This window comes from Lygodium microphyllum, chromosome 21 (assembly GCF_053477565.2).
Source record: "Lygodium microphyllum isolate KBCC chromosome 21, Lygodium_microphyllum_v1.1.10, whole genome shotgun sequence".
NCBI classification, from domain to species: Eukaryota; Viridiplantae; Streptophyta; class Polypodiopsida; order Schizaeales; family Lygodiaceae; genus Lygodium; species Lygodium microphyllum.
This window is the reverse complement of record NC_141155.1, coordinates 90,933,943-91,222,300: the sequence shown is the minus strand read 5'-3', so window position 1 is coordinate 91,222,300 and position 288,358 is coordinate 90,933,943. Positions and strand designations below refer to the sequence as shown.

At 40.1% G+C, this 288,358-nt stretch overlaps 1 protein-coding gene across 1 annotated transcript; it reads right to left on the bottom strand.

Moving 5' to 3' along the window:
* Positions 1-71,607: 71,607 nt before the first annotated feature.
* LOC148018269 (uncharacterized) lies at positions 71,608-76,807 on the bottom strand. The gene is made up of 5 exons (XM_087661557.1): positions 76,053-76,807; positions 75,827-75,900; positions 73,027-75,747; positions 72,813-72,951; positions 71,608-72,680 (listed from the first exon to the last, which is right to left on the bottom strand). Exons 1-5 carry the CDS (start codon positions 76,201-76,203, stop codon positions 71,746-71,748), a joined length of 4,020 nt encoding a protein of 1,339 aa, XP_087517683.1. The 5' UTR covers positions 76,204-76,807; the 3' UTR covers positions 71,608-71,745.
* Positions 76,808-288,358: the final 211,551 nt, after the last annotated feature.

The window sequence follows — 288,358 nt, the reverse complement described above, 5'->3', positions numbered from 1 at the left end:
CTGATTTTTTGAGCATAAAATAATCATAGAAAACAACATCATAATGCATAATCATCCCATGGGAACAAGTATTCATGAAGCAAATTGCATAAAACATCAATTTCCTTTGTAAAAATGGAATTACCGTTCTTTGCGGGTTGCGGGTTTTTATTTGCCATGTCTCGGGACTGATTTCTAGTAACCATTAATGTCCATGACAGTCCACAATCAACAATCTTCATTCCTCTTGAACCATGGAGCAATCCGGTCTTCATTGGACAAGCATCCGTCATCCATTCTTCTTCTTCTTCTTCACCACATGAATCTGCCCTTAGAAGAGAGAGAGGGAGGAGAGAGAAAGACTGAAATCAAAGATCTTCATAGAGACCACCATTGGAGGAGCGAAGCATGGCGATATGACCAGCATCCAGGGGGGATTGAAGACCCATGATCAATTGGTATGGTTACTTTCAGGCTGAAGATTGCATCCTCAAGCATATGGCGCAAATTCCGGCGCCTCCTGTTGGCGCCTCCTCACGTTTTTTCATCCTCTCCTTTGATGCCACGATTTCATTTTCAAATCTTGCCCACTTTGTAGCCATTTCCCTGTCCGGACTCCGAATTGAGCTCTGAAAAATCCTAGGTGTCTAGCTTGACATCCCGCATTGGCCGGTAAGTCGTGTCAACCCGCACGATAGTCTGAAAAATTATGAAAAATCAACAAGTGTCGCTCAGACGCCTTTAAAGCACTTTGACGCTTAAAATCATCCTAGGTCGAGCCACCGCCTTCGACGTTGAATATTTTTCCCTTGATATTCGTAATTTTAAACTATTTTTAAGCACTTCTCGGCATCAAAACTCCGCTCTCATTGGCAACCACGGGATAGGGTGACTCAGCCCGTCGAATCCCACAATAGATCTACACAAAACAACCAAAGGAAGCATCAAGCTGATACAAAATAGATACATATGAAAGACATCATAGTGCTCACCCTACCCCCTAACAAAACCAAGGCATGACATCCACAAGGAGTAGGCCTAGCATAATCTAATAACAGGTCCCAAGCTAGTCATTAACCAACTGCTCCAACATGACCAAACTAAAAAAGAACTATCAAAGAGGTTGCCCTAAGTGGTAGTCTGAACTACCTACCTAACTAAAGACAACACAACCAGGAGCTCCTACTAGGCGAGGACTCCTATAGCCTGATCAAGAAGTATTTTCTTGTAGCACATTTCAGCTTTTAGGTTTTTATTTTTCCATAGTCGAGCATGTAAAAAGGAGGGAGCTGAGCGTAGTGACCCAAGGAGAACAGGGCATCGGCCGCAGGACCTATCTCGGTACCCAAGGACCTACCAAGCCCTTGTAAGGCGACACTTAATCCTTTTGTAACACTCACTTTTATTTTCGCTCCAACCTGCCTTATTTTTTTTTCTAGCAAGAAGCCACCCCTAGGAAGACAAGGCATCGGCCCCATGTCTGACTCGTCCCCAGGAACCTACCAGGCCTTCGCAAGGCAATGATCAACTACTCATAATTTTTTTTCTTTTCTTTTCTTTGATAGGGGTTAGAATCCCTTTTTACACACCTTCGTAGATATTTATTATCTTTAAGATATTCAGGGTTTTTTTCCTAGTATCAGCTTTATTTTCTTCTTCAAAACGGGCCCTCTTGGCCTAACGAGATAAAACAGAATAACACCTACACATCCTTCCCTGGAAGAATCCAGATATACAATAATAGGTTCCTTTCCAAGGAGAAAAAACAGGCTCGCAGCCCTAAACTAAATGCATAAGGTTATGACCCATCCCTCCTGCATAGATAGCAAGAGGCGTACGCATAACATGTTGTCTAATTAACCTATGGGTCCAAGACAATAATGGTAGATCGGCCTCAGCTACTCTTTGCATCACCCATATCAACCATCGTCTGCCATATATTGCATATTCTGATAACATACCCCACAAGCGATCGGGTCCTGTTTCATCATTGATCACAATATCCAAACTAGGACCACAATTGAAGAAAATGTCTTCCTCATAAGCAAGATTTGCCAATGAATCTGCAAACTGATTTCAGTAACGTGGAATCAGCTGAAAAGACACTCTCTCAAACTCTTCAAGTAGGGTCATCGTAGTCCGATGATACATACAAAGAATGGGATTCCGCACTGTGTACGTCCCATCTAGCTGATTCAGGATCAACTGGGAATCCCCTTTTACTAACAACCGACGAATACCACCTTGCTTGGAAATATGCAGTCCCATAATCAAGGCTTTATACTCCGCCATATTGTTAGTGAATCCTACCCCGAGATAAGCAGCTAACTTCATCGTAACTCTACGTCGGGGATCTCGGATTACTACTCCAACACTTCTTTTTTTATTAGGGCCCCTGGACGCTCTGTCAAAATATAATGTATACGTCCACAATGGGTTTACACAGCCTGCCATCGGGAACTCCTCTATTCGTAATTATGGTAATCAAAGTTTCGCATGTTGAGAGGATGAACTGACGGCTCCATCCCACCTTCTTCATTGAAATCAACAGGGATACTCGTTCAATAGTCGTAAGCAGTGATGGCAGAAGACTTTGATCTCCCGCACAAAGGTTCCGTCTTCTTGCTCAATCACATTGTATCCTTTGCTCCACCAAATAAGTTTCCCCTGATGGTATCTTTGCTCCAGATATGGGTGCTCCAAATAAGGGATTAACCGCCCCATCAACCGACTTTAAGCTCTTTTACAGGTCTCAAATCATCCCCAGCATGGACCTGCAATGTATTTTCTCTATATTAACATACTTAGAAATAATAAGGTTTAATCTTATTAAGATTAACCTTATTTTTAAACTCTACTCCCCTGTAGATCAGCTAATAGGGCTATAGACCTATTCTTCCCTAACCTAACAATCTTGTAGGGGCCATCCCATTTGGATTCCAGCTTCCCTTGAAACAGCTCCCTACACGCATCATAATAGAGGACTAATTGCCCTTTTTTAAATGTATATTTCTTCGCTCTAAGGTCATGTAGCTGCTTCATCCGACGCTTGGCTACCTTCTAAAACGGGCCAATAGCTCTAAGGTGTTTTAGGAGGTAGCCAACCTAAAACGTTTAGCTTCATCTGACGCTCTAAGGTGTAATAAGCTCTGCAACTTTAGCTCATCCAAGTGGGCTATAGTCATGAAACGTTCAAAAAGGGAATCCTTATCTCCCAAGGAATGGTTAATTGCAAACCGTATGGTTGGCAATTCAATCTCAAGGGGTAACACGCACTCTTCCCTATAAACCAATTTGAATGGAGTATAGCCGGTAGCTCGCTTGAACGTGGTATTATACGCCCATACTGCCACATACAGCTTATTGTCCTAGTCTCGTTTCTTCTCAGAGACTATCTTAGACAAGATCCCCACAAGCTGTTTATTAGTACTCTCAACTTGCCCATTTGCTTGCGGATTATAAGGAGTCGGTTTATTATGCTTGATTTGCCAAGCAAGCTTTTGATCACCTTATTCAGAAAATGGGTTCCACGGTCCGACACTAACTCCCTTGGTGGACCAAAGCGGCAGATAATCTGCTCTAAGAGGAAACTTGCAGTTTCTTTTGCATTGTCTTGCCTTGTCGCCCGCGCTTCTGACCATTTGGTAAAATAATCAATGGCCACTATAATATACCTCTTCTGGGTAGTAGATGACGAGGTAATAGGACCCACAAAATCAATGCCCCACTTCTCAAATGGAAGAATAGCCATGATAGGCGTAAGTGGACGTTTCCTATTTTCTCTACTGTCATGCCTTTGACAGGTATCACATCTCTTTACATACTCAAAAGAATCTTGGAAGATGGACGGCCACCAATATCTAGCTCTTAACGCTTTCTGCGCCCTCAACTGTCCTGCAAAGTGCTCTCCACATGCAGAGTCATAGCACTCCTCCAAGATAAAAGGAACCTCATCAGGGATCACACATTGGCGGTAGATATCATCAACACCCAGCCGATATAGTGTCCCTGCGATCAAAGAAAACTTCAATGCTTGTTGTTTAATTTTTCACTTTTCAGACTTTGACAAACCAGCTCCCATCTCTCCTGTCGATAGATAGTGCGTAATAGCAGCATACCAAGAAGAAATAGAAGCTGTATCAACTTTAAACATTTCCTCGATATCACTTCCTTCCACTAAGATCTCTTTCGGCTCCCCAAAATCCACAAGGCATTCCACAATGCCCTGCAACCTTGGTGGCTTACTCTTAATCTCATAATCGAACTCCTGCAAAGTGATTAACCACTTTGCCAAACGATCAGGCGGCTGTAGCTTCTTCATAAGCAATCTAAGTCCTTTCGCCTTCGTATAAAATACTACCTTTTCATAGAGGATGTAGTGCCTGAATTTCTTAGTCACAAATACCATCGCAAGACACAACTTCTCCATGTAGGTATAATTGATCTCTGAAATGCTCAATTTTCGACTAGCGAAAGCTATCGGGTGATACCACTTTTCCTCCCAAATTTGGGCTAAACAGAGCTGATACTATACATGGTGGCTATTGAAAATATATAAAACACTTCTCCTCTTTTAGGTGCTTTTAAAACGGGTGCTTTTACTAGCTCTTGTTTCACATCCTCAAATGATACTTTGCAAGCATCACTCCATTTATTATGGCAACGTTCTTTCTGCCAAGGCATTGATAAACCTCCAATAGTACCCTATCGATGACAGAAAGCTATGAACCTCTTTCGGAGTGCGCGGTGGACTCATAGCAACTATGACCTTGATCTTTTCAGGGTCAGTTGCTATCCCTACTGAACTAACCACATGGCCTAGCAATAGCCCATAAGGTACTCCAAAGACACACTTCCGTGGGTTAAGAGCGATATAAAATTGTCTACAACGCTCAAAGCACTTTCTCAAAATAACCAACATCCTTTCCCTTACAGTGGCTACCCCCAAGTCATCAATAAATACTTTCAACTCATCTGGGGAGATGTCACCAAAGGTCTTGTCTACTGTTCGTTGCCACGATCCAGATGCATTGCATAAACCAAAGGCCATCACATGGTATGCAAAAGTACCAAAGACAGTAATAAAAGTGGTTTTCCACTTGTCTTTTTTTGCAATTGCCATCTGGTTGTATCCTGCAAAGCAATCCATGAATGAATATATCTCCCTACCTGCTAATTGATCCAAAATCTGGTCAATAAGCAGCAATGGGTAGTAATCCTTAACTGTCTGCTTATTCAACTCTCTAAAATCTACACATAATCGGATCTGGTTGTTTTTCTTCTTCCTGATAACAACAAGTGAACACCATTCTGTGTGTTGTACAGGGAAGATTAACCCAGCTTTCCTTAACTTTTGCAACTCCTCAAACAGCCCGTCCCTCAATTCAAAAGGCACACACCCTACCTTCTGACGCACAGGACGACTGCCTTCTTTTACAAGAATAGTATCAACAACCACGCTGGGAGGAATACCTCTTAGCTCATCTTAACTCCAAGCAAAGATATCGCAGAATTCTTGAATCAAGGACACATAGTCCTCCCTTTCTGCTGAACTAAGCATAGACCCTAATTTAATTGGCCGCGAATCATGCGACGTACCAAGGCCCAACTCAATCACATCCGTGTCTCTTATCCTATCGTGCGGCTCTATCGCCTCATTTAAGGTTATCTGATAGATATCCTTTGTAGTGGACCCCTCTTTAGATTCATCGCTGGATGATGTCTCACTACCAGATGGATCGTTTGCTGTTTCTAATTCAGTAGACGATAAAGGAGCTCTCTCACTTTTAGGAAACTCAGGATAAGCATCGACTATTACTCGATTAGCACCTCTACCTAGAACCACTCGACCAGCGGGTATATCGACTTGACAGTCTGTTCGTAAGATCCAAAGCCTACCTAGCAACACTCGACAGCTAGGACGTCCTGCAAATCTTATCACCCTAAAGTCCAAGAAACATTCTACACTTGCAACTGTAACATGGACCTTAGTAATGCAACCTTCTGGTTGTCTTAGACTATCATCAGCCATTCTCAGAAGGGTGGACCTGTCTTTCTAGATGCCTAGACCCAACCTCTCCTTCAACTCTGAACTCATGATGTTGACAGAGGATCCAGTGTCTACAATGGCATGTTCCACTAATATTCCATCTACATAAGCTGGAACCCTAGGGCAGTTCTTTTCAGCATGGTCAAACCAACTTCCCCTACTTGTGCTATGCCCAAGGTTCTATAATATACCCGATATGCAGGATCTTCTTAAATTCCTTGCGTACTACTGGAGATAATTTGATCAATTGCAAGAGGTTCACATCTGGTTTAACTTCGCAAAGAGAACTCGCTAAATCAAAGTCATGATAAGTAGCCAAAGCTCTCTTTTCTCGCCAAACCATCCTCTCTTTTGGTCTTTGGACCGGTTTCGGTGCTTCTTTCTTGGCTCTTGCCTTATTTCTTGGCACTTCATCCTCCTTCTGAGGGTAGCCTTTTCTATCAACCAGCTTTAGCGGTCCCCCTTCTATGCTAGGACTCTGGACTTGCGTCCCCTTATCCCCTTGTTTAGGGTTTCCCTCAACTGGTTTTTCCTTATCTTTGTCAACCCCTTTAGCCTTTTGGCCTCTTGTCACGGCTCTTAAGCTAGAGGTTTCAGCATCATTAACTCGTACAGCCTCAATAAGGCTAACTCCGTTGCCTTGTGGCAACTCTTCTATAGTTGTTTTTCCCCTATTTTCCTAGATGCATCATTTTGCTGCAAGTTATTTTCGTGCGCTCTATGATTTACTGGGCCCGGTTGTTTACTCCCTTGTTGGAGAGAGCTAATCTTACTCCAACAGGTAGTAGCTAGATGGCCCGACTTCCCACAAATGTCACATTTCACATTTGGGCAGTTTCGGGGGAAGTGCTGTCCACCACACCATTTACAACTAAATCTAGAGGGTCCACCCTCTTCAGGGCGTCGACTCCCTATCAAATTTTGTTGCTTCTTTAAGAAATTAACGTCGACGGCTATTTGTCGATACTGTTTGGAAATCATATCGGTATAATGATTAATCATGTCCTTGACCTCACCAAGGACATTAGATGCACTCGACTCGTAGCCTCGATCATCAACCCGTCGTTCCATTGGCCTAACAATCTGATTTGGCATTGGCTGTTGACCTACAAGAACAACATTAGAACTTGAAACTTGGCCTCCAACATTTGATGGAGCCAACTGACTTGCCATGGGCATAGTCACACTGGGAGAAGCCGGTAATAAAGGTACATTTGAAACCACACTCCCTCTCCCAACAGGGTTAGTCATAGGCATCCCTTGACTTCCATTCGTCAATGTTGGATTGCCACTAGGTACTAATCCCCCATTAACATTCATTCAAGAGGAGTAGGCCGTTTGTAATCGTGCTTCTACTCCCTCTGCCCACGTAATAGCGATGTCTATATCTGCTAAGGCCACACTGCTCAATTGTACTTGGATATTAAAGTCCAACCCATGCAAAAAGTATTGCAATTGGGCAGCTGGTGGAATGGGAATGTAAGTTTGCAACTTACGGAATACTTCCTTCAACTTCTTAGCATATGCTTTTACATTCTCATGAGGATCTTGACGCGTTACATTCAAGACCCGCAACCAATATTGTCCACCTCTTTCAGGGGCATATTCCGCTCGGAAAGCTGAATAAAATTGATCAATGGTGGTTATGGTTCCAGACTCTATGCTGTGATACCATACCGCAGCCCTTCCTTTTAACGTCATATTGAATAACATCATAAGATGTCCCTCATCTTGGATGCAATAATTGAACATCAATCTCTGAAATTCACAAATAAGAATTTCTGCATCCTCTTCCGCTAACCCATTAAAAATGGGCAAGGAAACTCCTAAGGCTGGTAAATCCGGCATCCCTGCAGGAATCGCAATAGGCTATGCCATGGTGACTATCGGATTAGCAATAGGAGCTTGAAGTGATGGATTCACACCCCCACTTGAAGTGGGTAAACTTGGCGGAGAAGAGGAAGAACTTATGCTTCCTCCTGCCCCTAATGGAATAGGTGGAGCAGTTAAGTGACTAAGACCACTGCTTCGTATACGTACTGGACTACTCCTTTGAGGAGAATAACGGCTTACGATCTCTAACCGCCATCTAGCCCTCTCAGCACGTTCGGCTTTCTGGATTTCGGCTTGACAGTCCTTGTCAGAGGACATAAACCAACTTCCTTTTGGTCCCTAGAAACCCTAGATCCGCAAACCACCACTTATAAGTGACTCCCGGCAAACGCACCACTGATGGGACCTAAAACGGGCCGGCACTATCTCATGCACTATCCGGACCTCTATCATGCACTCAACAACCCCACGGCCTCGTGGCCAGGAGCGTGGATGACACATACATCATCTTCCTAAACATCTTGCATTTGTATCACGTTTCGTAGTCCAACTCTAACCCAATTAACACTCCTCAGAGGGAGTCCCAACACATTGCCAGATAGCACGAAGTACAAACACAGGAGGTCCTCCCACGGCTGACTGCCGCTACCTCACTGCGACTCTTCTACATCTTGGGGATTGGCCCCTTGATGCGTCGCTAAACATATATAACACTTCGCACATATTTCCACTCAAGGTACCAATTATCTGTATCCAGGAATGTACCATACCTCACTTTCTTTCCCCTTAGACCCAACACCTAGCCTACAGCTTAGGATATCCTTACTCACTCAACGTTGGTCATGTTCCTCTAGAAAGCAATTGCCATGCATCCAGGAGGTATTGTCTGATACCTTTTATCATTTTATGCTTCATGCAAATTATGAATGCCCATGTGCCAAAACAAAGAAAATCAGCATTGTGCTTAGTGCAAAAGCATTCTTTCAATGATTTTGACTATCGCTCATATGCGGCGTTGCATGAACCTAGCACCGAGAAACCCTCGTGCTACTAGATCCTTAATTTTTAATTATCGACCAACCTAAATGGTATGCGTAAAAACCAGCAAGCTTTTCATTATTTCATTCAGCATTTAAACACCTTTTATACACTCTACCCCCTCACCCGTTTAGGTTGTGCATTATTGATCGGTTTAGCGTTCATTTCCACATTTTATTGTATAAAAAGCAATAAAAACTCACTAAAACATAAAGGTAGGGCTGAACTGAGGCTAAACCTCATACTTCAGACCCTCCATACATCCATAAACATGAATCTTATTTTTCCTTAATTTTCGATACTCAAAATCCATTTTTTCCTTTTTTTTCTCATTTTTCCCTATTTTTCTTGTATTTTTTGCAATATTAAATAACTAAAATTTCAAAATGAGTTGTGGGCTATGGCCCTTAGGTTCATTTGCAGCAAAAACACAAATTTAGTTGGTGTGTCTTATTATATTTTCCATTTATATCTCAAAAACACCCAATTTTCCCATATTTCGCGTGTTTTACGGGTTTTACACCATTAATTTCAATCACAACACTCATGATTTTCTGATTTTCTGAGCATAAACTAATCATAGCAAACAACATCATAATGCATAATCATCCCATGGGAACAAGTATTCATGAAGCAAATTGCATAAAACATCAATTTCCTTTGTAAAAATGGAATTACCGTTCTTTGCGGGTTGCGGGTTTTTATTTGCCATATCTCGGGACGGATTTCCAGCAACCATTAATGTCCATGACAGTCCACAATCAACAATCTTCATTCCTCTTGAACCACGGAGCAATCCGGTCTTCATTGGACAAGCATCCGTCATCCATTCTTCTTCTTCTTCACCACATGAATCTGCCCTTAGAAGAGAGAGAGAGGGAGGAGAAAGAAAGACTGAAATCAGGGATCTTCATAGAGACGGCCATTGGAGGAGCGAAGCACGGCGATATGACCAGCATCCAGGGGGGATTGAAGGCCCATGATCAATTGGTATGGTTACTTTCAGGCTGGAGATTGCATCCTCAAGCATATGGCGCAAATTTCGGCACCTCCTGTTGGCGCCTCCTCGCGTTTTTTCATCCTCTCCTTTGATGCCACGATTTCATTTTGGCATAAAATGCCCAAGGCCCCCCCAAAGGTCACTTACCATTTGGCCCAACTCATGTCCACCTTTTCAAATCTTGCCCACTTTGTGGCCATTTTCCCGTCTGGACTCCGAATTGAGCTCTGAAAAATCCTAGGCGTCCAGCTTGACATCCCGCATTGGTCGGTAACTCATGTCAACCCGCACGATAGTCTGAAAAATTATGAAAAATCAAAAAGTGTCGCTCAGGCCCCTTTAAAGCACTTTGACGCTTAAAATCGTCCTAGGTCAAGTCGCCACCTTCGACGTTGAATATTTTTCCCTTGATATTCATAATTTTTAGCTATTTTTAAGCACTTCTCGGCATGAAAACTCCGCTCTCAACTATCTCACGGCAGGCTCTACTGCTTGCCCAACTACCTATCCAACACCTTGACCATGAGCATCTACTGCAGCTGTAGGCTGTCGAATTGGCTGTGCAGGAGCTCTCTGCTCCTCTTGAAATATGACCCTGCCGCGGATCTCAACAATTCTCTCAGGATGCCTATGCATTTTTTCTTCATGGAAGACTACATCATGACTGGGATGACTTTCCAAGCATGGGGATCCTAAAGACGGTAACCCATCTCGCCTGCATCCCCATAACCAAGGAAAATGCATTTGACACTCTTGGGATCCAGCTTACTTCTCTTGTCCCTGGGCGCATGACAAAATGCCTCACATCCAAAGACATGGAGATGCGCATAAGAGGGAGGTTTTCCAGTCCATACCTCCTCTGCAACCTGGAAATCCAAACCACGAAAGGGTGATCTATTTATGACATGCACAACTGTACTAACTACCTCAGCCCAAAAGCTTTGTGGTAGGCCTACATGGCTAAGCATACTGCGTACACGCTCCTGGATGGTTCTATTCATCCGCTCAGCCAAACCATTCTAGGGGGGGTGTAGGGGGTGGTCAATTGACACTTAATAACCCTCTCATCACATAACTGCTCAAAATCACGTGAGACATACTCACCCCCATTATCTGTCCTTAGGCATTTTAGCCTATACCTAGACTGGTTCTCAACCAATGCAAGCCATCTCTGAAACACAGCCAAGACATCGGATTTTAGCTTAATGGGATAAGCCCAAACTTTTCATGAAAAATCATCTATAAACTTAACAAAATATTTTGCACCACCCATAGATTGACAAGGCATGGGCCCACAGACATTCGAATGTACCAATGCTAAGGGCTCACTCATGCGTGGCCTACCAGACTTCTTATGTGTAGGCCTAGTCTGCCTACCATAAAGACAATGCTCACATGAATCAAAACATGCATAATCAAGGGGCGGTAAGTACTGCAAACCAGAAATCACTTTCATTCCCTTCAAAGATATATGGCCCAAATGGGCATACCAAAGAGATACATGTGGGATAGAACCCACAGACAAAACATGATCAAGGGAAGAAGCTGATACAATCAAGGGGTAGAGACTGCTAGCCTTGGCACCTCTCACAATCACAAGTATGCCACGAGTGATCTTCCATGCAGAGTCTCCAAAACATACATGATATCCTGCATCATCAAGCTATCCAGCTTGTCAAGAATCGCGTGGTGGGGGGACTTGCTCGAGATGATGCGCCGAACACACATAGAATGCACAAGGAGAAGCTCACTCAAGAGATAAGAAGAGAGATGGAGGCCAAAACGTTTTCTTGCTGATTTCTTCCTCTTCTTCCATACACTTTACAATGTACACAATGTACAGATAAGATACAACATAAAGGAAAGTGGCCTACTAAGTCAAACAATGCATAACCGACTGCACTAGTCGACTAGCGCTATAACTATGCCAGCTGTAAATAGGTGTAACAACCTGAATATAATAAGTAATGATTCAATGCCCATGTGTGAGCCATAATGACCACCGACATGCTAAGTGTAGACGTGTGGACCCATCTAATCGGGCGGTCCATCATCAACGTCCGCATGTGTTGAGCTTGTCATCTCAACACTCCCCCTCAAGCTCAACTACATCTCTGCGACTCCAAGTAAGCTTCGAAACTTTTGAAGCTTCTCTATACCCAATGCCTTCGTGAAGATGTCAGCTATCTGATTTTGTGTGCTGGCATACACCAAGTCAATCTCACCTGCTAGTACCTTCTCTCTCACAAAGTGGTAGTGTATCTCAATATGTTTTGTCCTGGCATGGAACACAGGGTTCCTAGCCAACTGTATACTGCTCATGTTGTCAGAATAAATGACAACTAGATCTTCCATCTACACATCTAAATCAGCCATTAACTTTTGTAGCCATACTACCTCACATGCTATAATAGTAACACCTCTATACTCAGCCTCTGTACTCGATAAAGCAACTGTAGATTGCTTTTTGCTGCTCCAAGCAACTGATGCACTACCAAGAGAGAACATGTATCCACTGGTAGATCTTCTATCACACATACTACCAGCCCAATCTGCATCTGTGTATCCAAACACCTGTACATCTGTACCTACCTCATAGAAAAGTCCATAATGTAACGTGGACTTCACATATCTCAATATGCGTATGACTGCATCCAAATGTGGCCTTCTTAGTAACTTGCATAAACTAACTCACAAGACCAATAGCATAGCTCAAGTCTGGCCTTGTAATGGTCATGTAGATCAAACTCCCCACTATCCTCCTGAACATAGTAGGGTCTTCTGTCTCATCCCCAACATCAGCACTCAACTTTACATTCTGCTCCAACAGGACTGAAAGTGATTTGCATGCTGTCATACCATACTTGGACAACATATCCAAGCCATACTGTCTTTGGGATAGCCATATATCATCATTTCATCTGATCACCTCAATGCCAAGGAAGTACCTTAGCTCACCTAAATCCTTCATCTCAAACTTCTTTTTCAAAAAATCCTTGACTTCAGCAATCCCACGATCACTATCACCTGTAATAATCAAGTCATCCACATAGATGACTATGATGACCAAACCTGCATCTCCCTTTCTCACATAAAGTGAGTGATCAACATCAGAAACATAAAAGCCAATATTGACAATATACTCTCTGATCTTGTCAGACCATGCTCTAAGTGCTTGCTTGAGCCCATAGAGCACCTTCTTCAACCTGCACACATACGTGGGATGCTCTAAATCTTCATAACCTGCTGGCTAATCCATATACACTTCTTCCTGCAAATCACCATGCAAGAAGGCATTCTTCACATCCATTTTCTGCAACCTCCAACCTTTGGCTGCTGCCAAAGCAATCACACATCTAACAGTTGCCATCCTAGCAACTTGACTGAAGGTTTCATCATAATCTATGCCATATGTCTGGGCATAGCCTTTTGCAACCAGCCTAGCTTTGTACCTACTAATACAACCATCTGCATTGTTCTTAATCTTGTAAACCCACTTACATCCAATAGCTTTCTTGCCCTTCGGTAATGATACTAGATCCCAAGTCTTATTGGCCTCTAATGCAGCCATCTCCTCATCCATTGCTTCATCGCAATGAGCATGACCAACAGCCTCCTCAAAACATGTGGGCTCAACATCCTCAACTAGTTTCACCATATAAGCATAATGGTGAGCTGCATAACCTTCAAAACCAAATCTTTTAACACGGTATCTGACCCTGCTAGATCTGCATACCATCGGATCACTCAATGGAACCTTTACATTACTATGAGCTCTCTGTACACCTAGTGTCCTAATAGAAGGAATACCAAGCTCATCATCCAAGCTCTCTGAGCCACTGGAGTCTCCATCAAGAACTGCATCAATGCCATATGACACTTTATTCTTTCCTTTGTCTTTACTTGTAGTGCTACTAGATGCACCTAAAGATGTAGAGGTACTCCTTAGTCTCCCAGACCAACGACTACCAGATGATGTCTCTGGTCCACTAAGAGTCCGTGATTCTTGCTTTTTAGCCTGCACATGAGTGTCATGATCATCATCATCATCCAATGCATCACCACTAGATGCATACCAACTGCTCATTTCATCAAAGATGACATCCCTGCTCACTCTGAACTTACATGTGACAGGGTTATAACAACAATACCCTTTCTGCTCTAAAGAGTATCCAATAAAGACACACTTTTCAGCCTTTGGATCTAGTTTCTTCCGCAAATCATCTGCCACATGAACATATGCAATGTAGCCAAACACTTTCAAGTGTGAGACATCAAGCTTCTTACCTGTAAAACATTCTTCGGGGGTCATACCATGAACTGCAGCTGTGGAAGTTCTGTTCATAATATAAACAGTAGTATGAATAGCCTCAGACCAAAAATGCTTAGGCATATTCTTTTCAGCCATCAAGGTGTGTGCAACTTCTGCAATATGCCTGTTTTTCCTTTTTGCAACCCCATTTTGTTGTGGGTTATACCTGCATGTGAACTGTCTCTTTATCCCATGAGACCTCAGAAAATCACTGAACTCATTTGAGAGGTACTCTCCCCCTCCATCTGACCTCAAGCACTTTACTTTCAAGCCTGTTTCTCTTTCAACTGCAACCTTCAAAGTTCTAAAGTGCTCAAAAGCTTCACTCTTTTCCTTCATAAAATATACCCACAGCTTTCTAGAACAATTATCAATGAATGTGACAAAGTATGAACTGCCTCCAAGAGATGCATTTTGTGTAGGCCCCCAAATGTCTCTATGCACAACATCAAGGATATTTCTGCTTACATCTTTGTCATGTGAAAAGGGTTGTCTTGCCTGCTTACCAAACTGACATGCTTCGCATACCTTATGAAATTCTGCAACTCTAAATGTAGGCAAACCTGTAACCAACCCTTTGGATTGCATTAATTTCAACCTTTGTACATTTGCATGTCCAATGCGTTTGTGCCAAATTTTAATATTTGCAACAACACCTTTTCCTTTAGCATACATAGCAGCATTCATAGTAAGAATTTCAGCATCCAGAGTAAACATACGTCCAACTCTACTTCCCTTTGCAACTAACCTACACTTGTCATTGAAGTCTTCTATAAAGCAGCCCTTTACATTAAATCTGACTTGCAGCCCTTGCTCCGACTGACACCAAGTTCTTTGTAATAGATGGCACATGTAATACATCTGAAAGACTCTTTGTCTTACCATCATGCAAGGACAAGGGAACTTTTTCAATGTGTGAAATTGGGTGGCATGAATCATCACCCATCTGCACATAAGATGCATTTTGCAAATTCTGCATCTCTCCAAACCATTCTGCATGGCTGGTCATATGATTGGATGCACCTGAATCAACATACCAGACATCTTCATGTGTTCCCTTTCCTGTAACAGCATTCAGCATATGCTTCTTAACAAACAGATGTTCATTTTTGTCTTCATTCTCTCGTGAAGACGATGCATAGTTTTCTTACTGCAACTTACCACTGTGGATATCATCTTTCTTAGCATAACATTGGGCTACAATATGACCTGTTTTGCCACAGTAGTGACACACAATATTAGAGTTGTTAGAGCCTCTGTTCTGCCATCCACCTCTTCCTCTAAAGCTCCCCGTGCCTCTAAAGTTACCATGACCTCCTGAAACCTGCATATCGCCAAATTGCTAATTCAATCTATTTTGCTAGTTGTCACTACCACGTCCTGTACCACGGCCTCTTGAAGAGAACCTGCCACGTCCCCTTCCTGAACTGGAGTAGAAAGCTTGGACCTATTCACCACTTCTTTCAGATGTCTCACTCTATATGTTGATCTCTTCAGTGATCATAAGGGAGACCAACTCATCGAAATCTGGAAATGGCTTTCTGACATATACGAAAGTTACAAAAGACTTCCAAGCCTTTTTATTGTTAAGTCCACCCAAGGTAGATGACACCAAATCATCATCATCGGGCATTGCATCAATCGCTGCCAAGGTATCTGCAATGCTCCTTACCTTCAGTGCATACTCATTGATAGGCATCTTCCCTTTCTTCAATGTATTCAACTCTTTCTTGAGTTGAATCTTTCGTGCCTTTGTATTTATGGAAAATATACTTTCAAGTATGTTCCAAGCTGCATATGAATTCTCTGCATTTCTAATATGTCCTAGCATATTATTGTCAATTACTGCAGATAGCCAATACATGACATTCTTGTCTTTTGCATTCCATTCCTTCCGTGCCTTTGTCTCTTCTGCAGTTGGAGGATCACTCACCTCCGGCTCCTTTTCTTCACCTGAAACAAACTCATGGAGGCCTTTTCCAATAAGGAAGTTCGTGACACGAAACTTCCATGAAGGGTAGTTGTTCTTGTCGAGCTTCTCAATGATGGGGCTTCCACTTTTCTCTGCCATTATCACAAAATTAATACCAAATAGTAAGCAAATCTTCTGCAACCCTCAACCTATAGTGCACAGCAATACACCAGACAGTCTTTTTCACTGTCTGCTCAATAATACATGCAATTTGCAACAAATTTGCAGATAAACCTTGTGTTTACTCACTGGTAAATACCTTTGAACTTACAGATCTGAAATCTGTAACCTGGGCACCCACTTTCGGTCAATACAATCGAAGTCACAGTGTACCCTGAAACTGTTGTCCGCAACCTTGCGGCTCTAAAACGGGGCCTGAAACGGCCTCAGATGCCCAAAATAACTGTGGTAAGCCTTAAAGGGCTTATCTTCAGAATACACAGCGCTCTTCATGCACACCAAATCTCACTGCAATCTGAGATTTTTGCTCTGCCCTGCTTCTAGTGCCTCCACAGGCACTATCCAAGAGAAAGAGTGAAAGGATGGGAGAGCGTCTTACCCGTGGCTTGCTTGCTCGAACCTTGCTTCTTCTCCTTCGCTTCAACCTTTGAAATCAGCCTCTCTCAGTGGCGCGGCTATGATACCATGTCAAGAATCACGTGGTGGGGGGACTTGCTCGAGATGATGCGCCGAACACACACAGGATGCACAAGGAGAAGCTCACACAAGAGACAAGAAGAGAGATGGAGGCCAAAACGTTTTCTTGCTGATTTCTTCCTCTTCTTCCACACACTTCACAATGTACACAAAGTATAGATAAGATACAACATAAAGAAAAGTGGCCTACTAAGTCAAACAATGCATAACCGACTACACTAGTCGACTGGCGCTATAACTATGCCAGATGTAAATAGGTATAACAACCTGAATATAATAAGTAATGAGTCAATGGCCGTGTGTGAGTCATAATGACCACCGACGTGCTAAGTGTAGACATGTGGACCCATCTAACTGGGCAGTCCATCATCAATGTCCACATGTGTTGAGCTTGTCATCTCAACATAGCTAACATGAGATTGCATGTCAAAGCAGGTACATGACATACATCCTACATAACAAAACTGCTGCCAGAAGGAAATTGCAGCCTAACATCACCAATGCCCACAATATCAAGAGAGCTATCATCACCCAAGCGCACAGAACCCGAAATAGTACGATATGAATGAAACCACTCTCGGCAAGGTGTCACATGAAAGGACACACCTAAGTCTAAGAGCCAACACTGTGCATACATAGAGTGTATCTATGTCATCTGCAAAGCACTAGAAGAAGCTGCTAGGATATAATCATCATCATCAACATTCTCAGGCTGCATAACATTGATCTCTTCAATTTTAACACTGGGCTTTGCAGGTACTATGCTACGATCAGAAGACTTATCCTGCACTTTGTCTTTCCCCTTATCTTTGCACCTTTCATTGCACAATTCATGGCATTGTGGCCTAATATGGCCCTTTTTTCCACAACAGTGACAAGTAACATATGCATTCCTGCCACGGGATTTGCTACGTGACTTCCCGCGAGACTTGGACCGAGATTTTTGAGAATCCCGTCCACGGCCACTACCACTGCCATGCTTTCCATATCCATCATTCTTGCCTCTAACTGTCATAGCATGAGACATACGAGAGGCATCCAAATTCTTACGGTTAACCTCTTCCTATAGAAGAGCACTCTCAACATCAGATAATTTCAAGGTAGCAATGAGGCACATAATGCAGTGCGGAATACATCCCATGACTCATTAAGAGTACCAAGCAAGAAAAGAGGAGTGACATCCTCTGCAAAAGTGATGTCTTATGAAGTCAAGTTCTTGAGTATAGCATGGAACTAGCTCGAGTGAGCAGACATAGTCACATTCTCCTTCATGCACAAATCCATAAGCTGCTTCAACCAATACATCTAACTCACTGGACTTTTCTTGTCATAGAGATTTTTTATCTTTTCCCACAACTGCCATGCACTCTGTTCTTCCTCAAAGACATTATAGTGAACCTCTTCTGTGAGAGACAATACAATAGTGGACTTGCATAACTCATCAAGCTCAAGCCATTTCTCATCTGGCATAGTTGCAGGTGGATGCCCGCTTAACCTCAAAGGTTTGATCTGTGATTTCTACATCAACATCTGCCAAATCTGGCTCTTCCAATAAGAGTAATTCATACCATCAAGCTTAGTGATGTTGAAAATAGCATGATCAGTGGACGAACTCGCCATAATGTAGGCTGGAAGACTGTAGACAGTTCAAAACTACTTGCTGTTTACTTTAGAAAATGATCAAAAAATCACCAAAATTGAGGAAAAATGGCAATGAAAGTGGAATCAAAGCTATTGCCCACCAAGTACTAGTGAAAGTACATCATTTTAGAGTGTTTCAGCATGAAAAATCCATATCAATCTCGATACATATATGCTTGTTGTAATAAATTTTAGCTTCCATTAAAAGAGAGCTAATAGTGCCACAATCGGATCCCAAGGCAATCAGATACTGCCAAGACCAGATCCGGCATCATGATGGCATAGCATAATCATATGACGATCAAGCATGAATCCAACACCCAAGTATGTCATACAAACATCTGTCAGTGAGTAGGCACATCCCCCAGGCAACGGGGCAAAGTGTTCCTGCCACTACCAAAACTTGACACAAGTAGGTGTCAGTTCACAAAGATACGGACCCAAAGTGAGACTTAGCTCATAAGCATATAGTGAACCAAGACATATAATGTATCATCCCAAAAGGTAATAAATCTGTCTGTAACTGCTCAATAGCATGCAACGGCTCAATGCATAAAAGTACCACCTACTCAATGTCTGATAAGCATTCAAGAATGCTCCCACTGGCACAAAAGCTATATGTACAAGCTCAAAAGGTCAAAACAAGGCAAGACACAGTGCCAACAACATAAGTCCAAGACAATACATCAATAGTACATCCCGAACATGTAGACGGTAAAGCATCCGTATGTAGCATCCATAAGCATGTAAGACATCAAGTACATCCCAAGATACAACTCTGGTAAGCCAATAAATAGCTCAAGTAAGCTTCGTGAATCCAAGGTCAAGCCAAGACCAAGCTCTAGTAGCAATAAGCTCCAAACAATGTAACTAGCATGTAGTAATGGCATAGACTAAGCATGTCAAGACCGGTCAGACATAAGCAACATACATGCCATAAGTACATCCAAGACAAAGCATCCAAATTCTTTGCAAAGTGAGCTCAAGCTCAACCAATGATCCCGAATCAAAACCAAGCTCTATGTCGAGCCCCAAGTGTCAATATATCACCATATATGCCCGAAACATAGCTCGAAAAGCATAGGCATAAGTATACATGAGTAAAATGACTTCAGCCCAACTATATACAGCAGTGATTTACTGTTCAAAACTGAGAATTTTAGCACCAAAATCAGCTCCAAATGGTTTCCAAACAATAGGCATACATTCCCTAACATCCGGGCGTCAAACAGGACCAACCGGGAATCAAATGACAATGCCAAACAAGCTATAGCATCAAATGTCAATGTAACACTATCATAAACTACCTGTGGACTATTATGATAGTCCCAAAATAGTGTTAAATCAGTCCAAATTCTATGCCAATACATCAACCATCAAAACAAGCATCAAAGCATGTTCATATGCCCGAAATGGAGCCTTTCCAAGTGCCAATGAACAGGGAGAGTTGTTGTTGTGACTGTCAATGCTAAAGACATATATGGGAGGGCTGGGTGATTCCGCCAACTGTAAATGCTAGTCCTGGGGCTGCAAAAAATGGTGGCCAAGCTTCGGAGGGGTCCGGTTAAAACCAAGGAAGGCCTCAAACAAGCTCCAACAAGTCTTGTTCAAAGGCAAGTTAGATATGAAGCAAGGGAGCTTCAATGGTGGTTGCCCCAATCTTGTTTACAGCCTGTGAGACCTGAGAACTGAAGTAAACCCTTGAAAATGATCAAATACCTCTGATCTAATGCCCTGAAGGTGCCCAACAATGCCCGCAAGGTGCTCGGGAAGCCGGGGAGTGATGGGAGCTCGAAGGAGTCGGATATGGCTGCTGGGAAGGAGACCCAATGCAAGTAGGGAGTCAATGGGATGCTGAGAATGCCACGAACCAAGCTCAAGAGTCGGAAAGCAAAGCTCTAATACCAATTGAAAGGGAGCGACTGATTGAAGGTTGGACTCGAGAGCTATGGCAGGAGAGCAAGAGCAAGAAAGGGAGAGACTAGAAATGGGAACTCCAACAGTCACAATGTGTGACCAGGCCTTCCTTTATTCAAACTGCCACTAAAAGAATAAAGAATAAAGTGACGGTGACGGGCGCTCGCCACCTGCAATGTGCAGTGGCAATGACTGTCAGTGTAGTAATACACAGGCGGCTAGGCAGAGGTGCCTTTACCCCCAATAAGGGGTTTTGAATCCTACCCTCTAAGCTTCTTCCTCACCAAACCTTTTGTGAAATAATCACTTCCTCGAGCCACACAGAGTGAAAGATCAATTGGGTTCAAAAACCCTAACTATGGGAGCTATACCTATTAGTCTTTAAGCTCATTTGTCACTCCATTTTCCTATTCCATTCAAATTGAGCAAGTCACTGCCACTACATCAGTATTCAACAAGGGAAACCCTCCAAATTAGTAAGAGAAGACCCACCTTAGAGGATTCAACATTAATCATCAAAGCATAGTGTCTTTCAACACTACTTTCACTTGTATGTCTCTTGAACAATTGGTTTCAACTCTTGTGTTGATTTGTTTTCAAAGATTTGCTGCTAGTCAAATCTTCAAAACAGGCAAAGATTCACCCTTATGCCACTTCAAAGGTGTCAAGTTCCACACATGGTAGACAAGGATAAAGCTAATATTCGTGAAGAAAGGTCTATGGTCAATAACTAGTGGATAGGTGAAGAGACCTAGAGATGTTGCTCTTGCAATAGTATGGCAAAAGAGTGATGACAAAGCCCAAGTAATCATCAAGCTTGAGCATGATTATAGTTATATCCACCATGTAGACATATGCAATACATCTCATGCCACTTGGGAACATTTGGACACATTTTTTGGTGGCCAATCTAAATCTTCAAAATGTGGATTGTTGATTGAGTTTTTCACGTTGGATATGAAGGCTAATATATCACTTGCAACTCATCTTAATCATACAGAAATTCTATTAACTCAACTTGCAGGGATTATCTTAAATTTTGAAGAAGACATGCGCAATTGGAGACTTGCTCAAGAGTCTTCCTCCAGAATTTGGTAATGTCTCCACCACACTAATTAATATGTAAAATCCAAAGTTGATAGACATCAAAGCATCACTACTTAAAGAATAGAAGAAGCTCAAAGGTAAAGAGAAAGCAAGCACTTCAAAAGAAGAACTTGTGCTCTATGTGAACAACAAGTACAAAGGAAAGAAATACATTATTTGTGACTTTTGTCAAAGAACTAGGCACATTGAAAAATTTTGTTATGCTAGGAAAAGATCATAGAAGGTCTACCTTGCAACTATCAAAGAAGAAGAAGAAGAAGAAGAAGAAGAAGAAGAAGAAGAAGAAGAAGATACTCAAGAGTAGAAGGACAAGCCTCATTCGTCCTTCTATTCCCACTATTCAAACCAAATTTTTTAAACCTTGTATATACTTGCATTAATGCTCCAATCATAAGCCTTGTAACCCTCATTTAACTTATGCACTATAGCCTTTGCACACTTAGTGAGGTCTTGTGACAACCTCTAGCTGTATATGGTTGGTTTTTCCATGTCTACACTTAGCAAGGTTCTACTCATGACAGCCTCTGTAAACTCAGTGTTTTTATGTGGTTGTGATTGAGGAGGGGTATTGAGAGATATGAAATCACACTCCTATGATGGCCTCTTTGTATGGAGCAGTAAGGCAAGAAACATGCAATAGCCTAGAAGAATGGCCTTGTATCCCATAGACATAGAGAGGAAAAGTGATACCATCTTGGAACTATAAAGCATTGTACTTGACAATCATTTGAATATGAATGCTATTGTACTTTGTACTTTTATTCTTGTCCATCTCTACTCAAGAATGTTTTTATGAGTCCAAGCTCATCTATCTTGGAATCTAATTCACTTGAGTCCATAGCTAAACCATTGCTCAAGATCCATGTTAACCAATGAGAGTCCAATGCTCATGGGTAAGGATGCTAAAGTCAACTCCCTCATCGATAAGCACATCAAAGTTGTGTATTTTTTGAGCAGTGAGTGTTATCTGTAAGTCAACAGGTTCTATTGCTTCCTCATTCATGTCCTCTATCTCTATGATAGTGGCCACTTTCACATTGACAAACGGTTGTAGCATTAGCAGCTCATGCAATGGATGGGTTGGAGGGTAGTACTTCTTGATGTGACTACCATTGAAGAAGCCTATGCCTTCACCCTCTAAGGTCTTGAGCTCACATTGCCGATTTGACTAATGTTGCACACTTTGAAAGGCCATAATTCTCTGAACTTCATGTTGTACTTATGGCCCTTCACAAAGCATACCAACACAAGGTCGCCTTGCTCAAAGTCATGATGTTTGACATGCTTGTCAAACCAACTCTTGCATTGTGCCTTTTCATAGATTAGTGCATGGGTAGCTAAGAGTCAGGTCTCAGAAAGACGTTCTAGCTCTACTAGGGATTCCATCAATGCCTCCTTTTCATCCCATCTCTCTTGTACTGCTACTCTCAAGCTTGGAATGAAAAACTCTACTGGTACGATTGCTTTGGTCCTGTAGGTCAGCTTGAAGGGTTTTTTCTCCATTGTCCTCTTGTAGGCTATTTTATAGGCCCATAATGCTGGCATGAGCTTGCTATCCCAATCGCTGCACAAGAAGGCAAAGATCACTTTAGTCATGACATTTACTAGGATTTTGTTTATGGACTTTACTTGACCGTTGGCTTGAGGTTAGTAAGGTGATGATTTCCTATGGATGATCAAGAATGTGGATAGCAAATGAGCAATCACTTCATTAATGAAGTGCATGCCTTGGTTGCTAAAAATAGCTTGATGGGATAGCCAAATTGTGAGATCACCTGCTCCCAAAGGAACTTAATCGTAATCCTAGCGTCGTTCTTCTTGGTGGCTCAAGCTTCAGCCCATTTTGTGAGATAGTCAGTGTGGCTACTATGATGTATTAGGCCTCGGAGTATTGTGTTGTGGGACTGATCAGCCCAATGAAGTCGACTTTCCATTTTTCAAAGGATTATTGTGCTATGATTGGGGTCAACTCCATCTTATCTTTATGAACATGGACCTTGGTCCTGGCACTTGTCACAATGCTATGCAAATTTGGAAATATCGTGAAATAGGGTGGGCCACCACAGTTGAGATTATAGCCCCTTGCGGGCCGTGGTATCTCCATTGAAGTGCCCTCCAATGATTCAAGCATGTGCTTCATCATCACATCATGCATTTCATACTCACACACACATCTTTGCAAAAATCCATCATGTCCCAATCCATAGAGTTGGCTAGAAATTAAATGATAGGGCTAAATCTTAAGGATAAGGTGCTTTAGCCTGGCCTTTTTGATATGTCTCTTAGGTGATCTATGCTCCAAGATGATCCAGACTATGTCATTTTTGCACTAGTATGGCGTTAAGTTTGCCCTGAACAAGTTTTTTTCACTAGATATGCTAAACAAGTGTGCATCGGGTATGTCGTCTACAATCCCCTATCTAATGGCTTCTCTTGTGGGTATGCAAGACATGTGATTGGCCATGTAATGTTGTTTTCCCTTGCATACAACCATAGAGAAGTCAAAATCTAAAAGCAGAAGCAACCATCTAGTTATGCATCCTGTAGTGCAGGGTTTATTTAATTACAAGATAAAACAAAGCTTAATGGTCCACAAAGAAGGTGAAAGGTATAGCCAAAAGATAATGCCAAAACTTCTTTACAGCAAATACCATGGTTAGGCCTTCCCTCTCCATCATGGATTAGTTTATCTATATCCTTGAGTTGTTTGCTAGCAAAGCTCACCAAATAGTCAAGATTTTGTTCACCAGGCTAACACAAAATAGCTCCCATGGAAAAATTTGACGCATCAATGTGTACGTGGAATGTTATGCTCCAATCTGAGGCTTGTATAATTGGTGTGGTAGTGAGAGCCTTTTTCAATTCCTCATAAGTGTGTTGGCACTCCTCGGTCCACTCGAATGCCATAAGCAACTTGTAAGTGGTGTAGCTATTAATGCATAGTTCAAGATGAAGTACTAATAGTATCTTGTATGTCCCAGGAAGCATTGAACTCCCTTATAGTTTGTTGGTGATGGCAAGTCAATAATAACCCTAATTTTGGAGAAGTCAATGGTGGCAATGTCATTCTTGGATAGCACATGCCCTAGGACACATCGGTGTTTTACCCAAAACTGGCACTTTAAGGGGTTTAAAGAGAGACTTTACAATCTACACCATTCAAAGATTGTGCGAAGCTTATCTAGGTATTCTGCCCAACTAGAGTGTACACATAGGTTGTCAACGAATACCTTTAGTTCTCACCTAATAATGCCCTTGAAGACGCCACACATTAGATGCTAAAAGGTGACAACTACATTAGTTGGTCCAAATGGCATGACTATGTAAGAAAATATGCCCCATTTTGTGGCAAATGCCATCTTGTGTCTATCATTAGGGTGCACTTGAACTTGGTTATAGCTTGATAAGTCATCCAAGAAACTATAGGGTTCTTTTCCTGTTACTCTCTCATGTGCTCTATGTACGGCAATGAATACTTGTCTCTCTTAGTTGTGGCATTGAATTTTTTGTAGTTTATGCAGACTCATATTTTTCCATTCTTTTTCAAGACAATCATGATGGGTGATACCTAGTCCATGTGCTCAAACTCATAGATGAATCTGGCCTTCAATAGTTTATCAATCTCTTTCTTGACAACATGAACATGCTTCAGATTCATCACATAAGATCGCTTCTTTACTAGTGTTTTATCAGTAGTCATTGGGACGTTATGTGTTATGACTCTCAGATCGACTCCTTTGAGTCTAAGGACCAAGCAAACACGTCTATGTAATCTCACAAGAGAGCAGTGAGATCTACCTCCTCTTGCTTGGTCAAATCGTCAGCTATAAACATGGATTGAGGCTTCTCCCCTTCTCCTGCTAAGTTGACTTCCTTGAATTTGGTAGGCTCTTCTCTCCGTTCACTTGCTTGTCTATGCCTATTCGCTCCCAACAAGATCACTACTCTATCTTCCTTCTTGAATTTAGTGAATCCCTTTGGTAGGTCTTGGGACTTCCTTTGTTGTTCGGCCTCCGACCCCTTGGGTTGTCCTCTATTTTCCTCCTTCAATTGTCTACACCTTAGATGGACCGACAAGTCCCCCACCCTTGGTGCGTTTAGTTTTAGGTTGTTGGGGTAACTTTGGATTGCTTTCAAGGCTTACTTCCAATTTTGAGTTAAATGTGCAACCCCTGCTAGAGGAGGGAGTCTCCCTTGGCAGTTGTAGCTCTAAGGCTAATTCTATTCTAAAGAGAGGCGCACAACTAGGCTACTGGACTAGCCCTGCTTTGATCATAGTCTATCATACCTAAGTGATCCCACCAAGTGTAATCACATTCAATTTTGAAGACTCATCTTTCAATTTTAAAAACATTGGGTCTCCATGACTTGGAGTCTACTCTTATTTGTTCGATCACTCGGTCTTCTATGTTGTACTCTATCATCTCGGCCTCTTCTTCACTTTCCTCATTTGAGAAGTAGTAGTCCTCATACTCGTCATTTGAATCACTACATTCTGACAGCTCGGGCCTCTATTCTCAACCCTCTTTTCATCCGTGATCAATGCCCAATTGTATATAAGGTTTAGGTCATGTACCTTGGTCCATTCCCATTTCGGCTCATCCATGAGGTCTTGGAGTTGCTTGAGATGGCAGCTAGGTTGCCGGCTAGCTCCCTTATCAAGTACTCAAGAATCCCTTGGAGCTCAAGTCTGTTAAAAGGATTATGGAAAGGGGTAGGAGTTTGCAATCTACTAGGGCTTCTAGCCATCATGCAAAGTGGCATTGAAGGTGGGATCTTACCCTTTGCTAACCGGGATGTGGTGGCTTTACGAGACTCACTTGTTGTCCTTGTAGCCTCCTTATAATCCTCTTCTTCATTTGAAAATGGTAGGTCAATGGTTGCTACCACATACTTTTCATATGGTGCAGCCAAGGCACCAACTGGGTCTAGCACCACCTCTACTCACACAGATTGGTACATATCCCTTGATTTATACTTTCCCATTCCAACATAGGATTGGGTCATGTCTTAAGAGTCAATATCCCTCACCATTTTTTCTACCAAGGTAGTGAATTTTAAAAGCAAAAGGGATGTCACCTCCATAACATATAAGGAGTTAGTAAAAAGAAAGGAATGCCTTATCCCAAATGTTCTTTCTGCTACCTCTCCATGGTCCATAGAAAGTATATGGAATTCAAGGACCCTACCAAGTAAAGGAAAACCCCTTGAGAACCCTAGGCCTCACTCAAATTATAGAAATAATTTCCTCTAAGGCTTTTGGATTTTCATTGGAATAATTTACTACTTGATCCAAATCCCATTTAAGATTAAACATGTTCTTAGTAACTAGAAAAAATGACAAATCAATGCAAGTGGAGTTAAATGGTTTTATTCACATACCCATTGGCAATTCACCCATAAAGAAAATATCATTCACAAAGAAGTGTGGAAATCACTCCTTGGAAAAACTTTATGGGTCAGATGTTGTGTGCTCTCTCCACCACCCAAGGAAATATAGGCTTATGTTGAAGTCTGTTGCATTCGTTGTGTATTCTCTTATGAGGTATCTAGTCAAATCTAATGAGCAACATTTAGATATAATAAATTCCTCTAGCTATTATTTACTCAAGGGGATGCAAGATAACAAGGATATGGAGGATTCGGTTGACCCTCAAATGGATGCATCTATTGCAAAGAATCTAGATGTTTCTCATTTCAAGGTCCAAACTATTATTGAAGAAAGCAATGTTGAGGCCCCTAAAGTATCTAAGTCCTCTTTGAGCTTTGTTGTACCCTCTTTGTCAACCTTTCCAATCAAAGACAATGAGTACTTGCTATTGTCTTATATCTAAAAGGTCTTGAATTTGAGAGAGGACTATTATTTGATAGTTATTACTGCAAATGTTGATGGCATTATCAATGTTGAAAATGAGTCTAAAGATGAATTTCTTTTACCACGTACACAAATGTCAAATGAAAAGTTCATCAATGCACTCGAGGCCTTAACTATATGTTTGACCAAAGAAAAATATGCTAAGAAGGAATTACATACTACTAATAAGGAGTTTGATGAGATCTAGGATAGGCTTGGAATTTCCAATTTTGGGAGAGAAGAGTTAGACTATGTGAAGAATCTCGAAGACATCAAGGAAACATAATCAATTAGCTTATAAAATCCAAGTAAGTACAGAATGATAAAAATAAAATGGTAATATCTTCTTTTCATCTTTTATTCTTTTTCTCCTATTGGAGATTATAGATGAGGATAATTTCTTGGAAAAAGGTAAAGGATCAAGTAGTAGTAGTGACTCTATCAAGGATGTTTCACTTGGACATTACCTTCCAGAATTGATCCTCGCATTCTTTTGATTTTACGTAGCACTTTCTCAATGGAGGTCTCATGGCCCCCCACTCGTCTTCAAGATAGGGAATATACTTTGTCAATGGCCCATGTGAATTCCTAGCCTGTGAATCTCCCTTCAAGATAGAGGAGATGGCATCCAAGTCAACCAACATGGTATTTCGAGTGTCCATCTTGACTCTTACTACCTTCGACCTATTACCTAGGAATATAAGGCCATTACCCCAGTCTTCGATTACTTGTGTGTTCCACATCTAGGGTCAACCTTGTAGAATGTCATAGTCTACTCCCTTCATAACTATGAAGTTCACTGAGAACTAGACACCTACTATTTTTAAGGGCCAATTCTTCATCACTCCAAATGGCCTAACTTTCATGCCATTATCTAGTGTGACGTTAAACCTTATGGTCTCCACTAGTAGGTTATCCCATGCTTGTAGAACTACATGGCTAAGCACACTAACTCTCACTCCTCCTGTGTCCGTGATCCCCTTTCTTGCGACATCTCCTAATGCTACCACTACTAGGACTGCATGCATCTCTGTGTCCTCTTAGAATGCATTTACATGTAAGGGTTTAGGCATTGAATTCAGTGTTAGGCTCGGTATCTATGTGGCTGTGTTCTGGTCATGTAAATTGGTTGCTCCTAGCTTGTTAGATCCCTCTACCCAATTGCTTTAACTCTTGCCATAATGAGGAACTTTGCTTAGGCAAATCCCCCATTTATAGAGTCACAAGGGCCGATATCAACACTGTAAGTAGGCTATTAGCTGCTTACCTTTCATTATGCTCTACACTCCTTTGCCACTACTCTTGGGCAGTCTATCCACCTATGGTGCCTAGGCTTCATCTTTGTGGTGCTACATGGGGTGCGGATGCTTCTCTAGATTCTATGCGGGTAGGCAAGATAAGTGAGCTCACACTAGAGAACTCACCAATATTGTCTTCTAGGATGGGCTTGGCATCCTTTAGGTGCTCTTGGGCCTCTCTCACCTACTCCTTGACCTTGTCAACCACTTCTAATTGGTGACTTGGATCAGTATATTCCCCAACCTTGGCACTTCCCTTCTCCACTATCTTAGGAGCAAATGTTTCTTCTTCTACATCTATGACTTGCTTACCCTTCGATAGTGTAGTGGCACTATTAATTTTGGGTGTGATTTTTGTCTCAGCTCTCTTCCTTCTCCTCCTACCACTCCTCTTCCCTATGGAGGTTGTGTCAAGGTTGCTAGGCCCAGGTAATGAGATATCAGCTTGCCTTGTCTGCACCCTATCATGATATTCAATGAGATGGGAGTGGCCTCACCATCAAGTGTCTCGACTCCAGACAGCCCCAAGGGTACAAATGGCATGATAGCTAAGCTAGTGGATGGTTTTCATTTAGGAAACTCGGCATAAAAATGAGTGATTCTACACTAAGGGGATCTCAAGTTAATATTTTCTCGATTAGCTTGCTCTCATTCAGGGCAATGAGATGAGATGTGTCTTGGGTGGTTGCAAGTCCAGCATATGTGGCTTTTGGTTTTGACCTCCTAGGCCTCTATCCCTTCCCTGAACTAATACTAGTATTGGTTTAAAATCCATTAGAATTGGGTTACCTTATTCATTATAGGAGAGGTAAGGGTTTACATATGCCTCTTCCTTGTTTGTCTCCTCGACATAATGCACTAGAGCATCACTCGATGGATGGGTCATGAAGGGTCCGTGTGGTCTAGGTATGCTTGTAGGATTGATGTCCATTCTGGGGACAACTGGCTTTGAATGATTAGGTGTTGGGAGAGCTAGTGGAGCTCCCATTTTGTAATGTAGTGGTCTATTCCCTAGGTAGTAAGGCTCATTGTATGGCTATGGGTATGGCAACCGCCTTGTCAAATTGGAAATGCATTGCATCATGACAAGACCTATCACAATTGGCACAAGGTCTAGATCTAGGATCCATACACTTAGCTGAGAGGTGATTCGCTCTACAATGCACACATTGCATATGAGGTTGGTTAGGTCTCCTTATCATCGCTTGGAGCTTGGTTAGCTCTAGCTTTACATTGGCCAATTCTTGGCTTGAGCCAACACTCTTTCCTTTCTCTTGGGCACTCTGGCTCGATCTCTCACTAGTGATCATGGCTCTCTTTGAGGCTCTAGAGGTTGTGCTATCTTGGCTTGTAGCCCTTGAACTTCTCTCTTTGAGCATGTTTTCCACTTATATGGATTTTTCTACGACCCTAGCTAGCACATCCCTTTGTATGTTTGAATTTCCCACCAAGTTCTTGTAAAGCTCTTCACTCCTAATTCCACTTATGAATACGATAGAGACCACTTGTTCGCTAGGTCACTATGCAGCTGGGATTCTCTTGAAGAGACTCTGCACGTGGGTGACAAAGTCTTGAATATCCTCTTTGTCCTTTTGACTGACATTTATCAGTCAAACAATAAGGTTATCTGAGTACCCTGCCTTAGAGAATCTCTTGATGAAGAGAGTCTTGAGATTGTTGAAATTATTTCATTTGACATTGTCTAAACTAGTGTACCATGCCTGTCCTTCATCCTCAAGGCAAAGACCAAAATCTTGTGAGTGTTGAATAGGATCCATCAGGCCATTCTCCACCTTGCATACCTACTCAAACTACTCTACAAAACTATATGGATTGTTATCGAGCTAACACATACTTGTAGTTGCTTGGCAACAACAAGTATCTTTGTTTGGCTTTTTGAATTCGGAGTAATACCTAGTCCTGTTCGCAACAAAGTTGCTAGGGCTGCTTCGTAGCCATGTTATCTATGAACCACTCTGTGAGAAGCTCGCTCAATGTGAGGTTAGCTTCAAGTGCTCTTGCCCTCTCAGCGTTGGGTCATGCCCTATTTTCTATCTCCTGCCTCAGTCTCTAAGCTCGCTACTCCTCCTGATTATAGGCAGCTATGCCTTGCAGCACTTTCTTTGCCAATCTCCACTCTTCCTCCAGGTCTGCTATGATGTCCTCGGCTGGTCTATAGTGGTGCTCCATTTTGGTATACAAATCATATCGAATTATCATTTTTTGGAGGTCGACTGGGAAGTCTCCCAATTCGAGCTCATTGTTTTCGAGGTTGGTGCTAGATCCTGCCAGGTCTCTTTTGCTACTAGAGTGTCGATCAAGCTAATCAACTTGGGTAAGATTGAGTCCCTAATTGTGTTAGCTCCTTGTGCTCTCCAAGAGGCTTGCTTTGGGGCTTAGTATCCTCAGTCTCATATTCCAGATCTGAGGGCCTTCTCCTATTAGTGGGTTCATTCAATTTTGCTTATATTGCATGCGAATTCCTTGCTATTTCAAACAGTTCTCAATTTTAAGTGCACTTAGGTGCTTGTGGGGTGCTTCCTTTCATGCGTGGTGCAAAATAAGATGTTTAACTTTCTAGGTGCACTTTAAGTGATTATTTATGTAGTGTGTGACTGTGATGAAAACAATATGGTGCAACACAAACTTTTCTAGTCTGCTCCTATAGCAGGTGGTGGTTACTCTAACAGGTTTGTTTGGTTCCTTTAAGACATTTCAGATGGGTGGTGTGAGAGAATGTATTCTGAGTCACTTCTTGGGCCACTAAGTCACGATTTTTGGAGTCTTGAAGCTCTATGAGCCTTTCAATGTTTTTGGAGGCCTATGGGGGTGTTGTTTAGCTCTAGGTTGGGGTATGGTCTAGGTATGTTGGTTTTGTTAGCTCTCAAGTTTTGTTTTTAGAATATGAGTATTAGTCTCATCAGATTCCCAGAATCGGACTTTGCGATTCTAGCATTATCTGAGTGGTTGACTCGGATGGTCTAGGTTCGAGTCCAAGGGGTCAAGTCAAAGAGCCATTTGAGTTGGATGGTCCAATTGGCAAGTCTAAGTAGGATGGTCCAAATAGGGTGTTTCGAGTCTAGAAACTCAGATGAACGAGGTGCATTCAAGTGTTTGAGTTTAGAGACTTGAACGAACGAGGTGTGTCGGACAAGTGGTGTGTGTATTCGAGTTTGGAGACTCGAAAGAAGAAGGTGTGTCCGAGTAGACAAGTGGTCCGAGTATCCAAGTCATGGTGAATCGGACGAACGAGGTGTGTCCAACTGGACAAGTGGTTTGAGTATCCAAGTTTGGTGACTTGGACGAGGGAAGCGTGTCCGAATGGACAAAAATTGGATGGTCTGATTAGGGCAATTGGACCCTACAGTGTGTGTCTGATTAGGACGACAAGTGACAAATGCTGAAAACTCCTAAAAATCCTATATGCGCCTTGCTAATGATTACAACTAGGGTACTGACATTGATTAATAACCGTCAAACAACATCTAAAACATACTTGGAGGGGCAAAACATGCTAGGATGAAGATCACCAAGAAAAATCTCCTCTCTTTGCTTGTATCTCTCTTTCTCTCAAGCTCTCTCTCTCATTCTCAAATGAGAAAATGAGCTCTCTTACCTATTCTTGGCCTATTAAAACCATTCTCTACTTAGTTCTAATCTTTCCCATTTCTTCCTTTTGATGAATTACACATTAAATTTCTTTTTCTCTCCTTTCTTCCATGTTTGGTTTGTTTACAATAGTAGAAACCCTACTGTGTATAACCTTCTTTTTCTTGTTTGTTCTTTATCCTAATGCATTCAAATCACAACCAAATGCCTACACTAATCCAACATACTCATCTAGATCCAAAAAATAAAAAAACTTACTTGCTAAGGAGATTGAATACCTCTTCAAACTCCCTCAGTTCCTACCTATCTACCTTAAGCACTAATTTGGGAAAAACCCTACTTCAAAGCTTGCGACTTGGAGAAAGCAAGCACTCAAAGCTTGAATCCATTGTGTTCCTAGCAACGGATCCAAAATGTGGGAGCTCATGCTCGACCGCCAAGATCCATGGACCGCTTATTGTGTAAAGCATTTCAAGCCGAATACTAATGGCTACCTCTCACCTAGTCGTGTACGCTCTAACGCCTACGAGTGTAGTGAGCTTACCTCCAAGATTGATTGAGTTTCTTCCTCCCTCAAGCAATTTGATAGCTCCACCATCCAAGGTGTAAGCTCAAGCAAGCTCAATCTCCAAGCTCCATGCTCCATGTTCCATTGCTACAAGAGAAGAGAAGAAGAAGAAAAGAGAAGAATATGGAGAGCTTCTCCACCAAGATCCTTCACACTCACTCCCTCACACTCCCTCTCTCAGGCATAAGCTCAAGCAAGCAAGCATAAGAAGAAGAAGAGAAAAGGAGAGCTAGTTTTGGCTACACACAAGAATGAGCTTCTTTATTCACTTTTTGACGTTTATGCATATTGTTGAATACCGAAATGACTTGTGTTTTTTGGTTGTTTTTTGTTGCTTTTGTAGGCTAAATGGTTGATTTTACATGATGATTGATTGGTTTGGAAGTGGTTTGAGAGTGTTTTGAAAAGGAAAGAATGGTTTTGATAATCTCATGACTTTTTTTTAGTAAAGATATGAGGCTGTGTGATGTTCTGTTGAAGTTCTATTTGGTTTTGATAGCTTCTGTTTTGTTCTATTTTTCTTCTTTATGGAAGCATGAAGTAATGATTGATGAATTTTGAGGTTTTTTGAAAGCTCATTGAATGGTTTTTGATGGTTTGGAATGGGTTTAGTATGAGCTATGTGGTTCTGATGCTTTTTGTTGACCTTTTGTAACTCTCTGTTGATCTTCTATAGAGTCTTTGTTCTTGTTCTTGTTCTATTCTATATGCCTCTGTATGTGTTATGTTGGATGTGGGTGCAGTATGGAAAAGTTTTTTTTCCTTAAAAATATGTGAATGCAAGTTCAAGTATTCACAACCAAGGAAGGGTTATTGTGAGTGATTATTGAGTATTGTAGTAAGGATATGATGTACTATAGAGAGAGAGAGAGATGACAGGCCAGCGAATGTAGTCCCATTGCTCATCTTTAAGAGAGAATACAATGAAGAACCTGATCTTCATGAAGCAGAGTTTATGGTAGCATGCATGGCTAACAATACTAGAACCCTTGAGCATTGGTTGGTAATATTCCTTGCCACTTTCAAAGGCACGGTGTTTCAGTGGTATGAGAGACAAGTAGTAGGAACTTTTGGCACATGGGATTGGCCTTTCTCATTGAATTCAGGTGTGAAGGTTTTGAAGAGGGGATGCAAGAGGAGTTCATGAACCTAAGTCAACCTGAGTCAATCCTCAGGTGAATGAGTAGAAGCCTATGTCTCATGAATGGAATCCATACTAAAGAAATGGACCAACCATCACTTGGATGAAGGCATCCAGAATGGAGTTTTCCTTAGAGGCCTACAACCAGAAGTTTGTAAGTTTGTGGAATTTAGAAGACCAGATAACTTGCAAGTTGTAGTGGAAAGTGTAAGACTATATGATGAAGTTGAAGCAAGGTTGTCAATGACCTCAAGAAGAGGAGTCTTACCTTCTCTTCTCCCATGCCAGGAATGGCATACCCACCAAATTTAGTACTAAGGACAGTTCCCTACTCCTACCCCTAGATGCAAATAGTGCCGCAGTACAGTGCACTGAATCCATAGTGATAGCCACAGATAATAGTGCCTCAAATGATGGTTCAACCACAATGACAATAGCCTCAAATAGTTCCCCCAATGGTGATTCAACAACAATGGAATCCTACCAATTGGAGCCAACCACCCCCAGGCTCAACAGGAGCTTTGAATCATAACTAGAACAGAGGACCCTCTACATCAACCCAACCAGTGTATGCAATGATCATAGAAGCTTCCCAAAACCCTACTACAAGCACTCTAGGAGGTGAAATTTTGAAGGATTATCTATCCAATTCAATTGCAATTATCAAGAAGGAGCTTATGGACGTGATTTCAGAACAGCTACAAACACTAAAGGTGAATACCACAAATATATCCACTCCTACGGGAGGTGGGAAAGATGTGATGCGTTCTAATACATGGTGTGAAAAGTGCCATCAAGTAGGACCTTTAGCCATTAAATGTACCTGAAAACCAACCATTCCTAGAGCTTTATATTCATACTATTTGAGGAAGAACCATACAAAGGATATCTGCTCTCTCAAGAAGGAGATGCACGATAGAAGAAAGAAAGATGAAGAAGCAAGATTCAACTTGCTAGAATCCAAGATTACTACCCAGGACATCGAACCAAAGCCTAGGGAGTTCAGTCCTAACTTCTATCTAAGGAGGTTTTTCTCTTAGAGTTATAGAGGATGATAGTCTAGAGATCAGAGGTGGAGTATTACAGATGTGGAGAAAAGGGTCATATTTCACCAAACTATTCAAACCCTAGAAGGTCTATGGACTAAAAACCTTTATGGAGTCGATGCAAAGGAGAAGACTATTGAGAAATGTGCAATCACATCCACCATAGCCTCTTTGTTTAGAACAAACAAGGCAAAGAAACATACTGCAAATAAAGCCTTAGACTAGGTCATGTATGCATGGTTTATTAAAACCACAATTGGTGATTACCATGGTCCCTTTCCACTTTTCTCCACCTACCAATACCACCTACTATAAGCCTATAAAAGGCACTCATCCCCACACTCATTCCATGAGTCATTATCAATCAGTAATACTTGCATTATGCTTGGATAATATTAGTTGTTCTTCTTTGTCAATGATTCTACCTCATTATGATTGTCTATTTTCTTATCACAGTGATCCTCCATAGCATGCATTCTCAATATTTTAACATGGTATCAGAGCAGGTTTTAAGTTAGTGAGTCATCAGGCCACTAATTGAGTCATTCTAGTTTGAATTTCCAACTCCCTCCACTTTTCCATGAATCTCTCACCTGCCTCCATAGCTACCCACCTTCAGGGGAGGACTTGAATCTCCCTCTCCAGGATGTTTGAGCTCATGTTTTCTTCTAGGCACATACTACCTGACTTAGGTTTTTCCTGCCCAACATTGTTGACTCCACACTCCAGCATTGCACCTTTACTCAGTCGTTGCCATTTTATGTGCCCTCTGTTGTTCTCACTGTTCAATTCACATGCACACGTCGCGATGCTGATGAGCATCATAGGGCTTTGATAGCCTATCTCTTAAGCTTCATTTCTATCAAGAAATTTTTCATAGGAGCTGAAAAACCAGGCTGCCCCCAGAAACCGTAATGTAGACTCCATAGCCGTCAACCTCAAAGCTCAATTTTTTCTTCATTTTTCTACTTCCTTTGGCTCAGTAAAGTCACTGACCCTCTGATCTACTACAACATTGATTTCCTAGCTAAGTTACCACTTCGAATCAGCAAGAAGAAGATTCAACATCAAGTGCCAACTACATTGTATCTCTTAATACTAGTGTTGATTAACACTAATCCTCCTATGTCCTTTGACACACTCAAATTCAACACTTTTGTTGGACTATTCTCAATTCTTTTTTGCAACTCCAGCATCAAATCAAGGAGGGGAAGACTCAGACTTGGATTTGCAAGATCTTAAAGATTCCAAGTTCAAGGGCATAACAATCACCTAGTATCTCTTGATACTAATCACCTAGTGCTTCTTAGCACTTGTGCTCAACTAAAATTTGAATTGTTTGGAGCTGATTTGCTATTGATCTTGCAATCTCAAAATGTTCAAGGACTCACCGACATCCCGATTCAATGGTGTTGGATTCCATACATGGAAAACTAGGAGCAAACTGATCCTAATGAAGAAAGGATTGTGGTCAATCACAAGTGGTCAAGAGAAGAAACCAAGGGAAGCTACACTTTCAATCACATGGGATAACCCGTAGATATGGATGGCGCGTCGGCTATGTGAGAGGTAGCCATTAGTGCTCGGCTTGGAACGCTTGAACAATAAGCGGTCCGTGGGTCTTGGCGGTTGAGCGAAAGCTCCCACATTTTGGTTCCGTTACCGGGACTACGGATTCAAGCCTTGAGCGCTTGCACGCTTCAAATCGAGCATTGGAGTAGGCTTTTTCCCCAAACCGGTGCTCGAGATAGGTAGGAAGCGAGGGGGTTGAAGATGGTATTCGATCTCCTTAGCAAGTAGGTTTTTGTTGAGATATCGAGCTCCATCCGTGATATGCCAGGGTGACCGTTGTGCATTTATGTCACCGACTTGTCAGTTGCAGATGCGGTTGGTACACCACCCATGAATAATAGCTACATGATAGCTATCCTTATCTACTCTAGTTCGTGGCTCAGTTAGTATGCCACCTTAGTTAGTTGAGTTTGGTTTGAGACCCATATATAGGGTTCTTCTATTTCTTTGTACTAGAGTTCTTTTGGCTTACACAACTAAGAAGAGGAAAACTATTCTCAACCTCCACCCTTGTGTGTATTCCCCCATTGTGCAAGCAAGAGAGCTACAAGTGAGACTCCTTCCTTCTCTCCCACAATCTTGACATGGTATCAGAGCCTTGTTCGTGGTAAGGAGCTCAAGAAAGCAAGCCAAGCTCACGGTGTTCTGATAAGAGGAGCAATGTTGCTTTCATTTTCTGTTTTGGGAGCAGATCTCTGCAGGTAGCACAGCTGGAAATTGCAAGAGTGCATTGTCTTAGGTTGAGACGCCCTTCGCGATGAAGCAAGAGGGCAGTATATGCTGCGGGAGTGGGCTTTAGCCCTTGGCGACCTTGTTTTTTTTATTTGAGGCCATTTCAGGGCCTGTTTTGGAGGCGGAAGTTTTCTGCACGCACTCAGGAAAAGGCCCAGTTTTATGCTGTGCAGCCACTGTTCTACAGGTCGGTGAAAAGTTACTGTAGAAATTACAACGTATGCTTGTGCGCAGAGACATTGGGAGTTACAGAATCATCCCTGTTGCCTGTTGATGCAAAATCATCACTAGGAAGTGACTGTGTAGTCAAATACCACTTTCGTCGAGGTAGAGGCAAAGGTAGAGGAGGCCGATTCGCAGGCCGTGGCAGAAATCAGAATATGCAGCAAACTCATGAAAACCAGTCCTATGGAGGAGGACGTGGTAACTCTAGAGGCAGGGGGAGCCAAAGAGGTCGTGGTGGATGGCAAAGAGGCCAAAATGCAAACAGTAATGTTGAATGCTACTACTGTGGTAAAATGGGTCATATGGCTAAAGACTGCTATAAAAAGCAGAATGACATCATGAATGGAAAACTGCAACAAGGGAATTATGCATCTTCTAGTAGACAGGGTGATGACAGAAATGAGCACTTGTTTATGGTGTAGCACATGAACAATTCTGTGACAAGTGCAAAAGAAAGCAATGATGTATGGTATGTTGACTCAGGTGCATCAAACCACATGACAGGTCATGCAGAATGGATGGAGGATGCAAGAAAAATGAAAAAACCAGGATTTGTGGAGACTGGTGATGATACTGCACATCCTATTGTGCAGATTGGAAAAATTCCTTTGTCTATGCAGGATGGCAAAAAGAAATACCTGTCCGATGTATTTCATGTCCCGAATATCACCAAGAATTTTGTTTCTGTTGGTCAAATGGTTGAGCAGGGCTTGCAGGTTAGATTTAATCCTCATGGATGCTTTATTGAGGATATGAAAAATAAAGGTCGCTTGATAGCAAAATGAAAGAAGAAGGGCAGAATGTTTACATTGGATGCAAACACGCCGTAATTGAGTGCAGCAATGTTTGCACATGGGACCGGTGTAGTTGCAGATATTGATATCTGGCATAAACGCATTGGTCATGTTAATGTACAGCGACTTAAATCAATGCAGGCCCAAAATATTATTGCAGGATTGCCAAAATTCAAGGTTGCAGAAATGCATAAGGTATGTGAAGCCTGTCAGTTTGGAAAACAAGCAAGGAAACCATTTCCTAGACATGTTCAAGAGAGTGAGAAGCCATTGGAATTAATCCACTCTGATGTGTGGACTCCTTAAGCTGCATCTCTTGGAGGCTGTCATTATTTTGTCACTTTTATTGATGACTATAGCAGAAAAGTTTGGGTGTATTTTATGAAAAAGAAAAGTGAAGTTTTTGGGCATTTCAAAACCCTTAAAGCTATGGCTGAAAAAGAAACAGGTCTGCAAATAAAATGCCTAAGGTCAGATGGAGGGGGAGAGTACCTCTCAAATGAGTTTGCAAAGTTCTTACAGGAGCATGGCATAAAGCAGCAATATTCATGCAGTTATACCCCACAACAAAATGGAATTGCAGAAAGGAAAAACAGGCATATTGGAGAGGTATCTCGAGCCATGCTCAATGAAAAAGACTTGCCAGATTTTTATTGGGCTGAAGTAGTTGCTACAGCAGTCTATATAATGAACAGGACTCCCACTGCAGCAATACATGGGATGACTCCAGAGGAGAGGTATACTGGTAGGAAACCAGATATTTCTCATTTGAAAATTTTTGGTTGCATTGCCTATGTACATGTGCCAGATGAGTTGAGATTCAAGTTGGATCCAAAAGCTGAGAAGTGCATCTTTATTGGTTACTCTCTGCAGCAAAAAGGGTATAGATGCTATAACCCTTCTACTCGTAAGTTTACAGTGAGCAGAGATGTTGTTTTTGATGAGATGAGTAGCTGGTATAAACCAGTAAATGTGATTGATGATGTAGATGCACAAAATGGTAATGCTGCACAGAATTCACAGCAGCAGTCACAAAATATTAGTGGACCTGGAGCGTCCTCTAGCAGTGGTTCACATTCTTCGCCATGGACAGGCAAATTGAGATCAAGAGAATCTTCTCAAAGCAATGGAGATAGTGGTATGCAGGTATCACGAAAAGGAAAAGAGAAGGTTGATCAGCCCATGTTTGATGTGAATGCAGGTCACTCTTATGTGGATGGTGAATCCAGTGGCTCAGAACAGAGCATTGATGATGAGTTGGGTATTCCTTCTATTGTTACACCTGGAGTAAGGAAGACCAGGGATGTTTTGAGAGCACCTGGGAGTGAACCTACTTTGCGCAGGTCTACGAGAGCTAGGTATCCTGTGGATAGGCTGAAATATGATGGATTTACAGCCATTCACTATGCATATATGGTCAAAGTGATACAGGAACCAGAACCCACATCTTTTGAGCAAGCCATGGGAAAAGAAAAATGGGAAAAAGCCATGGATGAAGAAATGGATGCCTTGGAAGCAAATGCTACATGGGAGTTAGTACCTTTGCCTAAAGGTAAAAATGCAATTGGCTGTAAGTGGGTTTATAAGGTGAAGCACAATGCAGATGGTTCTGTGAACAGATACAAGGCAAGATTAGTAGTCAAGGGGTATGCACAAACATATGGTATTGACTATGAAGAAACATTCAGTCCGACTGCAAGGATGGCAACCGTAAGAGCGGTCATTGCTATGGCTGCATCAAAGGGATGGTCTTTACATCAGATGGATGTAAAGAATGCCTTCTTGCATGGTGATTTGCAAGAAGACGTCTATATGGAGCAGCCACCAAGTTATGTGCATGCTGTTCATCCTGAGTTTGTTTGCAGGTTGAAGAAAGCCTTGTATGGCTTGAAGCAAGCACCTAGAGCATGGTCTGATAAGATAGGACAGTATCTTGTCACTATTGGCTTTCAGATTTCCAAGGCAGATTTCTCACTTTATGTGAGAAAAACAGAGAAAGGTATTATGCTACTTGTCATTTATGTTGATGATTTGATTATGACAGGTGACAGTGATGAAGATATCCTTCATGTGAAAATGCTATTGAAGTAGAAGTTTGAGATGATGGATTTGGGAGAGCTGCGTTATTTCTTGGGCATTGAGGTGATTAGATCACCAAGTGGGATACAGCTCTTGCAGAGGCAGTATGGATTGGACATGCTGTCCAAATATGGGATGACAGGCTGTAAGCCTATTTCAGTTCCTTTGGAGCAAAATGTGAAGCTGAGCACAGATGCAGGTGAGCTTCTAGAAGACCCTACTATGTACAGACGCATAGTAGGAAGTTTGATTTATATGATTATTACTAGGCCAGATTTGAGCCATGCTGTTGGATTGGTAAGCCAGTTTATGCTGACTCCAAGGAAACCACATTTGGATGCGGCTAGACGCATACTCAAGTATGTGAAGTCCACATTGCAGTATGGACTATTTTATGAGACTGGGGTTCAGATACAGTTGCATGGATACACTGATGCTAATTGGGCTGGTAGTATTTCTGATAGACGATCTACCAGTGGATATGTGTTCTCTTTTGGGAGTGCTGCAGTCACTTGGAGCAGCAAGAAATAGCCTACAGTTGCCTTGTCGAGCACAGAGGCTGAGTACAGGGGTGCAGCAATGGCTGCATGTGAGGTAGCTTGGTTGCATAAGCTACTTTATGATATGCATCAGTCTACAGATGGACCAGTTGTCATTTATTGTGACAACATGAGTAGTATACACTTGGCAAATAACCCAGTCTATCATGCTAGAACAAAGCACATTGAGGTGCATTATCACTATGTGCGAGAGAGGGTTTTACTAGGTCTTATTGATCTAGTTTATGTCAGCACAGAGGATCAGGTAGCTGACATATTCACGAAGGCATTGGGCGCAGAGAAGCTGCGCAAGTTCAGAGACCTGCTTGGTGTGCAGGAATTGGGATTGAGCTCGAGGGGGACTGTTGAGATATCGAGCTCCACTCGTGATACATGAGGGTGACCGTTGTGTATTTATGTCACCGACTTGTCAGTTGCAGACGCGGTTGGTACACCGCCCATGAATAATAGCTACATGATAGCTATCCTTATCTACTCTAGTTCATGGCTCAGTTAGTATGCCACCTTAGTTAGTTGAGTTTGGTTTGAGACCCATATATAGGGTTCTTCTATTTCTTTGTACTCGAGTTCTTTTGGCTTACATAACTAAGAAAAGGAAAGCTATTTTCAGCCTCCACCCTTGTGTGTCTTCCCCCATTGTGCAAGCAAGAAAGCTTCAAGTGAGACTCCTTCCTTCTCTCTCAAAATCTTGACCGGTCCAGGAGATAGAGGATGCTGAAGTATCTCCCCCAAGGAGAAGAAGTGCAAATGTTGCTGCTCCTAGAAGAAATAGGAAATATAAAAGTGGGTGTGGCCCCATTCCCTAGTCGATTGGAGAAGCCTATGGATCCTATCAAAGAATATGACTTGGTCAAACACCTAGATACTTTTAAACCAAACCTAAAATTCAAAATCATACTAACAAGAAGAAGATAACACAATATTAGTAAGTTTGGGAATCTCCCAATTTCCATTTTTTTAATACTAAAAAGGTGACACCCAGATAACATGCCCATAAGTTTTTGAAAACCATATGATGTGACCTATCATTGGAAAGTGCTTGAAAAATGGAATCTATTGAGCTACAGAGTGCTCAATTTGGAGCTATAGTGTTCAAGTTATGACAAATCCAAAGATTTGACCACGTGTCCCAAACTTATGGAAAATTCCCATATTCCCCAATATGGTGTTAGAGGCTTATAGATTGCTCCCTCCATAGCAACCAAGTCCCCGACAAAATCCCAAAGCCTGTGAAGAAATTAGATGTAGCTAACGCCTTCTTGGATCCTTGAACCCTAGAGATTGGCATATGGATTGAGGGATGCTTTATAATAGAGACACATTGATTGATGGAGGCTCATCACTGAACATAATAACAGAGGTGACAATAAAGGATCTAGGCTTTCAAGGAATGCAACCTATGCAATGGCTTATCAGATTGGTAGACCAAAGCATAATCAAGCCTTTGGGTATTCTCTTGTACATGAAGACAAACCTCACATGAAGGGATTATTGGGGCTAACATACTTGGTGGTCAAACCAAAGTCCTATGGGACCTCATATCTATTTCTTGCTTGGAAGACCTTAGCTTTTTGAAGAGCAAGGATAGATTGGTTCAAAGGAACCCTAGCCCTAGGTAGAGGACCCAATAAGGTGGTGTTGAAGTTGTATGGATTGCAAAAAGGCAATGGATCCACCTCCATCAAAGTCATAATAGACTGTCCCAATGACGTAATCGATGGTACATCAGGAGACAAGGAAGCCATCAAACAAATCTTTCCTAGGAAAACAAAGGCACAGTCCCCAACACAGTGGGCACTGTAAAGCCAACTGCCGAAGGAAGCAAAGTCTTTGTCAATGGGTGAATATATCCTTCCTGAACCCGAATTGACTTCTAAAATTACCTCTGATAGTAAGATAGAAGCATGGATGTATTGTTCCCTCTGTTACATGGCAGTAGCAGAGACAGAGCCGGAACCAGAGACAGAGACAAAGACAGACACAAAAGAAGAAATAGAGGAAATAATAGAGAGCATGTTCTTCTCTTACAGAGCCCCCATAGAGGTATAAATAGAATTTGAAGAGGATGAAGATGATGGTGTAGAAGAGGACCATGAAAGTGAGCTAGAAGAGTCTATCCTCCTTGCAGAAATCAGAGATGAGGAAGAAGTTCCAGAAGTTCTAGAAGCCTTAAAAGTAGAAGATCCCTTGTTATTTGATAGAATGACTATGGTACCCTTTGAACTGATTAATGAGTCACATCATATGCAAAACCTCTACGAGAAATGGATTAAGAATAATAAGCCTTCTAGCAGTGGTTCTTACCGCCCTAATATATCCTTCTTAAGAGAGGATGATGATGATGCACTGTGCTAACAACCACCAATTCGGAAACTCAAATGGAACGTAGAAGATTCCTATTATGTTACATTTTTGGATGCATCCTCAGAAGACGAGTCTTCAAGCCAAGTAGTAATTCATCCCCAAACTAAACTTGAAATAGAAATGATACCCTTTCAGCTTCCCAAGGAGCACGCTAAGTCCACTGAAAGAGGAAGTCAGTTCTAGTGAAGCATCAAAAGAGGAGACTACTCCCTTGAAGGAGTTGCGGATCTCTACCCAAAAGCAGTCCATGGAACATTCATCTGTGAAGTGGATGGTGAAAAGAAATTAACATTCGTGGATGTAGATGGTACTAAACATCACTTGAATGTGGGTATAAATCTTCCTGAAGAAGAACTATTGGTCCTACATGACCTACTGAAGGAGAACTTGGATGTGTTTGCATGGTTGCTGAAGGGGATTGATCCCACACTATGCCAACATCACATCGACCTAGAGCTTGATGCCAAGCTTGGGAGGCAAAGACAGAGGCGCATGAATCCAAATTACCCTATCCTAGTGAAAGTCGAATTAATGAAGCTCCTTGAAGCCAAGTTCATCTATCCAGTGGCTAACAACGAATGGGTTTCACCCATTGTGGTAGTGCCCAAGAAGAATGGAAAGTTGTGAATATATATGGACTTTCGAAAGTTGAATTCCAAGACAAAGAATGATCATTTCCCTACCCCTTTCATAGACCAACTATTGGATATAGTGGTAGGCCATAAGCTTTATTCTCTCTTAGATGGAAGAAGATCAATCCAAAACAACCTTCACAATAGAATGGGGAATATGTGCTTATAGAGTGATGCCGTTTGGGCTTTGTAGTAATGGCCTTGCTACCTTCCAATGAGTGATGATGACCACATTTCAAAACCATCTACATGACTTCATTGAGGTATACCTAGACGAATTTTGTGTCTATAGCCTAATCTGTGAGCATTAGATAAGTGTTTTGACAAATGTCGAGAGTATGGGATTTAATCTCAACCCCAAAAAATACATCTTTGGAGTCTTGTCAGGAGTCCTTCTAGGCTATATTTTCTATGCACAAGGGATAACAACAAATCTTGCCAAGATTAAGAACATTGCCACCTTAACAGCACCAACCAACTTCAAACAATTGAGGGGATTCCTTGGCCATGTGGGATGTTACAGAAGATTCTCTACACACTTTGTGACAAAGGCAATCCCTTTGCACAAACTCCTTAGAAAAGATGTAGGGTTTACATGGATCACTGATTGTGATGAGGCATTCAACACCTTGAAGCAGTCCTTGATTGAAGCACCCATCATGTAGCCTCCTGATTGGAAGAAAGAGTCCCATATACATTAGTAGAAGGCCTACGTGCAATCCTATGCTCCAAAAAGGCCCCTCAAAGTTAGACCAACCTATCTATTATGCAAGCTAGAAAGTAACTGACAGAGAATGAAACTACATAGTAACAGAGCTTGAGTGCCTAGCAATGGTGTTTGCCTTGGAGAAGTTGCGATACTATCTATTGTCAATGCATTTCAAAATCTACGTGGACCATGAAGCCCTGTCCTTTCTGATGAACAAGACCGATGTGAAGGGAAGAATGATGAGATGGCTCCTTATGTTTTAGGAGTTTGACTTTGAAGTGGTTACTAAACCCGGTCACTCTCATGTTTCGATTGATCATCTGTCAAATGAATCCCTCAGAGCGATGAAGAAGAGCAGGATAATCCAGACCTTCCTAATGCTTCCCTGTTTCTAGTCAAAATTGTTACCCCATGGTATGTAGACATAGCCAACCTCTTAGCAACCCAACAATATCCCCTTGGTATCTTGAGCCATGAGAAGAAGAAGCTTTTGTTGGAATCAACCCTCTACACCCTGTTAGGTGGTGCTCTGTACAAGAAAGAAAAAGATGAGGTCGTGCAAAGATGTGTTGCAAGAGAAGAGATTGGAATCATGGCTGAAAGCATGCCGTGATGAGCCCTCTAGTGGACACTTTGCAAGAGAAGCGACAACCAAAAAGGCCTTGCTCGCAGGATATTGGCGGCTGACCCTCCACAAGAATGTCTATGACTATTGCAAATGTTGTGATGCCTGCTAGAGAATGGGAAAGCCTACCAAATACAATGCGATGCCACTACAACCCATTCTTCCCTTAAAGCGGTTCAAGAAGTGGGGAATCAACTTCATTGGTCCCATTGATCCGCCAACCAAAAGGAAACATAATAGATACATTTTGTTCTACGTAACCAAGTGGTGTGAAGCCAAAGCTCTGAAGTAGGATGATGGCAACAATATAGCCCTATTCCTATACAAGAACATCATCACCCATTTTGGCAGAGCTTGTAAGTGACAGAGGTACTCACTTAACAAGATTATGGAAGAATTGACATAGTTGTACAAGATCCACCATCATAAGTCCACACCCTATTAGCCCAAAGCCAACTGCCAAGTTAAAGTTACCAACTGCATCCTTTGCTCGATCCTGACAAGAACGATTTTGCTGCACATTGTCATGATTGGGACGATCGACTTATAGAGGCCCTGTGGGTGTACAGAACCTCCCATAAGGCCACTACAGGACAAACCCCTTTCCAGTTGGTGTATGGTATAGAAGCCTTCTTTCCTGTTGAACTCGGGATACCCTCTTTGCATGTTTCTATCGAAGAACATTTGGGAGATAATGAGTCCTTGCAATGCCATATCTTGCATATGGAATGTTTAGATGAGACTCACAGGATGGCCCTACAGTGCATGGAAGCCACGCAAGCTTGTAGAAAGGCCTATCATGACAGCTTCATCAAGCAAAAGGAATTCAAAGAAGGTGACTTAGTCCTAGCCTATGATTTGTGATTTGGCAAGTTTCCATGCAAGCTTCAACAATGGTGGATGGGTCTTTATAAGGTACTTACCCCGTCAACCCTAATGGCTCTATCCAAGTCCAGACAGTCAATGTTTTGGATGATCCCTTCTTGATTAATGGCTATTGCCTCAAAATATATTACTCTCCCTGGGGATCCTAACAATCACTGTCGATAGCTTCCTCATTCCTTGCATGATGCTTGATACGGCTTTGCCTAATACTCATGATAACCAGTGGGTGGAAGAAGCCCAAGAGCACCTAAACATTAAGAGAAATATGGACTCTCTTTTTTGCCCCTTAAGGGGTTTCTCTCACTTCTCTCTCTCTAAAAAGAGATTCCAAAATAATATTATAATAAGAGATCTTCTACAGTCAAGAAAATCTTGTATTTGTATTTTCAATAGATTTCACCTATTATTTTATTCTCAAACTGTAGAATAAGGTCACTTTTTGTCAAAATCCTCATAACTAAAAAAATACAATTCTATTTTCTCTAAAAATGTAGCCAATCATTAATATACGACTCTTTAATACCCTCGTGACTTTTCAACATGAAAATATATTAGAATCATTCTCATTCTTGCCGACGAAATTTTAAAAACAATATAAAATGACGTACACATCACACTTTAAGATTATTTTTTACCCAAAGACACCTCTTTGACTCGAGAGTTTCCTTGTAAATTTTTATAGTTTTTAGACAAGTATATGCCTATTTTTGGGCATTTCTTCATTCCCTCTCAAATCTCTAGTTTTGTTCGAAATTTTGTGTACTCTTCTCCTTCCCTCCAGAATATGGTTTCTTGCATATGAATTCTTCTGAAGCGACACTCAGTACTATCTACAACACTCTCTACCCTGCTACAAGCAATCTCAGGAGTGGTTTCTCTATCTATAACACTCTCTACCTTGCTACAAGCAATCTCAGGAGTAGTTTTGATAGCATTGCTGAAATCAAATAATCTCTATCTACAACACTATCTACCCCGCTATAAGTAATCTCCCTCTTCAATACTATGCTATAAGATATCTTTCTCTTCAACACTCTATACTTCAAGCAATCAAGTGATAATGGAGGTATCTTTATTTTTAAAATCTCTATGATGTTATTATTATTCATAGTTGTTTAATCCTTAAGTGTCAATTAATAGAGAGAGAGAGAGAGAGAGAGAGAGAGGGGGGAAGGGAAAGAGGGAGAAGGGGGGAAAAGAGAGAGGACTGTGTGAGATGAACTAAGAAAATAAGTGATAGAGTGACAGAGAGTAAATTAGGATAAAAGATAAGATGATGTTATTGTTCTCCACTCGCCAAGCTTCTGTATAAATGTGTTTAGATATCTTTGATCAATTCTTCTTGAGAGAGAGAGAGAGAGAGAGAATTTTTTGGATAGAACAAAAGATAAGATTGGATGCTAATTAGAGGTAGATTAAAAGCTAAGATTATAGGCAAGTTAGGGGTTGCTTAGGGTCTATCATAACTGAAATCAAGAGAAAGACACAAGATCCAACTGGGTAAAAAAGAACATAGATTTAATGAATCAAAGGGGTATAATTGTTTAATTTGAATGTTAATCCAAGTTAAAATTTGCATATATTTTTCTTTACAAAATGCAAGTGTAGGACATACCAAGAGAAAGAGAGATATTCACTTTCAATTGGAGGACACCAATGTTTAAAAGAACTGTAGAAAGGGATGATGCAATAAAATACATGATGCAACAAGAAAAAAATGCAAGGAAAAAAAATGTGAACTTTGGGTTGATGGGTGCATTTATCCACATGATCCAATCACTCAAACGCCACCACAATTTGAAGGGCTTGCATCATTTGTAAAGTCTATTTGTGAAGGCAATGAAGGATTGTATGGATACACATGTAGACTTGTCACATAAGGATTAGCAGGGGTTCATCAAGCCTTGACAAATATGCAAACAAGATTACAAGGGAATATGCAGTCTTTGATGGAAAATGATAGATTATTGTGGCTGAGAAGGATAGGGAGAATCAGAGCCTACAACAAGCAATGTCTATCATTGAAGATGTTATGCATGCTACACACGTGCAAAATATGGAGTAACAGTCTAAAGTTATAGACTTGGAGAAGGAGAATCGAGACATAAAGAGAAAGCTCAAAAAAAATTTGGAGATTGGGCCCACTTTAAAAACCAAAGAAGCACGTCGGTGCATCCGATTAGTTAAACCAATTCACCAATTAACCAAAGGAAGTAGACAATATCATAGATGGATATATGCTCAAATCTGCTACAATGAGAAATATGTTTCCTCATGCAGAGAATGATACTATTGCCAAAGTCCTAAGCAAGGATATGGTAAAAAATGCATTGGAAAATTGTAAATTCAAGGACATTATAGATGGTGTCACAAGTGGACATCTTAGGGATGTGAGCAACTTGTTTACTAGTATAGATGCTCAGGGATTATGTGACAAGGTGGGAATGAGTTCTGAGTCATATAGTATGCTATATCAAAAATTGGATGCAAGATTTAAGCAAGTCTTCAAAAATAAGTGAGTAATACCTTCGTCAAAACCATTTCATGTGAAGAAGGCTTGAAAACAACTAAATGAGAAAGTTTTACAACTAATTGGTGAGTCAACGCATCTGGAAAATACACACATATTGAACTATGGTTCCAAAGAAGTTGCATTTATATTGAATGCATCCAACAACTTTGTATTGGATATATGTAAGATTTAGATTGCTATGGTCAAGTTCTACAATATGTCTATGGAAGAATGTAGAGGCAACAAGTTTGTCCTCAAACTCGATGAGAGTGAGATTATTAAGGGGAAAAAACCTTGAACGTGTGAATATAACACTTATGAATCAAGCATTGGATCCCAATATTGATGAAAACCATCCTTTATACTTCAATGTACAATCAGAGAATGAAATATGGTGGCTTGCAACATTTGAAGTACCAAAGGAGGACCATGAAGTATTTCAAGTTTTTTAAAACCTCACTAATATACCCAGTGTTATTCAACAACAAAATAATGGAGCAATTTTACACATTGAGGGGTTTGGGGACTATCAAGTTGAATGGCATCTTACAGGTGATTTAAAAACATTGAAGCGTATGTTTGATATATCAAATGCAATGAATGCAAAATTTTGTGCAACTAGGAAAAAAGGTGGAAAGAAATAATGGCTTTCCAAGGCAGGACAACAAGGTGCTCCAATACGTGATCAAAAAGTCATGAGAAATGAAATGCTAGTTCCAGTGGATCCAAATTGGCATTCTATTTTGGAAATACCACTAACAAGGGTTCACTTTTGCACATTGCCTTGTTTAGTTAGAATAATTGAGAAGCTAGTATATGAATATATATGCTTTGCATACAATATGCAGTCTGTGTCAGAAGTTGATGCTACATGCAAGAAGGTAGAACAAGTCCTCTCTGAAGTTGGATTGCATGGGGGCCAAGTAGAAATAAAAAAGGACGAGAAAATTTTGAAAAATAGTAGAAATATCCCTTGTAAATCATGCTTTGGCGGACCCAAGGCTAGGAAGTTTATATCTCCACCTTGAGATAAGGAAGTCAATATACTTGTAAAACAACCAAAGAAGTATGAAGCATGGAAAAAGTTGAACCTTGTTGTTCCGCATTGGAGCAATGGGGGACAAATCAGGATTGCAAAGGCAAAAGTGTGGATATACCTAGATAGATTAGTAACTCTCTTACAAAAGTTGAGGTTTATGGATGGTGATACCAATTCATTTAAAGAGATAGTTGCTAAATTTCATAAGTCCATGGTGAAGGCATGGATTGCAAGCAGTATAACACACTACATGGTCAGTATTGTCACCATTACAAAAAAAAAAATCATCATTTCGAATTAGTTTGTGTTTCTAATCTCTCTTCTTGTGCAGCATATACTTTGAAGCACATGGTCCATACTTTGCAGATCAAGGAAGTTTGGCAGTATAGTCAACTAAAGGCATAGAACAATCTCATTGGCAAGCTTATTGTGCTTTTCAAAAGGCAACTGATCATGGAGATGGCATCAATGATTCCAATTCTATGCAATTATTACAATGGTGGTATAGGAGATTAGAGATATGATACGAGGAAAAAGAAAAGAAGTCCAAAACCTCTCAAGTAGAATTTATTAGTAGGGCAACATATGAAGTGAAAAAAGTAAGATATGAAAACAGCAAAGCTAGAAAACCCCACGTATAATAATTGGCAATTCAAGAGAGAGATGGCAAGAAATAGAGACCTAGATAAAGATAATACTTTTGATGTATTTAGAGTTCATGAGAGAGCATAGGTACCTAGGATATGACACATCAATACTCCTATCTTTAACATGAGATGTCTTGCAAATTTTGTTTAAAATTTCAAAGATTTGTCACTATGTTTTTCAAAGTCAATTTCAAACTATGTTTTATAATTTTGAAAATTTGATTTTGAAATCCTAAGACAAAGATATGAAGTTTCCAAACCTTGGAACATTCACTGGCCTAGATAGAGAGGGGCATGAGGGGGTGGTAGGAGACAGAGAGAGGCAAGGATGGGGTGGAGAAATGAAATGAAATGATAATTTTAAAGTTCATTTACACCACAATGAGTTTAAAAGTTTTGTACTTAAGTCAAGTCTCTCCTTTCATTTTTTTCCCATTACTCTTCACTCTACCCTCCAACTTTCTATCCTTAATCATCATAACCATGGCACGTTCCAAGCTTCCTATCAAGAAGGTGCCTCTGCAAGAGCAAGAGCTCAACTCTCTTTCGAATCTAATGAGCATACTATGAGTGACAAAGGTCCCTTGGTGGTTGACAACAGTGGCCCTACTGGAGCTAATAATAGTGGCGCTACTATATCCAACAATGGTGGCCCTAGTGTGGTCAATAATGATGGTTTACCATTGTCCAGAAATGGTGGTCCACATGCTCCAATTGCTCCATCTCCCACTACTGCTCCAACTGGTAATACATGTCCTCCAACACATAAGAAGTGAAGATGGAGACCAGACATAGCTACGATACATGAGATAAGGAAATTCCAAAAGAGTGCCAACTTGATTATTCCTAAGGCACCATTCTCTAGGTTGGTGTGAGAAATACTACAAGATCTACAATTAGGGTATCATCACAAGTTCTTTTCAAGGAACCAGGCAAGGAATGTGGAGTGATGGTCAAGCCAAGCCTTGCTTGCTTTCCAAGAATTAGTTGAAAGTTACTTGTTTGATCTAATGGGTGATTGTCAAATTTTAGCCATTCATGCCCGACGTATCACTATTAAGCCCATAGATATGGTTCTTGTTAGTAGAATTTGCAACAATAAGGATGCATTTAATCTTAATGTCAACAATATGCTTTGAGAAGCTACCTTGTAATTGGATCTATATTTTTAGATCTAGGTTTGGTTGTAGATTGTAAGGATCTTAGTTTTGGGTTATCTTTTCAATAGACCTTCATGTATTTGATAGTAGTAATCTACAAAATGGAACTAAATTTTGCCTAGATCTAGTTGTACTTGGTGCGATGTGCTATCTATCTTGTATTTCATGGTTTCGTAATGCCAAATCTGATATTTGATATTCTATTTTTCCATGATTTGTATTGTGCATATTTCCAAGTTTCTAATTTTAAAAGTAGTTTTGTTAAGGATAAATTCAATGTGCAATCACGCACACATCAGTGATCAATTGTACATGGGCCGATACACTATATCTTTACTGTATTTAGTGGTTTGCTAACACTATATCTAATATGTGATGTTTCATTTGACCCATGACTTATTTTTTGTGAATTTTTAAGTTTCCAATATTTCACGTAGTTTGGTTGATAACACGTTTAATATGCAATTGAGCACACTCGGTGTGGCGGTGAGTTTTTTTGTTATCAGTGAAGTATAATCCAATTAATGCATTTTCAAAAAATGGTTGAACCGTCAATTTTATAAATCTAAATCTAGTGAAACTTTACCCACATGCTAGGTGTCATAAAAACTCATGGATATTAAAAAATTGGCCCCATGAGAAGTCTCTGGGACACTTGTCCAGAGGCTCACATCTGGGGCCCTAAATCTCGGGATTCTGTCAAGATTGTGGGAGAGAAGGAAGGAGTCTCACTTGAAGCTTTCTTGCTTGCACAATGGGGGAATACACACAAGGGTGGAGGCTGAAAAACAGTTTTCCTCTTCTTAGTTATGTAAGCCAAAAGAACTCTCTTACAAAGAAATAGAAGAACCCTATATATGGGTCTCAAACCAAACTCAACTAACTAAGGTGGCATACTAACTAAGCCACGAACTAGAGTAGATAAGGATAGCTATCATGTAGCTATTATTCATGGGCGGTGTACCAACCGCGTCTGCAACTAACAAGTCGGTGACATAAATACACAATGGTCACCCTGGCGTATCACGAGTGGAGCTCGATATCTCAACACTCCCCCTCGAGCTCAATCCCAATTCCTGCACACCAAGCAGGTCTCTGAACTTGCACAGCTTCTCTACGCCCAATGCCTTCGTGAATATGTCAGCTACCTGATCCTCTGTGCTGACATAAACTAGATCAATAAGACCCAGTAAAACCTTCTCCCGCACATAGTGATAATGCACCTCAATGTGCTTTGTTCTAGCATGATAGACTGGGTTATTTGCCAAGTGTATACTACTCATGTTGTCACAATAAATGACAACTCGCCCATCTGTAACCTGATGCATATCATAAAGTAGCTTATGCAACCAAGCTACCTCACATGCAGCCACTGTTGCACCCCTGTACTCAACCTCTGTACTCGACAAGGCAACTGTAGGCTGTTTCTTGCTGCTCCAAGTGACTGCAGCACTCCCAAAAGAGAACACATATCCACTGGTAGATCGTCTATCAGAAATGCTACCAGCCCAATCAGCATCAGTGTATCCATGCAACTGTATCTGAACTCCAGTCTCATAAAATGGTCCATACTGCAATGTGAACTTCACATACTTGAGTATGCGTCTAGCCGCATCCAAATCCAATTTCCTTGGAGCCTGCATAAACTGACTTACCAATCCAACAGCATAGCTCAAATCTGGCCTGGTAATAGTCATATAAATCAAGCTTCCTACTATGCGTCTGTACATAGTAGGGTCTTCCAGAAGCTCACCTGCATCTGCGCTCAGCTTCACATTCTGCTCCAAAGGAACTGAAATAGGCTTACAGCCTGTCATCCCATATTTGGACAGCATGTCCAATCCATATTGCCTCTGCAAGAGCTGTATCCCACTTGGTGATCTAATCACCTCAATGCCCAAGAAATAACGCAGCTCTCCCAAATCCTTCATCTCAAACTTCTGCTTCAATAGCATTTTCACATGAAGGATATCTTCATCACTGTCACCTGTCATAATGAAATCATCAACATAAATGACAAGTAGCATAATAGCTTTCTCTATTTTTCTCACATAAAGTGAGAAATCTACCTTGAAAATCTGAAAGCCAATAGTGACAAGATACTGTCCTATCTTGTCAGACCATGCTCTAGGTGCTTGCTTCAAGCCATACAAGGCTTTCTTCAACCTGCAAACAAACTCAGGATGAACAGCATGCACATAACCTGGTGGCTGCTCCATATAGACATCTTCTTGCAAATCACCATGCAAGAAGGCATTCTTTACATCCATCTGATGTAAAGACCATCCATTTGATGCAGCCATAGCAATGACTGCTCTTACGGTTGCCATCCTTGCAACCGGACTGAATGTTTTTTCATAGTCAATGCCATATGTTTGTCCATACCCCTTGACTACTAATCTTGCCTTGTATCTGTTCACAGAACCATCTGCATTGTGCTTCACCTTATAAACCCACTTACAACCAATTGCATTTTTACCTTTAGGCAAAGGTACTAATTCCCATGTAGCATTTACTTCCAAGGCATCCATTTCTTCATCCATGGCTTTCTCCCATTTTTCTTTTCCCATGGCTTCCTCAAAAGAAGTGGGTTCTGGTTCTTGTATCACTTTAACCATATATGCATAGTGAATGGCTGTAAATCCATCATATTTCAGCCTATCCACAGGATACCTAGCTCTCGTAGACCTGCGCAAAGTAGGTTCACTCCCAGGTGCTCTCAAAACATCCCTGGTCTTCTTTACTCCAGGTGTAACAATAGAAGGAATACCCAACTCATCATCAATGCTCTGTTCTAAGCCACTGGATTCACCATCCACATAAGAGTGACCTGCATTCACATCAAACATGGGCTGATCAACCTTCTCTTTTCCTTTTCGTGATACCTGCATACCACTATCTGCATTCCTTTGAGAAGATTCTCCTGATCTCAATCTGCCTGTCCATGGCGAAGAGTGTGAACCACTGCTAGAGGACGCTCCAAGTCCACTAATATTTTGTGACTGCTGCTGTGAATTCTGTGCAGCATTACCATTTTGTGCATCTACATCATCAATCACATTTACTGGTTTATACCAGCTACTCATCTCATCAAAAACAACATCTCTGCTCACTGTAAACTTACGAGTAGAAGGGTTATAGCATCTATACCCTTTTTGCTGCAGAGAGTAACCAATAAAGATGCACTTCTCAGCTTTTGGATCCAACTTGGATCTCAACACATCTGGCACATGTACATAGGCAATGCAGCCAAAAATTTTCAAATGAGAAATATCTGGTTTCCTACCAGTATACCTCTCCTCTGGAGTCATTCCATGTATTGCTGCAGTGGAAGTCCTGTTCATTATGTAGACCGCTGTAGCAACTGCTTCAGCCCAATAAAAATCTGGCAGGTCTTTTTCATTGAGCATGGCACGAGATACCTCTCCAATATGCCTATTTTTTCTTTCTGCAATTCCATTTTGCTGTGGGGTATGACTGCATGAATATTGCTGCTTTATGCCATGCTCCTGCAAGAACCTTGCAAACTCATTTGAGAGGTACTCTCCCCCTCCATCTGACCTTAGGCATTTTATTTGCAGGCCTTTTTTTTTTCAACCATAGCTTTAAGAGTTTTGAAATGCCCAAAAACTTCACTTTTCTTTTTCATAAAATACACCCAAACTTTTCTGCTATAGTCATCAATAAAACTGATAAAATAATGACAGCCTCCAAGAGATGCAGCTTTAGTAGTCCACACATCAGAGTGGATTAATTCCAATGGCTTCTTACTCTCTTGAACATGTCTAGGAAATGGTTTCCTTGCCTGTTTTCCAAACTGACAGGCTTCACATACCTTATGCATTTCTGCAACCTTGAATTTAGGCAAACCTGCAACAATATTTTGGGCCTGCATTGATTTAAGTCGCTGTACATTAACATGACCAATGCGTTTATGCCAGATATCAATATCTGCAACTACACCGGTCCCATGTGCAAACATTGCTGCACTCAATTCAGACATGTCTGCATCCAATGTAAACATTCTGCCCTTCTTCTTTCCTTTTGCTATCAAGCGACCTTTATTTTTCATATCCTCAACAAAGCATCCATGAGGATTAAATCTGACCTGCAAGCCCTTCTCAACCATTTGACCAACAGAAACCAGATTCTTGGTGATATTCAGGACATGAAATACATCGGAAATGTATTTCTTTTTCCCATCCTGCATAGACAAAGGAATTTTTCCAATATGCACAATAGGATGTGCAATATCATCACCAGTCTCCACAAATCCTGGCTTTTCCATTTTTCTTGCATCCTCCATCCATTCTGCATGACCTGTCATGTGGTTTGATGCACCTGAGTCAACATACCATACATCATTGCTTTCTTCTGCACTTGTCACAGAATTGTTCATGTGCTGCACCATAAACAAGTGCTCATTTCTGTCATCACCCTGTCTACTAGAAGATGCATAATTCCCTTGTTGCAGTTTTCCATTCATGATGTCATTCTGCTTTTTATAGTAGTCTTTAGCCATATGACCCATTTTACCACAGTAGTAGCATTCAACATTACTGTTTGCATTTTGGCCTCTTTGCCATCCACCACGACCTCTTTGGCTCCCCCTGCCTCTAGAGTTACCACGTCCTCCTCCATAGGACTGGTTTTCTTGAGTTTGCTGCATATTCTGATTTCTACCACGGCCTCCATATCGGCCTCCTCTACCTCTGCCTCTACCTCTTCCAGCATTTGAGTAGAAGACAACTTCTTTTGAAGTTCCTCCTGAAGAAGATGCACCACCATTTCTCTGTTCCTCAGAAATTAGAAGAGCAATCAACTCCTCAAATTCAGGAAATCTTTCACGAACTGAAATGGATGTCCGAAACTGTGCATAATCCTTTCCTAGACCATTCAAGGTCACGGAAACTAAATCATCATCTTCCACTGGTGACCCAATGGAAGCAAGTGCATCTGCAATCTTCTTTACCTTCATGTGGTAGTCGTTGATGCTTATATTTTCTCTTTGCACATTGTGCAACTCTTGCTTGAGCTGCATTTTCCTGGCTTGCGTATTTGTGCTATACATTTTTGACAAAGTATCCCATGCCTCCTTTGGCGTACTTGCATCCTGAATATGCACAATCATAGAGTCTGAAATGCTGATAGACAGCCAATACATAACTTTCCTGGCTCTCTCATGCCATGCTTTAAATGCCTACATTTGCTGTTGATTGGGAACATCAGGAAGAACTGGTATTCTTCATTTCATGCAACAAATTCCCAATATCCTTTTCCCATAAGGAAATTCATCATTCTAAACTTCCATGCTTGGAAGTTGTTCTTGTCAAGCTTTTTAGTGACAATCTGTGAAAGAGAATCACATGCCATTACAGAAGACTGCAAAAAATTCTGTCACTGCAAAAACCACAGCTTCACCCTCACAAGAGAAAATCTGCAAAACCTGCGAAAGTGGTATTTGACCACACAGTCACTTCCTAGTGACGATTTTGCATCAACAGGCAACAGGGATGATTCTGTAACTCCTAATGTCTCTGCGCACAAGCATACAATGCAATTTTTACAGTAACTATTCACCGACCTGTAGAACAGTGGCTGCACAGCATAAAACTGGGCCTTTTCCTGAGTGCGTGCAGAAAACTTCCGCCTCCAAAACAGGCCCCGAAATGGCCTCAAATCAAAAAAACAAGGTCGCCTTGGCCTAAAGCCTTATCCCCAGCATATACTGCCCTCTTGCTTTACCGCGAAGGGCGTCTCAACCTGAGACAATGCACTCCTGCACTTTCCGGCTGTGCTACCTGCAGAGATCTGCTCCCAAAACAAAAAATGAAAGCAACACTGCTCCTCTTACCAGAACACCGCGAGCTTGGCTTGCTTTCTTGAGCTCCTTACCACGAACAAGGCTCTGATACCATGTCAAGATTGTGGGAGAGAAGGAAGGAGTCTCACTTGAAGCTTTCTTGCTTGCACAATGGGGGAATACACACAAGGGTGGAGGTTGAAAAATAGTTTTCCTCTTCTTAGTTATGTAAGCCAAAAGAACTCTCTTACAAAGAAATAGAAGAACCCTATATATGGGTCTCAAACCAAACTCAACTAACTAAGGTGGCATACTAACTGAGCCACGAACTAGAGTAGATAAGGATAGCTATCATGTAGCTATTATTCATGGGCGGTGTACCAACCGCGTCTGCAACTAACAAGTCGATGACATAAATACACAACGGTCACCCTGGCGTATCACGAGTGGATCTCGATATCTCAACAGATTCATGGCCCCAAACGCCAGCCTTCGGACATGTGTCCTAGAGACTTCTGATGAGGCCAAAAAAAAAATGGTGGTTGATGTATCCTAAAAAAGTCCACATGTAAAATTTCACATCAATCGGATCACTGGTCATATTTTTCCAGAGCCTGAATACATTAATTCAAGTTTAAGGGTTTTTAAAATTTTTTCTATAAGTTTAAAGTTTCATCTCATTTTACACAGTTCACTTTTGAGTTTTAAGTTTTCTCTCCTAGAAAACATGGCATACACCAACTAAGTGGCCCAAAGACACCCCCTAGAAATCCTATGTACAAACCACCTCCCCCAGCTCCACCACCACACCAACATCGCAATCATCGATGGAAGCCAAGTACAGTGGCTCTTCCTGAGATCCGCCATTACCAAAAGACCACACACCTCCTGATACTAAAGGCTCCATTCCAAAAGCTAGTGTGTGAGATTATGGATGGCATACTGATTAAGAACAATAGGAGGCACTTCCCAGATGGATTACACTTGCAACAATCTAATCGCTAGAATGCCCAAGCCCTCCTTGTACTACAAGAAGCTACCAAAGCTTACCTCATCGACTTGTTCGGAGACTCGGTCTATATAGCAGTACATGTAAGAAGAGTCATCATCACTGATAGGGATTTGCGGATGGTGAGGTTCTTCCGGCGATGGAAGGATAGTCCTCGCGGAGATCAACAACGATAGGAATGTACTACTAAAACATATATAGAATATAGCTTCCAAAGAGATTTTGTAAAACCCTGGTTGTCATGGATCCCATGTAAAATGTTATGAATATGAATATAAAATTTTTGGCGCATCTTATTTTTGTTTATTCACTAGTTGTTATTTATTTTATTTATGTATTTGAGTTATCGTTACATCCGTTCGAATGGATACATGTTGGGTACGAACTCGATAAAGCACTACATATTAAATTTAGGATACGAATCGTGTTGCATATAAATCTAATAAATAAACGTAACATTTAAGTAAAAAACAATAATAAACGACACGTATGACAAACTACATTGCACGCAAATCCAACAAATATCAGTTTTCATTACTTCAAGAGAAGATTACAAATTACATACATTGGTGATGAGATATCATTTGGCACTAAGTACATCTACTCTATCCTAGGCTTCTTCGAGCTACACTCCCCATGGTCAGAGCTATTCTTGATCATAGGCAACAACACATTTTACCCTAGTAGTTTATGCCTAATGACATTCGGATCTTGAACACCAACAACCATATCACAGGCCACCACAGAAAAAAGTGGCCTAGGCCTAATACTAGAGATTTTGGGTCTTGAAGAGCCCAGCCTTCATTAGTACCCTCAACTTCAAGAAGTTCGAAGAGCATGTCCTATGAAATACAATAATGTCGCTCACAAGCTGGATGATATACTCCTTCAATGCCAAGTCATGTACTCTTCCTTGGCTACCAGATCGATCGCCTTGTCTAGATGAAAATTCATCTATACAAAGAATGTCCTGCAGCACACGAGTTCAGTGTTAGGCTCACTATGCATGGAGTGTGTTAAAGATATATATATCAGTTTCATGTGAAAATTTACCGATAGGACCTCTAGGGCATCAAGAGCATGGAGATAAAATTTTGCCAATATCGGGTCCCCAAAGCATCCCTAGCTGGAGGTTTGCATCTGGGGGCCTGAATCTACACCCCTAGATGCGAACCACTAGCTAGGGTCCCCAAACGCAAGCCTCCGACCAGGGCTACTCTAGGGGCCTAATCTCGACAAAATTTTATATCCATGCTCCTGATGCCCTAACGGCCCTACTAGTAAATGTTTGCATGAAACTGATAACTGTTGAGATATCGAGCTCCACTCATGATACGCCAGGGTGACCGTTGTGTATTTATGTCACTGACTTGTCAGTTGCAGACGCGGTTGGTACACCGCCCATGAATAATAGCTACATGATAGCTATCCGTATCTACTCTAGTTCGTGGCTCAGTTAGTATGCCACCTTAGTTAGTTGAGTTTGGTTTGAGACCCATATATAGGGTCCTTCTATTTCTTTGTACTTGAGTTCTTTTGGCTTACACAACTAAGAAGAGGAAAACTGTTTTCAGCCTCCACCCTTGTGTGTATTCCCCCATTGTGCAAGCAAGAAAGCTTCAAGTGAGACTCCTTCCTTCTCTCCTATAATCTTGACATGGTATCAGAGCCTTGTTCGTGGTAAGGAGCTCAAGAAAGCAAGCCAAGCTCGTGGTGTTCTGGTAAGAGGAGCAGTGTTGCTTTCATTTTCTGTTTTGGGAGCAGATCTCTACAGGTAGCACAGCCGGAAAGTGCAGGAGTGCATTGTCTCAGGTTGAGACGCCCTTCGCGGTGAAGCAAGAGGGTAGTATATGCTGCGGGATAGGGCTTTAGCCCTTAGCGACCTTGTTTTTTTTATTTGAGGCCATTTCGGGGCCTGTTTTGGAGGCAGAAGTTTTCTGCACGCACTCAGGAAAAGGCCCAATTTTATGCTGTGCAACCACTGTTCTGCAGGTCGGTAAAAAGTTACTGTAGAAATTGCATTGTATGCCTGTGCGCAGAGACATTGGGAGTTACAGAATCATCCATGTTGCCTGTTGATGCAAAATCGTCACTAGGAAGTGACTGTGTGGTCAAATACCACTTTCGCCAGTTTTGCAGATTTTCCCTTGTGAGGGTGAAGCTGTGGTTTTTGCAGTGACAGAATTTTTTGCAGTCTTCTATAATGGCATCTGATTCTCTTTCACAGATTGTCACTGAAAAGCTTGACAAGAACAACTTCCAAGCATGGAAGTTTAGAATGACGAATTTCCTTATGGGAAAAGGATATTGGGAATTTGTTGCAGGAAATGAAGAAGAACCAGTTCTTCCTGATATTCCCAATCAACAGCAAATGCAGGCATTTAAAGCATGGCATGAGAGAGCCACGAAAGTTATGTATTGGCTGTCTATCAGCATTTCAGACTCTATGATTGTGCATATTCAGGATGCAAGTACGCCAAAGGAGGCATGGGATACTTTGTCAAAAATGTATAGCACAAATACGCAAGCCAGGAAAATGCAGCTCAAGCAAGAGTTGCACAATGTGCAAAGAGAAAATATGAGCATCAACGACTACCACATGAAGGTGAAGAAGATTGCAGATGCACTTGCTTCCATTGGGTCACCAGTGGAAGATGATGATTTAGTTTCTGTGACCTTGAATGGTCTAGGAAAGGATTATGCACAGTTTTGGACATCCATTTTAGTTCGTGAAAGATTTCCTGACTTTGAGGAGTTGATTGCTCTTCTAATTTCTGAGGAGCAGAGAAATGGTGGTGCATCTTCTTCAGGAGGAACTTCAAAAGAAGCTGTCTTCTACTCAAATGCTGGAAGAGGTAGAGGCAGAGGTAGAGGAGGCCGATTTGGAGGCCGTGGTAGAAATCAGAATATGCAGCGAACACAAGAAAACCAGTCCTATGGAGGAGGACGTGGTAACTCTAGAGGCAGGGGGAGCCAAAGAGGTCGTGGTGGATGGCAAAGAGGCCAAAATGCAAACAGTAATGTTGAATGCTACTATTGTGGTAAAATGGGTCATATGGCTAAAGACTGCTATAAAAAGCAGAATGACATCATGAATGGAAAACTGCAACAAGGAAATTATGCATCCTCTAGTAGACAGGGTGATGACAGAAATGAGCATCTGTTTATGGTGCAGCACATGAACAATTCTGTGACAAGTGCAAAAGAAAGCAATGATGTATGGTATGTTGACTCAAGTCCATCAAACCACATGACAGGTCATGCAGAATGGATGGAGGATGCAAGAAAAATGGAAAAACCAGGATTTGTGGAGACTAGTGATGATACTGCACATCCTATTGTGCAGATTGGAAAATTTCCCTTGTCTATGCAGGATGGGAAAAAGAAATACATGTCCGATGTATTTCATATCCCGAATATCACCAAGAATTTGGTTTCTGTTGGTCAAATGGTTGAGCAGGGCTTGCAGGTCAGATTTAATCCTCATGGATGCTTTGTTGAGGATATGAAAAATAAAGGTCGCTTGATAGCAAAAGGAAAGAAGAAGGGCAGAATGTTTACATTGGATGCAGACATGTCTAAATTGAGTGCAGCAATGTTTGCACATGGGACCGGTGTAGTTGCAGATATTGATATCTGGCATAAACGCATTGGTCATGTTAATGTACAGCGGCTTAAATCAATGCAGCCCCAAAATATTGTTGCAGGTTTGCCAAAATTCAAGGTTGTAGAAATGCATAAGGTATGTGAAGCCTGTCAGTTTGGAAAATAGGCAAGGAAACCATTTCTTAGACATGTTCAAGAGAGTAAGAAGCCATTGGAATTAATCCACTCTGATGTGTGGACTACTAAAGCTGCATCTCTTGGAGGCTGTCATTATTTTATCAGTTTTATTGATGACTATAGCAGAAACGTTTGGGTGTATTTTATGAAAAAGAAAAGTGAAGTTTTTGGGCATTTCAAAACTCTTAAAGCGATGGTTGAAAAAGAAACAGGCCTGCAGATAAAATGCCTAAGGTCAGATGGAGGGGGAGAGTACCTCTCAAATGAGTTTGCAAGGTTCCTACAGGAGCATGGCATAAAGCAGCAATATTCATGCAGTCATACCCCACAACAAAATGGAATTGCAGAAAGGAAAAACAGGCATATTGGAGAGGTATCTCGTGCCATGCTCAATGAAAAAGACTTGCCATATTTTTATTGGGCTGAAGCAGTTGCTACAGCAGTCTACATAATGAACAGGACTCCCACTGCAGCAATACATGGAATGACTCCAGAGGAGAGGTATACTGGTAGGAAACCAGATATTTCTCATTTGAAAATTTTTGGTTGCATTGCCTATGTACATGTGCCAGATGAGTTGAGATCCAAGTTGGATCCAAAAGCTGAGAAGTGCATCTTTATTGGTTACTCTCTGCAACAAAAAGGGTATAGATGCTATAACCCTTCTACTCGTAAGTTTACAGTAAGAAGAGATGTTATTTTTTATGAGATGAGTAGCTGGTATAAACCAATAAATGTGATTGATGATGTAGATGCACAAAATGGTAATGCTGCACAGAATTCACAGCAACAGTCACAAAATATTAGTGGACTTGGAGCGTCCTCTAGCAGTAGTACACATTATTCACCATGGACAGGCAGATAGAGATCAGGAGAATCTTCTCAAAGTAATGCAGATAGTGGTATGCAGGTATCACGAAAAGGAAAAGAGAAGGTTGATCAGCCCATGTTTGATGTGAACGCAGGTCACTCTTATGTGGATGGTGAATCCAGTGGCTCAGAACAAAGCATTGATGATGAGTTGGGTATTCCTTCTATTGTTACACCTGGAGTAAGGAAGACCAGGGATGTTTTGAGAGCACCTGGGAGTGAACCTACTTTGCGCAAGTCTACGAGAGCTAGGTATCCTGTGGATAGGCTGAAATATGATGGATTTACAGCCATTCAGTATGCATATATGGTCAAAGTGATACATGAACCAGAACCCACTTCTTTTGAGGAAGCCATGGGAAAAGAAAAATGGGAGAAAGCCATGGATGAAGAAATGGATGCCTTGGAAGCAAATGCTACATGGGAATTGGTACCTTTGCCTAAAGGTAACAATGCAATTGGCTGTAAGTGGGTTTATAAGGTGAAGCACAATGCAGATGGTTCTGTGAACAGATACAAGGCAAGATTAGTAGTCAAGGGGTATGCACAAACATATGGCATTGACTATGAAGAAACATTCAGTCCGGTTGCAAGGATGGCAACAGTAAGAGCAGTCATTGCTATGGCTGCATCAAAGGGATGGTCTTTACATCAAATGGATGTAAAGAATGCCTTCTTGCATGGTGATTTGCAAGAAGAGGTCTATATGGAGCAGCCACCAGGTTATGTGCATGCTGTTCATCCTGAGTTTGTTTGCAGGTTGAAGAAAGCCTTGTATGGCTTGAAGCAAGCACCTAGAGCATGGTCTGACAAGATAGGACAGTATCTTGTCACTATTGGCTTTCAAATTTCCAAGGCAGATTTCTCACTTTATTTGAGAAAAACAGAGAAAGGTATTATGCTACTTGTCATTTATGTTGATGATTTGATTATGACAGGTGACAGTGATGAAGATATCCTTCATGTGAAAATGCTATTGAAGCAGAAGTTTGAGATGAAGGATTTGGGAGAGCTGCGTTATTTCTTGGGCATTGAGGTGATTAGATCACCAAGTGGGATACAGCTCTTGCAGAGGCAGTATGGATTGGACATGCTGTCGAAATATGGGATGACAGGCTGTAAGCCTATTTTAGTTCCTTTGGAGCAGAATGTGAAGCTGAGCACAGATGCAGGTGAGCTTCTAGAAGGCCCTACTATGTACAGACACATAGTAGGAAGTTTGATTTATATGACTATTACCAGGCCAGATTTGAGCTATGCTGTTGGATTGGTAAGTCAATTTATGCAGGCTCCAAGGAAACCACATTTGGATGCGGCTAGACGCATACTCAGGTATGTGAAGTCCACATTGCAGTATGGACTATTTTATGAGACTGGGGTTCAGATACAGTTGCATGGATACACTAATGCTGATTGGGCTGGTAGTATTTCTGATAGACGATCTACCAGTGGATATGTGTTCTCTTTTGGGAGTGCTGCAGTCACTTGGAGCAGCAAGAAACAGCCTACAGTTGCCTTGTCGAGCACAGAGACTGAGTACAAGGGTGCAGCAATGGCTGCATGTGAGGTAGCTTGGTTGCATAAGCTACTTTATGATATGCATCAGTCTACAGATGGGCCAGTTGTCATTTATTGTGACAACATGAGTAGTATACACTTGGCAAATAACCCAGTCTATCATGAAAGAACAAAGCACATTGAGGTGCATTATCACTATGTGCGAGAGAGGGTTTTACTAGGTCTTATTGATCTAGTTTATGTCAGCACAGAGGATCAGGTAGCTGACATATTCACGAAGGCATTGGGCGCAGAGAAGCTGCGCAAGTTTAGAGACCTGCTTGGTATGCAGGAATTGGGATTGAGCTCGAGGGGGAGTGTTGAGATATCAAGCTCCACTCGTGATACGTCAGGGTGACCGTTGTGTATTTATGTCACCGACTTGTCAGTTGCAGACGCGGTTGGTACACTGCCCATGAATAATAGCTACATGATAGCTATCCTTATCTACTCTAGTTCGTGGCTCGGTTAGTATGCCACCTTAGTTAGTTGAGTTTGGTTTGAGACCCATATATAGGGTCCTTCTATTTCTTTGTACTTGAGTTCTTTTGGCTTACACAACTAAGAAGAGGAAAACTGTTTTCAGCCTCCACCCTTGTGTGTATTCCCCCATTGTGCAAGCAAGAAAGCTTCAAGTGAGACTCCTTCCTTCTCTCCCATAATCTTGACAATAACATTACCTTCTATGCATCATTTATCTACTATTGTAATGGAGCATCTATGTCTGCTCCTGCAACTGGGCCACCCTCGTCTCTCTCTTGGGAAGATATTGTGTAGTCAAGTCGAGGTCCAAAAATTCTTTCTTGCAATCGCTCGAACTCCTCATTTGAGATCTTATACTATGGCGACGCATTCTCAATTTGCTCTTGGATGCTCACAATGGTAGAGATGTCATAGACACTCATGCCATCATATCAAGCCACCTCATCAGCATGTGATGGGGCATCTTGTGTATCAAAATCTATAAAATCATCTGGTGCATCACGCATCATGATACAATATAATTCTTCTTCTCTTAGCTCTAAAATTTCTAAGACATCTTGCATAAGTAGATATTCCACCCCCTTGATGATGATAACATGGAGAGAAGCGAGGGGTGGCTCGTTGCTTGTCGACATCTCACCAGGGCAAGGAGGTGGGTGCACAATGGCTAAGCTTTGTGTTGCCTCTACTCTCGGATCGAGTGTGATCTCCTCAGGCTCCCTCTTGAAATACTCTAACTGTGGCCGAGAGGGTGTGTTCATGCCTTTGTCAATATCCTCTTGCATCTCAATGTATAAAACATATATGGCAAATGTTGCATCGTGCTCAATGAGATCCATCGTGGCATGGTCCTAGGATGAGGTGGGCAAGTGCGGAGGTGTTGCCCCACATGCACAAGGGCTTGATTTATAACCTTTTTATGGCTTGATTGAGAATGTAAACTATATAAGAAATCTATGGGGACCCATCTGAGAGGAGAGTCCATAATAGACCAAGTGAGAGGGTTTGCCGCATAACAAAACGATGCCACTATACTAGAGCTAGGGTCTATGGTGAAAAGTGAGCTCTCTAGACTCAAGGTCACGCAAAACCTAGGGTATATCTAGTCTCCTATGTGTGCGTAGCGTGTGGAGCTAATCCATGCGGCGAAGGCGAGAGTGGTAGCCGTGGCACACAAAGAGAGAAGGAATGAGAGCACAAGTGTAGGGAAGTAGAGAATGAAAGTGAAAATGAGTTTGGAGTTATAGCTTTTATGTATCTAGGGTTTTAAATAAATGTTCTTTTTTAACCCTAAAATTTCAAATTAAAACTCTTACCTTAGTTTTTTTATTTCAATACTTTAAAGTCACTGTTAAAATTACTCATACAAATAAATGCTTCATTCTAGATTATTATCATAGAAATTTTTTAAGAAAAGAAGTCTAAAAGACCTTCAAAATCCCTTGGATCTAATTTAATATTTAATTTTAATAAATGAGTAGAATAGATGAGCTACAATATATCATTATGCAAAGACAATATTGCATAGATTATAGAACTCCAGAGCCTGCAATTTAATTATGATTTTAAGTAGCACGATTGACTAATTATAGTATGTATTATCACATGCTTGGATCACATTAAACTAAGATTATCTAAATTAAAAGTACTGAGAAGTTTTATAAAATTTTATATTCGTTTTTTATTTTAAAATTTTTTAAGGATTCCACTATCTCAAGGATATGTGGAGAAGCACATTGTTTACATGTTATGGATTGCTCACTATGAATCCTAACTTTTCTATTATCTAACTTGAAATAGAAGTTGCAGAGGGGCTCATTGGACATTAATTGGATTTCTTGTCTCATAAAAGAAATGGGCCAATGGCTCTCTGCACTAACCACAAAAGGATTATGACCATTCCACAAGATAACCACATCTATGAGAGATGTATTTGTCTCATCTCGGGTATCTTGATCCAAGATGATCCACTCCCCTCACAAAATTTGACATATTCTATATCAAAAGCAAATGCATAGAGTTTGTCTAGCAATGAAATACGTGTAATAAAAACAAAAATAATGGTAAATAAATGTAACTAACACAATAATTCATCTAAGTAAGACCTATGTCAATTTAATCAAGGCATTTCAAGTAGTAAAAAAGATTTACCTGAATGTGAGATTAGATTGGTTGACCATGCACTCAATCATCTCATCAAAATGTGTTATTTTGACTTGCTAAGACTCACCCAATAGCTGAGTCATCCATTCCTCGAATGGACACTTGCATTGATAAGTAATCTTTATTTTCTTCAGAACATCACATGAACAAAACAAATGTGCAAATAATGAGAATGGAATAAATCAACTAAGATGCACATCTTTGGAACCTGTGGTGGGTTTCATAGCACTATTGATGTCAGATTTTATCTTAGACTTACATGCCTCTGACAACTACAAACTACCAATCAACCATTCACCACTAGATAGTGGTGGCAATGGGACATGCTACAATCTCTAGCTTTCTACTACATATAATGATTTATTAAAATATATATTTTGAGTTGCAAGTTGACTTGCAGAGTTATTATCATAGATCAAAGAACCTATGTCTTCATGCCAAACATGTATATTGCCGCTCAAATATTCCACATTTTGCCATTCATGCAAAGTTGATGGATATAGAGCTATAAGTAAAAACAAGATTGAATTAGAACACTGCAAAGATTTTAAAAAACAACTCTGATGCAAAATAATAAACAATGATCAAATTTAAAAACTTATTCTTTTGTTTATAATTTACAATGTAGTTCTTGTCATGTACAAAGATTTGTTTGTGTGTATAAACATGTTGAATCAATACTTCTGTTACTGTACTTGTTCCATTTAACACTTTTCTGAACTCTAAAATTCTACCTTTTCAATGTTTGCTAGGGTTTGCAACATCCTTACACTTGACCTTGAAACTCCCTCGAGTACTTGGGTGCATCAAAATCCAATCCAAGTTATAGTACTTATCACAAATCCAATTACCGCCACTATCTTTCCTATTGAAGACCTCCACTGCAAGTATGTTACTAATGTTTTTCCTCCATGAAGATATCTATAATAATCAAAAAGAAAAGTTACCTATTAGCACATGTATAATTTGGAAATGTTCTCTCCAAATGAAATAAAATTTAAATGAAGCAATCTTATTTTAAAAAAAATGTACATGTAATTCTTTTCATAAAGAAGCCCAGAGATGTTAAACAAGAAGTTGACTTATAACAAGACCATTGTTCCTTCAGTGATAAATTCCTAGAGTACAAAAACAAAAGAAATATCGAGTCAAACCATACATGTAACTTACATAGGCTTTGTCCAAATGAGTTGAAACTTAACCATGGAGCAACATAAAAAAGTGACAATATATATGTGGCTCTCTTTGCAAAGAAGCCCAAAGATATTGAAGAAGTTGAGTTTTTAAAAAATCATTGTTCTCCAACCTCAAAGACTCTTGGAGTTAAAAAACAAAGGAAAGCGCAGTTTCACTTGCTAGAAGAAAAACTTCATGCTTGTTGAATCGAAATGTTTTGAGTACAGAAATAGACTTCCCTTCCAAGATTTATTTCAAAGTTTGTGACATTTTTCTCAATTGCTATCTAATGTTTTCCTTCCTTTTTTGTTCTTAGATGTGGATTGAGGCTTTTAAGATGTGTTTTTCCTTTTCTTATCTCCTTAGGTGTTTGATTTGATTTTGATTCACCTTACCCCCTCCCCCTTCTAAAATGAGAAGAATCCTTCCAAGGATTAAAGGGTTAGAGGATGAAGGGCCTTCAGAAGATAGTCTTAATGTTTTACTTTTGCATGAGCCAAGCATAGAAATTCGGGTTATATTCTAAATTAGCATAGCTGTCCATGTCCAAAGGGCGGATGCCTACATGCGTAATGTAAGTGAGGACATTAAGCAAGAAGTCACCGGAGTCCACTCGGTTGGCAATGTGCAACTTCTCCTTAGTGAGGATCTGATCTAAATAAGGATGTCCCTTAATTTGTTCTTCCAAGGGTCGATTACGGGATGGTAGTCAACACCCTATAGGAAGTTAGAGCTACATAGGTTGGGTCATATTTTGATGCCTTGATTACGCATCGCTGCTCAATGTTGGTCATCATTTGGTATCCCTTTAGCTCCCATTGCAATCGAAGAACGTGTCATTTTTGCAAAGAAAGAGTAGTCATTGTCAGCAAGCTGTTTCAACTTCTCGATTTCTTGTGGTATGTGGCCATGATCGTGTTCTTGTTATATGACATAATGAGATGTTGTTTGATTGCCTACTCCCTAGATATCTCAGTTGAAATTAACTCCTCAATTGTTTCCGAAGCCTTAACGAATACAAATTCTAACTCCTCCCAAGAGTAAGGGAGTGTTCGTATGTCCATTGCTATAGGTTCTTCCAAGAGACCTAAGTCTAGTCGATTGTAGCTTTTAGCTAGGGTTGTGAAAGTAGCATCTAAGCATCTTAGGCAAGCAACCAAGTCATCCCCCGTAGCGGCCAAAGGTCAGAATTGATCACCACTCATAAGAGGGTCTAAGGCTAGCAATAGGTGGTTGGGGTTTGACTAAACTAGAGAGTTTAGCGGGATTGATTGTTGCAACTTGAGGTGCTTTTGAGGTTGTGGCTTGGCCTCTTGTTCAATAGGCTGGGCTGCGGTGGCAGCTAAGGGTGCTTCCAAGGACTGAGGGGGACTAGTAGACACAAGTTGTTAGTAGCGGGCTATGGTTTCGATCAAAGCGAGTGAAGGCCAATTGATTGTCCGAATCAATAGGAAAATCAAATTAAAGACTTGTTGGTCATTTTAGACAACAAGAGGAGTTGGAATACCGAAAGGCATCGTGAGAATCCAATTGTACATCAACTTCTTCTTTAATTAAGTTAAATAAATACCAAAAGGGGTGCTAGTTTTGGGACCAATAGGGTATCCAATGTTCAAGATTATATGGTAAAGTGTGCATTTTAATTTTGTGAATTTGTTAATTGCTATAAATAGTGCTTAATCAGGTTATTTACCACCCTATCCAAGGAGGAAGGTTGGTTACATATAAAGTGAAGAAAATATTTAAAAAAATTTGTCTCGAACAAGCCAAGAAGTTAACAAACAAGCCTCTCTATTCAATAACGATTTAATTCATTCAAAATGATAAAGGCTAGAAGAGAGGCGTTCTCCACCCATATGTCAATAGCATATTATACCTTTAACTTTATTCTTATGAAAAGCCTCCTTACACATGATTTTTAGATTTCAAAAGTCTCCTTAAAAGCATTGTAATAATTAGAATGTTTGTACATAAAGATAAATGAACAAGCTAAATGTTTATGAACAAGTCTCAATATGCAACTTTGAAGCCCCTATTACATATATAAGGTTAGATTTACCTAATTAGTCTTTTTAGTAGATTAAGCAACAACACGCATGCTTGTACATACACACATACACATGTGTACATGTGCATACACATTGATGCGCATAGATTTTGAAGGAATATTGTTTGGCAAAGAGGTTTGGGTTCACTTTAATCCTACTTTTGAGTGTGACACAAGAGATGGTTTTGCATATCATTACATGGGTGTCATATGTATACTTTCTTCTTATTATTCCATTATAAGTCCTTGGAAGCTAAGGTTTTCTCATTTAGAAACAAGTCTTTTGGTCTCACCACTTACAAAATTTTGTAGCAAAGATATTGAGGTGCAACTAACTATACAATCATTCATTTTTGCACAATGCATAATTTGCTGTGAGAGTTGCCAATACTATGATACTAAAGAATGTACATTTCGAAAGTTTTACAATGAAAGTAAAATATTCATTCAATATCCAAGAATTGGTCTTATACCCTCATGGCTTAAAAGCAAATATAATCAAGAATGAAGCGTGTTTACAACACATTCTTTGATTAATTTTTTGTAAGCAAATGGTTGCTTCCCTTTGCTCACAAAAAAGCAAATCAAGCGACATGTAGTCTCACAAGCTTTGCAATGCTGCCAATTGCGTGAGACACTAAATAGAGCTAGTAATTACTTATTTGGATATACCCAATGAACATCTTTGTGTGCCACATTGGTCTACTCGAAATAATTAATCCAACTGTATTGAGATTGCTCCATGTCAACCTAGCTCTTCTACAAACCAAACCAAGCTTTTGCCCATTGATGTGTAGCAACATAGTTAGTTACCTTGTAGATGCTAGCACCTTAGCCTAGGAGCACATATTGCAAGGCTGCCCGAAATCTTACTCGTTGATAAAAAGTTATTAAAAGTGGATAGCCGATATAGCCAAGAGAACCAGGCATACTAGTCATATTTGTAACTAGTCTCGTCTCTCCTCGCTCATGTTTCTCTCTCCAGCTTTAGAAGATTTCAGTCCACTGCAGCTTCATATTTGCAACTTACTATTCACGAGTGCCTTGATCGTTTAGTTTTAACGTGTTGACCAAACGTGGATCTTGACAGGCAAACAGGTTACCTAGTACCTCTTTTCTGCTGTGTGAATCCCAAGGGGCTCAGAAGACGCAAGCAAAGGTTGTTAAAACTTAAGGGGGAAGGTGTATTGAGCCAAAGCAAATATAATAATGTTACAAAAAGAGAGGGAGAATTGCTATACAAAATTTGGAGTTTGTTTGAAAGGAAAGAGTGTGTGCAGGGGGGTGAGTGGGGAGATTCAATTGGCAGGAAAGAGCTGTCTGCGGGTGAAGGAGCCAGAGTGGTTGTTAATGGAGGAGCAAGCGGAGGAGGAGGAGGAGGGGCGGATGACTTTGAGGTCACGGATGGTGTAGTCGATGAGGTCTTTGAAGATGAGGCGCTCTACGTCGAGCGCGATTTCGCCCTTCTCGGCGAGGAGCTCGAACCACTCATCGGCCCCCAGAGGGCCACCCTGCGCGCCCTCCAGCAGGTCCTCCTCCAGCAACCGCGACACGCTGTCGCACACATCCTCCCTCCGCTCATCCTCCACCCCCATCGACGATGATAAATGCTCAGCTGCTGCTGCTGCAGCATCTCCATCGCTGCTTACAATGGCCCTCTGCACGTCCCCCATCACCTCCTTCGCCAACCTCTCCCTCGCCCCTGCCCCCTCTCCATACACCATCCGGGCTGCCCCGTCCACCCTCCCCCTCCTCCCCCTCACCCCCTGCAACACCCATGGCTGCTGCTGCAGCAGTACCGCCCCCCTCAGCCTCTTCCTCAGACTCGCGTTCACCGCGTCGAACAGCAGCCTCCTCCTCCATACCTGCTGCTCGCCGCCCATCCTTTGGCCCCGTCTCGATCCTGCCCCTGCTGCCATCGCCTCCAGAGACTCCTCTGCACCGGCATTGTTGTGATGCTTCTTCCTCTGCGCCTCCAACACGAAAAACAAATGAGGCTCCATCGGGCTTATCAGCCCTGACAGACCCGTCTTTGTTATCATGTCCGAGGGTGAGCCTACCTTCCTCAGAACCTCCCTCACATACTCTAGATCTCCGTTAGCATCATCTTGTCCTCGTCCGTCACAGAGCTCTGCAGCCAAGCTGGAGCTCCACTCGGTTTGCAAGGGTTCCACGCCACAATAATCCTCTTCGTCACCTTTGCTGACTTCATAAGTTTCAACATCTATTTGATCTGCCAAAATGGCAGCAGCCAAGCAATGATTGTCTATTGCATATGAAAAGCCAGGCAGTAATCTGATGCTTTGAATCCAAAAAAAGAACTCACTTCAAAGATCAATTGCAACTAAATTTTGGTTTGACCAACCTTCGAACTTGAGAGCACACTTTGAAGAAGATTTTGGAGAAGGGTCCTCCTCATAAAAGGAGACGTCCAGAACAGACACCGGGCTGGGCTGCTCACAACTGCCTGTTGATTTGTCTCCTTGGGACTCTGTATCCTCGTTCTGTAAACACGTATACGACTGATCACTTTGCTGTATCAATCCAATGGACTTCTAAAAACCACTGATGATTTATACCTGAACTTGTAACCGTTGAATGTCGCCCTTTGTCCCGATACTGGTGGCGATGGGACGAGCGGCAATTTTAATCGACTGCTCTGATGCTTCCCATGTTCGCCCGTCCGAATTGTGCTCGGCCCAAGAGCAGTCTACCTCTGGAGAATTCTGTACGAAATTATCATGCACAGACACAGGACTAGGAGCAGATGTTTCTTCAAGCCTAGCTAGGACTTCCACATCTTTCTCGCTGTGGAAATTGGAGAAGGACACAGCACAGCTCGTCACCACTTCTTTATCAGTAAAATGTTCATCCTCGCTCAAGTCCACCTTGCATGGAGGAGCCTCCTCGGGTGATGCCCTTGCTGCTCTTGTTCTTGGCGCCTGGTTTGGCACCTTCTTGTTCGAACGTGTGTTAATTGTGGGAGAAGGGGCAGTTCTTCTAGTCCCTGACTGAGACTTCAGAGAGGCAAGGTTTGCCCTGCTCTCCTCACGGTCTTTAATGACGTTTTGAGCACTACCTTTGTTTCTGCTAACAGTTTCAGATCTCTTACTTTGCTTCTGGATGTTGCTCTTGGCACCAGTGGGCTGACCTTTTGGCGAGGTTACTTTGCAATTTGAAGGGCTGCCGGTGTTGTTGGAAACATTAGTGAAGCTATTGGCATGAGCCCCATGTCTACGAGGAGATCCGTTAGAACTATCCACTCGAGCGGCATTGCGAGGACTGTTTGCTTTCCTGGGACTTGAGGCATTAGACCTTCCATCTCTTGAACGAGGAGATTGGTCAGGACTTGGACACCGAGATCTCCCAGGCCTCACAAGTTTCACATCAACAAACCTGTTTCTGTTGTGACTAGCCTCCATCGAGAGCCTAGTGTGCTCTTGTCCTTGTCGCTGCTCAGTAAGCACCCTCTTTGTTTTGCATTCAAGTGAGCTGTCTTGCTGTCGGCCATTCCATCGATCATTCTGCATCCTTGTTTTGATCTCAGAGTTCTCGGTACGTGAGATTTGAGGTTGGTTTCTAATGTGCAGAGTATCTAGGAGCTGTTTCAACGCCTGCAAATCTTGCATGGAGCTCTGTGAACCTGGCAAGCCGTGAAGCCTTCTGTCAACATCTTTAGCAAGTCTATCTGTGCGTTGCATTTCCTCAATTTGCATGCAAAGCTTTGTAACCGAAGCCAGATGATCCGACCTGCCTTCGGTAGAAGAATCATCTTTTGCTCGGTTGTAAGCATTCCGGCTACCCTGACTTCTGGGAGTGTGCACAAATCCTTGACCTACAAAAGCCTGGTGATCATCTTTCTCACTCATTGGAGCATCTGTGCAATCAAAGTACAAAGATCCGTCTACCTCTTCTTCCTCTTCGTCACTCGCGTTGAGCGAGATGCTAATGAAATCCCGGCGTTTTGACGGAAAGAAAGAAGCAGACACATACTTGCCACACTGACTGAACTTGGGATAGGTCTCAGTGACACCTTTGGGAGAGGGCGATCTTGGATGTGGAGCAGAGTTTGAGAGAGGCACGCTTTGAGGCTGGAGGTTGGCGTCAAGGGGAGGCTTGTTGGTAGGCTGTGGTCCGCTGCTGGTACGGGTGGGCAGGTCGTCTAGCCCCATCAAACGGGCGACGACATTGGTGGAGCTGCGTCTGGTGCCTTCATGCAGAGATTCTGAGTCGCAGTCGCTGTTATTGCAAGAGACGCTCCTCGAATTCAGGTTCCTGGAGACCAGCTTACCGCCGCCGCCATAAGCAGAATTGGCTCCAGGAGAGGCCAGCCTTCCATCCAGAGATAGCCTGGGTGGCATTTCCTTTGAAGGTGCTCTTTGTCCACCCCGGAAGAGCTCTTTGGAACAGTCCACAGACGAGAACCTTGCAGGCTCCGCATACGCGTTGCCATTGCTGTCATACGCGCTTCGAGGAGGCTGATCTCGCGAGAGAGCGAACCTTGAACCTTCCTTCTGCTTGTTGTGATCAACCGAGACTCTCGGTTGGAAATCCAGTGACCTATTGTCTGCCATGTTCCTCATATTGGCGAGTAATCTCAGAGACTCGTTCAGCTCAGGCACAGTTCTTGCGGAGCCTTGTTTTGTCAGTTTACAATGCGGTGATATGCCAGGCAGATCTTTCCCGTGCAGAGCTTGGAAGGATTGCATTTCCTTGGCGCTCTTACTGAGCTCAGAACCAGCGGCATTACCAGTCCGATGCGGCCTCGGAGCTTCTCTGATTCCTGGGGGCACTGGGGGCAACCCAATTCCAGGAGACTTATTAGCAGCGGCCATGCTTTCAGCTCTTGCCTTGTCCGCGCAAGCTACCTTCACGGGGTCCTTCTGAAAAGAAGCTCTAACAATGTCACGGATGTTGAGTGTTGCCACGGATGTGGCATCTTTGGCTGTTTCCCTGGAGAATTCTTTAAGCGTTCCTCTTGCACGTTCAGCTGTGTCCACTGATCTCCTTGGGAAAATCTTCCCTTCCTGAGGATTTAGCCTGCCTTCCTGGAGAGACCGTGACGAATCGAGTTTACTCGGAGCAGGCCCTCGGACTTCAAATGACGCTCTCGGATGCTGTTCTCGGCAGTCTAGTGACATCCTTGCCATGCCCATGGCTGTGAGGGAAGACGATAGAAGCAGATCCTTGTCGACAATTGGATTGGTGTGTGCAGTATAAGCTCTGGACTCCGATGGCATTCTAGGAGCCGCAAGCAATTCTGTCGCATGCTTGAGCGTTTCTTCAGCATAGAGCAGTTGCTGCAAGAATGAAAATCAATATTGTGAGAAATCTGTATAAGGTCATGGCAAAGATTAACCATCCCTATCAACAACGTACCGAGTTATGACTCATGGCTGCCTTCTCCTCGCTTCCTGGACTGCCACAAGTTGTTGAGGATGGATTAGATCTCGCTGCATCACGGCCAAAAACGCGATATCAGTAAAGCTCGATAAGACACCGTTGTATAGTGATAAGACTTCATTCAAATAGTGTCCACAAGTAAAGTTAACTCCCTAGATGTAACTGCATTTTTGGCTCGCAAATCACAATAGCAGTATATTACCTGCAGATGCAATGCGTTTGTGGCCGTATAAACGCCTCCCGGTGAGAACCTGATGCCTGTCGAAGATCTGAAGGATGCCTGCCATGCATCCTATCTGTTTCTCAAGCTGAGGGTCCTCCGAGAGGGACTGCAGCAGCTTGTTTGTAGACATCTTGTGAGAGCAAATATTTGTCAAAAGTACGGGAATTACTTCATGGAGATCTCCGGCGTGTCAACAATGTACAACAAGGATCCCCTGCGAACCACGGATGACTCTCGTTACTAACGTTTATTCGTCAACTACTGTGCGAGAGATCAAAACGCGGCAATGCTATTAAAGGAAGAAAATCAAACATAACTTTTGAGAGAAGGATACAGCGGTAAACAAGAAGCTGCACCAATGGCCGGTGAAACATTCATTTAAAGATGAAAATCAATTGAGAGAAGGTATGGTGGATAGGAAGGTGCATAAAAATGCAAGGTTAAGAGTCGGAGTCGCGGACCCGGTGAAACATTCATTTACAGCAGCAAACACAGAAGTACAGGGCTAAGGAGCAGTACTAAAATACACTCATTTACAGCGCTTGGGCAGGTTGCGCCACCACCTTAATCGCAAACCGAAGATAATGTAAGCATGGGTTCAGAAGCGTCTGGCCGAGGCCAGAAGCTGCCATGCAAGCCGCCTGGTGAGAAGCGGGAGAATGTCAAGGTCTAGGAGGAAATGGTTCTAGGTAGAATTTAGGCAGGAAGGTTAGACATGGATGGAGAAAGGTAGGCGAGAAAGATGAGACAGTACCAGTTTTACGCCATTAAAGGTTTCAGAAGCAGCAACAGCAGCAGCATGATGAAGAAACGCAAGCACGAGCTGCGAGCATCTCCTCCTGCTGGTGCGGCGCAGAAAGCTCGCTACGGAGGGGGAAGCACATGTGCGCGCCTGAGGAAGGTGATGATGGCGATGATGATGACGACGAGGAGCGGGGGACTGCACGAGCGAAGGTCATGTGCGTCCGCTGGTCTATCATGATGGCGATGACGGAGCCTCAAAGGGCATGTCCATTGTCCAGCCGAGACACGAGAGAGAGAGAGAGAGAAGCTTTAACGTGAGAGTCTAGACAGAGAGAGAGAGAGAGAGAGAGAGAGAGAGAGAGAGAGAGTTGTGTGTGTGCGTGTGTGTGAGATAGAGAGAGAGCGCCTGGATGGTCTGGCATAAGCAGAGCATTAAATCCGGGGTGTGAGACTACACTGAGAGCCAGCCGGACTCGGATAATTTTCCCCTTTCTTTCTCCCTTATTAAGTGACGTGGCAGAGCCCTACCACGTCAGCATTTGTTAGGACGGCAGTACATAGTACACCCTAACAGACCTGCTTTTCTTTTCTGTGGCTCGCACTTCATAATGGCTGCCCGTGGGTACACCCGCTTTTTCACCGTCTTGTGCTTAGTTAAGGCGCGTTCACTCGCCCCCTCCGCAAACACCGTGTAAATGAGTTCTACAAGGGCTTTATTGGCTACCAGAGATTCATAGAAACTCTTTTCAGAGTTTATAGGCCTTGCACATGAGGTTTTCCAGATCAACCATGGCACAATTGAAAAGATGAACCACAGTAAATCAACACTGAGAGTTTCACACATGACATTTGAGATAGTCAAGTAAAAAGGTAAACCATTATTATCCATAACAAATTAAAATCTTGCACATATATCGCAATGTTGGTCTAACTCCAATAGATAGGGAAACACAAGATTTCCCTATGGTTATCGAGGATCCAAGGGTTTAACTTATACTTCACTACCGCATAAGAAAAGCAATGACTATGGTAACCTTTTTGGCCCCCCAGCACATGGCATGTGGGGCCTTTGATGCAAAGCACTTATATCTGACATGTTGTAAGATTTCTTTTTGAGATCTGAATACCATTTCGCATGGATATAACAAAAACATGCTCTAAAAACTTAGAAGGGTTATTTTCAATTCTTGAAATTCACTTGACATGTAGGTCATGGCAGCAACAGTGGTATAATTGTGGCTTTGATACCAGTGTTGGGTATGGAGCTCACGTGTGTGATCAATTGGATTGTAAACATGTTAAGGATTCAAGCCGATTACACACCAAATGGGAGGCGGCCACTTTGTAAGTTGTTAACCAATCAAAGTTTCTTATTTAAGGGTTAGGTGTCTGCTCTCCTTCACACATTAGAGAGGACATAACCTATTGTTTACCTCTGCTATATTGGTGAACTTGCCGCCCACTTTTGGACAAGGAGTCTCCCTCTCCCACTCCACAAAGTGATGAACAAGAGTGCACTTTTTGCATATATAGGCAATTAAACACATGTCCATGCACCTAGTTTCAAATAATGCATGCCTACAATTCAGGCAAAAGGTTGGGCATTTGCCATACTCAATGTGTAGCCACCCTCACTCTATTGCCTCTTCAAAATATCCTCAACCCACAATATGCATGCCTCCAACCATAAGTTCTTAAAAGATGACACATTTGACTATTTATTCCCCTCTAGCATGTGGCAAAAGGGAGGTCTATTCTCTATTATTATACTTTCTATATTTAGCATTCTAGTCTAAGGTATGGTAGCCAGTTATTGAACACACAAGAAAATGGGGTGAGAAGGAGAAGGAGCAAACCAAAGAAGTGCAAGTTGCTCACAAGTTCTACTTTTACAAGCATGCTCATCACATAGGTTGCTAGCTTGTGCTTACTATCCATATACTAAAAAAGACCCTCACCATGGTGAGCTAGCCATTCACTCACGACACATTACCTTTTAACTCTTTTTCCTCTCTTCCACATGGCAAAAGCAAGGTCCCTCCCTTGATTCAAAACCTTACCTATTTATCCTTTTTCAAACTTATCGATTGAAGAGTGGGAGTGATTCGGTGAAATGCAAGATCCTCACTATTTACACATAGGTGTTAGGTCATGTCCACCATGCACTTCTTTATGACCATCACTTTTTCTCAACATAGCTCTATTTCAGTGAGAAAATAGATTGTCAACATCCCACCTAAGGTCAAACATGTGAGAGGCTATAGAGATTGTGTAAATTGTCTTTCCAAGACACTTCAAGGAGATCAAGTCCTTCAGGGACTTCAATCATGCTTTAATTGGTTTTTCAATTTACAAATGTGAAAACGAAATGATAACCTTGAGGTAGCCACAAAGTGCAGTGTTTTAGTTTTCAACAGGTTTGACTTAATAACACATGCTGTCGTTATTTGGATTTCTATGCTTCAATGTATTGTATGTTCATGCATGGGCTAGTTTAAATGTGGGTGCACTTTATTGTTGATGCAATGACACCTTTTCACATGCAAGACACAATATCATAGAGGTTGTATCCTCATGTTTTCCTATTTTTCAATGTTTCAACTCCTTTTACTTGTTTTACAACTCAAATTTCATTCTAAAATCCTAGTTGGTGATCTAAGTTCAATAAATGGTAAACTATACATTGCATATTAAGTCCCCAATAGGATTACTGGCATGATTGTATCATGATTGGAGTCCATTAACCTATATGTGATTTGACTTTGTAGTCTAGGTATTACTTCTTAGCTTCTTAGCCTTTACATTCAACAATGTGAATATAAGGCGAACATGATAATTTGTAAAGCTTTAACAAATCAAGTACAACAAAATACCTATTCCTTGACTCCTTGGCCTTCAAGTTTCGACAATGTTTGATAGCCACATAACCAAACACCAAAATTTGGAACAAGCACAATAATTTGTAAAGTTTTAACCATAAAGTAAATAGGACAGCAAGCAATCAATAAGTAGAAATCACTCTTTGTTGATTCATGAGCACGCCTAAAAGTGTTTCAAAGTGGCATAAGTTGTGGGAAAAAAGTGAATCTTTGCAATGTCAAACTTCTCATGAATCTAAATTACTATTTGACATTTAAATATTAGTTTCAATTGTGTTATCTCACAAAATTATTAAGAAATCTTTGCCTTTTCTTTGAGAAAATCAAACAACTTTTAGCATTATTTGGAAGGACTTCTTATTGGAAGAGAAAAACTCTATACAAGTGTATCATGCCTAACAATTAGAACAATATGAGTCAAATGGAAAGGCATTGACACAAGGCTAAAAAGGGTTATTTTCATGTAGGGCCACAAAGTTTTGCATACATAATCTTTGTCTAGTCATGCATGGCCACAATGGCTTGCTATTTTTATCCTCCTCTAATCATAAAGTGGCCCTTTTGCTCCACCCAAGCACACTCTTTAGTGCATAGATAATGGTTTAAACCTATTTTTTCAAGGATTTTTCAAAGACCTAACATAATGCAAAATCCCCTAGTTTGGTGCACAATTAAGAGCATTGATATATAGCAAGTCAAAGTGTTGTTTATCACACTTCGCATAAAAATGTTCTTGCGGTGAAATAATTGGACAAGATTACATAACAAAGAAACTTTCCAGTTTCTTAAGATTTTAGGGTTGATTATTTCAAGATGCAATACATTGATGTTGTACATAACATTAAAGGACTCTTGGATATTGCAAAATCTTTTACTTTCTTTCTTATGTAGAAACATAAGGACTCAGCAAAATTTTGTGGGATAAAGACATCCATGTGCATGGAATTTGCAATATGCAAACTTTTGATGTGTTTATCTACCAACCAAACTTTCATGTTTCTTGAGATTTGAGGTAGCCTATTTTATGATGCAATATACTATTGCCACATAATATTGTAGCAATTGGAGATATTGCATTATTTTTGTTATTGAGTATCTAAACTAGAAATGGAATGGCTTAATAAAAGGTTTGTGGGATTAGTTCTTGTAAGTTCTAAAGGTCTAGAAATTATATATGAACTTAAATTGGCCTCTACTAGATCTTTTGGATGTTATAAGGGCCAAGTGGAGTGCAATTTTCTAACACTATAGGTGTTTCATTAGCTCTAGCCAACAAGTGCAATTCCCATGAGATGTAAAAGCTCTCCCTATGGATCTCCTCCATGAAGCTATGCATGATTGTGTTGCATGTGTTAGTGTTTTTATAAGCAAGGGTAAATAGTTTGTCATTTCTTATTTTCACTAAGGAGTATGAGACACAAAGGAAAGGCATTGCCAAACATAATGGCTTTATAAGCCTCTCTAACCTCACAATTACTTGCAAAGGTTTATTGAGCATAAAGGTTAACATAGCTACAAGACAAGCTTAACTATAGACCAAAATATATTGGTTTACATGCATGTATCCACTTTTTTTGACACAAACGTTGGCTAGATAGTTATGTTAAGTATTATGAAGTTGTTTTCAACACACCAATCCAACTTGGATAAGCACATAAAACAGAAGCATTTCTATGTGAAAAGCATCTTGTTTAGTATCATTTTATTTGGAAGAATCAGTTACCTTCTTATGCTAATACATTTTGCTACCACTTTTATGATAAGAAACAATCAAATGCTAATGTACTCATATGACTAAGAAGGTACAATTTTGAAATATGTCTGGAAACTTGAATTCTAATCTTAAGAATGATTTCTTTACGAAATAATAAGGTACCTATGTGCATTTGTGATTATTGTGCTCAATTTGCATTGCTGCAAATGTCGATACATACATGTCATAGTTCTTGTAATTCATATTGTGAAAGTCTAAACATCCATCACAAATTAACATGACATGAGCATGACGTTAATCAATCTTCAATGCCCATGTATTGCATCAGATATAATTGTTCTCACATGCCCTTGAGTGCAATCATGACAACTTATGCATTAGCTTGTCCCTGTACCCCTTATAAGTGCATAAGGCTTTTTGAAAGAACAATTTTTCTATAATAATTACGTATATTATTCAATAAAGTTATTCCTATGAGATGTAGTTTAAAATTGAGCTCAAGATTAGGAAAAGGCTAACTCTAAGCAAATAGGGTCTTTTGAAATTCAAGAATCACATATTAGTAATTTGATGTGTGTATGTTTTGTTTGTTGAATTTGGCTTCTTCGATTTTGGTAGCTTATAGCTCACAAGTCACAAAGATATGTAATATGTGTACGCAAGTGTCTAACATTTTCACTTGACTTTAGAAATTTCCTTACAACCCTCTTATAATGATCTAATTTCTATGGTTGAATTGCACATCAATACATTATCCCTATTTAGTTTAAAAGCACTCTCTTTTGGCCAATTCATTACTTCCTTGTTGGAAATCTATTATTATATTCCAAACATTCATTACGACTCCATTTGGGCATCTCCCATAGCTTGGACGCTCAAACCTTCAAATCACATCAAGAGACCACCATGAAGATTATAAAAAACAAGCAAAATTTAAGGCTTAAGGCTTAAGCACTTACAAGATGTCTACAACCTATTAAACATGGAGGATTCTAAAATTTATCTAATAAAAAATATCAGGGTTAGTAAATCCTACAATCTAGAAGGAACAAAAGGCATTAGAGCAAGGTTTTTCCTTTAAAAGCTATGTTCATTGATGAACCAAATGACAGTAGAATATCCTCATGTCGGTAGTTTGAAAATTGAAATGGTGTTAAGGCTACATAAACTTTGAGATGTTGTAAGATGACTTTCAAGATAAGATTTGGTCTCAAGAGAAGAAATGCAATGCCTATCATCTTATTGTCAAGCAATGTTAACATCAAACAAGAACCTTGCCAAGAGATTGAAAAGTTGTCAATTATCACTTTCATTCATCAATGGCACATTGTTCTCCTTGAAGCATCAAACCTATTGTTATGTATGAGGGCATTAAAGTGAACCTTTGACATCAAATGTCAAAATATGGTTTTATTTGCATAATATGAAAGATTCTCATTGGTGTTTTCTAATATTATTAGGGTCAAACTTGTTTAATGAGAAACTTGTAAGGTATGGCTTTAATATTAAGTAAATTTATGCAAGGTGAGATAGAATGATTGCTAAGCCTTGCTAATAGTTGATGGATGCCTCATGTCAATACAATTTACTAAGCATCAATCCAACATTTTATCTTTGTGTGAGCCATCCTCATCTAATGTTTACCATTTGAAATATGTAGATCGAATGGATGCACTACCACCAAATTTGAATGTGCTGATTGCTAGTCGTAATGATAGTGTTCATGATCACTAGGCAATTTAATGGTAGTCAAAGTTGTTAAATTTAAAGGAATAAGTTTGAACACCTTGGAGTTGTTTTAGCTATGTGGTGGCATGTTTTGAGGGCATATTCCCAACACTCATGTGGGTGGGCCACTAGGTGTAGTTGCTTGAGGCAATGAGCTTTCTGGTAGTGTGCCAATGGTAGTAGAAGTCCTAAACTTGATGACCCTCACACATGATGTACTATAGCAAAAAGTTATAGTCCAAGTTTTTATCAATTTCAGTATCTCGATTAGCAAATTGGGTGCACATGAACATCATAGTTTCTAGCTAAAGGTAAGTCACCTTCGTAGAAAAGACAAACGAGGTTCAACAATGTGTTCTCAATGACTAGCCTTACAATGATAAGACCCTTTAACATACTTTCCCATATAGATGTAGAGGACCTCCATAGTTGAACCAAGGTAAGAGAATCTTTGTAGAGATGACCTTGACACCACATAGGGAAAGATCACTTGCCCTTCATCATGGTACCTCATGCGAAAGGGCATTGAGCAAATTTACTCACAATTTTGCATGTCGGGTAGGGGATGTCGAGATCTTGAATAATGAGTATCTATTCCCACCACCATAAAGATTTCCAACCAATGTTCGAGTGCACTAGTGGGGAATCCATGGAGAGTTGGTTGGCACATGCAAGGTCATTGTCTTATAGAAAAGAAAACTTTCAATACATTGAAATCTGTGCAGACCAATAGGAAAAATGACAAATAAATTTCCAGAGGTTTGCACATGCCAATTGGTTGCGATCCTCTTTGGACAATGCCTTCTCCTGTGGCCCAAAATAGTTTCAGGTGATTCTAAATCAATAGGCCTTGGAAATCTACAAATATGAGAACTAGTTCACCTCGTGGTTGGGAACCAGCCCCAGTGGGAAGGGGTTCCACATTGCGAGCTAAAGAGGGCTTGCAAGGGTGAGAAGAGTCTTACATGAACACACTCTAGGGAAGGGGGGGTGACGTGGGGTGAACGTACGTGGATATAGTGGGGGGGGGGGGGGGGTACAACACTGAAAAGGAACATGGCTTTGGGGGCGTTAGGGGCAAAGGGAGGGGCGGGACCAGAGGCGAAGGGAGGGGGGAGGCCTCTCTCTCTCTCTCTCTCTCACATACCCCGATGGTGAAAAAGGAAGAGTAAAGTGAAAGAAAAAGTATAAGAGAGAGAGAGAGGAATGAGATTATATGATGCGTTCGTTGGGCAACTGTTTGTTGTTAGGCCTGTGGCGAGATACAAAATCAATCAATCAATCAATGAACCCATTGTTCTAACCAGAGAAGTTCTCAGAATGCGAGAGGGAGAGAGAGAGAGGGAGTCAGACTCCGAGTCTTGACTCTTGAGAGAGAGAGTGAGTGAGTGAGAGAGCGCGCACATGCTATTGCCCTTCGTGTCCCCATCGTGGCCTGCTTTACTGAGATCCAGTCCACTTCCCCACCCCCCCTTTCCCTGCACTCTGCACACCCCCCCCTCTCTCTCTCTCTCTGTGCCCTTTTTTGCGCTTCTGCCAGCAGCAGCCAGAGCACACTGAAAAATTTATGAGAGCGCGAACGCAAGTACGAGAGAGTGAAAGAAAAAAGAAGACGACTCCACAGTCCAGAGTCCACACTCCCAAGAGTCTGTGACATGTGTGCCATTGCTCTCATCGATCCACGCTATGGCCATCATATCCTAGGATGTGTCCACACGCGCGCGCGCACACACACACACACACACACACAAGCAATTCATCACGATCCCCCAGCCTCTACCCCCTTCCATGCACACAATCGCTTCATGCGGCTCATTCTGCAGCGTCACCATCAGCACCCAAACATCTGCTCGCTCTTTCTACAGGCAGCCAGCCACCTTCTCCGCCACTCTTCACACTCCTAGCAATGTATAACTTATGTTGCTTAGGTGGGTTGGTGTATGTCCATTGGTCTCTCCGCATTGACTGCTCCCAAACACCTATAGTGTGTCTCGTGGAATCTAGCCTAGGCATGCCGCAATGAAGCTCTCTTATCCAAAAGAATAGAAAAGCCTAGTAAGCAACACAATAAATGCAACATTTGAAGCTTCGCTCAACTTGAGCCCTATGTGTAAAAAACCACACACAATAGATTTTTCATTGGTCCTTTAATAAATTACCATGAAGCACTCCAGCTTGTGTGCATCCATCCTAAGACCCACCCCCATGTGGTAAAGGGCAATGCTCCAATCCTAGACTTGTAGCAAGGGTTTGAGTTCAACTTGAGTGTTTTTTAAATCTACAAGCATAAGTCATAAGGGAGCACAAAAAGGGTGACAACTTGGTAGGTTTGAGTTCGTTTTCTATCTTAATTTTGGTTTGAGTAGATCCATTGGACTTGTCCCAATTGATAAAAACTCATAAGATGCATGTGATGGGCTCACGAACAACTTAAGCATGATTTCAATTGTGAACACCTCTACCAATCTTTAGGCACCATTCTTTTACACCAAAAAAGAATTAGGAATTACAAGAAGCTTACCTTCCTTGAATCCCTATGAAGCAAAATTGCCTCTTCAACCTCAATGTGATGCGACGCTCCATACCAAGCTCACTGCTCATACCTTCTTGCTCCTTAATCATGTCATGATGGAGGTGCATTAGACATGGAGAGAAGAAGAGAAGGAAATAAGGAGATGGAGGAGAAGCTCTTGCACTTGCACTTGCTACCTCGCTCTCTCATGCTCATTCTCAACCTCTCTCTCTCACTCCACATATACATAAGAGATGGAGAGGATGAGATAACTATAAGCTAGTGTGTGGATTAGTAAATGGCAAGGAAATGTGTGTACGCTGTAGGGTTCATTGTATGGTTAGTTACCCTGAATTGTCTATGAGCCTCATGTGGATAGTCCATTAGATAGTTAGCAAGGTTCCCTTGATCTTGCCTTGCTCATCATTGGATCCTTCCATTGTTGTTAGCTATCTTTTCCACAATTGTATCATAATATCACATCCCCCGATGGGGCTTCCATGCTATAGGTTAATAGAAAATTTATTTGATAAAGATTGTTACTATTTGCTTGTCATTTAAGATATACTTTAGTCTCTAGATACCAAATATGGCAGGTTAGCTTGACATGCATCACTTCATAATGTCGGATCACTATTTTTGGAAAATTAAGGGAAAGCAAGTGGCTAGATGGAGGACCACATATGATTCACTTGTTAACTAAGTGGCTATTAGATGTTCAGGGACTAATGCTAACAAAAAAGATGTAAAACTAGAAAATGAAGGTTGAAAACCTAAACTTTACATATTTTTGGTAATAAAGATTGCAACGACATAAAATTTGATCAAAATTTGCTCACGAATATTAAGTTAGAGGTTGTTATATATATTATCAAAATAGGGTTTTAAAAAGCACAAGGGCTTGCCTTAAAAGTTACACAGAGGTAGAATAAGTAATTTGAATTAGTTAATGAGTAGTCAATAATGCATAAATTATGACTAGTCACGAATATTAAGCCAAAGGTTGTTGTATATATTATCAAAATAGGGTTATAAAAAGCACAAGGGCTTGCCTTAAAAGTTATATAGAGGTGGAATAAGTAATTTGAATCAATCAATGAGTAGTCAATAATGCATAAATTATGGCATAGCATTTAGTAACCTATGAGTAAAATGGGGTGTTCTTTTAAAAAAAGCTCAAAGATAGTACATTTTTGAAGAGGCCTTAAGAATTGCTTCTTAAAGCTTGTAAAGGATTGCAACACCTCTTAATAAAGTGATGCTTGTAAAGAAAAATATAGGAAATTTATGAAATCAAAGCACTCAAAGATTTCATAGATTTGAACTTTCTATTTTGTGTTCTAAAGGGGCATTATTGTCTACCCCCTTACTATAAAGGCCTTGGAGGGGCAAGCTAAGATGTTCATTGTCATGAACCCTTGCAAGTAATGATCTCTCAAGTGAATGAATAGGACTTAGGCAATTAATCTCTCATATTGTTATAAGCATTAAGGCTAGTCACACACCAAAAAGTTACATGCCATCAAGAGGTAATGATGTCGTGTGTAAAAATGTGGTTAGATCTATAGAAGTAGGCCTTTTGACAATTTTTGGGATTATGGCTTCCTATTTCCAAAAGCTCATGTCTTATAGGACATTGATATGGTTTGAACCTCGTTCTCTTTAAAAGAGGGACCTATCATTAATAATCATTATTTGCGAGGGTTATGGATTCTCTAGAATTTGTGTAAAGCCTTGTGCAATGTCCTACCGTGGAGGAACCACCTCCCCCCCCCCCCCCCCCCCCCTTTCTAATTAAACGAAATTGATTTTTTTTTTAAAATCTCTTCCCCCTTGCAATCGTTGACACATGGCGAGGGGGAAAGAAGGGGAAAGAGAAAAAGAATGACGGCACTGCTAGCAGATGATGTTGAGAGGAAGTAAGAAGGAGGATGGCAGCAACTATAGCTTCAAGGGAAGGAAGGAGGTGATGACGTAGAGGAGAAGGAGATGCCAAAGAAGGAGAATGAGATGATGATGAAAAAGTGGAAGAAGAGGACGATAACGGTGAGGCCACGTGGCCAAGCACCTCTCCCTTGGACTCAACAACTAGTCCACATGTTTTCACCTCCATGGACAAAGACAAGTGGAGGGTGGTGGCACCACCAGCATTATCCCACCCCCCCCCCCCCCCCCCCCCCCAAACAGCCCCATCATCAAGAAAAGAGGAAAAAAGCCTTGGAGAAGGCCTCGACTTGTTGCTACACACAAAGAGAGAGAGAGAGAGAGAGAGAGAGAGAGAGAAGAAGAAGAAGAAGAAGAAGAAGAGAAGAAGAGAAGAAGAAGAAGAAGAAGAAGAAGAGAAGAAGAGAAGAAGAAGAAGAGGGAGAGGGAGAGAGAGAGAGGAGAAGAAGGAGAAGGAGAAGGAGAAGAGGGAGAGAGAGAGAGGATAAGAAGAAGAAGAAGAATAAGAAGGAGAGAGAGAGAGAGAGAGAGAGAGAGAGAGAGAGAGAGAGAGAGAGAGAGAGAGAGAGAGAGAGAGAGAGAGAGAGAGAGAGAGAGAGAGGAAGAACAGAAGAAGAAGAAGAAGAGGGAGAGAGAGAGGAGAGAAGAAGAAGAAGAAGAAGAGGAAGAAGGAAAGAGAGAGAGGAGAAGAAGAAGAAGGAGAAGAGGGAGAGAGAGAGGGAGAGAGAGAGAAAGAAGAAGAAGAAGAAGAGAGAGAGAGAGAGAGAGAGAGAGAGAGAGAGAGAGAGAGAGAGAGAGAGAGAGAGAGAGAGATTCTTTCCCTTCCCCAGGGTGGCCACACGCATCTCTTTCCCTCGTGGCTGTGAACCTATACCTGTCCCGCGAGATTATCCACCACTCGCAAATGGCCCCACTACTTGAGCACAAGGTGCAGAAGTCTTGCGCGACTCGCAAAGATCAGGGATGGCCCCCAAGCACCCCACAACGAGCAATGAAGCCTTGGGCGAGGACGTCACTGCTCATCCAACTACGGTACGGGTCATAAGTAATGTATTTCCAAATTAATGAATACTCACTTTGATTCACACATGAGATGCATTAGGCCCATACTAAGCTGCACGGGAAGGGATTATTGAAAATGGTAAATTCATCGGAACATTTGAAAGATGGAGTTTACGAAGCACATGTATCTAGGGAAGTTAGTCACACCTAGATGCTATGCGACAAATCCATATGTAGCATGAATATCATGCAAGGTTCCAAGGTATTGTCGACTCTCCTTTCTTGGAAATTAATAGATAAAGTATCTTACCACATTGGAGGTACATTGAGATTGCACGCTTTACAGATTAGATGATAAGTAATCTAACCTAGAGAAAAATCAATCTCAAAACTCTAGTGCATAATTAACACAAACAACAACCATAAGGGCTAGGACTTAGGTGCCTTGAGATCCGTCCGATAGTGACTATGTTTACTAATCATGTTCGGAGTAGGGCTAGATGCAACAACAACTCTAGGGCAAGCAAAGAGGTCAAGGATTAGGAACCCTAAGTCAAAGAAAAGACCGATGCTTTTGTACTTGTTGAAGAAGGTTGGGTTATTGATCAATGTAAGAGATTAATAGAACTTAGGCCTTGTACAGTGTTGAAACTTTAACATATGCCTTAGCCAAAAGAAGGGTGTGTAAGTAAATCCTACGTAGAACTGCTCTTGATGCGAAGGGGGAGAGTGAATATGCGATGGAAGGTTATTGCGACCATTGGAAAAGGATATCATTGTTTTGTTGATTGATCTAACATCGTCTTAAATGTTTTTGGCATTCAACTGATTGTGGGATGTGATTTGGATGATTATTCCAAGTGTTTGTATTTGATGGTAAATGCATGGCAGGGGTCAGTAATGACAAGTTTCCATGGGGAATAAAGGAATGTTTTCATGGAAGATGATATTAGGTTGATTGCCTTGATTGTGCTTGATTCTTAATTGGATTAATTAAGAAAGGATATTTTGCGTGGGTGGATCATCTCCAAGGTCACACCGCGTTTCAACCCGAGAGGGCACTACTCGATTCACGGGCCGAAGGTCGAGTGGTGAAAATGCCAACCACAGATGTTATGTTTCACTCTTAGGTTGCTTGGGGTTAGTGGAGCTTTGGACATCCCTTGTCGAGTCTAGAATGGAGTTGTAGACTGCCGTGAGCCCAACGTTTGGGGTGTTGGGGAAGATACCATTCTAGATAATGGATGGAAATCATGGTGCCATGTGATTTGGGCCAAGTACTTCTGTTGGACATAAGGGAATATGTAATTTCTCCTGTATGGGAAGGAGACAAATATTAACTTGAAGATAAGTTAAGAAACTTGTTGGCCAAAAGGACTGCTTGCTCTGTATTCGTGTCTGTGCCATAAATTACATGAACAAACCCCATTCCCTAAAAGGCCTAATTAAGGAAGCTAATTTTAAATGTCACACATAATGTGATAGGACCTAATTAGATAACTAAAGAACACCTATTGAGGGAAGCGAGTGGGCGGAACCCTCGACGGGTCTGTCGTCCTATGGCAGGGTGATCCCAGAAGATTGGGAGGCTTCTCACAAGGTTCTACAGTTATATAAGATTAGGTAACATTAGGTTAAAACCTGATTCATGCAATTTTAGGGGATCGGAATGGGACTATGCCCTACGGGCAGAGAGTTTGAGCGGGGTAACCCTCTCATTTCCCATTCTCTTTGAACCAAGTGTGACATGGGTCTGCTTTGGCTTGACATCTTTGTGTAGGATGTCTAGGACCCAACGCTAGAATGCTATCAAGAGACCCTGATTACTAGGAATCCGAGTTTTAGATCGATCCTAGTGGGTTCGATCGCGAACATTCCGTTACGAGGCAGACTCGAGAAACCCTAGGCGACAAACCTCATGTCATTCCATGGGAGTGTCGGGCGGCATCGCTTAGACTCGTCTCTCAATGGACCGCTAAAAACATACTTGGACGACCAATAGGTGGGCATGTTACACCTTGGTTTTCCATGCAAATTTTTTGATGTATGAGTGGTAGAGCATTGCCCAATGTGTAAGCGGCCTAAGACTTGCATATCACCTAGGTTTGGAGAGGTAGTCAGATTTTTCTCATATCCCCATAGTTAAGTGGTTGTACCACAAATCCTATCCTAAAAAGGAATACGGTTATTGTTGAAAGGTTATCAAAAGCTTCTTTCCCATTTGTTTGTTTGAAAGAATAAGTTACAATCAACCAATTGGATTCCTAAGCATTGGTGATTTTCAAAGAGCTTATAGGGGCTTCAAAGTTTTTATGGAACCCTAGTACCCAACCCTTTAAAAAAAACACACCAAACATTGCAGTCATTCAATGTTTTGATAGAGCATTATCAACCAAGTATGACTTGCCCTAAGATGCAAGGGTTGAAGTACCCAAAAGGGGGGGCGGGGGTGCTCCATTCTTGTCTATTATAAGGGCCATCCTATGCCTTAAGTTCCTTGACGTAAGAGAGTAGAACCAATAGTGACAACAACAAGATAACATATATATTACTAGGTGTGGACCCCACTTGTGCTAGGTAGGAAAAAGACATTATTTTAGGTGAGAGAAGATCCATTTAGAGAGAGAGAGAGAGAGAGAGAGAGAGAGAGAGAGAGAGAGGTGTAAAGGCTAAAGTGTGCATTAAACCTCTATATAGAGAGAAAATAGTCTTGAGGAGAGAGAACATGATCTTTACCAATTAACAACACCTAGGCCATGCCGAGGTCAAGATGACTTATGATAGTCCACATAGAGGTGTGGCCATCACACTTTAACTTGTGTGGCTTGACTCTCATCTATTAGAGAGTTGGGATAGTCCAAATAGTTGAGTATATATATATGTGGTTAGCACACTTTAACTTGTGTGACTTGGCTCTTGTTAGTCAAAGAGTTGGCATAATGCCACATGGTTGAGTTCATAGGGGTGTGGCTTATACACTTTAACTTGTGTAACTTGGCTCTTATAAGTTAGAGAGTTGATGGAGTACCTTGTAAAAATGAGGGTACTGTATGAACGTGTTTGAGTTGATGGAGTTATGGATTGGAGATTGGTTTACAAGATTTCCTCTCTCCTCCTTTTTTGTGATCCTCTTCCTTTTTGTGTCCTCTCTTGTCCCTTTTGCATTCTCTCTCTACAACTTGGACTTGCATGTGGTCATGCATACTTGAAGTCCTCAGAGCACACTTGCAAGTTGATATACTTGGGCATGGCATGGTTTTGATTGCCACATCCTCCTAACTTTAACACGTTCATGGAGTACCTTGATTTTTAGGGGTACTCCATGAACTTCCAAAAGTTTTAAATAGTAGTCAAATAAATAATCCACATGTTATTCAACTTGAATATGTGGAGCTATGAAAGTAAAATTTACTTGGGTGTAGCTTGGCTCTAAAGAACAAAACTTATATCAATGATATTATAAGTATTAGCCAAGACATGCACATGTTAATTGACTTGTGCGAGTTGACCCAATTGAGTTAAGCCTCTTGACTTGATTTTACTTTGCTTCCATCAACTATGGGACTTTTGGAAATGAATGGAGTACCCTTTAAAATTGTGGATACTTTAAAACCATGCACAAATAGTGATAATGTGGCACATATATGGTGGTCGTGAGTCAAGTTATCTCTCCTATTGTGCTTTCTCTCTCCTTAGCTCAACCTCAATTTAGGCTTTCTCTCTCTCTTCAACGCCTGTTCAAGGAGCATGTCTGTGTGGTTATCCAATTTGCTACATGGCACGTCGACAAGTTGGGCACTTGTGTGCATGTTTGGGCCCTTAACCATAATTTGACTATACAAAGATGGTATGGATTAATTAAACTAGCAACAAGAAAGAATATACGAGCCAAGTACCACAAGCTCATGTGGTAGCAAAATGGTTAAATGAGCCTGAGGTCATGGTTTCCATTCTCACGGGCAACAGTGTGGCACCTTGTGTGATGTGTGTTGTGAGAAGTAGATTATGGCTCCACGCCGATACTCAATTAATGCAAAGCCATTGGGCTTTAAGAAAAAGGGAAGCATATAGTGAGATGGAATTGATTTAGTCAATAAACTAGCAACAACAAAGGCCGATCTGTCACCTGAGGTGCTCGCGCAAGTTGCAGTTAGGGCCCGAGAGAGAGAGAACGCAGGGATGAGGTTTTGGATAGCGCGCTTGCATATTCCCTTTTTTATAATGTTCTGCAGCCTGAATCTCCAGGCAGTATACAAATAAATGAACGGAACACAAATGCATCGAACTTTGGCTCTCTGCAAGTCCTAAAACGACTCTCGAGGAATTGCGCGGGTTGAAGGAGTGAATATAATGTACAAGTTTTGCCTAGGGCACATACATACAAACAGAGATCTCGGTGATCCCATTGGCTCGTCAAGTGGCACACCATTACCGAAAGTCGTTTGACGACAGGGACAGTCTGGCTCCAAAGACCAAAAACAACGTGGTGGACGAGAGAGAGAGAGAAAAAGAGCGACAAGGCTGGGCGCAAGGGACTCGGGACTCGGGACGGCGGTCATCGAGCGAGAGAGAGAGCGAGAGCGAGAGTGCGTGTGTGTGGGGTTCTTGTGGGGGGCCGGGGTGTGTGTGAATATAGTAAACTTGAAAGAGAGGTCACATTGGGCAGCCACCACATCGGCCATATTTCACGATTGCCCTTTGTTTAAGCAAAAGGATACCCTCTCTCTCTCTCTCTCTCTCTCTCATCTTGCCAATGGTACTACTAAACCAAAAGATCTGGCCATGGCACCAACGGATCCCAACAGTTCACATCTGGGAAGAATGAAGGGCCCTACATAGCCTTTGCTCACAAGCTAGTAAAGGCTTTGTCGTGCTAGCTCCAGTGGTTTTAATGAGGGTTTTAACTTCCCCCTACTACCATTATGGTCACCCTAGGATGCCCATCACTGAATCAACAAGAATTAATACATCCATCAATGTTGGGTGCCAAAAGTTTTTCTTTCTTATTAGTGCATTTGAAAAAAGTCCAACTCGTTGATAAGAAATTGGCCAAGGAAAGGGTCAACACAACAAGTTTAGCAGGGGCTCGCTAGGTTTAATGAAACCTTGCTACTTCTATGCATATGGTCATCTAGAGAGAGAGAGAGAGAGAGAGAGAGAGAGAGAGAGAGAGAGAGAGTGTGTGTGTGTGTGTGGTAAAATGGAAATAGAGGTCACATTGGGTAGTCACTAGGTTGGCCATATTTCATGATTGCCATTTGTTGAAGGGAGAGGATACCCTCTCTAGCTTATCTCGCAAATCATACTGTTGAATCAAAAGATTCAGCCATGGCACCAATGGATCCCAACAATTCACACCTGGGAAGAATTAAGGCTCCCCTCACATGGGCTTTGCTCACAAGCTAGTAAGGGTTGTGTCATGCCACCTCCAATAGGGAAAGTAAGGGTTTTAACTTCCCCCTACAGTGTTGCAGTCACCCCAAGATACCCGTCATTGAATCTCTGCCTTGGATTATCACACTTGAAATACAAGGGGGCCTTTAGTAGATTTATGAGTGCATGATTTTTGCCCCTTGTCATTTCTTTGAACTTTGAGGGCTTCTTCTTGATGTCCTCCTTACAGTCCTACTCTTCAATCTTCCTTTGGGTTTGCATTTGAATCAGAATCACTACCATGGGATTTATGACTTTTGCCAAGCCAATTTGAAAGACTTTTTTAAATTGTTGCCAAAAACACACATCAAGAAGTGTTTTGTTTGAAATGTTGCCTTAAGTAGATTGTCTATAGTGATTGCTACTAGATCCTTAGTAGGCAAAGTTGCTCAGAGTGTGCCATTTGAGTCCCTAAACATAAATCAAGTTTTATCATCTCTCCAATATGTTGATTTGCAAATAATCATTGGAGCAAAAAACAGAACCTAGCTATGTTTAGACATCTTGGTCCTCTTGTTCTAGACTCCAAAAGATTTCCACTTTTGAGGATCAATGCGATCTTGTTGAAACTCAAGTTAAGAAGGCATCCTAACAATTGCAAAGGTTGTCCATCCTTATTTCTTTGCCAGTTAGGTTACAACTTTCTTTTGCATAATACTATAAAAAAACCAACTTGTTGTGCATCATTGACCTAGCCTAGATAATTTAAAGCACCTCAAATTGTCAAATATATGGGCATCCCAATCCTAATTAGTCTCACAATGCCATAGAATTTGGGAAAGGGAACCTTGGTAGCCATTGGAGGTAGAGGTGAGGGCCTTGAAAGGTAGAATAGATGGAAGCATCACATGACCTAGGGTTGGAAACAAACAACTAGGGAGTATTAATGATGTGGATGGTGTGATTAGCCACTCTAGATTAGCATTGCAGTCAAGTGGCTATGATCACGACTTGGGTGGTTGAGACGGCCTAGAAGAGCCATTAGAATCTAGAGTATATGATTTTCTACACAAGATGAAGAAAAAGGTGTCAAAGCTCTGATGATGTTGAATGTTGCTACTTATGCACTTTATGGCTTGTAGTTTGGAACAAGTGGTGTTGAAGGTGCATTGAGTTCATGTAGCCATTGGTGAGGAAAGGATCATCATGGCCACCAAGTGTAATGGGTACAGACATAATACTGAAATACCATAGATTTTGTTGTCTACAACCAACAAGTCATGAAGATGAATGAACAAAAATGAACACATAATAGAATAGAGAATAAAAGACACAAAAGAGTCAGAATCATTTTTACTACTATCATAATTGACACGTATATCACATGGTTATATATGACTACCAAATGACAGACATGAATATGCGCACAACCTTAGTTACAATATGTATCCAATTACATGACATATTAAACCATCTAGTGTCTAGTGCCCAATGCTTACAAAAGCCTTTTTGGAGAGAGACAAATTGAAAAGGTCCAAAGGGGCAATTATTGATTAGTACCCCAACTGTACCAATTTATAGCAAGACAACTCTACATGCTTGGGAAAGATGGGCTTTTAAGAAGATTTATTTTTGAATATGAGATGCATGATATTCTTCAAGGAGCTTATGGTGGAGTTACAAGAGGACACTTCAATTCCAAGACAAAAACAAGGAAGAATCTTAGATTTGGTGGCCTATTTTGTGATAGGATGTAGCTAGGTTTCTCAAACATTGCAACAAATGTTGGAGGACCAAGGTACCGATGACTAAAAAACAAATGGTGGCTAAACCCAATTATAGCCAGACAACCATTTGAGAAATGGGGAATAGACTTCATAGGACCCATAAGCCTTACTACATAATATAAGCATGCATAGGACATTATAGTTACAACATATTACCTGACTGAGTGGGCTAAAGGCTAGAGTCACAAGGAAGATGATAGTCAAACTCCTTTGGGAGAAAGTCATCTCAAGATTTGGTTGTAGAATTGAGTAGATTAGTGATCAAGGCACCCGTTGCTTAAATAAAGGGATAGAGCACCTTTCATGGTCATACATGAGAATCATCTTCATATTATTCTCAAGCTAATGGCTAGGTAGAGTCAACTAATAAGATCCTTATCACATTGTTGACCTAAACTGTCTCTCCTTTGAGGGAAGACTAGGAGACTAAGCTAATGAAAACCTTTTAAACACATGGGATGGTGTGTAAGACAACTATAGGTCAACCTCTACTTAGGCTAACTTACTGGGAGTTGATGCTATATTTCTAGTGGATTTCTTAGTTCTCAGCTTAAGAAGTATTATATAGGAAAGATGGAAAGGAAACACTTGGACTTAGTACTTAACTAAGTTGGAAATATTAAAAAAAATGAGATTACTAGTAGTTCATGTTCTCATTGTAGAGAATGCCCATGAAAAGGCTTGGTATGATGAGCACATTCAATGGAGAAGCTTTGATATAGGTGATCTTAGTCTTACATTCAAGGAAAAGGGTCATAAGGAGATGATGAATTCAAGGGACTTAGTGTGTATTTAGACAAATTAGTTATGCAATGATGAGATAGAAGAAGGGATGGGCTACCCATTACAAATCAAAACAATATGATGAAAGCTCAAAGATCCAAGACATGAAGATCCGTTACAAGAAGATGGGGAAGAAAGCAAAGTGCCAATGGGGTAGATTGAAGACCCCTAGATAAGAAAAACCATGGCAAATGTACCTTTTATATTCATTAAACTAATCGTAGTTGCTAAAAGGGAATAGTTGAATCATAACATATTTCCTTATGAAATATGCATGCAACTTGGGCAACCAAAACGTGTGTCAACTAACACTCAACTTAGTTTTCATGACAATAGATACTCAAATTGGTTTGCATGATAATAGACACCCAATTAGTTTTCACAAGAATCATTATTACTTATTGTTAGAGAAGTGCCAAATTTTAAGGATAAAGTTGAAACTAAAAGTGTACTAGTAATCTCTCATGTGCTACTTCCTATGCAAGAGGGTACTTGAGAAGAAGTCATGATTGGTAGGCAATTCAAGTCTAACATGGATTGTAGGGTATACAGAAGTGGCATAGTTTGGCCTAGCAAATGCTATTGTGGTGACATTCTTCACCTTAAAGGTGCACTGCAACAAAACAAAAGTAGAAGATAATCAACACACAACTCCAAATAAACAAATGATGTGGATTGGATTAGAACCTTGAAGAAAGTTACAAGGGACAATCACAAACCTATGAGCCAAGTCTTCTCCTTTGCAACTCATACATAGAAGACAATCCAACTAAAAGAATCTAAAACCATCACAATTTCAACAAGGAATCAAACTCAATATCAAATGATGTCGCCATAAAAAATAGATAAGAGGGGAATATGAGATTTAAGAAAGAGAGCCACTAAGAAGAGAAGGGTTTCTCAAAACCTACTCATTGCTTAGAGATATTATGAAGGCAATTTATGGATTTGGCTCCAAAGTGTAGTAACAATATGTCCATCACAACCAAAAGAACAAAGGCACCACAAGCACTATAGAGTCAACCTACCCCAACTAAGGTGGTGACCTTGATGTCCAAACTTGAGGAAAGGACCAAGGAAAAACTATGCAGTCAAAATAACTAGCTTGAGGCAAGCATTACTAAGAAGGAAAATAAAAATGGATCCTAGAAGAATGTAGTCATGCATAAGATCAAGGAGACAATTGAAGAATGAGTTTTTGATTGTCAAATACCAAAGGTAATCAAAGAACTAAAATCCACCCTAAATTCTAGCATAAAGAGCACCCTAGGAGAACTAGTAATGGTAGAAGGTAAGAGGACGCCACAACTATGCACATTGAAACCCAGTCCACTAACTAGGTTAAAACCTAATTATGCAAGGAGACCTTAAAGCCAGTGGCAAATAATGGGTTACCATGTTTGATGTACTTTAAAGAGCTAGATGACTTGTATGACCTTTCACCATGGGCCTATGAGCCATATGGCATATGAATAGCATATTCAAGTTATAGATTCTCTCATGGGAAGGTATTAGCATATTTAGTCCCATTAGTTTAAGATAATTGACAAAATGTTGGAGAAAATTAAATTAGATTAGGCCAAGAGACTCTAACTAATCCCATCTTATGTTGAAGGGATACACAATATTAAGTGAATGAGTTGGAATTTATGTTGAGAAAAGAGGAACACAATAACAACCTTCTTAAAACACTAATACGAAATGTGTTTGGAGGTAACAAGTATAGGGTACAAAAATATAACAAATGAACAAAAGCATAGAATACAAAAGACGACTACATTGCACCCATCATTGCACTATTGATAGCTCAAATGCAAAAGAAACAATACTTCAAGAGTTATTCAAACACCCACTAATGAAGAAAGTAATCATTGAAGAGGAGCTATACATGATTAGTCATTTTCTTTCTATGATAGTTATGCAATAAGTTCTTGAGCATGCAAATATGATGATGTAAAACTTGAGTGATGTAGATATTTTGATTGTTGATAGGCTACTCACATTTTTTAGGTCTACAATCTTTTTTTTGGGGGGGGGGGGGGGGGGGGGGGTTTGCTCTAGACTCCATCCAAGGCTAGCTACCCCCATGCATTAAAAACCATTCCATGCTTCACTGAGGAAGTTACATTGATCATGTCGACCAAGATCTAATGACTCAACTCACCATTTGCAAGGAAAATGCCAACCATTGCATCCAATATGCTTAGAAGAGACCCATCCAACCTTAGAAGAATTCAAAGTATTAGCAAAAAATACCATGAAATTATTACACTAAGCAATATTGCAATGTTACAATATTAACAAGAAACCAATGAGTTAATACTATGATGTTGCCACAAAATCCTCTATGATTAGAATTGATTAATATATTAATTTCTAGATGGCAAAAGTTCACAACAAGGGAAATACAATAATTATCTTCTCAAAGGAGGCACAACAACAATTTTTCTTATTCCACTTAGCCTTGAACAAATGGAATAAATATTGAGTTGCGAGGCATCCTACCAATGTCTCCTCCAATACTTTTCTTTCCCTCGACCTTGTCTACCAAGGAAAGATTTGCTAGTGCGTAGAGCTTTGCTTCTCAAATCAAATCATGTTGTGAGTTCTTGGAGGCCTACCAACTCTATAGGCCCATTGGCATGGTCATAAAGAACATGAGGAAGATCCACAACAACTTAAAATGGCCCTCAACCTCACCATTGTGGAAGAGGTGATACATTTCTTGGCTTGCCAAAACAAGCCTACCACTAACATCTTAAGAGCCCCATCACCATTGCAAGGTTCCCCATGGCCAATCAAGATGGAGTGTTTTTTGACAATATGTGTGATGCAACACTAAAAGTCCCACGCCAGTTCTTCCACACCTCCATTTTCTCCCTTCAACCCAACATGCTCATGATTAGTTGCCAAAATCACTTCATGGAAGACATGTCCACAGATACTCTTAAAAGTTAAAATCTTAACAAATTTTAGCTTGAGGAAGCTTATAAAATTGTGAAGAGGAGAGAGGTGCCAATGCATCAATTTTCTTAGACATTCAAATAATTTGTGAGCCAAGTTGAAGTAGTGTATGGATATGCCTAAACTTTTTGGCAATTTTTTAATTGACTTGATGCAATGCATCAAGTTTATCGTCAAAGTACCATAAATTTTGTTGAGACAATTAGAAATGGCACTCCTTTTCCAATCAGACACCATAAAAATTTTATAGCGTGCAAACATAGTGGCGTGCGAAACTTTTTGAGCAAAGCAAAACCCCATGGGTTGCTTATTGCAATATATCTACCAACCATAGGTTTGACCCTTCCTATTGTGCATATCTTGGAATTTTGGCTCCCTTGTGATTCCTCTAAAGGAAATATAACATCTTTATGTTCCCTAACATCAATACTAATGCCACTCCTATCTCTTCAATCTTGTTGATCTCATTCCCTCCTTCACAACTTGTCTCAATCCATTCTATAATTGTCTTGACCCTACCTTCATCACCACTATAAATTATCTCTTGCTTTTATTTCTCCTACTTAATCAAATTATGACCCTCTATGAGTGGCTCTCTGAGCTCTTCTTTGATTCAATTTCAACATAGATGCTTGGGATATAGCTTTCATGTACCTTCAGGCCCTACTTCTCTCTACCTTTTGCATAGCCCTCTTAAATAAGATGAGTGAGAGAAGGTGCATTTCTTGCAATCATGAAAGGAATATTTGCTCATCTTCCATTATTATTAAAGTGCATGAGGTCTACTCCTCAATAGCCTTATATGCTAATCAAACCTATTCTCTTTATATTCAATAGGCCAATAGGCTAATCAAACCCATTCTCTTTATATGAGAGAGAATGAATGAGGAACATTGTAGATGAGAGGAAAGAGATATTCAGATTGTGGAGAGCTTGAAGGAAGAAGAGCTTCATCCATGTCCCATTTGTGTTAAGTCATAGTTTGCCTGAATAGCCCCCAAAGGTAAGCCTTATGGAACTATATTTAGGAGTGCTTGTTTGAGGTAGAGCTTGGAGATGATATAACTCTAAGCATTGCTGTCTTTGGGGACCAATGATTTTTCAATGAGGAAAATTTGAAGGCCACTAAAATCATGAGAGTAGTGACCCTAAAATTCATTTGGAGGTTACTATTGTTTTCTCTACATTATCATTATATTGTTGGTTGCTATTATGCCTCATTTTCTCTTCCTTCCCTAATTTTTCTCATGGTATTAGAGTAGACATATTAGGATATTGCCTACTATGAGCCTTGTGTGTGTGAAAATTCCATTGCATTATTTGCTTGAAGCTAAAAATTGCACCTCATCTACATTGTCTACATTTGGAGGGGGTTGAAAAGCTAAATGAAACTAACTATGCTACTTTAAAAGTGAAGATGGAATCACTACTCTTCTTTCAAGATTTCTAGAGTTGGTCTCTATGATATTCAAAAAACAAACAAGGTTATTAGAGAAGAATTGGCCAAATGGGACAAGAAGACCATGCTTATTGTCCAAGTCATGAAGCTTAGTGCCAAGGATGATATTCTCATCCATCTAATAAATGCCAAAGAATGCTTTGGAGACCTTGAAGAACATTTATGAGTCAAAGAGTACATTAAGGCAAATAGCCTTAAGATCTCATCTTACCAATACAAAGAGAAATGGAGGGAAGGTAGTAGACTTAATTAAAAGAGTGAAGAGATCTTTATCAGCAACAACTAATCGTAATGTAACTAGTTGTTGTGGGAGATAAAAGAGTGAAGGATCTCCCATAACAATTAATTTCTATGGGAGATAAAATGATAGCTAATAATCTCTCTATAATCATCATTCATGATTTGAAGGATGTAAAGGACTTATATAAGGCATCGTCATCTTAAGGCATTAGCCTTCACTTGATGAGATTGAGTAGATGCTTAGATATGAAGATCGAAGACAAGATGCTATTAAGAACATTCATAGTGGTAGCTTCATAATAACTTCTATAAGCACAATTGGCAAAGCTCTCATTTCAACAAGAGGAAGAGGAATATTCAACACCCAAAGAGGAGGCCATTCATCTCATGAAGGTAATCACTCATGGAAGAGGAGGCCATTTATCTAAAAGTGGAGGAAGAGGTGGAGGTAGAGGCTCTCATAGCTCAATTTGATGTTATTATTTCTCAAAATATAGGCATTTTAAGAGAGTTTTTGGAAGAAGCAAGTTGATTGGAAGGGAAAATCGGCTAGTTATGTTGATGGTGAAGGAAGCTTTCAATGCTTCTCTCAAGTCAAATCTCTACTATTTTATAAAGGAGACTACACAAGCCAATTGTGTAGACCTTGGAACCAAAAAAGAACCATGGTGATTTCATAGTGGGACAAGGTCCCACATGAAATCTCATGTTGAATATTTCTCTCAATTGGATTGTACTTACAAAAGCAATATCTATATAGTAGAGAGTACTTCCAATGCTAATATAAGAAAAGGAGACATACCTTCCAATTGAATACAAGGTTGAAAAAGACACTCGTAGATGTTCTCTTGCTACCCTTACTGATTAAGGACCTACTCTCACTTGAAACCATGTCAAAAAAAGACTTGAAAGTGCAGTAGGAAGGCCAATAATTCCTCATTAAAGATGTAAAAGATTGCTACAATAGTTGCTAAATGAAAAATGTATGGAAACTCTTCAAACTTGATTGATCACCTTTAGCATTTATAGCCATACAAGATGAAAGAATAATCCCTCTTTCTCTTATTGAACATGTCATAAAGGGTTTGGTGGACACTTGAATTTCAAAATCTTGTGATGTCGTAGTCTCAAGGTATGAAGGGATTGGTAAAGTTTGTAAATCATGTTGCATGGGAAAGAAATCAAGAACAATGTTCTCAAGGAGTAAAAATAGATCAAAAGGAGTCATTGATCTCATACAAGCATATGTATTCGAATCATCACATACACCTTCAATAGGCAGACATACATATGATGCTAGTGTTACTCATGACTCTTCTAGATATATATGGGTATACTTTGGTATTCTTCATGAAATCCAAGGTTGTTAGCTTTATTGATGACTCTTCTAGGTATACTTGGGTATTCTTCATGAAATCCAAGGCTAAAGTATTTGACATTTTCAAGCACTTTCACGTTACAATAGAGACTATGATAGATAGAAGATTCAAGCTCTTTAGGTGAGATAATGGAGGAGACATTTCATTCAAATAATTCAGCCAATACCTTTTAAAATATGGGATAAGAAGAAAAGTATAAGTAACTTGCCAAATACTATTGGACTAAAGTAGTCATACTATTCGCTGCTTGATGAATCGATCAACTATTAAAGTACTAAGATGTATTACACCATACAAAGCCTTCTATGGCTCTCCAAGCCTCATGTATCTCATCTCAAAGTATTTAGATGCTTAGCATTTGTACACATTCTTGATGAGGAAAGGAAGAAACTTGATGATGAGATGTCTAGAAAATGTGGGTTCATTAGATAGAGTAGTGTGAGTAAAACTTACAAGCTTTATGATCCAATAAAAAAAGAAACTTTTGTAACAAGGGATGTCATGTTTGATGAAAATGTAGGATGGAAATTAGCTCATTCCTCAAACTTAGACACATGCTCTTCCACCCCTCTCAAAGTACAAGTACCAATAGCTATGAAAGAAGACACTATTGAAATGTTGGAAGAAGAAGATGAAGAGTATTACCCTTCAGGAGTTTTATAAGGAATAGAAGGATACCCCATATCAAAGAGGTAGTAACTTTTGAGCAATGCAATCTTGACCTTCTCACGTTAGTCTTATAGCATGACGAACCTACAACATAAATGGATGCATGTGATAAAAAGAAGGAAGGATGTTATGGATAAAGAAATGCATGCATTGCATAGGAATTGTACTTGGGATTTATGTCAACTCCCACCCAACAAGAAATCCATAAGATGTAAATGGACCTACAAGTTGAATTTTAACAATGAAGGATAAACTAATAGAAAAAAGCTAAGTTAGTTGTTAAAGGATTTACTCAATAATATGGTAGTAATTATGAAGAGACTTATGCCCCTGTAGCTAAGATAACCTTCATTGGGTTATTTCTCTCTTTGGCTTTCCTTCATATGAAAGTTATGACAAATGGATGTAAACAATACCTTTCGCAATGGACAACTTGAGGAAGAGGTCTACATGCAACAACCAAAAGGTGATGTTGCAACAAGTAAAGAGCATTTGGTATGCAAGATGAAAAAGAGCTTATATGGATCTACACAACTCCAAGAGCTTGGTATGCTAAAGTACATGATTAACTCAAATATCAAGGATATCAAAAGAGTAATCTTGACTATACTCTCTATTACAAGATTAAAGTCAATGATATTGTACTTGTTTTGCTTTATGTGGATGACTTGATTTTAACAAGAACCAATCATTCTTTGGTGGAGGATGTAAAGTTCAAACTCTCCTAATGAGTTTGAAATGAAAGACCTTGGATACTTGCAGTATATCCTAGGTATTGAAAGTTGTAGGATAAAGTTATGCAACATTTTCATTTCTCAACAAAAGTACATTCAATTCATCCTTGAAAGATTTGGTATGGCTAGCTCCAAACCCATTTCTACACCCATGGAGTCAACCTTTAAGCTAAGTAAGGGAAAATACAATGTTTTTGGTGATGCTATAACATTATAGGATCCCCCATTTATTTGATTATCACAAGGCTTAATAGTTACTATGTAGTCAATTTAGTTGATCAATTTATGTAGAGTCTAAGAATGTCTTATCAGGAGGGAGCCAAAAGAGTGTTGAGGTACTTGAAAGATACTTAGTACTAGGGTACTTATATGTCTTATCAGGAGGGAGCCAAAAGAGTGTTGAGGTACTTGAAAGATACTTAGCACTAGGGTACTTATATGCAAGCGATAAGTTGAATCTATGGATATAGTGATTTTGGTTATGTAGTTGATTTGGTTTATAGAAAAATAATTAGTGATAATAATTTTTTCCTTGGAAGTAGAGCAATCTCTTGGTTCTTTAAGAAGAAAAATACAATGAGCCTCTCACCTACATAGGCTGAATACAAAGCCTTAACTATAGCATCTTATAAAGCTATATGGTTGAAGAGTTGCTTGCAATAACTTGGGTTCTATGAGGGTTCTATAGATCTTTTGATCCCACTTCTATCAATCTCTAGTAAAGATTTTAGTCATGTGTCAAAGAACCAAGCATATTGAAGAGCAATTTAGTAGAGAAAAAGTGCAATTGCCATACTAAGAAGAATGTTACTAACATTTTTACTGAAGCTCCAAGAAAAGAGTTTTTCTTAAAACATCGAGAAGGACTTGGCATGATAGGGTTTCCCTTAAGGGATGGTATTTGAAGAGTAAGGGAAGGCTCATCATGTAATGCATATTAATTATCATTGTTAACTAGCATACATGAAACTATTAACATAAAAGAAAAGAGGAGAAAAGGAATTGTATTCATAGACTTTGTTAAACTTGTGAAAAGGTGTTAAAGTGTGCAAGTTCACACCATCTCAAAGGTGTGATTACTATATTTTGGCTTAGAACATAGACAAGTGTTGACTAGCATATGTGTTATTGCTAATTAGCATACAAGCCATTGCTAATCATACAAGACACTACTAATTAGCATATAAAGTTTTATCAAAGGGATGATGTCACGATGATGACATGATGTAGAATATATGATCAAAGTCATATATTTGAATTATGGTTATAATTTTTAAAAGCAATAAACATGTGTGTTTGGTTGGTGGAAAAGTCTCCTTAAATCAAGAAGTAAATTTCTTGTTACCACTTTGAGTGTAAGAAAATTTGTAGAGATGATATCTCTCAATCTAATAGTTAATTTTTGGAGTAGTAAAATGATAAAATGCTCTCCTTTTTAATACTACGACTTCACCATTAGGATCTTCTAGATTTGGTCTCTAGATTACTTTATATAGCTACAAAGTTAATTACTATAGAAATCTAGAGTGCACCTACCTTACTAGCTAGGGAGCTAAGTAATTGGAGCTACAACTATTATTTCAAATGAGTTTTGAAGAAGATTTGTTATAATATGATGGAGCATCCAAATAACAAAGGGTTCCTTGAGATTCTCTCATCCTACCTTACTAGTTAGGGAACTAAGTAACTAGAGCTAGAACTATTATCTTCAAATGAGTTTTGAAGAAGATTTATTCATAATATCATGGAGCATCCAGATAATAATGGGTTCCTTAAGATTCTCTCATCCTAGAGAGATATATTAAATGTTCTATGTAACCAAATAGCAATCCTGAATTGTGAGAGTGACAATGGACAATGAGACACCATATAGCTGGGCTATTTATAGTATAGAGTAGTGTTGAGTGTAGCCTCACTCTCAACATTGTACATAGTGCTATATAAGAGTTCGTTGAGCTTTTTAGTGTTATTTTGGATTTGGGGATTATCCCATCAAGTACACTTGGCAGCCATGGTTGCCCTTTCTCTGTTGAATAAAGTCTACTATTGTTTGCTCTACATTGTCATTGTATTGTTAGTCACTATTGAATAAGGTCTACTATTGTTTGCTCTATATTGTCATTGTATTGTTTCCCTTTCTCTATTGAATAAAGTCTACTATTGTTTGCTCTACATTGTCATTGTATTGTTGGTCACTATTGTGTCTCATTTTCCCTTCCTTAGCTATTTTTCTCAAATTTTACATAGAAATTATAATAACATGGATGTTTAATAAAATTTTAGTTTAAAGTATTTTATATTATTAATTCCACATGGAAATTTTTTACAATCAGTAAGAAAAAGTTAGATGGGTAAACACAACACACGAGGTGCATGAAAATGTTGTGCTTTTGAGACAAGGCTAGTTTTACTCCATGATATTGTTCTTTAAGCTCAAGAGTGGTGTTCAACATTGATGCTAATTTTAATTTGATTAGTTAAAGCACCTCATCCATTTCTTAAATTTGCATACATGAAATGTGTGCCTTTGGTGTCAATAATCAACAAAGCTTGGAAAATGATGCAACTTTAACTTGTTACTAAATCAAGTAGCACTTTAATGAGTAATCATCCAATTAATCTTTGTAAAGGGATTAGTAAACTATAGAATGGGAATTTCAATGAAGACATTGAATAAATAGACCTTGATGTTGAAATTTTAAAAGTCTTGAGTAAAAATACAAAGTTTGACTCAAGAGTGGGTTACTAATGCTTCTTAAGAATAAAAAAGACTAGACTTTATTTAAAACAATATGAGCCTTCTAAGTATAATGTAAAAGTTCTATATGCCTTACTATTTACTCTAGCATAATGAAAGAGTAAAGATTCTACAAGTTGTCATCAACTTTTAGGACTCTGTTATTGTGCATATCTAGAATGCAAGAATATTTAGTCTAACATAATGAAACATCAGAGTTTTGTATAAGTTTTTTGTTGTTAGCTTATTGGGCTTTGTTATTGTGCATATCTAGAATACAAGAATACCCAAGTTTTATGTTTTCATGATGCTAATTGCCTTTATTACCAAATTTGACACTTAAGGTCATAATGAAAAAGTGATACTAAGTTAATTCTTTGGATAGTTCTTTTGAACAAACATATAAGTGTGCTTGTGATGAAACATGTCCTTATTTCAGCCACTTGACTTGTCATCATGATCAGTGGATTGGAGAAGGTGATAATGGGTACTTTACATTGGAAGCATGTGGAGGAGAGCTAGCTCTTGATCATCAACATTGCAACATACTTTCATAGGATATATAGAATTTTCATCTCACCAAAGCTTGTGATGAAGAAACCAATAGAATAGATGACGAGCTTGCAATCTAGAACACTTGATCACGTTCGAGAAAGCCAACATTGTTCTCAATTCAAAGACACTTAATGAAAGAGGAGAAATCATAGAGCATATAGTCAAACATGACAACTCAAGCCTCTCTTTGAGTGGATAACTCTACATAGATATAGAAATCCATGCTGAAATCTACCATGATGAGCCTGAGCATGACTTTTTGAAAATTTTCCATTCTAATATTGTAGCTTGATTGCAACATTGAATGAATCAATATTAGTAAACCATTGAATTGTAACAATCACTTTGTCATCTATTTGAGAGCCCCCTTTTCTAATAATTTGAGAATTTCCTATAGAGCTATGACACAGAGAGAGAGAGAGAGAGAGAGAGAGAGAGAGAGAGAGAGAGAGAGAGAGAGAGAGAGAGAGAGAGAGAGAGAGAGAGAGAGAGAGAGAGAGAGAGAGAGAGAGAGAGAGAGAGAGAGAGAGAGAGAGAGGGAGCAATTTTGAAAGTTGTCCTTTAGCTCTTAATAATCAAAATTGCAACATACTTTCATAGGATATATAGAATTTTCATCTCACCAAAGCTCGCGATGATGAAACCAATAGAATGGATGATGAGCTTGCAATCTAGAACACTTGATCACGTTGAAGAAAGTCAATGTTGTTCTCAATTCAAAGACACTTAATGAAAGAGAAGCCATCATAGAGCCTATAGTCAAGCATGACAACTCAAGCCTCTCTTTGAGTGGACAACTCTACATAGATAAAGAAATCTATGTTGAAATCTATCATGATGAGCTTGAGCATGACTTTTTGACATTTTTCCACTGTAATATTGTAGCTTGCAACATTGAATGAATCAATATTAGCAAACCATTGAATTGTAACAATCACTTTGTCATCTATTTGAGATCCCCTTTTTCTAATGATTTGAGAATTTCCTACAGAGCTATGAGAGAGAGAGAGAGAGAGAGAGAGAGAGAGAGAGAGAGAGAGAGAGAGAGAGAGAGAGAGAGAGAGAGAGAGAGAGAGAGAGAGAGAGAGAGAGAGAGAGAGAGAGAGAGAGAGAGAGAGAGAGAGAGAGAGAGAGAGAGAGAGAGAGAGAGAGAGAGAGAGAGAGAGAGAGAGAGATTTTGAAAGTTGTCCTTTTTGTTGTCAGTAGCATCTCAACTTATTAGGAGAGACTTGTGGTGCTAGCACTTCAATCAATTTTGTGATCTTTCTCTCATGCTTACTTTGAGCGCTCAATATGGACAATAGGTAGTTGGCCTACATGTTGAGAGGAGGGTGGAGGTATGGTAGTTGTTGTTTTGGGAATGATGCCATCCTCCCCAACCACACCCACCACCCTAAATGGTTGATATAATGGATTTGTAGGAGGTAGCGCTTGAAGAGAGTAACCATTGTGATGAGTCTAGACAATTAACCAAAAGGCCTTTACAAATGATTAGAGATAATAGATGGACTTTGCCTAGCAGGACATGTGTTGCTACTTATTTTCATGCTCTTATTGCCTACATTGTGTTGGAGAGGAATTGATCTTATTTTGACAAAGAAAAAGTAAGTGTCTATTGGAAGCACATGTATTTGGCCTTTATTTCTAAATAAATTAGCACTTCCTTTCAAATAGATCTTTTTGGGGATATTCTGTTGGACTAAAGTCGAGGCCATAATTCATACTAATTTGAGATAGTCAAGGCCTTTGATGTTACTATCTCAGCATGTGCAAACTCTACCCATTTTATCATTTGTTTGAGGGCAACTGAACCGTGTGTCCATGAAAAGGTAGCTTAGGTTGGATACATGGGGAGCAAAGGATGCAAACTCTCCATAGACTCTTGCCTATGTCATGTAGTGTGATGAAACATTGTTCATATTGTGATGTCCATGTACCAAAGTGAACATGAGGTTATTACTTATTATTGCTTATGTCATGCTCTTTACTATGCATGCTATGGATGACTATCTTATTATTATTATATTAAAAGAATAATATAGCACTGTGCGTACTCCTTTTACATGTGAGACGATTGTAAAGCTTTTAGTTCTACTTCCAAACAAGTAGGAAGGAAATAGGTTCAATAAAATCCTACACATCCCTCCACCATTAAACTTGAGTTCTTTAACTCAAAATTGGAGTAAGTCCCACAACATTTTTGCACTTGATTTTTGGTCTAAAACATTTTTCTTGGACATGGCATGGATGAGGATAGACTAGAAAGAAAGGGCTAATTCCAAGTTAAATCCTATGGTGGCGTGAGGATAAAACAGTGTATGCTTGGTATGATGCCTTCAACCATGTTACATAAGTGGTTGCTTGTTATAGGCAAAATGACAATGAACATGAAAGAGAGTGTTTTCTAAAGCTTGTCATGCATGGGGCAATGCTGGCATTGCTTTGTAAAACAAATTGATTCAAGAATAGATAATAAATTGTGTCCCTATGTAGATAAAGCCTATAAGAATATCATCTCCTTTGCGTTTTAGGACATTGCCACTTCCATAAAAGACATGAAAGGAGAATTTTATGAAGTTTGTCATGCATGGAGCAAAGCTCGAATTGTTTTGGAACACTAAAATTGGCCCAACATAAAAGACCTAGGCCATCAAACTCTCGAAGTCTTCAATTTGCAAGTTATCTAGGAGGCAAGGTTAAAACTAGTGTTTGAAAATATTAGAATAGAAGTCAAGTGGGAGGAGGCTATACATACACTAAAATGTTTTTGAGGTGTTGCTTGTAAATTGGGAAAGCTTTAGGGGGAAACATTTGGCTAAGGTTCTGAGAAAGATAACCTAGCCTTATCAAACTTTTGTATACACATCTATTTATCAATATAGTATGATCTTTATCACGTTCAATAATAGATGATAAGTTGTGTCCCCTATATAAGTAAAGCCTATAAGAACTATTTCTTTGTGTTTAAGGACATTATCACATTCACAGAAGACATGGTGCACAATACAAAGTGATTGTAAACAAAGACTCACCAAAGTTTTGAATAGTTGGGTGTTAGGTGGGACTAGCTTCCATTAGCAATTTAAAGACAATAGTAGAAATGGAGTGTTCACTAGAAACTAAGGTTTAATGCTAAGCAATGGTGAATTTTGCACTTCCCTATTTATGTAGATGAGTCTAGATCATGGGTGGGTTCAAATCCCTAAGATGCAACATCAATGGCATAATTAATTAGCAACCAAATGAGTGGCCACTTTTAGAAAGAAGCTTCTAAGAGGATTTTCCCGTGGGTAGTTTCAAACTCACCCTTGAATAACAAAAGTAAGGCTTCACACCTTCATGTGCAGCTAAATCTACATGCTTTAACATGCAATCGTAGGTTATGCTATTGCAAGTTATCGTATATGCAAGCATGAAGTATGGAAGGTTGTAAATAGTATTTGACATGGAGCAAGGAGGCACATTCTTTGAAATGCATGAGTTTGGCCCAAACTTCTGCTTGGAAGCAAATGCTTATGAAAAGGAACATCTTTTGGTCAACTGCTCCAAACTAACCACATGAATGCTTTAAAGTAGAAAAAGACCTCTTTTTTTTCCCCTTTCCAAAGCACACCTAATTAAAGTCCTCTAAATTTGAGATAAGTTTGAAAGCTTGCGAAATTTCATGGAAAAAGGCATTGAATTTTTTGGTAAGTGAAGATGTATCGATGTCAAACGTTGTTACTAGTTACTCATAAAAGTGGAAGATTTTACAAAAGTATGGATTGATGGATATTAGCTACGGATGGATTATATGTGTGGAGCATTACAAAAGTATGGGTTAGGAGTTTGCATGATGGATAATGACTATATGGATGTATTATGTGTGGCGCTACTGCCGATCAATGGATGACCTGAGAGAGAGAGAGAGAGGGACCAATGGGAGATAAAAAAATCTTGGTCCAAGGCAGACAATGAACACACAGAAGGGGGCCCCCGAGACGAGAGGGTTTTTAATAGGATGGTTTTGTTGAGGAACACGCCACAGGCGGTTGCGTTGGCTCTGAGAAGGAGAAGAGAGAGATGGTCTCTTGAGAGAGAGTGAGAAGAGAGCCGCCTTTAAGGCTGGCAAATACCCCTTCACGTGCTAGAGCAGGAACGCACATGGCCCTCTCTCTCTCTCTCTCTCTCTCTCTCTCTCTCTCTCTCTCCTCCCCCCTCCCCTCCGCCTTGTCGCTCTCTCCATAGGCACATGCTACTTCAAGCTTCCATGCCTATCATCTTGTCCCTTGGGCCTTAATCACATCACCATTGTCCATACCACATCTTTCCCACCTTGTCCAATCTTGTCCCTATATGGTTTGTTTCTCGACATGGTCAATCAATCCCTTTATCCTCTATCGCTCTTGTTAAATGAATGCCACATTAAAGGAAACCCTTCCATATCGGTATACAAGGTCTCCCATCCTTAAAAGGGTACAAAGCCTATAGGTTCTCTTTTAACATGGGTAGCTTGACAAGATACTTCTCCGTGGACCCCACGTAATCACCCACTTGGGTAAGATAGTCTCAATTCCCATAGACGCTAGTGTTCTAGAGTTGTGCAATGAAGAGGATTGGAACCTAAGAACTCGCTAAACACCCTCCTAAGAGCTCGCTAAACACACTCCTCCTTCTCTAGTTGCAATGCTACTCATGAAAATATGGTAAAGAAATCCCTTGAAATTTATTGAGGCCTAAACACATTGAGCATTCTTGTAAGAAATGGATAATTCTAGCAGATTTTTGCAGTAACGATGTATTTTACATGTATCACTTCTTCCCAAAGTTTTAAGTGTTTTAAAGGTGTAGCATTACCTTTTCCTCAATTTATAGTAAAAGAAATGCTTAAGTTATTGCTCTATGTAAATTGAATTCAAAATCCCATAATCTAAATGTGACTTGTAACATTTCATTAGTATAGAACCTAAAGTTCTCAGTACTTAGACATGCACTTATAGATTCTATCATGAACATGTCTCAAGAGTGTCTCATTCATGTACCTATATTTTCTTGTGAGGTCTACCATAAACATTTCTCAAGAGTGTGACTCCTTTAACTACACACAAATGTTGAGGAGGCTTCTCTAGTTTTTACACTCATTCATGCATTGTAGATTATATGAATGCATATGTACAATTCATTAGCTAGTACATACTTTGTGTAAAGGCCTTTCTTGACATCCAAGTGACTTTAAGATATTAGAATTTGCCATGTATCCGATATGTTGCAAGAAATATGATAAGAATGCTTGTGAAAACCACACTTTAAAAGGTCATGCTAAAGGAAAGGTTTGGACTTAGACTACCTAGAAATAGCTAGTAACCCTTTGACATGTCACTGGTGGGCGTGAAGGTCTTCAAGCAGTAGGAAACTATTGTGTTGCAAATTGACATGCCGATAGTAGATGGTGATTCAACAAACCAATTGGCATGTATCAAAGTACACGCACTACCAACCTTAAAAGGTCACTATAGAATAGGTATGAACTCACATTATTGAGGAAAAAGATAGTAACCACCCGCCATTTATGGGTGTAAAGGTCCTCAGATGTTGGGAAATTGTTGTGTTGCGAATTGACATGCTATAATTAGATGACATGTTAAATAAAAAATGTTCACATCAATTAGATCTCTTTATTTGTGCACATGTGATTAACTTCTCTATGTAAGCCACATTTCCTTTTTCCTTTTAAGCATTTGCTTTGATATTTGGTAGTTTCCTTAACATGTGGAGGTTATGGTGTCATTGTACCAATGTTGGTGCAATCATGATGTCATTGCAACATGTCGTCGTAAAACGTAGTGATGTCATTATAAAGTTAGTGCTACAATAATTCTTTGTAAAAATGAAATGTAGTTGTATAAATGCTTCATCTTGTTAGGAATGGGTTAATGTCATAGGTGTTGGCAATGTACACATTGTATTTTAGGAAGTCACCATATATCTTGATGTTTGCTTGTTGTGCAAAAAAACCATTATTGCAAATTTTTGTGGAGTTCAATGCAAATTGTCAAATTTTCCCATATTGAACCATTAAAACTTGACTAGAATGTGAGGTGCAAATCAACGAATCTTGCATATGCATCACTTTTCACATTACTATAGAGTGTTAAATAAAGTACCTTGAATTTGCAAAAACATATTGTCCTTTATGGTTATATAGCACATATCATAGTTGTGGCCTTTACTCTAACTTTGGTCCCCTTTCCAAGTAATTAGAACCACATCTTTTTGACATAAATGTGAGATGGGACTCACATGTGTGTTAGTTACACACTAACGGTAACTAAACCATTGTAAATGTATTTTTCATAGCCCAAAACATTATAGCCACCTCATCCTAACCCTTATAAAACCTACTTGTTCACAAGTTTATTGTCAATTGATGCACAGTATCAACTACTATGGTTAAAACATTAGGGTCTCAAAGGAAAAAGGATAAGTAGCACAATGTAGTCTAAAAAGATGCATCTTCATTAAAAATGATTAAGATGAAATCATCCCTTATGAATAAAAGATATGAGTACTATTATCCTTTAATTCAATCTAGGACTAAGGATTGGAGATTTGGGTCTTAAAAGTTAAATTTATAAAGGGCATTGGCACTGAACAAGAGAATAGAATGCGCCAATATGAGCATGCATATTTAGGCATGCTACTATCCACTAGTTGCTTAAGTATCCACACTTGTATGCAATCCATTGAATATACAAACTCTAAGAAGAAAAACCATTCTTCTTTAGCTTGGGAAAAATTGAGAGAGCTTTTAGAAAGTTTTTTGGGTTCAATGATAACCCCATCAAATAATGTGTGAATGATGTGAAAATAGAAAATCATGGTAGCAAGGAGTCAAGGTGATTTAGGTTTGAAGAACCTATATGAGACAACCAATAAATATAACCTTAATTGGCTTTAGAAGTTTAACTCTAATCAACATTGGGTGGCAGTGCTTCATTTTTGGATCATCTTTGCCATGCTTGAGGGTAAAGTCTAGCCTCATTTGACTTGGTTTGATGGATTACTGGTGTAAGAAGGGAAAGTGAAAATTGGGGTCATTCAGATGGCACACTCGATTGTGTCTACTTAGAAAACTTTCTTGGATCGTGTTGAATGGTCCACTATGAATAAAGGAAAACCTTGTTTTAGGGCTAGTTATCTAGTTTTCCCCCTTTTCTTTTGATGAGGGTATACCTTTGCTTAGACTTATCCTAAAATGGCTTTCAAGTTGCATGCCCAAGATCTCATGATATAAGATTTATGGTATATTGGAAAGCTGGATTGGTCCAAGAAACTTAAACTTAGGGATATATCCTCTCTTTCTAAGGAGGAAGAAATTGTCCAAACTCAAGGAGAATTGGCCTTCATCACCATTGGGTAAGTTGGAGTTCATCTCATAATATTTGACTATTAATTGTATCAAGGTTACAGGACTTAAAATTGGTTTATCCATGTCTAACAAGGACTAGATGACTAAAGCTCACATCTTTTGGCTACAATAGAATAAAATGCTAGCTTTGAGGAAGTCTCAAGGAAATTTAGGAGCCTTGTGCTTGCTACATGGCAACTATCCCCTTTATAATATATAGTATGCTATGCTAGAGGCTCATTATGCTGTAGATGCCAACTAGAGATATTCTTTCTAAGTTGAAATAGGTTGCTACACAATATCCTTTGTAGCAAGGTTTGAGAACTAAGTATTTCATCTCTCCCAACCTTTCAAATGTGTGAGAAGAATATGGAGGAAGATCCAAGATTTGGCTCAATAGAGCTTAGTTGCATGATGTAATATCTTGGGACCATGCATTTTAAGGGTAGAAGTGGAGAATGGTTCCTTATCTTTTTGAGATCTACATATAATAAGGGGTGCTATTATTTAGGGAATCTAGTTATGTAGGAATCAAGTAGCAAAGAGAGGTGAAGAAACAAGAGCACACACACAAAACAATGAAGACTTGACCACACAAAGAGATAAGGTTGAAATCTTCTTCTTCCCCTTTCTCCTTCTTCTTACACATAAAAGAACTAAGTCTACAACATGATAAAATACTAAAATGAATGTACCACAATGTATGTACTCATGAATGTGGTAAGGAAAGAGGAGGTGGCACAATGAATATTCCATAACCAAGGGTGGACTGCATGAGTGTAGTTTACTATCTGTAGAATCACTAGTGTATCCTCATATTGATCAATTAAAATACTAGTGAGTAATATCATGCCACATCACCAAGGTGCATAGTGGATGCTAGCTCATCTAAAGCTTGACATCTCAACGCTCTCCCTCGAGCTCAACATGAGTTTGTAAACTCCAAGCATAGTCCTAAAAGGTTGAAGCTTCTCAACTCCCAAGGCCTTAGTGAAAATGTCAACAGTTTGATCCTCTGTCTTGACATAAATCAAGTGAATATCACTTGTCAAAACCCGCTCTCAAATGAAATGGTAATGGACCTCTATGTGTTTGGTCTATGTATGCTACATTGGGTTCCTACTAATTGAATGCTACTAAGGTTATTACTATAGATGATGACCTTCTTGTCCACTTGTATCCTCAAATCACCAAGTAGCTTATGTAGCCAAGCTATCTCACATGTTGCAATTGTAGCACCTCTGTACTTTGTCTCTATACTAGACAAGCCAATTGTCGATTAGTTTTTGCTACTCCAAGTAATAGCAACACTACAAAAAAAAAAACATAAAACATTTGATAAAACTTTTATCTCAAATACTACTAGTCCAATTTTCATTTGTATAACCATGCAAGTCCAATGATATGCCTACACCATAGAATAAAGCATAATCCAATGTGGACTTAACATAGCACAATGTGCGCTATATTGCATCCAAATGTGGCTTCCATGGAAGTTGCATAAATTGACTTTCCAAACCTAAGTATGTAGTTTAGATTTGGCCCAGTGATTGCCAAATAGATATGGCTATTCACAATCTTGGAATACATAGTGATGTCCTCAATCAAGTCACCGTCATGTGCACTAAGCTTAGCATTGATACTGAAAGGCATAAAAATAGGCTTGCAATTAGCCATACCATATTTCTTCAATATATACAATGCATACTATCTATATGACAACCATATATCCTCTAGAGTCCCAACTATCTCTATGCCAAGAAAATAACATAGCTCTTCCAAATATTTTATCTCAAATTTAGTCTTTAAGAGACCCTTCACATAGTCAATCTTTGTCTCACTATCACCCACAATGATCAAATCATCCATATACATAATAATGACCATAATACTTGCATCGCTCTTACATACAAAGAGTGAGTAATCAACATGTGCTTTGTGGAATCTAAGGCTGATAAGGTATTCTACAATCTTGTCATGCCATGCCATGGGTGCTTGGTTCAGCCTATATAAGGTCTACATACATAATGTGGATGATTCTTATCACATAACTAGGTGGTTGCTCCACATAAACTTCCTCTTGCAACTCCCTTGGCAAGAGAATGTATTCTTCACTTCCATTTGATGCATAATCCAATCCTTTGATCCATTGCATTCTCAAAATAAGCGAGTTTCACATATTGCATAACCTAGCCATGTATGCATAATGATGAGCTACATAGCTATCATATATTAATAACTGCATTGGCTTTCTTATTCTACTTGACTTGCATGGACATGGATCACTACTAGGTGCTTTAGCATCCTCTTGTGCCTTCCATACACAAAGTGTTTTAATAGACAAAATCCCAAACTCTATTTTTTGTGTTTGCAATCCAATAAATACCTGAAACCTTACAAACTTGAAATCTATAACTTGTACATACATTAAATGGTTGACACAGCCATGGTAAATTGTTGGTGGAACACTTGTAGGTCTAGAATGGAGGCCGAAATGACTACTTGTAGTTCTTCTTGCTCACCAAGTTTTACTGAATCAGGGATTACAACCCTATTGGTCTCAAGAGCCTCCTATGGCTATAATCCAAGGTAAATCGAGCAAGATGAAAGAGTTTCTTATCCATTGCTTGCTTACTTGCTTTCATGCTCCAACGTCTTCACCTCAGCTTTCAATCGGGATCCCCATAGCCATGGGATGGCTTTGATACCATCGAAACACAAGACAAGAGAGGAGAGAGGTAAAGAAACCAAGAGCACACATACAAAATAATAGAGACTTGAGCACACAAAGAGATAGGGCTGAAATCTTCTTTTTCTTCTTCTACATAAAAAAACTAAGTCTACAATATGATAAAAGACTAATATGAAAGTAACATAATGCATACATATACACACTGCCGTTAAGTGTGAGCCCATTAAGGAAAGAAACGGTTGCATAATGAATGCATCATAATCAAGGATGGGCTATGTGGATGCAGTTAAATTGTAGAATCACTCGAGTATCCTTGTGTCAATCACCTAAAATTCAAGTGAGTAATATCATGCCACATAAGCAAGGCACATATTGGATGCCGGCTTAGAGCTCAACATCTCAACACAATTGGGGTTTTTATGCCTTCCTTGAATACCGCAATAGTTCAAAAAGAATGAGGTGATTTCTTCCAAGCAATTGGTCCTCAAACAAACATTGTACATATTGTCAAGAATCACGTGGTGGGGGGACTTACTCGAGATGATGTGCCGAACACACACAGAATGCACAAGGAGAAGCTCACTCAAGAGACAAGAAGAGAGATGGAGGCCAAAACGTTTTCTTGCTGGTTTCTTATTCTTCTTCCACACACTTTACAATGTACACAAAGTATAGATAATATACAACATAAAGGAAAGTGGCCTACTAAGTCAAACAATGCATAAACGACTATACTAGTCGACTGGCTCTATAACTATGCTAGCTATAAATAGGTGTAACAACTTGAATATAATAAGTAACGAGTCAGTGACCATGTGTGAGTCATAATGACCACCGACGTGCTAAGTGTAGACGTGTGGACCCATCTAACCAGGCGGTCCATCATCAATGTCTGCATGTGTTGAGCTTGTCATCTCAACACTCCCCCTCAAGCTCAATTGCATCTCTGCAACTCCAAGTAAGCTTCGAAACTTTTGAAGCTTCTCTGTACCGAATGCCTTCGTGAAGATGTCAGCTATCTGATCCTGTGTGCTGACATACACCAAGTCAATCTCACCTGCTAGTACCTTCTCTCTCACAAAGTGGTAGTGTACCTCAATATGTTTTGTCCTGGCATGGAACACAAGGTTCCTAGCCAACTGTATACTGCTCATGTTGTCACAATAAATGACAACTGGACCTTCCACCTGCACATCCAAATCAGCCAATAACTTTCGCAGCCATACTACCTCACATGCTGCAACAGCAGCACCTCTATACTCAGCCTCTGTACTCGACAAAGCAACTGTAGATTGCTTTTTGCTACTCCAAGCAACTGCTGCACTACCAAGAGAGAACATGTATTCGCTGGTAGATCTTCTATCAGACATACTACCAGCCCAATCTGCATCTATGTATCCAAACACCTGTACATTTGTACCTGCCTCATAGAAAAGTCCATAATGTAATGTGGACTTCACATATCTCAATATGCGTCTGACTGCATCCAAGTGTGGCTTTCTAGGTACTTGCATAAACTGACTCACAAGACCAACAACGTAGCTCAAGTCTGGCCTTGTAATGGTCATGTAGATCAAACTCCCCACTATCCTCCTGAACATAGTAGGGTCTTCTATCTCATCCCCAACATCTGCACTCAACTTTACATTCTGCTCCAACGGAACTGAAAGTGGTTTGCATGCTGTCATACCATACTTGGACAACATATCCAAGCCATACTGTCTTTGGGATAGCCATATACCATCATCACATCTGATCACCTCAATGCCAAGGAAGTATCTTAGCTCACCTAAATCCTTCATCTCAAACTTCTTCTTCAAAAAATCCTTGACTTCAGCAATCCCACTATCACTATCACCTGTAATAATCAAGTCATCCACATAGATGACTATGATGACCAAACCTGCATCTCCCTTTCTCACATAAAGTGAGTGATCAGCATCAGAAACATAAAAGCCAATATTGACAAGATACTCTCTGATCTTGTCAAACCATGCTCTAGGTGCTTGCTTGAGCCCATAGAGTGTCTTCTTCAACCTGCACACGTACGTGGGATGCTTTAAATCCTTATAACCTGCTGGCTGATCCATATACACTTCTTCCTGCAAATCACCATGCAAGAAGGCATTCTTCACATCCATTTGCTGCAATCTCCAACCTTTGGCTGCTGTCAAAGCAATCACACATCTGACAGTTGCCATCCTAGCAACTGGACTGAAGGTTTCATCATAATCTATGCCATATGTCTGGGCATAGCCTTTTGCAACCAGCCTAGCTTTGTACCTACTAATAGAACCATTTGCATTGTGCTTAATCTTGTAGACCCACTTACATCCAATAGCTTTCTTGCCCTTCGGCAATGATACTAGATCCCAAGTCTTATTGGCCTCTAATGCAGCCATCTCCTCATCCATTGCTGCATCCCAATGAGCATGACCAACAGCCTTCTCAAAACATGTGGGCTCAACATCCTCAACTAGTTTCACCATATAAGCATAATGGTGAGCTGCATAACCTTCAAAACCAAATCTTTTAATAGGGTATCTCACCCTGCTAGACCTGCGTACCACTGGATCACTCAATGGAGTCTTTGCATTAACGCGTGCTCTCTGCACACCTGGAGTCCTCACTGAAGGAATGCCAAGCTCATCATCCAAGCTCTCTGAGCCACTAGAGTCTCCATCAAGAATTGCATCAATGCCTTTTGAAACTTTACTCTTTCCTTTGTCTTTACCTGTAGTGCTTCTAGATGCACCTGAAGATGTATAGCTACTCCTTAGTCTCCCAGACCAAGGACTACCAGATGATGTCTCTGGTCCACTAAGAGTTTGTGATTCTTGCTTTTCAGCCTGCACATGAGTGTCATGATCATCATCATCATCCAATGCATCACCACTAGATGCATACCAACTGCTCATTTAATCAAAGATGACATCCCTGCTCACTCTGAACTTACATGTGACAGGGTTGTAACAGCAATACCCTTTCTGCTCTAAAGAGTATCCAATAAAGACACACTTTTCAGCCTTTGGATCTAGTTTCTTCCACAACTCATCTGGCACATGAACATACGCAATGCAGCCAAACACTTTCAAGTGTGAAACATCAGGCTTCTTACGTGTAAAACATTCTTTGGGGGTCATATCATGAACTACAACTGTGGGAGTTCTGTTCATAATTTAAACAGCGGTATGAATAGCCTCAGACCAAAAATGCTTAGGCATATTCTTTTCAGCCCATCAAGGCGCGTGCAACTTTTGCAATATGCCTGTTTTTCCTTTCTGCAACCCCATTCTGCTATGGGGTATACCTGCATGTGAAGTGTCTCTTTATCCCATGAGACCTCAGAAAATCACTGAACTCATTCGAGAGGTATTCTCCCCCTCCATCTGACCTCAAGCACTTTACTTTCAAGCCTGTTTCTCTTTCAACTGCAGCCTTGAAAGTTTTAAAGTGCTCAAACGCTTCACTCTTTTCCTTCATAAAATATACCCACAGCTTTCTAGAACAATCATCAATGAATGTGACAAAGTATGAACTGCCTCCAAGAGATACATTTTGTGTAGGCCCCCAAATGTCTGTATGCACAACATCAAGGATATTTCTGCTTACATCTCTGTCATGTGAAAAGGGTTTTCTTGCCTGCTTACCAAACTGACATGCTTCGCATATCTTATGAAATTCTGCAACTCTAAATGTAGGCAAACCTATAACCAACCCTTTGGACTGCATTAATTTCAGCCTTTGTACATTTGCATGTCCAATGCATTTGTGCCAAATTTCAATGTCTGCAACAACACCTTTTCCTTTAGCATACATAACAGCATTCATAGTAGGAATTCTAGCATCCAGAGTAAACATACGTCCAACTCTACTTCCCTTTGCAACTAACTTGCACTTGTCATTGAAGTCTTCTACAAAGCAGCCCTTTGCATTAAATCTAACTTGCAGCCCTTGCTCTACCATTTGACCCGACTGAAACCAAGTTCTTTGTAATAGATGGCACATGTAATACATCTGAAAGAATCTTTGTCTTACCATCATGCAAGGACAAGGGAACTTTTCCAATGTGTGAAATTGGGTGGCATGAATCATCACCCGTCTGCACATAACCTGCATTTTGCAAATCCTGCATCTCTCTAAACCATTCTACATGGCTGGTCATATGATTGGATGCACCTGAATCAACATACCAAACATCTTCATGGGTTCCCTTTCTTGTAATAGCATTCAGCATATGCTGCATAACAAACAGACGTTCATTTTTGTCTTCATTCTGTCATGAAGACGATGCATAGTTTCCTTGCTGCAACTTACCACTGTGAATATCATCTTTCTTAGCATAACATTGGGTTGCAATATGACCCGTTTTGCCACAGTAGTGACACACAATACCAGAGTTGTTAGAACCTCTGTTCTACCGTCCACCTCTTCCTCTAAAGCTCCCCCTGCCTCTAAAGTTACCACGACCTCCTGAAACCTGCATATCGCCAAATTACTGATTCAATCTGTTTTGCTGGTTGTCACTACCACGTCCTGTACCACGGCCTCTTGAAGAGAACCTGCCACGTCCCCTTCTTGAACTAGAGTAGAAAGCTTGGACTTGTTCACCACTTCTTTCAAATGTCTCACTCTGCATGTTGATCTCTTCAGTGATCATAAGGGAGACCAACTCATCGAAATCTGGAAATGGCTTTCTGACATATATGGAAGTTACAAAAGACTTCCAAGCCTTTTCATTGTTAAGTCCACCCAAAGTAGACGACACCAAATCATCATCATCGGGCATTGCATCAATCGCTGCCAATGCATCTGCAATGGTTCTTACCTTCAGTACATACTCATTGATAGACATCTTTGCTTTCTTTAATGTATTCAACTCTTGCTTGAGTTGAATCTTTCGTGCCTTTGTATTTACAGAAAACATACTTTCAAGTATGGTCCAAGCTGCATATGAATTCTCTGCATTTCTGATATGTCCCAGCATATTATTGTCAATTACTGCTGACAGCCAATACATGACCTTCTTGTCTTTTGCATTCCATTCCTTCCGTGCCTTTGTCTCTTCTGTCGTTGGAGGATCACTCATCTCCGGCTCCTTTTCTTCACCTGAAACAAACTCGTAGAGGCCTTTTCCAATAAGGAAGTTCTTGACACGGAACTTCCATGAAGGGTAGTTGTTCTTATCGAGCTTCTCAATGATGGGGCTTCCACTGTTCTCTGCCATTATCACAAAATTAATACCAAACAACAAGCAAATCTTCTGCAACCCTCGACCTATAGTGCATAGCAATACACCATACAGCCTTTTTCACTGTTTGCTCAACAATACATGCAATCTGCAACCTGTTTGCAGATAAACCTTGTGTTTACTCAATGGTAAATACCTTTGAACTTACAGAACTGAAATCTGTAACCTGCGCACCCACTTTCGGTCAATACAATCGAAGTCACAGTGTACCTTGAAACTGCTGTCCGTAACCTTGCGGCTCTAAAACGGGGCCTGAAATGGCCTCAGATGCCCAAAATAACTGCGGGTTCACTTCAACCTTTGAAACTAACCTCTCTCAGTGGTGCGGCTCTGATACCATGTTAAGAATCACGTGGTGGGGGGACTTCTATGTCTCTATTAGACTCTGATAGAAGCTCACAACCAAGAGATGGCAGACTAACATTCATAACATAGGCAGGCTAATAACCCCTCTTAGATCTTGGGAGTGTTTGAAGATCTGATAACCTCATGTGATGAAGATAGAAGGCTTAGGAAAAGGCTTCATTGGCCGCATTATTCCTTCCTAACTCAAATTCCATGATCTGCTCTTGAACATAGTGATATTGAACCTCGATGTGCTTCATGTGACCATGAAACATAGGGTTCTTCACTAGAGCTATAGCACTTTGGTTATCAATACATAGCTCAGTAGGTCTAGGCTAAGAAAAGCCAATCTCCGCTAACATATGGTGAAGCCAAACCACCTCCATAGTAGTAGAACATAATGCATGATACTTTGTCTCGCTAGAAGAAATGGCCCCAATAGGTCGCTTCTTACTACTCCATGAGATAGCTCTCGATGGGAGAAGGCATAACTTATAGTGGACCCACATGAATCCACATCACCTACCCTATCAGAATCATTCCAACTAGAGAGAGTAATCCCCTCTCCATACATGATCTCGTAGGATTGAGTCCCCTGTAAATAATGAAGAATGTGTAAGGCCACTCTCCAATGCTCTTGAGTGGGAGTCTTCATGAAAGAAGGCAACAATGGCATAGTAAAAGAAATATCTGACTAAGTGCCAATAAGCCAAATAAGGGAGCCAACAAGATATCTATAAGAGGTGGCATTTATAAGGGGAGCTTTGGTTGCCAAAAGCTTGGACTCTAGGTCCATGGGGCAAGATGTAGGCTGGCAATCGACCATCTCAAACTTTGAGAGAAGTTCAATAATGCACATGTATTGCAAAATAAAAATGCAATGTACCATCTAATAGATCTCCAATCCAAGGAAGATATGTAGGATTGCAAGATTCGTCAAGTCAAACTCTTGTCACAAAATCTCTAGAGTATGATTAACCTCTTGAGTAGAGTTTCTTATAATGATCAGATCATCCACATACAAGATGAGAAAACCACACATGTCACCCTCAAGCTTGAAGTATAGGTTGGGGTCATGAGTTGATCGATGAAAGCCACTCTAAAGAAAGAAAGAATCAATCCTCTAGTACCAAGCATAAGGAGCCTAATTTAGGTCATAGAGGGCCTTCCATAATTTTTAATCTCGATGCAAAGAAAGTGTAAAGAAAGCGAAGAAAATTAAAAAGACATAGAGGATAGAGTGGAAAAAGGTGGCCCACTGGAAAAAATAGGAGGAAAAGAACCAAGAGTGCAAGAAGCAAACTCAAAAGTCCAAGGCAAGTGCAAAAAGAGAAAGGTGCATTTCAAATATAAAACCGCACTCTAAATCCTTGTAAAAGAGTGCCAGACTCCCTCTTGTGCAACTTGTAAATGTAGACATGCATGGGTGAAGGAACCATGTAAATAGGAAGATAATAGAGAAAGAGGACCTAGGCTAAAATGGCCGGTCATATAAAAAAGGGATGGGCACCCTAAGAGGATTAGGGCATGTATAAAAAGGAAAAAAGTGAATGAAGAAGCTCATTCTTGTGTGTGGCCAAAACTAGCTCTCTTCTCCTTCTTCTTCTTCTTCTTGCTTGTGCTTGTGCTTGTGCTTTGAGAGGAGAAGTGTGAGGGAGTGAGTGTGTGAGGGTGAGGGACCATGGTGGAGAAGTTCTTTATCATCTCCTCTCTTCTTCTTCTTCTCTTCTATTCTCTTTTCCTGTAAATCCCACAAACATAATCAACCACAAAACTAGGGACAAAGCACACAAAATCTATGTGTATGGCTCTACCATTAATCTCAAAACTGAAAAGAAACCATAAATCTCTCTTTTAATAATGAGCCAATTTGTCATTTTTATCATCTTCATCCATAGCTTCAACCATTATGCAAGAACAAAAGGGAAAAGATGAATTTTTGCACAAAAGACAAAGAAGAGAGGAGAGAGAAAGATTGGCACCATAAAGGGAGAGTGTGTGTATCTTGGAAGAAAGGAGAGAGAGAGAGAGACACATAATTAGCCGTGCACTCCACCCACCTTTTTCCCAAAAGACACACAACCCTTCATATTTTTATAATTTCTTTGATTTTTAAAAATACATTTGTATTTGTAAGGCTTTAGTCTTCACATTTCAATTCTTTCTAACCTTTTAGAAATGCATGCACGTACACTTTTGTGTATACCATTTATTTTTCATGGATGTGTATGTGGCCCCCCCTCCCATGTAGGGTGTATTTTAGTGATTTTGCAACAATGTAAATATTATTCCCTTTAAAAAAGATAAAATTATGATATATGCATGGATATTTTTGTGCATTGTTTTTATGCTTCTTTTAGGTGTCATCATATTCCTCCCACACTGAAATGTAAAGCGTCCTTGCGAACCTTGTCAAAGAAGAACCACTGTCTAACACAAAACATTTCCAAAATTGTTAGTAAAACAACCTCAATCACAAGGCTTAGCCATGGTAGGGTATAAGGACTCCAAATCCATGACCATTAGAGTAAGGGAACTCCTGTCTCAGTTATACTCCCACACTAAAAAACTTATATTCTTGTTGAAGGATAGGGTTCAATCTTCCACATGGATCATGAGCACAACCTCTCCATCCCAATAGGGAAAAGAAGGATGATTGTTTCCATCATGTAGCTCCAAAGAAATGGTGGAGTTTTATTGGTATTCTTAGTTGTGAGGATAAAACTTCAATAGAGATTTACCTTTGTAAAAGGGTTTTCATTTTTAATGTGAATAATACGATATGAAGGATTATGAAGCTTTTAGGAAATCTATTTAGGTTTTATTTTGTTTTGTTTGATTTTTGTTAAGACTTTTTTACATAAAAAAGTTTTTTTAAGGAGATATTTTTTTAATTTTTTAAAGTAGTGGTGCTCTAATGAAACTCTCTCTCTCCTATGAGCATGTATGTTAGAGGAAAGAAACAAAATCTAGGTTGCCATCACATGGAGGATGGAAAAGGAAGGTATAGAATGAGCAAGGATGGGGATTGAAGGGTTAGATAATGGTAATGCCAGAGGTGTTCTCATTTGAGGTGACCTAATTGGTGTGTTTGTGATGATGAAACAAAGGTTGCATAGAAAGGCATTTAGGAGGAGAGTAAGAGAAGAGACAAGGTACCTAATTAGGTTGTTTTCTCAAGGTTGAAGCCTAAAGGTAATCTAATTACTATCTCTTATTTGTCTTGGAATCCATGTGGAGCTAGGATATTAGAGAAGGATAAGGAAAGTAAGGTTTTTTATTTTTAAATATGTAATTAATTCTTATTTAAAATAAAGGATTTGCAAAACCATATATTGTTCTTTCGCCATTTTAGAGAGAGACTGTTCGTCTTCTCCTTTCCTGCCATTGCTCCTGGTGGCCCCTTCTTCTACTTCCTCTATGTTCCTCTTTTTCAGAGAGCACACTGTTCCAACATCATGACGCAAATTAGATGGGATGCAATCTCATTGATTCCTCCTTCTTCTAGTTGTCCTCTTTCGGGTCCATTCAACCATTAGGGGAGTTTTGAGGTCTCAAAAATGCCCTATAAGAGATCCTAGAGAGAGAAAACAATTTATGAAATAAAATCAATTTATAGAATTTTTAAAAGGTTTATATTTTGGTAAGTTAAAATATCAAAATTAGTTAATAAGTCATTGTCGTGATATTCTCATGGTCACATCAAACCTAGAAATCTAGGTCGCCATAAAGTTGGCAAGGTTGTCATAATGAAGATATTACCTCTCCTCATTAAAGTGAAAAGTAATATTCAATTTGAATTTTGGTGGATACTCTATTGCCTCCCTCCATCGTTTCTCCATCATTTCTCTCTTCTTTTTTTCTCCTCCTTAGTAGTCTCTTCTTTGTTTTCGTTCTTGCTTCTAATCATATCCTTAGCTATGGATCAATCACCCAATGATCTCTGTAACTCAGCTATGGATCAATCATCTAATGATCTCTGTAGCTCTCATAAAAGACCTCTCTATCATCTTCATATTGAGTTGGACAGTGAGTATGAACCAATAAGAAAGAGAACAAAATCTATCACGGTTACAGAGTCTATGAAACATATACTGAGGTTTGAAGGAAAGAAGAATATTGATCTTTGGTTAGATGGAAAGCTATATCCCAAAGATCCTAGCAGAAATAACACTCCTCCTTTCTATAATAGCTCATCATTAATGAGGTTTATTGGTGATGGCTACAATGGATTTTTAGGTTATACACTTAATCTTGTTGCAGAAAAGGATATCCTTGGACTAGAGAATCATCTTTTGATGAAACACAATATAGAGTTGTTGCAAAAGCTAGAGGATTGTCAACAAAAAATTCATTCATTGGAAAAGCGTATCAAAGCTTATCAACGAAAGCAAACTTTATTAGGCCTTCGAAATCGACAAAGAGCTCTTAAAAATATTGAGAATCTCAAACGAGGAGGAGGAGATTGTGGTAAAAGAATCCAAGCAACAAGGTATATTTTTTTTCACTTGAAAAATCTTAAATATGGCTTTATTTAAACTACTTGCATTGATTTGTGATGTTAATTTTGCTTAGATCTCTTCTACAACCAAATGCAAGTGAAAGAGATTCTTTAAAAGTAGCTCAGTTTTATTATCATCTTCTTCCTTCAGTAGTTTCAAATGATATTTTGGAGAAGAAGAAATTTAAAAAGGCAAAGAAACAATGCTTGGAGTCATTTGTAAAGGATCATTCTTTGGATTCTGAGTTAGTACAGAAGACACTGGATAGTATTGGTATTAGTCGAGATGCTTATATGCAACTTTTCCAACTTTTACAATCAAATATGAAGCAAGGACAGGTACGCAATTGCATACTTTCGAAGCCATTTGTGGTTAGGACTATCAGATAGAGAGTTAATAACAAAGTAATGGAGATTCTAGGTGAGCCTTTTCATATCAAAGCTAGCTTCAAGGGCAAGAAAAAGGAGGTTACATTCAATGAATTTAACAATATTTTCCTTGACTTGCCCACCCTACAATGCTTATTGATCAAATTTTATGACTTGTCAAGCAGAGGCACAGGGAGTGGCTAGATTTGTGATTAAACTTGATGAAAGTGGGATTCTGAAATGTAAAAAATTGGAGAGAATCTCTATCACCTTGATGAATAGAGCACTTTCGTCAGGTCATTGCAATCACTCAACATCATTTAGTGTTCAATCCGATATAACATTTGGTGGCTAGGAGCATTTGAGGTAGATACTGAGAATTTTGATATACTATATTGGGTTTTTCATCAAACATCAATACCTAATGTTATTCAAAGGCAACAAGCAGGAGAAGAGCTATTTGTTGAAAGATTTGGGAACTACAGGATTGAGTGGCACATAGCTGGTGACCTAAAGACACTCAAATATATGTATAATGTATCAAAGGGAGCTAACTCAAGATCTCCTTGCTTATACTGCATGTCACCAGCTGCAGAGTTAAATTCAAGCAATTGGAATAGAGCTCCCTCTAGGCACAATAAGGATCCACAGTTTAAACCAGTCTTGGACATTCCTTTAGCGAATGCCCATATTTGTACACTTCATGTACTTTGCAGGATAATTGAAAAGCTTGTTCATCTCTATATAGGATTTGCATGGAAGTTGAAGCCATTATCAACTAGAACAGATGCTAAAACAAAGGTTGAAAAAGTTCTCTTTGCAATTGGTTTGCATGGTGGCAATGTTGTTATTGAACCAGATCTTCAAAAGTCTAAGGATGGTAATTGTGTTCCAAAAAAACCATCTATTGGTGGAGTGAAGGCTAGAAGGTTTCTAGGCTTTCATGGGAGACTTGGCAAGATAAACTCGAGAAATGGTGGCTCAACTATTAAATTTAATCAATGGAAATCCCTACATAATGCAGTTAAGGATCACACTGATAATGGACAAGCTCGAAATAGAAAAGCTAAAGTTTGGGAAACACTAGACAAAGTGTTTTTTTATTGTGATAAGACTGAATGGAATGATGATGATCTCAAAGACTTTAAAAACCAATTGAACCTTTTCAAAAAGGCGATGACAGAAGCTTGGGGTGATCAACACTTTACTCACTATATGGTAAGAAGTTTGTATATATTTGTTTCTTCATTGTCGAACTCATATAATGTTTTTTAATAACTTTTTTTATTTGTTGACTATGCAACATATTCTATACAACCATGCTCCATACTTTATTAAACAATATGGATCTCTATCTATCTGGTCAACCCAAGGTATGGAAAAATCACATTATCAAGCAAGAACAAAATATTTCAGACACACAAGACATGGAGGTGAAAGACACAAAGCCAACTGTTTATTAGAGGTCTTTCAATGGTTCTATTGAAAAATTTGGCATAAATTCAAGCTTAAAGATACAACTACATCAAGCAATACATCATCTTTAGCAAGGACTATACAAATTGTTACCCAAAGAAGAAAATATAGATATTTAAATTCTTGCACAAAGCAAAGATTTACAAAATGGTTACAAACCAAACAAAGAGTTGGGAAAAGATGGGTTTCAAGAAACCCTTAATCTTTGGCATCTTCTAGTCTGATTGTGTTGCAGAAGAGTCCTTACTTTCAGGCACCTCAACAGGGTCTTCAGAGGAGTCCTTGGTTTCAGGTAGCTTGACAGGGCCTCTAGAGGAATCTTTTGTTTCATCCCACTCAATAATACCTTTGTATTTCAAAAACTCTTGTTTCTGATAGCCTGGAAGAAGCTTCAAATTCTTACTATCTCCTACATAAGAGAGAAAATAGGAGCCAAGAACTCCAAAATATCCAGCTCTAGATCCACTGTATCCAGGCATGAAGCCAAAAACTCTTATGGCTTCTTCCTTCTCCACCAAAATGATCTTGTCCAAACCCCTGTTGAAAACTTGAGATCCAATTACCTTTGAGATAGCTCTCAAAGCCATCATTGGTAGACTTGGAGAGCTTGACAATCTACTATGATATATTACAATTGTTTGATTGTTTAAGTTTTCAATATAATGGCCAAGGCTTTGATTTTTTCCAAGCTTCATTGGCCTAGAGCCCTTGGCCCTTCCAAGAAAGTTGTCCAGATCTTCAATCTCAATCTACAGAACAAACCACAACAATACAAGATATAAGATATTTATCTATAATGCATAATAAAGTCTATCATAAACTCAATGGGCAACTTCGAATTATATTTCATACCTTAGGGTGTTCGTCTTCTTCAAGAAGACTATCATCATAAAGATTTATTCAACTCTTGGGCTTCTCATCTGATGGAGACTTCAATCTCTCTTCATACCCTACATCATCAATATGAAGTTTCTTCTGGACCTGCAAGAACTCTTCTTCTGTAGGTAGCCCCCCCTTTTCGTATTCTATGATCTGATTAATATATGTATGTAAGGCTATAGAGCTATCTTGGAAATTCTCTCCCTTAACATCAAGACTTGCTAGTGGTTCTTGTTCATAACCTATAAAATTCATGTCATTTTTGCCCCAACCTGCAAGGATTGCTAAGCAATAATCTTCTCTAAGATCAAAAAGATGTTGAATATCATTTAGCAACACATATATCTTCTTGTTGATAAGATAAGTGGGAAATGTTGGAACACATGCAAGAGGACCTTCTTCATCAACCTGTGCACTTGGCTCGATCTCCTTTTCTTCCACCATTGTGATATTGTCACTTTGGAATAAACCTACATCAAAACCTTGGACAAGTTGATTCTCAACATCTTCTTGGAACATCTCCTCCTTCTCTTCAACCTCCTTATCCATACTTGCAATATCCTCTAGCTTTCTCTGTTGGTCTATATCTGGAGAAGAATTTTCCATGTACTAAAGATGCACAATAAATCCAACGTCCTTGTGGATCAGAAGGCATTGGTGTTGGTACCTGTGGAAAGGGCAACATGTTTCTTTCTTTCTGAATTCCTTATCAATGAGGTTGAACCTGCCTAGCAAAGTTGACCTGGATGTACTGGTGGCTCCCATGACATCACTATAATGAACAAATCCATTGACTTCCAAACCTTGCACATGTCTATCATAAAAACATATGTACTCCTTAAGTTTATCTTCAAGATCCTCCAATAACTTCTTCAAATCAAAAGGAACATTGAAAATTTCCCTGATATAGCGAAACTTGGAAGAATTTCCAGTGGTGTGTAAGAAATCAAAGAGCCTATCATCAGATGTCTCAATTATCTCCTCCTCATCCATTCCTTCCAGAGATAGCTTCCTCTTTGTCATCTTGACCAGGAAAATATTTATCCCTGAAAAAAAAGTAGAATAGAACCAATATCCAATAAAACAAGATGGAACCATGGAAAGAGGCCCCAAAATTGCATTTTCCAAGATAAAAAAATCAAAAAAGGAGAAAATTTTTTAGTTGACCGGTGAAACGCGAAAATTAAAGTGTCCAAGACAAATGCCTGTGAAGAAATCGCGTTTCACCGGACACTACCTTAAAGACAAAAATTATTTCAATATCTCGCCGGCAAAACGCGATACTTAGCAAAATATCACTAAAGGGACATTGTTTCGCGTTTCACTGGTCAAAAGATGCAAATCAAGAAGAGAAACATGAACTATAAATTAATTCTATGGAAACACAAAAATTTATGATAAAATCATTTCTGGAAAAGCTATGCTACTTTTAAAAGATACAAAGCACATAACATCTATAATTATTCAAGTGTTATTAAAAATTCTTTCTATATTAATCAAATTTATTTTATTAAAATACTTGTAATAAAAAAATTTTCTTACCTATCAAAGATTGTTGAATTGCTCTCCACACAGGAAGCAAGGACCTTGAAGGAAAGTCGAGACGAAATTTCGGTAGAAAAGAAGACAATGTCGGAGAAATGGCTTTGAAATGCTTTTATATTGACCGTTAAGCATGTGGTGATAGTTCCAACGAAAAAGTTTGTGTAATAATGGAAAAATACGTGCACACGTGTCTCACTTAACATACCGTATCAAACTCTTTAGAAGACGTGCGCACTCTCTTTTTTCAAAAATATGTCACACGTGTGTTACATAACACTTTTTCAAGTTAAAAAAAAATTCCGGTAAGTGAGAATACGCCACACGTGTGTTATTAACACTTTGCCAAGAATGTTGAGTCCTTGTAAATTCACCGCCTTTGCCTTTCATCGCATTTTCAGCAAGCAGAAAACATTGCTACTCCGCCTTTACCTTTGGTGTTCCTTCCAATCTCCAAGCATTTCACTGCTTCCCCAACAAAGGAAATCTTCGAGCATATTGTCGTCATTAGGTTGAGATTGTGAAGAACAAACTAAAAAGAAGGTATGGTTTTTGCATCTTGCTTTTCAATAACAGGCTCCATTCAATGCATTCTTTTGATACTTTTCCTTAATCCTTTATGTTATTATGAGCTTATCACCACTACAAAAGAATTTTTTCCACAGTGGGAGCATTCCTTAATGTTGTGGAGATTTAAGGAAATATTCAAACTTCTTCCCTAATTCTGTGGATATTTTATGTAATTTTAAAAGCTTTCCTTAGATCAAAGCTCTTTTTTCTTGGTTTTGTCGATTTTTATGCTATTCATGAGTTGTCCGGTGAAACGCGAAAATAAGGTGCTTCAAGGAGGTCTCCTGGCTTAAATTCGCGTTTCACTAGACACAATGGACAACAAGTCCGGTGAAACGCGAAAAGAAGCAGCTGCAAGGAGGTGCCTTGCTTGACACTCGCGTTTCACTAGACACGCTCGAGAAAAATTCAGCTGAAACGCGAAAACGACATGTAGCATGGATACCTCTTGTCTGGGACTCGCTTTTCGCTGGACATGCTAGAGAAGAAGTAACATGTCTTTTTTTGGCAGATGGCTAGGACTAAGGCAACAGCAAGAAAGGAGAAGATCGATCCTAGGGATTTAGCATCAAAGATTCATCAGTCTTCAAAGCCTCAGAAGCTATCTAGAAAGTCAAAGCCAAAGAGAAAGTTTTCTCAAAATGTCAGGTGCCTAAGGGAGATTAGGAAGGCAGTAAAGGCTCTTGACAATGCAATTCCAAAGTTGTCTTTTCAGAGGCTTGTCAGGAAAATTTGTGACAGATATAGTTTGGATAGTTTCAGATGGACAAGAACAGCTCTTAATTGTATACAAGAAGCCACAGTGGATTTTTTAGTTGAGTTTTTTTAAGATGCCTATATTTGTGCTGCTCATGCTTATAGGCTCACACTCATGGACAAGGACATGGTAATTCTTAGGAGGCTAAGATATAGATTTTCAAAGGTCCTTGAGCCAATTCCCCTCACTGATGTGAAGACATTTAATATCCTTAATGTGCCCCTAGCTAGGAGAAAGAAAGATGATTCTGGTCTCAGGGTTGAGGATGTCACCCATGAGAAGGATACAAGGCAACATGAAAAAGAGGAGAAAGTTAAATAGGAATATGCAGATAAATGGAGAGAGTATAGGAGGCAAAGGGTTGAAGAAAGGGAAACAGAGAAACTAGAGTCCTTTGAAAATGAGCTAGCCACCCTTCTTGAAGCAGCTAATCCAAAAGGATTCAGTGTGTTTTGTTTCTTACCTGGTGACTTAGGCAAAAGAACTGAGGTTATCTCCTTTGATGTTGCATGTGTTCAGATTCTTAAGGATAAAAGAAGAGAAGTAAATGACAGTATTATTCTTATTGGCCTAAGGTATGTCCATCCATAATTACGTATACTTTTTGATATTTTTTTAACAATAAGATTTTTATTGTTTATACTCACTATTTCTATGCCTTTTCTAGGTGTATAATGCATGAGTTTCCTTTGGATATACAACAAAAAATTGAGGTTCTTGATCCATCTATCTCATTCTTTATGAGGAACGAGCTTGATACAAGTTTTATTGAGCACTAGCTCAATTTGATTGACTTCGATACTTTGGAGCTCCTTATAATTCCATATAATGAAAAGTAAGTGATTCAATATTCTATTAGAGTTTTTGAGATTTTATCCTACTAATTTGTTGAGATATGATTGCTTTTAGTTCTCATTGGAGCTTGATTCCAATAGACCTTGTGGATAAGCAATGCTTTTTAATCAACTCTATGAAAGGAAGCCATGGAAATGCTAAATTGTAAGTTATATTATCCAAGGGCTCCTTGATATTTCAATTCTTTTTTTGTAAGTACTCTAAATTTCAACATATTTTATATACAGAGGTGCCAAAAGATTAATTGAAGAGCTAGAGAAAAGACCCCCTATGCCGTCTGATTTGCTTGCAACAATGCAATATAGACAAGTTGCGGTAAGTTATTCATTAAAATAATTGAAACATGAGTTTATTCTATGAACTACCATTTGTCCTCTTTATAGTTTTACTTTGTGTTGGTGGTTGCAGTGTCCCCATCAGGATGATAGCCATTCTTGTGGCTGGAGGGTGATTGCAAATGCTAGAAGAATGGTTAACTTTGTTTATCTTAATGATGATAAACATGTAAAGGTAATATGAAAGATGCTAAACTTTAAGATAGATATTAATTGCAAATAGTCCATTGATGATAAAAATATAGTCTATTGTAAGAACAATAATGAACTAAAACTCTTTTTTCTATAAATGTGTGACAGTTTTCGAAAGATTGCTATACATTTGAGCATGTTTGGTACGTCAGAGCAAAGCTCTTGAAGTATATAATGGTCAATTGTATACAACCAACAACAGAGATTGGTGGGGATTTGCACCATGAAGGAGATGCGGTGCCTATAACCACAGAAGGCAAAGCCACAGCTTCAACACCTTCTATACCCAAGACATCAAAGAAAGGCAAAAGGACTTCTAGAAAGGATAGTTCTCCAAAAAAGAAATAGCTTTGCCATATCGCCTTGTAAGCCTTCATATATAGAAATTTGCCATTCAGCCCTTGTATATCTCATAGAGATGGCAGATAGACATCTGCTACAAAATTTGTACATATATTTTATATTGATAGTAAAAATATCTTTTCTTGAATGTCCTTGTAGTGTATATTATTTTCTCTCCTTTTCGATATCTGCAAAAAATAAATTACAAATATTTGTTAGTTAGAAAGTGAGATCTTGATATACGTCTAAGTAGATATAATATGATGTGAAAACTTACTCGTTTCTTGTCAAGTTGGAATACAAAGGAGCATGGTAGTTCAATGCCTTCATTTTGTAAATCCATCCTCACTTGATGTAGCGTACATGATTTTCTGATCTTTAAGATTGCAATAATATCCTCGTTGAACGAAATATCAAGATCCACTATAGAATCCTTGCTGAAATCATTAAGAGTCTGGTCTAAAGCAACTAGACTACTACCAACAAAATGCCATCGACTATAGTAAAAGCTAAGGATAAAATTTTGAGTAGCAATCATATATTTACAAGCTATAGAGTCTTGATCTATCGTACATATAATTTTTCCTTCTGTCCTTGTATTCCATCCTTCATCAACAAATTGTATGATATGATCATATGTTAGTCTCTTCACTGAAAGCATGGTTTTTGTTATTCTTATCTCCATATTAGAGAAGAAATCAATAAATATATTAATAGGCATAAATAAAGTAACTTTGCTTAGCCTACTTGAGATATTAGATTTTAGTGCTTTCTGGATCTCAGAAAATATCTTACATCTATAACCCTCACTAGTAGCTGGACTTGGCAAAGGCCACTCAAAGCTTGAAAAATCTGGCAAAGGAAGGAGTTTTATTGATCCCCATTGGCAACGCCGCATAGGAATAACATAAGAATAGTCATAAAAGAATATTCCATTCTCTGCAAGCTCTGTCTTCTTTCTGCCTCTATACATTTCTTCTCCAATTGAACCATGTATAACATCAATAACATCAATAATAGATTCCACTTGTTGCCATTCCTCAAGATTAGAGGGATAGACATCTACAAGACAAACAAATATTATAATGGAAAAACCTAAACCATGTTTAAGAAAGAAAAAACTTTAAGAATCAAATTCTTACAATTTGGTCTATGCATTGGAAAATTTGAAGATCCAGGTTTCAAACACAGCTCTCTATGCATGAACACATGTTGCACTAGTACCTCTTTGATGCTATTCTTATTTGCTCCAAGCTTAAAATCTCGAATTCTGCCCTTCCAAGCAGAGATAAACAAGCTCTCATGTCTTTGCCTTTTTCCACGTTTTGCTTGTTGCATGGTGATCCAACTACCTTTGCTAATGATAGTAGGAATCCATCTTCCATCAGTTTGGAATGAGTTAAACACTAATATGGATGTGATTTGGGAGCTTGGACGCCTTGTTGAAGGTCGAATTTCTGTATCCATGGTAGAAGAGAGAGATACATGCACAGAGAGAGAGAGAGAGAGAGAGAGAGAGAGAGAGAGAGAGAGAGAGAGAGAGAGAGAGAGAGAGAGAGAGAGAGAGAGAGAGAGAGAGAGAGAGAGAGAGAGAGAGAGAGAGAGAGAAAGGACTAGGCTACCATAACGGAGGGAAAAACAATAGAGGAATAAAAGAAAGGAGGGAAAAAACTGAGCGCCATGCTTTTCACCAATTTGAATTTCGATTACATCAGTTATTATCATTAATCTAGAAACATCATTAAATAAAAGTAGCCAAGACTCTATGCCATTAATGCAAAAGATGTCATAATCACGAATATAAGAGACTAAAAATACATAATAAAAATACAAATTCGTAATATTATTATATTTATATATTTTTGTAAAATATTTTTTTTAAAAAAATAGAAGTTCCGTTACGGAGGCTTTGCTCTTATTGGTCTAGAGCACTCTCTCTCCACATCCTAAAAGGCATTTTCGAGACCTCAAAACTCCCCTAATGCATGTTTGGCTCTATTGTGGTTCAGGAGGATTCTCTTGTGTGGAGGGAGTAAAAGTCTCCCATGGATATGGAGGAGGCCATGTGGCTGTTGATCAAGAAGAGGAGAGTGTTGTGGTGAATAACCAACCTACTACTATTGGTCTTTGTCTTCTTCTTATGGTTGTCTTTCTCTCTCTCTTCTTGGATCTTTGTATTGACAGAGATATGGATGATGCTTGTCTGACCATTGTTTTTGCTAAGAGGGATGGAGAATATATGTGGCAGCCTTCCTAGTCCTTCTTCTTCTTCTTCTTCTTCTTCTTCTTCTTCTTCTTCTTCTTCTTCTTCTTCTTCTTCTTCTTCTTCTTATGATTTGATGAATTCCTTTAATTTCTTTATCTCTCTGCCTCAAAGCCATGACAACCACAATCTCAGCCAGGCTCATTGCTGTAGGGCTTCTATGCAGGCGGATACACACGATGCCAAAAATGATGTTCGCAGCGTAGCTCTCGAGAAGTCATAAGCCTACGTCCTCCTCCTACTTTTTCTTCTTTTTCTTTACAAAAAGACCTAAGTCGTCTTCCCCTTCTTCTCGTTCTTCACAAAAAATATGTCTTCTTCTTCTTCGTCTTAACAACAAAACTCAGCGTCCTCGTCCTGCTTTTTCTTCTAGAGGCATGGGGTAGAGGCAATAGTCATGTGTGCATACAAGAGTAAGGTGCCAAAATGCTTCTGTGGTTGTCTTTGCTCCATTATTCTATGACGTCTTTTCCCAAAAGGATGAGATCCTACTATAGAAGAAGACAATAATCTGGTGATGCTTTTGTGTGTTGATGGTGGGATGGAGATCATTGAACAAGATGGCCACATGTGCAAGTGTGGGAGATGTAAAAAGTGGTGCATTGGTGGAGGAGAAAAGGTCACTAAGAAGAGGGATAAGACGACATGTTGAGAAGGGAAAAGACGGGTGTGCCATGGAATTGAATATCAGAGTAGAGGATGCGATGAGGAGAGGGATAGAAGAAGGGAAAGTTCTATTGGAGTGGATGTAGGCCTTCGTATTTGTTGCACGGCCTTGCTCCTTCATCATCCTCCACCTCTTCATACTCGTACTCCTCTTCCTCTTCTTCCTGCTCTTTAGGCGGACACAGGGCAATGGTGATGGCACGTGCTTGTGGCATGTGAGGCTAAAATGGCTTATCATGTACATCCCTGTCTCTCTCTATTTTGCACCCTCTTATGCTTTAACTTTTCTTTGGAGAATCTGTCGCTCCTGCTACTGTCAGGTTCCTTCCACATAATTGAACAATCTCCCCTTGCCATCGTCTGAGACTCTTTTCTTTTGATGTCACGTCTTCTTCTTCCTCAATCTTCTTCTTCTTCTTTGTCCATTGCAATTTGTAGCTTCCTTTGCAAAGGGACTTCTTGAAAGATTCAATGATGGTGCTAGCACCTGCGCTTGGCTAACAGAAATTTTAAATACACTCGAATGATGCATCAATGGGTGCAGCCTCACAGGCACACCTTCACAATCTCTGCTCACCCTCCTCATGACGCGATTATGCCCATGTCTTGTGCACCATCGTCCATTTCAAACTTTGCTTCACGAATTCTATGCTCAATTTTCTTTCTTGTGCACTAGGTTCATCCACTTCTTCTTCTTCTTCTCAAGATATGGAAGCGGGTGCCAACAAGGATCCATGGCCTGCTCATCATTTTCTATGTTATACTCTTCTTTCTTCCTATTCTCAGCAGCAGCTGAATTCCTAAGAACCCTCATTGCCCTCCCCCTTTGCTTGTTGTCTTTGCCTTTTTGATGTCTTCTCTAGAGGAGACGGCCGCCTGTGCAAGGGTGGGAAGTGCAAAAGTAGAGGTACCAATGGAGGAAGATGTTGTCATGGCATTTGGCTCAGGGTGTAAATCTTCTTTTCCAATTCTAGCTTCTTCTTCTTCTTCCTAGGCATCATAGAAATTAGCAAGGCATTGGTTGAGGAATAGTGATTGGGCATGGGTATGCAGGTTGTGTAACACAAGGGTAGGCTGCCATTGGTATGGATTACTTGACAAAGGGCGAATTCAATGGAGTTTCCTTCTTGGTATGGATTACTTGACAAAGGGCGAATTCAATGGTATGGATTACTTGACAAAGGGCGAATTCAATGGAGTTTCCTCCTTGGTCATGAGGGTAGTTGTAGCAAAAGGGGAGATGCAAAGAGGAACAATGGAGAAGGGAAGAGGGTACATGGAATAGTGAAGAAAGGTTGTTCATCCTTCTTCTACTGCTTCTTGATAGTGGACTATTGTAATTTCCTAGATGAATTTTCCTCTTCCTTCTTGTTTTTTCTAGATCTTGTACTTGATCTCTAGAAAGAAATTTCCCATGATGCAGGTGCTTCTTCTACTATCTTTTTAATCAGTCAAAAAACCTAAGAGCATAGACACACAAGAGCAGAAAGGACCCTTCTTTTTTGGCATAGTCCTACTGCTTGCGATCTTCTTCTTATTTCTTTGAACAACAGCCTTGAATCTAGAAATAAAGAATGGAATAGTAGAGACTACCTCCTCCTCTTTTGTCGTTATATCATTCTAAATACTCATAGCCAACTCTGTCATCTACATTGATGTTTGTGATGTAATTAACCCTCTCTATCCCTTCTTCTCCTTTTTTTTTCACTATACAATCACCCTCGCATTCTTGAGATTAACTTCTTTCCTCGGATGTGTGCCAAAATGATAGCAACCCTCCTACGAACATAATCAACCACAAAACTAGGGACAAAGCACACAAAATCTATGTGTATGGCTTTGCCATTAATCTCAAAACTGAAAAGAAACCATAAATCTCTCTTTTAATAATGAACCAATTTGTCAATTTCATCATCTTCATCCATAGCTTCAACCATTCTGCAAGAACAAAAGGGAAAATAGGAATTTTTGCACAAAAGACAAAGGAGAGAGGAGAGCGAACGATTGGCACCATAAAGGGAGCGTGTGTGTATCTTGGAAGAAAGGAGAGAGAGAGAGGCACATAATCAGCCATGCACTCAACCCACCTTTTCCCCAAAAGACACACAACCCTTCATATTTTTATAATTTCTTTGATTTTTTAAAATACATTTGTATTCATAAGGCTTTAGCCTTCACATTTCAATTCTTTCTAACATTTTAGAAATGCATGTACGTACACTTTTATGTATACCATTTATTTATCATGGATGTGTATGTGGCCCCTCTCCCATGTAGGGTGTATTTTAGTGATTTTGCAACAATGTAAATATTATTCCCTTTAAAAAAGATGAAATTATGATATATGCATGGATATTTTTGTGCCTTGTTTTTATACTTCTTTTGGGTGTCATCAACAATGGAGCTTAGAGCTTAAGGATCAAGCTTGCTTGAGCTTGCACCTTGGATCATGAAGCTACCAAAGAGCTTGAGGGAGGAGGCAACTCGATCGGGCATGATGGTAGGCTCACTACACTCATAGGTTTGAGAGCGTGCACGGCTATGTGAGAGGTAGCCATTGTACCTGGCTTGAAATGCTTGAAACAATAAGTGGTCCATGGGACTTGGCGATCGAGCGAGAAGCTCCCACATTTTGGTTCCATTGCTAGGACCAATGGATTCAAGTTTTGAGTGCTTGCGTGCTCTAAATCGAGTGATGAAGTAGGAGTCCAACTCCGAAATAGAACTTGGTTTTAGGTAGGAAGCAAGGGAGTTGGAGGCTATTCGATATTAGGGGAGTTTTGAGGTCTCAAAAATACCCTGTAAATGATCTTAGAGAGAGAAAATATTTTAAAAAATAAAATTATGTTTTATATTTTTAAAAACTTCTATATTTTGATAAGTAAATATATAAAATATTGTTAAGAAGTCATTGTTGCGATATTCTCCTGGTCACATGAAATCTAGATATCTAGACCGCCATAAAGATAACAAAGATTGTCATAGTGAAGATCTTACTCATCCTCATTAAAGTGAAATCTAATATTCAATTTGAATTTTGTTTGACATTTGATTACTTCCCTCCATTCTCACTCTCTTATTTCTTTCCCATCCTTACTAGTTTCTTCTTTGTTTTCCTTCTTGTTTCTAATTCACATAGTTTCTCAAATCAATCTTCTAATCACATCCTTAGCTATGGATATATCATCCAATCTTTGTAGCTCCAGTAAAAGACCTCTCTATCATCTTCATATCAAGTTGGATAGTGAGTATGAACCAATAAGGAAGAGAACAAAACCCATTACTATTACATAGTCTATAAAACATATACTCATGTTTCAAGAAAAGAAGAATCTTGATCTTCGGTTAGATGGCAGGCTATATCCCAAAGTGAAAATAGCACTCTGTCTTTTTATAATAACTTTTCATTGTTGAGGTTCATTGGTGATGGTTATAATGGGTTTCTAGGTTATACACTTAACTTGGTTGCAGAAAAGGATGTCCTCAAATTGGAGAACCATCTTTTATCAAAACATAACAATGAGTTACTACAGAAGCTAGAGGGCTATCAACAGAGGATTCATTCGTTGGAGAAATGCATAAGATCTTATCAACAAAAGCAAACTATTTTAGACCTTCGAAATCGATAAAAGGCTCTTAGAAATATTGAGAGTCTCAAACGAGGAGGAGGTGGTTGTAGTAAACGAATCCAAGCAGTAAGGTACATTTTTTTCCACTTTAAAAATATTAAATATGACTTGGTTTATAAATAATTGTATTGATTTGTGATGTTAATTTTGTTTAGGCCTCTTCTTCAACCGAATGCAAGTGAAAGAGATTCTTTGAAAGCATCTTATTTTCATTATCATCTTCTTCCTTCTATAGTTTCAGAAGATATTTTGGAGAAGGAGAAATTTTAAAATGCAAAGAAAAAATACTTGGAGTCATTTATAAAGGATCATTCTTTGGATACCGAGTTAGTGCAGAAGACACTAGATAATATTGGTATTAATCGAGATGCTTATATATAACTTTTCTAGGTTTTACACAATCAATTATGAAGCAAGGACAAGTACGTAATTGCATACTTCCAAGGCCATCTATGGTTAGAACTATCAGATAGAGAGTGTAACAAAGTGATGGAGATTTTGGGTGAGCCTTTCCATATCAAGGCTAGCTTGAAGGACAAGAAAAAGGAAGTTGTATTCAATGAATTTAACAATATTTTCCTTGACTTGTCTATCCTACAATGCTTAATGATTAGATTCTATGACTTGTCACTAAAAGAGGCACAAGGAGTGGCTAGATTTGTGGTTAAGCTTGATGAAAGTGAGATTCTAAAATGTGCAAAACTAGAGAGGGTCTCTATTACCTTGATGAATAGAGCACTTTCATTAGATCATTGCAATCATTCAATGTCATTTAGTATTCAATCAGAACACAACATCTGATGGTTAGGAGCATTCGAAGTAGATACATAGGATTTTGATATACTGTATTGGGTTTTACATCGAACACTAATATTTGATGTTATTAAGAACAAGAAGTAGGAGAAGAGCTATTTGTTGAAAGATTTGGAAACTATAAGATTGAGTGGCACATAGTTGGTGACTTAAAGAAACTTCAATGTATGTACAATGTATTAAAGGGAGCCAACTCTAGATCTCCTTACCTATATTGCATGTCCCTAGCCATAGAGTTGAACTCAAGCAATTGGAATAGAGCTCCCTCTAGGCATAACAAGGATCCATAGTTTAAGCTAGTCCTAGATATTCCTTTAGTGAATATGCATATCTGTACACTTCATGCAATTTGTAGGATAATTGAAAAGCTTGTTTATCTTGATATAGGATTTGCATGGAAGCTGAAGCCATTATTAGCTAGAACAGATGCTATAACAAAGATTGAAAAAGTCTTATCTGCAATTGGTTTGCATGGTAGTAATGTTGTTATTGAACCAGATCTTCAAAAGTCTAATATTGACAATTGTGTCCCCAAAAAGGCATCTATTGGTGGAGTGAAGGCTAGAAGGTTCCTAGACTTTCATGGGAGATTTGGTAAGATAAACTCTTGGAATGGTGGCTCAACTATTAGATACAATCAGTGGAAGTGACTACATAATGCAGTTAAGGATCATGTTGATAATGGACAAGCTCGAAATAGAAAAGCCAATGTTTGGGAAAATACTAGACAAAGTATTCTTTTATTGTGATAAAACTGAGTGGAGTGATGATGATCTCAAAGACTTCAAAAACCAATTGAACCTTTTAAAAAAGACAATGCAGAAGCTTGGGGTTATCAACACTTCACTCACTATATGGTAAGAAGTTTGCATATGTATATCTCTTTATTGTGTGACTCATATAGGGTTTTTTAATTGAATTTCTTTATTTTTTAACTATGTAGCATATTTTATGCAACCATGCTCTATATTTTATCAAGAAATATGGATCTCTATCTATCTGATCAACCCAAGGTATGGAAAAATCACATTATGAAGTAAGAACAAAATACTTTAGACACACAAGACATGGAGGTGGAAGATACAAAAAAAAAAGTTTATTAGAGGTCTTTCAATGGTTCTATAGAAAAAGTTGGCAAAAATTCAAGCTCAAAGACACAACCGCATCATGTAATACATAATCTTTGGCAAGGACTATATCCATTGTTACCCAAAGAAGAAAAGAGGGATATTTAAACTCTTATGCAAAGCAAAGATATTCAGAATGGTTACAAACTAGACAAAGAGATGGAAAAAGATGGGTTTCAAGAATATCTTTTTGTCTGACTCTGTTTTACAGAAGAGTCTTTAGTTTCAAGGAATTCACTAAGTCCTCTAAAGGAATCTTTTGTTTCATCCCACTCGAAACCTCTACATTTCAAGAACTCTTATTTCCTATAGCCTGGAAGGAGCTTCAAATTCTTGGCCTCTCCTACATGGGAGAGCGAATAAGAGCCAAGAACTCCAAAGTATCCTGCCCTAATCCACTAGGCATGGAGCTAAAAACTCTTATAGATTCTTCATTCTCCACCAAAATTAACTTGTTTGAACCTCTATTGAAAGCTTGGGATCCAATCACCTTGGAGAGAGCTTTCAAATCCATTATTGGTAAGCTTGGGGAGCTTGATAACGTGCTATGATAAATTGCAACTCTTTGATTATTTAAGCTTCCAATATAATGAATAAGGCCTTGAATTTTGCCAAGCTTCAAAGGTCTTGAGCCCTTGGCTCTTCCAAGAAAGTTGTCTGCATCTTCAATTTTTATATGCACAATAAACCACAATAGTATAAGATGTTAGTAGATAAATATCCAATAATATTTGTCTATAATGCATAACATACTCTAATATAAATCACAATGGATATCTTAAAATTATATTTCATACCTTAGGATTTTCATCTTCTTCAAGAAGTCTATCATCATATAGCATATAGATTTATTGAACATTTTGGTTTCTTCTCTAATGGAGACTTCAGTTTCTCTTTATACCCCATGTTATCAATACCAAGTCTCTACTGTTCAAGAAGTACAATGCACTAATTTGGAGGAGCTGCGCTTAAAATGAAAAAAAAATGCTAAGAATTATCTTTTACCTTTAAAAAGTGGAGCCATAAAAGCACTATCATGCCAAAAAAGTAAGTGATACGCGGCACAACTTCTCGGGCAAAAATGGACTGCTTGTCACACGTGTGAAATTAACTACACATTATAGCAGCCACATGTATAAAGAAACATCCTTTTAAATCCAATTTTTGAACTAATTTTTTTTTTTGAAGACAACTATTTCTATGCTCGATCACACCAACACAATACACAATTATAGCAGCGCAAGGCGACAAAAGAATGTTTCATTACCCAGCATACACGCCGAGTCCTCGAAAATGTACATTTTTTAACAAATATGAGCTATCTCTGAATCACTTTAATGAATGTTGCCAAATAATCCCAAAAAAAGCCCAATGTATGAAACATGATTAGTCATGGCTCTTCCCATGGACAATAGTTATGTCACGTTTCATATGTTGCAAGGAATGCAAGTTTCTTCAAATAGAATCGGATCAACATAGCTTGATGACATAGAAGGATAATTTTTGTTCCACTAATGTTGTTAAGAATTAAGTGGATAAGATTTAATATTATTGATGTGAATCTTCTTTCAAGGGTTGAACTCATTGAGAATAAGATGTGAAATTTACAAAATGACCACTGTTTTAGTGTGAGACTTGTAAAACTTCATGACATTAATTGTCTTTGATCAAATATGTATCCAAAAAATAAGTGACATGTGAAACACAAGAGGGTGTTTTTTTCTTTTGTCCAAAAGGCCTCTTCACGTTTCATATGTCTTGTGCCTAGATGGTTTTAATGAAATTGGAGGTAGACTATGTGATTAGTATTTGTTTGTTACTAAGTGATTAGTAGATAAAATTATATTAGAGATCTGGAGATCTGTCCTAATTTTGATGTATGATTTGTTTTCTTAATGTTTCAAATGGCTAGAACTAAAGCCATTGCAAGGAAGCAAAAAGTTGATCCTAGAGGTCTTGCTTCAAAGATCCATCAATCCTCCAAGCCTTTAAAACTTACAAGGAAAGAAAAGCCAAGAAGAAGGTTCTCATAGCATGTTAGATGCCTAAATGAGATAAGAAGTGCAATGAAGGCTTTGAATAATGCAATTCCAAAACTGTCTTTTTAGAGGCTTGTTAGAGAAATTTATGACAAGCATACGCTTGATAGTTTTAGATGGACTAGGGCAGCTCTCAACTGTATTCAGGAGGCTATAGAAGATTTTTTGATTGAGCTTTTTAAAGATTCTTATATCTATGCTTCTCATGCACATAAGCTTACACTTATGGATAAATACATGAAAATTCTCAAGAGATTGAGATACATGTTTTCAAAGGTCCTTGAGCCACGGTCTCCCTTTCTGATGTGAAGGCTTTCAATATTTTAAATGTGCCTCCATATAGAAAGAAGAAAAATGATCCAGGTCTTAAGGTTGAAGATGTCACCCATGAAAAGGACACAAGACAACATGAGAAGGAGGAAAAGGCCACAGAAGAGCAGGCAGATAAATGGAGGGAGTATAAAATAAAGAAGGAAGAAGAAAAGGAAGCAGAACAACTCCCATCTTTTGAAGAGGAGCTATCTACCCTTCTTGAAAGGGCTAACCCTAAGGGCTTCAATGTTTGTTGCTTTTTACTTGGTGATATTAACAAAAGATATGATATGGTATTTTTTGACTCTGTCTGTGTTCAAATTCTCAAGAATAAAGTGAGAGAAGTAAATGACTCTATTCTTCTTGCTTGGATGAGATATAGCATACCAAAATTTGTTTTTACTCACTATATTTTTCTAGAAAGAAACTTTCATGCTAATGCTTACTATCTCCATTCCTTTGGTAGGTGTGTAATGCATGAGCTCCCCTTTGATATACAATAAAAGATTGAGGTTCTTGATCCATCTATCTCATACTATATGAAGAGCAAGCTTGATGCAAGTGCATTTGACCATTGGTTCAATTCAATTGACTTTGAAACTTTGAAAGTTCTTCTAATTCCATACAATGAAACGTAAGTAATTTGATATTTTGTTAGATTTTATGAGATCTTGTTTTGCTAGATTATTGAAATATTTTTGTTTTCAGTTCTCATTAGAGACTAATTGGAATAGACTATGTGGAGAGACAATGTTTCTTCATCAATTCTATAAAAGGAAGCCATGAAAATGCCAAGTTGTAAGTTATATAATCTAGGGTCTCCTTCATATTTTGACATTTTTTTGAAGGTATTCTAAATATTTTGATCTTTCTTTTGTAATTATTGAAGGTATTCTAAATTTTATTGCCTTTTTGGTACAAAGCTGTAAAAAGATTGATTGAAGTTGTAACGGGCCATAGGAACCCTCCCGTGAAATTTTAAAAGAAAAAGATTTTTTTTTCATTAGTTCAAAATTTTTTACTCCCCCCTCTCTCCCTGCTGACCTAGACAAACCCCCCCTCCCCCCCATTTACTGACCCTGCGGGACCCTCCCCAGGGCCCTCAAAACAAGTTGCCTCCCTCTCTGGTTGCCATCCAGTTCGGGCCGTGAGGAGAGAAGGAGAAGGAAAGGATAAGAATGAGAGGGAGAGAGAAGGGAAGTAGTGGGAGAGAAGGAGCGAGGAGAGAGAAGAAGAAGGAGTGGGGGAAGAGAAGGGAAGAAAAGGGAGAGAAGGAGGAGAGAAGAGAAAGAAGGAGTGGGGGAAGAGAAGGGAAGAAGAGGGAGAGAAGGAGAAGGAGAGAAGAGAAAAGAGGGAGAGAGAGAAGAGGAGGAAGAGGGAGAGAGAAGGAGAAGGAGAGAAGAGAAAGAAGGAGGGAGAGAGAGAAGAGGAGGAAGAGGGAGAGAGAAGGAGAAGGAGTGGGAGAGAAAAGGGAAGTAGTGGGAGAGAAGGAGTGAGAAGAGAGAAGAAGGAGTGGGAGAGAGAAGAGGGAGAGAAGGAGAAGGTGAGAAGAGAAAGAAGGAGGGAGAGAGAGAAGAGGAGGAAGAGGGAGAGAGAAGGAGAGAGGAAGAGGAAGAGGTAGAAGGAAAGAGGAGGGAAGTAGTGGAAGAAGAAGAAGAAGAAGAGTAGAAGGAGAAAAGAAGAGGAGAGGAAGAGAAAGAGAGGGAAGGAGTAGAAGGAGAAAATAAGTGGGAGAATGAGAAGAAGAGAGGGAGAGAGAGAGTGAGAGTAGGATAATAAGTGGAGAAGAAGAGAGGGAGAGAGAGAGAGAGAGTAGGAGAATAAGTGAAAAGAAGAAGAAGAGAGAGAGGGAGAAAGAAAGAAGGAGAGGGAGTGAGAAATGGTAACCGCAACAAGCCACACCCAAACCACTCCCTCGGGCAAAGGACCCCATCCAGTGGTCTTTCCCACTCAAATGTGTCAACCCGAAACCCGTTAAGGTTCAGACTACCCAATCTCTGTGAGGCGAATGATTCCCAAGAAGAAAGTCGTGGGAAGCGTAGGCGCCCAAGCTACTGGAAATGTTGGAGAGGTGAGCGGAGTGGCCAACGCTGCACATACGAATCAAGCCCAAGTTCTAAGCTTTAAAATTAATTAGGAATTATTTCTCGTGGAAGGGATGAAAGGATTGATGACCTGCATGGAACAAGAACGAGTCTTTGGGTTTTGTTTACTCTAAGAACTAAGTTGCATGCGCGAAATGGTAGAGTTTGGAATTCACATAAAATGATAAGGTTATCGCCTTACCTCACATGAAATGATAGCTTTTACTCACATAAAATGATAAGGTTATCACCTTACCTCACATGAAATGATAGCTTTTACTCACATAAAATGATAATGTTATCACCTTACTTCACATAAAATGATAGCTTTTTAACTAGTTCAGTGCATGAATAGTCATTTAGAATTCACGTTTCGCAACCATGGTTAAAAGAAACACATGAAATGTTAATTTCTATTCATGAGATACACTTGCATAGTTAGACAAAACCCTAGACTTTAATATACACAAGTCACATGTGATCCAGTGCATTAGAAATAAGTACTCGTTGCCAGGATTAAAGAGAGATAAAAGTTGTTAGGAGGTACAACAATACTAAACGCACAAGGTGCACGATGGTTAAGGCTGATTGGGAAATCTTACATAGAACTGCACTAAGTGAATTGGAAGGATCGCATGCATCTAGACTACATCTTGAAAGTCTAAACGAAGAATCATGTGTTTCCATGTGTGTTAACTGAGCTTGGTTGGAATTAGAGATTAAAGACCCTTGGTTGGGCTGCGAATAAGGTCAGTTGCCTTGACTAACCAGCTAATGCTTGAGTTAGGGACTAAGATACCCTAAGGTAAAACCCAAGGGAAAAGGGCAAGTATAAGTCAACTTACCAGGACCATTTGCTTGCGTATCTTGTTTGAAATTATTGGGATCTTGCTAAGTCGTGAAAAGACCCAAGATCGGATGCTGGGAGCATCTGGGAAAAAAGGAGTCACACCTTAGCAGTCGTCGTACAAACCTCCGAAATGTTCGTGCTTGTACTTAGGTACATTATTTGATCTCTCTGCTCAAGGAACTAATTCAAGGAAAACACTTAATGCTTCAGACTGAAAGCCACGAGGGAGAGGCATGAACAATTACCTCCAACTGTCTGCCTGGCCCTATCCAAGGGGGTTGTTAGCCGCACCGGGTATATGGACCTAACCCCTGTGAGAGGTCTCTCCGTGGGTGCTACTTGGAGTGGGAGGACGCTTGGGGTGCCAGGGGAGGCTGTGGCTGTAAATCCCTTCCCTTCGGATCCCGTGCAAGAGGCCGATGTTACTCCAGATGGGATCTCAAGGCCTGTGTATTAGTCAACAGGCAGAACTTAGAGCAGTAATCCTATAGATTGCTGGGATAGCCTTCGGGCATGATATTGGATGTACTCTAAGATTTTTATAAATAAAGAGCAGTTATTGGAGAAAAAGGAACTTGCTTGGCATTGTTTTTGTGATAGTGCCTCAGTTACGTGAAGGAATTCGTGATTAATTTGTTAAATTAAGGAAGCTGATTTTGCATGTCAAACGTAATGTGTTAGGTAATTAGATAACTAAAGCAAATTGAGGAAAGTGCGGTGGACGTGACTTAGGTCCGTCCTATGGAAGGGTGGTCCCGATTAGGTGGGAAATTTTCTCAAATGATGAGATAATAAGACAGTAGATGTAGAATTTCCGGTTTATTCTGTTGTAGGGGAAAGGAGTGGGACTATGCCGTATGGCAGAGACGTTGATCTTCGCATCCCTCTTGTTTCCCATTCTCCATGAACCAAGTGCAGCATGAATTCACTTCGACTCTGTTGTTCCTATGCAAAGTGGTACATTTGGAGCTCGATGCTAGCTCCTTCCTAGAGACTTTGCTAATAGGAAAGGAACCCTGACCTCAGGTTGATCCCAGGTGGGAACGGTTGGACACTTCCGCTCGAGGCAAACTCGGGAAGATCTAGATCGCAAGCCCTGTGTCATTCCCTGCGAGTGCCATGCGGAGCTTTCTAGACCCTCCTCTCGATGGGCTGCTAAGACGTGTCCCGCAAGTGGACAAGAGGGCATGCTACAGAAGTGCTAGAGAAAAAGCCTCCAATGCCTTCTGACTTACTTACAACAATGTAATATAGACAAGTTGCTGTAAAGTCTTGATTAATATGGTTGGAACATAATAATAAAATTTATTCTAAAAACTACCATAAATAAGTTTCATAGTTTTACTTTATATTGTTGATTGCAGTGTCATTAAGATTATAGTTACTCTTGTGGGTGGCTGGAGAGTAATTGTAAATGCTAGAAGATTGGTTCAGTTTATTTATCTCAATGATGATAGAGTTATAAAGGTAATGTGAAAGATACTAAACTTTAAGATAGAGTTTTATTGCAAAATAGTCCATTGATGATAATAATATAGTCCATTGTAAAAAATAACAATGAACTAAAAATATTTTCTTACAAATGTAATGGATTGCTATACAAGTGAGCTTGTTTGGTATATGATAGCAAATCTTATGAAGTACATAATGATCAATTGTATACAACCAATAAGAATGGACAATAGTGGGGGACTTGGACATTGAAGGAGGAGAGGAGGTGCATGTAACTACAACAGGTGAAGCTATGCCTTCAATACCCAAGGCAACCAAAGCATCAAAGATAGGAAAAATGACTCCTAGAAAGGATGTCCCTTCTCCTAAGAAAAGTCCTTAAAAAAAGTAGCTTTGCCTCATTGATTATAAGCCCTTGTGTATAAGTCATGGAGATGGCTGACAAAAATTTGCCATAAAATTTGTACACGTATTTCATATTTATAGTAAAGAGTTATTTTCTTCAGTATTCTTGCATTGTATACTCTTCTCTCTCCTCGTTGATATCTGTAAAAAAAAAAAACAAATGTTTATTAATTAGGAATTGAAATCAGATATACACCTAAGTGGATATAATATGATATAAAAACTTACTCGTTTGTTATTAATTTGGAACACAAATGAGTATCATAGTTCAATATCTTCATTCTGTAAATCCATCCTTACTTGATGTAGCATACATGATGATCTAACCTTTGGGATTGCAATAATGTCCTCATTGTACCAAACATTAGGATCCACTATAGGATCTTTGCTAAAATTATCAAGACTTTGGTCTAAAGCAACCTGACTACCACCAACATAATGCCATCTTCTATAATAAAAGCTAAGGATGAAATTTTGAGTAGCTATCATATATTTACAAGCTATAGAGTCTTGATATATCTTACATATAATATTTCATTCTGTCCTAGTGTCCCATCCCTCAAATCAACAAATTGTATAGTCTCTTCACACTGAAAGCATGGCCTTTGATATTCTTATCTCAACATTAGAAAATAAGTCAACAAATATATTAATAGGCATGAACAAAGCAACTTTGCTTAGCCTACTTGAGATACTAGGTCTTAATGCTCTCTATATCTCAGAAAATATTTTACATCGTGCTGGACTTGGCAAAGGCCACTCAAAGCTTGAAAAATCGGGCAAAGGAAGGGGGGATATTGATCCCCATTGGCTAGGCTGCATGGGGACAATATAGTAATGGTCATAGAAGAATATTCCATTCTCTACAATCTTTGTTTTCTTTCTACCTTTGTAAATCTCTTCTCCAATCAAGCCATGCATCACATCAATCACATCAACAACATACTTGATCGGTTGCCATTCCTCAAGATTAGAGGGATAGGAAAAATGAATAAATGTTATAATGGAAAACCTTAAATCAAGTTCAAGAAAAGAAATACTTTAAGAATCAAATCCTTACAATTTGGTTTATGCATTGGAAGATTTCAACTTCTAGGCTCCAAATATAGCTCTCTATGCATAAAAACATGTTGCACGAGAATCTCTTTTATGCTATTCTTATTTACTCCAAGCTTGAAATCTCGGATTCTACCCTTCTAAGCAAAAATGAAAGAACTCTTATATCTTTGCCTTTTTCCACGTTTTTCCTATTGCATGGTGATCCAATTGCCTTTGCTAATGATTGTAGGAATCCATCTTCCATCTTTTTGGAATGAGTTAAACACTAATATGGATGTGATTTGGGGGCTTGGACACCTTGTTGAATGTTGAAGGTCAAATTTTTGTATCCATGGCACACACACACACACACACACACACACACACACACACACACACACACACACACACACACACACACATATATATATATATATATATATATATATATATATATATATATATAGAGAGAGAGAGAGAGAGAGAGAGAGAGAGAGAGAGAGAGAGAGAGAGAGAGAGAGAGAGAGAGAGAGAGGAAGCTACCACAAAGGAGAGAAAAACATGAGAGGGATAAGAGAAAGGAGGGAAAAAAATAAGTGCCAAGAGTCTTTATTAAATTGAATTTAGATTAAACATGTCATTAAACATATTAGTAAGTAAAAGTGATCGGGATTGTATATCATTAATGTAAAGAATATCATAATCACGAATATAAGAGGCTAAAAATAGATATTGATGATACAAAGTTGTAATATGATTATATATATCTTTTTGTAAAATGATTTTTTGTATTTTTTAAAATAGAACTTCTGTTAACAAAGGCTCTGCTCCTATTAGTCTAGAGCACTCTGTCTCTATCTCCTAAAAGGTATTTTTGAGACCTCAAAACTCTCCTAATGTTTCTTTTGTGGATTAGTTTATGTTTAGGAAGCTTTTTGGTACCTCATCAGGTACTACACAATAACGATAAATCTTGTCCATACCTTTCCAATACAAGACACCTGCTACAATCGAAAAGCATAGTACTTACTGCTTAATCTTTCCCTTCTCAGACTTTGATAGAGCAGTCCCAATCTCTTGTGTAGATAGATAATGTGTTATAGCTGCATACTAGGAAGGGATGGAAGTTGTATCAATCCTGAGTAACCTTCAATATCATTGCATTTAGCCAAAATTTCATTTGGCTCCTTGAAATCCACAAGACATTCCACAATACCCTGTAGCTTTAGTGGCTTACTCCTAATCTCCTAATTGAACTCTTGCAAAGTAATTAACCACTTTGCTAAATGGTCAAGCGGCTCCAACTTGCTCATCAACAATCTAAGTCCTTTCGCCTTCGTAAAAAATACCACCTTCGCATGGAGAATATAGTGCTTAAATTTCTTTGTCACAAAAACCATTCCAAGGCACAATTTCTCCATATAAGTATAATTAATATTAGATATATCTAATTTACAGTTAGCAAAGGCTATTGGATGATATTATTTATCTTTCCAAATTTGGTCCAAACAACAACTAATACTATGCATTGTTTAGCTAAAATTATATAAAAGACCTCACATCTTCTGGGTGCTTTATGATTGGCGCTTTCACTAGTTCCTACTTCACATACTCAAAAGATACTTGACAAGCTTCACTTCAATAATTAAATAGATAGTTAAAAGATAACAGGTTTGTCAATGGCAATGTTCTTTCTGCCAATGCATTGATAAATCTCTGATAATATCCCATTGGTTGACAGAAAGCTATGCACCTCTTTTGGAGTGCATGGGGAACTCATAGTGACTATAATCTTTATCTTTTCAGGGTTAATCGCTATACTAGCCAAGCTAACCACATGGCCCAGTAGCAACCCATAGGGCACCCTAAAGATGCACTTTCGTGGATTAAGAGCAATGCAGAACTCCCTGCAATGCTCAAAACATTTCCTTAAAATGATCATTTGTCTTTTCCTTGTGGTGGCTTCCTCTAGATCATCAATAAACACTTTTAACTCCTATGGGAAATGTCACCAAAAGTCTTATCAGCTGTAAATTGCCAAGACCCATGCACATTGCATAACCCAAAGGCCATCACATGATACGCAAAGGTACCAAAGACAGTGATAAACATCATTTTCAACTTATCTTCCCTCGCAATAGCCATTTGGTTGTATCCAACAAAGAAATCCATAATAAATAGATTTCCCTACCTAGTAATTGATCTAAAATCTAATCAATAAGTGGTAATGGATAGTAATACTTAACTATCTACTCATTAAGTGTCAAAAGACACGGGATCTAGAGTATGGCAGGAGCTATGGTGGATGGAAGATGAAGATTAAGCTCATGATGACATAGATAAAGATTTGACCTATTACACAAGTGAATTAGGTTCTAAGATTGAGACTTGGACTCATAAACACAATCTTGTGTATAAGACTGACAATGACCAAGAAACTAACTAAAATGGAAAAGCATCATGATATTGCATTCATCATATATGACAAAGTGATAGTCAAGTACAATGCTTTTTGCTGGATGGGTAGCAATTTCCTTCTCTGTGCCTATGGGATAAAGTAGCTTGCATATCCTTAGCCTAAATTGCCTCATACAAAGAGACTACAATAGGTGTGATTTCAAATATCTAAACACCCCTTCTCAATCACAACTAGAAGTACAAAGTGTGTAGAGGCTTTAGTGAAAGCAAGACCTGCAAAGTGTGGGCACACCATAGACATGGCAAAACACTAGAGGCTATTGCAGACAAGGCTAAGTGTGGGTACCAAAAGTGTGGGTACTAAAGACATGGTGGAGATCCAGAGGTTGTAACAGGGGCCTCAGAAAGTGTATAGAGGTTGTAGTACGAGGCTACATGAGGAGTTTACAAGCTTATGATAAAGACATTTGGGCTTTAGACATTACAAGGCTAAAAAAAGTCTAGTAAAAAAATTGGGTTAAAGACTGTTAGGCCCTTGCAGTTTTTAGTATTTATTTTTGCATAGATCTTTAATTTATTGTAGGTCTTGTTATCGGTGTAGTCAAGCTTGCTCTTTTTGATATTGTACTTGTTCCTCACTTTGCTTGTAGTTTCAATGTCCACTGCTTTGATCTTTTGGTCCTCTTATTCTAGGTTCTCATGGTCTTCTTCTTCATTGACTTTGCTTGCATTAGTTGCGTTAGTCTTCATGTCCATGTCCCCCTCAAGCAAAGGTATCATCTTTGAGGCAGCGAAAATGACTTCAAACTCTTGCACTTTCTCCAAGGTAGGAGGCATTTCTTCAAATAGTAATAGTACTTGAATGCTGGCAACTCCATCATTCCCTGCAAGTAAGACAAGCACATCTTCTATGTGCTTGAAATGAGCAATAAGAGTAATGTTACTCTTTGTTGGAAGTAGCCATATAAAATTTTAATTATTTGACATTCCCATGATAGGATATTAGCTCCAAATGACTAGCAAAGAGTTGATCTTGAATGTGCTAAAGAGCAAAAGTGCCAAGAAGCATCAAGAGATACTATCTTGATGAGCTTGATGTTGATGCTGATCCTTCTTACTTCATGATTTGATGTAACCCTTCAACTTGAGTCCCCTCCTTGCTGATGTGATGGAAAAATCTTGCTAGTAAATTAGTTGAATATTTGTTGGATACTTAGTTGAAAGAGAGAGAGGCAAAATCTCCAATGGAGTGGAAAGAGTGGGAAGAGTCAGATTGATGATGCTTGAGGTCTCCAAATCCACTAAGGTATCCACAAATTTCCCCTGCTTTGCTCAGATAAAAGTGGTATGGATATGATTTGAGTGGCAGGAGAGAGAAAATGAAGAAAATTTAAGCTTGAGTTCCACTGGCTATGGAGTCTACAGTTAAGGTTTCTAGGCAGCCTTGGTTTTCGGCTTTGTGTGAGCTAGATAGTTGATCATTTTCAAAACTTTTTTATGGAAAGAAAGCTTGTGAAATGGGCTTCCAAAACCTTATGATCCTTGACAAGATCGCAGCATGTACGGATTGTGCAGGGCGTACAAACAAAGACATGTACAGATTCATTAGCAAGTTCGAATGTCCACAATGCTGCCTTCTGATGCATGTAATGTTGGGACCTGCCATGATGGACTAAAGCACCCTAATCTATAGAACAACTTCCCAGAAGACATTGACTTAAGATGTGGCTTGTAGAAGGATATCAAGAAGCTCTAAGTACAGCAAGTTCTGTTTGGCTATGGCAAACAAGGTCAAGATGAAGATGAAAATGAAGCCGTGTGCTGGATGTGAGCTAGGGCAAAGATGATCAGAGGTAAGAAGAGACTAGAGAGATAGTGCCATGCTCATCTGAGCTTTGATACCATGTCAAAAGATGTAGGATCTAGAGCATGGCAGGAGCTATGGTGGATGGAAGATGAAGATTAAGCTCATGATGAGATAGACAAATACTTGACCTATTACACAAGTGAATTAGGTTCCAAGATTGAGACTTGGACTCATAAACACAATCTTGTGTATAAGACTGACAATGACCAAGACACTAACTAAAATGGAAAAGCATCATGATATTGCATTCATCATATATGACAAAGTGGTAGTCAAGTACAATGCTTTATAGTTGCTGGATAGGTAGCAGTTTCCCTCTCTATGCCTATGGGATAAAATAGCTTGCATATCCTTAGCCTAAACTGCCTCATACAAAGAGGCTATAGTAGTATGATTGAAAATATCTCAATATTAAGCTCTCTAAAGTCTATGCAAAGCCAGATTTGATTATTATTATTCTTCCTAATAATGACTAGTGAACACCACTTTGTGTGTTGAACCAAAAATATTAGGCTAGATTTTTGTAAAAATTTCAACTCCTCGAATAACGCGTCCCTTAGTTCAAAAGACATATGCCTTACTTTTTGTCACACAGGGCAGTTACCTTCCTTTAGGGGAGTGGTATGAATAGCCAGGCTAGGAGGAATACCTCTTAGCTCATCTCATAACTCTAAGCAAAGATGTCATAGAATTCCTGGATCAAGGACACATAATCCTTCCTTTCTTCCAAACTGAGCATGGGCCCTAATTTAATTGGCTGTGAATCATTCAATGTACCCAAGTCCAACTCCGGGGAGGTCAATCATAAATATATATATATGTATCATGTTGGTTCAACATAAGGGATTTTTAAAAAGCCACACACTTTCCGCTGGCAATAGTATCCTCAGCTCGGCTTCGAATTTTTCTGTCATCTAGTTTAAAATAGAAGCTAACATATGGATTCTGCATTAACATTGTAATTTCATAGCGCATTATACTCAAGGGCCAATCATCCTCCATTTGCAACACTTGGGGCTTGTGGCCCTCACAAATAATAGTAACATCCACAACTGCACTTTTATGCATGCCTTGATCATCCTAACACCATAAGTTGTAATATCCAACACCTATAAATTTTTGGATTTTTTTGGATGTCCACATCTCTTATCCTCTCTTGAGCCTCTATCAACTCATTCAAGGTTACTTGATAGATATCTATGTTGTGGACACCTCGTTGGATTCATCACTTGATGATGCCATACTACTAGTTGCATCCTCCGATGCATCTATCTCTGTAGAGGATAAAGGAACTCTCTCACTTTGAGGAGATTCAGGGTAGGTATCTACTACTACACGTCTAATACCTCTACCAAAGATCAACCGACTAGCGGGTATATTAACTTGGAAGTCTATTTGTAAGATCCATGGCCTACCTAGCAATACTTGATAGCTAGGCTGCCCTGCAAACCTGATCACCCTAAAGTCCAAAATGCATTCCACATTGGCAATAGTCATGTGGACTTTAGTAATGCATCCTTCAGGTTGTCTTAAATTGTCATCAGCCATTCAGAGAATTGTGGAGGCATCTTTTTTAATTTCTAGACATAGCCTCTCCATCAATTCTGAACTCATAATATTGACAGAGGATCTCGTATCCATAGTAGCATGGTGCACTAATACTCGATTAACATATGTTGACACCCTTGGTGTTAACCTCAGCACAAGAAGAAAGAAAAAAAAGTGGAAAAGCATAAGTTGGGACCTAAAAGAGGTCCCAGGCCTAGGAGGAAATCAAACACAACAGAAGAATCAATAAGGGAAATGACCGATAGTGCAAGGGTGGCCTCAAAAGCTAAGCCAAAGGTAGAAGTGCATTCTTAAATGCAAGGCGACCCTAAAACTTTTTGTAAACTTAGCATCAAGCTCCTTGTACTTGCAGGAGAGATTGACTTGGTATATGTCAGCACACATGATTAGATAGCTGACATTTTCACAAAGGCATTGGGTGCATAAAATCTTTGAGTTTCAAAGCTTACTTGGAGTTGCATAGATAGAGTTGAGTTTGAGGGGGAGTGTTGACATGGCAAGCTCAACACATGCAGTCATTGATGATGGACCGCTTGGCTAGATGAGTCTGCATGTCTACACTTAGCACGTTGATGGTCATTATGATACTCATATGGCCACTGACTTATCACTTATTATATTTAGTTTGTTACACCTACCTACAACTGCCAAAGATATAGCACCGGTCGATTAGTGTCATCTGTTATGCACTATTTGACTTAGTATACCACTTTCCTTTATGTTGTATCTTGTCTAGACTTTGTTTGTGTACATTGTATAGTGTGTGGAAGAAGAAGAAGAAATTGTTTATTGAGTGAGCTTATTCTTGCGTATACAGTGTGTGTTTGGTGCAACAGCTCAAGCAAGTCCCCTCACCATATGATTCTTGACATTCACTAGAAGAAGGAGTTTTTCCCTATGGTCATAGCTCTGAGATAGATTCTACTCTAACCAGTGATGCAGCATTTGATCGCACTAACCTTGCTCACTCATATTCCACTATGACCAAGTACTCTAACTAGGAATGATCACAATTGACCTTAATGACTTCTTTTTCCACTCTAAAAGCAATGGCCTCGTGGGGTTTAGAGTCAATTCTTATTTTCTCAATCACTCATCCCTCTATGTCATATTTTATGGTTTGAGCTTCTTCCTTCAAAACTGTCCTACCTACCACTGGAGCCACAATCTTCATACTCATCACCCGAATCCTCATACTCAGGCTATTCATTATTCCCGTGGCTCCCATTTGTAGGACTTTTCTCCTCCACAATGAGGGCCCAGTTGTACAACAAATTTAGGTCATGCACCTTAGTCCATTGCCACTCTATATTCTTCATGAGATCCTTAAGAGTTTCATAGTTTTGCAACTAGGTTACCGGCTAGCTCTAACGTCAGGTACCCAAGAATTCCATGGAGCTCAAGTTTATTAGTTGGCACATGGTAGGTAATAGGCATTGGTTGGTTGATGGAACTCCTCGCCATCATGTAGAGAGGTACTGATGATGTAGCATCATTCTTGGGTAACTCAAAAGTTGTGACTTATACAACTTGCTATAGTCATCCTTTTCATCTAAGTATGGCAAGTCGATGGTTTCCAATACATACTTCCCAATCATGCTCATCCTCAAAGCAAGGGATATACTTAGTTAGAGGTAAATGTTTGTACTTTTCTTATTAGTCACCCTTTAGTATTGCAGAGATAGCCTCAAGGTCAACTAGTGAGGTTTTCTAAGTGTCCATCTCTATTCTAAATGCTTTTGTTTTATTGCCCATGATTATTAGGCCATTATCCCAATCCTCTATCACTCCAACCTTTCTCATCCATGGCCTTCCTAACAAAATATCATAGTCCACTCCCTTCATAACTATGAAGTTAACTGAGAATTGGACTCCTACTTGTCAAGAATCGCATGATGGGGGGATGTGCTTGAGCTGTTGCGGCAAACACACACTGTATACACAAGGGGAAGCTCACTCAAGAACACAAGAAGAGAGATGGAGGCCAAAACGTTTTCTTGCTGATTTTTCCTCTTCTTCCACACACTATACAATGTACACAAAGTATAGACAAGATACAACATAAAGGAAAGTGTCCTTCTAAGTCAAACAGTGCATAACCGACTACACTAATCGATTGGCATTATATCTTTGCCAGCTGTAGGTAGGTGTAACAAACTAAATATATAAGTGATAAGTCAGTGGCCATGTGAGTATCATAATGACCACCAATGTGCTAAGTGTAGACGTGCGGACTCATCTAGCCAAGTGGTCCATCATCAATGTCCGCACGTGTTGAGCTTTCCATCTCACGACTACTATCTTCACAAGCCAACCTTTTGCACTCTGAATGGTTTGACTTTCATTTCATTTGTTAGTGTAACATTAAATCATAAAATCTCCACTGGTGGGTTTCCCCAAACTTGTAGAACTACATGGCTAAGCACACTAACTCCTGCTCTTGTATCCACAATTCTTTTCCATGTGGCATCACCTAATGCAACAACAAGTAAGACTGCGTACATTTTCATGCCTTCCCAAAATGCATTTACTTGTAGAGATATAGACAATGAGTTTAAGGTAAAGCTTAGTATATGCATCTCTGTATCATGGTCTGGCTGTCAAGATTGTGGGAGAGAAGGAAGGAGTCTCACTTGTAGCTTTCTTGCTTGCACAATGGGGGAATACACATAGAGGTGGAGGTTGAAAACAGTTTTCCTTTTCTTAGTTGTGTAGGCCAAAAAGAACTCTAGTACAAATAAATAGAAGAACCCTATATATGGGTCTCAAACCAAACTCAACTAACTAAGGTGGCATACTAACTGAGCCACGGACTAGAGTAGATAAGGATAGCTATCATGTAGCTATTATTCATGGGCGGTGTACCAACCGCGTCAGCAACTGACAAGTCGGTGACATAAATACACAACGGTCACCTTGGCATATCACGAGTGGAGCTCGATATCTCAACACTCCCCCTCGAGCTCAATCCCAATTCCTACACACCAAGCAGGTCTCTGAACTTGCGCAGCTTCTCTGCGCCCAATGCCTTCGTGAATATGTCAGCTACTTGATCCTCTGTGCTGACATAAACTAGATCAATAAGACCTAGTAAAACCCTCTCCCGCACATAGTGATAATGCACCTCAATGTGCTTTGTTCTAGCATGATAGACTGGGTTATTTGCCAGTGTATACTACTCATGTTGTCACAATAAATGACAACTGGCCCATCTGTAGGCTGATGCATATCATAAAGTAGCTTATGCAACCAAGCTATCTCACATGCAGCCATTGCTGCACCCCTGTACTCAGCCTCTGTACTGGACAAGGCAACTGTAGGTTGTTTCTTGCTGCTCCAAGTGACTGCAGCACTCCCAAAAGAGAACACATATCCACTGGTAGATCATCTATCAGAAATGCTACCAGCCCAATCAGCATCAGTATATCCATGCAACTGTATCTGAACCCGAGTCTCATAAAATAGTCCATGCTGCAATGTGGACTTCACATACCTGAGTATGCGTCTAGCCGCATCCAAATGCGGTTTCCTTGGAGCCTGCATAAACTGACTTACCAATCCAACAACATAGCTCAAATCTGGCCTAGTAATAGTCATATAAATCAAGCTTCCTACTATGCGTTTGTACATAGTAGGGTCTTCTAGAAGCTCACCTGCATCTGTGCTCAGCTTCACATTCTGCTCCAAAGGAACTGAAATAGGCTTACCGCCTGTCATCCCATATTTGGACAGCAAGTCCAATCCATACTGCCTCTGCAAGAGCTATATCCCACTTGGTGATCTAATCACCTCAATGCCCAAGAAATAACGCAACTCTCCCAAATCCTTCATCTCAAACTTCTGCTTTAATAGCATTTTCACATGAAGGATATCTTCATCACTGTCACCTGTCATAATCAAATCATCAACATAAATGACAAGTAGCATAATACATTTCTCTGTTTTTCTCACATAAAGTGAGAAATCTGCCTTGGAAATCTGAAAGCCAATAGTGACAAGATACTGTCCTATCTTGTCAGACCATGCTCTAGGTGCTTGCTTCAAGCCATACAAGGCTTTCTTCCACCTGCAAACAAACTCAGGATAAACAGCATGCACATAACCTGGTGGCTGCTCCATATAGACCTCTTCTTGCAAATCACAATGCAAGAAGGCATTCTTTACATCCATCTGATGTAAAGACCATCCCTTTGATGCAGCCATAGCAATGACTGCTCTTACGGTTGCCATCCTTGCAACCGGACTGAATGTTTCTTCATAGTCAATGCCATATGTTTGTGTATACCCCTTGACTACTAATCTTGCCTTGTATCTATTCACAGAACCATCTGCATTGTGCTTCACCTTATAAACCCACTTACAGCCAATTGCATTTTTACCTTTAGGCAAAGGTACCAATTCCCATGTAGCATTTGCTTCCAAGGCATCCATTTCTTCATCCATGGCTTTCTCCCATTTTTCTTTTCCCATGGCTTCCTCAAAAGAAGTGGGTTCTGGTTCCTGTATCACTTTAACCATATATGCATAATGAATGGCTGTAAATCCATCATATTTCAGCCTATCCACAGGATACCTAGCTTTGGTAGACCTGCGCAAAGTAGGTTCACTCCCAGGTGCTCTCAAAACATCCCTGGTCTTCCTTACTCCAGGTGTAACAATAGAAGGAATACCCAACTCATCATCAATGCTCTGTTCTGAGCCACTGGATTCACCATCCACATAAGAGTGACCTGCATTCACATCAAACATGGGCTGATCAACCTTCTCTTTTCCTTTTCGTGATACTTGCATAGCACTATTTGCATTGCTTTGAGAAGATTCTCCTGATCTCATTCTGCCTGTCCATGGCGAAGAATGTGAACCACTGCTAGAGGACGCTCCAGGTCCACTAATATTTTGTGACTGCTGCTGTGAATTCTGTGCAGCATTACCATTTTGTGCATCTACATCATAAATCACATTTACTGGTTTATACCAGCTGCTTATCTCATCAAAAACAACATCTCTGCTCACTGTAAACTTACGAGTAGAAGGGTTATAGCATCTATACCCTTTTTGCTGCAGAGAGTAACCAATAAAGATGCACTTCTCAGCTTTTGGATCCAACTTGGATCTCAGCTCATCTGGCACATGTACATAGGCAATGCAACCAAAAATTTTCAAATGAGAAATATCTAGTTTCCTACCAGTATACCTCTCCTGTGGAGTCATCCCATGTATTGCTGCAGTGGGAGTCCTGTTCATTATGTAGACTGCTGTAGCAACTGCTTCAACCCAATAGAAATTTGGCAGGTCTTTTTCATTGAGCATGGCACGAGATACCTCTCCAATATGCTTGTTTTTCCTTTCTGCAATTCCATTTTGTTGTGGGGTATGACTGCATGAATATTGCTGCTTTATGCCATGCTCCTGCAGGAACCTTGCAAACTCATTTGAGAGGTACTCTCCCCCTCCATCTGACCTTAGGCATTTTATTTGCAGACCTGTTTCTTTTTTAGCCATAGCTTTAAGAGTTTTTAAATGCCCAAAACTTCACTTTTCTTTTTCATAAAATACACCCAAACTTTTTTGCTATAGTCATCAATAAAAGTGACAAAATAATGACAGCCTCCAAAAGATGTAGCTTTAGTAGTCCACACATAAGAGTGGATTAATTCCAATGGCTTCTTACTCTCTTGAACATGTCTAGGAAATGGTTTCCTTGCTTGTTTTCCAAATTGACAGGCTTCACATACCTTATGCATTTTTGCAACCTTGAATTTAGGCAATCCTGCAACAATATTTTGGGCCTGCATTGATTTAAGTCACTGTACATTAACATGACCAATGCGTTTATGCCAGATATCAATATCTGCAACTACACCAGTCCCATGTGCAAACATTGTTGCACCCAATTTAGGCATGTCTGCATCCAATGTAAACATTCTGCCCTTCTTCTTTCCTTTTGCTATTAAGCGACCTTTATTTTTCATATCCTCAACAAAGCATCCATGAGGATTAAATCTGACTTGCAAGCCCTGCTCAACCATTTGACCAACAGAAACCATATTCTTGGTGATATTCGGGACATGAAATACATCGGACAGGTATTTTGTTTTCCCATCCTGCATAGACAAAGGAAATTTTCCAATCTGCACAATAGGATGTGCTCCACAAATCCTGGTTTTTCCATTTTCCTTGCATCCTCCATCCATTTTGCATGACGTGTCATGTAGTTTGATGCACCTGAGTCAACATACCATACATCATTGCTTTCTTTTGCACTTGTCACAGAATTGTTCATGTGTTGCACCATAAACAAGTGCTCATTTATGTCATCACCCTGTCTACTAGAAGATGCATAATTCCCTTGTTGCAATTTTCCATTCATGATGATGTCATTCTGCTTTTTATAGCAGTCTTTAGCCATATGACCCATTTTACCACAGTAGTAGCATTCAACATTGCTGTTTGCATTTTGGCCTCTTTGCCATCCACCACGACCTCTTTGGCTCCCCCTGCCTCTAGAGTTACCATGTCCTCCTCCATAGGATTGGTTTTCTTGAGTTTGCTGCATATTCTGATTTCTACCACAGCCTCCAAATCGGCCTCCTCTACCTCTGCCTCTACCTCTTCCAGCATTTGAGTAGAAGACAGCTTCTTTTGAAGTTCCTCCTGAAGAAGATGCACCACCATTTCTTTGCTCCTTAGAAATTAGAAGAGCAATCAGCTCCTCAAAATCAAAAAATCTTTCACGAACGGAAATGGATGTCCGAAACTGTGCATAATCCTTTCCTAGACCATTCAAGGTTACAGAAACTAAATCATCATCTTTCACTGGCGACCCGATGGAAGCAAGTGCATCTGCAATCTTCTTCACCTTCATGTGGTAGTCATTGATGCTCATATTTTCTCTTTGCACATTATGCAACTCTTGCTTGAGCTGCATTTTTCTGGCTTGCGTATTTGTGCTATACATTTTTGACAAAGTATCCCATGCCTCCTTTGGCATACTTGCATCCTGAATATGCACAATCATAGAGTCTGAAATGCTGATAGACAGCCAATACATAACTTTCATGGCTCTCTCATGCCATGCTTTAAATGCCTGCATTTGCTATTGATTGGGAACATCAGGAAGAATTGATTCTTCTTCATTTCCTGCAACAAATTCCCAATATCCTTTTCCCATAAGGAAATTCGTCATTCTAAACTTCCATGCTTGGAAGTTGTTCTTGTCAAGCTTTTTAGTGACAATCTGTGAAAGAGAATGAGACGCCATTACAGAACACTGCAAAAAATTCTGTCACTGCAAAAAACACAGCTTCACCCTCACAAGGGAAAATTTGCAAAACTAGCGAAAGTGGTATTTGACCACATGTCTCTGCACACAAGCATACGATGCAATTTTTGTGGTAACTGTTCATCGACCTGTAGAACAGTGGTTGCACAGCATAAAACATGGCTTTTTCCTGAGTGCGTGCAGAAAACTTTCGCCTCCAAAACAGGCCCCGAAATGGCCTCAAATAAAAAAAACAAGGTCGCCAAGGGCTAAAGCCTTCTCCTGCAGCATATATTGCCCTCTTGCTTCACCGCGAAGGGCGTCTCAACCTGAGACAATGCACTCCTACACTTTTCGGCTGTGTTGCCTGCAGAGACTTGCTCCCAAAACAGAAAATGAAAGCAACACTGCTCCTCTTACCAGATCACCGCGAGCTTGGCTTGCTTCCTTGAGCTCCTTACCACGAACAAGGCTCTGATACCATGTCAAGATTGTGGGAGAGAAGAAAGGAGTCTCACTTGTAGCTTTCTTGCTTGCACAATGGGGGAATACACACAGAGGTGGAGGCTGAAAACAGTTTTCCTTTTCTTAGTTGTGTAGGCCAAAAAGAACTCTAGTACAAAGAAATAGAACAACCCTATATATGGGTCTCAAACCAAACTCAACTAACTAAGGTGGCATACTAACTGAGCCACGAACTAGAGTAGATACCTCTCCTCTGGAGTCATTCCATGTATTGCTGTAGTGGGAGTCCTGTTCATTATGTAGACTGCTGTAGCAACTGCTTCAGCCCAATAAAAATATGGCAAGTCTTTTTCATTGAGCATGGCACGAGATACCTCTCCAATATGCCTGTTTTTCCTTTCTGCAATTCCATTTTGTTGTGGGGTATGACTACATGAATATTGCTGCTTTATGCCATGCTCCTGTAGGAACCTTGCAAACTCATTTGAGAGGTACTCTCCCCCTCCATCTGACCTTAGGCATTTTATCTGCAGGCCTGTTTCTTTTCCAACCATTGCTTTAAGAGTTTTGAAATGCCCAAAAACTTCACTTTTCTTTTTCATAAAATACACCCAAACTTTTCTGCTATAGTCATCAATAAAACTGATAAAATAATGACAGCCTCCAAGAGATGCAGCTTTAGTAGTCCACACATCAGAGTGGATTAATTCCAATGGCTTCTTACTCTCTTGAACATGTCTAAGAAATGGTTTCCTTGCCTATTTTCCAAACTGACAGGCTTCACATACCTTATGCATTTCTGCAACCTTGAATTTTGGCAAACATGCAACAATATTTTGGGCCTGCATTGATTTAAGTCGCTGTACATTAACATGACCAATGCGTTTATGCCAGATATCAATATCTGCAACTACACCGGTCCCATGTGCAAACATTGCTGCACTCAATTCAGACATGTCTGCATCCAATGTAAACATTCTGCCCTTCTTATTTCCTTTTGCTATCAAGCGACCTTTATTTTTCATATCCTCAACAAAGCATCCATGAGGATTAAATCTGACCTGCAAGCCCTGCTCAACCATTTGACCAACAGAAACCAGATTCTTGGTGATATTCGGGACATGAAATACATCGGACAGGTATTTCTTTTTCCCATCCTGCATAGACAAGGGAAATTTTCCAATCTGCACAATAGGATGTGCAGTATCATCACTAGTCTCCACAAATCCTGGTTTTTCCATTTTTCTTGCATCCTCCATCCATTCTGCATGACCTGTCATGTGGTTTGATGCACCTGAGTCAACATACCATACATCATTGCTTTCTTCTGCACTTGTCACAGAATTGTTCATGTGCTGCACCATAAACAAGTGCTCATTTCTGTCATCACCCTGTCTACTAGAAGATGCATAATTCCCTTGTTGCAGTTTTCCATTCATGATGTCATTCTGCTTTCTGCTTTTTATAGCAGTCTTTAGCCATATGACCCATTTTACCACAGAAGTAGCATTCAACATTACTGTTTGCATTTTGGCCTCTTTGCCATCCACCACGACCTCTTTGGCTCCCCCTGCCTCTAGAGTTACCACGTCCTCCTCCATAGGACTGGTTTTCATGAGTTTGCTGCATATTCTGATTTCTGCCACGGCCTGCGAATCGGCCTTCTCTACCTCTGCCTCTACCTCTTCCAGCATTTGAGTAGAAGACAGCTTCTTTTGAAGTTCCTCCTGAAGAAGATGCACCACCATTTCTCTGCTCCTCAGAAATTAGAAGAGCAATCAACTCCTCAAAGTTAGGAAATCTTTCACGAACTGAAATGGATGTCCAAAACTGTGCATAATCCTTTCCTAGACCATTCAAGGTCACGGAAACTAAATCATCATCTTCCACTGGCGACCCAATGGAAGCAAGTGCATCTGCAATCTTCTTTACCTTCATGTGGTAGTCGTTGATGCTCATACTTTCTCTTTGCACATTATGAAACTCTTGCTTGAGTTGCATTTTCCTGGCTTGCGTATTTGTGCTATACATTTTTGACAAAGTATCCCATGCCTCCTTTGGCGTACTTGCATCCTGAATATGCACAATCATAGAGTCTGAAATACTGATAGACAGCCAATACATAACTTTCCTGGCTCTCTCATGCCATGTTTTGAATGCCTGCATTTGTTGTTGATTGGGAATATCAGGAAGAACTGGTTCTTCTTCATTTCCTGCAACAAATTCCCAATATCCTTTTCCCATAAGAAAATTTGTCATTCTAAACTTCCATGCTTGGAAGTTGTTCTTGTCAAGCTTTTCAGTGACAATCTGTGAAAGAGAATCAGACGCCATTACAGAACACTGCAAAAAATTCTGTCACTGCAAAGAACACAACTTCAGCCTCACAAGGGCAAATCTGCAAAACTGACGAAAGTGGTATTTGACCACACAGTCACTTCCTAGTGACGATTTTGCATCAACAGGCAACAGGGATGATTCTGTAACTCCCAATGTCTCTGCGCACAGGCATACAATGCGATTTCTACAGTAACTATTCACCGACCTGCAGAACAGTGGTCACACAGCATAAAACTGGGCCTTTTCCTGAGTGCGTGCAGAAAACTTCCGCCTCCAAAACAGGCCCCGAAATGGCCTCAAATAAAAAAAACAAGGTCGCCAAGGGCTAAAGCCCTATCCCGCAGCATATACTGCCCTCTTGCTTCACCGTGAAGGGCGTCTCAACCTGAGACAAAGCACTCCTGCACTTTCCGGCTGTGCTACCTGTAGAGATCTGCTCCCAAAACAGAAAATGAAAGCAACACTGCTCCTCTTACCAGAACACCACGAGCTTGGCTTGCTTTCTTGAGCTCCTTACCACGAACAAGGCTCTGATACCATGTCAAGATTATAGGAGAGAAGGAAGGAGTCTCACTTGAAGCTTTCTTGCTTGCACAATGGGGGAATGCACACAAGGGTGGAGGCTGAAAACAGTTTTCCTCTTCTTAGTTGTGTAAGCCAAAAGAACTCAAGTACAAAGAAATAGAAGGACCCTATATATGGGTCTCAAACCAAACTCAACTAACTAAGGTGGCATACTAACTGAGCCACAAACTAGAGTAGATAAGGATAGCTATCATGTAGCTATTATTCATGGGCGGTGTACCAACCGCGTCTGCAACAACTGACAAGTCGGTGACATAAATACACAACGGTCACCCTGGTGTATCACGAGTGGAGCTCGATATCTCAACACTAGCAAGTTGGTCACTCCATGTCCATGCGATCGTTCTACCCACTACTTCAACACTTGCCATAGCATTGGGTTTTGCCTAAGCAATTCTCCTAATGGCAAGGTTATACGAGTAGATATCAATGCCATGAACTTATTGCCAACCCTTTCCTTTTCCTCTAACTCAAGGGTTTACTACCACTTCTATTGTGTAGGTTACATGAGTTGATATCAGCGTCGTGAGCAGATTGCCAACTTTTTTCTTTTCCTCTAACTCAAGGCTTTCCAATGTTGTTGTGCAACTTGTTTCTTTGTGGCATCTAGATTCTACTTGTGTGGTGCTACACATGGGATATTGCTATGCCTCGTGATCTCAAGTGCATGGGGGAGAATGATGGACTCATGCTAGAGAGCTCATTAATCACTTCATGATGGGTTTTGCATCCTACAGGTGCGTTTGAGCTTCTTTCACCCACTCCTTGACTTTGTCCACAACTTCTAATTGGTGTTTCAGGTCGGGGTATCCTCAAACCTTGGCACTTTCCTTTTCCACTATCTTAGGATCAGATGTTTTAGCCTTCACATCCGTAACCTATTTTTCTTTGGTCAAGGTGGTGGCACTATCCATTTGAGTGTTATCTTGGCATTCGGTCTCTTTCTTCTCCTTTTCCAAATCTTCTTTGCATCTAAGTTGCTAGCTCAAAACAATGAGATACTGGACTATGAGCTCAGGTCATGATGTTGAGTGGGATTGGTGTGGCTTCATCATGAGGTGTTTTGACACTAAAGAGTCCAAGTGGTATTGATGGCATAGTTTTTGTGATAGTGGAGGGTTTTTGTCTAGGGAAATCAGTGCAAAAATTGGCATCTCAAGTTAGCCTTATCCTGTTTTCTTGCTCCTTTTTAGGGCAACGAGATAAAATGTGCCCGAGATGTCCGTAAGTACCACTACCTAAAGCCATAAGTACCACTAGTCTAAAGTCCATCAATATAGGATTACCCTCATCATCATAGGAGACATAGGGATTCACATACGCTTCATCCTCTAGTGGCTCCTCTAAAAGTGTATCGGAACATCACTCGGGGTGGATGGGTCACTATGGGTCTAGGCGGCCTTGGGATTCTCATGGGATAGATGTCCATCCTAGAGGGATTTGGCTTCAAGTCATTGTGCACTCGTAGAGATAATGGATCTCCTCTTCCAAAGTTGGGCTACCTATTCCTTGGATAGTAGGGTTGAATATAGGATTGTGGGTGTGGGCTTCTTGGCAATTGGCAATGTAACACACATGTCCAAACTTGCCATAGTTAGCACAAGCCTATCATCCAAGATCGGGACATTCAAGTGGGAGATGATTCCAACCATAATGCAAACACTTTACATGGGGTTGCACTTGCCTTCTTAGCATCTCTTGTAGCTTGGCCAACTCTAGATTGCTCACTAAGGGTTATGGTTCTGTCAGTGTTTCTTGAAGTGGTGTTCTCTTTGTGATGTGACTCTTGAGCTTCTCTCTCAGCAAGTCATCCATACATATCGCCTCTTCAAGTTCCCTAGCTAATGTATCCCTTTGCAAGTTTGAGTGACTAGCTAAGGCCTTATAGAGCTCTTAGTTTTGGATTCTATTGATAAACATGTTGGAGACTGCTCTCTGATTGGCTTGCTTCGTCACTATGCTCCTCTTGTAGAAACTTCTCATGTGAGTGACATAGTATCAAATTTCCTCATCTTTTTGGCTGACATTCTTAAATTTGACAATTAGGTTGTCTGAGTATCCTCCTTTGAAAAATCTTTCAATGAAAAGATCCTTCATGATGTTGAAATACGCTCCACATTGTCTAGGATAGTGAACCAAGTTTGCCCCTTACGTGCCTAGCCCAATTCCTGAGTTGGGTTGATGAAGGTAGTAGTTGCCAGACAGTTCCCAAGGCATCTTAGTTTTAGCCCTTATGATTGTTATTTGTGCTAACTATGCATAAAATCAAGGTTCCAATCTACCAAACATGAGCTATTAGTTCGTATTGTTAGCAAGAGTTTGGGCAAAGCCTAGAGCTTCAAAAATGAATTTCCTTAGGCTAAATCGCTCATCAATCCCTCCATCAAGTGTGCAAGCTATATCATACTAACGGTGTGGTGGAGACACACCTTTTATTGCGAGGGGACGGGAAGACGGCAATGCTTGAAGCCTTATATGTTGTTTATGAGTTTTATCGTATGGCATCTAAATGCAATTAACTTCTCTTAATACACACATTTGGGGAATTTGATCCTTCAAATACTTACTATGCAACTTATCATTTTCAATGTCCTATTCTTGTGCAGCATAATTCGGCCCTAGCGTGTCTCATGTGAAAATCAAACAAGCATCCATTAATTTGGAAATACATTACTTACGACTGGAACCGCTGTTGGTGGCTTGGCAGTGATGCCCTCGCTCGAGGCCTTCATTGCAGGATTGCCATTCTCACACGTGACATTTTCCGCTTGGGGGGGCTACACCCGATCTTTGTTTCTCCTAGACGCGAGCTACAGAAGAATTCATGGTTTTTCCTTGGTTAGTGGGCCCAATTTGGGGACAGAATTGAGCTGTGTGGGAGGATAAATTGCAGGAAAGGGTATAGTGACTCACAATCAATGGAAATAACACGATGCGTGTGGCCACCCTCTTAGGAGGGGAAGAGAAGGAGAACCTTCCCAAGGGTTCTCTCTCTCTCTCTCTCTCTCTCTCTCTCTCTCTCTCTTTCCCACTCTCTCCCTCTCTGTCACACCATCTCTCTCTTCCTCTCTCTCTTTCCCTCTCTCTCTTTCCCTCTCTATCACCCTCTTGCTCTCTTTCCCTAGCATGTTGTGGCCTCCTCTAAGGCTTCATGTATATTCTTCATTACGATTGGGGGGGGGGGGTTTCTAGTGGGAAGGGTGAGGGGTACCCTCCTTTCCCCCACCACACACATGTTGCTCTTGATTGCAAGATGGTTGCTCATTGGCCATGGCAGAATTAGTAAAGTGGGAGTTTAACTCGTCTCTCTCTCCTCGTGTTGATCGGCTTCTCTCCTCCTCCCATTTGATCTGGTCGAGCTTGCTTTGGCCTTTGTTTGGCCACCATCCACTGCCATTGGTTAGTGAGGAGGGAGAGTGGACGACAGGAATCCACCTTCCTCCCTCACAACCCGTCGACTTATTGTAATCTCTCTCTTCTCTCCCTCTGCCGTTGCGACGATGGCAGGAAGGGTGGAGAGAAAAAAAATCAATTATCTTTTTTAAGATGAAAATCAATTACATCCTCTCCCCCTTGGAGAACTCGAGATGTCCTAATCTCAGAAGAACTGGGAAGAAAGCATGAATGAGGCTCAAGGCCTATGGGTTAGGGCCCACAACGCTTCTGTTGTGCTTCTCCAATCACTCAAAGGCATGTGGTCTTTTGAAAAAACATTATGTTGTATTAGATCTATCTGAATCTGGATTACAAGAGATAGGTTTATTGTAGTTACATCTCATGGATATCTTCTAGGTTTTTCCTAAGTGTCTAGTATATTCTGGGTCGCTGGAGCTTGTACACTTTTATTCCTTGTAAGTTCAAGTTCTCTTTGAGTTCTATTGGGACAATTAACATAGTTATGTCAAATGATATGGCACTTGGAGCATCGGTGTTTAGGGTGATTTGGACATTTCCTTTTGAAATGACCTAACTCCCTACAAGAGAAACAACATAGAGCTTTATCACTTGGGGTCACAAGGTTATTGGTTGTCCTTGGCAGGAGTTTCTTCTTTAAACCAAGTTGTCCTAAGTTCCTTTTTACCAGATCGAAGTGGTCCTTTATCTTGAAAACTATGTTCCCAGATTGTCCTCTTCTTAGTTCGGGACTTAGCTCCCTGGACAATGGGCTTTGCTTGTAATACTAAAGAATACTTCCAAGCTTCGACATTCTGGTAAGACCCAATCCATATTAGTTGAGAAAAGATGACTTAAGAGAAATTCATTGCAAGTTATAACTGTCATTCCTTGCTAAGTATCTCTAATCATTTACAATTACTAGGCTCAAAATGGATGCAACTCATATTGCTCAAGTTAATTGTAGTTACAAGAGAAAAGTTTATTCCAATACAAGTTGTATTTCATGTTGACAAGATTTCTAGGATTTCTAATCATCTTGAAGAGGTGTTGTAGGTTCTAGGTCTTCATCCTCATCTCATCCCTCTTTATATTCGAAGACTACACTTGTGTAGCTTCGTTTCCTTGGAGGTTCCATATCTTCTAGACTTAAGTGAGGGCAGTCTACTTGTATGTGCCCTAGCTCATTGCAATGGAAACATCGGTGGTTGAGAAATCTCCTATGGATGTGCCCTAACTGTGTGCACAAGTGGCATCTCTTTTCCTGATCTTGGGAAATATATTTACTTGATCCAAGTTCTTGGATGATTGGCTTTGTTTGAAGTAACGCATCTTGCGAGTTCATTCGACACATTGCTTCAAGACAGTGGTTTAGAGGAGTGTTCAGGCCATGGCAGAACTTGGATACTTGCTCCGTAATATCCATAGGTAGTGTGTGTTTTAGTAAGGTTACAAACTTCGAGTAGTAAGCTTCCACGGTTAATTCTAGCTGCTTGAGCTTGAAGAATTCATTCATTCTCAAAGTTTGGTAGGTTGGCCAAAGGTATCGTCTGTGTAGATCATCTTTTAGCTGAGCCCAAGTATTAGCGGCTTCAAAAATACCTCAGTCTTTACACCATTGCTTCCACCACATCCAAGCCTGGTCAACTAACTTAAGTTTGGCTATCATTGCTTGATTGGTACAATAGTTCTCAAAGTAGAGAAATAGTCATCCATCGACTCAATCCATATCTCCGCCTCTATTGTGATGTCTATTCCTTCTCCGTCAAACTCGGGTGCCTTAATTTGCTTGAGCAGGAATTTCTTCTCTTGCAAGTTAGCATTTGTGGGTATAGAAGTTGCCCAACAATCAAGCCATACCACTCAAGTTATTTCTATTTAGGATATGTCTATGAACCGTACATTAGTCAATCATGTAGCATTGAGAAGTATTGCTCTGATACCAACTGTAATGTGCTTGCCTATTAGCTCTCCAAGCACGTTTTAGCGGTCTAAGCGTCGCCGCCCGGCACTCCCATGGAATGTTTTGAGGTTTGTCGCCTAAGGTCTCCCAAGTCCACCCCACATTGGGCACCCAAAAGGATCGACCTGAAATTTGGGTTCTTAGAGGTCAAGGTCTCCTGAGAGCATTTTAGCATCGAGTTTTGGACATCCTACTTTATGTAGAGATACCTTCAGAGTCTTCCCTCCTCCTTCTCTAAGCACCCCCCTTAATGGGGGTGTTTTTATAGCCTTGGGGGGTGGGGAAGGGGGTCTCCACCCACGTGGGGAACTCCCCCATGCAAACCCCCACTTTGCCATCCTCCCCCCACACACTCCCTTTCCTCCAGCCATGCATCGGCTGGGGGAAGGGATAAACATAAAAAAATTTGCATTTATTTAATTAAATTGCCCCTCCCAAGAGGGTGTTTCCGTGTGGCTTGCGGTTTTGAACACCCGGTTCGATTTACCATTCGCAGAGGACCCTATTTCCCGCGTGCGGCTCACACATTACGCGGCCAATAATTTAAATGCGAGAGATACCCTTTGCACAGGGTTTGCATGGCGTGCGGGAAGTAATATTTACGGTACGGTACATGGAAATATTACATTCTCTCCCCCTTAGAAGAATCGAGATGTCCTCATCTCAAGATAAACTGGGGATATTGAAGATTGAGAGAGCTTTCATCCATCCAGGTAGCATCCTCTTCGGGGTAATCTTTCCACTGGACGAGGCATTCTCTCAAGGTTCTAGATCTCAACTGTCTCTCCCTGACATCTAAAATCTTTTCCGGCCTTAGTTCAAGGATTCCTTGACTAGGCATTACAACTTGTTGGTCATTGAGTACATGATTTGGGTTGGGTACATACTTTTTCAAGAGACTAATATGGAATACATTGTGAACTTTTAGGTTATCCGGAAGTTGCAATTTATAAGCATTGGGTCCTAGGCATTTGAGGATTTTATATGGTCCACAGTACCTTGGACTTAGCTTCTTGCATTTACCTAGAGATAAAGAACTCTTCTTTGGGCGTACATGAATGAAGACCATGTCTCCTTCTTCGAAGATCCTCTCTTGGCGCTTCAAATCCGCATATGCCTACCAACCGGGCTTCATTCTTCTTCACACGCAGGAACTGCCCCTTGCAGGAGAGAGAGGGAGGAGAGAGAAAGACTAAAAATGAGTTTTTTAAATCCCCCATTAAAATAGGCAAGCTTGCAGCTATCTTGTTCCTCTCCTTGCCGTGATTGGTGGATTCAATACTTACCATTGGTAGAATTTGCCTACAATGCTTCTTATCAGCAGAGCATTCAAATGACTCCTTTTCAGGCATTGTATGGTCATGATTGTCGAAGTCCTCTAAATTTTTCTGATCCTACCCTGAGAGTGGAAGCCTCAAGACAAATGTTGGAGGACATGGATGACCAAATAAGGTCAATAAGACAAGACATACAAGCAGCCAAAGATAGAGAGGAAAAGGCAAAGAGTATAAAATTGAGCTCACCTTCGTGTGTGTGGAGAAGAATACTGAGTTAGGAATAAAATGCCATTTCTCCATGAAAGCTCTCAACCATGACATCTCTCACATGCAAGCTTACGATCTCATCTTGTGTCTCATCCATCACATAGTCTTCTTTTAACCCTTGTCTCATCTTGTTTATCTCAAAAGAAGGTTTTAAATTAAAAGGAAATGATACTATGTTTTAAAAAAAAGTTTTATGGTCATGCTTAAGTGCATCTTTGTGAAAGAGTTAAAGCTGTAGGAAAATATAATGTTAAAACACACATGCATATAAGCAGTGTCCTGCAAAATTGCCCCATTTCAAACGAAAGTGTAAAGGATGCATGCCAAAGCAATTGAGACGAGGGGCAGAGGAAGCCATCGTAGGAGGAGAGTGCTCTGACGGCAACATTTCTTTCCTGCGCATATAAGTACGCATGGAATCTTGTGGCGCAGAAGGCACAGAATTCTCCATACCAGCAGTCACCCTGTTACCTTTTTTTGCGCGTACTTCAACCCAGTCGGTGCCATGGGAGGCTAAAACCGAAACCTGTTGTTTACCTTTATCCAAAGCTTTGGGTGGATGACTAGCATCCTGCGATGGGACATCACAGACCATATCTTCCATGGGGAGCGCTACATGCCCCGCATCTGAAGGGTGTTGCTGTTCTGGGCATTCGGCCATGAAGTGCCCTAATTTGCCACAGGAAAAGTAGTGCCCTGCAAAAGTGCCCCATTTCAAACGAAAGTGTAAGGAATGCATGCCAGAGCAATTGAGACGTAACCACGCGGGCCTTTTCCTGGTAGTGTCCCATAACATACATAAGCGATTACGATTCACTGCCCTTAAACTTGGAGGGACCAGAACTGTGCCCACAGCAGCCATGGCTTCCTTTAACAATGGCCAATAAACAGCCGGGCAATTTTCCACTTCAACCCATACAGGGCACTCCCGTTGTAGCAGGCGCTGAAAATCTGCCATTGGGTGCCATGGTACAACATGGACCAAACGGCGATCAAGAAACAGAGGCAGTTTAGACAGAAGAGCAACACGGTGCGTCTCAAATTTTAACAACACCTCAACTCTTTGCCTGTAGGGCATAGTCCCATTCCAGTCCCCTAAAACGACATGAATCGGGTTCTAGCCTAACCATACCTAGAGGTCAAACAACGGTAAAACCTTGTGAGAAGCCTCCCAGTTCTGTGGGACCACCCTACTATAGGACAGACCTGTCCGATTCTGCCCACTTGCTTCCCTTGATAGCTTTAGTTTTCTAATTAGGTCCTATCACATTTATGTGTGAAATTCAACAAAATATGCTTCCTTAATTAGGCTTTTTTGGGAACAGGGTTCATTCATGTAATTTACAGTATCCACATGAAAACAAAACAAGCAATCCTTTTTACAAATAAGTTACTTATCTTATCTTCAAGTTAATCCTTGTCTCATTCCCATACATGAGAAATTATGTATCCCTTTTGTCCAACAGAAGTACCCGATCCAAATCACATGGCACCATAATTTGCATCTAGTATTAAGAATAGGATCTTCCAATGCCCTAGATGTTGGGCTCACGACAGTCTTCACCTCCGCTCCAGACTAGGCAAGGGGTGTCCAGAGCTCCAACTAACCCCAAGCGGCCTAGGAGTGAAACACAATTTCTGTGATTGGCCTTTTCACCACTCGACCTTCGGCCTGTGAATCGAGTAGTGCCCACTCGGGGTAATCCGTGGTGGGATCTTGGAGATGATCCACACGTGCAAAAATATCCTTCATTAATAAATCCATTTAAGAATCAAGCACCATCAAGGTAATCAACCTAATATCATATTCCGGGAAATAATTCATTTATTTCCCCATGGCTACTTGTCATTACTGACCCTTGCCATGCATTTACCATCAAACTCAAGCGCTTGGAATAATTATCCAAATCACATCCAACAATCAGTTTAATGCAAAAGAATTTAGGACATTATTTGATCAATCATAAAAAACAAAGGTATCATTTTCCAAACATTGCAAGAATAGTCGTGATAACCTTTCCATCATGTGCTTGCTCTCCCCCTTGGGATCCAAGAGCGATTGTGCATAAGAATGTAAATTTTCCACTCGAAATATTAAATCGACCTTAAAACCCCGCACGATAAGGCACCCCAAAGTGATCTCCCACATTGAAAAATGTTGGTAGTTAAATGCCTACACCTCACGCGCGATTATTATCCCCATCCACGTTGTGCAAATAAGGCCGAGATTAAAACCCACAAGCCGCACGAGAAACACCCCTTACGGAAAGGTAAATGGATGAATGATTAAAGTAGTGCAAATTTTTTTATTAATTACCCCCTCCCCTCAGCCGATGCATGGCAGGGGAGAGGGAGTGGAGCTAAGAGGACAGTCGTGAGACACCGTGCTGCAGTCGCTATTGCCGCCTTACAATCCCACACAGCCCTCCATCGCCGCTGCTATGAAGACCACCAGGCTGCTGCCGCCCATCCCACCGCCATCATCATCATACTTCTCTCCTCCAATCATTACCCCCCCTCCAGGTCATTCTGCCGAGAAGCAGAAGCTTCTTGGAAGCTTCTTTAGAAACTTCTAACAAGGCTTTCATAAGCCTTGTACATGCGTGCTTCCCCGAGATTTAAAATCCAAGCCTCCAAGGCCCCTGATCCTGCGCCGGAGAGGATGATCGCGGACTGTTAGTCTTTAGGACGCACGAGTAACCCAAGGGAAGCCGCTGCAACAAAAATGCGCTGCATAAATGGCCCCAAAACAAAAGATGCAAGGCGCACACGCGAAAGTCTCCAACCCAAGTCTATGTGTGGATATTCCTATGATTTCTCATGCCCAGGTTCTACGAGCTTAATTCTGCATAAAAGAAATGAATTAGGCACGCTTAATTTCATGGGAAGAATGCATTTACGCTTGTCTCTAATTCATGTAGTCTAGTTAAAATACAATTGGAAAATTTTATCTCCTTGGTTGATTTACAAGAGTTAGTGTGTGTCGTGCATTTGGGTTGCTTGCATTTCCAAAGTGACAATCCTAAATGCATATTACATAGGTTAAAAGAATAAAAATTTGTTTAAATTCACCCTTGTCTTCCTTGCAAGAAGAAACAAGAGTATATTGCATTTAGGCAATAACTTCCTTGTTGTGATTCGCATGAGAAAATCGTTAACATTCGTTAGATGTTGTCCAAAGAATTGCATGGCATGAAAAGGAAACCATGAACTTGCTTGTTGCATGCGAAGATGCTTGTATTTTAAGACAGATTAATTGTCATAGAACAAATTAAGTCAGCATAGTCTTATGACATTCGTCGTGCATAAACTTCATTTATCAAAGTTGTATCTAGGAAAGGTTGCATGTCATATTAAGGCCTGAAATTCAATTGCATTTAAACGAAAGGTTGGAGGCATAGCTTTTGATGTAAATCCATGTAGGTTTTAAGCAAGTTATCCCCCAAATTGTCAATCATCATGATTTTTGCAAGGAAAAGGAATGGTCTTTGCAAACCTTATAGTTGCATAGAAGTAATGAATCACATATTTTGCACGCAATGTGATGTCTTGCAACTATTTACACCTTTAGAACAAAATTAGCATCTATAAGAAAAGATCGTTTCTTGTCGCAAGACAAGTAGACCAATTTAGCTAGATCACTTGTAATGACATAACCCACATGGGATTCTTAAAAGCATAAGTAGTTAGTACAATGAATTCTTCAAAGTGCTAGGTAGGGTTTAGTACATTAAAAAATATGCCTAGTATCGCACTTGGGACGCCAAGTCAAGACTTTTGATCCCAAAGGTCCTACCCACATTTACGGAATGTTAGGGTTAATTGGACACCCATACAATAATGATCTAGGGGTTTACCCAAAGGATCGAATGACCTAATACTAAACTTCCAATTGAGTCTAGAAACCCTAGGGCCAAACGTTATTGGCCTAGCAAGGTTAGGGTTGGGTTGGGTAAGAAGACACCCCAAACCCTACATCTTGGCTAAACATATTTCTTGACGAAGAATGCCGTTGATGGGAGAAATGATCCCACAAGTTAAGTGCGACATTTGTGCACAAGTTGCAACCTCGCATGGCTTCGTGTTGATATCTCAAGATAGATTTGCCACTCTTTGGAACAAGGTTGGCAGGTTCTAGCGCAAGTCTAACTTGCAAGAGGATGAGTAGACATCTTGCTACATCACTCTTCCTTGGGCTGATTTGCCAAGATAAGGAAGTTATGTATTGCCTAGCAAGAAATTGACCAATCAAGTTGGGCGATGAGCTTGCCCAGGATTTACCATCTTAATTTAAGGAACCTAAGGTGTTTGTTAATTGGGTTGACAGGGTATAAACCCTAACCCAAGGGTAAAAGGGTAAACAAACAAACCCTTGGGGATCTTGCCAAGTCGCAATTGATCCCGGATTGAATGTTGGATGCATTCGGAGAAAAGGATTCACACCTTAGCAGTTGGCCAAATAAAACGACCACTGGATTGATTGTGTTTTTACAGTTTAGGGGCACTGTTTGTATTGCTTTTCTGAAAGAACTAAAGATGGAAAAATAATTAATGCTTCAGGTTGAAGGCATGGAGGGAGAGGTAGCATTAGTTACCCTGGACTTGTCTGCCTGACCCTAACCAAGGGGGTTGTTAGCCGCACCGAGAACGTGGACCGAACCCGCCGTGAGAGGTCTCTCCGTTGGGTGCTACTTGGAGGAGGAGGACGCTTGGGTGCCAGAGGGGGCTCTGGCCGTAAATCCCTTGCCTTTCGAGTCCTGCACAAGAGGCCGACGTGATGGGATTGCATCTCGAGGCCCACATACTAATCTACAGGCAAAAACTGGGATTAGTAATCCTTGTGGATTGCTGGATTGCCTTTGGGTGGATTATGGATAGCCTTCAGGCAGATTATGGATTAGCCTTCGGGCTGGATTATTATGATGTATTCCAAAGACGGATTAATAAGATAACTTGTTGAAAAGGAACTTGTTTGACACTGTTTTTCCATGTCAGTACTAAATTACGTGAAGGAACCTAATTAAGGAAGTTGTTTTATGCATGCCAAACTAAATGTGGTAGGTAATTAGATAACTAAAGCAACCCTGAGGAAAGTGTGATGGATGTGGCCATGGGTCCGTCCTACGGATGGGTGGTCCCGGTTGGCCAGGAACTTTTCTCAAAGGAAATTGACAGTAAGGAACGTTGACCTAGAATCTAGGATACTAGGGTCCGATTTATGCTGTTTTAGGGGAACGGAATGGGACTAAGCCTTATGGGCAGAGAGGTCGAGCTTTGCATCCCTCTCGTTTCCCATTCTCCTTGAACCAAGTGCAGCATGAATCTACTTCGACCCTGACGTTTCTATGTAAAGTAGTTCGCCCGGGGTTCAATGTTGGCTGCCGTTCTAGGAATTTGGCCACTAGGAAAACCCTGATTCAGGTTGGTCCTACGTGGGAACGGTCAGAATGCTTCCGCTTCGTGGAGACTCGAGAAGACCTAGATCGCAAACCCCATGACATTCCATGGGAGTGCCGGGCGGCGCTTTCTGGACTCTCTTCCCGATGGACTGCTAAGACTGTCGTATGAGTGAACAGGTGGACACGTTATAGTTGGTATCGGAGCGGAACCAATGAAGGATCTGTCTTTACAATGAAACTTAATAAGAAGAAGTAAAGCAGATGTTGCTGTAAAGAATATTTCCTTACTTATGAATGTTGTCTTGCAGAGTCATGAAGCATGGAATAGATTCTTGGTGTTCCAGGTTATGTTTATGATTGTGATGCATGTCTTGAATTATCGGACGGAGGATCGATATGATGAATATCCTAGACTGCATCTACAATCCTTCACCCCTGTACGTGGAATGGAGATGGACGTGTGATTCAAGAATTTATTACATAGCTGCCAACCGATTTACGTACCTTTGAACTAACTTAAAGAGAATCAAGTGGTTGGAGGACTTGAAGATCATGAAGCTGTTCATCTTTGTTGAGGCTCACGCAAACACAACCCTACATGCTAGAGGTCAGAAGGTTAAGCAAAACATGTATGTGTATGAGTAAGTGACCCAAATAATCCCTGTCGACAGTATCAAGGTATTGGGACGTTACAAGAATAACGGGTACCAAAGGAAAGGATACCCTAATCTTCCAATGACCTATCGATTCCTGAAAATCCATGACTCCAATCCATACTATTACTCGGTTCCCGTAGCTCAATGTAACACAATCTTATTTTCCCCGAATTAATGTATCATCTTGTTCCATCTCCCCAAGGATAATTATACTCTGAAAGGACTATGCCCATATGAATGAAATAAGACTCTTTTTATCAATGATTGTCTTGACTGTGAGTATTGATAAAAAAGTTAAGTGATTAGGTCTCTTGGCTGAAAGCTAAATTGGACATGAAATGTAATGTGAGAAATGTTTAACGAGTTGTTAACATTAAGAATCTCAATGTCCAGGCACAACCTCAGGTGCAGATTCCTAGTCCGACCCCTACCCCAAGTATGGCCGTGATTCAAGAGAATAAGTTTCTTCTCAAGTAGATCAAGCCACCAGAATTTGACGGCAAAGGAAGGACCGTCCAAACAGATGCCGAGATTTGGATCGAATCCATGGAGGATTACTTCGAAGCGACAGATACTACACCCGCCAACCAAGCAATGCTTGCCAAGCTGAAGCTTACCGGTGAAGCAAGACTTTGGTGGAAGCAATGGTGCAGAGACCAAGGGATCTCAGAAGGGTCGGTTACTTGGGAGAAGCTTAAAAGAGCTGTGCATGGAAGATATTTACCACTTGCATACCGCACAGAGAAGATGAATGAGGTCTATGAGCTAAAACAGCTTGGTCTATCTCTTGATGCATACTACTCAAAGTTCATCTCTCTTTTGAAGTACGCGCCACAAATGGATATGACACAATAGGTGTCAAAGTTTTGTGCTAGATTAAACCCACCCGTAAACACTTGCCTTGAGTCGATGTGCCCAATAGATCTTCAGGATGCACTCATTCCAGCTACACCCATAATACAGGAAGTGCAGACCAGGCCAAGAAGTAACAAGACTTGGTCTTATAAGGATTAGAACAAAGGAGTGTATAGGTCCTAGGCGAAGAGAGTTCAAGGTCAAAACCAGGGACAAAGGAAGAAAGCTAGAACCAACACTGTAAACAATTTTGTGTCGACCCAAGGTAATGGCCGCAATCTCCGTTGCTTCCATTGCAATGAGACCAGTCATTTCAAAAGGCAATGTCCCAAGCTTGGCGGAGGACAACGTCAAGGACCATTCCAAGGAACCACCCATGGCCAAGGAGCCGCCACCCATGAGGCAGAGGAAGAACCGCATGTGTTGCCAATAGGGAGATGTGTGAAGAAGAAGACTTGACCATGGAAGCAAACTTTGAGAGGGCAACAGTCCATGCCGCCCTTCACAAGAAAGGCCCGAATTGCCAATTTTTGGTGATTCAAACACCATCGGACGATTAAGGTAAAGGCTTCAAAACCTTGATTGATTGTGGTAGTACACATTCCTTTATTTCATTAGTTTGTGCAAAAATATTAGAAATAGCCACAAAAGATGGACCTACCTTACTTGTGGAATAAGAAAATGGTTGTGAGGTCACTTGTGCCAGGAAAACTGCTAAGGTGGAATTCCTGCTGGGAGGAAAGTTGACTTCGGTCAGATTCATGGTTATGAACCTAGGTATCCATGAGTGTTTGCTTGGAATGGATTGGCTTAAACCTAATGATGCCCACATTCATTGTGGAAAGGTCCAAGTTTCCTTTCGAAACTTTGAAGGGGAATTGGTCACAACTCAAGGAGAGGTTGGGAAGCCTAAAATTCAATTGGCCAAAGCATCTTGGATAATAAAGGGAGTTAGAAAGGGACTACATATCCTATCTATTTGATTAAGTTTAATAAGCTAGATTAGAATCAGGAGTCTAGTGAAGAACCTTCATGGCTAAAGGAGTACATAGACGTATTTCTCAAAAAGCTGATAGAACTTCCTCCTCAAAGGGAAGTTGACCATGAAATCAAGCTAGTGCGAGGAGCTGCGCCAATTGCAAAGAGGCCATATAGAATGTCCATCCCGGAAGCAATTGAGCTGAAGGAGAAAATCAAGCAACTGCTAGATCAAGGGCTATATCCGTCCTAGCAGTTCGCCATGGGGAGCTCCAGTGTTATTCCAAAAGAAGAAAGATGGAACGCTTCGGCTATGTATTGATTACAGAGGATTGAATCAATCAACCATTAAGAACAAATATCCTATTCTAAGAATAGATGAACTTCTTGACCATCTTCAAGGTGCGAAGATCTTCTCCAAGATTGATCTCAAGTCTGGGTATTATTAGATAAGGATCAAGGAAGAAGATATCCCAAAGACGGCATTTAGCACAAGATATGGACATTTTGAGTTCTTGGTCATGTCATTCGGGCTGACGAATGCACCTGCCAACTTCAATAGGTTAATGCAGGATATCTTTAGACCATATCTTGATGACTTCATACTCGTCTTCTTCGACGATACCTTAGTCTACTCCAAACAGGAAGAAGATCATGAACCCCAGCTTCACATTGTCCTTGAGACAATGAGGGTACACAAGCTTTATGCCAAAAAGAAGAAGTGTGCGTTCTTCAAATGATAGATTGAATAACTGGGATTCATTGTTTTAGCTGAAGAAATTTTAGTAGATTTGGACAGAGATGCTCTGGAGTGGTCAACACCAAAGAAATACGTAGTTTCCTTGGATGGACAGGATGGTACAGGGTCTTTATCAAAAACTATGCTTTGATTGTAGCGCCACTGACCGATCTACTGAAGAAGCAAACATCGATTGTATGGTCACCTGTTGAACAATCTAGCTTTGATAAACTAAAGCAAAGTTTGGTATTAGCACCTATCCTGTCCAGACCTTAGTGAGAAGTTTGAAGTGATAATTGATGCTCGCACACTTGCCTTAGGATGTGTGCTTATGCAGGAAGGTCATCCTGTATCATACTCTTCACGGAAACTAAAGAGCCATGAGAGGAATTATGCTACCCATGATCTGGAGTTCTTAGCTGTCATTCATGCTCTCAAGCTTTGGAGACACTACTTGCTGGGTAACAAGTTTGCCCTAGTGACGAATCATAAAAGTCTTAAGTGGATCTTTACCCAGAATGAACTCAACATGAGGCAACGTCGATGGATTGAAGTGCTGGAGGAGTATGATTTTCAAATCAAATACCGGCCTGGAAAGGAGAATGTAGTTGCCGATGCACTTAGTCACAAGGCATTTCTAAATTCTCTAATCTTGCAAGATCCATCAACAGCTAGATCTCTAGCCACAAAGGTATCTATGCCAAACAACCCAATACTTGAGCTAGCTAAAGAAGAGGCATGCCATGATCCAGCCTATCAGAAGTTGCTAAGGGAGATCCCTATCAAGGATCAAGACCCAAAGCTATAGGCAAAGTATCAAGAATTCTCTATCAATAGTGGACTTGTCTACTATAGAACGAGATTATGTATACCGGCAAGCCAGTCACTCAAGCAAAGATACTTTGGGAAGCTCATGACTCCCCATTCTTAGGACATCCTTGCTATGCCAAGACCCTCAATGCAGTTAGAAAGAGCTATTATTGGGAAAGGCTTAAAGGTGACGTTCTCAAATATGTCACTGAATGTTTGTCTTGTCAATGCATTAAGACTGAACATGTTAAAATGCTAAGGAAGTTGCAACCACTTGACATTCCCCAAATGAAATGGGAATTCATTAGTATGGATTTTGTTGTTGGTCTACCCCAAGTTCAGGGAGGATACAACTCCATTATGGTTGTGGTGGATATGCTAACCAAGGTTGCACATCTTATTCCTGTTAAGACAAATCGCAAGGTTATTTATCAAGGATATATTCAAACTGCATGGGTTACCCAGAAGAATCATTAGTGATTGTGACTCACTCTTCACATCACACTTCTGGAGAGCTATCTTCAAAGCCATTGGGACAACTCTGTTTTAGTACAGCTTACCATCCCCAAACCAATTGACAAACGGAGCGAGTCAACCAAGTGATTGAGGATATGCTAAGGGCACACTGCTATCACGAACCCAAAAAGTGGATTCAATACTTGCCACTGGTTGAGTTTGCCTACGATGCTTCCTACCAACAAAGCATTCAGATGATCCCTTTTCAAGCATTGTATAGGCATGACTGTTGTAGTCCTTTAAACTTTTCAGATCCAACCTTGAGAGTTGAAGCTTCAAAGCAGATGCTGCAAGATATGGATGATCAAATGAAGTCAATAAGACAAGACATCCAAGCTGCCAAGGATAGACAGAAGGCTTACGCAAATTTGAAACATCAAGATAGATCCTTTCACTGAAGGAGATATGGTCTTCATTCGCGTACGCCCAAAGAAGAGTTCCCTATCCTTGGGAGAATGCAAGAAGTTAAGTCCAAGGTATTGTGGACCCTACAAGATCCTGAAGTGCTTAGGACCTAATGCTTATAGACTTCAACTCCCTGAGAACCTAAAGGTTCATAATGTATTCCATATCAGCCTACTGAAGAAGTATGTACCTAACCCTAGTCATGTGCTTGATGACCAACAAGTTGTAATGCCTAGCCAAGGAGTCCTTGAGCTACGGCCGGACATGATCTTAGATGTTAGGGAGAGAAAATTGAGATCCAGAACCTTGAGAGAATATCTCATCCAGTGGAAAGATTATCCTGAGGAGGATGCCACTCGGAAATTTCAAATATGAAGCAATGTAAAATGTGTAGTCCAAAAGAGACACACTATAAAATATTGCTAGGAAAAGGAAAGGTCAAAACCTTTTGTCTCATGCTAAAAATTGAAGGGTCTTTTAGACCTTAGCCAAGATGTATGCAATTCAATTTTATATATCAAGAAAAGAAAAGGAGGAGGCTTGTCGGGTGATTTGAGGAGGTGGGAGGTTGAGGTGGTTACAACCTCTCTCTTCCTTTATCTTCTCCTTTCATGCTTCATTTCTCTCTCTCTCATTTTGGCACAACTCTCATATTTCTTGTTCTTGCTTTTCTCTCTTGTGCTCCTTTGCCAAATCTAATGGAGAGTGAGGAAGAGGAAGAGGGTGAGGATGGAAGAAATTCCTAGTTTCTTGTGTGCCTTCCTCTTGTGTGTCTTGAGGATATGGATTCTTGGTGAGAATGAGAGTTTTCTTGTAGGTTTTCATGGCCATCAAATGTATTTGTAGCCTCTCTTGGCTGGTTCGTGGTTCTCATGGTGCCGTGGCAGGGTGCTCTTCATCAAGCAAGCATCCATTAATTTAGAAATACATTATTTATGATCGAAACTGTGGTTGGGTTGGTAGTGATGCCCTCTCTCGAGGCCTTCGTTGTAGGAATTCCATTCGCGCGTGACATTTTCCGCTTGGGGGTATTCCCGATCTTGGTTTCTTTTGGATGCAAGTTGCACAAGACTTCATACTTTTTCCTTGGTCAGCAGGCCCATTTTGAGGAGAGAATTGAACTGCGAGGGAGGATAACTTTCGCGGGAAAGGGTATAGTGACTCACGATCAATGGAGAAAAAGAGATGCGTGTGGCCACCCTCTTAGGAGGGGAAAAGAAGAAGAACCTTCCCAAGGGTTGTCTCTCTCTCTCTCTCTTTCCCACTCTCTCCCTCTCTATCACACCCTCTCTCTCTTCCTCTCTCCCTCTTTATCACCCTCGCCCTCTCTTTTCCTAGCATGCTGTGGCCTCCTCTAAGGCTTCCCATATATCTTTCATTACGATTGGGGGGGGGGGTTATAGTGGGAAGGGTAAGGGGTACCCTCCTTTCCCCCACCATACACATGTTGTGGCTTGGTAGCCAACATGGCCGTCACTCCATCTCTCTCTCTCTCCTGACTGCAAGATGGCTATTGGTTGGCCATGGCAGAGTTAGTAAAGTGGGATTTTAACTCCTCTTTCTCTCCTCATATTGATTGACTGCTCTCCTCCTCCCATTTGATATGGTCGCACTTGCTTTGTCCGTTTTCTGGCAACCATCGTTGCCATTGGTTAGTGGGGAGGGGGAATGGAAGACACATGTCCTCCTTCCTCCCTCACAACCCGTCGAAGTAATTATTGTCCTCCTTCCTCTCTCACAACCCATTGAATTATTGTCGTCTCTCTCTTCTCTCCCTCTGATGTGCGATGACGGCAAGGAGGGTGGAGAGAAATTTTATTTCAATTTTCTTTTTCAAGATAAAAAGTAGGGGGGAATTTTAGGTGGCGGTGTATTACAAGAGTTTAAATATCCCTCTTTTCTTCTTTGGGTAATAGTGGATATAGTCCTTGCCAAAGATGATGTATTACATGATGCGATTGTGTCTTTGAGCTTGAATTTGTGCCAAATTTTTCTATAGAACCATTGACAGACCTCTAATAAACTGTTTTCTTTGTATCTTCCACCTCCATATATTGTGTGTCTAAAGTATTTTTTTTCTTGCTTGATAATGTGATTTTCCTCCATATATTGGGTTGACAAAATAGATGGAGATTTATATTTCTTGATAAAATATGGAGCATGGTTGTATAAAATATGATGCATAGTTAACAAATAAAGAAGTTCAATTAGAAAACCCTATATGAGTCAGATAGTAAAGAGACATACATATGCAAAATTCTTACCATATAGTGAGTGAAGTGTTGATTACTGCAAGCTTCTATCATTGCCTTTTTAAAAGGGTTTAATTGGTTTCTAAAGTCTTTGAGATCATCATCATTCCACTCTATTTTATCAAAATAAAAGAATACTTTGTCTAGTGTTTCCCAAACATTGGCTTTTCTATTCCGAGCTTGTCCATTATCAGCATGATCCTTAACTGCATTGTGTAGGCACTTCCATTGATTGTATCTAGTACTTGAGCCACCTTTTCTACAATTTATCTTATCAAGTCTCCCATGAAAGTCTAGGAACCTTCTAGCCTTCACTCCACCAATAGATGGCCTTTTGGGGACACAATTGTCATCCTTAGATTTTTGAAGACTTGGTTCAATAACAACATTACCACCATGCAAACCAATTGCAGATAAGACTTTTTCAATCTTTGTTATAGCATCTGTTCTAGCTGATAATGGCTTCATCTTTTATGAAAATCCTATATAAAGATGAATAAGCTTTTCAATTATCTTACAAAGCACATGAAATGTATAGAAATGGGCATTCACTAAAGGAATATCTAGGACTGCCTTAAACCGTGGATCCTTTTTATGCCTAGAGGGAGCTCTATTCCAATTGCTTGAGCTCAACTCTATGGTTTGGGACATGCAATATAGGCAAGAGATCTAGAGTTGGCTCCATTTGATACATTGTACATACATTTAAGTGTCTTTAAGTCACCAACTATGTGCCACTCAATCTTATAGTTTCCAAATCCTTCAACAGATAGCTCTTCTCCCGCTTGTTGTCTCTTAATAACATCCGGTATTGGTGTTTGATGAAAAATCCAATACAATATATCAAAATCCTCTGTATCTACTTTGAATGCTCCTAGCCACCAGATGTTGTGTTTTGATTGAACACTAAATGATATTGAGTGATTATAATGATCTGATGAAAGTGCCCTATTTATCAAGGTAATAGAGACCCTCTCTAGTTTTGTACATTTTAAAATCTCACTTTCATCAAGTTTAACCACAAATCTAGCCACTCCTTGTGCCTCTTCTAGTGACAAGTCATAGAATCTAATCATTAAGCATTGAAGGGTGTGCAAGTCAATGAAAATATTGTTAAATTCATTGAATACAACTTCCTTTTTCTTACCCTTGAAGCTAGCCTTGATATGAAAACTCAGCCAGAATCTCCATTACCTTATTATTCACTCTCTGTCTGATAGTTCTAATCATAGATGGCCTTGGAAGTATGCAATTAGGTACTTGTCCTTGCTTCATATTTGATTGTAAAAGCTGGAAAAGTTGTATATAAGCATATCGTCTGATACCAATATTATCTAGTGTCTTCTGCACTAACTCAGTATCTAAAGAGAGATCCTTTATAAATGACTCCAAGCATTGTTTCTTTGCCTTTTTAAAATTCTTCTTCTCCAAAATATCTTTTGAAACTATTGAAGGAAGAAGATGATAATAAAACTGAGATGTTTTCAAAGAATCTCTTTCACTTGTATTCAGTTGAAGAAGAGACCTAAACAAAATCAACATCACAAATCAATACAATTAATTATAGACAAAGTCATATTTCATATTTAAAGTGAAAAAAAATGTACCTTGCTACTTAGATTGTTTTATTACAACCACCTCCTCCTTGTTTGAGACTCTCAATATTTCTAAGAGCTTTTTGTCGATTTTGAAGTCCTAAAATAGTTTGCTTTCGTTGATAAGATTTGATGCATTTCTCCAACAAATGAATCCTCTGTTGATAGCCTTCTAGCTTCTGCAGTAACTTGTTGCTATGATTTGATAAAAGATGGTTCTTCAATTTGAGGACATCATTTTCTACAACTAAGTTAAGTGTATAGCCTAGAAACCCATTATAACCATCACCAACAATGAACCTCAACAATGAAGAGCTATTATAGAAAGGTGGAGTGCTATTTTGGCTAGGATCTTTGGGATATAGCATGCCATCTAACCAAAGATCAAAATTCTTCTTTCCTTCAAACCTGAGTATATGTTTTGTAGACTCTGTAATAGTAATGGGTTTTGTTCTCTTCCTTATTGGTTCATACTCACTATCAACTCAATATGAAGATGATAGAGATGCCTTTTACTAGAGCTACAGAGATCATTGGATGACTAATCCATAGCTAATGATGTGATTAGAAGATTGGATTGAAAAAGTATGCGAATTAGAAACAAGAAGGAAAACGAAGAAGAAACTAGTAAGGATAGGAAAGAAAGAAGAGAGTGAGAATGGAGAAAAGTAATCAAACGTCGAAAAAAATTCAAATTGAATATTAGTTTTCACTTTAATGAGGATGAGTAGCTATTTTCAACATCACTAAGCTTGATGGTACGAATTACTCTTATTGGAAGAGCCAGATTTGGCAGGTGTTGGTGCAGAAATCACAGATCAAACCATTGAGGTTCAGCGGGCAACTGCTTGGAACTATGCCAGATGAGGAATGGTTTGAGCTTGATGAGTTATGCAAGTCCACTATTGTGTTATCTCTCACAGAATAGGTTCATTACAATGTATTTGAGGAAGAATAGAGTGCATGGCAGTTGTGGGATAAAATCAAGAATCTCTATGACAAAATGATGGATATGGAAAGCATGGCAGTGGCAGTGGCCATGGACGGGATTCTCAAAAATCTTGGTCCAAGACTCGTGGGAAGTCACGTAGCAAATCCCATGGCAAGAATGCAGATGTTACTTGTCACCATTGTGGGAAAAAGGGCTATATTAGGCCACAATGCCATGAACTGCGCAATGAAAGGTGCAAAGATAAGGGGAAAGACAAAGTGCAAGATAAGTCTTCTGATTGCAGCATAGTGCCTGCAAAGTCTAGTGTTAAAATTGAAGAGATCAATGTTATGCAGCCTAAGGATGTTGATGATGATTGTATCCTTGTAGCTTTTTCTAGTGCTTTGCAGATGACAGAGATACACTCTATGTATGCACAGTGTTGGCTCTTGGACTCAGGTGCGTCCTTTCATGTGACACCTTGCCGAGAGTGGTTTCATTCATACTGTACTATTTTGGATTCTGTGCGCTTGGGTGATGTTAGCTCTCTTGATATTGTGGACATTGGTGATGTTAGACTGCAGTTTCCTTCTGGTAGGAGTTTTGTTATGCAGGATGATGTACGTCATGTACCTGCTTTGACACACAGTCTCATGTTAGCTGGACAACTTGATGACGCAGGTTATCATATATCTTTTGGAGACTTTGCATGGAAGATCACTCGTGGCAGACTTGTGATTGCGAGAGGTGCAAAGGCTGGCAGCCTCTATCCCTTGATTGTATCCACTTCTTCCCTTGATCTTGTTTTGTCTGTAGGTTCTATCCCACATGTATCTCTTTGGCATGCCCATTTGGGCCATATGTCTTTGAAGGGAATGAAAATGCTTTTTGGTTTGCAGTACTTACCGCCCCTTGATTATGCATGTTTTGATTCATGTGAGCATTGTCTTTATGGCAAGCAGACTAGGTCACATCAGTATGTATTGTCCTTTCATGTGTCCCATCAAGCATGATCAGAGAATAAGCTGAAAGATTTCCATTAACAAGTACCTCTCTCAAGAGCATACCAGTTGTCATGTACTTTATTACTGCCTCTAATACTGTATTCGGATATCTAGGCCAAATACTTGTCCTGACATCTCTAGAGCCTTCTTGTAAAGATCATTACGAGGTTCCTAGATACACAAGAACCTAAATTATTGTGACAGCCTATCTCAATAAAGCTAATAAATCTCAACAATGACAATTAGGCTGGCAATACCTCATCTAAAGCTTGCTAAAAGCATTTGGAGACCTTTTTGAACAATTCATTGGCCTTCTTAGACTTTGTTAAGAGAAATCCATGTACTTTATTACTATCTCAAGAACATGCCAGCTATCTCAAGTACCTCTCTCAAGAGCATACCAGCTGTCATGTACTTTATTACCTCTCAAGTCTAGATAAACCATAATATTGTATTCAAATATCCATGCCAAATACCTTTCCTCACATCTCTAGAGCCTTCTTGCAAAGATCATTACGAGGTTCTTGGATACACAAGAACCCAAGTTACTTTGATAGCCTATCTCAATAAAGCTAATAAATCTCAGTAATGACAATTGCCCAAGCACCACAGTGTGTTAAGAGAAACCCATGGGAAGTATGGGCATTGCCCAAGCACCTAAGATCAAGCACACTTTCGCTATAAAACTAAAATATAAGAATCTCCATTGTACTACCTTCCACCATGTTGATAGATTCGTGGCCCTGCTGAAATTGTACCAACTCTAGAAGGGCCCCTCCCCATCTCGAAAATGTGTATCCAAAAACCTATTTGGTTCAAGGTGCTGCAAAAGCAACAAAACAAAGGACTCCATCATTTCTATTTCTATGAGTCAGTGACATTGACAACAATATCCCATCTGTTTCTCTGAGTCATTGACATTGACAACATACACATGTACAAGACGACTATTGTACTTACCTAGTGATGTTCCTGATAACACAAGAATGAGTCCAAAAATCTGCCAAAACAAGACAAGAATATACAACATGGCCAAATATTCTTGTAAAACCTTACTGCAATACATGACAAAGAATAGAGTTAGAACCCATTTTCTCGCTTGCATTCAAAACCTTACGATAAAGCACACTAAAATGTACGTGAAACCCACTTTCTCCACCTTGGTGCAAAACCTTGTTGTAATAACTCTAGAGGTATAATACTCGATGCTTTATTTGCAGCATGCTAAGATATAGTAATCGTGTGAGAGCATGCACTATCACATTAAGTCTAAATCCCATCTGAAAATAAGTACAATGCAATTTAGAATTTTGCTACATTGCATCTATTTCTATGAGCCACTAACATTGACAACATACATATGTACAAGCGCCTAGAAAAATTACTTGACGATGTTCTTGATATTAAAATTATGGGAGGTAACCTCCATTAATAGCAAAAGAAAGCCAACATGGAAAATGGGTCTTCTATCAAGTAACACAAGAAGGAGTCCAAAATATGCCAAAACAACACAAGAACATACAACATGGCCAGATATTCCTGGAAAACCTTGTTGCAACACATGACAAAGAATAGAGTTAGAACCCATTTTCTCGCTTGTGTTCAAAAGCTTACGATAATGCACACCAAAACATACCTGAAGTACTAATTTAAATCCCCTTTCTCCACCTTGGTGGAAATCTTTGCTATAATAAACCCAGAGGTATAGTACTCGATGATTTATTTGCCGCATGCGAAGATATAGTAATCGTGTGAGATTTGCACTATCACATCAAGTCTAAATCCCATCTCAAAAATGTGTATCCAAAAACTTGTTTGATTAAAGGTCCTACAAAAGTGATAAAAAAAAAGAACTCCATCATGCCAACTCTATTCCAAGCAAAACCACAAAGTGTGCTTCTTGTATGAGAAAAAAGAAGAAATAAAGCATAATAAAGGATTAATAAAAGTACAAAGAAGAAAAACCTACCAAATGTTTTTTATGCCCCTTCACAAAGTCATTGAAAACATTCCAATAATTCTCATCTAGTTTGTACTTGTTTGTATTGCAATCGTAGGATAGATTTGCCAAGGCAATGATACTACCAATGTCTATCATAGCAAGATCCGTAAGGGCATATGTAAAGTATCATGAGCCTTTTGTCTTTCGGTACCATCCAAGTTGGACTTCCACTCCTGAAGGCCTATCTGAAAGGTTGAACCCTCTCCTATACTCCACATAACCCCCTCCGACCTTTCTCCTCATCTTTTACACTCTTCCAAGATACCATACAACTTGTGTCCTTTTCTTACTTTGCAAAGAGCTTAGTTTACATTTTCTTGTGCTCTTCCTTGTTGTGTCCTCTTGAAAGTATATAGCACAATCTGATCTTATCAAAAATAGATTCTCATTTGAATAGCAAAAGGCTTCTCTTCATTGTTATAGTATACTCCTTGTCGGCGAACCCTAGTAAGTCTATCTTTTGAGAGTGTGGGATTTCCATTGAGCTAACTCACTTATGTAGACTTGAAGAAAGATTTACCCTCAGTAGAAACAACTGGGTTCACAGCTTCTTGTTCATCTAGCACAGAATCCACTACATGTCTAATCTCACTTAGGCATGCATCATTGTCACTATCCTCACTATTCATTGACTCCTGACTAGCTGGTTGATCTTCTTCTTCTAAGTTAGATTCTTGTGCGTATGCATCTGTAAAGCTAATTGTGTTAGATATGATCAATGCCCCACCCTCATTAGATGCTACCAATGATCCATGGTGCTCAAAGTTGTAAGGCCCCCATTATGAGGAGAAGCCAAATGTGAGCCCGGACATTGGTTGAGTCCTGACTTGTATAACAGATGAGGTCTATGTGACCGGATGGCAAAAAGGTGACTGTTGTGGGTCTAATATTTGGGTTAGACGGAGTGGCTAAGCTAGTAGCAACTCGAGGCATATTGCATTGAGTTGCGTGGTAAGGGAGTTAAAAGGGGCCCTGACCGACTAGTGGAGGCTCATATGGTAGGTCGGTCAGCAGGCCGACCTAACGACCTTCGTGGGCTATAAAAGCTAAACCCCTTCGCAGCCATCACACACTCATCTTTCACCCAGTCAGAGTTGTTGTTCCAGCTAGCCTTAAACTCTTCACCTATCTTCTGTCTAGATCGCCATCTAAGCTTCACACAGTGGAAGCGCATGGGTGGACAGAGCCATCTTTGTATCAGTTGTTTGGAGTTAAAGAATTTATAGATTCTCCTCTTATCTGTTGTGTACTCTCTATCTCTTTCTCAGATTCTGTTCGCTGCGCCGTGTAATATTTTACAAATTGATCAAGGCTCAAGCCACCATTTCATTTCATTCTTGCCCTTTAGTTTTACATGTAATCGTTCACACATTTCATGAGCACTTTTTAGCCCCTTCTTCAAAGCATCAATAATTTTATCATCACTTGATACGCAATCATAGTCTCCTAGATTAGCTTCTGGCATGTTGTCTTTGAGATTCAACTCCCTCCAAACATGCTCTTGCTTCTTGTGCACTCTTGCAAAAAAAGGACCATTCTCTTTACACTCCAATTAGGCAATCCTATTCAAACTCCCAGCAGTATGCATCATATCCATCATGTCATATGAGCATTCTTGACCCACCATGCTCCCGATCTTGCTAAAGAAGATTTCAATTGCATCTGAGCCTGTAAGATGTAAAGGGCATTTGAGACTCGGAAAGAAGTCTCTGAAATACTTGATTAACAAGACAACAAAATGGCATGAGAGCTACACATCCAAAAATGCCTCCTTGCTTATGAAGTTTACACTCAATGTATAAGTGGTATGATGCATAATCCACAACCTCCAAATCTGAAAAAAGAAAGAGACTTTTCCTGCAAGATAGACTTGAGCCACCAAGCTCAAGTGTGGAGACAAAAAGATGTCAATGCAGTCTCCATCAATTTCAAGATATGCTTGCATTCCAAACATACCCCTCTTTGTTCTGCGTACTCCATTATTTTCTAGTTCTCCCAAACACCATTGCACTTGCCTACTACATATTCTTTGAGCTCCTGCCCAATTTTGACGATCATTTTGCCTAATGTCTCCCTCTCTTAGCATATGCTTGTCAATAGAGAAAGCATCATACACAATGAGAACATGATTTAGGATGATCCAAACATCACCAATAGCCAACTGACACTTGGGCTTGTCAAGAACATTGACAAAAATTTTCCCATTGTGTACAAAGTCTTGGTCATGAAGCCCATAAACTTCATTTTTTGCAAGTTTTGCTGAGAGTGGCCATCCATCCCACTTGAGTCTAAATCTAATGCCAAACTTGTCTACATAATCTGTAAGCATCAACTTTCATCGCCAACTATTACCATTGGATGCATGTCCAATGATTGGGCCAATTGTGGGCCTTAGCTTCTCAACCCACAAACTTAAAATGACTGCCCATTGCTTGCGAACAAAGCTTGCATCAAACCGATTGCAAGTACAATGAAAAACTAGGACCAAGTGAGGGAGAGCATCATGCAAAGGGTTTGCAAGGAAAACTCTTGCATGCCCACCAATAACACAATTTTGAAATGCACCAACAATTTTCTCATACCCTTCTTGTTCTTCTCCCACTTTGATCAAGCATGTTGTCAAGCACTCGTGATCATCTGATTTATATCCATCAAACCCCACAAGTGTATCATCCTTTGGGTTCCACTTGCAAGCATAGGTGAAAAAAGAACAAACTCTTTTACAATACTTTCTTAATTCAAACAAGGTATGAATCCATTTTTATTGGAAAGACCATGATATTGTTCCCTGACCCGCTTCCTTATGGCAATTTTGTCTTCCATTAAAATGAAAGGAACAATCGACATGATGTCATGCTTCTCTTTCTCCTCTTGATAGATTTTAGCAATCACATACAAAATGTACCGATGTATGCCTGGTACAAATTGAGTGGTATGTCTTTGCCCTCTCTTTGTTGTTGATAAAGAGGGTCCATTAAGGTTGGAACTTAGGAAATCATGTAGCCTTGGGCCCCCCCACATCCTCACAACTTCAAATATCACCTTTGTGCTTTCACTATATCTTCATCCTGCACTTGACCTAATCATGTTTGTGGAAACGTCTTCTAGAAAGTCCCACAAGGCAGCTTTACCACCAAACTTGCCCAACTTATGGGCTTCAATTATGTTGTTGCAGAACCTTTTTACATCCTTACAATTAAGAGACTCTATGTTGGCTTCTCTTAAAGTTCGGACTCTCACAGAAAGAATGGCAACTTGAGATTTTTTCCAACCATAGCTGCATGCTGAGTTAACTTGATTTTTAGCAGAAATAGATGCCATTCTAAGCTCATTCTTTGTGAGATAATGTAGTCTTCTTCTGCACCCAGTCCCCCTATATCCTCTTTTGGTCTTAACCTTCTCATCTCTATACAATCTCATTCTAAAGTTAGACGACTTAACTATCCCTTTGCAGTGGTGGCATGTGAATCCTTCACATGGACACCCATCCTGTGAAATGCGTGGGCAGTTAATGTGACGAAAGCATCCATTCACATGAAAGTTTGTGCCTCCATCTTGTAAGGCTACCTTGGTGTGTGGCTCAACAAACCAAGTATTTCCATCACATTGATCATCTAAGAAGGGCTTTATCTTAATATACTTGTTGTTTATGTTAACTTCATGGATCCAAAGACCCCAAAAAAGCAAGTTCAAATTTACTAGCCAATTGCTAGTCTTTGTATCATGACTAGAAGAGGGGGTGAAAGCACTCATACTTGTATCTCCTGTTTTCGTTGAGACTAAGAAGTTTGTGAGAGATCTTTGCTTTGGATCATGCTCCGTATCTTTTTTAGGACACCCTCGCAAGCCTATGAGTATTGCCTTTGAACCTTCCTTGCTCTTCATGAGTGACTTTATGTATGAATTTGACTTTGTGTGCTCATTGAGGATTGTGTAGAGATCTGACCTTGAGGGACATAATCGCAACCATGCATCATCAATCTTGCTTCTCACCTTCATGAGATTTTTGTCTTTAAAATTGTGTAACGTAGCTTCAATCAACTCAAAATCCCAATCTACAAAAAATTTAACATGAAAGGGTTGAGTAAGAATCAATTCAAAAAGATAATAAAACTTTTGAACATAAAAAGAGATAGGAGACAAAAGAAAGGTATAGTACCTTCATTTGATGCCACATAAGAATGCAACTTCTCTATTGCTTCTTCTATTTGTGTCTTGTCATCCTTTGCCAGTTGAGGTACTCCTTTGGGCATATTTTCTTTTTTCAATCCTCGAGCAACCATATACTTGAGCTCATGCTTCTTACTCTCCAAGACATGGAACCTCATGAAGTTAGAGAAGCAATTGTAAGCTGTTATCTTTCCTTCTATCGAGCCTTTACCATAAAGCTCATTATGTTTGTGACACCAAATTCGCACACGAGGAGCCCCATCAAAGTCTTCAGAATGGAGCTCAAACCTATCATCCCTTGGTATTGCCATTTCTTTGAGCTTTGATATAACTCTCTCACATTCTCGTGCCAAACTTCAAGAATATCTGGACTCAATAGTTTACTACTCAGCTTTGTAGTCATATTTAGTTCAGCCTCACAATTTGCATTAGCAACCGATTGAGAGCAATGTATTTTATTTGGAGGGGGAGGGAGAGATTCCTCTACATTGCACAAGCTTCGTTTGATGCGAACTAGGAGCTGATCATTGATTGTCCATCATCCCTCTTGTCGCTTGGTCAATGCATACCCTTCTTCATCAAGAAACCCAAAAGGATCCAAAGAGAAGCTCATCCCCTTCAATCTATTCTTGAACATGAGAGAATGTGGGTTGGCCTATGTCTCTTCTAACTCTAACAAGGCATATTTCCTCCTTGCTCTCACCATAGACCACTTGAATCCTAAAAAAGGATGCAATGGTGCCAAGACTCCTATGCAAAAAAAAACCACAAAATAAACTTGTACAATCTACTTGCATAGAAACAAAATATCCATAAATATGTCACACACACACACACACACACACACACACACACACACACACACACACACACACACACACACACACACACGCACGCACGCACGCACGCACGCACGCACGCACGCACGCACGCACGCACGCACGCACGCACGCACGCATGCACGCACACGAATGCACACACACACGCACACACACACACGCACATGCACGCACACGCACATGCACACATGCATGCACACGTGCATGCGCGTGCGCGCGCGCGCGCACACACACACACACCAGATTCTTTTGTTAGTCGATTCTTGGACAAGCTACTATACCTGTCAAGGCAAGGGTAGTGTAGGGCAACTCTTCTCGTGATGCTATTCAATGTTGACTACATATAACACAATAGTGTACATCACACAAATGTGTATACATAGATTCACACCTACTTACCTGCAAATACATATGCGCATTACAACAATAACTTAGAGAATGAATGAAAAATTATAGTAACATTCCATGATTGTATGAGATTGCCAACAAACTAATTGTTTAGTTTGAGAAGCGGTTTGTAGACATATTTAAGCCCAATGATAAATGAAGGCGGGTTACAATGTGATGTTATTTAAGCCCAATACATTAGGAGAAAATGACCAACAAAATAGGCAGTACTTTTGTTATTTGAATCAATCAGTAACTTGTACATTTTATATCATATTGGATACCTTACAGAGCATGGGATGTTCAGGCCACTCCAAGGTTGAACCTGTATGTACATAAAAGTAATATGATGCCAGATGGCATTTGAACTAAAAGTCAATTACATAAGCAAAATGCTTATGAGCAGAGTAACTCTTTCCTTTTCGAGGTCTGGATGAAAAAAATGCTTACAAGCCAAACATATGGCATCTAAACTAAAAGTCAATTACATAAGTAAAATGCTTATGAATAGAGTAACTCTTTCCTTTTCGAGGGCTGGATGAAAAAATTGCTTACAAGCCAAATCAATGCAAGGAAAGCTTGCATGTCCCAAGTCATCAAGGGAAAAAACACTACATCCCCTAGAATGGCCAGATTATAGCTACAACCAAAGGGATGTCTTGTGCACCACTTCTTATATGGCAAATCCCAAAGGCCCAAAAGTTACAACTTGAATAGCAGGTCACAAGACATAGGTGAGCTCCTAACAAGGATGATGTAAAACCATTCAAAACTTTAGCCTTCTATCATTGTTCCTGCACGATGCCAAAGAAATAGGAAGGGATATAAAAAAGAGATATTGTACAGACATGTGCTTACATACAGTCTCCTTGTCAAACCTTCTCTTTAAAACATTCAAAATGATAGATCTCATGTTCTCAAGCAAGTAAACATCATGTCTTGCCTTTTACCCCAGTTTGTGAATGATTCATGAAAGCTCATGGTAAACTCATTGTGAAAGCCGCATGCTTTCTATGAAATTCAGCTTGAGGTAAGAAACACCTTCACTCTATGCACTCTTAAAAAGTAGGCATGAAGGGATACAGAAATGCACAAACAAAAAATCCAGTTCAGGTCAAAAAAATAGAACTTGATGTATAGAATTGGGGCAAATCAGAAAGGAATTCACATACTCGGATGGCACAATGCAAGATGCAGTGATTGTAAGAAACAAAATAGAGATGCAAGCTTAAATATGACCAATTCGTTAGAAATTGTGTTCAACGAAACCAAAATCTATGTACAAAACTGGTTTGGCACATAGCTTACAAGCCATCGGGCAAACCTTTTGCTTCCATGGGTATGGATCAAGGATATGAAGGCACGACAATATGAGAGAGGTGAGGACGGAGGACAAAAAGGAGAGTTGGGGAAGAAGGAAAACACCTGGCGAAAATGCTTGCCATGCATGCACAGACAAAGATAGAAAGAGGCATCGAGTTGGAAGAGGCACCTCGTGGAGTAATCATCCTTACGCCGATTGCATTAGCTCATCTCTCCAATATTTGTCTGCGTCGACTACATTAGCTCCTTCCTTCTTTTCTAATCCTCTTCATTGTTGATCTCTCCTCCTTCATAATGGGCCAACAATGGTAACAGCATACCTTCAAAACCTAGGTACCTTACAAGCTCCACCAAGTAATCCTCCCTCTCTCTCTCTCTCTCTCTCTCTCTCTCTCTCTCTCTCTCTCTCTCTCTCTCTCTCTCTCTCTCTCTCTCTCTCTCTCTCTCTCTCTCTCAATGGATCAATCGATCGGCCTATCGATTGATCCAAGCAACGTAGGGTGCACATATTATAATAATAATAAGAAAAAAAACTTCATTTGATGCGAATAGTTCCCTGCACATATTGTAATAATAAAAAGAGAAAAATTCCTTCGACGCGAATAGTTTACACTTGGAAAGGATTTTTGGGAGGGTCATCGGTGTGGGAGCGTTTCTAGGGGGAACCCCCAATTTTGAACCCCCCCGCCCCCCCCCCCCCCCCCCCCAAAAAAAAACCCTGCGTGAATAGCTCCATTGTGATTGCACCTGCTCTTTCCATCATTGGAAATTTTTTAGCAACTCTATTTTTTAGGGTCCCCACTATCACTGTGTGGGACACTTGAATAGTGGTAGTAGTGGGGCCTCAAAACCCCCACTAAAATTGGGTGGGAAGAGACTCTAAGAGCACCTTTTGATGGCCCCTTCTTAGAATACGATAATGAACGTTATGATTTTCAACTTCACTTTCTCACGCAATCAATTGACGGGGTGTTAAAGGTCATATCTGATTTTGTTGCAGTTGTTACACACTACTATGGCTTCATTAATTGTCTATCAGACTGTTAAAGTTTGAAATGATTAGTGATGCTTTGTAACTTTTGCAAATATGAAAAAGTTACGAAACTCACACAAAGAGCCTGACGTTCGCCATAATTGCCTGGTGTGAGTTGGAGAAAGGGTGTTGAGATATCGAGCTCCACTTGTGATATGCCAGAGTGACCATTGTGCATTTATGTCACCGACTTGTTAGCTGCAGATGTAGTTGGTACACCGCCCATGAATAATAGCTAGATGACAGCTATCCTTATCTATTCTAGTTCGTGGCTCAGTTAGTATGCCACCTTAGTTAGTTGAGTTTGGTTTGAGACCCATATATAGGGTTCTTCTATTTCTCTATACTAGAGTTCTTTTGGCTTACACAACTAAGAAGAGGAAAACTGTTTTCAGCCTCCACCTTTGTGTGTATTCCCCCATTGTGTAAGTGAGAAATCTACAAGTGAGACTCCTTCCTTCTCTCCCACAATCTTGACATGGTATCAGAGCCTGGTTCGTGGTAAGGAGCTCAAGAAAGAAAACCAAGTTCACGGTGTTCTTGTAAGAGGACCAGTGTTGCTTTCATTTTTTGAGTTTGGGAGCAAGTCTCTACAGGTAGCACACCCGAAAAGTGCAAGAGTGCATTGTCTCAGATTGAGACGCCCCTCGCGGTATAGCAAGAGGGCAGTATATGCTGCGGGATAGGGCTTTAGCCCTTAGTTGCTTTGTTTTTTTTATTTGAGGCCATTTCGGGGCCTGCTTTGGAGGCGGAAGTTTTCCGCACGCACTCAGGAAAAGGCCCTATTTTTTGCTGTGTGACCACTGTTCTACAGGTCGGTGAAAAGTTACCGTAGAAATTGCATCGTATGCCTGTGCGCAGAGACATTGGGAGTTACAGAATCATCCTTGTTGCTTGTTGATGCAAAATCGTCACTAAGAAGTGACTGCGTGGTCAAATACCACTTTCGTCAGTTTTGTAGATTTGCCCTTGTGAGGCTGAAGCTGTGTTTTTTGCAGTGACAGAATTTTTTGCAGTGTTCTGTAATGGCGTCTCATTCTCTTTCACAGATTGTCACTGAAAAGCTTGACAAGAACAACTTCCAAGCATGGAAGTTTAGAATGACGAATTTCCTTATGGGAAAAGGATATTGGGAATTTGTTGCAGGAAATGAAGAAGAACTAGTTCTTCCTGATGTTCCCAATCAACAACAAATGCAGGCATTTAAAGGATGGCATGAGAGAGCCAGAAAAGTTATGTACTAGCTGTCTATCAGTATTTCAGACTCTATGATTGTGCATATTTAGGATGCAAGTACGCCAAAGGAGGCATGGGATACTTTGTCAAAAATGTATAGCACAAATACGCAAGCCAGTAAAATGCAGCTCAAGGAAGAGTTACACAATGTGCAAAGAGAAAGTATGAGCATCAATGACTACCACATGAAGGTGAAGAAGATTGCAGATGCACTTGCTTCCATTGGGTCACGAGTGGAAGATGATGATTTAGTTTCTGTGACCTTGAATGGTCTAGGAAAGGATTATGCACAGTTTCGAATATCTATTTCTGTCCGTGAAAGATTTCTTGATTTTGAGGAGCTGATTGCTCTTCTAATTTCTGAGGAGCAGAGAAATGGTGATGCATCTTCTTCAGGAGGAACTTCAAAAGAAGCTGTCTTCTACTCAAATGCAAGAAGAGGTAGAGGCAGAGGTAGAGGAGGCCAATCTGGGGCCGTGGTAGAAATCAGAATATGCAGCAAACTCAAGAAAACCAGTCCTATGGAGGAGGACGTGGTAACTCTAGAGGCAGGGGGAGCCAAAGAGGTCATGGTGGATGGCAAAGAGGCCAAAATGCAAACAACAATGTTGAATGCTACTACTGTGGTAAAATGGGTCATATGGCTAAAGACTGCTATAAAAAGTAGAATGACAACATGAATGAAAAATTGCAACAAGGGAATTATGCATCTTCTAGTAGACAGGGTGATGACAGAAATGAGCATTTGTTTATGGTGCAGTACATGACCAATTCTGTGACAAGTGCAGAAGAAAGCAACGATGTGTGGTATGTTGACTCAAGTGCATCAAACCACATGACATGTCATGCAGAATGGATGCAGGATACAAGGAAAATGGAAAAACCAGGATTTGTGGAGACTGGTGATGATACTACACATCCTATTGTGCAGATTGGAAATATTCCTTTGTCTATGCAAGATCGGAAAAAGAAATACCTGTCGGATGTATTTCATGTCCCGAATATCACCAAGAACCTGGTTTTTGTTGGTCAAATGGTTGAGTAGGGCTTGCATGTCAGATTTAATTCTCATGGATGCTTTGTTGAGGATATGAAAAATAAAGGTCGCTTGATAGCAAAAGGAAAGAAGAAGGGCAGAATGTTTACGTTGGATGCAGACATGCCTGAATTGAGTGTAGCAATGCTTGCATATGGGACCGTTGTAGTTGCAAATATTGATATCTGGCATAAACGCATTGGTCATGTTAATGTACAATGACTTAAATTAATGCAAGCCCAAAATATTGTTGTAGGATTGCCTAAATTCAAGGTTACAGAAATGCATAAGGTATGTGAAGCCTGTCAATTTGGAAAACAGGCAAGGAAACCATTTCCTAGACATGTTAAAGAGAGTAAGAAGCCATTGGAATTAATCCACTCTGATGTGTGGACTACTAAAGCTGCATCTATTGGAGGCTATCATTATTTTGTCACTTTTATTGATTGACTATAGCAGAAAAGTTTGGGTGTATTTTATGAAAAAGAAAAGTGAAGTGTTTGGGCATTTCAAAACTCTTAAAGCTATGGTTGAAAAAGAAACAAGACTGCAAATAAAATGCCTAAGGTCAGATGGAGGGGGAGAGTACCTCTCAAATGAGTTTGCAAGGTTCCGGTAGGAGCATGGCATAAAGCAGAAATATTCATGCAGTCATATCCCACAATAAAATGGAATTGCAGAAAGGAAAAAATAGGTATCTCATGCCATGCTCAACGAAAAAGACTTGCTAGATTTTTACTGGGCTGAAGCAGTTGCTACAGCAGTCTACATAATAAACAGGATTCCCACTACAGCAATACATGGGATGACTTTGGAGGAGAGGTATACTGGTAGGAAACCAGATATTTCTCATTTGAAGATTTTTGGTTGCATTGCCTATGTTCATGTGCCAGATGAGTTGAGATCCAAGTTGGATCCAAAAGCTGAGAAGTGCATCTTTATTGGTTACTCTCTGCACAGCATAAAGGGTATAGATGCTATAACCCTCCTACTCATAAGTTTACAGTGAGCAGAGATGTTTTTTTTGATGAGATGAGTAGCTGAAATAAACCATTAAATGTGATTGATGATGTAGATGCACAAAATGGTAATGCTGCACAGAATTCACAGTAGCAGTCACAAAATATTAGTGGACATGGAGTGTCCTCTAGCAGTGGTTCACATTCTTCGCCATGGACAGGCAAATTGAGATCAAGAGAATCTCCTCAAAACAATGCAGATAGTGGTATGCAGGTTTTACAAAAAGGAAAAGAGAAGGTAGATCAGCCCATGTTTGATGTGAATGCAGGTCACTCTTATGTGGATGGTGAATCTAGTGGCTCAGAACAGAGCATTGATGATGAGTTGGGTATTCCTTTTATTGTTACACCTAGAGTAAGGAAGACCAGGGATGTTTTGAGAGCACCTGGGAGTGAACCTACTTTGCACAGGTCTACCAGAGCTAGGTATCCTGTGGATAGGCTGAAATATGATGGATTTACAACCATTCACTATGCCTATATGGTCAAAGTGATATAGGAACTAGAACCCACTTCTTTTGAGCAAGCCATGGGAAAAGAAAAATGGGAGAAAGCCATGGATGAAGAAATGGATGCCTTGGAAGCAAATGCTACATGGGAATTGGTACCTTTGCCTAAAGATAAGAATGCAATTGGTTGTAAGTGGGTTTATAAGGTGAAACACAATGCATATGGTTCTGTGAATAGATACAAGGCAAGATTAGTAGTCAAGGGGTATGCACAAGCATATGGCATTGATTATGAAGAAACATTCAGTCCGGTGTCAAGGATGGAAACTGTAAGAGCAGTCATTGCTATGGCTGCATCAAAGTGATGGTCTTTACATTAGATGGATGTAAAGAACGCCTTCTTGCATGGTGATTTGCAAGAAGAGGTCTATATGGAGCAGCCACCAGGTTATGTGCATGCTGTTCATCCTGAGTTTGTTTGCAGGTTGAAGAAAGCCTTGTATGGCTTGAAGCAAGCACCTAGAGCATGGTCTGACAAGATAAGACAGTATCTTGTCACTATTGGCTTTCAGATTTCCAAGGCAGATTTCTCACTTTATGTGAGAAAAACAGAGAAATGTATTATGCTACTTGTCATTTATGTTGATGATTTGATTATGACAGGTGATAGTGATGAAGATATCCTTCATGTGAAAATGCTATTGAAGCAGAAGTTTGAGATGAAGGATTTGGGAGAGCTGCGTTATTTCTTGGGCATTGAGGTGATTAGATCACCAAGTGGGATACGACTCTTGCAGAGGCAGTATGGATTGGACATGCTGTCCAAATATGGGATGACAGGCTGTAAGCCTATTTCAGTTCCTTTGGAGCAGAATGTGAAGCTGAGCGCAGATGCAGGTGAGCTTCTGAAAGACCCTACTATGTACAGACGCATAATAGGAAGTTTGATTTATATGACTATTACCAGGCCAGATTTGAGCTATGTTGTTGGATTGGTAAGTCAGTTTATGCAGGCTCCAAGGAAACCGCATTTGGATGCGGCTAGACGCATACTCAAGTATGTGAAGTCCACATTGCAGTATGGACTATTTTATGAGATTGGGGTTTAGATACAGTTGCATGGATACACTGATGCTGATTGGGCTGGTAGTATTTCTGATAGACGATCTACCAGTGGATTTGTGTTCTCTTTTGGGAGTGCTGCAGTCACTTGGAGCAGCAAGAAACAACCTACAGTTGCCTTGTCGAGCACAGAGGCTGAGTACAGGGGCACAGCAATGGCTGCATGTGAGGTAGCTTGGTTGCATAAGCTACTTTATGATATGCATCAGCCTACAGATGGGCCAGTTGTCATTTATTGTGACAACATGAGTAGTATACACTTGGCAAATAACCCAGTCTATCATGCTAGAACAAAGCACATTGAGGTGCATTATCACTATGTGCGGGAGAGGGTTTTACTAGGTCTTATTGATCTAGTTTATGTCAGCACAGAGGATCAGATAGCTGATATATTCATGAAGGCATTGGGCGTAGAGAAGCTGCGCAAGTTCAGAGACCTGCTTGGTGTGTAGGAATTGGGATTGAGCTCGAGGGGGAGTGTTGAGATATCGAGCTCCACTCGTGATATGCCAGGGTGACCATTGTGCATTTATGTCACCAACTTGTTAGCTGCAGATGCAATTGGTACACCGCCCATGAATAATAGCTAGATGGTAGCTATCCTTATCTACTCTAGTTCGTGGCTCAGTTAGAATGCCACCTTAGTTAGTTGAGTTTGGTTTGAGACTTATATATAGGGTTCTTCTATTTCTCTGTACTAGAGTTCTTTTGGCTTACACAACTAAGAAGAAGAAAACTGTTTTCAACCTCTAGCTTTGTGTGTATTCCCCCATTGTGTAAGTGAGAAATCTACAAGTGAGACTCCTTCCTTCTCTCCCACAATCTTGACAAAGGGATCGTGGGAAGGTGCTATAAAAAAATAAGCATATTTTCAACTACCAAATCCACAAATCTTAACTCAAAAAAATGGGACACTTAACTCCAATTAACCTTGGGTAATTTTTTTTGGGGCTTGAACTACCTTGCCACCGCACCATTGTATAAGCATATACCCTAATGAGCAATGCTAATAAACTAAAACTCTCACATGATTAAAAAATTATTGGATGCCATCTTTGGGAATTGAAACTTTAACAATATGCAAAAACTCCCTTGTTCCAAGTAAACCCTGATACCCATATGCCCAAGTTGCAATAGGAATTTTTGGAAAATTATTAATCTAAAAACCCCTTTTGTAGGTTAACTTTTAGGCCTTAATTTTCACCCTTTGTATTTGTGAATATGTAGATTCTAGTGATATTAAATACCCTTAGTTTGAACTCACGTGCTAGAGGTACATATTGTTGACTGACCCCCCCCCCCTCGGGCGACTTTTAGTTGTATGGGATAAAAATAATGATAAGGCTCAAGCTATTATCAAGCTCAAACTTAATGACAGCTACATTCATCATGTTGATGATTGTGAAACCTCTTATGCAACATGGGATCGATTAGAAACCTTATTTGGAGATCACTCCAAATCCTCAAAATATGGTTTACTAATTGATTTTTTTAGGCTCGGCATGCAAAGTAATACCTCACTTGGAACTCATTTGAATTATATGGAAAGCTTGTTGACACAACTTGCAAGAATCAACTTGAAGATGGATGAAGACATTTGCATTGAAGTGCTTCTCAAAAGTCTTCCACTTGAGTTTGATAATGTGTCTACCACATTAATCAACATGCCAAAGCCAAAACTTGTGGACATCAAAGCCTCTCTCTTAGAAGAGGAAAAGAAGATCAAGAACAAATGAGAAACAAGCGTCCCAAGAGGAGACCAATAACTCCTCTGTGTGAAAGGGAAAAAGAGCGTAGTTTGTGATTTTTGTAAGAAATCTGGGCATATTGAGAAATTTTGCTATGCTAAGAAAATTTTTCAAAGAGCATATCTTGCTATAGCTAAAGAAGATGAAGACAACATTGAAGAAGAAGGAGAAGAAGAACCCCTAGATCAAAAGGATAAGACGCACTAGTCCCTCTTTTGTAGCTCATTTTTTGATGACAAACTTTTTTAGTTTAACATGTGGACTTGCCTTATGTTCCCACCATAAGCTCCTACACTCCTCATGTAGCCTCTGCACACTACATCCTCTACACACTTAGTGAGGCCTCGCAATAGCCTCTAGCTTTGTATGGTTGTTTTTTGTTTTTTCCATGTCTACACTTAGCAAGGTTCTACTCCTTTGTATACTTAGTGTATTTTTTGGTTGTGATTGAGGAGGGGTGTTGACTCTTGAGAAATGTGCAATCACATTCACCATAGCCTCTTTGTATGGGACAAACAAGGCAAAGAAACAGACTACAAATAAAGCCTTGGACTAGGTCATGTATGCATGGTTTATTAAAACCACGGTTGTTGAATACCATGGTTCCTTTTCACCTACCTTCACCTACCAATACCACCTACTATAATCCTATAAAAGGCACTCATCCCCACACTCATTCCATCAGTCATTATCAATCAGTTGTACTTGCATTATGCTTGGATAATATTAGTTGTTCTTCCTTGTCATTGCTTCTGCCTCATTATGATTGTCTATTTGCTCATCAGTGATCCTCCATAGCATGCATTCTCAATATTTTAACAGCCTTTGTCCGTGAACATGCAACATAAGTTACATGCATAAAATAAGATTTTATTCGATTCCTACATATAATTTCTTTGAGGAATTATTAACAGCGAATTCCAAGGGGTAACTTGGGTCTGTACAAGATGAACTAAGCAAGTACGAGGAAGGTACTACGTCCCTAAAAGATTTAATATTTCTATTTTTTTTGTTGATCAAATGAAATCTCTGATGGGTAAATAGATAACTAAAACTACTCTCTCGAGGGAAGTGGGAGGATGGACCCTAACAGATCTAGACATATGGCTGGGTGGTCTCGATAAGCCAAGAGCCTTCCTAAGAAGGAATACAAATTGCACTTGATGGACCATTAGAAACTAGAAATACTGACTCACATCACTTTAGAATCCACTAATATTAATTAGTTTCTAGTAATAGATTTGACTAGAAGAACTCAACTCGATCCTCGTGGGAGTAGCAAGAACTTCCATTGCGGGGGGTAGACTGAAGCAAGCCTAGTTAGCAAACTTTGAGGGTTTTATCAAAATCCTGGATGGTGCTTCCTAGGACATCTCTTGATGAGCTACTAAGAACGTACTACCAAGGAATAGCTCGGGTAGCACGTTACATTAATTTCTATGTGTGTATATTGGTTTGGTACTTTATTTATGCAAAATAAATAGCAAATATGTAGTGCATTATATCTTACATATGAAAGAAATGAGGAGTTATATTGCAAGGTGTAGAGAGAGAGAGAGAGAGAGAGAGAGAGAGAGAGAGAGAGAGTTTTGTCTAAAACACCTAAATGTAAAGTGTATCTACTTGTCTATGTATATCATATATAGTGGATAGACATCATCTAATAGGGAAAGTATGTTGTATCATAATGGAAAGATGTAGAAAGAGAGACAAAGATGCATATATATCCCTATAGAGAGAAGGGAGGGATGGGGAGTTCTATGTCGGCATCAGCCTACATATAGAAGTGCACTTTCTTTTCTTACTATGGATCCAAAATTAAGTATATTACCATCACCTTAGATTGAAAACTAAGTAATTACTCACTATACTCTAAGTTGAGGTTCTTTGTTACATTAGCACATTAAGTATTATTTATGATCATTGTCTTTTTACATACTATCAAGTTTAAGATAGGTAGCATCCATATTACTAAAAAGACAATCAAGTTTGAGATAGGTAGCATCCATATTATTAAAGACAATCTAAGATAGTTAGCATCCATATTATTAAAGACAACCTTAGTATGGATCCACCAAAATTAAGTCTATTACCATCAACTCAAATTCAAAACTAAGTGATTACTCACTATACTCTAAGACTAAGTTCTTCCTTACTTTAGCATGTTAAATATTATTTACAATCATTTCCTTTTTACATACTATCAAGTTTAAAATAGGTAGCATCCATATTACCAAAGGCAATCTAAGATAGGTAGCATCTATATTACTAAAAGACCAAACTAAGGCCATACATTATATAGATATCTAAGTTGAGGCCAAGGACATGCAATTGCCTAAAACTTCACATACTCTACTAAGCAATAAGTAATTATTCCATGTATATTCGTTTCACACAAAATAAGTAGTTAGGATCAACAAGATCTTACTAATGAGTCTCTACATCCAACTTTGAAGGCCCTTGTTGCAAGTGTACGATTAAATTTACCTCAGTAACCTTTTTAGCAAGAGTTGATTGTTTGTTAAGTTTATGTAGTGCACACATAGACATAGTGTCATGAGGACATGTATTTTTGAAACCTCAATTAATATGTGGATTAATTTTTAATCACATGGTTAAGTAAATGTTACACATGTGAGGTGTAACTAGGGTTAGAGTAAATTTATGAGCGCGGGACGACCCGAGAAAATCACGGGATGCCAGAGGCAAAAGTTGCTATAAATTATGTTGCACAGGTACTTGGTGGTATCTGGTGCTAGGTGTTGGCCTAGATCATTCATTTAGCCATAAGTGTGAGTTGATGACACTAGAAAAGTGGTGTTTAATGGTACTTAACACCAATCTGATGGTCAAAGATGGCGCACAGGCACTCGGGAATGGAAGTTGCCTAGCCAATTTAATTATTGGTCAGTTTGATTATTTTTCAAGGCACCGAAATAATTATTAGATTAATTTTCACTTAAAAATTAATACTTAATTATGAATAATGCTGGAAAAACCATTTGGGAAGGTTGCCACTTGTCAAAAATGCCCATGCAAGACTAAAAAACATCTTTAGAGATTGGAGAGAGGCATTTTTAGTGTATTCAGCCTGTAAGAGAGAGGGAGGAGATGCTTCTAGTCTGACTTGGAGCCATTGGAGGACCTTCTGAGATAGTCAAGGGTAGGATAAGACCAATCAATAGCAGGTAACGGCATCCATAAGGCTATTGAGACACATCGGCAGTAGTAAATGATTGATTTTCTTCAATTCTTTGCATCTATAAGCTGTTGAGACAAGGCAATAGTAGTAAATGATAGATTTTGTTCAGTTTTTCACAAAGAAAGTATACATTTTCTCTCTTCTCAACATTCTCTCTCATCTCCCTACCTTTCTATAGCCTTTCTCCAAGGATTTCAGCATTGAGATCACCAGAGACTGAGAAATTTCAAATTTCTATGTTGTAAACCCTAATCTACAATAGCAAAAATTAGGGTTTAACAACAGCCTTGGGAAGCATGCTAGAAATTGGAAGCTCCAAGACTTGGATTCAATAGGGTTGAAGCTGCTTTTAGCTTATTCAAGTGCAGGGACCAAGAAAATAATTGAATTTGGGGCATTTTCCATCTCCATCAAAGCAGGTGAAGGCCAATTGATTGCCTGAATCAAGGGGCAAATGAGATTAAAGACTTGCTAGTCATTTTAGACAGCAAGGGAGTTGGAATACTGAAAGGGATTGTGATAATCCCATTGTACATCAACTTCTTCTTCAATTAAGTTAAATAACTATCGAAAGGGGTGCTAGTTTTGGGCCAATAGGGTGTCCAATGTCCAATATTATATAGTAAAGCATGCATTTTAGTTTTGTAAATTTGTTAATCACTATAAATAGTGCTTAATCAGGTTGTTTACCACCCATCCAAGTAGGAAGAGTGGTTACATGGTTTCGTTACTGGGACACTACTCAAACGGATTCCCTTAATATGGTGGGCCCAAGGCACCTGATTGCAAGCCAAAGCTTTTTGCTAGTGTTGATTCTTACTCTCAGCAGCTGAGAAATTATAGCAATATGTTTTCATACAATGACATGGACTCAAGCAATGATCATGCCTCTCAATATGAACATTCACATGGAAATGAAGGAAATGCAATGCATGCTGACCTTGGACAAGGCTCAAACCATGGACAACAAGCTGAAAATGTTGATGTTGGGCAAGATGTACGGCCTTCAGGGAATAAGGCGTGTAATATTTCCACACGAAATGTTAATGATTTTAGACCCTGCACACCCCACGGAAAAAGCAGTTTAAAATAATCTCCCTGCGACAAAAGACCCTTGGCTAAGTGCTTACTCCGCGTGTATTAATAAACATCCACCCATGTCGTGTATGGAAGATCGAGGCTCAAAACCCGTAGCCGCACGGGAACACCTCTTTAAGGGGTAAAAAGGGGGATAATGGATAAAATTTTGACAATTTTTTTTAGTAACCCCCTCCCCCTCAGCCGATGCATGGCCGGAAGAGGGAGTGTGAGAAGAGCTTAAGTGTGGTGGAGGAGAGCATGGGGGGGAGGAGGCATGCAACTGGCCACGTCTATGGCCATTTCCTCCCCCCTCTACCTATATGACCTCCCCCCTCTCAAGCTTGAGGGGAGGAGATTGGACTATGCCAGGCTACTCGCCAGAGGACTGCCACCGCCATATTGCCGCCAGGCCACTACTGTCGCGCCCTTGCCATCATCGCCATCATCATCATAATCATAATCCTCTTCATCTCCTTCGTTGTCATCCTCATCATCACCTCCATCCTCATATTCTCTCTCCACGTAATCTCCTGATAGAAGCTTGGAAGCTTCTTTGGAAGCTTCCATTAAAGGCCTCCTTAAGCCTTATTCACCTGTGCTCTCGAGTTTTTCAAAAACCGCGACTAGAAGGCCCATTCCTGTGCAGAAGAAGAGAACTCCGGGCAGAAAGAGCTTTGTAACGCATAAAGAGAGCCAAGAGGAAGTTGCTGAACTAAGATTTAATTCGTCAATGGCTCCCAAGAAAATGGCGAGAGGAGCACATGCGATAGCTTCCACCCCGAGTACACATGTGGACAACACCCTGAACCTCAATGCCCAGGTTCTTAAAAATTAATTCTGCATGAAAGGATGCATTAGGCATGTTTAATTTTTGTAGGGAAGTTATAAATGCATTTGTTCATTCATTTTACAAAGTTTAGTGCATGTCGAATATTTGAAATTGCTCGCACTCCCGTGGACAAGGGTAGTTGCAATCTTCTTGAACGTATAATGCATAAAAGATGATATCATGCTCAAAAGGATAGAGCTTATGTCACATGATGCACTTATGAAGTAAATTCATGGTCGTGGTTCATATAGAGGATAATCTTAAACACCCATTGAATGATGTCCAAATCATTGCAATGCATGGAAAGGAATTACGAACTTTGCAAATTGCATGCGAAGATGGTTGCATTTTAGGTCGGGTTAAGTGCTAAAGGAAGGATTAATTTAATGTTGGACTCATGGTATTCGCTCATGCATGGAGATCTCTTGTCAAGTTGAATGCATCTTCATTAAAAACATATTAAAGCTTTGATTTCGTTGCATCATTATAGTTTAGGGTAAGGGAAAGAAATGATCATTGTAAATCTTATAATTGCATTGAAGGAAAAGGTTTATAGTCTTGAAATCGCAAGTCTGCATGAAATGATACATCGCATACATCTTGTAGTTCCTTGCATCTTTTAGGGAAAAGTACTTGCTAATTAGAAGGAAGATTTGCATCATTAAAAAGGATGATCATCTCTAATAATGGGTAAGTTAAATCAACTAAGTAATTCCTGTATAGTTGAGTTGCTCACATGAAAATCATAAAGGTGCGATTAGATTGCACATGACGATCACCTCAAGTGCTAGGTAGGGTTAAGTTACGTTAAAATTCTGCCCGGTATCGCACTTGGGATGCCGAGTCAAGACTTTCGATCCTAAAGGTCCTATCCACATTCACCGAATGTTAGGGTTAGCTAAATGCCTATGCAAGAACGATCTAAGGTTCTCACCCTAGTGATCGGATGATCAAATACTAGGCCTCCATATGGATTTAGGAACCCTAGGGCCAAAGCGTTGTCGGCCTAGTAGGGTTAGGGCTGGATTGGGTCAAGAGGACTCGTAAACCCTACATCTTGACCAAGGGTATTCTTGACCAAGGAATACCGTGTGATGGGAGAAATAATCCCACAAGTCAGGCGCAACATTTATCTCGTGCAACAAGTTGCAACGTCGCATGGTTTTGTGTCTAAACCACAAAATAGTATTGCCACTCCTTAGAACAAGGGTTGGCAGGTTCTAAGTACAAGTCTAATGTGCAAGAGGATGAGTGGTCATCCTACTACATCACCCTTCCTTAGGGCTAATTTGCCAAGTTAGGGTAATTATGAATTGCCTAGCAAGCAATTGACCAATCAAGTGAGGATGACAAGGTTGTCCAGGATTAATTGACCTTAATGTAAGGAAACCTAAGGTATTGATAAATTGGGTTAACAGGGTATAAACCCTAACCCAAGGAAAGAGGGTAAACTAGCAATGCAGCTTACAAAACCCTTGGGATCTTGCCAAGTTGCAACTAATCCTGAATCGAATGCTGGATGTATTCGGAGAGAAGAATTATACCTTAGCAGTTGGCCGTACAAATGACCACTGGAATGATTGTGATTGTATACTTAGGAGCACTGTTTGTACTTCTTTGCTCAAGGAATCTAATGCTGGAAAATATCTAATGCTTCAGGTTGTTGAAAGCCTGGAGGGAGAGCCAGTATCAATTACCCCCGACTGTCTGCCTCTGACCCTATCCAAGGGGGTTGTTAGCTGTGCCAGCAGGTATGTGGACCAAACCTGCCACGAGAGGTCTCTCCGTCGGTGTTACTTGGAGCAGGAGGACGCTTGGGTGCCAGGGGGGCTCTGGTCGTAAATCCCTTGCCTTCGGGTCCTGCACAAGAGGCTGACGTGACTCGAGATGGGATCTCGAGGCCCGCATACTAGTCTACGGGCAAAAACTTAGAATAGCGATCCCTGAGGATTGCTGGAATTGCCTTCGGGCGGATTATGGAATTGCCTTCGGGTGGATTATGGAATAGCCTTCGAGCTAGATTATATGATGTATTCCAAAGAATGATAAATAAGATCAATTGTTGAAAAGGAACTTGCTTGACATTGTTTTTCTATGTCAGTGATTAAGTTACGTGAAGGAACTGGTGATTAATTGGCTAATTAGGGAAGCTGTTTTTGCTTGTCAAACTAAATGTGATAGGTAATTAGATAACTAAAGCAACTTGAGAAAAGTGTGTGGATGTGACCATGGGTCCGTCCTACAGAAGGGTGGTCCCGGTTGGCCGGGAACTTTTCTCAACAGAATTGACAGCAAGGTAACAGTGACCTAGAATTTAGGAAGCTAAAGTCCGATTTATGCTATTTTAGGGAACATAATGGGACTATGCCTTATGGGCAGAGAGGTCGAGCTTTGCATCCCTCTTGTTTTCCATTCTCCTTGAACCAATGTAGTATAACTCCGCTTCGACCCTAATGTTTTCTGCGTAAAGTAGTTCGTCTGGGGCTCGACACTAGTTAGCTTCGAGGAACTTGACCATTAGGGAAACCCTGATTCAAGTCGATCCTAAGTGGGAATGACCGGAATGCTTCTACTTTGGCAGAATTGGGAAGACCTAGATCGCAAACCCCGTGACATTCTGTGGGAGTGCCGGGTAGCGCTTTTTGGACTTTCTTTCCGATGGGCTGCTAGAACGTGTCCTACAAGTGGACAGGTGGACACATTACAAGGAGGATGATGACCAACAAAGTGAAGAGAAATTTGATAACTAATTCAAGAATCAGATGATAACTATAGCAAATCTCTTTTCTGAATTGGCAAAGGATCCTCAATTTACCCGATTTTTAAATGCTCCAAAGAAGGACAACAAAGGCAAGAAGAAGAAGATGTCTTGTACACCTTCGGGACAACAAGATGCGTCGAAGATAATGCCAAACCCTTCATTTGAATCTCTCAAAGATGCTAATGAAATAAAAAAGTTGGTACCTATGGGGCAAGGAATGCAAATGCAAGGCCATCACGAAAGTGCCAATCCAATGGATTTTGGATAGCCAAGCATGCATGCTATGATGGGGCAGCTGGGATATTATGGTGGAAGCATGATTTTTCATACTATGGTTGGAAAAGGACAGTGGACAAGGACCACATACGGGAATGTATGGCACAAATCCCTATGGTATGCAACAACCAATGCATGGTGTGCAAGGCCCAATGTATTCAGGTATGGTTGGAAAAATGCAAAACCCTATGTATGGCAGCATTGGCTTAATGCCTAGGATACAAAGTAGGATGTTTGGTACTGCATTTGCACCCATGAATGCTTATGGGGCTCAAGGAATTAATGTTGGTCATGAAAATGCTCCACTTGGTGTTGGTTTTGATGTTAATTTAGCAAATGCACCCTTTTTGCAGTAGCCAGTATATGACAACTTGACATCCAAAGGGGCAGCAAAAGACTATGATGAGGGTGAAAAAGAAGTGAAGTTTAAGTCCTTCAGTGGTGTACAAGATAGGCTGACAGCTTTGACTTTCATTCAATAGTTTGATGTAGCCTATTCAGGGGGAAACTTCACGGAGTCCTCAAAGATTCAAAAGGCAGCCACTTTCTTGAAAGGGAATGCATTACAATGGTGGTCAACTCTTTTGATGCAAGGTAGAGTACCATCAATGTGGGTATAATTCAAGCACATGTTTGCATCGAATTGGTTGCCAAGTACCTTTGACGTGGACATCATGACAGCTTAGAATAAGCTAGATGCTAAGGAATGTGCATGAAATCTATAGCTTCTTGGGTTTATGTTCTTACTATAAGAAGGTACACAGGTTTGCTAAAATTGCATCTCCATTGCATGCCTTGTAGAAGAAGGATGTGCCATTTAGATGGTTAACAGTGGAAATTTCAGCATTTGAAAAGTTGAAGGAAAGGACGACTTCAGATCTTGTGCTTATGTTGCGTAATCTAAGGAAGTCATTCATAGTTCAATGTGATGCATGCGGTAACAACAATGGGGCTATTCTTATGTAGGACGGCCGAGTTGTGGCTTATGAGAGTCAAATTCTCCATGGTGCATAAAATAATTTGCCAGTCTATGAGAAAGAGCTCTTGGCTATAATTCATGCACTGTATACATGGAAACATTATTTGTTAGGGGTTGATTTTATAGTGCAGACAAGCCATCAAACTTTGAGGTACTTTCTAACATAGACAAAGTTTTCAGAGAAGCATATGAGATGGGAAAATTTTCTATATGTTTCATTTTCAGATTGTATATATTGATGGTAAAAAGAATTTTGCTCGCTGATGTACTATCATGTAAGCCACAAACTTCAGTCATCAACATGGTTTATCACACTAGGTTGGATCCATGAGAGAGCAATATGTTGCTGATTTGGACTTTGCTAATATTTATGATCAGGTTTGCAATGGCCAAATGCATGGACACTTTGTGCTAAGAGATGGATTTCTTAAAAGGTGAGAAGAATCAAAGCTTGCATGCGAGAGCTATGGCGGCGGGAGAGCAAGAGCAAGAAAAGAGAGAGACAAGAAATGGGAACTCCAACAGTCACAATGTGTGACCGGGTCTTCCTTTATTTAAGCTGTCACTAAAAGAATAAAGAATAAAGTGACGGTGACGGGCGCCTGCCACCTGTAGTGTGCAGTGGCGGTGACTGTTAGTGTAGTAATACACGAGCGGCTAGACGGAGGCGCATTTACCCCCAACAACCTCCCACTTAAAGGCAAATCTACCCTAGTGAGGAGTGAAAAGAAAAAAGAAAAAAAAAAACAGTACAACAAGATGAGGAAAGATGTCATCTCATCCCACTCCCATCAACCTCCTGAGGAAGGCAAAGCGCTCTGTAGAGGCTTTTTGTGAGCAGATCTGCAGGATTCTGGTCAGTCGAGATCTTGACAAGGTCAATGGAGTTGTCCTCAACGACCCCACGTATGAAGTGATACCTCACCTCAATGTGTTTCGTCTTCGCATGGAAGACCAGGAACTGAATAGCACTCATAGAATCTGAATGCAGTGTAGGGATGGCATCAATACCAAGGTCAGCAAAACCAAATGGCCTCCTTGCAAGCCTCAGTGGCTACAACATACTCGGCCTCCATAGTAGAAAGGATTGTGCATTTCTGCACCCTGGACATCCAAGAAACAGAACCTCCAGCATAGGTGAATACATAGCCAAAAGTGGACTTCCTACTATCTGCATGTCTTGCATAATCAGAGTCAGTGTACCCCACGACTCTTGTATCTTGGCTGCCATAGCATATACACATATCTACAGTGTGCTTCAAGTACCTCATGATACCCTTCATGGTATCCCAATGCTTCTTGCCAGGTGTAGCCATATAGCGTGCCACAACACCAACTGCAAAGGCAATATATGGACGAGTGGCTATCATGGCATACATAAGACTACCCACTGCAGATGCATAGGAAATCTTGGCCATCTCAGCCCTCTGCACATCTGTCTGCGGACATTCAGCATGTGATACCTTCACATAAGAAGGAAATGGACAGACAATAGGCTTTACGTCCTACATGCGAGAGCGCTCAAGGACTTTATGAATGTACTCCCTCTGTGATAAGTAGAGGAGTCCCTGATGCCACTCGCGTCTAATGTGCATACCAATTATATGAGAGGCATGTCCCAGATCTTTCATCTCAAAGCTCTTCTTGAGCTGAGCCTTAAAAGCATCTAGCTCATCATGAGCTTTCCCTGCTATCAGCATATCATCCACATAGAGTACCAAAATCAATAAAGAGCCATCACGGGCTTTCTTCTGTAAAGACACAGATCCATAGCACTCCTGTTCTGCAGGCCTGTGCTGCATAAAGGCATCAAACTTATGATACCACTCCCTAGGTGCCTGCTTCAAGCCATAAAGACTTTTCTTCGATTTGCACACTAGGTGCTCCCTACCAGGTTTTGCAAAGCCCTTAGGCTGCTCCATATAAATCTCATCATGCAAGTCCCCATGTAAGAAAGTCGTCTTGACATCCATCTAGTATAAATCCAAGTCAAACTGAGCAACCAAAGCCAAGACTAAGCGCAAGGTGGTCATCTTAACCATAGGAGAAAAGACCTCATCAAAGTCCACACCATGCTCTTGCTTAAAACCCTTTGCTACCAATCTAGCCTTGTATGCCGGCTTGGGGTTTCCAGGGGTACTTTTCAGCTTGTACACCCACTTGCATGGCAAAGCCTTCTTGCCCTTAGGCAAGGAAACCAAATCCCAAGTCTCATTATTATGCAAGGAATCTATCTCAAACTACATAGCCCTCTCCCAAGAGTGACTGCACCCCTGTGCATAGCCTCATCATAAGTGAAAGGCTCAAACTACATAGCCCTCTCCCAGGAGTGACTGCACCCCTGTGCATAGCCTCATCATAAGTGAAAGGCTCTCCTACATCTGTACCAAGACATAATGCATCGAGGGCTGAAATCTATCAGGTGGACATCTGTCTCTAGGAGACCGGCTCTGTTGCCTGCCGAGCTGCCTGTCCAACAACCTGACCATGAGCATCTGCTATAGCTGTAGGTTGTCCAACTGGCTATGCGGGAGCTCTTGGCTCCTCCTAAAATATGACCCTATGGATCTCAACAACTCTCTCAAGCTATATATGCATCTTGTCTTCATGGAAGACTACATCATAACTGTGGATGATTTTCCGTGCTGCCTGCGGATCCCAGATACGGTAACCCATCTCACATGCATCCCCATAACCAAGGAAAATGCATTTGATACTCTTAGGATCCAGCTTAATTCTCTTGTCCTTGGGCACATGGCAAAATGCCTCACATCCAAAGACATGGAGATGCGCATAAGAGAGAGGTTTTCCAGCCCATACCTCCTTTGCAACCTACAAATTCAAACCACTAGAAGGTGATTTGTTTATGATATGCACAGCTGTACTAACTGCCTCAGCCCAAAAGCTCTGTGTGGTAGGTGTGCATGGCTAAGCATACTGCATGCACACTCCTGGATGGTTCTATTCATCTACTCAGCCAAACCATTCTAGGGGGGGTGTAGGGGGCGGTCAACTGACACTTAATACCCCTCTCATCACATAATTGCTCAAAAGCAAGTGAGACATACTCACCCCCATTATCTGTCCTTAGGCATTTTAGCCTATACCCAGACTGGTTCTCAACCAATGCAAGCCATCTCTTATTTTCTTGATAAATAGGATGCAAGCTCGGGAGGGACTTCTCAAATGCAAGGCATTGAATCTTTCACCAGATGAAATGTAGAAACTTTTACCAATAGTTGACACAAGCTCATCAGATTCAAGTTTTCATGAATTTGAACTTGAATTCTTACTTATGGACTCTATTTAGATGCAAAGCAGTGGTGGAATACGATTTGTTGGAAAGAGTTTTGTATGTGTAGACTGATCTCTGATTATGAATATTGCAGGTTCCTTTGATAGTGTACGGGAATTGCTGGTATGCAGTGGTCAAAGCCTCCCTGAAGCCATAATGATGATGATTTTGGAGGCATGGCAAAATGACCCAAACATGGAGCCTTATCGGAAGGCTTTGTATGAGTACTTCTCTGCATTGATGGAGCCGTAGGATGGGCCAACTCTTATAGCTTGTATGGAATAACTGAGTTTATCTAGTTGTATGCTATGTTGAAGGTTTTGAGATGCCTCTAATGTTCTTTTGTGTGGTACAGTTACATATGTTTGGTATCTTGGTGCAACTTTGGATCTAAATGGGCTTCGTACATGAAGATATTATGAGACCTTTAATTCCATCATTTTCATGATTATGATCTAGCTGGGGAGGTCATTTTCATGGACGATCTGATTACAAGCATTATTTTAGGGAGTTGAAGACACAATTACATGGTTTGGTTTCTTCTTGACAATGACTAGTCAGGTTGTACTACTTCAAACTATGGTTATTTTAGTGCTTCTTGATAGAGACATGGGAGCAAGATGGAGGTTTAAAGCTATTTTAGCAGGTCATCATCAGATTTTTGGCTTATTTTGACGGACATTTCTTAAAAGAAGAGCTATGGGAGACTAGAGGGGACTAAAGTTACCTCTTCTTTTTTGAAAGTAGGGTTCGTCTTCTTCTTTCTCATCTTTCTCAAGCTTTTTTGTGAGCTCCAATGGTGGATTTCCTTGCATATATTATTTATTTTACATCAATGACTTGAATGCTTATCAAAGGTTCATTCTACTTGACAAATTGAGTGTGGTCGTAACCATTTTTGGAAGGTTTGATGCAAAATGTGGTCAGCAAGATTAGATCAAAATGCACAGTTCTAAAGCTCTATGTAAAGCTCTATGTGATAAACATAGAAGGTAAGGCCAAGAGGAGGGTACAATGCTTCTGGTTGCTGGTAGGAGCCTACTAATATTTTGTAGAGGATCGTTGTTCATTAACTTGAGACTGTTTGCACTACTCTACAAGTATGGAGGTTTGTAGGCCTTGCTGCTATTCCAATTTGATGCAGCACCAAAACTTGCTCTTGTCCTTGGAATTGGCTCTATACTCTGTGTCCTTGGAAGAGTAAAGATTGAAGGTTAAGCTCTCCACATCTTGGCCAGAAGGACACATCAAGGTTAAGCTCTCCACATCTTGGCCAGGAAAGTGGACTTCTCTTGTTCTTAAGTTGTGATATGTCTCTTCAAATACATGAAGGCAATGCAACTCCTCAATTGATTCTCTTGGAGATTTGATGAGCTTCAGGGCCTTCTCATAGAAAATTGTAGGAGTTTGGGAGATTGGGAAGCATGTCAAAGGTCTCTAGAGCCACCGACAAGCTATGGCGGTGACCTATCTGCATTGCATTACAAATTAGAGTTTGGGAGATTGAGAAGCATGTCAAAGGTCTTTGGAGCCACCGGCAAGCTATGGCGGTGATCTATCTGTATTGCATTACAAATCAGAACACAGACTCTAAAAGCTTGGATGCAAGTTAGTGCTGTGAGTGATGGTCTTGGCTCATTGAGCTAAGTGGCAAGCATGGCTTGCTGGATATAGGTGCCATTGGTTATTGCTTTCTAAAGAGTGGCTTAGAATTGGGGCTTCTTATCTGCTAGAATCATCGGGGAGCCTTCAATGATGGTTCAATGTGCAACATTGGGAAGTGCCACAATTGTAGACCTGGAGATCACTCTCTAAAGATCCACAGTGTTAACAATCAGTAGCCTCCTTAGAAGAAGCAGCAAATAGAAGGCTTCTGGGATTGATTCTGATTGGAAGAGAGCTCACGAGGTAGATCTTCAGCATCATCTGGTGCTATCAAGTGTTGCTTTGTAGTCGGTCAACAATACTTCCACCTTCATCCATGCGTTGGCCTTTGAAAATCGAGGCCCAAAAGATTCATATGAAGCCACTAGACCTCCCATTTCACTTCCTTTTGACTATTCCGTTAGTTGCAAGCTATCATTTGCAGGTTTGGTACATGGAATATCAGTTGTGCCCTGTTGAGCCGGTGTAGCTCCACTTGCAACTGTCAAATTCAAGTCTATTACACTTTACAAAGGGAGAAGGGAGTCCATGCCTTGCTGGCATGCCACCCCTCTAGTGGCAAGGACTTGGATCTGGCTAATGTTGAATGTTGGTAACCTCCCTCATTTGCTAAGATTAGGTTATGTCCAATAACTCATGCACCAACCTTAACCACCATCGTCTACTGTCTCAGCTTTGGCCAAGGGACCAATGCCAGCACATAGATTGCAACTTGCATTAGACAGAAGTTGACGAGACCGCTTATTGATTTTCATGCTCCTAGAGGCATGCATCAAAAGTTTCTTGAAGCCCATATCTCTATGCGCTTCAGTCTTGCATTTGCAGGTGCGATGCACGTTTTGGAAGGAATCCATTTACTATTTAAAAAAATCCCTCCCTTTAATTATTAGATAGGACAATCTGAGATGAACCAGTTGGTATACAGAGCTTGACATTCCTTGTAACTCTCTGGAAATTGATGCAGAATAGTAAGGCACTAGGAGGAAGAACATGTGCAATTGAATTTAGAATCCCCAAGGCAGCAAACCATGGCTTCACAACAATTGAACCACCAAATGAGTCGACTAATTCCCTGTGAAGATCTAGCCGATGAATAGGTGATCCATTGCGAGCAAAACTAGATCAAACATGGCTAAAGGACTGTGATGCAAGGGCTTCTACTTGTAATGGTCATCTAAATCTTCTTCATCAAGCCTTGAAAGTTCAGAGTAGTAGTAGTAAGAACATTTAAGAATTGAAGGGAATACTTGAAGCAGTAGCTAAAAGCTTACAAAAGCTATTCTTGCGTGAGAGAGCTGTGGAGAACTATGATAATATTCAGAAAGGTGGGAATGATGTTCCTAGCACCAGTTATGCAGAGAGCAGGAAATGTGTTCTGTGACATCATTCTCAGGTTCCATATCACAATATTACAAGGCACGTGGACATGTTATGCATGCACCTAATACTACAGTGATCTGCATACATCCAGCGTTGCCATAGATTTGATTTCATTGCTAGTGGTGTAGAGCAGTAAGATTTCAACTAAATCTTATTCAAGGGTGTCATCACTGATGCAAGAATTAGACACAAGGACTACATCCTTTTCAACTATAGAACTCATTCCAACTTCAAATATCTACCATAGAATCCATGGAAAAAGGCCAGGAGATGTTATCATTTCAATGGCTAGAAGGAGGAGAGTTGGAAGCTTTTTGTCATTGGAGACATAAGGCATATCTAGTTCATTTGTTCCAATAAGATATAAGGAAGATTTTAAAGGACACATTGCACATGTGGTGAAGAACTTTCATCTGATAGACTTGATCATTAGAGATTTTACTCATTGCTATTGTGGCATCTTTGGATTCTTCAAATTTGATAATTGTACTTACAAGAGAGACTTCAACCTTTTGATGTTGTGAAGTTGGCAAGAGGGTCATCTATGCTCTTTGACAGGTTGGGTTTTATAGAATGTAGCAGAAGCATTTATATCCGAGAGAGAGATGTCATGATCGTGCTAAACAATCTCCATACCAGGAAATTAATGCAATAGCCCAAATCAGTCCTCCCAAAATTACTCCTAATTGATGCATGGACTCCAACATTACAGCCACAGATGCTAAATCATTACAGCAGTTAAACCCCTATTGTATAGTGGACCTTTTTGCTGTATGAAAGGTAGACTACTAGAGAGTAAGAATTGGGAGTATTATGGGCTTATTTTCAAAGATTATGCTTGTATTATCAATCTATTTACTGATCTAAAGCATTTCTCAACTTCTTATGGGTGGAAGACATTGTTCATGAGGTAAAACATGGCCAAAATAGAATAAAAACAGGGTGCAGTCCATTGTGGACAGATATGGAAATCCTTTTATAGAGAGGGGTATTTCTACTCCTAAATTGAAAGCAACACTCTCATTTGAATCTAGACATCATAGGCTTCAAATAGAGCTATTATTTGTTCCATTTGGACTTGTATTCATCAAGTTATGGCCAAAACTGTGTCTATGGATATTTGGGACAACATGCATGCAAAGAACATTCTGGCAAGTGTGGCAAGTGATATTAGGGAGATGAAGATGGGTATTGACTAGTATTTTATGATAAAATTAGTATTTTATATTTATTACATAAGGGTCTCTTAAATTCTTGTATTAAAAAAAAACTTATAGAAAGGGATTTAAAAACACAGAGGGGTCAAACAAATATCACAAAAAAGGTCACATACGGATATATAAAACATGCCATGAACGCACGTGATATATAGGATTTGTATAGAATGACCCACTTGAGGCTCGAATTCTTGTTGAAATAATGTTGTGATTGTTGAAGACTGAGTAATTTCTAGTAGCCAAGACTTGAGGACTCCAGTGGGTGAGAGAATAAAGTAGGAGATGAAGCTTAGCTATGGAGTCTGTGATTAGGGTTTCTAGACCCGACTGGTTTTTTCACCATTATAGCGTGTACATGAGATTACTTGACACAATACTTCATGGAGAGATAGCTTACTTAGTAGGCTTTTAAAGCCCCATAATTCCCATCAAGATTGCAGGGCGCACAAGCTGTATGTAGTGTACGACCAGAATACAGGTGCATACAGGTAGTGGGTTGAAGAAAACGCAATGCCTGGGTTGATAGTTGACAATTTCAAGGTTTGAGATGACATGGAGGAGTGCCTTGAGTCAGAGAAGGTTTGCCTAGAAGAAAACACAAGCTGAAATGGCTTGGATTGGGAGCTACAAGTCCTCCACCACTGAAGGTGGGTAGCTATGGAAGTAGGTGAGAGATCCAAGGAAAAGTGGAGGGAGCCAAAAATTTAAAGTGAAATAACTCAATTAGTGGCCTGATGGCTCATTGACTTAAAACCCACTCTGATACCATGTTAAAATATTGAGAATGCATGCTATGGAGGATCACTGATGAGCAAATAGACAATCATAATGAGGTGGAAGCAATGACAATGAAGAACAACCAATATTATCCAAGCATAATACAAGTACAACTGATTGATAATGACTGATGGAATGAGTGTGGGGATGAGTGCCTTTTATAGGCTTACAATAGGTGGTATTGGTAGGTGAAGGTAGGTGAAAAGGGACCATGGTATTCAACCGTGATTTTAATAAACCGTGCATACATGACCTAGTCTAAGGCTTTATTTGTAGTCTGTTTCTTTGCCTTCTTTGTCCCATACAAAGAGGCTATGGTGGATGTGATTGCATATTTCTCAACGAAGGCATACTGACTATTTTTATTTAAGAAAAATAGTACCTAAATATCCACAATAGGTGCTTGGTTGATGGTATTTGTAGCTTTGTTTGTAATTCCCATATTCGCCATTTCGAGTAATTGTGTCCACAACATTATTGGTAGCTCTTGCCTTCGTGACCTTCGTAGCTTTCTTCTTTGGGGCCATGGTCTTCAATCGTGAGATCACAAAAAGGGGAATTTGGCAAAGCAGCTTGGGGGTAATTAGATTGATGTAATTTTGATTAACGAGGGAAAAATTGATCACTAAGAATTTTGAAAAATCGAGAAGAGTCTTGATTCCATAGGGGGGAATAGTATAAAAGGAATGGAGGAATTGAATTCGAGAGCTCGCTAGGTGGCTACAATCGTTGTCAATTCAGAAAAATGTTTGGTTGCAATCCTTGGGTCTTTTTGCTCGAGATCTTCTCTATTTAATGATTTTAGAGTTCTTCAAGTCCATTTTGCGAGAAGTCGGGAAGATTTTAAATCAAAGTCAAGATATCACATCCTCTCCCCCTTAAAGTAATCGAGATGTCCTCATCTCAAATGAAACTGGGGATATTGGATACATAGTGACTCATGGTCAATGCAAGTGGCATACTCTTCAGGGTAGTCTTTCCACTGGATGAGATATTCTCTAAGGCTTTTACTTCTGAGAGTCTTCTTTCGCATAACGAGTATCTTTTCTGGTTGAAGTTCCAGGATCCCTTGACTGTGCATTACAATTTTTTGGTTGTTTAGTACATGGTCTGGAGGTTAGGGACATATACTTTTAATAGATTGATATGAAATACATTATGTACTTTCAAGTTGTTAGGGAGTTTCAACTTGTAGGCATTTGGCCCTAGACACTTTAGCACCTTATATAGCCCACAATACTTGGGACTTAGCTTCTTGGATTCCCCCAAAGGTAAGGAACTTTTCTTTGGGCGAACTCGTAGGAAAACCATGTCACCTTCTTTGAAGATGCATTCTTGCCTTCGTTGATCGGCATATGCCTTTTGTCAATCCTTGGCGGCTTGAATATCTTGCCTTATAGCTTTCACTTGTGCTGATCCATTTCTTCCAGCATTTTCCCATATGCTTCTACTCGTAGGGTGTAATTGAAAAAATTTAACGGGGTAAGACAATCTTGCCCATATAGTGCTTGAAAATTTCATTTGAATACTTTGATGGTATGATGCATTGCAGGCAAATTCAATGAAGGGTAGGTATTGGATCCATTGTTTGGGTTCCCTATTACAATAAACCCTAAGTATGTCCTCAATAACTTGGTTGACCCGCTCTGTTTGACCATCGATTTGAGGATGGTAAGTGTTGAGATATCGAGCTCCACTCGTGATACGCCAGGGTGACCGTTGTATATTTATGTCACCGACTTGTCAGTTGCAGACGCGGTTGGTACACCGCCCATGAATAATAGCTACATGATAGCTATCCTTATCTACTCTAGTTCGTGGCTTAGTTAGTATGCCACCTTAGTTAGTTGAGTTTGGTTTGAGACCCATATATAGGGTTCTTCTATTTCTTTGTACTAGAGTTCTTTTGGCTTACACAACTAAGAAGAGGAAAACTGTTTTTCAGCCTCCACCCTTGTGTGTCTTCCCCCATTGTGCAAGCAAGAAAGCTTCAAGCGAGACTCCTTCCTTCTCTCCCACAATCTTGACATGGTATCAGAGCCTTGTTCGTGGTAAGGAGCTCAAGAAAGCAAGCCAAGCTCGCGGTGGTCTGGTAAGAGGAGCAGTGTTGCTTTCATTTCCTGTTTTGGGAGCAGATCTCTGCAGGTAGCACAGCCGGAAATTGCAGGAGTGCATTGTCTCAGGTTGAGACGCCCTTCGCGGTGCTCGGCGACCTTGTTTTTTTGATTTGAGGCCATTTCGGGGCCTGTTTTGCAGACGGAAGTTTTCTGCACGCACTCAAGAAAAGGCTCAGTTTTATGCTGTGCGACCACTGTTCTACAGGTCGGTGAAAAGTTACTGTAGAAATTGCATCGTATGCTTGTGCGCAGAGACATTGGGAGTTTCAGAATCATCCTTGGTTCCTGTTTATGAAAAATCGTCACTAGGAAGTGACTGTGTGGTCAAATACCACTTTCGCCAGTTTTGCAGATTTGCCCTTGTGAGGGTGAAGCTGTGTTTTTTGCAGTGACAGAATTTCTTGCAGTATTCTGTAATGGCGTCTGATTCTCTTTCACAAATTGTCACTGAAAAGCTTGACAAGAACAACTTCCAGGCATGGAAGTTTAGAATGACGAATTTCCTTATGGGAAAAGGATATTGGGAATTTGTTGCAGGAAATGAAGAAGAACCAGTTCTTCCTGATGTTCCCAATCAACAACAAATGCAGGCATTTAAAACATGGCATGAGAGAGCCAGGAAAGTTATGTATTGGCTGTCTATCAGTATTTCAGACTCTATGATTGTGCATATTCAGGATGCAAGTACGCCAAAGGAGGCATGGGATACTTTGTCAAAAATGTATAGCACAAATACGGAAGCCAGGAAAATGCAGCTCAAGCAAGAGTTGCATAATGTGCAAAGAGAAAGTATGAGCATCAACGACTACCACATGAAGGTGAAGAAGATTGCAGATGCACTTGCTTCCATTGGGTCGCCAGTGGAAGATGATGATTTAGTTTCCGTGACCTTGAATGGTCTAGGAAAGGATTATGCACAGTTTCGGACATCCATTTCAGTTCGTGAAAGATTTTCTGATTTTGAGGAGTTGATTGCTCTTCTAATTTCTGAGGAACAGAGAAATGGTGGTGCATCTTCTTCAGGAGGAACTTCAAAAGAAGCTGTCTTCTACTCAAATGCTGGAAGAGGTAGAGGCAGAGGTAGAGGAGGCCGATTTGGAGGCCGTGGCAGAAATCAGAATATGCAGCAAACTCAAGAAAACCAGTCCTATGGAGGAGGACGTGGTAACTCTAGAGGCAGGGGGAGCCAAAGAGGTCGTGGTGGATGGCAAAGAGGCCAAAATGCAAACAGTAATGTTGAATGCTACTATTGTGGTAAAATGGGTCATATGGCTAAAGACTGCTATAAAAAGCAGAATGACATCATGAATGGAAAACTGCAACAAGGGAATTATGCATCTTCTAGTAGACAGGGTGATGACAGAAATGAGCATTTGTTCATGGTGCAGCACATGAACAATTCTATGACAAGTGCAGAAGAAAGCAATGATGTATGGTATGTTGACTCAGGTGCATCAAACCACATGACAGGTCATGCAGAATGGATGGAGGATGCAAGGAAAATGGAAAAACCAGGATTTGTGGAGACTGGTGATGATACTGCACATCCTATTGTGCAGATTGGAAAAATTCCCTTGTCTATGCAGGGTGGGAAAAAGAAATACCTGTCCGATGTATTTCATGTCCCGAATATTACCAAGAATCTGGTTTCAGTTGGTCAAATGGTTGAACAGGGCTTGCAGGTCAGATTTAATCCTCATGGATGCTTTGTTGAGGATATGAAAAATAAAGGTCGCTTGATAGCAAAAGGAAAGAAGAAGGGCAGAATGTTTACATTGGATGCAGACATGTCTGAATTGAGTGCAGCAATGTTTGCACATGGGACCGGTGTAGTTGCAGATATTGATATCTGGCATAAACGCATTGGTCATGTTAATGTACAGCGACTTAAATCAATGCAGGCCCAAAATATTGTTGCAGGATTGCCCAAATTCAAGGTTGCAGAAATGCATAAGGTATGTGAAGCCTGTCAGTTTGGAAAACAGGCAAGGAAACCATTTCCTAGACATGTTCAAGAGAGTGAGAAGCCATTGGAATTAATTCACTCTGATGTGTGGACAACTAAAGCTGCATCTCTTGGAGGCTGTCATTATTTTGTCAGTTTTATTGATGACTATAGCAGAAAAGTTTGGGTGTATTTTATGAAAAAGAAAAGTGAAGTTTTTGGGCATTTCAAAACTCTTAAAGCTATGGTTGAAAAAGAAACAGGCTTGCTGATAAAATGCCTAAGGTCAGATGGAGGGGGAGAGTACCTCTCAAATGAGTTTGCAAAGTTCTTGCAGGAGCATGGCATAAAGCAGCAATATTCATGCAGTTATACCCCACAACAAAATGGAATTGCAGAAAGGAAAAACAGGCATATTGGAGAGGTATCTCATGCCATGCTCAATGAAAAAGACTTGCCAGATTTTTATTGGGCTGAAGCAGTTGCTACAGCAGTCTACATAATGAACAGGACTCCCACTGCAGCAATACATGGAATGACTCCAGAGGAGAGGTATACTGGTAGGAAACCAGATATTTCTCATTTGAAAATTTTTGGTTGCATTGCCTATGTACATGTGCCAGATGAGCTGAGATCCAAGTTGGATCCAAAAGCTGAGAAGTGCATCTTTATTGGTTACTCTCTGCAGCAAAAAGGGTATAGATGCTATAACCCTTCTACTCGTAAGTTTACAGTGAGCAGAGATGTTGTTTTTGATGAGATGAGTAGCTGGTATAGACCAGTAAATGTGATTGATGATGAAGATGCACAAAATGGTAATGCTACACAGAATTCACAGCAGCAGTCACAAAATATTAGTGGACCTGGAGCGTCCTCTAGCAGTGGTTCACATTCTTCGCCATGGACAGGCAGATTGAGATCAGGAGAATCTTCTCAAAGCAATGCAGATAGTGGTATGCAGGTATCACGAAAAGGAAAAGAGAAGGTTGATCAGCCCATGTTTGATGTGAATGCAGGTCACTCTTATGTGGATGGTGAATCCAGTGGCTCAGAACAGAGCATTGATGATGAGTTGGGTATTCCTTCTATTGTTACACCTGGAGTAAGGAAGACCAGGGATGTTTTGAGAGCACCTGGGAGTGAACCTACTTTGCGCAGGTCTACAAGAGCTAGGTATCCTGTGGATAGGCTGAAATATGATGGATTTACAGCCATTCACTATGCATATATGGTCAAAGTGATACAGGAACCAGAACCCACATCTTTTGAGCAAGCCATGGGAAAAGAAAAATTGGAGAAAGCCATGGATGAAGAAATGGATGCCTTGGAAGCAAATGCTACATGGGAGTTAGTACCTTTGCCTAAAGGTAAGAATGCAATTGGCTGTAAGTGGGTTTATAAGGTGAAGCACAATGCTGATGGTTCTGTGAACAGATACAAGGCAAGATTAGTAGTCAAGGGGTATGCACAAACATATGGCATTGACTATGAAGAAACATTTAGTCCGGTTGCAAGGATGGCAACCGTAAGAGCAGTCATTGCTATGGCTGCATCAAAGGGATGGTCTTTACATCAGATGGATGTAAAGAATGCCTTCTTGCATGGTGATTTGCAAGAAGAGGTCTATATGGAGCAGCCACCAGGTTATGTGCATGCTGTTCATCCTGAGTTTGTTTGCAGGTTGAAGAAAGCCTTGTATGGCTTGAAGCAAGCACCTAGAGCATGGTCTGACAAGATAGGACAGTATCTTGTCACTATTGGCTTTCAGATTTCCAAGGCAGATTTCTCACTTTATGTGAGAAAAACAGAGAAAGGTATTATGCTACTTGTCATTTATGTTGATGATTTGATTATGACAGGTGACAGTGATGAAGATATCCTTCATGTGAAAATGCTATTGAAGCAGAAGTTTGAGATGAAGGATTTGGGAGAGCTGCGTTATTTCTTGGGCATTGAGGTGATTAGGTCACCAAGTGGGATACAGCTCTTGCAGAGGCAGTATGGATTGGACATGCTGTCCAAATATGGGATGACAGGCTGTAAGCCTATTTCAGTTCCTTTGGAGCAGAATGTGAAGCTGAGCGCAGATGCAGGTGAGCTTCTAGAAGACCCTACTATGTACAGACGCATAGTAGGAAGCTTGATTTATATGACTATTACCAGGCCAGATTTGAGCTATGCTGTTGGATTGGTAAGTCAGTTTATGCAGGCTCCAAGGAAACCACATTTGGATGCGGCTAGACGCATACTCAGGTATGTGAAGTCCACATTGCAGTATGGACTATTTTATGAGACTGGGGTTCAGATACAGTTGCATGGATACACTGATGCTGATTGGGCTGGTAGTATTTCTGATAGACGATCTACCAGTGGATATGTATTCTCTTTTGGGAGTGCTGCAGTCACTTGGAGCAGCAAGAAACAGCCTACAGTTGCCTTGTCGAGCACAGAGGCTGAGTACAGGGGTGCAGCAATGGCTGCATGTGAGGTAGCTTGGTTGCATAAGCTACTTTATGATATGCATCAGTCTACAGATGGGCCAGTTGTCATTTATTGTGACAACATGAGTAGTATACACTTGGCAAATAACCCAGTCTATCATGCTAGAACAAAGCACATTGAGGTGCATTATCACTATGTGCGAGAGAGGGTTTTACTAGGTCTTATTGATTTAGTTTATGTCAGCACAGAGGATCAGGTAGCTGACATATTCACGAAGGCATTGGGCGCAGAGAAGCTGCGCAAGTTCAGAGACCTGCTTGGTGTGCAGGAATTGGGATTGAGCTCGAGGGGGAGTGTTGAGATATCGAGCTCCACTCGTGATACGCCAGGGTGACCGTTGTATATTTATGTCACCGACTTGTCAGTTGCAGACGCGGTTGGTACACCGCCCATGAATAATAGCTACATGATAGCTATCCTTATCTACTCTAGTTCGTGGCTTAGTTAGTATGCCACCTTAGTTAGTTGAGTTTGGTTTGAGACCCATATATAGGGTTCTTCTATTTCTTTGTACTAGAGTTCTTTTGGCTTACACAACTAAGAAGAGGAAAACTGTTTTTCAGCCTCCACCCTTGTGTGTCTTCCCCCATTGTGCAAGCAAGAAAGCTTCAAGCGAGACTCCTTCCTTCTCTCCCACAATCTTGACAGTAAGCAGTATTGAAGCAGAGCTGGGTTCTTAGAGCTTCGAACAAACTCCTCCAAAAGTTTGAGGTGAAGAGAGAATTTCGATTCACAGATGATTCTTTGGGGTAATCCATGTAACCTAAAAATTTCCTTAATGAATAGCCTGATGATATCAGAAGCCTTGTGATTAGTTTTAACAGGAATAAGGTGGGCAACTTTTGTTAGCATATCAATGACTACCATTATGGAGTTATATTCTCCTTGTATCAGGGGTAATCCAACTATGAAATCCATGCTGATATACTTCCATTTCATTTGAGAGATGTGAAGTTGTTGGAGATTTCTTGGCATCTTGGCACGCTCGGCCTTAATTTGTTGGCAGTTTAGGCATTTGATGACATACTTAAGTACATCGCCCTTGAGTCTTTCCCAATAGAAGCTTCTTCTGACTGTATTAAGAATCTTAGCATAACCATGATGACCTAAGAATGGGGAATCTTGAGCTTTTCAGAGTATTTTCCTTTTGAGTTCTTGACTTGCAGGAATACATAGTCTTGTCCTATAATAGGAAAGCTCCTCGTTTATGGAAAAATCTTGATACTTAGTCTTGAGTTTTGGATTTGAATCCTTGATGAAAATTTCTCTTAACAAGTTCTAATAGCTTGGATCCTTCACCGCCTCTTCTTTAGCCATTTCTATGAGAGGGTTACTGGGCATTGAAATCATTATGGCAAGAGTTCCAACCTTAGAGAGTTCTTCTAGGATTAGAGCATTAAGAAATGATTTATGGCTTAGGGTTTGATTTCAAAGTAAAATTCTTGCAATGTCTCAACCCATTGACGTTGTCTCATATTGAGATCTGGCTGAGTAATAATCCACTTTAGGCTTTTATGATCAGCACTAGAGAAAACCTATTACCAAGCAAGTAATGTCTCCATAGTTTAAAGCCATGAATTACAACAAGTAATTCTAGATCATGTGTGGCATAGTTTCTTTCATTGATATTTAATTTTCTTGAAGCATAGGCTACTGGATATCCTTCTTACATAAGCACACAACCCAAAGCAAGAGAGCTTGCGTCGCTTATGACTTTGAATTCTTTGCTAAGGTTGGGTAGCCTTAAGATAGGGGAAATTACTAAACTCTGCTTAAGCTTCTTAAAGTTAGATTGTTTGGCAGACGTCCATGTAATGGAGACATGTTTTTTGAGAAGGTCGATGAGAGGTGTGGCGATTGAGGCATAGTCTTTAAGAATATAGTGCTTGAACTTCTTAATGGAGAATACCATAGCCAAGCAAACCTTCTCCAAATAGCTATAACAAATCTTTGAAATTCCCAACTTTCAGCTTGTGAATGTGATAGGATGATAAAGTTGTGTCTCCCAAATTTGAGATAGGCAACAACTAATACTACACCTTGTTGCAGTCGTAAATATATAGAAAAATTCACTGTGTTTTGAAGCTTTTAAAATTGATGCTTTGGATAATTCCAATTTAACATCTTCAAACACCACTTTGCATGCTTCTGTCCATTTGAAAACATGGCTATGAGATAAGAAATTTGTCAAAGGGTAACAAACATTTAGCCAATGAATTAATGCATTGATGATAATATCCTATAAATGAAACAAAAATGTAAACTTTCCTAGGGCAAGTGGGTGGGCTTAAAGCCACAATAACAACCACCTTTTTAGGATCAATGGCAATACCAGCCGTGCTCATAACATGACCTAGTAGCAAACCATAAGGCACCCCGAATACATACTTTTGAGGATTCAACGCTATGCAATACTCATGACATTGCTCAAAGCATGTGCGTAGAACAATCAATTCTCTATGTCGAGTCATGGTAGTTGCCCCAAATCATATATGAAAACCTTAAGCTCTTCAGGGGATATATCAGTAAAGGTCTTGTCCACCATTCTTTGCCAAGACCCAGGAGCATTACATAGGCCAAAAGCCATCACATGGTACTCAAAAGCACAAAATTTAAAATGAACGTTATCTTTAATTATGCTCTTCAGCTATGGCCATCTGATTATAACTCATGAAACAGTCCTTGAAAGAGTATATCTCTCGCCCCACCAGCTAATCTAAAATCTGATTGATAAAGAGCATAGGGTAATAGTCCTTCATCGTCTCTTGCTTAATTTCTTAAAATCAACACATAGGCAAATTTGATTGTTATTTTTCTTTCTTATTACTACTGGTGAGCACCATTCTCTATGTTCAATCGGAAATATTAGACCAACCTCCTTAAATGCATCAATTCCTCAAAAAGAGGTTCTCTCATCTCAAAAGCCACATATCTAACTGTCTACCTCACTAGCTTACTATCTTTTTTCAATGGAATCGCATGTATGGAAACAAAGGGGGGGAATCCCCTTCATTTAGTCATAACTCCATGCAAATATATCCTGAAACTCCTACAAGAGTGCTACATAATCTACACACTCCATCAGATAACCTAATGCCAAGTTTAATGGGATGGGGATCATTGGGGGTCCCAAGATCGAGCTCTATTACATTAGCATCACAAATCCTATCCTTTGCCTCTATTGACTCATTTAAACATAATTGGCAAATCTCCTAAGTGCTAGAACCCTCTTTACAATCACTGGAACTTGAGGTTCCAATAGTGGAGGTTCCTTTGAGTGCCTCCCACTCTATAGTGGGAGGTAATGCCCTTTCATCCAACGGGTGCTCAGGGCATGCATGCAGGATTATTCTTTTTAACCCACACCCAAAAATCAATCAACTAGTTGGGATATCCACCAAACAATTGAAATGTAATATCCATGGATGTCCAAGCAACATTTGATAGCTTGGCCTCCTAGCAAATCAAATAACAGGGAAGTCAAAGATGCACTCAATATTAGCAATTGTCACATGTACTTGCATTATCATCCCTTCTAGCTATTGTAGGCTATCATCTGTCATTTTTAAAACCATTGTAACATCCTTTTAGATTGGTAGACCTAGCCTCTCCAATAAATCCATATTCATAATATTTATGGATGAGTCGGGATCCATAATCTCATTGTTTATCAAAATTCCATCGATATATGCATGCGCCCTAGGGCAGTGCTTCTCTATATGATCCCATCATTCACTACTCACTCACACCAAAAGGTTCAATATGACATAACCTGCTCGTAGAATTTTCTTCAACTTCTTACAGGCGTTGGGTGACAATTGAATCAGTTGTAGTGGGCTCTTAACTTCACAAAGTGTGTTCACTAGGTCAAACTCAAGGAAGTTTGCCACTACTCTCTTTTCTTTCCACACCAGTCGCTCTGTGGGCTTATTGATTATCCTAGTACCCTCTTTTTCTTTTGATTTCTGTTTTATTTTGACCACAAGCTCCTCTAAAACACAATCATTTTTAAGAGGCCCCACATGGGCATCCAACACCTTCCAGTCATCTCTATTGGATTTAGGGTTAACTTTGGTTATACTAGGGTCATCTTTCAATTTTTGGCCCCTAGTTACTACCCTAACATTGTTAGAGATAAACTCTCATTGATTGGCAAGGTTTCAACTAGATTTATCCCATTGGGCATTTCCTCAAGTGTGGCTTTTCCCCTATGCAAAAATTGCTCAGGGCCCTCTCCTTTAGTATTCTCGTTATTCCCAGGCCCAATGGTTCATAGGCCCAGGTTGTTGACTACCTTGCTAGAGAGAACTAAAACACATGATGGCTAAATGACCAAAATTCTCGCATATATCACATTTTACATTAAGACAATTATGAGGGAAATGTTGCCCACCACACCAATTACAATTTGTAACGTGTCCACTAGAACCATCCAGGACACGTCTTAGCAGTCCATCGGAAAGGATGTCTAGAAAACTCCACCCGGCACTCCCATGGAATGTTACGGGTTTTGCAATCTAGGTCTTTCCGAGTCTGCCACGTAGTGGAAGTATCCTGGCCGTTCCCACTTAGGATCGACCTGAATTTGGGTTTCCCTGTTTGGTCATCAGCTAGCAACAACTAGCGTCGGACCCGAGCGAACTACTTTACGCAGAAGCACCTGGACCGAAGCGGATTCGCGCTGCACTTGGTTCAAGGAGAATGGGAAACGAGAGGGATGCAAGGCTCGACCTCTCTGCCATAAGGCATAGTCCCATTCCGTTCCCCTAAAACAGCGTAAATCGGGTAGGATGTAAGTCTAGGTCATCGTCTTCGTTATTCGCTTTGATGCTAAAGATCAACCTTCTGTTCATCGAAGACTTTGAGAAAAGTTCCCGGCTAACCGGGACCACCCATCCGTAGGACGGACCCATGGTCCATCCTCCGCACTTTCCTCGGTTTGTTTTAGTTATGTAATTACCTACCACATTAGTTTGACATATACAAATGGCTTCTTTGATTAACCCTGTTATGTACTGGTTCCTTCACGTAATCTTATCACAGGACATAAAGAAAACAATGTCAAACAACTTCTTTGTTATCATTTTATCCTTTTATCTTTGAAATACAAGGAGTTCCCGCCTGTAGGCGTATTCATAATCCGCCCGAAGGCTATCTAGTAATCCACCAGGGATCACTAACCCAAGTTTCCGCCCGTAGACTAGTATGCGGGCCTCGAGATCCAATCCCGAGTCAGGTTAGTCTCTTGTGCAGGACCCGGAAGGTGAGGGATTTACAGCCAGAGCCCCCCCTGGCACCCAAGCGTCCTCCTGCTCCAAGTAGAACTCAACGGAGAGACCTCTCACGGCGGGTTCGGTCCACGTTCCCGGCGCGGTTCACAACCCCCTTGGTTAGGGTTAGGCAGGTAGCCGGGGGTAACTGAAGCTGCCTCTCCCTTCAGGCTTCAACCTGAAGTATTTAGATATGTTTTCCTCCTTTAGTTCATTGAGCAAACAATGCAAACAGTGCTTTTCTAACTGTTACAAGCACAATCAAATTCCAATGGTCGTTTTGGCTGGCAAACTGTCAAGGAGTAACTCCTTTTCCTCCGAATGCAACCCGCATTCGATCCGGAATCAATTGCAACTTGGCAAGATTCCTATCATTCTTGGGTTAGGGTCATACCCTACCAATGCTTAAGGTTCTGTTGTGGCAGGATCCAGCGACCATGTCGCTTTAGTTTATTGTCGGGTCATTCGCAAATACCTAACTTTCCTTTTCCTTGGCAATTGTTTCCCAAAAAGTGAGTAGCAGGATGATTACTCATCCTCTTGTAAGTTAAATTCCTTCAATAACTTGCCAACCTCATTTCGAGAGATGACAAAACTCTCTTGTGGACAAATCTCAAGTCTATACAATGTTGCAGCTTTTTGCACATGTATTGCATCTAATTTCACGGGATTATTCTACCCATTGTTTAGCGTTTTTCGGTCACGGAATTTACCTCCAGCCGAGTAGCAAGGGTTTAGGGTATCCTCCAAACCATTGCTAATTATGTTGGCCCATGGTCCTAGAAATAGGCAACTCCGTCGGAGTTTCATCATTTTGAATGATCCTTAGGATAAAACCTTAGATCATTTCATGCATGAACATCCCATTGCTTCGACATTTTGTGAACATGTGTAGGATCTTTAGAATCACGGTTTTTGTCTAAAGCTAGGTCGATTTGCACTAAAACCCTAGTTAACACTTAGGATTCCTATCATATCAACTCAATCATGTCCATACGAATCCTTGTGGTTTAGATTACTTAGTCAATTTAATTATGCTTGTCTTGCGACAAGGATGATCCTTCTCAAGGGAAATAATCTTACAACTACACCAACACACGTAAACATGGGATTTATTGCCTTTACGCATCACATGGCCCATGATAACTTTATCTTTCTTTGGTGCACGATAATCTGGCTACTAACTTTGCCTAGGACCTACTAGGTCTTACATCAATAGTCGTACCTACAACCTTGTTGTCTACACTTTGGCATCTTATGCTTTGACTCCTAAATGCGGCTCTTAATGAATGTCATTTTTCGCATGACGACTATGCAATACACAACATTCTCCTAGCTACGAAGTAGTCAATGAAACTCATCCAAAGCTAGTGTTAACTTATTCCATCTTACATGCTATTAGCAAGTTCATAAGATCATCTTCGTACTCTATTATTCCTTTTCGGATAATACCTTATGGTGCTAACCTTTTCCTATGAAATCATTGCGAGAAGTATGTTACCTAATGTGCGGCACACGCTTATTTCTACCATGTCTAGGACGAAAGATAATGCACCTATAAATTCCATTTCTTTGCCTAAGTTTAGACTCATTACCTTAATAAGGTACCAAATCTACATGCAACTAGTCTTTTACTCGTTCAGATTCATGACAAATTCAATCTTACCTTAATGTTTCAAGAGATGTATTTCTTTCTAATTTCCGTATGCATATTAAGCGTAAAAATGCAATTCCTTTTATGGGCTAAGCGCGCCTAATCTTTTCCTTATGCGGAAATAACTCAAAAGAACCTGGACTTGTGGAGTCGGGGAGATGTCCACTTGTACATTCGGAGATGAGCCTTCCGCAGTCGCACCTTGTGATCCTTTTGGGGCCATCGTAGACGTGGATTCGACTTATGATTTGCCTTTGCGGTCTACGGAGTGACTGGCCTCGGAATGCGGCCTTCCGACCTTTGCCTTTATCCTTGTATGCGGGAGATTCTTTTCCGGGGTGGCGCTTGCGTCAAAAAGCTTTAGGAGTCTTTCAAGAAAACTCGAATCGGCACGGAATTCGGACGGCTTGCGGCTTTAAAGTCTTTGCCAGAAGTCTTGTCGAAGGTTCTTGTGAGGTCTTTATGGCTTCACCGTCTCCTCTTAGAAGTCCCGGGGAAGGTGTGAAGGGACTTTCTTGGAAATGGTGGGAAGGGCCCTTAAGGAGGCCCCTCTTAGAAGCTTCCAAAGAAACTTCTAAGAAGCTTCTGCTTCAGAGAAGCACGTGGGGGGGGGGGGGGGGGGGGTCGTGGACAGCGTGGCGGCGGGTGGAAGCTGTCTGGCAGCTATGGCGGACGGGATGGCGGTAGCGACGGCGGCCTGGCGGCCTGGGCGGCAGCAGCGGCGGACTGGCGACCCTCACGATCCTCCTCTCCAGCACGGCCCGCTCCCTCTCCCTTTCTCTAGCACACCTTCTTCTCCCACGGCCTTCCTTCTCCACAGTCTCCTCTCACAGTCTCCCCCTTAGCACACCCCCTTGATGGGGGGTGTTTATATAGGAATGGGGGTGGGGAAGAGGGTCTCCACCCACGTGGAGAACTTCCTCATGCAATCCCTCACTTGGCCATCCCCCCCTCCACACTCCCTCTCCTCCAGCCATGCATCGGCTGGGGGAAGGGATAATAGTAAAAATTTTTTGCCTTAATTTAATTAAAATTGTCCCTGCCAAGAGGGTGTTTTCGTGCGGCTTGCGGTTTTGATCTCCCGGTCTTGATTTACCAAAGCGCAGGACCCCATTTCACGCGCGCGGGTCACACATTACGCGGTCAATAATTTCAATGCGGGAGATACCCTTTGTACGGGGTTTACACGGCGTGCGGAAGGTTAATATTTACGGTACGATTACGCGGAAATATTACATTCTCTCCCCCTTAGAAGAATCGAGATGTCCTCATCTCGAGATAAACTGGGGATATTTGAAGATTGAGAGAGCTTTCATCCATCCAGGTAGCATCTTCCTTAGGATAATCTTTCCACTGGACGAGGCATTCTTTCAAGGTTCTGGATCTCAGTTGTCTCACCCTAGCATCTCAAATCTTGTCCGTCCTTAGTTCAAGGACTCCTTGACTAGGCATTACAATTTGTTGGTCAACAAGTACATGATTAGGGTTAGGTACATACTTCATTCTTCAATAGACTGTTATGGAATACATTATGAACCTTCAGGTTTTCAGGGAATTGCAGTCTATAAACATTAGGTCTTAAGCACTTGAGGATCTTGTATGGTCCACAATACCTTGGACTTAGCTTCCTGCAATCTCCTAAGGATAGAGAACTCTTCTTTGGGCATACGTGAATGAAGACCATGTCTCCTTCCTCAATATTCTATCTTGACACTTCAAATCCGTGTATGCCTTCTGTCTATCCTTCGCAGCTTTGATGTCCCGATAAAGTGAAATCATGAGCTTCGCACAATATCTTCTATTTAAATAACTGGCTTGCTCGTATACATGCTCTCATTCTATAGTAGACATGTCCATTATTGACAGAGAATTCACGATACTTAGCCTCTAGCTTTTGTTCCTGGTCCTTGATAGAGACTTCCCTTAGCATCCTTTGATAGGCTAGATCATGGCATCCTTCCTCTCTAGCTAGCTCAAGTATTAGGTCATTTGTCATGGACACCTCGGTAGCTAGAGATCTAGCTATTGATAGATTTTGCAAGATTAGTGAATTAAGAGATGCCTTGCGATTGAGTGCATCAACAACTACATTCTCCTTTCCAGGTCGGTAATTGATCTTAAAAATTCATTTTCTCCAATACTTTAATCCATCGACGTTGCCTCATGTTGAGCTTGTTCTGGGTAAAAATCCATTTGAGGCTCTTATGATCGGTTACTAGAGTAAACTTGTTACCCAACAGGTAGTGTCTCCAAAGCTTTAGAGTATGGATGACAGCTAATAACTCCAGATCATGAGTGGCATAATTCTTTTCGTGACTCTTCAATTTCCTTGAAGAATATGCTGATGATTTTCCTGCATGAGCACATATCTTAAGGCAAGCATGCTAGTATCAGTTACTACCTCTACTCCTTACTGTGGTCTAGAAGTTTTAGGATCGGTGCTAATATCAAACTTTTCTTCAACCTATCGAAGCTAGTTTGTTGGGCAGTTGACCATGCAATGGACGTTTGCTTCCTTAATAATTCTGTCAAAGGTGCTGCAATCAAAGCATCGTTTTTGATAAAGATCCTATACCATCCTGTCAAGCCAGGAAAACTACGTATCTCTTTGACCGATACTAGTATTGGCCATTCAAGCACATCTCTGACTTTGGCCGGATCCACTGATATTCCTTTTGATGATACTATGAATCCTAGATATTCAATCTGACGTTTGAGGAATGCATACTTCTTCATTTTTGCATACAGCTTATGAGACCTCATTGTTTCCAACACAATCCGTAGTTGGGGTTCATGATCTTCTTCCTGTTTAGGATAGACTAAAATGTCGTCAAAGAAGACAAGCACGAAATCATCAAGATATGGCCTAAAAATATCCTGCATTAATCTATTGAAAGTGGCACGTGCATTTGTAAGGCCGAATGACATAACCAAGAATTCAAAGTGCCCATATCTTGTATTGAAGGCCGTTTTAGGAATATCCTCATCCTTGATCCTGATTTGATAGTAACTTGACCTGAGATCAATTTTGGAGAAGATCTTTGCACCTTGAAGGCGGTCAAGAAGCTCATCTATTCTAGGAATTGGATACTTGTTCTTGACTGTTGATTGATTCAACCCACGGTAATCAATACATAGTCGAAGTGTCCCATCTTTCTTTTTTCTGGAATAGGACTGGGGCTCCCCATGGTGAATTGCTAGGCCTGCTGTAGCCTTGGTTTAACAGCTGCTTGAGTTGTTCCTTCAACTCAATTGCTTCCGATATAGACATTCTATAGGTTCTCTTCACAATTGGCACAGCTCCTATTACTGGCTTGATCTCATGATCTACTTCTCTTTGAAGTGGGAGTTCTGTTAACTCTTCAGAACTACGTCCCTGTATTCCTTTAGCCAAGTGACCAAATCACTTTACTTCTTTATCAATATTCATAGTCAAGACAATCGGGAAAAAGTTTTATTCCATTCATATCAGCATAGCCCTTTCGGGGCACAATTATTTCTTGGGCCGATGGTACAAGTTAATACATTAATTCGAGGAGAATAAGATATTATTGCATTCAGCTACAGGAACTGAGTAGTAGTACGGATTGGGGTCATTGATCTTCAAGAATCGGTAGTTCATTGGAAGATTAGGGTATCTCTTCCTTCGATATCCATTCTTCTCACGACGCCCCAAAACCTTGATTCGGTCGGCAGGGATTCTTTGAATCACTTCCCCGTACACATACTTATTCTGGTTAACCCTTCGACCTCCAACCTGTAGGGTCGCGTTTGCGTGAGCCTCAATAAAGACGAACAGCTTTACGATCTTCAAATCCTCCATCCACTTGATTCTCTTCAAGTTAATTTGAAGGTACGCAGGTTGATAGGCAGTTATGTAATAGATCCCTGTAACACCCATCCATCTCCATTCCACGTACACAGGTGATGGATTGTAAATGCGGTCTAGGATGTTCATCATCTCAACCCTTTGTCGATAATCCGTGGAATGCATCGCGGTCATAAACATGACTCGGAACACTAAGAACTTGTTCCATGCTTCGTAATTCTGGAAGACAGCAATCAAAGTAAGGAAATGTTTGGGACACAACATTCGCTTTACTTCTCCTTATTAAAATTTCCTAAAAACAAATCCTTTGTTGGTTCGCTCTGATACCAACTGTAACGTGTCCACTAGAACCATCCAGGACACGTCTTAGCAGTCCATCCGAAAGGATGTCTAGAAAACTCCACCCGGCACTCCCATGGAATGTTACGGGTTTTGCAATCTAGGTCTTTCCGAGTCTGCCACGTAGCGGAGGTATCCTGGCCGTTCCCACTTAGCATCGACCTGAATTTGGGTTTCCCTGTTTGGTCATCAGCTAGCAACAACTAGCGTCGGACCCGAGCGAACTACTTTATGCAGAAGCACCTGGACCGAAGCGGATTCGCGCTGCACTTGGTTCAAGGAGAATGGGAAACGAGAGGGATGCAAGGCTCGACCTCTCTGCCATAAGGCATAGTCCCATTCCGTTCCCCTAAAACAGCGTAAATCGGGTAGGATGTAAGTCTAGGTCATCGTCTTCGTTATTCGCTTTGATGCTGAAGATCAACCTTCTGTTCGTCGAAGACTTTGAGAAAAGTTCCCGGCTAACCGGGACCACCCATCCGTAGGACGGACCCATGGTCCATCCTCCGCACTTTCCTCGGTTTGTTTTAGTTATGTAATTACCTACCACATTAGTTTGACATATACAAATCGCTTCTTTGATTAACCCTGTTATGTACTGGTTCCTTCACGTAATCTTATCACAGGACATAAAGAAAACAATGTCAAACAACTTCTTTGTTATCATTTTATCCTTTTATCTTTGAAATACAAGGAGTTCCCGCCTGTAGGCGTATTCATAATCCGCCCGAAGGCTATCCAATAATCCACCAGGGATCACTAATCCAAGTTTCCGCCCGTAGACTAGTATGCGGGCCTCGAGATCCAATCCCGAGTCACGTTAGTCTCTTGTGCAGGACCCGGAAGGCGAGGGATTTACAGCCAGAGCCCCCCCTGGCACCCAAGCGTCCTCCTGCTCCAAGTAGAACTCAACGGAGAGACCTCTCACGGCGGGTTCGGTCCACGTTCCCGGCGCGGTTCACAACCCCCTTGGTTAGGGTTAGGCAGGCAGCCGGGGGTAACTGAAGCTGCCTCTCCCTTCAGGCTTCAACCTGAAGTATTTAGATATGTTTTCCTCCTTTAGTTCATTGAGCAAACAATGCAAACAGTGCTTTTCTAACTGTTACAAGCACAATCAAATTCCAATGGTCGTTTTGGCTGGCAAACTGTCAAGGAGTAACTCCTTTTCCTCCGAATGCAACCCGCATTCGATCCGGAATCAATCGCAACTTGGCAAGATTCCTATCATTCTTGGGTTAGGGTCATACCCTACCAATGCTTAAGGTTCTGTTGTGGCAGGATCCAGCGACCATGTCGCTTTAGTTTATTGTCGGGTCATTCGCAAATACCTAACTTTCCTTTTCCTTGGCAATTGTTTCCCAAAAAGTGAGTAGCAGGATGATTACTCATCCTCTTGTAAGTTAAATTCCTTCAATAACTTGCCAACCTCATTTCGAGAGATGACAAAACTCTCTTGTGGACAAATCTCAAGTCTATACAATGTTGCAGCTTTTTGCACATGTATTGCATCTAATTTCACGGGATTATTCTACCCATTGTTTAGCGTTTTCCGGTCACGGAATTTACCTCCAGCCGAGTAGCAAGGGTTTAGGGTATCCTCCAAACCATTGCTAATTATGTTGGCCCATGGTCCTAGAAATAGGCAACTCCGTCGGAGTTTCATCATTTTGAATGATCCTTAGGATAAAACCTTAGATCATTTCATGCATGAACATCCCATTGCTTCGACATTTTGTGAACATGTGTAGGATCTTTAGAATCACGGTTTTTGTCTAAAGCTAGGTCGATTTGCACTAAAACCCTAGTTAACACTTAGGATTCCTATCATATCGACTCAATCATGTCCATACGAATCCTTGTGGTTTAGATTACTTAGTCAATTTAATTATGCTTGTCTTGCGACAAGGATGATCCTTCTCAAGGGAAATAATCTTACAACTACACCAACACACGTAAACATGCGATTTATTGCCTTTACGCATCACATGGCCCATGATAACTTTATCTTTCTTTGGTGCACGATAATCTGGCTACTAACTTTGCCTAGGACCTACTAGGTCTTACATCAATAGTCGTACCTACAACCTTGTTGTCTACACTTTGGCATCTTATGCTTTGACTCCTAAATGCGGCTCTTAATGAATGTCATTTTTCGCATGACGACTACGCAATACACAACATTCTCCTAGCTACGAAGTAGTCAATGAAACTCATCCAAAGCTAGTGTTAACTTATTCCATCTTACATGCTATTAGCAAGTTCATAAGATCATCTTCGTACTCTATTATTCCTTTTCGGATAATACCTTATGGTGCTAACCTTTTCCTATGAAATCATTGCGAGAAGTATGTTACCTAATGTGCGGCACACGCTTATTTCTACCATGTCTAGGACGAAAGATAATGCACCTATAAATTCCATTTCTTTGCCTAAGTTTAGACTCATTACCTTAATAAGGTACCAAATCTACATGCAACTAGTCTTTTACTCGTTCAAATTCATGACAAATTCAATCTTACCTTAATGTTTCAAGAGATGTATTTCTTTCTAATTTCCGTATGCATATTAAGCGTAAAAATGCAATTCCTTTTATGGGCTAAGCGCGCCTAATCTTTTCCTTATGCGGAAATAACTCGAAAGAACCTGGACTTGTGGAGTCGGGGAGATGTCCACTTGTACATTCGGAGATGAGCCTTCCGCAGTCGCACCTTGTGATCCTTTTGGGGCCATCGTAGACGTGGATTCGACTTATGATTTGCCTTTGCGGTCTACGGAGTGACTGGCCTCGGAATGCGGCCTTCCGACCTTTGCCTTTATCCTTGTATGCGGGAGATTCTTTTCCGGGGTGGCGCTTGCGTCAAAAAGCTTTAGGAGTCTTTCAAGAAAACTCGAATCGGCACGGAATTCGGACGGCTTGCGGCTTTAAAGTCTTTGCCAGAAGTCTTGTCGAAGGTTCTTGTGAGGTCTTTATGGCTTCACCGTCTCCTCTTAGAAGTCCCGGGGAAGGTGTGAAGGGACTTTCTTGGAAATGGTGGGAAGGGCCCTTAAGGAGGCCCCTCTTAGAAGCTTCCAAAGAAACTTCTAAGAAGCTTCTGCTTCAGAGAAGCACGTGGGGGGGGGGGGGGGGTCGTGGACAGCGTGGCGGCGGGTGGAAGCTGTCTGGCAGCTGTGGCGGACGGGATGGCGGCAGCGACGGCGGCCTGGCGGCCTGGGCGGCAGCAGCGGCGGACTGGCGACCCTCACGATCCTCCTCTCCAGCACGGCCCACTCCCTCTCCCTTTCTCTAGCACACCTTCTTCTCCCACGGCCTTCCTTCTCCACAGTCTCCTCTCACAGTCTCCCCCTTAGCACACCCCCTTGATGGGGGGTGTTTATATAGGAATGGGGGTGGGGAAGAGGGTCTCCACCCACGTGGAGAACTTCCTCATGCAATCCCTCACTTGGCCATCCCCCCCTCCACACTCCCTCTCCTCCAGCCATGCATCGGCTGGGGGAAGGGATAATAGTAAAAAAAATTTGCCTTAATTTAATTAAAATTGTCCCTGCCAAGAGGGTGTTTTCGTGCGGCTTGCGGTTTTGATCTCCCGGTCTTGATTTACCAAAGCGGAGGACCCCATTTCACGCGCGCGGGTCACACATTACGCGGTCAATAATTTCAATGCGGGAGATACCCTTTGTACGGGGTTTACACGGCGTGCGGAAGGTTAATATTTACGGTACGATTACGCGGAAATATTACACAATTGAATCGTGATGGGCCCCCGTCATCATCAAGCCTTGTCTTCAATCACTCCTCCCTTAACAACATCATCATTGATTCAACCTACAATAGAGAGGATCGATGCATCCAAAAATGCATTTTTTTAGAAAAAACTTCATCATAACTTGTTGATGCAGCCTCCTCTTCAAGATGAGAACAAGGGCTAACCATTCCATTCAAATCGAGATACATGTTATCAAATTGTACATCGTTGCAATTGGGTTTTCTTGTATCCCTTCTATGGCCACCTCCACATGTCCACTGAAAATATTAGTATAAGATTTTATGCGGCATCCTCTTTAGCCAATAAAATGTTTCCCCTTATACTTGTAGGTTCCTAGCTAACCAAATCCAACTCGTTGCCTATTTTGCACTGACTGGCTTGGTATTGACCCCATTTGCTGTTTAAAACACTCCTAAGTGAACAATTCCAATATGCATATTATAGAGTAGATATCCTCCAACTCATTGTAATCTTCATGGAACATCATAAACTTGGGCATATACCTACAACTATATGAAACTGATTTGTGTCACTAAATATAGCTACTACATATTTGCAAGTTCCATTCCCAGCAACTTCATTTGTAGCATTAGCAACTTCCTTTACAAGTCTTGCTCCATTGAAAACCAAAAATCACCATGACCGCAACTTTAGAAACATTCTTCAGATGATATTTGAATGCAATGATTTTCACTTTAGTATCTCCATCCTTAGTAACCTTTGGATCCCAAAATCTCTATTCAATGACACATTTTTTCCCATTGCAACCTAGCAAATAAACTTTGTGCTCAACCATACATATAATTTGAGAAGTAATGCAAATTTAGATCCATGCAATACAATCAAATAAGCGATACTCCACACAAAGATGGATGCACTGGAAAATAGAGTGCTTAGCCTATCTACATGCGCCCATGCATCATGCAAAATGCAAATACAATTCCTTAATTAAATTAAATCCTTTATATATTCTCTCATCTCTCAGTAAGAAAATGTTGTACTTCGCTCCACCCTCCCAAAACATCACTCTCACTCAAGAAAATCATGGTCCTCAAGATGTTGACTAAGAAGACAACCCATCTCACAACTAGTCGCATCCTTCACAACCCTCATACTCACCCAACCACATTTCCCACTCAACCAAAGATTCCTAGTTTTGGTGATGATTATCCATCTAAGAAATTGTGTGTGCACAATGAAAGGTGCTCTCTCATGTGCGCGTGCAACTAAGATTTATTGCGTACAACTGCAGTGGGCATCATGCTGTGCTAGTGCTCAACGATGGTGCAAAACATGCTTCAACCCAACCTATGGCATGGAAGTAATTGAAACAATCAGGAGATGACCCCAAGTGTAGTGCTTTGAATAAGTACACCATGAAGTGCTTGTGAACCCATAATTCATGTGATGTGCAAGAGTCTAGGCAAGAAATTATACCAACTTCAAAAATGTTTAGTAGCTTCCAATAAACTCTAGCTCCAACCTGTCTAGAAAACTCCAATCTCGACCAAGGCTATCAAGTTTCCACACTCAAAAATTCAAACAAAATGACAAAAACAATTCCTAATCTAAACAAATACATAAAATCCATCTACGAAATGACAAAACAAATAGCCACGCAAACAACTAAGCTAACAAAAGTCAAACCAATCTAGAGTTTTACTAAGTGTTTTTAGTTTTCACCAAAATGCTTGACAAGGCTTTAAGAAATTAACATTTTTGGAAAACTGGTGGTATTGCTCAATGATCATATCCATATAATGTTTCATCATATCTTTTACCTTCTCTACAATGTTTGATGCAAAGGAATCATAACCAGTGGGTTCAAGAGCTACCCTCTCATCACTAGGTTGCACAACTTGCAAAAGGGTTGCTAAAACCCTTGGTTTGCAAAAGGTGCTCTTTGGCTCATAGTTAGCTTAATGATATTTAAAGAAGATAGCAACAAAGGCACATTTTGCATCATGCTTCCTCTAACATTTAGGTTGTTTTACAAGGACACCAATGGCACCGTGATCTCCACCAACTAACCCCAAATTATTTACAGGACTAAGGCTTGAATTTAAATTTTCCCTTGAGATGTAGGCCACTTGTAAGAAGGATTCTACTTCCTTTTCTCGGGTTATAACAGTATCTATATTTGCTAGAGAGACACTACTCAACTACACTTGGATATTAAAGTCCAATTTATGTAAGAGGTATAACAATTAGGCAACATAGATGGAATAGGAATAGAGGCTTGCAACTCGCAAAAGACCTCTTTCATCCTTTTTTTCATGGGGCTCTTGTGACATGTCGCATTTAGCACACATAGCCAATACTAACCACCTCTTTCAAGGGAAAATTCTCCCAGAAAGGCTACAAAGAATAGATCGATTGTGGTTATGGTACCCGCTTCTAAGCCGTGATACCACATTGCAGCCCTCCCTTTTAGAATTATATTAAAGAGCATCATTAGATGTCCCTCATCTTAATTTGACAATTAAACATGATTTTTTGGAACTCACTTATGCGAACCTCCACATCCTTCTCCATTAACCCATTAAAGATGGGTAGGGGGCAACCTAAAGCTGAAAAATCCGGCATTTCCATAAGAATTACAATTACATTGTGCCATAAGGACAATCAGATTTCTTGTAGGAGTTTGTGACAATGTGACTACAAATCCACTTAAAGAGGGATGAATTACTAGGAGAACCTGAGCTTTCTCCTCCTCCTAATGGACTATCTGTGCTACTAGGGTCACTAAGACTGCTCCCTCGTAGGGGTATCGAGTAGCTAGATTGAGAGGAATATCTCCTAACAATTTCAAACTTCCGTCTAGCCCTTTTGGCTCTTTCTTGCTTTTGGATCTTAGCTTGACCGTGTTTATCTAGAAATAATGGGTCAATCTCCGTGCTCTTTGGCATAAAATAACTAACTAGTCGCTAATTAACCAAGATTCAAAAATCGCCACTTATTAGTAGTGTTGAAATGGCAACCTCAATACGTGTGAATATTGATGATGGACCGCCTAGCTAGACGAGTCCACACATCTACACTTAGCACATTGGTGGTCATTATGATACTCAAATGGCCACTGATTTATCACTTATTATATTTAGTTTGTTACACCTACCTACAGCTAGCAAATATATAGTTCTAGTCGATTAGTGTAGTCTATTATGCACTGTTTGACTAGGTAGGCCACTTTTCTTTATGTTGTATCTTATCTATACTTTTTGTACATTGTATAGTGTATGGAAATAGAAGATGAAATTAGCAAGAAAACTTTTTGGCCTCCATCTCTCTTCGTGTGTTCTTAGTGAGGTTCCTCTTATGTATACAATGTGTATTTGGTGCAATAGCTCAAGCAAGTTCCCCCACCACGCGATTCTTGACATGGTATCAAAGCGGTACTACTAAGAGAGGATGATTTTGAAGGCTGAAGTGAAGGAGAAGAAGCAATATTTGAGCAAGCAAGCAATGGGTAAGAAGCTCTTCCATTTTTCTACTCTTTCTCTTGGATAGTGCCTGTGGAGGCATCGGAAGTAGGGCCAAAGTGAAAATCTCATATTGTTATGAGATTCGGTGTGTGAGTAGAGCATTGTACATTCTGTCAATGTATCATTTAGGGCTTTGCTGTAATTTTTTTGGGCATCTAAGGCCGTTTTAGGCCCCATTTTAGAGCCGCAAGGTTGTAGACATCAGTTTTAGGTTATACTATGATTTCAGTTATATTGATTGAAAGTGGATACACATGTTACAAATTTCGAATCTATAATTTTTGAGGTTTTTGATAGGAAGAAAACATAAGGTTTATTTGCAAACATGTTGCAAATTACATGTACTATTGAGTAATCAGTGAAGGTTACTTGATGTATTGTTGTGCACTTGTTGTGAAAGGTTGCCGAAGACTAGCTTGTTGTGTTCTATCATTTTTTGTGATAATGGCAAAGAATAGTGGAAATCCCATTATTGAGAAGCTCGACAAGAACAACTACCATTCACTTTACGGAAGTTCCGTGTGACGACGAACTTCCTCATGAGAAAGGGCCTTTATGAGTTTGTTTCATGTGAAGAAAATGAGCTAGAGTTGAGTATCCCTCTCACTGTAGATGAATTAAAGGCATGGAAAGAATGGAATGCAAAAGACAAAAAGGTGATATATTGGCTATCTACAATCATTGATAATACTATGCTGGGACATATTAGGAATGTAGAAACTTCACATGTAGTTTGGACAATTTTTGAGAACATGTTTTCAGTAAATACAAAGGCACAAAAGATTAAACTTAAGCAAGAGTTGAATACCTTGAAGAAAGGAAAAATGTCTATCAATGAGTATGTTTTGAAGGTGGAGAGCATTGCAAATGCTTCAACAGCGATTGATGCAATGCCTGATAATGATGATTTGGTTTCATCCACTTTGAGTGGCCTTAATAATGAGAAGGCATGGAAATCACTTGTCATTTCTGTATACATACGATGGAAGTTGTTTCTAGATTTTGATGAGTTGGTCTCTCTCATGATTACCGAAGAGATCAATATGTAGGGTGACTCATTTGAAATAAATGGCAAACAGGTCCAAGCATTTTACTTGAGTTCAGGAAGGGGACGTGTTAGATCCTCTTCAAGACGCTATGGTATGCGGGACGTGTTGGCGATAACCAACAAAACAAGTTAAATCAGCAATTTGGTGAAATGCAAGTTTCAGGAGGCTAAGGAAACTAGAGGCAAGGGGAGCTCTAGAGAAAGAGGTGGATGGCAGAATAGAGGTTTTGAAAAGTCTGCTATTGTTTGCCATTATTGTAGCAAAATAGGTCATATTGCATCCCATTGTTATGCTATTGGTAAATTGCAGCAATGAAACTATGTATTGTCTTCACAATAGAATGAAGACAAAAATGAGCTTATGTTTGTTATGCAACATATGATGAAGGTAGTTACAAGAAAGAGGATGCATGTGATGATGTATGGCATGTCAATTCAGGTACATCTAATCATATGACTAGTCATGTTGAATGGTTTGGAGAGATGCAAGACTTACGAAACCCAAGTTATGTGTAGATGGGTGATGATTCATGCTACCCAATTTCACACATTGAAAAGGTTCCCTTGTCCTTGCATGATGGCCAGGCAAAGAGTTTGACAGATGTATTACATGTGCCATCAATCACAAAGAATCGACTGTCTGTTGGCCAAATGGTAGAGCAAGGGTTGCAGGCTTGATTCAATGCAAAAGGTTGTTTTGTAGAAGACTTTAATGATAAGTGTAGGTTGGTCGCAAAAGAAAGTAGAGTTGGCCATATGTTCACTTTAGATGCTGGAATTTATGCAATGGATGATGCTATGCATGCTAAAGGAAAAGGAGTGGTTGCAAACATTGAAATATGGTATAAACATATTAGACATGCAAATGTGCAAAGGCTAAAATTAATGCAATCCAAAGGATTGGTTATAGGGTTTCTTTCTTTTAGAGTTGCAAAATTTCATAAAGTGTGTGAAGCATGCCAATTTGGTAAGCATACGAGACAACCCTTTTCGCATGACAGAGAACTAAGCAAAAATATACTTGATGTAGTGCATACGGATATTTGGGGGCCTACACAGAATGTATCTCTTGGTGTGGCAGTAAATACTTTATCACATTTATTGATGACTATTCAAGGAAGCTATGGGTATATTCATGAAGGAAAAGAGTGATGTATTTGAGCACTTCAAATCTTTCAAGGGAATTATTGAAATAGAAATAGGCTTGAAAGTTAAGTGCTTGAGATTAGATGGAGGGGGAGAGTACCTCTCTAATGAGTTTAGTGGCTTCCCGAGGACTCATGGGATAAAGAGGCAATTTACTTGCAGGTATGCCCCATAGCAAAATGAGGTTGCAAAAAGAAAAAATAGGTATATTGTAGAAGTTTTACGGGCATTAATGACTAAAAAGAATATGCCAATACATTTTTTGGTCTAAAGCTATTCATACTGCTATCTATATTATGAATAGAACTCCCATAGCTACAGTTCATGGGATAATCCCCAAAGAATGCTTTACAAGCAAGAAGTCCGATGTATCACACTTGAAGGTATTTAGATGTGTTGTATATATTCATGTGTCATATGAGCTGCGGAAGAAGCTTGATCCAAAGGCTGAAAAATGTATTTTTATTGGATACTCTTTAGAGAAAAAAGGGTATCATTGTTATAACCCTATCAACAAGTGAGTTTAGAGTGAGCAAGGATGTTATTTTTTATGAGATGAGCAGATTGGTATGCACCTGCTGGTGATGTATTAGATGATGATAATAATAATGATAGCTATGTGCAAAACGAAAAGCAAGAATCACGGTGTCTTAGTGGACCAGAAACATCATCTGGTACACACCTACAGTGAGGCCTTGGTCTGGGGGAGACTAAGGAGTAGCCTCACATCTTTAGGTGGATCTATAAGTGTTGCAGGCAAAGACAAAGGAAAGAAGAAAGTGTTAGATGGTAATGATGCATCTACTAGTCATTTGGGACTTGATGAAAATTCTAGTGATTCAGAGAGTTTGGATGATGAGCTTGGTATTCCTTTAGTTAGGACACCAGGTGTATAGAGAGCACAAAGTAATGTAAAGGCTCCACTGAGTGATCTAGTGGTACACAGGTCTAGTAGGGTTAGATACATTGTTAAAAGATTTGGTTTTGAAGGTTATGCATCTCACTATTGAATTGCAAGAAGAAGTGAATATGGAGTAGCCAGCAGGTTATGAGGATTTAGAGCATTCCACATATGTGTGTAGGTTGAAGAAGGTGCTCTATGGGCTAAAGCAAGCACCTAGAGCATGGTCTGACAAGATTAGAGAGTATCTTGTCAATATTGGATTTTTTATTTCCAATGCTAATCACTCACTTTATGAGAGAAGGGGAGATGTAGGTTTGGTCATCATAGTCATATATGTGGATGACTTGATTATTATAGGTGACAGTGACAATGGGATTGCTAAAGTTAAGGACTTCTTGAAGAAGAAGTTTGAGATGAAGGATTTGGGTGAGCTGAAACACTTTTTTGGTATTGAGGTGATCAAGTGTGATGATGGTATATGGCTATCCCAAAGGCAATATGGCTTGGATATGTTATTCAAGTATGGTATGACAGGATGTATGCCTCTTTTAGTACCATTGGAGCAAAATGTAAAGTTTAGCGTTGACGTTGGGGATGAGATAGAAGACCCTACTATGTTCAGGAGGATAGTAGAGAGTTTGATTTACATGACTATCACAAGGCCAGACTTAAGCTATGTTGTTGGCCTTGTCAATCAGTTTATGCACATGCCTAGAAAGCCTCATTTTGATACAATTAAATGTCCACTTTACATTATGGACTTTTTTATGAGGTAGGTAAGGATGTATAGATCTTTGGATACATAGATGCAAATTGGGCTAGTAGCATGTCAGACAAAAGATCTACTAGTGGATTCATGTTTTCCCTTGGTAGTGTAATAGTCACATGGAGCAACACAAAGCAACCTACAGTTGCTTCATCAAATATAGAGGATGAGTATAGAGGTGCTGCTATGGTAGCATGTGAGACGGTATGGTTGCAAATGTTATTAGGTGATTTGGATGTGTAGGGAGATGGTCTAGTTGTCATTCATTGTTTCAACATGAGCAGCATACAGCTAGCCGCAGGAATCTAGTATTGCATGCTAGGACAAAACACATTGAGGTGCACTACCACTTTGTGAGACAGAAGGTACTTGCAGGGGAGATTAACTTGGTATATGTCAGCACGTAAGATCAGATAGCTGATATTTTCACAAAGGAATTGGGTGCAGGAAGCGTGGAAAGTTTCGAAGCTTACTTGGAGTTGCAGAGATAGAGTTGAGCTTGAGAAGGAGTGTTGAGATGGAAAGTTCAACACATGCAGACATTGATGATGGACCGCTTGCCTAGATGGGTCTGCACATCTACACTTAGCATGTTGGTGGTCATTATGATGCTCACATGGCCATTGACTTATCACTTATTATATTTAGTTTGTTACACCTACCTACAGCTAGCAAAGATATAGCACCTGTCGATTAGTCTAGTCTGTTATGCACTATTTGACTTAGTAGGCCACTTTCCTTTATGTTGTGTCTTATCTATACTCTATGTACATTGTATAGTGTGTGGAAGGAGAAGAAGAAATAAAAAATAAAATGTTTTGGCCTCCATCTCTCTTGTTGTGTTCTTGAGTGAGCTTCCTCTTGTGTATACAGTGTGTGTTTGGTGCAACAGCTCACGCAAGTCCCCCCACCACATGATTATTTGACAAGTAGATCCTAGCAAATGAACCACTTGTTAGGACCAAAAATGGGCCCAACACAAGCTCTAAGACTCTAGTAAAAAAACCTCCTAAAATCACCTAAACAACCCCACGACCTCACGGCCAAGAGCATATAGAATACCATATTAGAAAATTTGAAAATTTTTCAAGTCCCAATTTCAAATAAGTGATAAATATTTGACCACGTGGCTAAATCTTGATCCATATTTGAAAGTGGGATTCCGAAAGGTAGCTTATATGACATTTAAGGTAGACTTCACCTTTAAGTAAGACAACAAGATTTGACCATGTGGTCAAATAATAAAGGTACTGGTGGATTTCCAAAGTGCATGGGAATTTTCAAATTCCCTAATATAGTGTTATAGACACTATACATTGATTTAACCAAAAAATGCATTTGTAGAAACTATTTCTCAAATGTAGTACAACGTGTTACTTTTCTCGACTCCAAGAAATTGGAGGTTCCAAATATATTGATGTCTAGCAACTCGTAACACAAACAAAGGGAGCATCCCACAGCTTAACTCTATGGCCTCAATATAGCTCTCCCACACCCTAGGGATTAGCCTTAGGATGTGCCATTTCAACATATAACACATATACAATATAGTCCTCTCTTTAATGAATGTTTCAGGAGATCATATAATCCTTACCACATTAGTCCCCAAAGGAAATGATTATTTAAACCTATGGCTTAGGGAACCTCACACTCAATGTGAGTCAATCACTCAAAAAGAAGTGTTATGCATCCAAGAGATAATATTCTTGATACCACGTATAGGGATGCAAAGTGAATGCCTTTAAGTGCACAAACAAGAAAGTAATAAATCAAACATTGATTATGTACACAAACAATTCTTTTCTTGACTTGACTCTAGCGGAGTGCATCATTACTAACACAGTACTAAAATAATTCATGATATTTCATTTGTTAGACTTAAAATGAACGAATCCATTATGTCAAGGTATGCATATTAAAATCAATATTCCAATTATATTCAACTTTCACAATCCTTGTTTCCCCTATTATTTATGATTTTGCATTCATTGGTATGTGTAAAATGTATTTTTATGTGTTTTTCTTTTTTAAAAAGTGATAAATATGCACTATAACATAAAGAATGGGGATAAAATAAGGCTAAACCTCATGTCGTAGTCTTACCCTACATTCGTGAATATATTCATATTTTTTTGTAATTTTTCCATGCATAAAATCTATTTTTCTCTATTTTTCTTGATTTTTCAATTATTCATCTTATTATTTATTATTGGATTTTTTGATTTTCAGACATGTAGAGCTTGCATGAACCAAGAACCAACATTATATTCCATATGATCACATATGAATATCATAAAAACCATGAAAACTCATAAAATCCTTAATTTTTCCAAAATTTCGCAATTCTCACATTGCGAGTTTTCTCAGTTTTTATTTTTTAAAATAGGATCAGCAAGAACCAATTGAGAAATCTAATTTTTCTTGCAATGGAAATCATATTCAATCATTTGAAACCATTTTCCATAGTATACACGAAAAAATCATCATAAAATGTCAAAAGCGAGCACTTACACAATTAGTTTCGTACGAATCCACATGCATTTCCAAGTCTAGAATCCACTAACACTCTTCCATGGCCATTGATGCATCCTCAACCATCGAATTATGCTCAATAACCCCTTGTCATCATCACACATCCAAAATCTTTCATCTCAGTCCACCTCCTCTCTCACATAAAATAGCCATGGAAATAAGGTGCAAAGAGGAGAGAGAAAGACTAAATCTACAACTTTTTGTTCATTCCATCATTTTTCATGTGATTACACGTGATATAAAGCATAGAAATTTTGGATCCCATCCCCTACTCATTCCTCATCTCTCAAACAGTTGTAAAATATTGAAATCGATGGATTTGAGGGGACGCAAAAATTGCGTCCCCTTGTCTCATGAAAAAAATGAGCTTTTAGCTCTTCTAAATAGTCATTAACACAAATCATTAAAATAATCAGTTCATTTTCACATGTTCACACTTATCTGTAAGTGGTTTCAACCTAGATGGAGGTGCAAACGAGCTCGGAATCACAATATGATTGGATGATTGGCTTCATAGAATTGAAATCTATCAATCTAGCCTCTATCACACTCTTTGTGGCTTTTGGATCCAATAGCTACTTCATAGTGCCATATCTTATGACCATTAAATGGGAGATCAAATGACCTGTGATTGATGAATGGAGACTTGCATTGGATTTTTCACATCAAAATGCATCTAGGGAAACTCTAGCTCCTTGATTCACAATCGATTCATTTTCCATGGAAAATTACTCTTTTACACCTTTCAAGTCACTTTAACACTCTAAATTGGCTTCAAAATCTTCTCTCGTATCTGCTTTAGGCATAAAGGCTCTTTCTTAACTTACACGCTAGGTGTTCCCTGTCTTTTTATTCAAAGCCCTTAGGAAATTGTATCTGCATATAAATCTCATCATGAAGGTCCCCATATAAGAAAGCCATCTTTGTATCCATTTGATAAAGGTCTAGATCTAATTACACAATTGAAGCCAATACTAAGTGTAGGGTAGTTATCTTGACCATGGGAGAGAAGACCTTACCAAATTCAACACCATGCTCCTACTTAAAACCCTTTGCAACCAATATGGCCTTATATGTCATCTTGGGGTGTCCATGGGTACTCTTCAACTTGTATATCCACAAGCATGGAAAAACACACTTTTTACTAGGAAAAGGAACCAAATCCCACGTATAACTTCTATGCAATGAGTTATACTCTAATTGCATGGTCCTCTCTCAAGAGTGACTATCACCTCTGCATAGTCCATGGAGAGCACAAACCAATCGAGCTCATGTCTATCTCTAGTAGACCATTGTTGCAAAATAGGCTAAAACTAGTTATATTTATAGCAAAAAAAATCATTTTCTTAAATAGTGAAATCTTCTCTTGTTGATATATATTCTTGATTTCGGTAGAAAGATGAACCTTTGAAACTATTATTGATTTTCCAAGTTATGTTTGTGTCAACAATGCACTCCTTTACCTTTAGCTAAAGAAACCAGATGATGCGAATATTAGAACAGATATACAATCCTTCACCCCTGTATTACGAAAGGCAATGGATGTTAAGTGGAGGGTATTGTTACATTAACGCAAACTGTCTTGCTTACCTCCATAATATTTAAAGAGATTAAGGTGGATAGAAGCCCTTAAGGTTGCCAAGATTTATCTCTTTTATGAGGCTAGAGTAAACTCAAACATATTCACTAGAGGGTGGCATGTCAAACTAAACTGGTACATCTATGAGGAGGTTACAAGGGTTATATCGGCTGATCCAGTCATGGTTGTAGGACGCTCCAGTTGCCGCAACTACAAGAAAGATGGATTACCTGATCTTTCTCTGAAATATAGATTACTATGTGATGGATGTATGGCCTTCCCACGCCTAGATTGTGGTAGAAAAATCTTTTCCAAGAATAATATGAGATCCCGAATCACTCAAATAATGTATTCCCTTCCTATTGACGTAAAGAAATTTTTTGTCCATCCGTTTGTCTCCTTGATAAATAAAAAATAGTAGAGAGAATTTTTTTTCCTGATTAAAAATCAAAACTCTCTTTTCAAGTATAAACCCTGATCATTATCGGAAGGACAACTAGTACATAATTTTCCTCCTAAATTAATGAGGTATAGTAAGCAAGTAAACATATTTTTTTCTCTGAATATGGTTGGAAAGAAAATCGATCATAAAATTGCATAATCCTCAAAACGTCACCCCGAATCTCAATAGTACAAAAGCCCAAGAGAAGAAATTTCTTCTCAAGCAGCACAAGCCATCGGACTTTGATGGTGAAGGAAGGGACATTCCAACTCAAGCAGAAACATGGATATAAATTATGAAAGACTATTTCACTGCTATAGGAACTGCACTGTCAAATCAAGGCATGATCACCAAACTAAAACTCACATGAGATACCCATCTTTGGTGGAAATAGTGGTGCAAGGACCAAAGAACACTTGAAGGTGCTATCACTTGGGACAAAATTAAGGATGCAATACGTGGGAGATATCTTCCGTCCACATATCAAGCTCAGAAGATGAACGAGTTATTCAATCTAAAGCAACTAAGCCTAAGCGTAGAAGCCTACTACTCCAAATTGGTAACACTTCTAAAATATGCATTTACGATGGATGTTTCACAGCAAGTATCCAAATTTTGCAATGGTTTAAATCCACCCGTAAATACGCATCTTAAATCAATGAGACCATCGGATTTACAAGATGCACTGATTCGAGCAACTCCAATAGTTCAGGAGATTGAACAAAGACCAAGAAATGCAAAAATTTGGGAAAAAACAGTTAAAATAAGGGCAACTTCCAAGGTTATGCAAAAAGGGCCTAAGAATAGTACCAATCAAATAAGACAAAGAAGGCCAAATCAAATGCAATGAGAAGATTTATACCCACAGGAAGGAGCAATGAGACTCCAAGGTGTTTCTATTGCAAGGAACCATGACATTTTAAGAGGCTGTGCCCGAAGCTTGGCCAAAATCAGTTTCGCGGGCAAAGCCAAGATGCCAAGGGAAAGGTCATTGGAATAAACCTAAAGGAGATTAGTAAACGATAAAGATACCACGATGGAATCTGATATGGAAAGAGCCAGAGTACATGCCACTCTCAATAAGAAGGGTCAAAATTGCCAATTCTCAGTAATTCAAACACCAGTAGATTATCAAGGTAAACCCTTTCAAATTTTAATCGATAGTGGAAGTACCCACTCTTTCATATCACCAAAATGTGCAAAAGGATTGGGCGACATAAGTATTATTCTTGCACCTAGAATGCTTATGGAATTAGCAAACAGTAAAGGAGTTCTACCAACACAACAAACTAGCACGGTAGAATTTAACTTGGGTAGCAATTCTTCCAAAATGAACTTTCAAATTATGAACCTCGGGGCTTATGAGTGTTTTGCTAGGAATGGATTAGTTAATTCCAAATAATGCCCATATCCATTGTAGAAAGGGCCAAATCACATTCCAAAACTCAAAAGAATAATAAGCAACCACTCAGGGAGAAGCAAGAAGCCCTAAGGTTAAAGCCTTTCAAATAGTAAAGGGACTAAAGAAAGGATTGCCCATCTATCTAATTAAACTCAACAAGGCTAAGAAGGATAGTGAAGCCAAGGATCAACCATCTTGGCTGAAAGAATATGCGAATGTTTTTCCAGAAGGCCTAACACAACTCCCACTAGCAAGGGAAGTAGATCATGAAATTCAACTCATTTTAGGTGCTGCCCTCGTCTCGCCAAACAGCCCTACCGAATGTCAATTCCTGAAGCCATTGAGCTAAAGGAACAACTCAAGTAGCTATTAGACCACGGATACATTTGGCCAAGTAATTCACCATGGGGTGCCCTCGGTTATATTTTAGAAAAAGAAAGACGGAACACTCCACCTTTGTATCAATTACCATGGATTAAACCATGTGAAAATGTAAAACAAATATCCAATCCCCAAGATAGATGAGCTGTTTGATCAACTCTAGGGAGCAAATGTATTTTCAAAGATTAATTTCAGATCAGGATATTATCAAATAAGAAATAGGGAGGAAGATATCCCTAAAATTACTTTTAATACAAGGTACGGTCATTATTATGAGTTTATTGTGATGTCATTTGGGTTAACAAATACTCTTGCCACCTTCAATAGGTTGATGCAAGACATTTTCCGCCCTACCTTGACAACTTCGTCCTCACCTTCTTTGATGATATCTTAATGTATTCCAAGAATGAAGAAAACCATGAACCGCAGCCACGAATAGTTCTTGAAACGATGAGGGCCCACAAACTATATTCTAAAAAGAAGAAATGTGTTTTCTTCAAGAAGCAAACTGAATATCTAGGATTCATAGTATCGATAGATGGCATTTTAGTGAATCTTGCCAAGGTCTAAGATTACAAGACTGGCCACCCCCAACAACAGTCAAGGAAGTGTGAAGCTTTCTAGGACTAACAGGCTAGTATAGAGTATATATTCTTTATGAGAAGGTGGTGTTCTTTACCAAGGAGGTAGAGGGATTGAGCTTATTATTGAACAAGATTCAACCCCCTGAATGCCTAGCCAAGTGGTTGATTTCTTTGTAAGAGTCTGACTATGAGATTAGGAGTAAGCCACTAGTGCTGCAGGGTATTGTAGAGTGCCTAGTAAACTTTGGTGAGCCTAAGGAAGAGTGGGTTGATATAAGTGTCTGCAAGAACTTATGTAAAATTGATACAACCTCTATTCTGTCATGGTATGTGTCCATCATGCATTATCTATCAACGGCAACCTAGTGGAAACTCTTTCTAAATTTGAGAAAAGGAAGATTAAGCAGCAAGCACTTCACTTTTCAATAATAGTGGGTGTTTTATATAGGAAAGGTATGGATGAGATTTATCACCGTTGTGTGGTGCCTGATGAAGTATCCTTTATTCTAGAAGAATGTTATGATTTAGCATGTGGAGGCCATTTTACTGGACGACTTACCACCCATAAAGCTTTACATGTTGGCTATTGGTGGCCGACAGTTTTACAAGATGCTTTAAGCGTTGTGATGTTTGTCAGAGACACAATGCTAGGGAAAATTGTAAGTGATTGCTTAATCATATTCTTGTGACTTTGCCCTTTGAGAAGTGGGGCATCAATTTTGTTGGATCTGTGCATCCTTTGCCTATTGTGTAGAAGTATTATATCATTATGGCAATAGATTACTTTACAAAATGGTTTGAAGCTCTAGCTATGATGAAGGACAATGCCAAGGAAATTGTTGGTCTATTTATGGAACAAATTGTTTGCCATTTTGGTCCACCTAATGCATTGGTGTCCGATTTTGGAACACTTTTTAAATAGGGTCATTGAAGCCTTAACTAAAGCTATGAAAATTTAACATAATAAATCCACCTCATATAATCCACAAGTGAATGGATAAGTAGAGAGTACCAACAAGCAGCTTGTAGGGATCTTATCCAAAATTGTATCTAAGGGAAAGCACAACTCGAACAAGAAACTTGTGTGGCTATTTAGTCTTATAATATGACATTCAAGAGAGAGATAGGACACACCCCATTTAAGTTGGTCTATGGAGAAGAGTGTGTCTTGCCCTTGGAAATCGAGTTACCTACTATGTGGTTTGCATTGAACCATTCTTTGGGTGAAGATGAATCATTGCAGGAAAGGTTGACCTCCCTAGCACATCTTGATGAGATCCGAATCGGAGGCTTTGTTATATCAAGAGGTAGGGAAGAAGAGGATGAAAGTGCTTCATGACCTTCGTGCTAAAATATATAAATTTGTGAAGGGTAGGGTCACTTTTTCCTGGCAAGTTAGAACCCAAATGGGATGGTCCTTATAAGATCGTTCGAATAAGAAAGAATAGCTCTACACTCCTTTTAGAAAAGTTGCAGGGGTAGAGTTTAAAAATAAAGTAAAATTTAATAAGTTGAAGCCATATTATGTTTAGGGGCTGACGTCGATTTTGTACCTTTGTAGGTCTTCCAGGATCCAACTTAAACTTGTAGTAGGTACCAACGCAATCGGATGGGCAGAATCATTCCTTATCTTGAACATTTGTATTTAGAGTAGCATTACCACCAAGATCTAGTGATATGGTGGAGTAAGGGTTATTATATTAATTAGTGAAAAAACATATCTTTTACTTGGAATATTAAGGTCTATTGCCACCATTGTCACAGGGTTCTTGTGAGCATCCCTATTAAGTTTAGTGATGAGCCTATCAATGAAGCATGGGTCTATACTTTGTATTTTGATGGAGCTTCTTGAGGGACTACTAAGCATGTGAGTGTCGGTATGGTTATTAAAGATCCCCAACTTAGAGTTGTTATGAAAATGGGAATTTATTTAGGCACTACTTTTACTAATAATATGGCAAAATACAAGGCCTTAATCATGGGACTGAATATATCATGACGTTGTAGTATTCATTGTTTATTAGTGAAAGGAGACTCGTAGTTTTAGTGACCAATCAATTGAATGGGACTTATAGTGTGAGAGATCTCATTTTGTGGTGAGGATGTGTCATTGTGCAACCTTGGATATACTCGAGATGTTTGAGACACAATGACTTGTTAGCTAGTTCCTCATCGATGGAATCGCTTTGTAGATTCATTAGTGAATTATGCCTTTGTTGAGGATGTATTTCTCAATTGTGGTCCTGAGGGGCTATTAGAATTGTGTGATCTTATTAGCCTAGGACTACTGTGGGGATTGCTGCTGACATGTCTTGTTATGGTGGCTGCCGATGGTTATTAGTACAGGTGATGAGTCAGGTAGCAATTGACCACCTTTCTATTCTTTCATGGATGCATAGGATCGTTAAATGACATATTCGAAGGACACCCCTTGCCATTTATGCAGGGGGCCTGGCTAATAATCTGTTGCACCTAGTGTAGGGCCTAAGCGGCCCATCCCCTGGTTTTGTGTTGTATTTCAATATGATTTATGTGGGGACCAATGATTTATTTTCAACCATAAGATGTTATATGGTGTACTTTATAGTTTTGTTTTCGTTAGGCCAAGAAGGCCATGTATTTGTTTAGTACGAGTGTGGTTAATGGTTTCCTGTCTTAGTACTGTACTAAATAGGTTTGATAGAGTACTTGGACTAGGCCTCTTGCTACATAGAAGATTCTTGTGGCCAAGTCCAGGTGATGTTCTTCCTTTGTGAGTTATCTTCCTTTGTGCTATATATGTACATGTGTATGTGGGAAATATTCTTCTTTTGGGGATTGGCAAGTTAAGGCATGAAGTCCCAGGATCAAGTTATGTGTGCTGGGAGAGGTTTAAGCAGTTGTCTACCTCTTTTGAGGACATTATAAGGTACTCTAAGTTGCTATGTTCTCCTTGGGTCACAATACACTTAGCTCCCTCCTTTTTATAAGCCTGAGAATCAAGCCCAAAGGTATCAAAAAGTGATGAATCAAATGTATCTAAAAATTAAAGACCAAGCTATACGAGAGCTAGATTTTGAGGCCTTATTTTTTAGTGTAAAAGTGGCTCTGGAGGCATAAAAGAGCAAATTTTCATGGAAAGTGAGTCAAGTATGTAAAGATGAGCTGAAGTTTTCCTAGATCAACTTCAATGCCAGGAATTCAGTGGAAGTCTCCATTCATCAATCAGAGGTCGTTTGACCCTCCATTTAATCCCTGCAAGGTTTGATATTATGAAGCAGCTACCAGATCCAGGATCCAAAAAGTGTGTGACAGCGGCTAGCTTGATAGATTTTGATCCCATGAAGCTAGTTGTCCAATCCATTTGTGGTTTTGAATAATTTTGGGAATAATTTTGGTGCACAAATCAGATGCCGTATGCGTACGTAGCGAGCGCTAGAAGGTCCCCAAGAACAAAGAACTCTACTTTTTGCTCAAAAACCAAGAGAGAATCTGCAAGACATGAAGCAAGAAGACTAATATTTGTGGCCGACTAAGGAGATGTTTAATACTTTATTGGTCAGTTTTGATCATGAATTCAGATCCCATTAAATAGTGTTTCCGTTGACGTAAAGCTTATACTACAGCTAGTAATTCCTTATCATAAGTAGAGTACTTGAGTTTAGAGGGTTTAAGCTTGCAACTGGAGTAGGCTATGGGATAAGAGTCTTACATAAGGACAGCTCCTATTCCAGATCCACTAGTATCAGTGACTACTAGGAAAAATGGTCTAGTAAAATCAGGAAGTTACAATACAAGAGCATGAGTTAAAGCATGTTTCAGTAAATCAAAGAACTTCTGTTGATTGTCGGACCAATGATACACAATACTTTTCTTTAATAACTTTGTCAAAGGTAATGCAAGCAATGAAAAATTTCTCACAAATTTTCTATAAAAGAGCTAGCAAGACCTAAGAAAGAACGTAGTTTATGCACATTTTTAGGTATCAGACAATTCAAAATTGCTTCTATCTTTTTAGGATCAACTTTAATACCTTCAGATGAAACAATATATTCTAAGTATTCAATTTATGTTTGGAAAAATTCACTCTTTTTAGGGTTAGCATATAATTGATTCTCTTTTAGTAATTTGAAAACCAAAGATAAATGTTCATAATGTTCATTTTCATTCTTGCTAAAAACCAATACATCATCAAAGAAAACAATGACACAATACTGATGCTTCAAAAAGATATGATTCATCATATGAATGTATGTAGCTGGTGCATTAGTTAATCCAAGAGGCATAACTAGGAATACATAATGTCCAAATTGAGTTCTAAATGCAGTTTTAAAAATGTCAGATGGGTCCAGTTGTACTTGATGGTATCTAGATTTAAGATCTATTTTGCTAAATATTGCAGCCTCTTGTAGTTTGTCCATAAGATCGTCTACCCTAGGAATGGGATATCTATTTTTTACAGTGATTTATTTAGGGCACGATAATCAATGCACATTCTATAAGTGTTTTTCTTTTTAACTAATAGAACATGTGCACCAAATGGAGAACTATTGGGTCTAATGAGTCCTCGGGTTAATAATTCTTCAACTTGAGTTTGAATTTCTTTCTGTTCAATTTGATTATGTCTATAAGGTGCTTTACATGGTGGTTGAGAACTTGGAATTAGGTCTATTTTATGATCTTCAAGACGTGTGGGTGGTAAACTAGGTGGTAAGTCAACAACAAAACAATCTTTAAATTGTGAAAGAAATTGTATGTGCCTAGGATGCATCTTATTTTCCTTAACTTCAATTTCATTCACCCAGATTAAATAAGATTTGCTACCTTTTCTTAATGCTCGTTTAGCCTATGTATGACTAAGCAATGGAAAATTATCACAAGTGTGCATACCATGCAATGTGATTGGTTTTCCATGAGAATGAATCTTCATTGAATGCGTAGAATAATCTATATCGGGATTATACTAATGATAGCAAGGCATGCCTAGAATAATGTCACTAGATTGCAAAGGCACAACTAAGAAATTCCTACGTTCAACATAATCACCAATTTTAATTTCTAAGTCATGCAGTTCTTGTTTTCCATTGTATCTAGTGCCTAAGAATATAGCCTTGATGCGATAATGAGTAGAAATGGCATGTAATTTCAATTCTTTGATCAATTTTGTAGAAATAAAGTCGTGTGTACTCCCATCATCATGTAAAACAATCTTTTCTTTACCATGCACAAAACATTTCATCGTTGATAAAGAATGGGGATTTGGTATACCTGGTAAAGTATCTGAAGTAGTACTGTTGTCATCATCTTCCGTAAAATCTGGCATTTCTTCATGGTCTTCATTTTCTGTCACTCCCAAATAGTTGATATGAACAGTTGGCTTTTTAGATTGACAATTCATCGCTAGATGTCCAGGTTGATGGCATTTGTAATAGACTATGGATTTGGCTTTAGACACATTATTGGTAATAGCGAGAAGTTTAGGAATGTTGGAATTTGACTGAAGAGATGGCTTAGGATTTGGATTTGTGTTTGATGGTAAAGTAGGGGGTCGTGTCCAAGATTTACGGAATAAAGATGGAAGGAAACGGTTTTGATTGAATCTTCAAAAATTAGAATTGAATTGTTTTGTACCGAAGTCGCTTCTCTCGTCCTCGAATCTTGTCTTCAGCATCATGGGCCAAGAAAATTGCATCTTCAAGAGTCGTTGGCTTAAACAGGTTCACTTCCGCATAGAAGTGACCAAGTAACCTAGGCATAAACTTTCACTTATGAGTTGCCTTAGGTACATCTTCGAGCATTCGTAGTTGCAAAAAAGCATTCCAAAAGTACTCGGTATATAGGGAAATAGGCTCGCAATCTCTTTGTTGCAGAAGATCCCACTGTTTAATTGCTTTTTCGTGGAATCGGGGTGGAAGAAAATTTTGCAAAATTTTCTTTTGGAAAGTCTCCCAATAAACAGGACAATCAATGCTTTTACAGACAACAGTCCACCATAAGGATGCTCTGTCCACTAAATGATTAGTAACACACTTAATTTTGTCTTTTTTAGCATACAGTTCTTCATGGAAATAATCATCAAACTGACTGATAAAAGCAAGTACAGTCTTTCCATCGCGTGACCCATTGAAAGTACAAAATTTGACATTTATTTTACTTATCTTTGTTTCTTTCCAAATAGATTGCGCTTCAAGTGTCGAATCGATCGTACGTCGAATAATATCTTTAGATTGCGGTCCATCTTGATCGGTAGTAGATCGTTCCAGACTGGCCAATTGAGCTTGCAAGGTTTGACATGCTCTTTGTTCCTCTTGAAGCTGCATCATAATTAGGTCTAGTTTTTGCTCCATTGTTGGTTCCGGTAAGTCACTTTCGGCCATAAAATCTTCAATATTTTGATCAATCATCCTGCAAAATTTCAAACAACCTCACACACTCAAAATCTTGTTAGCGGGATGAGCATAGCTCAAGTTTGAGATTACAAGGCTTATTTTTTTAAAAATCTTTCTTCTTCATGGCTATGGAAATTGATGTCGGCCTTTTTCCAAGAGGATATTTCGTCCGTGTAGACTACGTATAGCAATCTATGTGTTGGAATTTGGCTTTGTCAGAGCACAGGTGCAAACAAGTGCAATCGCTGACGACCAGGACAAGAGGATGTTGTCAATGGATTCGACGGTGATCCGAACGTGTTGCCACCACAGCAGTTAACGAATTTTTTTATTATTAAGCTTTCTTTAATCTTTTTCAAGCTTAATGAAGTTTTAAACTTATAGAACTTCTTCTTTCTGTTTGAAAACTTAAAAAAAAAAACGTGTTGATAAGGGAGCTTCCCATGTGGTCCTTTACCTGTAGAGGTTGGTCCTTCGCAATCCGAGTGCATAGCAAGGGGTTCTTCACCCCCCAAGAACATGCTGATATTGACCAATTGTCGCAAGACTGACTGTAGAGCTCGATCGTTCTAGGAGCTTCGCCTTTGCACGAGATGGTAAGTGATCGGAAGCTCTCGATCTCAGCTTCACTCTAATACCACTGGTGGGCAAATCGGATGTCGTATGCGTACGTAGCGAGCGTCGGAAGGTCCCCAAGAACAAAGAACTCTACTTTTTTCTCAAAAACCAAGAGAGAAATTTTGCACGACATGAAGCAAGAAGACTGATTGGGTACAATCTCCCTCCATGCCTTGTGTGAGTGCTCCACAAAGCATATATTTAATATATTATTCATCTCCAACCTAAAAAATAGCCCAAATTTACAATTAGCACACTTTAGCTTTTGTGTTTGCTTTTTTCCAAATAAAGAATAAAGCGCTTGGGCACCCAAAGAGTCGGGCTGTGCCCAAATACAATGTCCAATAACAAATATTTAAATTGTGCGCCTATGCACATACAAAATAATAAATATATGTCCAATGCTTTAATAAATAAGCGTGTTAAAATAAATATTGGTGCCACGCCTAAGATGTGCACCCATAAAAAATGATAAATTCTTCTAAATAACTTGAATACACACTACTACCCAGTGCTTCCTAGCGCCACCGCCACCTGCTCTACACATCAACTAAAGCATTCACAATTGTTAGAAATTAATAAAATTAAACCGAAAAAAGTAAATACATAGTAGTCTTCAACTACAAAATAAATAAATAGGTTAGAACTCAGTCCTAACCTTAATTTATTACAAGTGTGCACTCTAAACTCATAAATGTCCATTAATTTACATATGTATTTTGCGGAATCACCCAGTTGCACATTAAATTAACGAGACGCCCGAAAAGGACAGGCGTCCCCATCGACTTTTCGCATAAGGAATCCACCTTGTGTACGAGCCCCGACAATAAATATAATTTGACGGAATCCACCGCAAAACCTCATAGAATCCACCATGGAATATGTCTCTTGGCATCACATTTGGTCCTCTGTCCAGGCCAAAATCACTTTTAGGTAGTGTAAACATATAAAATTTGAACTGGTTAACTTCTAAGGTTAATGATTAGGCTAAGGGTTAAACAAAAAACGTTTTTTCAGTGTGGAGGAGGGGGTGCAATTTTTTGAGGCCCCTTCGATTCATCAAGTGTGGCCTTTTGATTCAGGCAATATCATCAGAGATGGAAGGTATATCCCCAATCTACGCATTGAAGGATTCAATCTATCTATATGCATGCGCAATATGATGCAAGCAATAAAAACATCTTATTTCAATATTTCTCTCTCCCCTCTGTACCTTGTTTCCAAGGCTCAATCTATGTGAGAGAGAGGTGGTGGGCTGAAGCGATAGATTTTGTGTGTGTGATGATGCTGAAGTGTTATGAGCGTAAATGGAAGGTTGGGGTTGCATTAGTGGCCATGGAAAAGTGCCAACAACTTTCTATTTTTAAAATACGTATGGATTCGTATTAAATTAAATGTGTAAGTGCTTGATTTTATCATTTTATGATGAATATTTTACACATATTATGAGAAATGTTCTAGAATATTTGAATATAATTTTTAGTTCCTACAAAATCAAAATTGTCAGTTGGTTCTTGTTGTTTGTATAATTAAAAAAAAATCGAGAAAATATGCAATGGAGAGTTGTGGGATTTTGAGAAAATTGAGGATTTAATGCATTTTCATAGTCCTTTTGGTGTTCACATGGGATAATATGAAATATAATGTTGGTTCTTGGTTCATGGCAAGCTCTATATGTTTGAAAATTAGAAATACCTATAATAATTAATAAGAAAAATCAAGAACATTGGGTTTATATGGAAAAAAATAGGTTTTATGCACTAAAAAAGTACTAAAAATAATGAATGTGTGTATGAGTGTATGGCAGGGCTAGGGTATGAGGTTTAGCCTCGGCCTATCTCCATTTTCTTGTTAGAGTGCGTATTTATTACTTTTTATATATGAAAAACACATGAAAAATACACTTTACACCTACCAACAAATGCAAAACCATAAACGGTAGGGGGAAAGGGTTGTGAGGAGTTAAGAATCCATTGAAATATGATTTTATGCATATCTTAACATATAGAATGTATTTTTTTAAAGTCTTTAAAGAAGGGAAACAACACGAATTACTTTGGTGCTGCCTTAGTAACAATGCATCACAGTAGGGTGAAATCATGAAAATTTTATTTTCGCATAATCCATGCTTTTTTATCTATAAGTTTACATGTTTGTGAACTTAAAGGCATTCGCTTTTGCATTACACTACATATACATAGTATCACAAAAACAAATCTTGGATGCATTGCACTTGATTATTATTACAATCATTGACCTACATTGAGAATGTAAGGAGTCCCATGTTGTAGAATAGTACGTTCATTCCCTTTGGTGGCCTGATTTGGTAAGGATTGAATTACCTTCAGTGTATGCCAAAGGACATTGTAATATATTTGTTATTTCTTGATAGACACCATCGAGTGATTTGGGGGCAGCCACGAACCACAAAGGAGAGAATTGATTATTTTTAGAAAATGTTTTGAGCATTGTAGGAAGTTTTTCATTGCTCTTAATCTAAGAAAGTGCATCTTTGGAGTGCCCTATGGATTGCTATTGGGCCATGTGGTTAGCTCGACTGGTATTACCACTAATCTTGAAGAAATAAAGGTTAGTGTCGTTATGAGTCTACCATGCACTTCTAAATAAGTGCATAGGTTTTTGTCTCATCAATGGAACACTATCAAAGATTTATCAATGCACTCATAGAGAGAACATTGCCATTGATGAATATATTGTTCGTTAACTCTCTGTTTACTTGGAGTGACCTAGGTCAAGTATCCTTTGAGGATGTAAAGTAGGAACTAGTGAAAACACCAGTCTTGAAAGCATCGAAAAGGGGTGAGGTCTTCTATATATTTTCAGCAACCACAATGCATAACATCAGCAGTTGTTTAGCCCAGATTTGGGAGGAAAAGTGGTATCATCCAATTAAATTTGCTAGCTGTAAATTGCGAATCTCTGAGATTAATTATACCTACTTGGAGAAGCTATGCCTTGGGATGTTATTTATGACAAAGAAATTTAGGCATTACATCCTCAATGAAAAGGTGATATTTTATACAAAGGCAGAGGGGTTGAGGCTATTGATGAATAAGTTGCAGCTATCTGACCATCTAGTGAAATGGCTAATCACCTTGTAGGAGTCTGACTATGAAATTAGGAGTAAGCCATTGAAGTTACAGGGCATTGTTGAATGTCTTGTGAATTTCGAGGAGCAGAAGGAAGTCTTGGCTGAAGGTAGTGACCTCAAGGTTCTATTCAAAATTGATATGGCATCTACCCCATCCTAGTATGTTGCCATAACACACTATCTATCTACAGGAGACGTTAGCGCTGCCTTATCAAAGCCTGAAAAGAGGAAAATTAGGCAAAAAGCCTTGTAATTTTCCTTGATTTCAAGAATACTATATCGGCAAGGTATCGATATTGTTTATCATCGATGTGTCTTGCCTGATGAGGTCCAGAGGAGTGCCATGACTCTGCTTATGGAGGGCACTTTGGTAGATGATTGACTGCAAAGAAAGCTTTGAGAGCTAGAAATGGGTGGTTGTTCATATTCCAAGATGCTTTTGCATACGCCAAGAGATGTGATACATGTTAGAGACATGATAGTAGGGAGAACATGAAGTACCCACTGACTCTTATCATGGCTACACTACCATTCAAGAAGTGGGGCATCAATTTCTTTGGACCTATATATCCTTCTTGGACTATGTGAAAGTGTTATATCATTGTGGAAAAGACTACTTTACAAAGTGGTTTGAAGCTTGAGCTACGATGAAGGACAATGCCAAGGAGATAGCTAGTTTTATCATGGAATAAAAATGTTTGCCGTTTCGACACACTTTCTGAACAAGGTCATAGAAGCCTTGACAGAAGCTCTAAAAATTAAACATAATAAAGTTGCCTTTTATAATCCCCAAGGGAATGGACAAGTAGAGAGTACCAACAAATAGCTTGTGGGGATTTTATCCAAGACGGTATCTGAGGGTAAGCGCGATTGGGATAAGAGACTTCATGTGGCTGTCTAGGCTTATAACACAACATTCAAAAGAGCAACATGCCACATACCATTCAAGTTGGTATATGGGGAGGAGTGTGTCTTACCCTTGGAAATTGAGTTACCCACTATGAGATTTGCTCTACATCATTTACTAGGTTAGATAGAAGCATTGCAAGAAAGGTTCGCTTCCCTTGCACATCTTGATGAAATATGATTGCAAGCTCTATAACATCAAGAGGTGGAGAAGAAAATAATGAAAACACTCCATGACCTTCGAGCTAAAAGATATAAATTCGTGAAGGGTTAGTTGGTGTTATATTATGATGCTCATCACGAGTTATTCCCTAGCAAGCTAGAACCCAAAATATGGGATGGCCAAGTGAACTTTAATTAACTAAAGCCTTACTATGTGTAAGACTAATGTTGGACTTGGTGCCTTTGCAGGTCCTTCAGGATCCAACTTAAACCTGTAGTGGATACCAAGGCATTTGAATGGGCAGAATCATTCCTTATCTTGAACATTTGTATTTAGAGTAGTGTTACCACCAAGGTTGAGGGATCTAGTGGAGTAAAGATTATCATATCAATGAGTGGCAAGGCATATCTTTTACTTAGGATATTAAGGTTTATAACATCAAGTGATAGGGAAGAAAAGGATGAAAGTACTCCATGACCTTTGAGCTAAAAGATATAAATTTGTGAAGGGACAATTGGTGCTATATATAATGCTCATCATGAGTTATTCCCTAGCAAGCTAGAACCCAAATGGGATAGCCCATATAAGATCGTGCATATAAGAAATAATGGCTCTACATCCCTTTCAGTGGATATGCAAAGGGTAGAGTTTAAAAATAAAGTGAACTTTAATAAATTGAAGCCTTACTATGTGTAAGGGCTGACGTTGGCCTTGGTGCCTTTGTAGGTCCTTTACGATCCAACTTAAACCCCAACTTAAACCTGTAGTGGGTACCAAGGCAATTGGATGGGCAGAAACATTCCTTATCATGAACATCCATATTTAGAGTAGTGTTACTACCAAGGTTGAGCGATCTGGTGAAGTAAAGGTTATCATATTACTGAGTGACAAGATAGATCTTTTACTTGGGATATTAAGGCCGTCTATAACATCAAGAGGTAGGGAAGAAAATGATGAAAGTACTCCATGATATTCGAGCCAAAAGATATAAATTTGTGAAGGATCAGTTGGTGCTATATTATGAATGCTCATCACATGATTTTATTCCGTAGCAAGCTAGAACCCAAATGGGATGGCCCATATAAGATCGTGCATATAGGAAAGAATGGCTCTACAACCCTTTTAGTGATATGCAAGGGGTAGAGTTTAAAAATAAAGTGAACTTTATTAAATTGAAGCCTTACTATGTGTAAGGGCTGATGTTAGCCTTGGTGCCTTTGCAGGTCCTTCAGGATCCAACTTAAACTTGTAGTGGGTACCAAGGCATTCGGATTAGCAGAAACATTCCTTATCTTGAACATCACTATTTAGAGTAGTATTACCATCAAGGTTGAGTGATCTAGTGGAGTAAAGGTTATCATATTATTGAGTGGAAAGATGGATCTTTTACTTGGGATATTAAGATCTAATGCCACCCTAGGGTTCTTGTTAGTGTCCCTATTGAGTTTGGTAAGGAAGGAGGGATTTTACCTATTATACATCCTCTCTCTCAACTTGATTTTGGCTATCATAAGTACGAGTAGGCTAATTGATATGGCATGGACTATCAATGAAGAATGGGTCTATACTTTGGATTTTGACGGAGCTTCTTGAGGGCTCACTAAGCATGCAACTGTCATGGTGTCATTAAAGATCCCCAGCATAGAATTGTTATGAAAATGGGAGTATATTTAGGAAACTATTTTACTAATAATATGGTGGAATATACGCCCTTAATTATGGGGTTGAAAGTAGTCCGACGTGGTGGTATCCACCATGTATTAATGAAAGGCAACTCGCACAAGTAGTAATCAACTAATTGAATGGGACCTATAGTGTGAGGGATCCCATTCTATGGATGTACCATTGTACAACCTAGGATATGTTGCATATTTTTGAGATAGTGGCTTGCCAACTGATTCCCAATAGTGAAATCTCTTTATGGATTCCTTGGCCAATTATGCTTTTGTTAAATATTTTTTTTTCAATTGTGGTCCTGAGGGGCTCTTACAATTACCTTTAGATATAGCCTGGGAATACTATGGGGACTTCTTGTTGACAAGTCCTATTTTGGCCAATCGATGGCTAGTTTGGGTTATGAATCGGCAGGTAACAATTATTCACCTTCATATTTTGTCATATATGCATAGGATCATTCAACACCATATTTGTCAGACACCCCTTGCCATTTATGAAGGGGATTGGCCAATAATTTGATACACTTAGGGTAAGGCTTGAGCAGCCCATATCCTTTGTCTAGTTTCATCCTTTAATAGAGTCATGTGGGGACCAATGATTTATTTTCAGTAGTAGTAAGTTGCTGAATGGTGTGGTTTTTGGTTTATTTAATTAGGCCAAGAGGGTGATTTCTATTGAATTTAATGCTTGATTTTCGTTAGGCAAAGAGAGCCCTTGTTCTTATAGAGAAATATTTTCTCATTAGGTCTAGAGGGCTGCACTAAACAAATTTGACAGAGCTTGGAGGGAGCCTCTTGGTGTGGGTGTGGTTAATGGGTTTTGTTTTAGTGCTACACTAAACAAATTCAACAGAGCTTGGAGGGAGCCTCTTGGTGCGTAGAAGCTTTTAGTGGGCCAAGTCCAAGTGATATCCTTCCTTTATGAGTTCTTTCTCTTTATGCTGAATGGTTATGTGTATGTGGGGATTTTTCTTTTGTTAGGGATTGGCATTCAAGGCATGAAGTCCCAAAGTTAGATTAGGTGTGTTTGGGGAGGTCCAAGCAATTATCTACCTCCTATAAAGATATTATTGATGGGCACTCTAAGAAATTTTTTAGAACAAGGTAGTCCTAGTGACCTTGTTCTACTAGCCTGCTAGGCAACTATTTCTAGAAGTCCTTATTAGTTGTGAGGCAGATAGAGAAGCCTGCCAAATTAAAAAAAGAGAAGAAACAATGCATATATATGAAGACTATAGTATACAAAGGTGTGCAAAAAGGGGTTATAACCCCTAAACAAAAGAAAAATCAATGAAACGAAAGAAAAATCTCAAAATCGGATACTTATTGCATTGTGAAAGCCTAGTAGGTTCTTGATCATGAGTGACCGAGGGCCAATGCCTTGTCTTCCTTGGGGTGATGTCTAGCTAGACCAAATAAATAAGGATGATTGGAGTAAAAATAAAAGTGAGTGAAAGAAAATGATTTATTTTTTCCTTGCAGGAGCTTGGTAGATTCAACTTCAACTTCAGCTCCATTCAACAAAGATAAACAATATATACATACCACAACTCACACCACTTACATAAACAATATCTGAATGACATCTTGTTGGAAGGAAAAAGGTAGATAGATGTAGTCTAATAAAGCATCAAAGTTACAAAGGATAATGGATCAATGAAGATGATCCCTTTTAAAGGACTGATGATTTTTAAACCTTTCTAGGGATAAAGATTCATCCACAAAGGTTTTTGGAGGATTTTGCAAAAATTGCAAATGACACATTCTCTTGTTAGTTGTGAGGCAGTTAGAGAGGCCTACTAAAATAATGATGGAAAGAGACAAAACCCTAAAGATCTGAAAGACAATATATGAATATACGGAGGTGTGTAAAAAGGGGTTTTAACCCCTATAACAAAAGGAAAGAAAGAAAAATCCTTGAATAGTTGTTTATCGCCTTGCGAAGGCCTGGTAGGTTCTTGGGGACGAGCAAGACCCGGGGCCGATGCCTTTTCTTCCTTGGGGTGGCATCTTGCCATAAAATAAAGAAAATAAAAGAAGGTTGAAGCGAAAATAAAAGTGAGCGTTAGAAAATGATTAAGTGTCGCCTCGTGAGGGCTTGGTAGGTTTTTGGGTACTGAGACATGACCTGAGGCCGATGCCTTGTTCTCCTTGGGTCACTACACTTAGCTCCCTCATTTTTACACGCCCGAGTATGGAAAAATAAAAGCCTAAAAGAAAAAATGTGCTAAAAGAAAGACCACCACTTAGGATGACCTCTTTGATAGTTCTTTTTAGCTTGGCTATGTTGCAACAGTTGGTTAGCGACTGGCTTCAAACTTTCTATCGGATTATGCTGGGCCTACTCCTCGTGGATTTCATGCCTTGGTTTTGTTAGGGGGTAGGGTATGAGCTGTGATGTGTTGTGTTGTGTATTTTTTGTATCAGCTTGATGCTCATTTCTGTTGTTTATGTGCAGATCTCTTCGTGGGATTCGACGGGCTGAGTCGCCCTATCCCGTGGTCGCCAATGATAGATGATTTTTGATGCCGAGAAGTGCTTAAAAATAGCCAAAAATTACGAATATCAGGGGAAAAGTAGACTTCGTCGAAGGCGGCGGTGGCAATCAGTATAATTTTAAGCGACAATGCACCATAAATACTTAAAACAGCCACTTAACAGCGGTCGGAGAATTTTCATTATTTTTTTGTGTGCGGGATGAGACCTTGGGAGATTCCTGGAAGTGGAAGACTTCAAGATGGACGCCCAAGATTTTTTAGACCAAGAATCGGACACCGGATGTGGAAAAAGGAGTGCCCGGAAGGCCAAAGGCCAAATTGGCAAGTGTGGAAATGGACTTTAGGAGAGCCCAAAGGGTGTGACCCTTTGGGGAGCCAAAAATCAAAAACGGGGGGAGGGGGGCTGCGTTTTTTTCACCTCCTGATCAAGAAGAAGGCGCCATGGCTAGAATTGGGGGAGGGCCCCCTAACTGATTTCATGGCTATTCTTCTTCCTATCTTCACTCTCCATCGCCGGTCTCCGCTTCTCCATTGGCTGCCTGGTTGTGGAGATCAAAAAATAGTCTTTCTCTCTCCTCCCTCTCTCTCCTGCATAGAGGTAATTCATGTGCAAGAAATCAAGAAGAAGAGGGGCTGAATAATGCTTGTCCGGCTGTGATCGGATTGCTTCAAGATGAAGAGGAGGTTGAGGAAAGAGGTTCAGCACTGAAGAATGGTTGCTAGTTGGGTCCGTGGGCTGTCTAGAATAATTATTAAAAAATCCGCAACATGTAAGACAGCGGTATACTCCAATTTTATGAAGAATTTTGCTTGTTTTTATTATTTCATGGTCCAAATGTTGTTCATATGCAATGAATTTTTGTTTGAACCTTGTTTGCATCATGATTGAGGGCTGTAACTACAGAAATGCATAACCCGTAATGATTTAGAGTCGTTATTAATTCTTTAAAACCCATAAAATGCCATTTTTACACTACAAGAATTTAAACATATAGCGGCGGCGTGTAGCGACGCAGGTAGCGGCATCGCTATCTGCGTCGTATTTGTGATGCAAATAGCGACGCAAATAGTGATGCCCCACAGGGGAAAAAAATAGGCCGAGACCCGAGCGTGGGTTCATTTCGCGCATTTTCGTCAATCGTTTCGAGAGGGAGAGCGAGAGAGAGAGAGCGACTGTCGTGAGAGAGGGAGAGGAAGAAGGCTTGCCACTGCCACCATTCACGAAGGAGAGGAGGAGCCTTCATCGCGAAGAGGAAGAGGAGCTGCCAAAACCCTCGCTATATCTCATCGATGAGTCCATTCTCTCCTTCTTTTGCTTGTTTAGGGTTTAATTCTCTCCTTCTTTTACTTGTTTAGGGTTTAATTCTCTCCTTCTTTTGCTTGTTTAGGAGAGGAAATGAAAGAGAAAGAGAGGGAGAGGGAGAGGGAGGGAGAGAAAGAGAAAGAAAGAGGGAGAGAAAGAGAAAGAGAAAGAGAAAGAGAGGGAGGGGGAGGAAATGAGAGAGGGAGAGAAAGAGAGGGAGAGGGAGAGGGAGAGGGAGAGGGAGAGGGAGAGGGAGAGGGAGAGGGAGAGGGAGAGGGATGGGGAGGAAATGAGAGAGGAGAGGGAGGGAGAGTGCATTCTCTCTCTCCCTCTCCCCTTTGCTTTTATAATTTGTGTAGAGAGGGAGAGGAAATGAGAGAGAAAGAGAGGGAGAGGGAGGAAATGGAGGAGGGAGGGAGAGGGGGAGGCAGGAAATGGAAGAGGGAGGGGGATGAAATGAGAGAACGAGAGAGAGGGAGAGGGAGGGAGTGGTGGGCAGATAGGATGCTGTACGCTCACGTAGTGAATGCCGGAAGGTCCCCAAGAACAATAGAACTCTACTTTTTGCACAAATTACAAGGTAAAAAGCATGAACACAAGAGCAAGAGACCAATTGGGTGCAATCTCCCCCCATGCTTTGTGTGAGCGCTCCACAAAGCATGTATTTTATGTATTATTCATCTTCAAGCTAAAATAATAGCCCAAATTACAAAATAGCAAGCTTTTAGCTTTTGAGTTTGCTTTTACACAAAAATCGGAATAAAGCTAATGGACGGTGCCCAAAGAGTCTGGCACGCCCAATACAATGTCCAAATAGAAATAACATAACCGTACGCCCATGCGCATACAAAATAATAATAAATAATCGATGCCTCAATAAATAGGCATGACAAAATATAGGCGTGGCACCTATCAAAATATAATCCATAAATCGAATACTCGCTATCCTCCAATGCTTTCCTCTGCCACTGCTGCTATCTCTACACATCAACTGAAGCATTCACAATCATTAGTAAAATAATACAATTAAACCAACAAAAGTGAATACCTAGCAGTCTTCAGCTACATAAATAAATCAACTGGTTAGAAATAAATCCTAACCTTAATTTATTACGAGTGCGCACTCTAAACTCATAAACGTTTATTAATTTAATATGCATTTTGCGGAATCACCCGCTATGGAATCACCCATGTACACACTAAATTAATGAAACGCCCAAAAAGGACAGGCGTCCCCATCAACTTCTCGCACAAAGAATCCACTTTGTGTATGAGCCCCGGTCATCAAAGTTTACGGAATCCACCGTAAAACCTCACGGAATTCACCGTGGCACGGAATCCACCGTGAAATATGCCTCCTGGCATCATACCCTCAGGGTGGGATAGCAATTGACCTCAATTGCTATTAGCTAAATGTGGAGCTAACAGAGTGGGGAAAGCATTTAAGTCTCTAGCGTGCATCCATTGTGCTTCCTCTACAGGATGGTTCTTAAATTTAACTAGATATCTAGAATATCTTCGGCCAGTTCTAGTGGTCATAAAGTCAGTGTCTATGATAGCTTCTGGTTCAAGTATTTCAATCTCTTCCTCTAACAAAGGTGGGTTTTTATCAACAAGGTGTACATGTAATTGGCCTCTAAAAGGTCTTAATAAACTAATATGAAATGTGTTGTGAATTTTCCAATGAGGTGGTAATTCTAACTTGAATGCATTGTCGTTAATTTTATGAATGATCCTAAATGGTCCATAGAATCTAGGGGCTAATTTCACAACTGGGTGTCTATCTACACTTTGTAGTCTACGTTTTTCTATTCTCAACCAAACATAGTCATCAACTTTAAAATTCATTGCTTGTCTTTTCTTGTTGGCTTGTTTGGTATATGATTGCTGGGCTTTCGCAATCATATCTTTAACCTCATCAAAAATAGTATTATGCATACTAGCAATATCATCAGCACTTTGAATTCTATTTGACAAAGATGCAACAGGTGTAGATAATCTATATCCATAAATCACTTCAAACGGTGCTTTCTTTGTAGATGTGTGTGGTGTATTGTTATATGCAAACTGTAATAAATGTAAATGTGTGTCCCATGTCTGAGGTTTAGAAATAGTATATGCACGTAAGAGATCTAGAATAGTGCTATTAGTGGCTTCTGTTTGTCCATTAGTTTCATGATGAAATACAGATGAGAAATCAATCTTTGTGCCTAGGTTAGCAAACAGAGTAATCCAAAAGTTGTTACAAAATCTAGAATCATGATCTGAAATAATAACTTTTGGCAATCCATGGTTAGTGAAAACAATTTTCAAAAACAATTGTGCTGCTTGTGATGCTGTTAAAGTTTTCTTACATGGAATGAAATATGCTTGTTTACTAAATCTATCTACGACTGTCCAAATCTTATCATGGTTAGATTTAGTATTAGGTAAACCAGTAATAAAATCCATAGAAATTTGTTCCCAAGGTTTAGATGGAATAGACAAAGGCATAAGTAATCCATACTGTTTATCATGATGTCTCTTAACTCTTTGACAAATCAAACATTCAGAAACAAAGTTAGATACATCAGTGTCCATATGCGGCCAATAAAAATCTTCAGTTAATGTACGTAAAGTAGATATGATACCTCTATGACCTTGATATGGGGGACAATGAATCTCATTCAAAACAAAAGATCGGAATGGAATTGTAACACACAATCTCTTTTCATAAAACATAAATCCATCATTATATGACAATGAATCAATAGGAATCAAGTTATTTTGAACTAATTTATTCCAATCAGCATGAAAAGTAATATCCCGATGATAAGTATCTTTCATAGCAATCAAAGAATCAAAAGATATAACAAAAATATTATGAATGGCATGTCTTCTACTTAATGCATCAGCCACTACATTTTCTTTTACGGGTTGGTATTGAATGATAGGATGAAAACTCTGAATAAAGGATGCCCATTTGATATGTCGGTCAGATATTTGGGGTTGACTAAGTAAATGTCTAATACTTTGCTGATCGGTCTTAATCATAAATTCTGAACCCATTAAGTAGTGTTTCCACTGTCTTAATGCTTGTACAATATCTAATAGTTCTTTGTCATATGTGGAATATTTCAGTTCAGAGGGTTTCAGCTTACAACTAGAATAGGCTATAGGATGATTGTCCTGCATAAGTACGGCTCCTATTCTTGATCCACTAGCATCAGTTACTACTAAAAAGAATGGTCTATTAAAATCAGGCAACTGTAGGATAGGGGCATGGGTTAATGCATGTTTCAATAAGTCAAAGGATTTCTGTTGATTTTCGGACCAATGATAGACAATACCTTTCTTGAGAAGTTTGGTTAATGGTAATGCAAGTAAGGAAAAATTACGCACAAACTTCCTATAGAAACTAGCAAGACCAAGGAATGAGCGTAACTCATGCACGTTTTTTGGTACAGGCCAATTCAATATTGCATCTATTTTCTTAGGATCAACTTTAATGCCATCAGATGATACAATATGACCTAAATACTCAATTTATGTTTTAAAGAATTCACTCTTTTCAGGATTTGCATACAATTGATTATCTTTTAATAACTGGAAAACCAATGACAAATGCTCATAATGTTCTTTCTCATTTTGACTAAACACCAAAATATCATCAAAGAAGATAATTACACAATGCTGATATTTCAGAAATATACGGTTCATCATTCTACTAAACGTAGCAGGTGCATTAGTCAATCCAAATGGCATCACTAAAAATTCATAATGACCAAACTATGTCCTAAATGCAGTCTTGAATATGTCTGACTTATCTAGTCTCACCTGATGATAACCAGACTTAAGGTCTATTTAACTAAATATAGCAGATCCTTGCAGTTTGTCCATAAGGTCATCAACTCTAGGAATGGGATACCTATTCTTTACAGTGATCTTATTTAAAGCTCGATAGTCAATGCACATACGATAGGTATTATTCTTTTTCTTGACTAACAGAACAGGTGCACCAAATGGAGAACTACTAGGTCTAATCAATCCTCTATTTAGTAATTCCTCAACTTGACTCTGAATTCTTTTTGCTCTATTTGGTTATGCCTATATGGTGCTTTGCAAGGTGGTTGTGTGCCAGGAATCAAATCTATCTTATGGTCTTCTGGATGTGAAGGAGGTAAACCAGGTGGTAGGTCTTCAGCAAAACAGTCCTTAAAATGTGCAAGAAATTCTTTATGCCTAGGGTGCATATGATTATCTTTTACTTGCAGTTCATTCACCCAAATGAGATAAGATTTACTACTCTTGCGTAATGCACATTTAGCTTGAGTATGCGAAAGCAGTGGAAAAACATTAGATGCATGCATACCATATAGTGTAATAGATTTTCCTTGAAAATTAATATTCATTGAATGTGTGGAATAATCTATATCTGGGTTATGCTAGTGACGCCAAGGCATACCTAAAATAATGTCACTCGACTGTAATGGAACAACTAGAAAATTTCTTCTTTCAGTGTATTGACCAATTTGAATCTCTAAGTCATGCACTTCCTGTATACCATTATACCTAGTACCTAAGAATGCTGCTTTGATGCGATAATGTGTAGGTACAGTCTGTAACTTCAATTCTTTTACTAATTTTGCTGAAATAAAATCATGAGTGCTACCATTATCATGCAAAATAATCTTTTCTTTTCCATGCACCAAACATTTCATAGTTAATAAAGAATGTGGAGTTGGCATACCTGGTAAAATATCCGAAGTAGTAGTAGTGACATCCTCATCTTCAGTGAAATCAGGCATATCTTCATGTTTGTCTTCGTCCATTGCTCCAAGGTAGTTGATATGGGCAGGTGGCTTCTTCGAATGGCAATTTGTTGCTAGATGTCTAGGCTGGTGGCATTTATAGCATACTATTGGCTTGGCTTTGGTTACATTGTTTGCAATGGCGAGAAGTCTAGGGACATTAGGATTTGGTTGTGGAATAGGCTTAGGGTTTTGATTGACATTGGATGGTAATGCAGGTGGTTTTGCCCAATTTTTACGGAAAGATGATGAAGAGAAACGACCTAGATTAAATCTTCTAGAGTTGGAATTGAATTGCTTAGATCCATAGTTACCATTGGCTTGGAATTGCTGTGGACGTCTGTCTCTACCTCGTAGCTTGTCTTCAGTGTCGTGAGCTAGTGAAATGGCATCTTCAAGAGTAGCAGGCTTGAACATGTTAACTTCAGCGTAGTAATGCCCAAGGAGTCCAGACATATACTTGCGCTTGTGTGTCGCTTCAGGTACGTCTTCAAGCATGCGTAGCTGGAGTAATGCATTCCAAAAACGCTATGTATACTGATGAATAGGCTCACGATCCCATTGCTGCAGAAGATCCCATTGCTTAATGGCTTTCTCATGAAATTGTGAAGGAAGGAAATTGTGCATGAACTTCTTCGTGAAATTCTCCCAAGTAGCGGGACAATCTATACTCTTGCGTACTACAGTCCACCAAAGAGATGCTCTGTCCACTAAATGATTAGTGACACACTTGATTTTATCTTTTTCTGCATAGGTTTCCTCATGAAAGTAGTCGTCAAACTGACTAATGAATGCAATAACAGTTTTTCCCTCTCGAGTGCCATTGAAAGTACAGAATTTGAAATGTCTGTGGAAAAACGTCTTGGAGAGGGAGATATAGGAGTGGTCCTCTGCCTCTGCAGACCGGTCCTTCACGATCCAATGATGGAAACAGGGGTTCTTGATCGCCAGAAGTCTGCCTGTATCGACGGTTTGTGACGAGATTGACCGTAGAGCCCGATCGTTCTAGGAGCTTCGCCTTCACACAAGATGGGTAGCGATTGGAAGCTCTTGATCTCAGCTTCGCTCTGATACCACTGATGTGCAGATCGGATGCTGTACGCTCGCGTAGTGAATGTCGGAAGGTCCCTAAGAACAATAGAACTCTACTTTTTGCACAAATTACAAGGTAAAAAGCATGAACGACAAGAGCAAGAGACCAATTGGGTGCAATCTCCCCCCATGCCTTGTGTGAGTGCTCCACAAAGCATGTATTTTATGTATTATTCATCTTCAAGCTCAAATAATAGCCCAAATTACAAAATAGCAAGCTTTTAGCTTTTGAGTTTGCTTTTACACAAAAATAGGAATAAAGCTAATGGACGGTGCGCAAAGAGTCTGGCACGCCCAATACAATGTCCAAATAGAAATAACATAACCGTGCGCCCATGCGCATACAAAATAATAATAATTAATCGATGCCTCAATAAATAGGCATGACAAAACATAGGCATGGCGCCTATCAAATATAATCCATAAATCGAATACTTGCTATCCTCCAATGCTTTCCTCCGCCACTGCTACTATCTCTACACATCAACTGAAGCATTCACAATCGTTAGTAAAATAATACAATTAAACCGACAAAAGTGAATACCTAGCAATCTTCAGCTACATAAATAAATCAACTGGTTAGAAATAAATCCTAACCTTAATTTATTACGAGTGCGCACTCTAAACTCATAAACGTTTATTAATTTAATATGCATTTTGCGGAATCACCCGCTATGGAATCACCCATGTACACACTAAATTAATGAAACGCCTGAAAAGGACAGGCGTCCCCATCAACTTCTCGCACAAAGAATCCACTTTGTGTATGAGCCCCGGTCATCAAAGTTTACGGAATCCACCGTAAAACCTCACGGAATTCACCGTGGCATGGAATCCACCGTGAAATATGCCTCCTGGCATCAGGGAGAGAGAGGGAGAGAAAGAGAAAGAGAAAGAGAAAGAGAGGGAGAGGGAGGGGGAGGAAATGAGAGAGGGAGAGAAAGAGAGGGAGAGGGAGAGGGATGGGGAGGAAATGAGAGAGGGAGAGGGAGGGAGAGTGCATTCTCTCTCTCCCTCTCCCTTTTGCTTTTATAATTTGTATATATATATTGAGAGAGGGAGAGGAAATGAGAGAGAAAGAGAGGGAGAGGGAGGAAATGGGGGAGGGAGGGAGAGGGGGAGGGAGGGAGGAAATGAAAGAGGGAGGGGGATGAAATGAGAGAACGAGAGAGAGGGAGAGTGTATTCTCTCTCTTATTCATTTAATTTGTGTATAATTTGTATATAATGAGAGAGGGAGAAGAAATGAGGGAGAGGGAGAGGGAGGAAATGGGAGAGGGAGGGGGAGGGGGAGGAAATGAGAGAGAGAAAGAGAGAAAGAGAGAGGGAGAGTGTATTCTCTCTCTTTTTTATTTATTTTTTGTATAATTTGTATGTAATGAGAGAGGGAGAAGAAATGAGGGAGAGGGAGAGGGAGAAAGAGAGGGAAATTAAAGAGAGGGAGAGGGAGGGGGAGAGGAAATGAGAGAGGGAGGGGGAGGAAGAGAGAGGAAATGAGAGAGAGAGAGAGAGGGAGAGGGAGAGGGAGAGGGAGAGGGAGAGGGAATGAGAGAGGGAGAGGGAGAGGGGGGAGAGACGAAAACATAATAGGGAAATGAGAGAGGGAGAGGGAGGGAGAAGAAATGAGAGAAGGAGAGGAAGAGAGCAAAAGGAAATGAGAAAGGGAGAGGAGAGAGAAAAAAAGAGAGAATGAGAGGAGAGAGAAAAATAGATAAGATGTTAAACATAATAGGCAAATAGAGCAAGAGAGGGTGTGGGTGAGGGTGAGGGCGAGGGAGGGAGAGGAAATGAGAGACGGAGATGAAGAGAGAAAAAAATAAGAGAGGGAGAGGAGAGAGAAAAAGAGAAAAAATTATTAAAAATAATAGAGAAAGAGAAAAAGAGAGGGTCAGGATGAGGAAGAGACAGGAAATGAGAGAGGGAGAGAAAGAGAGAAAGGTAAATGAGAGAGGGAGAGGAAGAGAGAAAACGAAATGAGAGAGGGAGAGGAGAGAGAAAAAAGGGGGAGAGAGAGAGAGAGGAGAGAGAAAATGAGAGAGAGAATGAGAGAGTGAGAGAAAATGAGAGAGAGAGAGAGAGAGAGAGAGAGAGAGAGGACATGAGAGAGGGAGAGGAAGAGAGAAAATGAAATGAGAGAGGGAGAGGAAAAGAGAAAACGAAATGAGAGAGGAAGAGGAGAGAGAAAAAAATGAGAGAGAGAGAGAGAGAGGAGAGAGATAAAGAGAAAAACCATTAAACCTAATAGGGAAAGAGAGAAAGAGAGGGTGAGGGTGAGGGAGGGAGAGGAAATGAGAGAGGGAGAGGAAAGAGAAAAAGGAAGTGAGAGAGGGAGAGGAGAGAGAAAAATGAATGAGAGAGGGCAAGGGAGGAGAGAGGAATGAGAGAGAGAGGAGAGAGAAAAAGAGAGAGGGAGGGAGAGGAACGAGAGGGAGAGGAGAGATAAAAGGAATGAGAGAGAGAGAGGAGAGAGAAAAAGAGAAAGAGAAAAAGAAAGAGAGGAGAGAGAAAATGAGGAGATAGAAAATGAAAGAGAGAAAGAGAGGGTGAGGACAAGGGAGGGAGAGGTAGAGAGAAAATGAAATGAGAGAGGGAGAGGAGGGAGAAAAAATGAGAGAGAGAGAGAGGAGAGAGAAAAATCATTAAACCTAATAGGGAAAGAGAGAAAGAGAGGGTGAGGGCGAGGGAGGGAGAGGAAATGAGAGAGGGAGAGGAGAGAGAGAAAAAGGAAATGAGAGAGGGAGAGGAGAGAGAAAAAGAAATGAGAGAGGACAAGGGAGGGAGAGGAATGAGAGAGAGAGAAGAGACAAAAAGGAATGAGAGAGGGCAAGGGAGGGAGAGGAATGAGAGAGAGAGGAGAGAGAAAAAGAGAGAGGGAGAAAGAGGAATGAGAGGGAGAGGAGAGAGAAAAGGAAATGAGAGAGAGAGAGAGGAGAGAGAAAAAGAGAAATATCATTAAACCTAATAGGGAAAGAGAGAAAGAGAGGGTGAGGGAGAGGGAGCGAGAGGAAATGAGAAAGGGAGAGGTAGAGAGAAAACGAAATGAGAGAGGGAGAGGAGAGAGAAAAAATGAGTGAGAGAGGAGAGAGAAAAACCATTAAACCTAATAGGGAAAGAGAGAAAGAGAGGGTGAGGGCGAGGGAGGGAGAGAAAATGAGAGAGGGAGAGGAGAGAGAAAAAGAAAATGAGAGAGAAAGAGGAGAGAGAAAAATGAATGAGAGAGAGAGAGGAGAGATAAAAAGAGAAATATCATTAAACCTAATAGGGAAAGAGAGAAAGAGAGGGTGAGGGCAAGGGAGAGAGAGGAAACGAGAGAGGGAGAGGAAGAGAGAAAACGAAATATTATGTGCTAGGTACTGAGTACTAGGTACTAAATACTAGTGTTCTATGATACTATATGCTAGGTCATAGAAAAAGAGAGAGATGGAATGAGAGGATAACAATCTAAGAAAAGAAATGAATGATAACAAAAACAAATTGTTTGTTGTAACTTAGACAAAATGGAAAACGAAGAAGGTCCTGTTGTTTAAGATCACAAGGCGTATCTTAATCAGCGTGTCTCATGTCCTTGCTCTCAATGCAAGTTGTCAATTAGACGAAAACGCCGATTGTCTATGGAACACGTACGACGATTTGGCAAGTTTCAATCTAAGATCATTAATCAGGCGATTGTGGATTTTCAGCAAATGGTAATTTGAAGTTAATATCAATCATGCATTGTACTCGCAAGCTAATTGAATACCATATACAATAAGATTGGGTCTTGTTGGCAAATTTTCTATCCAGGGAGGTGATGTCTCGTCCCAAGGGGGAGTGCACCCTTTGCGGCCAATTAGAAGAGTACGTGGGCATGCGATGGATGGAGTGGAGCCAATCCACCACTCGCAAGGCCAATCTATACCATCAATGCCAGAGAAGACATGCAACCTTCAAGACCTACCTACAATCTTGGAGCTTGAGATGGAAGCAATGATCGATGCATTGATTCCCATGGATGTCGAGACTTTTGATCCGCTTAGAGAGGAAGCATCCATACCATTATATGATGGGTGCCGAGTATCTCGGCTGAAGACACTGCTTGCACTCTTAAGTGTGCAAGCAAAATACGGGTGGAGCGATACGAGCGTGACCGAGTTGTTCAGGTACCTTGTATATACGCTTCATTGATTTTTTTTTCGGTACTATTATTACAAACATTTGTGCTTTTTCAAGGTGTTTTATGATTTTTTTCAGGTTATTGAAATATCATATATTACCACCTGCAAATACCATGCCTGAGTCTTGTGATGATGCACGACATGCTTTATAGAAGCTTGGCATGGGCTAGAATAACATCCATGCACGTATCAATGATTGCATACTATTTTGAGGAGAATACAAGACTATGGAGACATGTCTAAAGTGTGGTGCTCACAGGTATCGATAGTACTTGCACGGGCAAACCATCCCTTAAAAAGTTCTCAAACACTTTTCACTTATCCCCCGCATAAACCACATGTTTCGTATGTCCGGCATGGCGAGCTTGACAACATGGCATGCGCAGAATAGGTCCACAGATGGAGTTCAACGAATATCAGTGGATTCGTGTGCATGGAGCCACATTGACTCTACCTTCCCAGGCTTTGCCCGAGAGCCAAGGAATCTTCGGCTCGGTCTTGCAATGGATGGCGTGAACCCATTCGGTCTGCGCTCAACTTCTAATAGTGTGTGGCCTATAGTCCTTGTCAACTACAATATCCTTCCATGGCTTTCTACGAAGAAAGGACATCTCATCCTTAGCTTGCTCGTCCCTGGCCGCTACAAAGTAAAAAATATGGACATGTATCTTCGTCCATTAGTCGATGAGCTTAAGATTTTGTGGGAGGAGGGGGTCACCGTGCAAGATATGAGCAGGCGCGATGGTCGGCGGTCAGCCAATATTCGAGCCATTCTCATATGGACGATGCATGGCTTTCCGAGATTGGGAGAGTGCTCAGGTGAGCAGGCCTCCGTTCTCGCTAGTAATATCTACATTTTATCTCATTCAAGCAAGTATTCACTAGGTCGTGGTGTTGGAACAGGTCTGGTTACCTCAGGTTATCATGCATGTCCATTGTGTGGGCCGCAGTTACTCCCGAAGGTCACGAACCATGAAGAAGATGGTATATCAAGGACACGCTGCTTTCTTACCAGAGGATCATGAACTCAGGGAAGGTTTCCTTGGACAACCTCCAACACGTATGAACGCCACAAGCTGGTACGAGTTGAAAATGGTCCATGCGGAATCACATCCAAATGGAATGCGGCGGTTCTCAGTTTTCTATGAGTTGCTGTATTGGACCTACTTACAG

Bases quoted from the DNA above. Each gene is read 5' to 3' on its own strand.
- LOC148018269 (XM_087661557.1), bottom strand. From the start codon at position 76,203: ATGTCTACAAACAAGCTGCTGCAGTCCCTCTCGGAGGACCCTCAGCTT. The intron at 72,952-73,026 runs GTATAAATCATC...ACGTGTTTACAG, and splicing joins TTCAACGGTTACAAGTTCAG to AACGAGGATACAGAGTCCCA. The intron at 72,681-72,812 runs GTTGGTCAAACC...CCATTTTGGCAG, and splicing joins GTGTGCTCTCAAGTTCGAAG to ATCAAATAGATGTTGAAACT.